This window comes from Labrus bergylta, chromosome 14 (assembly GCF_963930695.1).
Source record: "Labrus bergylta chromosome 14, fLabBer1.1, whole genome shotgun sequence".
NCBI lineage: Eukaryota > Metazoa > Chordata > Actinopteri > Labriformes > Labridae > Labrus > Labrus bergylta.
In genome coordinates, this window is record NC_089208.1 from 18,574,630 (window position 1) to 18,862,987 (window position 288,358).

General features: G+C 39.8%; 15 protein-coding genes across 33 annotated transcripts; 9 read left to right on the forward strand and 6 right to left on the reverse strand.

Moving 5' to 3' along the window:
* Positions 1–10,825: 10,825 nt before the first annotated feature.
* On the forward strand, positions 10,826–47,389 carry mtnr1bb (melatonin receptor 1Bb). The gene is made up of 4 exons (XM_020639883.3): positions 10,826–11,912; positions 39,476–39,594; positions 40,109–40,453; positions 41,351–47,389. The coding sequence occupies exons 1-4, from the start codon at positions 11,705–11,707 to the stop codon at positions 41,786–41,788; spliced, it is 1,110 nt and encodes a 369-aa protein (XP_020495539.1). The 5' UTR covers positions 10,826–11,704; the 3' UTR covers positions 41,789–47,389.
* Positions 47,390–88,273: 40,884 nt separating this feature from the next.
* si:ch1073-15f19.2 (T-cell surface protein tactile) lies at positions 88,274–94,433 on the forward strand. 3 transcript variants are annotated; one of them, XM_020639889.3, is made up of 7 exons: positions 88,279–88,457; positions 88,668–89,000; positions 89,780–89,886; positions 90,040–90,196; positions 92,460–92,900; positions 93,660–93,768; positions 93,994–94,433. In XM_020639889.3, exons 1-7 carry the CDS (start codon positions 88,376–88,378, stop codon positions 94,121–94,123), a joined length of 1,359 nt encoding a protein of 452 aa, XP_020495545.2. In that variant the 5' UTR covers positions 88,279–88,375; the 3' UTR covers positions 94,124–94,433. The 3 variants fall into 3 exon arrangements, with proteins under 3 accessions (XP_020495543.2, XP_020495545.2, XP_020495544.2); XM_020639887.3 differs by having other exon boundaries at positions 88,274–88,457; positions 89,780–90,196; XM_020639888.3 differs by having other exon boundaries at positions 88,314–88,457; positions 88,646–89,000; positions 89,780–90,196.
* Positions 94,434–95,895: 1,462 nt separating this feature from the next.
* LOC109988364 (uncharacterized) lies at positions 95,896–101,618 on the forward strand. Its single transcript, XM_020639820.3, has 6 exons — positions 95,896–96,035; positions 96,821–96,928; positions 97,041–97,083; positions 97,263–97,447; positions 98,979–99,037; positions 99,878–101,618. The coding sequence occupies exons 1-6, from the start codon at positions 96,029–96,031 to the stop codon at positions 100,349–100,351; spliced, it is 876 nt and encodes a 291-aa protein (XP_020495476.2). The 5' UTR covers positions 95,896–96,028; the 3' UTR covers positions 100,352–101,618.
* A 1,114-nt stretch (positions 101,619–102,732) lies between these two features.
* timm10b (translocase of inner mitochondrial membrane 10 homolog B (yeast)) lies at positions 102,733–105,738 on the forward strand. The gene is made up of 3 exons (XM_020639851.3): positions 102,733–103,010; positions 103,098–103,193; positions 103,531–105,738. Exons 1-3 carry the CDS (start codon positions 102,981–102,983, stop codon positions 104,179–104,181), a joined length of 777 nt encoding a protein of 258 aa, XP_020495507.2. The 5' UTR covers positions 102,733–102,980; the 3' UTR covers positions 104,182–105,738.
* Positions 105,739–106,561: 823 nt separating this feature from the next.
* On the forward strand, positions 106,562–114,343 carry ilk (integrin-linked kinase). Its single transcript, XM_020639854.3, has 13 exons — positions 106,562–106,719; positions 107,288–107,431; positions 109,517–109,682; positions 109,811–109,906; positions 110,072–110,168; positions 110,872–110,955; positions 111,032–111,117; positions 111,210–111,319; positions 112,756–112,883; positions 112,999–113,120; positions 113,254–113,353; positions 113,549–113,679; positions 113,851–114,343. Exons 2-13 carry the CDS (start codon positions 107,343–107,345, stop codon positions 113,998–114,000), a joined length of 1,359 nt encoding a protein of 452 aa, XP_020495510.1. The 5' UTR covers positions 106,562–106,719; positions 107,288–107,342; the 3' UTR covers positions 114,001–114,343.
* A 1,815-nt stretch (positions 114,344–116,158) lies between these two features.
* smpd1 (sphingomyelin phosphodiesterase 1) lies at positions 116,159–122,376 on the forward strand. Its single transcript, XM_020639865.3, has 9 exons — positions 116,159–116,318; positions 116,472–116,697; positions 117,892–118,212; positions 118,516–118,796; positions 119,178–119,351; positions 119,673–119,844; positions 120,118–120,194; positions 120,738–120,883; positions 120,982–122,376. Exons 2-9 carry the CDS (start codon positions 116,503–116,505, stop codon positions 121,398–121,400), a joined length of 1,785 nt encoding a protein of 594 aa, XP_020495521.2. The 5' UTR covers positions 116,159–116,318; positions 116,472–116,502; the 3' UTR covers positions 121,401–122,376.
* An 800-nt stretch (positions 122,377–123,176) lies between these two features.
* Positions 123,177–131,444, reverse strand: tpte (transmembrane phosphatase with tensin homology). 2 transcript variants are annotated; one of them, XM_065962890.1, is made up of 19 exons: positions 131,140–131,444; positions 130,603–130,693; positions 130,334–130,414; positions 130,204–130,251; positions 129,953–130,114; positions 129,344–129,463; positions 126,506–126,605; positions 126,328–126,391; positions 126,149–126,213; positions 125,947–126,007; positions 125,779–125,860; positions 125,421–125,509; positions 125,204–125,265; positions 125,030–125,110; positions 124,175–124,280; positions 123,986–124,083; positions 123,794–123,889; positions 123,622–123,692; positions 123,177–123,518 (listed from the first exon to the last, which is right to left on the reverse strand). In XM_065962890.1, the coding sequence occupies exons 2-19, from the start codon at positions 130,647–130,649 to the stop codon at positions 123,416–123,418; spliced, it is 1,536 nt and encodes a 511-aa protein (XP_065818962.1). In that variant the 5' UTR covers positions 130,650–130,693; positions 131,140–131,444; the 3' UTR covers positions 123,177–123,415. The 2 variants fall into 2 exon arrangements, with proteins under 2 accessions (XP_065818962.1, XP_020495473.2); XM_020639817.3 differs by lacking the exon at positions 131,140–131,444 and having other exon boundaries at positions 130,603–131,092.
* Positions 131,445–132,589: 1,145 nt separating this feature from the next.
* Positions 132,590–135,009, forward strand: fgl1b (fibrinogen like 1B). The gene is made up of 9 exons (XM_020639819.3): positions 132,590–132,656; positions 132,751–132,849; positions 133,096–133,369; positions 133,577–133,736; positions 133,827–133,924; positions 134,037–134,125; positions 134,211–134,336; positions 134,442–134,506; positions 134,636–135,009. The coding sequence occupies exons 1-9, from the start codon at positions 132,651–132,653 to the stop codon at positions 134,814–134,816; spliced, it is 1,098 nt and encodes a 365-aa protein (XP_020495475.1). The 5' UTR covers positions 132,590–132,650; the 3' UTR covers positions 134,817–135,009.
* Positions 134,858–141,780, reverse strand: LOC109988362 (thrombospondin type-1 domain-containing protein 1). Of its 4 annotated transcripts, XM_065963179.1 has the most exons (10): positions 141,551–141,780; positions 141,022–141,106; positions 140,703–140,821; positions 140,479–140,561; positions 139,286–139,680; positions 138,168–138,825; positions 137,217–137,378; positions 136,677–137,091; positions 136,045–136,570; positions 134,858–135,945 (listed from the first exon to the last, which is right to left on the reverse strand). In XM_065963179.1, the coding sequence occupies exons 3-10, from the start codon at positions 140,789–140,791 to the stop codon at positions 135,319–135,321; spliced, it is 2,955 nt and encodes a 984-aa protein (XP_065819251.1). In that variant the 5' UTR covers positions 140,792–140,821; positions 141,022–141,106; positions 141,551–141,780; the 3' UTR covers positions 134,858–135,318. The 4 variants fall into 4 exon arrangements, with proteins under 4 accessions (XP_065819251.1, XP_065819250.1, XP_065819252.1 ...); XM_065963178.1 differs by lacking the exon at positions 141,022–141,106 and having other exon boundaries at positions 141,551–141,779; XM_065963180.1 differs by lacking the exon at positions 140,479–140,561 and having other exon boundaries at positions 141,551–141,778.
* A 2,002-nt stretch (positions 141,781–143,782) lies between these two features.
* Positions 143,783–150,799, reverse strand: vps36 (vacuolar protein sorting 36 homolog). The gene is made up of 14 exons (XM_020639853.3): positions 150,613–150,799; positions 150,358–150,426; positions 150,199–150,269; positions 148,617–148,731; positions 148,388–148,477; positions 147,641–147,727; positions 146,985–147,017; positions 146,683–146,760; positions 146,350–146,484; positions 146,127–146,192; positions 145,939–146,003; positions 144,623–144,707; positions 144,386–144,462; positions 143,783–144,257 (listed from the first exon to the last, which is right to left on the reverse strand). Exons 1-14 carry the CDS (start codon positions 150,706–150,708, stop codon positions 144,176–144,178), a joined length of 1,149 nt encoding a protein of 382 aa, XP_020495509.2. The 5' UTR covers positions 150,709–150,799; the 3' UTR covers positions 143,783–144,175.
* Positions 150,800–151,013: 214 nt separating this feature from the next.
* On the forward strand, positions 151,014–160,833 carry proser1 (proline and serine rich 1). 3 transcript variants are annotated; one of them, XM_065962915.1, is made up of 13 exons: positions 151,014–151,638; positions 151,733–151,798; positions 152,821–152,889; positions 153,104–153,198; positions 153,328–153,421; positions 153,671–153,781; positions 154,029–154,130; positions 155,484–155,562; positions 155,837–155,929; positions 156,999–157,508; positions 158,061–158,379; positions 159,411–159,555; positions 159,716–160,833. In XM_065962915.1, exons 1-13 carry the CDS (start codon positions 151,594–151,596, stop codon positions 159,836–159,838), a joined length of 1,851 nt encoding a protein of 616 aa, XP_065818987.1. In that variant the 5' UTR covers positions 151,014–151,593; the 3' UTR covers positions 159,839–160,833. The 3 variants fall into 3 exon arrangements, with proteins under 3 accessions (XP_065818987.1, XP_020495523.1, XP_020495524.1); XM_020639867.3 differs by having other exon boundaries at positions 156,999–158,379; XM_020639868.3 differs by lacking the exon at positions 155,837–155,929 and having other exon boundaries at positions 156,999–158,379.
* A 1,322-nt stretch (positions 160,834–162,155) lies between these two features.
* On the forward strand, positions 162,156–167,077 carry stoml3b (stomatin (EPB72)-like 3b). The gene is made up of 7 exons (XM_020639847.3): positions 162,156–162,314; positions 164,852–164,955; positions 165,062–165,134; positions 165,227–165,309; positions 165,425–165,628; positions 166,355–166,489; positions 166,604–167,077. The coding sequence occupies exons 1-7, from the start codon at positions 162,251–162,253 to the stop codon at positions 166,790–166,792; spliced, it is 852 nt and encodes a 283-aa protein (XP_020495503.1). The 5' UTR covers positions 162,156–162,250; the 3' UTR covers positions 166,793–167,077.
* Positions 167,078–167,791: 714 nt separating this feature from the next.
* mtus2a (microtubule associated tumor suppressor candidate 2a) lies at positions 167,792–212,574 on the reverse strand. 2 transcript variants are annotated; one of them, XM_020639826.2, is made up of 16 exons: positions 212,422–212,574; positions 199,226–201,487; positions 197,286–197,544; positions 193,934–194,179; positions 182,360–182,524; positions 178,412–178,510; positions 175,785–175,972; positions 175,581–175,706; positions 174,357–174,423; positions 173,694–173,908; positions 173,467–173,572; positions 173,291–173,364; positions 173,092–173,190; positions 172,742–172,861; positions 172,494–172,591; positions 167,792–172,255 (listed from the first exon to the last, which is right to left on the reverse strand). In XM_020639826.2, the coding sequence occupies exons 2-16, from the start codon at positions 201,263–201,265 to the stop codon at positions 171,820–171,822; spliced, it is 4,338 nt and encodes a 1,445-aa protein (XP_020495482.2). In that variant the 5' UTR covers positions 201,266–201,487; positions 212,422–212,574; the 3' UTR covers positions 167,792–171,819. The 2 variants fall into 2 exon arrangements, with proteins under 2 accessions (XP_020495482.2, XP_065818986.1); XM_065962914.1 differs by having other exon boundaries at positions 172,494–172,594.
* A 205-nt stretch (positions 212,575–212,779) lies between these two features.
* Positions 212,780–231,543, reverse strand: slc7a1a (solute carrier family 7 member 1a). Of its 10 annotated transcripts, none has more exons than XM_065962922.1 (15): positions 231,360–231,531; positions 228,152–228,171; positions 227,385–227,431; positions 223,737–223,974; positions 223,465–223,647; positions 223,213–223,371; positions 222,910–223,087; positions 222,608–222,741; positions 221,144–221,366; positions 219,541–219,677; positions 218,614–218,716; positions 218,060–218,265; positions 217,722–217,873; positions 217,510–217,618; positions 212,780–216,560 (listed from the first exon to the last, which is right to left on the reverse strand). In XM_065962922.1, exons 4-15 carry the CDS (start codon positions 223,921–223,923, stop codon positions 216,385–216,387), a joined length of 1,947 nt encoding a protein of 648 aa, XP_065818994.1. In that variant the 5' UTR covers positions 223,924–223,974; positions 227,385–227,431; positions 228,152–228,171; positions 231,360–231,531; the 3' UTR covers positions 212,780–216,384. The 10 variants fall into 10 exon arrangements, with proteins under 10 accessions (XP_065818994.1, XP_065818991.1, XP_065818992.1 ...); XM_065962919.1 differs by having other exon boundaries at positions 223,737–224,013; XM_065962920.1 differs by having other exon boundaries at positions 228,152–231,251.
* A 445-nt stretch (positions 231,544–231,988) lies between these two features.
* paxbp1 (PAX3 and PAX7 binding protein 1) lies at positions 231,989–242,454 on the reverse strand. The gene is made up of 18 exons (XM_020639844.3): positions 242,006–242,454; positions 241,549–241,671; positions 239,762–239,974; positions 239,301–239,522; positions 239,100–239,200; positions 238,183–238,406; positions 237,658–237,847; positions 236,448–236,571; positions 235,688–235,790; positions 235,283–235,398; positions 234,958–235,157; positions 234,719–234,866; positions 234,475–234,596; positions 234,282–234,358; positions 234,117–234,183; positions 233,826–233,972; positions 232,994–233,148; positions 231,989–232,777 (listed from the first exon to the last, which is right to left on the reverse strand). Exons 1-18 carry the CDS (start codon positions 242,319–242,321, stop codon positions 232,657–232,659), a joined length of 2,769 nt encoding a protein of 922 aa, XP_020495500.1. The 5' UTR covers positions 242,322–242,454; the 3' UTR covers positions 231,989–232,656.
* Between the last annotated feature and the right edge of the window lie 45,904 nt (positions 242,455–288,358).

Consider the following 288,358-nt stretch of genomic DNA (forward strand, 5'->3'; position numbering starts at 1 on the left):
TCAACATAACAAAAGCAAAATGGAAGATTGAGACCTTTATATTGTGAACCAGCTCTACTTACGCCTTGGCAGTCATGTTTTGCTACTTTTTTTTCCAACTATTGCAGATGAATGATCTCGCAAAGTACCTTTAAATCTGTCAGATTTTCTGTTCGTGTTTTTCCTCAGGTGGCTGATTGACACACTGTGTGGCTGCAAATTACAAGGACTTAATGAACTTGTTTCTAGTCAGGCAGATTCATACTTCATTGGAAGGAATTTGTATTTATCATAGGTTTGAATATGTAGGCCACCTGCTGTGCTGCTGAACGTGAGCTATAGCTGAACACCAGCTACATGACATGAATAATACCCGTGACAATTATAAATAAATCATGTCAGTCTCGTCACGAGTCTTACGTTTTTGTTTTCTTTCCTTTCTGTATGGGATCTGGCAGATTCATTTAGCAGAGCTTACAGTTATCGTGGTCTGTGGGAGACAAAAAAGCGTGAAAATCCTCATGGGTTGTCTAATGCTTAAACTGTATGACCATGAAAACAAAATAAATCTAATTTTGAAATCATTGAGATTATTTGCAGAGCGTTCTGTGATCCTTGCATGGATTGTTTAGGCCGTATACGCTGTCAACAGTTGAAATGATTTAAGCCTAATCTCCTTACGTCTTTTTGTTTGCCTCAGGATGTGATGTCTTTGCTGACTTGACTGGGTGTATACAGCTTTTTGTTTGGCTTTCTTTTGTCCCCGGGAGTTTATGTCCATACTGACCAGTTGCTATGATCAAGTTTCTGCAGACCCTGCATCTCTAAAAACAACAACGCGCATCCGTGATCGGAAAACACATTTTCTGTGGTTATTGAGTCCTCATACAGAAGCCATCAGCACACATGACAAATGAAAACCACATCCCACAGCCTTGGTTTGTGTTTGATTAATAGAACATGCTCCTCTGAACAGAGTGCAAATTAAAGCCTCTTTAATTAGTCAATGTTACAACGTCCGCTACCGTTAAGTAGCGTGACATTTCTTAATGGCTCTGTCTTCATCTCTAAAGGTGTCCAGTCATTAATTCTTGATTGGAAGCTGGTTGTCATCTGAGTGCTCCATGACTACACACTCGCTCTTTGTGTTACTAAGGAGATGCATCCAGGAACTTGTGTAGTTTTTGATTATCCAAACCCCGACCCCCCCCCCCCCCCCCACCCCCCATTTTGGAGTTGACACACAAACTTTGCCCTTGTTATAATCCAACCTTCCCTTAAAAAAAAAAAAAAAAAAAAACACCACAGGGTTGACTTTGTACCAAAAACATTCCCATGGCAACCAGACAGTCCCCTGATCATGTTTGTGTTTTGTTTTCCCTGTAGCATTAAACACGTTCTGGCCGATTTGGGGGGGCTATGGCATGTGTATATGTGTTTTTGAGTGTGTTTGCTGTTGTGCAGATGAATAATATTTGCCCCTGCTCGCTGCTGCTGCTCAACATGCCTGCACCCAAAACACTGTATGTATCTTTGACTACATGGAAAAAAAGGGGACGGAGTTGCTGCCATTGGGATCAGCCTTCACCGAATAGTAATTATTGTCCTGTCCTTTCAATTATTGTGCATGTATGCATTGAAAGGACAGGACAGGGTTCAGTGATAGTGTGCATGCCTGAGTATTTAAGTATCTTAAAATTTGATGTAATGAGTTCAAGAAGAACATCCTTTCAGATAACTGTTTGCAAAATGTATATTTTAAGATTGCAAACAGCTGCAACTTCAAAATGACAATACATTTTTCCGGAGGAACAGTTTATTTTTTTTCAACAATGCATGTCGTATTTTGAGTTAAACACTTCATGTATCTTTTAGTGAATGCCAGTTTGTGCCAGTGCAATAGATAGAAATAGCTCATAGTCAAAATGTTGGCTTGCTTTTTCCTGTTCCTTTTCTCTTTCCCTGCAGGAAACATGAACCACAAAAGACACAAACAGGTGCAAGGCAGAACTCGAGGGAGATTAATTCCTATTTTCCTCAGCCCAGGAACGATTCATGCATTGCTATGTAAAATGTGCATAAAACTTGATGAAATGTGTCACTGCAGGGAGACATCCCTTAACCTGACATTATGGCCTTAAACAATCGGCATGTTTTTCTCTGCCCTTAATGGGTTTTTTTTATTACCCCTTTTTTTGCAGCAATGAAACACAGAACATTAGATTTGATCAGTTAGCATAATATGCTAAAGATGTCTCAAGTTATAACAGCCAGAGGTGCAGCTGGCATGCCCGCCTCCTCTGAATCACACCATTCATATTTTGCTTGGTTGTTTTTGTGAGGATTCTCACTTAATTTTGGATCTTCAGAGGGACATGAGGAGTCACGCATCCTTTCGGGCAAAGTCTTACGTAACAATACCTCCGCCTTCAGCAAGACGCGCTGCACACACAAAATCAACAACACAAACATTAACAACACAGGTGGAAATAGTTCTACTGTCTGGCCAAAGGGAGGAGAAAATGTTACAAGCAATTTATTCCCCCAGATTCTCAGCTCATTAAATTATTCCGACAAGGATTACGCAACGTGCCTCAATAACTTATGTACATATTCTCTTTGGCACACACTTTTGACAACCATCCGGCTTGTTTTTGGCCATCCCAGCGACAGGCACGGGGTCAAACCAAAGGCAAACATGAGGGCGTGTGAGGAAAGAGAGACAGAGGGAGAGAGCAATAAACAAAGTGACTGTTGTGTTTATTCATCATGCATCAGAGGAAACTAATGAGGACCTGCCAGTCCCTTTAGCTCTGCTGGCTTTCATTGGACCATCTGGCATTTACACCACAGAGTCAGCTAAGCCACTTAAAACCTTTCTACCCCCACACTCTCCATTTTTTTTCCCTCCTTCTTCTTCTTCACTGCTTTTTTTCTCAATGACGGACCTGCATATCTGCCCGGACACAACTGTGATTGTAAGCGATGGACAGACGGATGAAAAGAAGATGTTATATAAAGGAGGAGGGGAATGAGAAAGGACGGAAGATGAGAGGAGAAGTGGGAAAAGTAGATTACCATTCCCCAGCTGCTGTTTATTGAGGGGTAGCTGTGTGGGTGATTGTAAATCCACGCCGTTCTCAGTAACACCAGGATTACACACCCAGCATGACCTAATCTATGTGCTAAAACATCTGCCTGTGATGACACTCACCCACACACACACACACACACACATGTGCACATGCACGTACAACCCTCTCATGACCATAATGGTTACAGATGCAGTCAGTGTCTCAGGCAATTCCATCACATGTATTATTCGCAAATAACTTTAATCAGTATAATCAGACACAAAATGCCTACCCTGCTAAAACAAGGCAACAGGGATTGGGGGCTTGTATTGGATAGGGTCACGTCCATGTATGACAATATGAATTCACATCAGAGAGTAGCCCTCAGCTATGTGTGATGGAGTAGATAGGGTTGTGCACCATGCCTACCCCATCACTCCCCTCCCCCTGCTGTTGTTAAAGATGATTACTAATGTGGTCCTCTTGCATATGCCTGTAAAACGGCTACACGTGTGACAGGGGGTTGACGGCTCTGCTGAGTGTGCCGGGCCATTATTGGAGTGTGGTGAAAGTACATACATGTTATTGGATTTTGCCAAAACTCCATTGGTATTGAAAAATGTTATGTAATACTGAAAAAAATCCTTCATTCGCCATGTTCACGTGGCTTCAGGCTCAGGGTAGTTGTGTATGTTAAAAAGCTGTGTTCAAGGTTTAAAGTTGTACAAACTAAAGAAGCTGGTTATCATTTTTGCTCCCTCCCAAACGTCAGAAATTGACCAAAGAAGGGATGGTGGAAATAAAAAGTGAATTATAGTTGTTAACTGACAAGTTACTGTTAGCTAACATTAGCATTTTTTCACTTCCTGGCATAGACTGTATAAAATGATGGACAATATGGCATGGGTCATACAAAAATAAAACAAGTGACTCTGCAAATACATTTTATCAAACATTGCTTTTATGTCCTTGAACTGAACTATTATTTAGTTGATTGACGATGAAGTGGAAATTTTTCAGATAATAATTAGAAAATTAGTAACACTAATAATTAGTGACATGACAACTTGATAAAAGGGAATAAAATGCCATGATTGACAGCTCTGTTGACAAATGCAGCTTCACTGTGTGCACCTGATTAGCAGAGCAGGATGGACTTCCAGAGAAAATGTAACAAACACCAACACATTGATCTTTTGATAACTACGTTTCTGCTTCAAAGAGACAATGGAACGTGTGCTGCTGTGGACGGTACCAACTTGAGAGATCTGCACCCTTGTAGCAGGGGTGGGATGTCAAAACCATGTATGAGTCACTCTACTGAGAAATTCCAATCCGGTTTTAGAGCTTGTCACAGCACAGAGACTGCCCTCCTCAAGGTAACCAATGACCTTCTTTTAGCAACAGATAGAGGGGAGGGCACAATTTTAATTCTTTTAGATCTTAGCACAGCTTTTGATACTGTTGATCACACAATTTTAACTGATCGTCTCAGACACTGGGTTGGTTTAAAAGATACTGCGCTTAGCTGGTTTTACTCTTATCTTTTAGAAAGAACCTTCGCGGTCACCATCGGTAACTACTCCTCCTCTACCTCTAACATTACCTGTGGTGTACCGCAAGGTTCGGTTTTAGGTCCCATTTTATTCTCCATTTATATGCTGCCTCTTGGCCAAATAATTGAACGCCACAATGTCTCCTTTCACTGCTACGCAGACGACACACAGATATACCTTCCTTTGAGACCTGAGGACCCTAGGAGCCTAGCTGCTGTCAGAAACTGCCTAAACGATATCAACTGCTGGATGGCACAAAACTTTCTCCAACTGAACAATTCTAAATCTGAAATCATAGTATTCAACCCGCCAAACACCACTCATATCTCAGCAGCCTCGGTCCCTTATTCACCAATGTCCAACCCACCGCCAGAAATCTAGGAATAACATTCGATTGCAATCTCACCTTTGAATCCCATATCAAAACAGTTGGCTGATCAAGCTTCTTCCATCTACGCATCATCTCCAAAATTAAAACAATCCTAACCCAACGAGACCTTGAAAAGATCATCCACGCCCTCATCTTCTCCCGACTTGACTACTGTAACTCCCTCTTTTCCGGAATCACAAATAAGTCACTGTCTCGCCTCCAGCTGGTCCAAAATGCAGCAGCTAGGCTTCTTACTGGTTGTAACAGACGACATCACATCACTCCAATTTTAGCTTCATTACATTGGCTTCCTGTACGTTTTAGAATCGATTTTAAGATTTTACTCATTACTTTTAAAGCACGGACAGGGCTGGCTCCAAGCTATATAACAGAGTTACTGACACCATATGAGCCAGCCCGCAGTCTTAGATCCTCAGGTGGGGGCCTCCTGGTCGTCCCAAAGTCGAGACTTAAAACTAAAGGTGACCGGGCCTTTTCAGTCAGGGCCCCTCGACTTTGGAATGACCTCCCTGAGGAGATAAGACTTGCAGATTCCCTCAATTATTTTAAATCCCTTCTTAAAACATACTTTTACAGACTTGCTTTTATGTGATGTCATCTTCTTAATGTCTTCTCTTACTGGTTTTACTATTTTTATCTTCTTCTACTTCTTACTGTCTTTTATTTATGGTGTTATCTCGTATTTATGCTCATATCTTAATCTCCTCTTGTGTTTTAACTTGGTAATTTCTTATCTTACTTACTTTGTCTATTTATGTTTCGTATTTATAGTTAATTTTTTTTATTTTTTATTAATATTATAGTTTTGGGTTTTTTGATCCTTTAACCACTTGTTTTTATTTCTTTAACTGCTCTTACCTTCTTATTGCTTTTTATTTGCTTTTATCTCTTAGTTTCTTACATCTTTCTAAATCTTTGGTCCTCTTGGTCTCAGCTCGTGTTGTTGGGTTCTTGTGTTTCCTGGGTTCTTATGATGGTTCTTATGATGGTTCTTGTGATGGTCGGGTTATATATGGTCGGTTGGTAAACATTACCATTGGATATTGCAAGCTTGATAACTGGGTTGGCTTGGTAGTAAGAATATAGTGAGAAAAGCCTAACTTCCTAGCTCACATTTGAGATAAATCATACTAAATATTTAGTAACACTAGCTGTAATATAATCATCATGGAAGTGATCAATCTAATGGGAGCTTTTATCTAATGGTAACTGATGAGTTATTTAATATGTTTAACCAGAAATATGGAATTATTTCAATCCAGATGTTCACTATCCATTGTCATTCAGTTGCTGATCATCAGCATTAAAAGCATTACTATGATAATGGTTTCTTGGTTCTCTTTGTTTATACAATAAAATAACTGCTTAATCTATTTCCAGTCCGACATCGACCATTAAATTGCCACTGTGTGAATAATTGTCCAAGAATTGGGTAATTTCCTTGGGTGAAAGGTTTTTTGTCTTTTTACAAACTACACAGAAAGCAGAGAAAAAGCTGATTCTCACTGGCTTCAGCTCTGGGGCTGATTTTGCAGGGTGGTCAATGTACCTCTGTTGGCCTTAACACAATGCTTCCGAGTTTGTTCTGCTCCAGTAAAGAAGTGCTGCCTTAAACAGAGGTGAGAAAAAGACGGATCAAAATACAGCTGAGAAATTTGGTTACGTCTTGGGCCTCAGAGCTCAGCTTTGTTATCCGCACTAGCACTCAGGAAATGGTACACTGTCACCCTTGAGATTGCTGAGATCTGATTTTTGGTAAGAAAAGAGGCATGCTCTATATTATGCTATGATCATCAGGGGGGTTTATGCATGCCAGCAGAATAAGCATCAAGAATAGCTGAAGTTGCAACAACTGTAAGATTTTTACAAGGTGTTTGTTGAAGCATGTAAGAGTGAAATGCCTGTGGTAATAACCTTTATAGTCCATCTGATGACTGGATTGTAAGAGCAATTGTTGTGCACAAGACTATGCAGCAAACAAATCAACAAGGCAAGCGTAAAGCACAAACTTCCCAAAGCTGAGGATGCTTCTCCCAACACAAACGCTTTAAATTTGAATTATATCTTTACATTACAGATGAACTGCAGCGATCAATAGATGCTACATCTATTTTATTTTCTCCCTTTTTATGTCAGTTGAGCTTTTGATACTAAAATCACCTGCCAGAATTTCTAAATGTTTTTTCAGTTTGCACCAAAATGTCTTTAAACATTATCTATTTTGGAGCCTGTTTTTCATTTAACTGCATGCAGGATTTTAGAGCTTTTGCACCAATAGTTTTTAACACCGACAGCAGTTATGCAATGGATGATTGCTTGTAATTACTTAAAACATTTACTGTACACAACAAAAAACAACAAGCAATGTCCAAAATTATCATACCATATTCAATTTTGGAGTCTCTTAATAAAAAGATATACAATATAAAATTCCAACCAAGTATCTTTATCCTGCTAAAACTGTCTGTTGCTCTTGATCTCCACAGGTTTCTCACATATGGATAAATAATCTGATAAAGTGAAGTTATGTATAAATGTTAAGAGGAATAAAAGGAATATTAGAGCCATTGATAAGATCTGCAGGTACAAAGAGCATAAGGTCTGCAATACATTTCGCTCTAGATGTTCTCTAGCTCTTTTTTGAAAAAGTGGTCAGTCTTGGAGGGGATCTATCTTATGTATAAGAATGTGGCTGAAAAGACAAAGGAAGTGCAGCGGTAGCAGAAATACCTTTACCTCTATGCAAATTTCTATTACAATGTCTCTCTGTAGTCCATAGCCATCCTGACAGTTCTGTGTGGATGTTCTTGGCACAGCGCTGCTTCGAGCTGAATGCTTGTGTCCGTCATTAGGATTCATTCTCTCAGGACTGCCAATCAATGCTTGGCAATCCATCTTGCAGTTTTAAAGACATTTAAAAAAAAAAAAAAAACTTCCACCGTTTGTTGGCACTATAATGAAGATTAGGGAATGATATGTGTGAGTAAGTTCATCCCCTGAGAACAAAGAACTTTGGTTATGAAATTTCACAACTTTAAAAAAAAAATAAAATCAATAGTTGTTGAGACATTCAGTTTGACTCCGGGCCAAAATGCTGGATTGACTAACCGCCAGACCAACAGTGACCCACAAAGCCACAAAAACTCACATGACTATAATGCATGTTTTATCCTAAAAAAGCTGCAAAAGTGTCACAGTCCAAGTATACTACAACAGCATACATGTAAACAGCATATTTTTCTTCAGTGCATCTAATACACAATAACATATAAAAAGGGATTGACCAAAGTGGTACACCTCTCAAACATTTACTTGACATGTTTTTATAACCACTGTTATTCAGATTTTTAGTAGGATGCTGCATTCGCACTGACTGCTACACAATGCAACTACATCCTTTTCCTACAAAACGGTTTGTCATTTCAATAAATGTGTTGCACAAGATTGGAGTTCTTTGTTTGTATCTATGTCTACAATACAAATATGGTTACACTTACTACATTACTTGGACAGACTCTGGCTACAAAACACGTTTTATGAGGACTGCCAGGCTAATTTTCCATTGTTTTCTAAACACTCATTCCTCCAGTCTTTTGTTTTTGCATTGCCATCTGGTGACTTGAACCAAATTTCTCAGCTGAACAACGAAAGAGTAGGCCAACAAAGATGAATCAATTATAATAAAAAAAAACATGCTGTCCTGCAGAAAGAACACATACGGAGAGAGTGCTAGTGGTTCTTGTAAAGGATAGTGTTGATATCCTCTTATTGTTGCCAGTTTGTCACAGCATCAACCCTCCTTTTATTCACACAACAATGTGTTTTTCTTACATAAGTGAGTGCTTAAGATTACCGAATGTTCTCTCAAAGCAGACAAACACAGTGATAAATTCAGAAGTCTGTGGAGCATGTCCACTATAGTCGGCAGCATTATCAGGACTTTGCAGGTTTCAATTAGCAGATTTATGTTGTGCACTCTCAATACAATTGGTTTTCTAGATGTGTGATATTGTTTTGCATTCATCCAGTGCATGTCCCAGGGAGCTATTGAGTTTGTATTCAATGTGTGTGTGTGTGTGTGTGTGTGTGTGTGTTTGTGTGCCTGGCTGAACTCAGAGCCAGAACTGTCTGTCTCTTGGACATCACATCATGCCTGTGGAACCCATCAGCCGGCATCGAGGCTGACACTGGGCTGCTCTAATCTGTCCCTGCCGCTGCGCTGGAGGGCATCTGCTGCAGCCGTACACGACCGAAGCAGTGAAGAGTTAAACACTGGCCTCAATGTGTCACCACCACAGACAGACACTGACAGTATCGATGACTTAGAAATCCACTGGATCTGATTGAGAGTTCCACTGCACTGCTGCCACCAGTTACCCCACGTTAAGGATGAATGGGATTAGGCTGCCACCTCCGCTTTATCTGACTGCACCGTGCACAAAGTGAATCATAATGCAGAGCCCAAAAATGGCTTTGAGGTGGAAGCATGCACAAAACTGCTGAAGGATGCTCATTTAATCGATGGTGGATTGAGTTTGCAGATAAAAGACTACCAGGCCTTTGAAGCCAATCAATCAATCATTCAGTCCATTTGTATGTATACAGCACAAAATCATTGCAAAAGTTAGATTAAGTTAAAAGAAGGATAATGGGTTCTCACAGTGGCAGAGTGGTAAACTCCAGGTGAATGCCGGTGTGCAGTCGCCCTGAAGGTCAACTGTTCAAACATTTCATATCCACAAAAAAACATTTTTCACTGGAGGCCAAAAATATTTCACAAAGTGCAAAAAAAACCAATCTGAAAACGTAAACTATTGTCCCTTTGAAGATTAAAAACTAAACAATGGAAAGAGGGCAGCCACAGAGCTATCTTCAGGCACTCTCACGATAAGGATACAACATAAAAATCTAAACAACCAAACAACGGCCGATGAGTTCTGACAACTTAGCGCCTATGGGGAGTGTCAAGACACAGAAGAAGGTGAGGCCCACTTACATCATCAAGTATAGCCTGGAATAATTACACCAGCACATTTATGAAGAAACCATAAAAGAGTCAACAAAGAGGAATGTGTTATCATAAGGAGTCCCTGTGAGAAATGTTTGAACATAGTTAAATAGTTTGTACCACAAAAAGTCAACAAGGAACATTTTTTGGACAGGTAAGAAATAATCATAATGTGTACAACAATGAGTTTTTTTTCAACTGAAAAATGTAATATCAAAATATAATAAACTAATCTAAAAAAAATCAGCAAGGGAGGATTATGTGGAACCAGAGAAAATTTGCAAAAGTTTTCTCATGAAACTTAACAGGTCTTGACCCTGCTCCTGGGATTACTATTTAAATACAGAGACTCAGTATTCATTCATGAGCATGAACTTGGCGACAGTGTTGTAGAGATCAGGCAGAAACCTCGAGCAGAACCAAACTCATTGGTCGACAGCCATCTGCCTTAACCACATGGGCTGAGAAAGTGGGACAGAGGGAGAGGCAGAAAGAACGATGAATAAAGACAGACATCAAGCAATAAATAATAGAGATAAGAGTCTTTACAAAGCCAGTAAGGGCAGATAGGCTGTTGTTAACAATTCTAATAACTCCAGTTTTTTTTTAATGATGACTTTCATCTGGAACGTTTTAAGATTGAAGTCGACTTTATAGTACCCCAGCATTGATTAAAAAAAAAGTATCAGACAAAGACCCCCAGCAGAGGTTCCCTCCTCATCTGTGTCAAATGCTTCACATCGGTCACAGCGCGCTGATTGGACTTCCCGGGTCGACCCACCGCTGAGTGCGCACTTAGAGCAACTCCGAGCATTGTGGGGAGATCAAAGACAGATTCTGGGAAGTCAAGCTGTGAATGGCCACGGGAAAATGAGGCAAATCTCTATTTGCACGCACAACCAGGCGTGGGAGCAGGAGATGGGCAGAGAAGAAATTGCAAAGACAGTTAGAGATGAGAGAAATGAGAGGAACGCATCAAGCAAAGTCTCAGGTTAAGATAATTAAAAAAAAAGATGTTTGTGTATGTGCTGACTTGTTCGCGTCCTGCTGTGTGCCTGACTGAGGGCATCTCTCTGATATTTACCAGTGCAGACTCGTAAGGCGCAGCGCTGGTTGCGTCGTAGTTCAGCGCATGGCAAAGGGGACCAGGAATGGTTGGGGAAGACGATTTGTTCACTCCGTTTGCTCAGAGAATAGAAAATGAAAACTGAAGGACTCCCGAGGCGGTGCGATGGTTTGACATTTTAGAGGAGGAAGAACCTTTTTTCAACGTGGGCGCGTGCAGACGGATGGGATTTAGAGATGCCAACCAAGAAGCCAGGGGCACTAGAGGAGGGTGGGTTGTTAAAATATGAATGGTCCGTCCTTCTTTCATAAATTTTTAGTCCAAACGATACATAATTTAAATTGTCTAGCCATATCTCTACCTATCAAAGGTACTCGAAGCTTTTGTTGGCACATGGATGGATGGCTTTAGCACGAAGGTAAACAAAGAGAGTCAATGTAACTTTGTATAGGTCACGTGTGATCGCAACATCATATCAAGTCACTCATATCGACTTTAAGACGAGGACTTTGACGTGCGCTCTCGTGGAACTCCAGGTGCGCTCCATGTTCTGTTCAGGACACACCGGTACCGGCGGGACCTAAAGCACAGCCGGGACTTGATAGCAGCGTCGGGGCTGTGTGGCCAGTGATGCCGGACACATTCACTCTCATACAGAACCGGACAGAGCCACGGCTGGGGCAGCTCGAGCACACACTGGCCACAGACGGGAGCAGCCGCCCCGCCTGGGTCATAGGAATCCTGGCCAGTGTGCTGATCTTCACCACGGTGGTGGACGTGCTGGGGAACCTGCTGGTGATCATCTCGGTGTTCAGGAACCGTAAACTGAGGAACTCTGGTAAGAGCCTTCGCCCCCTTCAAATCATGGAGCTGATTTTAGTGCAGAGGTGCAAAGGTCTGTAAACTTATATATTGCAGATAAAAGACTACCAGGCCATTGATATTAGAGAGCACAAATAATGCCGACAACCCTTTATATCTATGGTGTTTATATGCACAATAATGCTGGCTTATGCATGAATGTTGGGTAGAATGATCTTACCCTGCACCTCTAGCCGAAGGATGCATCTCATAAGTAGACCCATAGATCTATGATTTCACTTTGCCTCAAAATCCCTGTCGTTAATGATCCCCAAAATATTCCAGTGCAATTGAGTGCTTTTAAAAAAAAATAAAAAAATGTTAAAGTTGAAATTAAACACACAAAATATAACCTATAGTTTGGACAACATGCCTCCTCCTGCATTAAGGTGTCAGACAGGCTGCATCTTCAACTTGACAATATTATCAGAAGAAAAGCAGCTGTATATATCTTCTGAGCAGCATCTGAACAGGAAACATAGCAGCTGATGAACACAGTGCCGACTGGTGCAGAGATTTAACCTGTAATTTAACATTTCAGGGATAGTACACTGGGTATCACTGCTGGTTCTATAGCTTCACAACTTAACATAACACTTCAATCACAGCTTAGATGATACATTGTTCTGAACTATGTAGCAGCCTTTGTTTCTCTCTCTCTTTTACTCGATATTGGTGAAGATAAAAGGTAGTCTGACTCACTGCACAAGAGCTGTTTAATAGGAGTTTTTTTTAAATTTTTTTTAGAGCTGATAGCGGTGTTGATGAATCTATCCTGATGTGCATGTGTGAAATAATCAACGAGGCTTCATGCACCCACAGTGAATCAGAATGCCAAATCAAATAGCATGAAAGAGCTCCTCTGCAGGTAAAAAATGTTCTCCTGATGTCATTCACCTCCGACGAGAATGAACCCCCTTTTCAGAACTACTGAACTACAAATAGTTTCTGTTTTTAATGCTGTTGGTGTGCCATCTCGTTCTTCCTCTTCAACATAAGCAACTTTCTGTAAATGCATATTGCTCTCATCCTGATGGCAGATTTTAATACTTACTGTCTTACCTGTCAGGAGGAATATCTGAAGGGGGAGAAAAAACTGTCACACTGTGCTGACGGGCTGTTTTTTCCTTTATCAAGCGACAATTAGAGGAGGAATTATGAGCGACAACATTTTTAAGTTAGTAGGATGCAAACGATTCTCCTTTCCTAATAAACCGAATACCCAGAGGATTAACAAAAAGACCTACTTCCTTTTCATTTAAGGCCATTGTGAGACTCTCTTTGGTTGCCTCCACATTTTTATTTTTATATATGTATAAGGGATTTTGATTTCAGTGGTAACTGTACAAAATGTGACTGAATAATCACTGAGACATTTAAGCGCATAACACTGTCTCAGAAAGAGAAAGACTCCTACATTCTGCATCATCAGATACATTTGCCTTGAACCAAGGTTAGACACTTTTTTCAAGCTGTGAAGAAGTGGAACTCAAAAAGTTCAGAGGTAATAAATAGCATTTTTTAACAAGTGAACAATTTATCAACTGCAATTTCACATGCACGTATATAGACTTACCTATAAACGACATTGAAGTCTTTATTATAACACACTGTCTTCATTATGATGGACATTAGATAGCAGCATTTAGAGGCCGTTATGTTATCAAACAGAAGTCTTCCCATTTATTGAGCTAATGAGACAGAGATTATAGCTCATTGGAAATAATTTGTGCTGTTGAAACCAGCGTGCATGTTAACCAGCTGTCTATCCTACACAGATACAAAACGCCCCAATATAAATCTTTAAAAACAAAATTTAAAAAATGGGAGATTCGAAAACTTTGGAACAGATTAAAAGTACTTTGGTGAGTGTGTACCAACAACTGAAATAGTTTTTTATCACATAGAACTTCACATATCACAAAGAAAAGTATTTAAATCTTCATATAGAAGATATCAGAATGAATATTTTGCAAACCATATCAATCTGTGAACAGAGTTTAAAGTAAAGTTAGCATTATTTCACATGGGGCATATTGTACGTTTGCCAATCCCATCCACAAATGGCTGAAACTGGATAATCCGACATAACTTCAGTTTAACTACCTGTCCAAAGAGACTCACCTATAAATGTAAAACCACTGTACAACAATACATACTGTATAATCACACCGCCAAATGTATCACTGCCTGCTTAATTTCTATTCCAGGTGGCCTTGAAAACTGTGGGCTATCCTCCCTTTGTCTATTTCTAGGTTTCCTACTGCCTACCTCAACAGAAACAGTTATATATTTGATATATTTGTGTTTTTGGCAATCGCACGGCACCTTAAAGCTGATCTCTTTCTCAACTCAAAACAGCCCACTCAGCAGTTCAGAAACCACGCTGAACCCACAGTCATGAACCCGGGGAGCAGCTACCACACATCTTAACAGCCCACTCAACAGTTTAGACAGGAAAACACCTGACGTAACAATGGTATATAAAGAGTCACAGCGGGGTCAGGGGTTGTCCGTCACCCACGAGTTACAGCTTTGTATAAGTCTCTGCTGTGACGAGGGGGAGCAAAGTAAACTGACCGCTGAGTGCTGGAAAAACATGATTTCATCCGATTGTAGGCTGCTGAGTGATGACTAACACGGCTTTATTCGCACCTACCCACATAAGTGATGCATGCTCACTCATACTGTAGTAAATATTATAGTACAGACTCATTATAATTCTGACACTCAGATGGCATCAATATATCTTGTTATTCACAGTGACCAAAACTCTGACGCCTGTAGGTCATGTAACCACGCTGTGCAAGAATTGCAGAGGGATTGCACATTACCTTTCTGCCCTCTTGCTTGTTTTCATATTTTGTCTTTTGAAAGACCATAATGTTTTATTTCAAGGTTTTTCTCTCTTACTAATCAAATTTAGACCAGTAGGCTCTGGTACGGACACACAACAACACACATGCATTCATTTATGAGCCATTAGAGTCATTTGTCCTCTTTAATTTTTCATCTAAAAGGAAAAGCCTTGTCTCTTTCAAAAGCAATCTAATATTCAGTTGGCCTGCATTGAAAAAACACACAAAGCGTACTCATGAGAATTCCGTACAGTATGACTGCATATATTATTGTGATTTAACACTTTATGAATGTGAGTGTGTGTGAATGGAAGGTGCAGGTGTGTAGTCATGTGGGGCAGAGGTCTTTGTCCCTGGAGACTTTTCTTTGAAGCAGCTTAGGTGGTGCAAACCATCAAAGAGAGTTATACAGGATCACACATTACACAGAGTGTCTTCACAGAGACGTTATTGACATCATACCCCCTCCTCTCTCGCTCTCTCTCTCTCATTCCCTCTCCACTTCTTCATCTCGAAAGCTCTCTGCCACTGAAAGAAATAAATGTTCAAAAATATTCCTCAGTGAAGAATGGGGCTCTACACGGTGCACTTTTTACAGCCGTCTGCCTCTCTATGTTGTGCTGAAACTCTGAAAATCAGTTGCCTCATTTATGTCGCTCTCCATGGTGCTGAAAACACTCAAACCTAAGGCTTCTCTTAATCTGTGTTCTCGTCTGAGCTTGTGAAATGTCAACAGTCACAGCCGTTGCAATAAAAAGTTTGCATGGAGCACGGGCCAGACGAACAGACGTGTTCTTGGTCTGCCTATTTTATTGAAGATGCTTTAAAAGCTGACTTTTGTTTGCTGCGAGAAAATACGTATCCCAATATCGTTTGCATGAAACCCAGTAGAAGGAGATCTGTGCCTGATCAACAAATCTTTTGTTATCTTCAACTGCCAGAAGTTTTGGTCATTTTGTGTAAGGAAGGTAACGTGTAAGATTTCAAATATTTGGTCGACTGCAAAAGAAAAGGCTTTTATTTATTTAATTGTTTGATCTGTTGAGACCCATTGGCCTAGGCAGTGTCTTAAAACTGCACTTTAATGTCAATCCAGTTCAAAGCTTCTTTTTGAAGAAAACCTCGGATAGAAGCTTTGATTTAAGGTTTTGTGTGACAAAACAGTTGTGTTGAGGTGTAATCACCAAAGCCCAGATGTGCTGTGCTCAGTCTTGCTGTAGAGTTTAGGCTCTGCTGGTTGAAACTCCACAGGAATCGATACAGAAGCTTGCGTGCTCCATATTGAAAACGGCCTACAGTCTCTCCGTGTGGCTCAGTCTCTGTGCTGAAACATTTTCACCCAGCCTCTCCTCTGACCTTTTCATCTCCCAATGATCCTCTATGACCTCTTCAGCAGCTAACGGGAGTGCCAATGCTTGGTCTTAGCTACAGTTAAAATATCTGTTTTCACATTGATAAAAGGTGAAAAAGTGGGGAAAATGAATATTTACAAAGCAAGGATGAAGAGAGCAAGCATGCAAATGTGTCTGATCTGGTATGGTAATACTTGTTAGTACAAGCTCTTTAAAAAAAATCCAGTCTCTCCTCATTATAGTTTGACTCCTAAAAGATATCAGAAAAGTAGGACAGAGAGAAAACTTCCGAAAGAACAACTTCAGCTTTTTAGTTTATTGGACAGTTGGTAAGTCTGCATTTCACCTCTGTAGATTTTAGGCCTCGCTCTGACACATTAATCCACAGTGTCTCAGAGTGAGGAAGAATGGAGGATTTCTGTGTCTTGCTCAGAGACTTTTTGATAGACATACGGCTGCTGGCACTGCTGCAAAAAACCTCTGTGAACACAAACAGCGTCCAGCTGCTGCCCTGTCTGTACTGATCACTGTTAGGAGATTACATTAGCCATTGATGTGAGCAATGGGCTATTAACGCCTGTGACGTACAATGGTTTTTAGACAATTCAAACAGACAGCTCCCTACAGTAATTTTGTAAAACATACATAAGTGATTTGTTAGATAAATGTCAGCTAGAGCTGAACTTAGCCAACATAAATCATGCCACTTTGTGAATTTCAAATATATCACACATTTAGTTCAACCAACTGATCATGCTTTGCTGAATGTTGTAGAAATAAAGGAATCGCTTTACTTTTGAAATGAGTCTCCATGAGCTGTCTAATGTTGTTGTTAAAAGTGATTTCTCTTTCCTATGTTGCTATTTTTAAGCTGATCTTCAGATTCTCTTCCCCTTGAGTCATTGCTTGCTACGTTCAAACTTGATACGAGAGTTCAACTTAAAAAAAAAAAAGTGACGCCAACATTGCTGAAGAAAAATCACAATCAATAAAGGCAGGTTGAGTCATCGTTTTGACAAAGTCTCGTTGTAACCCTGGTTAGTTCTAAAGAATGATAAATTATTCACAAACTTGGTCCATCATATATATTTTATATATTATATATCCTCCGTTTAAAATCATTATTACGCACTTTGCTTTCACCATGACCCAGTAGCTATCCTCAGATCCCTCCTTTCCCGCTGGACTCGACTTTAATCTATGCTCCTGGGGCCAAGTGTTTTCCTTTTTCTTCTTGATTTTAATTAATTAAAATCAAAACAGGAGATCAGCCAGCTATACAGGTTGTAAGATTGATTTAATTTTCTTTCAACCCGGGAGGCTTTCTCAGCTTTCGGATGCACAAACCAAACCAGACAGATGAAGGCAGGCTCATCCACCCAACAACCCCACTGACACCTTTTTTTTTTTTTTTTGTGCAGCACAGAGAAGATGGAGGATGCAAAGAGGCGAGGGGAGATCACAGAGGAAGCAGGATGAAAATAGAGGAGTATTAAGCTGTAGCCGAAGGAGAAAAAAGGGGGGAAGGGATTAGACGCAGGGGCTCAATTGCTGGTATGATTTGAAATCTGTTTGCTTGATGCTGAATCATTAAGAATCAGACATTAAAATGACATTTGACATCCCATTATACAGCTCATTGTGACAAATATTGGCCACTCAGTTTGGTTTCATCATAGAGAATCCATAGGGGAGCAGAGTTGCCACTGATCTATAATGCATGGGTGGAGAGTGTCTGTGAGGCTTTGGGTGTATTTTGTGTATGTGTTGAGGCTTGGCCATATAAGTCTTTCATCATCTCATTTTTTTTCTTTGTCTTACTCAGTGAGTATGCAGAAGTTGGGGTTGGACATGACTGCTACCGAGTTTTAAGTAGGAAGTCTACTGTTTGCCTGCTGTGCACTGTCTCTGCCCTGTATCTTTCATGTGAAGCATGACTCCTGTAATTCCCCTTGAACACAGACAGCTGGATAAAGGAAACAGGAAGAGCTCATACCAGCTGTATGTAGAGGAGAGGAGAGGAGAGGAGAGAGAGGGAAATGTAAAAGGAAGAAAGGGAAGCAACTCCAAGAAGGAAAAATGACAAGGACACAGGATAAAAGAGAGACAGGTGCCCGAGACTTCAGAAAGAGTGGAAAATTACTCAAATCTTTGAAAAGAGTGATGCTGTCTTAAAAAGGCGACAATGTGAGAACTTCGTATGTGTCATCACAATCACCCAATTGTTATCAGAACTCTAAAGCTGAGATGTGGGAGGAAAACTTTTTCATCACCCGACTCACACGGCAACTGACAGAGCAATTTTCTTAATCTCAATAACCATGAACTTGATAGATTGACCCATTTAATCTGCAAAGCTCGTGATCAGTAATTTCATTTTTTTTTTTTATCAAATCCCGCAACGCCCGCCGTATCTCCCCCACTCATCCTGTATCGTGGATGTGTGGCGATACGGCAGGCCCTGTGATTATTTCAAGTGCGTTACGTAACAGAAGCCTTCAGGCAGCAGCGGGTGAAGAGGTGGAAGAGGCGAGGGATTTGATGCAACAGAGGGAGGAGAAAGTGAATGAAAGAAGGAGTGAGGTGAAATAGTGAGGACGTGAGAAATTAAGGGCAATCTGGGAGGAGAGATATTGGGAATAAGAGGAGGGAAGGAGTGAAAGAGACTCGATAAACACGACAGAGAAACAGAATGTTTGTTTCAGGCAGAGACGGCAAAGCTACTGCCTAATCTAATCCTGAATATAGAGAGAGGCTGTTAATGTATATAGAGGCTTAAAAGCCAAATGTTAGAGTATAATATCGATTCGAAATGTGTCTGGGAAGTTACTTCATATTTAACTTACAAAGGATTCAGGTAATTGTTTATCTGTGATGGGAGGAGCCTGTTTTATTTTGAAGAAGCTTTAGATGTGTGATGTTTGAACTGAAACCCCCAGTGGACCACTGATATCATATGATCAATCCAAAGAAATGAAGAACTTTATTTAAAGAAAAGGTTTCACATCTAGTCAATCGAGACCCTGCTGCCCCTGAAATCAGTCAGATGTTGTGTCGTATAAGCCGTCTCTTTTTATCGCTGAATGCTGTGCTCTGAAGACATTCTTAAGAGATCGAAAGTTATTACTTTCATTCAAATCGTTTTTTTTGGTACAGCCTGAAGTCATTTAAAGCAGTTTGGTAATGAAAACATAATCAGTGTAAGTTCCAAAAAGAGGCTGTGTGTTATTGAGCAATGGTTTTAAGGGGACACTTGCTGCTGATTTAAAATTAATCTCCATTGAATTCTTCATCAAACATCATTGATTTTGACTCTTGCAAAGTCTCGACTGTAAAACTGGAGCTACGCTCGAGGCTTAACGGTCAAAGTAAAACTGATTTTTGAACTCTCACTTTGAACTACTGAAAGTTTTATTTGACTTTTTCCACACCTATGGTACTTTTGCTTGTTAGTAGGTGTTGAAGCCTGGGCCAATGGAACAATTACAATTGAAGCTCTAAATGTCGTTAAAAGCTGTTGTGAGGAACGACGGGTTTGTGCGGATTTTGGCGCCCCCCTCTTAACCCGCTCTATTGACCTTGTCCTGTACATATGTTTAGTATTATAGTAAAACCCTATCGTCTTTTAACAGTCAGATGCATCAATCACTGAGTATCTTTGCTGTGGAAAATGTAAAACCGGCTGTCATAGCTATTTCGTAATCACCTCATATGACATCTACCCAGTGGCAGCAGTTTTAAATATTTAAAATAAAGATAAAGAAAAAGTATCTCTTCATGCTTACGGTCTATTTTGTTTTGTAGGTCATAAAGAGACGACAACACCATAATTTTAGTCTGTTAATAAACAGTTAAAATTCCTCATAGGAATTTTTGTTTAGTTAAAGTTTAAGTACTATTCAATGGACTTGGCCAGGCTCATCGATAGAATCTTCTCATAGAGGTCAATGTTAAATCAGCAGACAGGATATATTTATGAGTAAAGAGACAAAAATAAAAATCAAACAAAGTCACTTATTCTGTCCTGGGGGGCTGCATGTCCTTTTGGTTTCTGTTCAACTGACTCACAACTCACAATCTGAGCATGTTTGCAGCCCTGGAATGACTTGGCAGCCGGCAGACAGTTTGAGCACCCAAATTTTGTTGGTCCAAAATGCCAAATTCTCTGATCAAACACACAACGCCCACAGAAAGAAAAGCCCATCAAAGGCTGCTGTTTGGTCAACCAGATGTTTTTTTTTTCTAGCGGTTATGCCGTGATAAAAAGCCAACCGTTTAACATAATAATATAGATTTTTTTTGTGCCCAAAGACTGTTTCATAATCAATAATGTCAATAGTCATAGTGTCCCTCTGTGCAGTGCAGCTTGTGTTTTCAGTGTTTACTGTTGTAATGATGAGTGACGACAGCTTTCTGATTTAATCATCTGCTTTGCTTTACAGTTCACTGTGCACTTCAAAGGTCAATCTCCTCTGAATAATACGTCTTAATGTCTGCCTGCTGCACTCAGTAGAAAATATATTAAGCCAAAGAATCTCTGGATTGTGTGAACGCAAAGTGTACAGATATAGCTAAGTAATATAACAATGAATAAAATATGTATAATTACAGCTGTCTTTATGAGTTTCTGTTTCTATGTTAAACATCATTGTGAAATATAACTCTATATTCTTGTCACGTTTTAGGATGTATTAATCAGGTCTGAGCCCCTTCGCTCCTACAAACAAAATGCCACTAAATATCACACCAAACCGTGATCAGTAAACCTCTCACAGATTTAGTGTTGCAGAATATTTAAAGGTGGGCTATTCTTCAGGGGAAATCAGGGGGTAGTGTTGTTGTTGTTTTTTTTATCTCCCTGCTTTCCTAATATATTTAGCATCTTTGAAAACATTGTTAGCTGGTATAAATTTGGGCTTGTTTATTAAATCCCATGAACAGCTGGCTGGAGGCTCGTTGATATAACAATTTAAACCAGCACAAAGCCCAAGGTAGCTGCTCATGCTGCAGCTCTCACCTTGAGTTGTCCGCATGGATAAACAAAACTGCCTAGAGACTGTTTTCAAGTTAGTCTTCTTAAAAGAAAGACAGTCAGTGCTTGTTTTTCAGACCTAACCAGGCCTGAAAGCAGTTCAAACTCAACGTTGTCTGCCTCAGAGTAAGCTTCTATTTTTTACTCTCTTCCTGTTTGTTGGCTAATGTCAAATGAGCACACCTTCAAGTTTGTGCTGAGGTGTCTGGGCTCCTTTCCCTCTCCTCATCCTCTTCTCACCTCATCCTCTGCTGGGGACAATTCAGAGCTCAATTCTACGGCGCCTTCAAAGGCTCAAGTAAGAAAAAATAAAAAGATCCGTACCCATGATATAAAAATCTATGCTATTTAACAGTTAACACCTCTTAAACTATGCACATTTATAAACTGTCCGCATTGCAAATCCATGCAGACGGTTTATGTAACTGTGGGTACAGATTTGCAAACCGCGGGTATGTAAACAGCTTTTCATTTTTACTTTAGCCTTCAGGGGCTCCATGCAATTCAAATGTTATTTGAGGAAATATTTACATCTCTGATGGAGATGACCATTGGCTGTACCCTTAATTGTGAAACAAAAAGCAACAGTATTTAAAATACCAGCATCAAAGGGATACATAGCTTAACATTTCCAGTGAAGTTTCCAGTGACTCTTTATTAAGTCTCAAATATTGTGAATGTGCTGTTAAAATAAATGTAACCTATTTTATTCACTGTAGGTTTGAGAGTTTGAAATGACAAAACTTTAAGTATAAAATCATTTTTGCACCAGCTTCTATTCGTCTTAGATCCCCTTACGAGAAAAAACTCTTGCAAATACTCTGTGAGACAGACTGAGATGTACCTGCTTTCAACTCACATCCTGGCAGGTCTGGAAGCATGTGCCCATAGCCACATTTTAAATGTGAAAGAATAGAGGGGGAAAACTGACGAGGGCCAGCGTTGTGCATCCTAAAAGTGTGTGTGTGTGTGTGTGTGTGTGTGTGTGTGTGTGTGTGTGTGTGTGTGTGTGTGTGTGTGTGTGTGTGTGTGTGTGTGTGTGTGTGTGTGTGTGGAGGGCTCAGTTTGCCTGAGGCAAAGTGCCCACAAAGTGCATTTTGAATGTGAATTGTCCTGAGCTGATTTCATTCCAACATTCAAACAAAAGCTTACCAAAAGATGACAGCTTCTTCGAGCAACTGGGCAAACTGTTTACTGTATGTTGTTTACTGTACATGACATTCATTGGTATTTGATCTGGTTTAAGAGAGAGCTTGAGCTGAATTAACAGCCTGGCAAAACGATAAACAGTTGTCCTCTGGCCTTTGAAAATCTGACCAATAACTCGCTTCACTGATTTAGCAAACAGGCCGAAGCGAGTAAAACTGTCAGGAGTAAAATAACAGCAAGAAAAAAAACAAAAACTAAATGCAACTCCCTGCAGTCACATTTCTGTGAATAAACAACAATAGACTCACAACATTTCTGTAATGCTAACAGGGGGATCATAAACTAGTTATGCCAGTATTAGTTTTCTGTATTAAAGAGAGAAGGGGGAGAAGCCATAACAGCAACAAATTAAACAAAGGTATAGACAGAGTGAAGTGTTGATGCATGCATAGGTCAAATATCAAATAGCCATAGTCACATTTTCTGTTCAGACCATAGGCTTTAAAAAGATGGACAACATGATAGCTTCCAGAAAGTGAAGCAGTCGGCAGTCGGTTGATTCTTCAGAAAAACACCAAGCTATATTAGGCCCCTGGTTTTCTGTTTAATGAAGGAAGGGCAAGAAGAAATCAGGCACACACGAACTGTACATGACCTTAGAGCGTGTTGGGCTGACAGGAGGTGTAATCACACCTGACGGAAAATAAATGTGTGCTCAGAAATTTGGCTCCGAAATGTTTTCACAAACCTGAGCATTATTTCCACGCTGTGTTGAATCTTGTGGGCTCACACCTGAGCTCGGGCAGGAAAACTGGTGCCAGAGTAGAGTCACCAATATGTATTAAACACACACATCTGACAATCAAGGACACGGACTGGCAAAAAAAAACTTTGATGCTTAAGAAGTTTGAACAGCAAAGAAAACAAATGTGGACACCATTAGCAGATATTCATCAGATTCTTCTTTTAATTATGCTTGGTTTGAAAACATTCAATGCAGTGGTTTAAAAGAAACCACCTTGTTTTCATCTGCTAGTTAAATTAATGACATGTTAATGAAGACCACAATCACAGCCGGTCTTAGGCAAAACAGAACTGAGTGGTTTCTACTTGTGATATACCACGTTGAAAAAAGAATCCCTCTACAAATGATCTGCTTATAATTGGAAAAAAAGGATCTCTTGTAGCACCTTCTACACATTTAAAGTCTCCTTGGGCTCCTATTTGAATAATTATTTGAACAGCTAATTGAATTGTATTTTTGCAATGGACCACACGATTCCCTTTCTTAGAAACAAGTTGCTGGTAGTGACAAAGTCATGAAGAACTGCCGTGCAATGCAAAAGTCCAAAGTGCTTTGCAAAGTTTTTCTGCTTGTTTTATTATGCAGCCCACACCTCTACTGCTCATTCCAATACTGTCACTCACTGAAGTCCCACCACAAAACAACAGACTGACAAAGTTATAGACTTTTCTTGTTAACAAACAGGAGCATTTCATGGGAATAAAATACATATAGTACTAGATATACTATATCCCCCTGGGGATGTGGAGATGAAAACCGAACTTTAAGGAAAAAAATGCTTATTTAATAAAAGTCAACTGTTTGCTAGCAAGTTCCCAATAATGTATAGGCAAACTCTTTTTTTCTTCACAATGACATTCACTGGAGAAACAGTAATGAATGGATATAAAGAAAGATTTGACCAAATGGAGTTCTGACTGTTTTATGAATGAAGTATATCCTTCACTTTTTGCATATTAAAACCAATTTTTAAAACATGGGAGACCACGGACATAAGGACAGTTTAAGTGAATTTTTTAACTTTATAAGCCTCTGTAGCACACACTCGACAATTTGGCAAGACCACCAGAGCACACACCTGCAATTTGTAGTAATGATTTCACAGTGGCGATTCCACAGACACGAGATTTCACAGAAGCTCACACGATCAAACATGACTTCAGAAGAAAGACAAATATAGAAGACAATTGACGTCATTAGCTGGCTGTCCTGGCAATGTGTTGTGATTTAAGACATTATACTAGCACTAATGTTGTTGCCATAATCCCACAAGCTGATCGTCTTTTCCAATATTCCACTTAGGTTTGGGGCACAGTTATGTTTATGTTTGCTGCCATGTTTGTGAACTGTAAAAATATGCACCAGCCGGTCGATGACGCTTCCCAGTCTACTTGCTCATATTGGCTATTGCAGGTAAAGGCCGATCTAGAAAAGGCAGCCTGATCTGGGATCTGGAAATGTATTAATTGTGTTTGAGATGGCTCAGACTCGATCGGAGCAGAAAAAGAGTCTTATCGACACCACACACTTGAGGATTATTTGGACAAATCATTTGTGTGTGTGTGTGTGTTCGTGTGTGCGTGTGTGTCAAAATATCTATGTGTGGCCAGCTTAAAGGGGTGAAAATATCATCTTAGCAGGGTTCTGTAGCTGGCTTTTTCATGTTGATACAGAACAAAGACTCTTAGACATGCTGTGTATGTTCATGTAGGCATTGTAGTGAACGGGTTTCAACCCAAAAATCTGGGAATGTCCCATTTATGAAATTTGCAAACATAGATTTTTATTAAAAAAGATTTCATATCCATGTTTTGCTTAAATTATCCAGCTACATACAGTTTTCTTACATCAATGGATGGCAGCAGAAGACAAATAGACAGAGTATATCTATTCCCCTTTGATTGGAAAACACTCCAAAATGTATTTTGTCTGTGTCAAAGAGGCTTTCTGTGAGCCAGAGTCCTCTGCTAATGAAATGCAACGCAAAGAGGCAGGAAGATTCAGCTGAGAGTGCTGCTGCCCACGGTTGGATAGCAGCTACTCTGGCTGGCGAGCAGCCTGCCAGGCAAGCAGCAACATCATCACCTTAAGCCAAGTTGATGAGGACTGAACTGCTGGGAACCAACAGGCAGAGCTGACTGGCAGGATTCACGCTGCAGTTGCCCAGGGTTGCCAACTAAAGCTACAGTAAATTACTTTGCTGCTGTGAGTTCCACCAAGGTCTTGTATTTTTTCATCCAACTATGTTGCTGACACCAGCAGAAAGAGGAAAGTGCCAACATGTGTGGCGACAGGAGGCTTGAAACTCTATGTAGAGAAGAAAGTAAAAGATTACAAAAGTGTTCAGAGAAACAGGAGGCAGGAGAAACTTTGCGTTCTGATGGAGGAATTGAAAACTTGAAACATGACTAAGGAGCCCCATTACAAATACGATTTTTCCCAAACCTGGTGGCAGATCATAAAACACTCCTATGAGCTGTTTTGGCAAGGTCATTTAGGAAGACATTGGTCAGATATATATTTTGTTGTTTCAGGTTGTTTTTTACGAATGATATGCAGATGGGTTAACTTGTTTTTTCTCCCAGTTGTCATTTAACATCATGCAGTCATTGGATCACCAGCTGCTCATTTCACCGGTCTGTTGAGCCCGATAGACCTGCTTTGATCTCCTGCACTTTGATATGATCTCAGAGCAGAATACTCCAGCAGTAATATACAAGTATATGGGATGATGGAGAGAACTGGAGATAAACTTGAGCATCTGACCTGTGAGTGTCAGTGTATGTTGGATTACCTCTCATTTGAATGCCAAGCACTTAAATCCTCTGAAGTTTCTTTAGTGATTGCTCTGATCGATACCACACTTCACTGCAGCCTCTTAACTGCTGGATTTCTGATTATCCAGGGAACTCTCTCTCACACTCTCTTCTACAGTGTCTCTTTTCAGCTCAACAATATGCACATAAGAGGAGATGGCATCACGAGTCAAGGGCTAAATCGACAGCAACACTGAAGGCCAGCGTGTGTCAGTATTTGATAAGATGAGAATGTCCCTTTCATTTACCTTTTGTGGTTTTATCTCCCTGCAGTTCTGTTATATTTGCACAGGTTTTAAGATTTGTGTGTCTACTAATTCAGCAAACACCCCAGTAGTTGAAATTAGCTTTTGATGGTTATCCCAGGATGGAAAAAAACAAATTTAAAAAGAAGTCAACATTAACATCTTAGAAACACGTCTTGGTAAACACCCACAGAACTCACTGTTTACATTTTTCACTTCATTCACTGCAGGAAGACGTGGTGCCAATGGAAATACTCCACAGACAGGTGAAGTGTAAATCAGAAAAGTTTCGTTGATTACCTCTGGACTGTTGATGGAGCCTCTGAGACCGTTAGGTTTCCAGGCTATCAGTCTGTCCATATTTCTTTCTGTCCGTCCCATTCCCTCGGACACGATATCTCAGAAACACCTGGAGGGAATTTCTTCAAATGTGGCACTAATGTTAACTTTGGCAACACTTCACAGTTTGGGCGTAAATGAGGAAATTTAAGTTTATTACTTCTGGATTTCCTAAAGCTGTGCCAGTAGTCATTTTTGACGTTAGGTTATCTGTCTGTCCGCCTGTCCAATATCGTTAAAGTGATATCTCAGGGACGCCTCAAGGAAATTCTTTCTTGGTGTAAACATCCACATGGACTCAAGGATGAACTGATAAAACATTGGGGGTCAAAGGTCACAGTCACTTTGACTACACTAAACACATTTTATGTTATGTGTATAACAGCAATAAATAAGGATTTAAATGTCAGACTTATCTATAAAGAGGAACATTTGTTTCAAGCATTTCATTTCACTTATATGCATACAACACACCTCATGCTTTTATCATGAGCCTGTTAGGTATCAGAGAGAACAGGCACAAGTCAGAATTGGAGAAATAACAGCCACATGAGAGAAATTGAGCTGTTGTGTGACAAGAACAAGAGGAGAACAAGGCAGGGGCTGGAGGGACCAGCGTTACCTAAGTCAAATATCACTTATCAAAGGCTATAACTAATCCTGAGGAGTGGAAAGTGGGAAATGAAAACAGTTGCTTATAAGCGAGTATCAGTTTGTATCAGAAGGCAATATGATCTTCTATAATGATAAATATGCACTATACGATTTACGGTGACAAAAAAACAAAACAGATATAAAGATCTGTGCGGTTACCACACATGCCCACGTGAAATATCTGTATCCTCATGCTGCATTATTTTAACTGTAACTACTACTACTTATGCTTGTGATTGCATAAGCATGTGGAGACGTAGTTCATGCATTGTGATGGTCTGCAAATACAAGACAGATTGTAGTGGAGCATGACAGACAGATCTGCATTATATCTGCTCCTTTCCACTTTAAATAATGTGTATCTTCCCTTCACTGGGCTGCATGTAAACTCTCAAGAACATCTCACTGCTTATGGTATGACCCTCCCCACAATCAGTCCGGGAATATTTCGTCCTGATAAATTAAATACAGTCTCTTACTGAAAAAATACAGACACCATATATCCCGTATAAAGAGCAGGAAAGAGGGGGAGTGAGAGCAATTTAAGTATTCTTGTACAGTACACTTGCTAAGTTGAGCTAAGGCAGAGTCAGACAAGACGGGTCCCCCATGTGATGTAATATGATGCAATGTTAAATAAATGCATAACTTATGTCTTGTTAAACACATTAAATCAAGTCTTGTCCTTGTCAAGCAGCATTTCTGACAGGTTCTAGTTTTAATCCTGTAAAAAATGTATCATGCAAGTTTGATGTCTCCACTATATGTGTTACATATAGAGAGTCTAGACAGATTTAGTCAGCAACGTGGCTCGTTGATGACGTGATGGAAATGCAGAGCAAGGATTCCATTATATTTATTGCAAGTCGACTAGTTCACCCAGAGGTGTACCCCTGAGACTGACGGACAGGTTTCCTTTTCCAAAATTTATTTGGCACGACTTTTAATTTCTGTTTTCATTTTTAATGCCATTTGTTTGGATCCTTTCTTTTGTTACATGAAATGAGTTGTCCTTTTACTAGGCGGATTTCTCTAAATTTGTGTTTTCTTTGACAGATCATCACAAATTTTGGCAGCGAGAAATTTGAGAGATTTTTCACATGAGCTCTGCTGGCTCACAGCACATTCACAGTACGTGACAAAAGGCATCACATGCGCTATGTAGCACATTCAGGAACACTGAACAGTTAACATTTCTGACTGAACAAACGTGTGAAATCATATATAACTAACTAACTTTGACCTAAAACCTCCTCTTACGTATCCCTGTGAACAGCTCTGATACGGAAACATCAAACTACAAAACATAATAAAAATAAAATAAATAAAGAAGCTTGAGTCTAATATTGTTGTGCTCATAAGCCGTTCAGCATCGTGGAGCTTTACATGGAACTAAAAATACATAAAAAACTGTAATAGTCTCTGCAGGTTTTGGGTTTCTTTATTTAATCAAACCACCAGCTGTAAATCTTCCACTCATCCCTACGACAAGGTTTTTTCCTCACATCACAACACTGTATTGTAATTCTACAAATGTCCATGTTGACTTTCCCTTGAAACACGGAGCTTTGGCAGGCCAAAAACAAAACCAGAGCTCAAGCATGTGCCAGAACACCAAACATCTGTACTTGCAGAACTAATTACTGTTCACAAAGGCCAAACACTTTTGGAAACAAATAAACCTCTCCTATCATTGTGCTTTGAAAAAAGAACTTCTTTGCTGCCCTCAAAGCAGTTCATCCTTACTGCAGAACAAAAAAAGACCTACAATGATTGATAAAGGTTCATGAACTTTTTTTTCTGCTGCATGTGTACATGCTTTCTTAGCTTTTAATGCTTTTAACGCTCCTGATGGTGTTTGTGTTTTACTTAGTATTAAGAGTAGAATCCAGAAATGTTTCCATAAGCAAACGATTCTGATTTGCAGTCTATTACAGTTTATAATTCATGTGTTTATTGAGGATATTCTCACCACAAAGATTATTATTGACTTATCACTTTTATAGCATAGCAAAACACCCAAGGCAATATGAGCCTGTGTGGATCACTTGCATCATGTTTATTTTTTTACATGGCATAATAATTGAGCTCAATATTTGTTATTTAAAAATAAGTTCTTTGGTCATCTGCCTTTTTCCGCATCCATTTTGTGCACACATATTTGACAAAACATCCAAATTGATTGTGGTCCAAAATAAATGACTCGTCATTGCCAATAAAAAAAAAGGTTTCTTCTCCCATCCCACACATAACAGATAACATTCTCAATAATGAAATGTACATTCGGGTAAAAAAAATGTTGGCACATTTCCTTGCGTTTTCCATGTGTTTGCAGTTGAGTAAAAATGCACACATTGATGAACACACTTCTGCATTAACTGGGTCAATGTGTTTAGCATAAACTGAAATAGGAATAGGAAAGATAAACACTATCACGAGCAACACATACTGATGCACATACCAACCAGCAAATGAAAAGTCTTTGATAAAATGCTGTCAAAACGCTCATTATCTCTTCCTGTGATAGCATAAAGAGCAGGACATGACCTGTGCCCTATTTAGTCCATGGAGCTATTTATTGTGATAAAGCATGCATGATATTGTCTTTGTGCAGGGGCTCAACAGATTTTTTATTTGCATATTCAGATGTGTGGATAATTCCCCAAAAAACCTTCATATTTTAACATGTTTTTTCAGCAGGGTTACACTGAATGTGCTGTCAAACAAAGGAAACATTCATAGACTTATATAAGCATAAATTACAGTAGATATTGGTGTTGCTGATACAGCTGCAGAATTGTTGAGAAAGCCTGTGATAAAGGAGCAATGATGCCTATAACTTCACTGTCAACATTCATTTCATTCATGGCTTCAATAGAGGAGGGACTCCGCACTTTTTTCTTTGTGGATGACTGAACATGATTTAAGTTGTTCTCCAGCCTTATAGAGGCGAGCTACTCTATTGTTTTGGCTTAAAATAAGGTTATGAAGCATCCCAGCACCGAGAGCTCTGTTTGTATTTTTGTGGTGAGTGGGTTGCGTCAGCCTTGAAAGTGGGCTTGCCGGTATAAATGAAGAGTTATGTGATGGTAAATGTAATGGATTTTTTGTTCCCCCAAACAAAAATGCAACATGACTGCACTAAAACTTCAATAAAAGTAAAAAATCTGCAACTTCTGAAAATAAACTTTGACTAAAAAGGAAAAAAAAACGTTTGCATTCCTGTAGTGTGCAAATGTATTTGGAGGATATTGTATATCTATTTTTATGTTTATAACCCATTTTGTTGTGTTGCACTGGAGTTTGTTGAGCTGAGTTTGTTACAATGACGTTACCTACTTTACATTCATATAATTTGTAAATGAAGCACCATATTTGTTGTTAATATATACAAGATATAATACGGTATGTCCCAATAGAATTCGACACAATTTGACAGAAGGATACGATACATTACTGTATATGGTACAATACAACACAATACAATATGCTTACGCATGGTGAGATACGATACACTACAATACAATCCTGTACGGTGCGATACAACGCATTACAATATGATCAAGTATGGTGAGATACGATAGGATTCAATAGGATATGATAGAATATGATACCATACCCTACCACACTTTACCATACCATACCGTACCATACCAAAGGATGCAATAGGATAGGGTAGGGTTGGACACGATATGATACAATACAGTATGAGACGATACAGTACGACAGGGTACGATACGGTATAAATTAGATGCAGTGCAATATGGTACAACATGATAAGATATTACAGGATAGAGTGTGAAAGAACATGTACATAGTGGTTTTCACTGTAAACACTAAGTGTTAGTGACGCCTAAAATGAGGTGAGAGTCCCAGTGAGACTGCTTTCAGAGCAGCAGTTGTTATTTACTGAAACATTCAGCAACAAGCTCCTACACACTTTCGTCAATGTTTTTTTAAAAATCTGCAGCTTTGTTCAGGAGTGATTTAACACGAGCCTATATACTTGTTGACCTAAAGCAATTGAATTGCTGCAGTAATGTAGCCGTAGTGTGCACATGATGCTGGGAAAATCAGGTGTTCAATAGATTAAAAACTTTCAGCTAGAGGAGGTCTGTGAATTTGCTTTTGAGCTTGGTGTTAATTCACTTTTTAAAGTTAAAAGCATTTACTGAGACTGTTGGATTCAGAAAAAATAGCAGCATTGGCCATTTGTTTAAATGCTTGACATCAGTGTTTACATTTTCAACAAGCTGCCACTTGTGTTCAAGCTAACAGCTCATGTACTTCAGCGTGCTCCTCATTCATTTGAAAAGACCGTCAATGCAGCATAAAGCAGAGTCATCCTGTGAAATATCAGAGCCCATCTCTACTTTAGCTTGATAACAAAAGTAAGGACACATTTCACAGTTTATTTGATAATCAACGGGACATTAGAGTATTAAACACCCTGGTGCAGTGTTTTGGTGACTAACAAAATTTTTCAGTTCATGAATATGTCACACAAACTAGTCTTTCTGGATCTGATCTCAGCTTTTCACCATTACACACAAAGCACTACGCCAGCAAAGCAGCCCCCTGTGTTGCTTTAGGCTTGCTTAAGGCAAGAGAGGTTCTCCAGTGCTGCCAAATGTGAAAAGCGTGAGGCCGATTGGCTGTATTATGTGTTCTGTTTGACTCAATGTTTTTGCATCCCTGTTTCTTACCAACAGTCAGCCTTCATGAGTACTGTAGATGCAGCCCTTATTTACATGTAGACATCATTATCATGCCATCAGTATTGGTATACAAGATGACCCTACTTATAAGTACACCAAGTAAAAGTATATAGTACCTGAGGGATACTCTTAAATGCGTACTTCTTGAAGTGGAAACACTAAAAACAAGGCAAAGTTTAAGTTGAGTCGTATGCAGTCCACATTTAAGCCTTAAACTCTTTTTGATCAAAGGTTCTTCACTCTAAGAGAATCTGCAGCTATTACGTTGTTGTTGTTGTTTTTTTTAACCGATTTGCTGTCCATTCCAAATAAGCATGAACCCGTTTGATGTATTTTAGCCAGCTAGAGTTGAGCACTTTGTTCCAGGTATATTAAGATAAGGTAAACTTCACTTTTCTATGAATGAATTTCTGCACCTCTCTAATAAAATAGTCACCTTAGGGATGTTTATACCAATCAACTCTTAACAAGATGAGTTTCTCCTCCTCAGCACATCAAACTGAATTCACTGCTTGTTCGGACAAACTGTGCGTCAAGAAAAATATGTTGGAATTGTTTTTTCCAAAAGGAATGCTCGAGTCATTTTTTATAGCGATTTCAAAATATATTTTTGTTTCTTCAACGGCTATCAATGAAGTTAAAGCTTTTAATAGGTACCTTTGGCTACTATCTTAAGCCGCTGCCTGCTGATGGTTCCTAATGCAGCATTAATGATGATCTTCGTTTTCTAGAAATGAAAAAATAAAAATCTGACACTTAAAAACAGATTTGGATGAACTTGAGGCAGTATTTTTTCCCTCCTGCTGCAGAAGTCGTAAGCTTATGAGAGTGTAAAGTTTAACTTTCTGCACAGTAGCTGCCTGAGGTGACTGCTGCTATTCAGTTACAGCGAAGAGTACATTCAACAAACTCTGTAAGGACGGACTCAAACTTTGCTAGTATTTCTTTTCTTCTGTGAAATCCGTTTAATAAAAAGTCAAGAGAGAGGCACGGTGAACCTTTCAGGTCATTTCTTCACAGTGTAGAGCGGCCTGGTCATGCACCTCGCAGTCTCTGTGTGCTTTTATCTACTTTCTTCTTTGAGAAACACACCCAACCTCCCAGAACAAGGCAGGAAAGAGCAAATGTTGTGAAAGCATTATTATTTGGGAGGAAAGATGGAGGGCTGCTGGGTCATACCTCTCAAAACTTACATTCCTTGGTTGAGAAGTTTGAAGGGCAGCTTAGTAGAGAAACAAAGTAAAGAAGAGGCAGTGATGGAAGTGGTAAAGATGTTTGCCTCCTCCCCCCCCCCCCGTGGGGTCAGCTGGGCCAGACTGAGGCTTACATGTATGATGGCAGGTCTGTGGAGAGGTTTGAGAGCGCTGCTGGCATACAGAGGAAGAGGGATTGATGTACAGTATAGTGATAATGACAAGATGTTTTATTGCCTTGTCTGTAAACTGTTAGAAAATGTGTTACTCTTTTATCCGTATTGTTCTGTCATCCACTTTTTTCCGCTGCTAACAATCCCACCTTCTGCTGACCTATAACTTCCTTTTATTTGTCACTATTTTCCTAATTGTCTTTTTCTTGTGGACAGCTTTGTTCGTTCATCTCTGCAGACTGAGTCATCTTTTTGTCTTTTTTGTTCTTCTTTTTTTTTACGAGATTGAAACAATGACCAGAGGTGACAGCTTCATTATAACATAAAAGGGCTGTTAATTGTGCGGATCATGTCTCTTGGAAATTGTATTATTTACCCTCCTTGGATTGCCTCCTCAATTATAATGTAGCCTGTCCGCATGAAATTGCAGCAGTTATCATTACCGAACACTTTTTTTTCCCCCTCTCCACATCACTTCTTTCTGGATTTGGTCCCCATCCCATGTCATCATTCCCTCACCATCTTTTTTTTTTTTTTTTTGCCCCCCAGTTCCTTGCAAAACAAATTTAAATGCAAACAAGGCAAATCTGCCTGGCATGTCCTCCCACTGAAAAGACATTAAAGAAGAAAAAAGCAGAAGGGAAATCATTGCAGTATCTTCCCCTAAGGAAGTGCTCACAGACATGGTGGGGAAATGCATGGAATAATTATTAAGTTCTAATGGGGTTTATTACAGTCATCACTCAAACAGTCCTCTGACAGAGAAGATTGCCTTTCAGTCAACATCTCATGTGCATTATCGTACAGGTGAGTAGCTATGTGAAGAGCTGCTCAAACTTTATTCCAGGGAATATCCAAGTTAGCATTCAGGGGATATAATTACTGCAGCGCTCAAATCTATTTCTTCACTATGCAGGTTTATTTATTTCCCATTTGATTGAAGCAGCCACACAGACTGCTGCTGCAAATAAACTCAGTGCTTCAGACTTTGTCTACATTATATCCAGAAATACAAAAAGATTCAAGGTTGAACATTTATATGTTCACTAAATTCTACCCTGTTACCAGGAGCTTCTGGGTAATGACGTTTCATTGTAATGAAGCAACAGCTACCACTGATGTAAACCCTGAGACAAAGAATACCACATTTGAGAGTAGTCTCATCTCCTGTGTGCATAATTATCAAATGTGATGATCATCATCCTCATCACCATAATCCATGGCTTAGTGAGCAGATGGTTGGAAAAACACAGGTGTGTGAGCAGGCATCCATGTGTGCTCCCCACATGTGAAGCACTTGTTTGCTGCTTTGTCAAATGCACACTGTGTTCATTCAGAATGATGGCAGAGATAGTTAATCAGGCCAGGTACCTTGCCCTCTGTTTCTGTCTCTCTCTCTCTCTCTCTCTCATACACAAACACACTCTTCCTGGGTCTATGCCAGGACCTGTGCATATGCGGCAACAGCTGTTTCTCCGGACCTCATACATTAACAGGACTGCACAATCAGAGTGCCATCAGCAGCTGTACTATCTACATGAAGGGATTTCTCTTCTCATGTCTGTTATAATTGCAACCATCTGCTTTGTATTTTTTAGCTTCTTAACATTCCTGATGCATGTCCTTAAGTAGTGTAATAAATAAAAATAATATCCCTCTTTTATTTCTTCCTGGCCTTTTAAACACTCCGGTACAACATCTCGTTAAATTCACTCAACAAAACTAACATCATGTACCTGACTTTCCTGCTCTTTACTTTCCATTAACTCTGATATAAAATGATTTACCACAGACATTAAACTAACACTAAATTTGACAAAAATACCTGGAATTAGATGTAGTACAAAATTATGCCTTAGCGAGAGGCTCGTGACAGCTGCAGAGCATGCAGGAGTTTATGCAAGGCTTGTTATTGCTCATGCAGTGTGATGATGACATGGAAGTACAGCGGGTCATTTAAAAGGTCAAACATTTAACAGTTTGGTTTAGACGCAGGGGGCTTGCAAAAAGACAACGTGGATCTGACAGCTGTGTGATAAGCGTCCAAAAGCTTTAGAAAATTGGAAGCAGACCCATCACACCAACTGTTCAAAGTCCTCCTCTCCAGTAGGGGATACAGAGCTCAAGTACATCAAAAAGCGGACAAAAAAATTGTTTCTGTTCTCAGGCAGTTATGGTGAACATTTAAAGGTCACATAATTATTATACTCTTTTTCAAGAAGTTTCAATAAGTCTCTGAGCTCCTACATGTCTGTGAAGTTTCTTGCCATAAATCCACTCTGAGCCTGTATTTAACATGTCTATAAGCCCCTCTATTTCAGCTCTGTTCAGAACAGGCTGTTTCTGTGTCTGTAGCTTTAAATGCAAATGAGCTGTGTTCGACCACACCCCTCTCTGGAAGGGCTTGGTAGGCTCGACCTTTCTCGCACCATGCCCTATTGTTTACAGTGAGAATGCAGACTCAGAGGACAAGACAATAACCTATCTGTGGGAGTGTCACCCACCTGGGGGAGGGGTTACTGCCCTTTGTGATGTAATGAAGGTAAAATCTCCAAACGGCCTGTTTGAGCACACATTTTTACTAAAAATTGGAGCAGTGGCTGGTGGTGCAGTGGTTAGTGCGCGCGCCCCATGAATGGAGGCTACAGTCCTCAAAGCAGGAGACCTAGGTTCAAATCCCACCTGTGGCTCCTTTCCTGAATTTCATTCCCCACTCTCTCTATCTCCCTGATTTCCAACTTTATCCACTGTCCTGTCTCTCCATTAAAGGCACACAAAGCCCAGAAATAAATCTCTAATAAAAAATAAAAAATTGGAGCAGGTAAAAATGGAGACGATGGAATTTTTTCATAATTTGGGGAGTTTGTAGACAAACTAGGGACACATATTAATTTTAGAAAAACATGGTGAAGTGTATATAGCATAATATAAAGACCTTTAACTCAGTCACAGAGTGTCAGGAACAATTCATGTGCAATAACCGAGAGACACAAACACCGCATATGCTTGTAAAAAATGTTCTTGACAATCATGGTAATTTGAAAGCACATTATTTCATACTGTTAAATTAAATATTTCCCCCTCTTAAATGCATAATCATTATATTATTTATTTCAGCACCTCAATCCACATTTCATGACTTTTAGTGCAGACTATTTTCTATGTAAGAGGTGACTAATACATCTGTATAAATTAACTGTAATTTGAAAAATAATATCTACATAAATATCTTTTCTGCAAATTATTTTAAGGAAAAATTGCTTCCACGTTTCAGCTATGAAAGCAGGAGAATAACTCCTGAAAGTCCATCCCAAAGAAGCTGTCTCATTTCCAGAAAATAATCTCATACATTTATTTTAACAGTGTTGACCTTAGGAAAGAAACTGTAATTGCATTATAGTTGATTATTTCCTGTGGATTGCAGTTATAAAGTACACTTTAAGTGTTTTATTAAGTTTAACTGTGCAATTAAAACTTAATAACATAAAAACCATAATTTGAATAATCTAATTTGCCTGGCAAGACCTTGATTACCAAGTGCAGTTGTTTGAGAAGAAATGTAATGGTAAATGATGATGAAAGCAATGGTTCTTGAAAAGGCCTACAATGATTGCTCAGATCTATGTTCTTCCTACTATATGTGGGCATGATTATAATGTCAAAAGAATTTAAAAAAAAACGAATGCAAAAAAAACGGGTTATGTAAAATCTTGAACGTAAAATTAAGAATGAAAGATGTCATGAACATAAACATTCCCTCTGCGTTGTTTGGTGTGCAGGGAAGATAAAGTTACATGTATCTGTACATCTGTCTGTATGTGGAACTACAGTCTTGAAAAGAGAAAATAAATCCTGCACACTACTCTTGCTCAGCATAACCATTTATTAGAAAAAGCAACAACCTTAATGTCCCTCTGGACTTTTGTCAAGTGTGCTATGTCTGCACTGTTTAAGATTGCTTCACTATAAAGAATGCTTTCCTAGAGATGCATGCCAAGGTTTGTGTGTACGTTTTTATCCATGCTTTAAGAAGAAATAACTATGTATTTGCTCTACTCTTTATCCTTGTAATGACATTTTTTTTAGCTACAGAACAACAACCTCTGTTTCATTGTGAAGTATTTTAGGCTCCCTGAGGCCTCAGCAAAACTTAGCTAAAAGGAAATTCTTCCTGACCCAGTTGAAACATTTGCTTACTGCCCAAACACATCAGACACCCCAGTGCTTCCCCAGTGCTCCCAGTACAATGTTCCTCTCTTAAAAGCTGTTTGCTCCCTAAGTCAATCAAAGGAAAGCACACCTTTGTTGTAAAGAATGAGGTAATTACAAAAACTGAAAGGATACTGAGGTCAATGAGCTGCAGTTTATAAACAATACTTTTAATTGGCTTTAATCAACAATAAAAGTTGCATTTTAGGCACGCTTGTCAGACTTAAAGTCCCAGAACGCCCCCTTCTAAGTTGCTGGTATGCAAGCAAGACATAGACAGACTAAAAAAAGCACTGCCCAACCATTAGCAGGACAGCCAAACAAAGCGAAGCGACGCAGTACGAGCTGGCATCAATTTAATGTTACTTTATATGCTGATAGCAAACGTCTCCGATGGAAGTTGTAAACATGGACATGTGTTTCCACAAAGGGAAGGTGTGGACCTTGTGTATCGTATGGGGCCTAGCGAGCCCATGGGTCCACCTGGCTCTGCTGGTGCACATTGAACTTTCTGCATGACCAAAGCAGTGGGATTGTACAAAACCTGGCAAGTGGCCCTAATCCCATAGAGAAATGCCTGCCCTGTGAACATGACACACAGCAGGCCTCCCTGTGCCCTAACCCACCACTGAGGTCTTGACTCCTCCAGTATGTCTGGTTCATCGTGAGGATTAAGGGAACCGAGTTGTTTGTGCATTGAAGATAAAAAGAACATGTCCTACAAATGACCTACAAGGTGTAATGGCCTCAAGACCTGTTCTCTGCCCAGATTTCTTCTTGAACTACTTTAACAAAAGGATCTTGTTTCAAGCTAACAAGAACAGAGAACTGGCAGAATCCTCAAATAAAGCTCTTTAAGGCATGTTTGGCCTTCACTTTTCTTAACAGAATCTTAAAAATAGTTTATCAATCAATCAAACTTTATTTGTATAGCACTTTTCATCCAACAAATGTATCACAAAGTGCTTTACATCAACATAAATCAAACAGCAACAACATGACTCCCTCCCCCACCCCTATCCCACAATCCAAAAACTAAGGTAAAATAACGAGATAAGAACAGGTACTGAGGAAACGCTATTATTTATTCTAAATGAGGAAACACAGGAGGTTCAAAATGTAATAAAACTAGATGAAATGAGATGTCGTGTGTTTCTACTCACTGACCCTTAAAAAAATTCTACATCTGATCAACAATATGTGATAGCAACATTAACACCATTAAAAGCTATGAACGTGAAGGAGATTCTGTATAAGCAGAAGCATGTGAGAAGATTGAGAAATGTCAGGTTGCTCTGCCACTAGCACCTAGCTGTGGGCACAGGCAAGAAAACTTTGTAATTTCAGTCGTCCCTGACGACAATCTTGCAAAAAACTTGAAATGCTGAGATAGACTCTTAGAAAATTGCATGGTCCAGTATTTGCCCAATTAGAGCAACTCTCAGTATGAAACAGGTCAATACAAACTGCTTTTCTTCTGATAGCTTTGACTCACTTTGGGTTATTGTCAAAATAAAAGAGTGATTCAATCACAGAATGTTCACAAATCCATTTTAAGGTTGGAATATTAAAGCCTTCTGCAAAAGGGTCATGCAGTTGGCTACAAAGGTAGTAACAACGATAAAGGTGAGTATTGTTGAGAAACTGTTTAAAATCTATGCTGCCCTTTAGAGCATGTAAACCAGAATGTAAATGCAGATGTTTAATTTTCACAACATGAACCTTCTTCAAATGTTATATCATCAAAAGTGGATAAATTCTCCCACTCTCTACTATTAGAAGGGCATACTTATCCAAACGAGCACATACAGGCAAATTCATTGTTCCAAGATGAAAGATGAGAGGCTAAACCATTAGAGCCACATTAAGGGGTGAATCCGGTGATAATGAAACCATGTGATAATGGTGTGCCGGCCTTGATAAAACATGTGCCCCATCAAACAGCAAGTTATTATAAATGTGTTGAAGAGACTGTCTCTTTGTTTCTGTCTCTGCAGGAAATGTGTTTGTGGTGAGTTTGGCGTTCGCTGACCTTGTGGTAGCCTTTTACCCCTACCCTTTGGTTCTCTATGCTCTCTTTCATGATGGATGGGCACTGGGAAACACACAATGCATGGTAAGACCTCTTCAGTTTTAAACTTCAGATTAATAGATACAGCGGCCAACAAGGGCAAATCTGTGCAATGGCGCAGAAGATTTTCATAAAAAGAAACAGCATGCAAATAGCAAAGTAATACTAACAAAAATAAACTGGTCAGTAGAAAATATTTGTCAATAAAATAGACCAGTAAATCTTGAGTTTTCTCAGGACTGGAGCACTTCCATTTTGATGACTGGAAATGCAGCAATTTCCTGTTACAACTGTTTTTCAGAATGCATTATTTAAGTATTTGCAATGTGTCTTTATTTAAATGCATGTGTTGCAGCTCCTTGCAATAATTGTTGTTGTTGGGATCTTCTTTCTGATGTTGTATTTGTTTTGAACTAGTTCTATTCTGAATATGCAGCTCATTTCTGATGGTGAAAATCTTTTTCAGAGGTTTTGCCCTTGTTGGCCATTTAATACCAGAAAACTCTCCATACACATTCTACAATGTCATTACACACTTTCTTTCCTTTCTCCTGTTCAGGTCAGTGGTTTCCTCATGGGGCTGAGCGTCATCGGCTCCATTTTCAACATCACTGGAATTGCAGTGAACAGATACTGCTACATCTGTCACTCATTCTCCTACAGTCGGCTGTACAGCTATCGTAACACTCTGCTGTTTGTTGCCTTAATATGGGTGCTCACAATAGTGGCAATTATCCCCAATTTCTTCGTCGGATCCCTGCGCTACGACCCGCGGGTCTACTCCTGTACCTTTGCCCAGAATGTCAGCAGTTCGTACACGGTGGCTGTAGTGGTGGTCCACTTCCTAGTTCCTATTGCCGTGGTTACCTTCTGTTATCTACGCATCTGGGTGCTTGTGATTCAGGTCAGTCTTCTGCTTTCTTCATGTGGTTATTTGTTTAGAGAAACACCGTAAGAAGTAATGGGGGGACTTTTGGAAAACAATATTAAGATCCAAGTCACCTAAAGGTCTGTAATGTAAAACAAAATGTGTTAAATACAAGTGAAGAATTACCTAAATATATGTTTTAGTTCTGGAGTGATTAAAAACAATTCTGCCACATAAGTCAAATTAATTACGAGTAGAAACTGTAAAATAAAGGTCACTCCAAGGAGTCCTCATGATATTCTCTGCAGAAATACTGTGAGCACATTTTGAGTGAAATAACTTCTGCTGAAAGGCAGTTCAATAGAAATGACAAGTTTGGCTCTACTTTCTTTTATTTGTGTGTTTGTTGAACCAGCTCAGACATTGGTTTTGGCATTTTAAAGAAATCTTAAAGTAATTTGTTGATGTCATTGTAAGATGCTTTGCCAAGTTTTTTATGTTTACCTTGAACTATAAATACTTTTCTAGATTAAGTCATTTTCTGAATGACAGAATACACTGACAGTAAACATCCTGTCATGATAAAAAAAATACGTTTTTTCCACGTCACATTTAGGTTAAGCATTTTATTCTTTAATAACAAGTAGGTGTCAATTTAAAAACTACCTCTGAACATTGTACAGATGAGAAAATTCAGTGCGTCTGATTTCAGCAGAGATATCATGCATGACAGGCATATAGATGGACAGCATCCCCGGAGTGTTTGAATGTGTGGATGTGTGTGTGGATGTCGCTGTAGGCTATGTGTGGGTTTCTGTTTATTTTGTGTAGGTGTTTAAGATGCAGAGGCAGGGTGAAACATTTGCCTTCTGGCTATTATTACCTTTAAGTTATCTTGTGTTCTCTTATGAACTCTGTCTTCTTCATGTCCAGGTGCGACGTAAGGTAAAGACAGAAGAGAGCCCTCGCCTCAGACCGAGTGACCTGCGTAATTTCATTACCATGTTTGTTGTCTTCGTGTTGTTCGCCATCTGCTGGGCTCCACTAAACCTGATCGGCTTGGCGGTGGCCATAGATCCAACACGTGTAGCTCCCCTCATCCCCGAGTGGCTTTTTGTTGTCAGCTACTTCATGGCCTACTTCAATAGCTGTCTGAACGCCATCATCTATGGCCTTCTCAACAGGAATTTTAGGAACGAGTACAAACGCATCGTCACCTCCGTCTGGGTGACGCGGCTCTTTGTGACAGAGACTTCGCGAGCCGCTACAGACGGCAGAAGCATGAAGAGCAAGCAATCACCACCCCCGCCGCTCAACAACAACGAGTCACTGAGAGATCGCATCAACAAAGAACAAAATCTAGACTCCTAAGTCTGTGAAATGGTTATTACTGTTTTTATGAGACATTCAGACAAGTGGGCAGCTAAAGGAGTATCAAGCAAAAGAGATAAAACTGTAACACATGGCTGGGTTTTCTAATGGATGACATGGTGCGAATTGTTAACATCGAAGAACTTTTTTTAATATAATGGAAAACTGTTTAAAGTTATGTAATAAATACCTATGAGTTGCAAGTTTATTGTTTTTTGCTAAAGTGCTTTGCTTAAGTGTTTAATAAGGAGTTTCCTCTGTGTTGTAAGCATTAACAGAGCCAACGTTTTAGCGATGCTGTGTCCTCAGGAGCCATGCATTGCAGTTTTATTTTGCTCTTACGCTATAAACAACCTGAATGGTACATTCTTAATTCAAGGGGTGAAAAATGCTTTTGTAGACTCCCAGACATATCTCACAACACAAGGTAACCACTGTTAAACACTCACCTCTCTTTAGTAACTATGTAAGCCTCAAAAAGTTAAACCTGCCTCGACTCGACTGAAGAAGAGAAAAGGTAGAAAAGGAGATAAGGTCGATCTGTCTGTTGTGTAAAATACCAGTCTGATGAGATTTTACAAGACGGTGATGTAAGATGGTCTGAACTGACATGTTTACGGAGTGGCAGGATTAGCCACCAGGTCTGACACTCTTGCACTGCAAACAAAAACTTAGTAATGAACTTAGTATCTTTAACCAGGAATTAAAGTAATTGAACTTAGTAAGATTTTTTTTTAAATACGTTTTTGCTTTTTTTAAATCCCAAAACAAATAATTCATGTGATGTAGCAGGTGGAGGACACCAACATTTCTGCTATTGCTGCTGTATCTATCGTTCTGCACAAATCCTCGACTACTCAGCTGCTGTGGTGCATCATCATGTAATGCTATTGCAACTTCACATAAGGAGAGCACAACTCCATACACTCATGTAGACTAGTAGACCAACCTGCAATGACATTAGCTGTTCAGCTTCTCATAGCATAGCAACAGTGCGGCTGCGTGGATGATTCTTTAAGCACACTTACATTTTGCTAGGCAATTTGGAAAAAAAGAAAGAAAAACAAAAAGCAGCAACTGTCACAATCCAAGACATCCGATATCAGTTATATCTGAAAATCATATTCATTTATAATTGAGACAATCCCTAATGCTTTGAACATGCATATTTTAAACAGGTGTCTAACAGATTTAGTGTTACTTGTGCTGCCTCACAAAAACAAAAGGAATACAAAGTTGAAGATATTTTCTCAGCTTCTATGTCAGACAACCAATGACCCTTAAAAAAAAGACAGAGGATAGACACATGTATAGCAGGCAATACAGAATATGAACAGGTTCCTCTGCCTGTTACATCATATGCAGTATGTGGTGCTCTTACACAGTGCCGGTGTCAGTACCAGATGTGCTCGGGTGGTCAGATGTGCTCGGGGTCCTTCGCCTGCGTTTGCATGATGATGTCGCACATTGTGATTGGCTGTACGTCAGAGAGTCGGAGAGAGAGATCAATGTCGACTTATGAAAGATGAAGAACTCAAACACAGCGTCAAAGCTGCCTTAAATGTCGCACGGTTGATGAGAATCCCTCTCTGATCATATTTACATGCCATTGTTCAATGTTTGTAAAGACGCCGCCGACTGGTAACAGACAGTAAACATCGTGTAACATGTTTCACTTGTTTAACATCAAATGTACACTTTGTGCGCTAACTTCTTGTTGTGTCCAAAACACATGACAGTTTTGACTGCTCTTGTATTTCTTAAAAAAAATCTACATAAAGTCATAGAATTCATCACCTATTCTCAGTCAGAAGACCTACAGAAACTACATCTGTAAACTCTCCGACAAACAGCCAATCACAATGTGCTACATCATCAATCAGCCAATCATATTGTGTAACGTCACTATAGCAGACGAAGGACCCCGAGCAGATGTGACCACCTGAGCAGGTCTGGTACCTACACCGGTTCTTACTTGTAACTTTATATTTCTTACTTTATCTTTTCCTTTCATGGGTTGTTTTCTAATTAATGAACTGTATTTGCTAGGGATGTACTGATGCTTTGACTGTGGCAAAATGAACAAAAACAAAAAGAACACAATGTAGGAAGCATTAGGAGTTTTCATGTCACTTGTGGGGTGTTTAATTTGGTAGAAGAGTGACATTCATTGCCTCTTGAATTACGTTTAAAAGAGATGGAGATTGTCGAAAAAAAGATACAGTTCATATCTGTATTCCCATCTCAGGGTGCCTAGCAAACAATTCATCGCATTACTCAATTTGTCTGAAGCATTTGCAGATAATTGGCTGCCATGTAAGGAAGTCTGAAGACGGCTCAAAGGGATATTTTGTAAATTAATGTCAGTGTGGTTTTTAACTGTGGTATATTGTTATTGGAGGTGTATTCAAAATGTGCTTTTTTTCATTATGAATGAAGCTTCAAAACCCCAAATTAAAAGTTTAATGTTGGGAAATGCTTAAACTCTTCTTCCATTAACTCAACAGAAGTTGCAATGTGCATCTAAAGCAGCTCGCTGAATTGGCCTGTACATTGCATTTCTGCAAACACATTAGTCTTTCAGAGCGGGGTGATGGACACAGCCTTTAAATTGCACATATAGAAAAATACATGAATGGAAAATCAAGATGCTCGTAATAGTTATTTATTTATTTTTTTACATTTAAATGTGTTTATCTGGATATGTGTGTTTTCTTATACAGGGTTAAAAGTGTAAAGCCATAGATCAAGAATGGTTTGGATGGAAAGCTCAAAGTCTTACGATGAGAATTTGTAAGAAAACAAAAGCTTTTTTTGGGAGAGGACGTTAGAAATCAGGGGTAACTAACATTTTTGATTCAGATACATTTAGGGAGAGCTGGGGCTGTTCTGACAACAGGTGTCGGAAAGTCATTCAATCCTTGGGGAAACTGTCAGTGCTGTCCAGGTTTAACATATTTTTAAGAAAGGGAGAGCTTAGTAACAAAAAGAGTGACGTTGTAAGGGTAGAAACTATAGCTCAAACATCTGTGTTCAAGACGCACTTGCAGGACAATAAAATACTTTTTCAAACCAAAGAAACAAGCACAGCTGAAGGTAGCTGGGTGTTCAAACTCTTTTTTCAAGTTACTGCTGGAAAAAATCTTCAAAACACCTTGGGTCCTTTAATACTTTTTATTTTCTCATTTAAAAGTACTGCCTTACGGTTAACTCAATAGTGTCAAATTTTGACAACATGGTATGTGCCATACTTTCTCTTAAGACAAGAACCCATTCCACAAAGTGGGTTTGCCTCCATACTGCTTCTTTTCATGTATTTAGGACATTCAGTGTCAAATAGAAGTGCACATGTCGGCTGAAGGGAGGAGACTCAATAGCCAAAACAAAAGAACAAGTATTACCTTGCTCACCATTGTGTTTTACTTCCTTTGTACCCCACTGCAAACTTTTGTAACTTTGTTCATTTATGTTCCCTATGCTTGCTGTATGCACCCTTCACTTTGGGCCTGTTCTCCATGCAAACAAGTCAGACAGCTAGTGTGTCACCTTAAAAGGTTAGAGTTACTGTTTTTCAACCTGCACGTGATTTGAATGCTGTTTCCTGATGTATGCAAGACATTCTTAAAGGCTTGGGTTTTCCACTTTGCTGCAACATCTTACTGGGCTTAGACACAGTTTCTAAATGGTTATCTGGAATAAAAATGGAAGTCGCAAATGATTACCCATTTGTTATGACAGATTTGTTTTGAATATTCTAGCCTTTACAAGATGCTGAATTTAATCATGCCTGCTAGAAAATGTTGAAGAGAGATTTCTTTTTATTATCAGACATATGAATACTTATTGGGGAATTTTCTTTTCTATACCTAAGGCTGAACATCATTTAAGTTCTGGGTGAAAAAATGGCAGTGAGCCCAATTTTTACTGTGATTAATCCTGAAGTGTAAATTGGCTATGCAACATATATACTAAAGAGATAAATACAAATCTGCTTTAAAAATAAAACATACCAGGTTATCACAATACTTTTCATTAGAAGATTGAAAAGATAAAGTTTCTGTGGGCCTCTAATCCCTTTGTGTGCTGTATTCTTTGAGGAGACATGCCCTTGAAACTCAGCATGATGCTGTTGGAGTGCTTTTGCAAACTCCCCAGCATCCCCGCACAATACCCATGCAGGGCTGACACTTTTGTACAAGAGGCATTCCCCACTATTTCTTAGTTTCTGAGCTTTTTTTTTTCTTTCTGCTATGTGATCTCTGTTATGGAGAAAAACCAGCATGAGCCAAGCAGCCACTTTGCATTTTAAAGGCTACAGTAAACATGCTTGCTACGATTCGACAGAGGCAGTTTCTGATTCCAGACCATTGCTCACAAAATATCCTCAAATCATTGCAACTTCATTAAGTTAAAGTGTATTCAATTTGATAAAAAAAAATTAAAAAAAATGGCATTCTAATTAAGACTCTTGTTAATCAAGGCCATAGTTTGATTTGAAATACAACGTGGCCTTTTGATCAGTATTACAGTCTGCTCTGCAGGAACCTGGCAGCCTCGGGAGCAGCATTCAAATATTGTCTGTGGCACAGCAGAGACATGCCTGCGTGGCACAATGCAGACTACCCACTTGCTTTTCTTTGAAGTTTTTTATTATAGGCTGAGTGATTATATTATATTCAGGTGGACATAATCACTATTGACCATTGTTTTTACATGTGTGTCATTCATGTGTTATGTAACCGCATGGCAGCATTAACTCGAAGCTAAAGAAGAAACGGATGCACCACTAATCAAATTATATGCGGTGTACCTTCACTGAGATGAAAATAAAATGATAAGCCCCGGGAGCATAATTGAATGCATTTACAGTGTGTTGTTATAGGAAACGCGGTGACAAACCACAGAAAACAAGAGGTTGTTTTTATGCACCATCTGCAGTGTTTACAGAAAATAAACTAATCTACCCAGTCAAAACGGTGACTATGGAAATATTAAAATGTTTGCAAAGCACAAATCCTTTTTGCCTGATAAATATTTACACTCTGTGGCCTCTAAATTGGCTGCAGCTCATTAGAAGAAGGTCACGTCTCTGTCTGCTGACAGCCTGGGTTCTTTGAATTAAATCATAGGGTGGAAGTGAGAATTTCTGTTATTGCTGTAATGTTTATTATTATTGTTTTTTGGTGTACACTCCCCAGGTTTAACAAGAATTAGGAAGATCATTTTGGAATAAAAGCGAGGTTGGATATTGGCAGGAGAAGTTCCATTTGGGGTATTAAGCCAGTTGATTTCTTGTGTCTTGATAAATGTCTTCTTTTATGGAGCTTCTGTGAATGTGCATGCTTGTCTCATGTTTTAATGACTTGTGTTCATTAACAAGAATTCAGTGCAAGCTGCGATGCCCTGCGGACGGTAACACGAGGAACATGAACCAAAGGGAAAACTGTGGAATGTAATGGAATTTGAAATTTCAAACCCCTCAAAAAAGGCTTAGTGGTGACGCTGAGTCTCCTCATAATGAACTGTGTATAAAGACATTCTCATTATGTGTACAGTTCTACTGAAACACGATGTGATGGGAAATAAAATGGATATATCATACTTTGTGATATTTGCTTGTTAATGCATTTGTGGAACCACGCGGCGCACTTCAGAGATGAATCCTTGTATCTTTCTTCTCAGTATTTCATGAATCAACCTTTGAAAGGTTTCTTAACAGCCCAAATCCACTGTTAGAAACACGTTTCTCATTGTTGCTCGGGATGACATTTTGAGTGTGTAGACTGAAAGTTTCTTGTAGAGAAGGCTCAGAATTAGACTGAATAGGGGCTAGAGAGCTTTTCCAGCACGGTGCACAATTTGAAGTCTCTCTTTCTGATCTCTTATCTCTTTAAACAGGTAGGAGAAATGGATGAATAGTTTGAATGGAAAGCATTTCGCTGCATGCAGTTTAGGGGTCAAATGAGGCTGTGAATGGGTAAAGCAGCTTGTGAAGTTACGGAGTGTTTATGATCACATTAGACATGCCCGCTGCACTTACATCTTTAATTTTATTTTCAAATGTTGTACTCTTGTTTATCCATGGAACTTCAATTAAATTTACTTTTTTTTTAATTAAGGCCTCAGCCCTTTCATCTGTAAATGAAAATCCAATTACAAGCCAATGATAGTGTTTTAAGCAGCCCCTTTGCATGCCCATGACGCCTCAAATTAATTTATAGTTCTTCAATAAACATCATTCCTTTCCCTCTGCTCTACAGTTTGTGTGTGTGTGTGGGTGTGTGTGTGTGCATGTGTGTGTGTGTGTGTGTGTGTGTGTGTGTGTGTGTGTGTGTGTGTGTGTGTGTGTGTGTGTGTGTGTGTGTGTGTGTGTGTGTGTGTGTGTGAGAGAGGCAGAGAGTTGCCAGAAAGAAGAAGGCATTCAGAAAAAAGTATAAGCAGATGACATTTTAGAACAGCAGGGCATAGACAAGTGGCTGGAGGAGATCCAGCACTGGAGGCTGAGGATTATGATTAACAAAAGGGGATGTGGTTAAGAGAAAATATTGCTTGCACAAGATGAATAATTGCAGCAGGGTGATATCCAGATGGTGGTCTTAATACATCCCCCTGTCATCAAACTTGAGGCACACTGTTCGAGGATGTAAAGAACAATCGGCCTTCAAAAGGGAGTGCACTCATTAAGTTAACCAGAATTTAATACTTCCATTAATTTAATTTCTGACTGATTGCATGCCAACAAAATGTGGCCTCATACATCAAATCTGTGTCTTTGATGATACAAAGCAGCCTCTCCACCCACCCACGAGAAGGTCAGCTCACATCTTAATTACATGATTAACAAGGTTTCCTTGTACAAAAACTCGGTTTCACTTTACATTACGGCCTTACTTCACCTTGCATACTTGAATTAAATATCAAACTCTCATAACGCACTGGCGTTTAAAAAAAATGCAATATCTGTTGGAAAGTGGGCCTCCATTTGGGCGTCAATGTCACGAGTTCAAATGATCAAAAAAAAAAGTATATTTGTGTTGTGACGAGTTACACATCAAGGTTAAACTGACTGGTTGGGTTTGCCTTTAATTATTATGATTGACATTTTATGTGTAAAGGGAGACTTTAATTGCACCTAATGCATGGATTAACAAGGATTATCCATACGCTCGATTAACCGTTAATCCACGAGTTAATTACACCTAGAAGCAATATTATGCCTATTCATTTCTCTGAGATTAGAGGGCACTCTTGGATGAAATTACACAGCTTTACCTCAAGTATCACTCAAATTAGATGGTAAATAGTGGAGCGATTGTTATTATTAAGAAGCTTGCTTTGGAATATATCTGTGTTGGATACAGCAGCTGTTGTGTAAAATAGTGAAGAGAAGCTCCAGTACTTACATTTAGTAAACGTGCTTTAAACACGTGTGGCCTCTTTGACACAACGACCCCTTCACATTTTAAACACAGATAACATGCCACACATGTCCCCACTGAGCAGAGCTTTTAGAGAGGAATGGGATCCACTGACTCATGCTATTTTGTATTTTTTGACACGTTCATTTATAAATTGATACTTGTCGATTAGCTCGTTCAGACTGTTTTCTTTTTTTTTTGGATTTTTCATATGTAGTTTAAACAGCACAGGAGATTCAAACACACAACTCCACGCTTTGAATTCCTGCAACATCTCAGCAAAGCATATTCTAACAGTTTCCCAATCTTAAGTCTGGCATAGTTGACATCTTCAGGGAAATAAACAACAACCAGTCTTGCCTTGTTTAAACAAAGAATAGGGGCAGTCATTTCTTCAAAAAAAACAAAGAAGTTGACTGTAATTATGGTTTGTTTGTGTCGAGAAAAGGTCATCTCTTTTAAACTGCATTTGAACTCCACAGTCAACTTCTTTGTTTTTTTTGAAGAAATGACTGCTCTTTCACAGACAACTTTCTCCTGGTACTGTTGGAATACTTTCCAAGAGCTAGACTTGAATCACAAGCACGGCAGAAAAAAAACACACACAAAAAAAAAAACATGTCTGAAGCTATTGACTCTGAACTGCCTTATCCATATTACAGCCTTTGTTCCTGTGCCAGCAAGTCCCTCTTCTGCAAATCAGCCACATCATCGCTCGACTTCAAACACTTTCAATCACTGTACTTTGCAGCTGGAAGAAGTGGGCTGACTAGCTGCTTCAGGAGTCAGCATCATCATTCTCTCTGCTGACGACCGAGCGGAGCCTGAAGACAGACAGTATAGCTGCTAAAACCTCCAAAGAGTTGTCTTATTGCTGTCATGACAACAGACGCTGCAGACAATAGACGACAGACACTAGGCTTTCTGTCGAACTAAATCAATATCGCTGGAAAGTAAACTGGAACTGTAAAGCAAACAACCTGTCAAGCTCCTTGGCTTTTGCTGAGTGTTAAGGGATGAAGAATAGGTTTATCTATTTTTCTTTTTGTTTATGCGCTGTCTTTTTGGTTTATTGCAGCATAGAACACAAAGTCGGTGCCGTCATCTGCGCAACAGTGCCATATTTAAACCATGATACTGATGGACAAGGGTCTTTGTCACTGTTTCCGTGAATCGAACTGGAGAGTAGCATAAAATTCTGCAAAATTGTTCTGTCCTCAAGTTGCGTTCGGAAATACATCTCAGTCTTGGATCCCATCTGCTATCATGTCATGATGACAAATGCCTCTGGAAGCATCGGCCAACTTGTCGAGCCACGTGTCGCAGGCGGTTAGCAACAAACGACTTCCAGCCAAGACTTCCTTTTCTGTGTACTGCAGTGTTTACACACCAATAAGCAACATAAGAGGCGATGGTGTGTTCAGATAGAGCGGGGAGTGAAATACGCCCCCTCCAGACATGTCTGCAAAGGAATCATCATTTGTTGATTGTTCCTCCTTTTCTGGCGAGTCTAAATTTAACTGTAAATACTAAGTTATACAGAGGCTTCACTCATGCTTAATTTACATACAGTATATAAAACTGGAAATTAAATCAGTTTGCTTGTTTGTATAATTTAGGTTGTATTGATCATTTCTGATGCATTCAAGGGAGTCAGGGAATCTAAACACTCATTGGCTTTTTCGAAACGACAAGCTCAAGTGTCGCTTAAGTTAAAACATTTGATTGAGAACAGGTTCTTAGCTGCAGTTGCATGCAGATAACTGTTTAGAGGTAAATGAAAAGTCGACAGATTATTGCTGATGGGAGCTTGGATACTTCCGATTTCAACTCCGCCGTCTTTTGCTTTTCATGTGGACTGTGCTTCCGACATTCACTAAAGGCTGATGACACGTGATTGGTCAATGCTGTCCATTCTATGGACTATTAAAATACTACAAACATAAACTAGAACACATTTCATAACAAAAATCAAGGCCATTGTTAATAGATTTAAAATTGTATGTTGAATCTGTTAATATATAATATACGCTGAGCAAAGACAGATAAAAAAATGAGGTTTATCTTTCTTTTCGGTCACTATTTTGAGGCAATAATGGGCATGATCTTTAACATTGTGAGCATTCCTTTGTGTCAAGGATTGAGAAAGAACTGGACCCAAGTGCAGATGCTTAACAAAAACTCTTTATTTTAACAAAAAGGCTAGATGCAAAATGCAGAACAAAAACTTGCAAGAACAAAATCCAAAAAGGGAAAACAAGGAAACACTGGTGAAACACACTTTTCCTCATTCAACAACTTCTTTCTTGGTGCTTTTGTGCCTGTGTCTGGGTGGGATTCAAGCACCATTATTTTCCCACAGCCCAACTGAAAAGCAGCTCAGACGAAAAAAGGTTCTAAATAGTTTTTTGATCGTTATTCTGTCAAAGACAGGAAACTACACACACACAAACACACACACACAATGGTGGAGAGGTGTGCTGCACCTTTGTGCAGTCCTGACAGGCATCGGGCTTGCATGGCCCTGAATAATAAAAAAACATGTGGTTTTATAAACACATTCAAGTTGCAAAATTCTAACCTACAAAGTATCTAACCTACAAAGCAAACAAGAGCATCAGAAACCAGCTTGATTATTTCCACACAGTTAATGAGTTAAACGGCTGCCGCTGGGTCGGTGTCAGACGAGGTGAAAGACAGTACACTGCTGCAGCAGCCATTGTTTCCATTTTGTAGAACAAAGACTTACAGTGAGTGACACACATGACTGAAAGCAGGATGAGCTTTCTTTTTGCAATATATATATGTGGTACTGCTTTGTCCACAAGGGGCGCCGGAATGGTCACAAACCAAATGATTGACTTAATTGAAAAATAAACATGCACTTGTACCTTGTCCCACTGAAGATATAAATATGATGAAAGGTCATTTGTTCCATATTTGCATTCATAGTGCACTGCAGACTCACAACATTTAATCATGTATTCAAAGTTTTCTTTACTGTTTTTGTTTCTGCAGACATGATTTTCTTACAGGATTTCCCCCCAAACAACTGACATTATGCTGTACATCATTTATTCTATGCCTCAGAAAGATTTTGGTATTGATCATCATGTTCCTCCTGCTGTGTGACAGAAGCATAGTTTATCACTGGGTTTTAATGTTAATTACTGAAACAGTTGAAAATTAAAGATTGACTGGGTGTCTCACTGAAAATGCGAACGAAATGTATGGACACACACACACACACACACACACACACACAAACGTAGTACTTATAGGAGTGAAGCTTGACATAATCTCCATTAACTGTGGGTAACTATGTCTTAACATCTGGACATACTCAATTATTCATCGCTGCATAAACTTTTAGTGGCTGCACATAATTGCATTACCTTAATTCATAAATACAAAATGTCAAAACCCCAACAGCAGCCTATTAGCATGCTGCTGTACACTCTACTGATTTGCAAGTGTAAGTGAGTCATTCGTCAATATGTGAATGGCATATTAATGAATTAATCTCAGTGGTTTGTATAGATGGATGCTTTGATACCAGTGAACTCTATAAGAAGACTTTGTGTATTATGATTTCAGATAATGAATTCTATCTTAAAAAGAAATAGGCGATAAGCACTTAAATGGATGTTGTGGCTTTAAATCAGACAAACCCTTTTCCCCTTGGAGTTCTTTTCAGATTAAACACTAAGTTTAAAGCACTTTCTAAAAGTCTGAGGGGCATTTAGTATTTCCACAAAGCTCTTCAGATCTGATGCCCATTATGATCACTTCATCATGATACCAAAATGCCCAAACTTAAAAGTCTTCTGTACCTGAAATGAATTTGAATGGACGTTTCTCAGGTTAAAAAATGATTCTCAGTCAGAATCTTTGCATTGTCCCACACTGTCGTCTGTCGCTGTAACATTAAAAGAATTGATGAGAGCCGGCGAGTTGGGCATACTTCTGTAAGTAATGACATTAAAGCTGCAGCAGCTTCATTTAATGGTCAATGAAATAACTGGCTGCAGATGACCCACTTTCCACAAAAGCAGTGGGAGCTATTGAATGTGAATAAATCATAGCATATCTCCTGTAGATCAAAGACAGATTTGATTAAGACTATTATTTTCATCCCTCTCCCTGGGCCATCTTATCTCTCTTTAAGGTGTATTTACTATAATTACTGGTTAATAAACAACTTTTTTTTTTTAAAGAGTGGCTGTCCACATTCCAGTGCTGATAATAACTGTATTATGAGGTTGAATTTCAATAGTCAATGCATATCTTCGTTTTTAAAGCCGGGTAAATGATAACAGTCTCTAAATGAACACTGCTGCTTCCAATTATTTATGTCAGTTATTTTCACACGTTGAACAAAGGGAAGACCACTTATGCTGTCTTTATTCTTCTGTTCACTATGCAGAAATGCAGTGGCGTGCTAGTAGGCTGAACATAGGGCTATGAGACAATCCTGACATCTGCATTTGAAAGTCATTATGAAACAGATAATGGCTTTCTTTCTGAAATGCATCAAAAGACTCTTAGTGCGTATCAATGTCAAACATGACGGATGTTCCTACAGTTAACATTTTAAGAAACTGTTTTCAAATGTCCTACAGTGTGGTCTCTGAGTATGAAAAAAATTACAATTCATGGTGCTTTCCAGATACATGTAGCTGGTTTAATGGACCATTTCCTGAATGTTTGAGTCGGTGTTCACATGCTGTGTGCTCATTGAGCTGATTGGCAAGCGGTCCCAGCTCTCCTGATCCAGATCTGCAGAGAAGAGGCAGTGCAGAAGGTGTCTCAGTAGCTCGACTGGAAGGATTAAAAGACGACATCAAACAGTAATCTGAGATCTGTTCATTATGGCTCCTCTGATGAAAATGGAAATATGAATGTGAGTTATGCAAGTTGAACAGAGCGAGTGAGCCTCAGAAAACTGTTAATGTAGTTTAATGGTGCAGACGTGATGGCAATCATTGATTTGCATTAAATCACTTGAACCATAAACTGCTCAGATAATAAAGTAAACAACTTTACTAACAATCACATTTCCAAAGACGGTGTCGTTACAAAAATTATTACCTATATTAGCACTTTATGATAATACAACTTGGCCTTCAAAACAACTTAGTTTATATTTTCAATGTCTTCACTGCTGAAAGAAAAATCCCCTCTGATTAAGACAAATGCTTGATATTACTCACTGCACTTATCGCTCTCTAAACTTTCCACAAATGAATCCCATCATAATTTAATTACAGAATAAAATTCAAATTATACAATCTTATCCCAAGTGTAGCACCTCATAATGCTTTGGAGGTAATCAAAAGTTTAGACTCTCACATAGTTTATGATACCTGTCTCCAAATGATTTATGACTTTATTTTTATTAGATGTATTAAATCATCATGATCCAATTATTTCTGCCTGAAAAAAGTTTGAAACTCTGAAGTCCTTAACTTTACATTGCCAATAAGAATCATTGTAGCTCTAAAATGAAGCATGTAACACAGTGCAGCTAAAGGATACTGATCTTTTCAGATAACTCCAGTGGTGAGGTGAGTTCATCTCTACACTGGTGACAGCAGATGACATGCACCATGAGTAATCTTACATGTGTCACATCCCCCTCTCTAGAATAGAACCAGTAATGAGTAACAGACGCGTTTACAGGCGAGTTTACTGTCAAAGTAAGACCATGTTATTTGACAAAGATAAACTTTTTAAATATACAGCCGGAAAATACTTTATATTAGATATATATTGGTTAGACACGCAGTCATACAGTAGCAGCGTTTTACTTCCACACACCTTTCTCAAGTGGTTAATAAGCAGCTTCAAATCCTTGGCTTAATCTGTGTTACGAGTGATACTTATTCACAGCAGTTGGGTAAATATCGGCGATAATGACTCACCTTCAGTTAATTATTCATTGGATAAATTGATAAACTGATATTAATTTAAAATCTTTGACAACGGATTAACAGTTAACAAAGCTAAATTACGCTTAAGGATAAGCGTAATGTATAATTAGGAACGTGCTTGAGGTGACTACAGGCGGATGGGTTGTTGTTTGTTAGGAGTCTAAAGGTCGGTTTCAGCTCCGCCTCTTTGCCCGTGTGCCCGGCATTTTCAATATGGCAATTGCCATCATTGGGCTTCAAAATTCCCCTTTAGTAACCAATGGGTATGTGTGACATCACTAAGACTACGTCCATGTTTTATACAGTCTATGGATCTATTGAGCATGCATTTGTTTAGGCCAAATAGGTTCACCATAAGGTCTTGTTGGGCATTTTTTAACCACTTTTCCTGCTGATTATGCCTCGACTATGCTTTTCCTGATGTGAAGCTGATTGCTAAGTCTTTATTTGGAATATTCTTTTGGACTTGTTTTAATATCCTCTGTTGATTGGACCCTTCAATATGCTGAGAGATGCTTTCTGATTGCTGTAAGGGAGACTGGTTTTAACTGTTGAGCTGGTGAGCATGTGTTAGTGTCCCATCTTGGTAAACACTTTGTCTCAGATTTTTTCCTTGTTTCTTCTGGCAGAACGAAGTTTGTCAAGCTTTTAACTATAGTTCAGTACATTTCTGGCCTGCTCACAGACTACATCCCAACCCGGACCCTCAGGTCATCAGGTGAAGGTCGTACCCAGAATCAGATCAAAGTCTGGAGAGGGGGCCTTTAGTTACTGTGGTCCTTTTCTATGGAACAAACTCCCTGCTGACCTAAGGTCCATTACTACTGTTTCTACTTTTAAAACAAAACTCAAAACCTATCTGTTCTCAAAAGCACATGAATAGTTATTTTTGTATGTGTGTGTGTATGTATGATCACTTCTGTGGTAACTGATGTTTGCTTTGTTGAGTGTATGAATTATTAATGACTGTGGAAACACTTTTTTTCTTTTATATGCTGTGTTTTGATTTTGTTTTTAACCTCAATGTAAAGCACATTGAGCTTATCTGTAATGACATGTGCTATATAAATAAAATTGCTATTGCTATTGCTATAGTTAAGTAAAAAAAAGTTGTATCATGTAATGGAGACTACTTTGTCCTTCGCTAAATGAACTTCTTAAGTAGGGAAGTTTGATTAGTATTTTTCTTTGTTCAGTCATGTTTGATTCTTGTTCACGCCAGGGGAGGTGAGATTGACTGCACCTGAGTCAATGAAGCACTGATTCAGAGCTCACTTTTGGATTGGCCCAAGAAAACAGATCCAATCCTCCTGTTTTTTTTCTGCAGAGGATATTTGATAATGACGTGAAGGCATTTTTATGACTTTGTGGCAGCATGATTAGCTCTCATTTCACAAAATTGGCTTCCTTATTAGAAAAGACTCCAGGCTTCTACTCAGTTCAAAGGCTAAAGGTGGAGAAGGGACAAGTGGGTCTGCCTATGATTTAACACTCTTAGGGCCTTTCAAATAGGCTGCCACTTGGACAATTGGATCTTACCGCACTTAATCACGAGCAGAGACAAGCTAATGAAAGAAACAGCCTCATAAAACTATAGGGTAAGAAAACACTGCAGTCCAATGACTGAATGGATCTTAATGAAAGCGTTGTAAACCCTGCGGGACCAGTCGTTTAGATGTTTTTCTCCTGAAGATCCTTACAAAGCAAGGCATATGTTCATTTACTGATGTTGCCTCTTAATTGGTTTGCAAGAAATCTGTGCTCCTAACTTTCCTCATATAACTTGCAGCCTGGAGAAACAGTCAGCATTGTCCTCAGTTGACATTTACTTCTATGGTCATATTCACTCCAAACATGGTCTGTCTCAGGGGATTTCCTGATTAGATTAACCTCACTTACATCCTGTTTCACTTTGATATGCTAGGATAACCGCTTTCTGTAAACTTGCAGGCCTATTGTATCCTCTTACTCACTGGGGACAATATGATGTGTTTTGTAGTCTTGCCATGAAAATGCATGAAAGAGTGCTTCAACTGGACTTCATTATTCATAATCCCATTTTATTTAACAACCTGGAAACATACAAAATAGGATTTCCAACCGTTTACTAAGGCTGCCACAACAATGTCATTATTGTAGATTTGCTAAAGGCCAAGTCCATTTATCCTACTTAGGAACAAGAGCTTGATGTCATAAAACCATGTAAGTGCATCCATTCAAGAAAAACTGGATCTTTTGAATGTTTTTCCCCATCCACTTCAGGTAGATGTTTTTTTTTAATGGGAACACAAATATCTAATTTATTTGATTCTCAAAGTGCTGTAGGTATAAAATTGTACTGTATACAGTGCCTCTGCAACAAAATGATCAAAATTACACTTAAAAAAAAGATTTAAAAAATTCTGCACTTGTGTTGAAAATAATTCCTCCAACTTTTTTAAGGAGCAGATAAGCAGCCGCTCATCAACCTAGTAGTTGATGTAAACCCATATAATACAATTGAGTTTATGAAAACTAGATTAATATGAACCTTGTCCTACTTTTTCTAATTATGATTACGTAAATGATCTTTGGTACTTTATTGTAAGGGGATTGCAGTGTCATGATTTACTATTTGGGTGCACAATCAATAGGCCAAAACCAAATACATTTTTGAGCCTTATACTATTTGGTAACAAATCATTGTTTAGTTGATTAGGTGGTACAATTTCTACCTGCCAGCCACTCGTGAGACACAGGTTAGCAATGGTCAGACAGCTCTATGGATTCATAGTAGAATCGAAAGTAGTTGAATCGAAGAAGTTGAAAAACTTCAGGCACAGGATGTAGACCACCTTACAAAAATGCACAGATGTCAGCATCCATGGTGCCCCACCAAAAAATAAGCTCTCCAGGAGGTACACTGATAATGAAGCTTTGGGTACTTTGCAAATTGAGAAGTAGGAACCAATTTTGAGTACCTGATGATTTGTAGGAACATAGCCGTGATTTGGTAGGGAATATATTGTATTTCCTAAGTCAAAACTACAAACTTACAAGATGATTGAAAGATTTTGTCTGGATTTCCAGGAGCCCCATCATAAATATTTGGCCAGATGGGGTATTAGGCTTGAGGGGTCTGGAGCTTGGACTGTAGGGGAGAGGGAAATCAAAGCAGCCAGGGAACAAAGCCAAAAGAGCTTGCTGAGAGTTCAGGAATTGAGAAGTGAAGATGTGTATTTATTTTCATATGGTCAGTCCCATGTTAAGGGACAATGATCCAAATGGCATAGTGATGCTCGGCGGGATACCAACTCTTCATCCTATTAAAGATTATTGGGGTCATTATCCAGTGAGGGGTAAAAAACAAAATCCAGCATAATAATATAGCTTCTCCACATCAGTATATGTGTCAAAAAGGCCTATTATCTGTGTTTGTATTGTTTGTTGGGGGCTCTCTCTCAATCCACTGAATCCATGTCTAACCAATAGATCTTCTAACAATGAACACATCATCTTTCCTTAACATCAACCCTCCCCTCTTTTCCAACCATGGGCCACAGTGTCATCTTGATTGCCAGTGTAGTCTCTAGTTTAGTGATTTCAGAGAATGAACGTAAAGATATTTAGCCTGATACTGTCTTTTTTCTGGTGCTTCTTGATCACCTCACATCTGCCTACCCTCATGGCTGGCTGCTTGCCCTAATGTAAATCCTTCTCGTGTCAGCATAGCCACACCAGTCACCCTGCCAATCCATCCTGCCATGACAATAATCCACCATATCCCCTTTTTCCTCTGCCTCATCCAACCATATTTTCATATCCACTTTGATTCTATATCCAATATGGTCAAATAAGACTGTCTCTGTCTACTGTGGTTGGTCCCATCTAGTGACTCTGCAACGATTTTAGAAGGCCTGTAACTATTGCAATTATACTTCACAATTATCTTTCCACTATTCATAATTTTGTTTCCATTAAGCAAAGTTGTGTACAGCCCTACCCTGCTGAGCACTTTGTATGTACTTGGAAAGTACTGTTTGTTAGAGAAAAACTCTCTTGAAAAATGATGGAAAGGGTAGCACAGTAAAGTCAAAGGCGACCTGTTTGTCTGAAGATTTGGTGTTTCAATGTGTGACAGCCAGAAAACAACACAAACTCCATTAAATAGAACTGTGAAGCCTATTCAGTGTACTTTAACAAAACCCTAGCACTCCTTATGAAATAATAATGGACTTAGTCTCCAGTATAGTGGCAAATGCTGAGAGGTGTTAGATAACAGGAGACCCAGGTGTGAAGTTTGGCACCCAGCTTTTTTATAATCAATTCATTTGCTGACAAAAAGGGTTTTTAGATGGAGAAGAAAAAAACAAAACCAAAGATTGAAATGAAATGGGGAGATTATTTGAGCTCCAGGGAGCCTTTCAGCAGGCCAGCTTTCTGCGAGTTTGGCTTAAGTAATTTATTCCATTTCTTTGGTCTGTGCTGCACATGTGTAATTGTTTAAAACCGAGATGTATAATCTAAATGTAATCTTCTTCCCCGTTGCAATTAATCCACTTTTCACACTTAAAATGCCTCAACAGCAATCAGGTAATATCATTTAAAACCAATTACTAACTATTGATGTAGCTCACACTTCATTTCATACATGCATATGATGTCTGCGTCCTACTTTAACAAAGTTGACATTAGCCTGGACACAGCTTTATGTAGAGCTAGCAAGATCACCATAGCTATTGATGGTCACTCTTTGGAAAGTCCAGGACTACAGGACCAGTAGCACATCAATGAAACATTCAAAGTGTTGAAGCAAGATCTACAGTAAGAATAAAAATGGTAATTCATTCATCTGAAAGAAGGATGTGATTCTGTAGGAAGCAAAAATGCCTCCAGCAGGGGATAGCAGGGGGTCCAGAAGGACTGGATCCAGTGTGAAGTTGGCAAAGAGCTTGTCAAATACACATTAAAGGCATCAAGACTGGTATTTGCACTAGGAGGCAGACAAACTGAATAAAAAGAGAGAGAGAGAGAAAAAAACGTATAATTGATGCCAATGCCCTCCTGTTCACACAAACCGCTCTTCATCAAGGTATGAAAGAAGTGAGCTGTTTGATCATTCTTTAGTGGCAGAAAGAAAATGAAATATACTCACACACAAGCACTTTGATACTTGTGAAGCAACACAGTGCTGGAAATGTGAGACCCTTTTTCAAAAATCGAAGGTTTGACTTGTAAAACCAGCAAGTCATTTCAAAAGGTACCCATTCAGCACAAAAATTTGATTTAACTTTCTTATAAACCCCTTGGCTCAAATATTAGACCCATTGCTCAGGGAAGAGGTTGGGGGAGACAGATGGGCTGAAAAAAAACTTAAGACCTTTGCCAAGGAGACAAGGGATCGAGTCCCGGGTGAAATTGCTTAATAATGTTGTATTGCTTTTAAAGTATTATTTGGCTTTTGCCTTTATTGGATAAAACAGCAGTGGAAAGACAGCGAATTATGAGGAAGAGAAAGTGTGGATGACATGCACCAAAGGACTAAAGTCTGGAGGGGACTCTGGTGCCGACAGAGCAGGAACTCAGCTTGAGAGCATGCAGCATGCTAGCTAACACCCTATGTGTTATTATTTTCACATATATTTAAACAACCCTTAATCACTATGTTTTTTTTTTTTATGAACATGATGTATCCTCAAACTGTTGAGCTATTCCATTTTTCATAAACACGTCATCAGCAGGGACATGTTTTATAGTTTGTTTTCTGGATAATATCCTTAAGTACCTCATGTACTGTTTGCACTAAAATAGACCAAATTATGGTTTTGATTGTGATATAAGGCCTTAAAAGGAAGCAACTGTGCTTATAGTACAGTTAGACTAAGGAACATCTTGTGAATTTTCAATTGAATTTTCTTTCATCCAACACCAGTTTGCTTCCTCATACATTATAGAAGTAGATTGATACCCCTTTTCATTTGAACTGTTAGCAGGGGCAGTCTCTGGCCATACTCCTCTTTAATAGCTTCTCCAAATTCCACCCATCACTTGGACTTCCTTACCCCTACTTTCTGTCTTGGTGCATATAGAAAATGTGGCATCCTACCGTGCAGTGAATATTGGCATTGGACATAAATCAATTAAGTGCAAAACTGTCTGCCCTCTTCCCTTTGATCTACTGCCTCCAGTTATATTTTGTATATATATATATATATATATATATATACATGTATACATGTACATGCACACTTTATAATGGTTCTGAACTCTGAATGCACTCTTTCTTAAGAAATCATGCAAACAGCCAAAATGAACTGCAATGAAGATATCGTAACCAATTTGAACACATACAGTAGCTCCTGTCAAGAGAGACATACAACCAAACACAGAAGAATGCAGCAAGAAGAACAAGGAAAAGTAGCTTTACTATGTTTGCAGGACTTAAAAAACACATTTGCAGTTCTCTGAGATGTGGTCAAAGATGCTCTGTTACTATATAAGCTTTCTTCTAAACCAAAATTAGCAGCAGGACTGGTCACCGAAGCAGAATTTTCTTTATGAACTCAACTTGATCATGCCATATAGACCAGACTGGGATATTTCTTCAGTATGCCAGTGTGCACCAGCTCATTCAGCAGCACCAGCTTCATTCAGTCCACACTTGTTTTTAACAGGGCCCACAACATAACCCAGGGCTATGTTTCACATTTTGACAGCCCTAGACCTGCTCTTTGGCCAGCAGGCATTGTACCCACTCATACCCTTTACCTTCCAGATGTCGAGAACACATGCGAGAACTCACTGATGGTGAGTCTCCTCAGCATGTGTCCGTCTAATATCACTTGTTAACCCTTGTAGAACAAATCTCAAATTTAAGCTTATGCTTCAAGCTTTATGCATTGAAGTTCATCTTAACTTCAACATACACTCACTCAAATATCACAAACTCTTGTGAACATTACTATCAAGTTAAAAAAGTAGTGTTTGTTGGAGCACCAATAGCAAACATTCATCATTTCCCAGTTTTCTTCTACACAAACTCTCTCTGCCTTGAATCTCAGTATGCACCATTCCTTTAAATCAATAAGACAATAGCTGTCACTTGATCTAATTCAACAGGAAAAAGTCTATACAATGATTATACTACTATCATGAAGTGAGGGGTTTTGAGTAAAGCAAGTTTCTCATGAAGATATATTTTTAAAATACAATGAATCAAATAAATGATGATTAAAGAGGTCCAATGTGATGGGTACACATATTTATGGTAAATAATTCAGTTTTGGACCACTTCAGTAGAATTTGTCAAATGGGGGCTTGTGAGCATTTTGTTTTACATTTATTAATTCAAATACATTTTTTTCCTGTTAGACTGATTTTCTTACAAAAATAACATTATCGTAAATATGGTAAATTCATTGGGCATGAGTTCATTTTTGAGGCAGAGCAGTACAACACTTCCTGGTGATTTTGTTTGTTAATGTTGGTGTTTTCTTTTGTAATGGTGTGTGTGCATTCATTCGTTCACTCCTGATCCTTGCACCTTTTTTTTTTTTTTTTTTGTCATTTCTTGTCAGCAGTCTATTCAAACAGACTTTCCCATGGTGGATATATAGAGGCACAGCAGTGATTTCTGCCTTTTGTGGTCAAAACAATACTGCTGCCAACTTTTTTAAATATTGCCTCTCTGTTGCAGGGAGAAAAAATAAAAAAGACACAAAGCTGATGACATGCATTAAAAAATAGAACTGTATCTCAGAAAAACAACTCATTGTTAAATTATTAGGTTTAATAGACAGTGAGTAATGGTAGGTGTTGAAAGTAACCAAGTATATTGACTTAGAGCCTTGTATTGAAGAATAATTCTGAAGTATTTTGATTTTATTCTACAATGTTTCTCATCTACTTTTTACAAACCCATTTCCTGAAAAGTTGGAATTTTGTGTAAACAGTAGATGAAAACAGAAAGTAATGATTTGCAAAACTTACTGAAATGGAAATAGCACAACATATCAAATGTTGAAAGTCAGAAATATATATATATTTATTTTTTTAAATGATATGCCCTTTCATAAAAGTTGTGCCATTGTCATCTGTAGCATCACCTCATCTTTTAACAACAACTCTGGGAACTGAGGAGACCAATTCTGTTGTATAAGGTGGAATGTTTTCCCATTCTTGCTTGATGTAGGATTACATGTTGTTTGCACTAACGTAGATCTAATTGTGGTTTTGATTGTGATATAATGCCTTAAAAGAAAGCAACTGAGCTTATAGTACAGTTAGACTAAGGAAGATCTTGTGAATTTTTTTTCATCCAACACCAGTTTACTTCCTCATACATTATAGAAGTAGATTAATTTCACTTTTTATTTGAACTGTTATCAGGGGCAGTTTCTGGCCATACTCCTCTTTAATAGCTTCTGCAAACTCTCAGCATTTGGGAACTGAGGAGAACAATTCTGTTATATGAGGTGGAATGTTTTCCCATTCTTGCTTGATGTAGGATTACATGTTGGACAGTTTGAGGTCTCCTTTAGTGTATTTCACATTTCATAATGCACAAAATATTTTCAGTGGGTTTGTCACCCACTGAAAATATCAGGGCTGCAGGCTGGCCAGTTAATCACCAAGACTCATGCTGTTGTAATACATCCAGAGTGTGGTTTGGCATTGTCTTGCTGAAATAAGTGAGGCCTTATCTGAAAAAGACTTTGTCTATTTGGCAGCATATGTTGCTCCAAAACCTGTATATATGGTTTATAATGAATGTTATTCAGGTGACTCATGCCATGTGAACTAATCCTATCACATCACAGATGCTGCCTTTTAAACTGGTAACTAGCTGGATGATCCCTCTCTCTCTTAGCTGGAAGGAAAAAAGGCCCATTGTTTCCAACAAGAAAGTCATATTTTGACTTGCCAGACCTTAGTTCGCCTCATGTACCATCAATCATGCATATTTTTTAATACGGCCATCTGAGGGCCGAAGTTTACAACCACCAAATATATTCTGCCTTGTGCCTTGTGTACAGATTTCTTCATATTCCCTGAATTCTTTAATGATATTATACTGTAGACAATGACATCCCCAGATAATTGGCAATTTTACAATGTGATTTTTTTTTCATTCATTTTGCTATTTTTCAGCATGAACTTTCACAGATAGACTCAGCCTCTCTGGAATGCTTTAAAAAAATACTAGATCATGTTACTTACCTGTTACCAGTCAACTAAAAGAATTGTGAGACGTTACGCCAGCTGTTTTCTTTTCGCATTTCACATCACCTCCAGTCTTTTGTTGCCACTGTCCCAACTTTTTGAAAGGCGTTTCTGGCATACAAAACAAAATAGACGTATACATTTCCACAAACAGTACAATTTCTCAGTTTCAACCTTTGATGTTTTGTCTTTCTGCTATTTTCAGTTAAATTGGGGCTTTCAATGATTTGCAAACCATCACATTCTGTTTTTCTTTACATTTTATTCCCAGCTTTGTTAAAAACAGCTAGACTAAACATAGCTAAGTGGACATGAGGTTGTTCTAAGCAAAATGTAATGAACACATTGATGATTTAGTAATACATTTTTTGTTTGCCTTTATTGGATAAGGACAGCTGAAGATGGTTGGAGAAGAGAGTGATGGATGACTTGGAAAGGGCCGAGGACTGTAGCCTCTGTACATGGGGCACGCGACATAACCGCTAGGCTATCCGGCGCCCCTAGTAACACCAACTAACACCATCTAATCTAATCAGACAGATCTCCGTCAGTCACTGAGGAATTTATACAGCAGGACAAGTACTTTTAAAACTTTTAGCAAATAACACTTCTTTACCCCAAGTCGGGGCTTTAAAGGCACCTTTCTTATGTTCCAATGAATATTCTGTTACTTTTACTTTGAAAGGAATCCTAATCCTTCTTTCATCACTGGTGGCAGGTCAATGGACATTACATGTGAAATGTCTGTTCACAGTTTATGTTGGAGCAATCTGGTAAAGTAGGTTCTTATTTTTCTATAATAACTACTTACACAGTAATTAATGTATAGAATTAATATGAAGCATGGAATTTGCTTTCAAATGCAATTTTTTTGTGAAAGGCTTGTAGCCATGGCCTCATGTTGAGTATGTATTACACCTTTGCTTTTCCTGCTATGAAGACGGAAAATATCCCTCGTTAAAAAAAAAGCCAATTCAAAAAATGTGCCTTTAAGTAAAAGACTTATCTGAAAGGGCAATTAATTTAACAACCTTTAAACCCTGGAGGGGAAGTAATCTTGATGATATAGGCTACAGTACAGTCAGCAGTTTAAAAATGATATGTTAGCAAGCCCCACTATATGAAGCAATAACAGTCCAGGGGTTGTAAAATCATTGTAATCTTTGTTTAGTATTTTGTCATTTCCTGGGACTATTTTGAGCAAAGTTTGACTTTTCTGGGGTGTAAATCCTCATGTTGCATTTGTTTTATTTGTTTGTAATTCTTCAAAAAAAAAAAGCAAATAAGCTGCTCAGTGTGTATTGACTGCTGGGAAGTGTTTATCCTCTATCTGTGGGTGAATATGTGTGGGTGTATAGAGAGTGGGGTCGGGGGGTTGGGTGGTCCTCCTGAGGTTTATTTAAACCGTTTTTTGAAGTAATTCAAATCCCATAAGCACCAGAGCTTCCCCAGGTCATACTTTATCAACAGCTCCACCACCTCTAGCAAATATTAACTTGTGGCCCGTGTGAGATTTTTGAAAAAGTCAAAATCCCTTCTGGCCAAATAACTTCAATCCTCCAGAAATGCCATGCACGCACACAAGCACACAAGAAAGGCAAGCATGCACACACACATACAAATATGTATATATCTCAACATTTTCTACTGTGCTTTACACAACCTGTTTTATGTAATGCAGATAGACCTTGATGAAAGCTGGTGATAAAAGCATTAAACATTTGATATAACCTGGTAGAAAGGAGATAACTGGAACAGAAAAATGCTCTTTAACCTTGTTTTCAGATAAACTCGATTTGCTTTGAAAGTTCAATCAGCGCTCAGACGTCAAACAACTTCCTGAATGCAGCTATATCAACATGTTGTGAGACTTGAGGCAAACAGACAGTTGTGTTTAATGCTTCAACCAACAGTGAATCGTATGGTTTGGATAACAGTGAATAATGTTGATCCATGAAGAACACAGTAGTTTCGAAACCTATACTTCAAATTATGCAATTCAACTCTTCAAGTCAAGTCAATTTCTTTGACATAGGAAGTCGTTTATGTGACTGGTGTAAGCTGAGGAAATGCTCTGCAAATGATAGTACACACTCAACAAATCTAAACAAAGAGAAAAAACAACAAGTCCCCTTTAACCCAGAGTTTGGAAAATGATATTCCCAAGGCTATTATTTTATTTCCCCATCTTTTGAAACATACATCTATATATTTCAGCAGGGATGGATTGGCAGCCTGCTCAAGCTATACCCAGCCTTCGACAAAATGCTTTCTTGGAATAGGCCTGTGCTCCCTGTGACCCCTGCGCACAGGAAAAACCAGGTATAACAAATGGAGAGATGAATAGAAAGTGTATTCCGGCCAAATTGCAATGCACACTGAAATATCAGATTTTTTCTCATAAAGATGGGAAAATAGAATATGTCCTGTATTCCACTAACCTTTATAAACACAACGGCATACACCGCCCAAAGCCAATCCTTTCATGTAGCATCAAAAAAGAGGTAGAATCTTATAATCAAAGTGGTTTCAAATTCTACATCAAAAATAAATCAGGAACTTTTTTTTTTTAATGTTGAAAACACGTTTTATAAAATCAACACCCCTCTATGCGTTTGTTGTTTACTGCTATGGCATCCCATTTATATCTAAATAATTTAGCATGCTGATTTGTTAAAAGTTTTCTTCTTTTTATTCCACCAAAGGTAAAAGCATCAACAGGTCATTTATGGAGATTTATTCCACTCAGTAATAAGAAATGAAGGGAAAGTCAAACGAGTGTGTTATTTAGTTATTTAGGTGTGAATCTCAGGGTGCCTGGCTGTTTCGTTCTGCAGCATTCATTCCTCAGCGTGGTGTGGAAATATATTTACAAAAAAAAAAGGTAAGAGTAATAGGGGTTCTAAGTGTCTTCTAATATCCCCTGTGGAGACTTAAATTATGTTTTTGCTTTTTGCATCAGTGGAGCCTCACTTCGTCGCCCTTAAGGACAAGCAGCAATTTTCAGGTGCCTTCAGTGGGGCAACCCGTTTATGTTTGCAAATTGATTTTACTCTGCTGTAAAAAGAGCTTTGATCAGAGAAAAATGTCCTCCCGTTGTGATGTTATCTTTTAATAATGCACCACTATGCACACATTTTTAAAAAGAGGCAAGTAATTGCTGTTCTTTATTAGAAATTATCAATTTATAGCACAATGTGTCTTTGAAGTAAGGACATAAGAGTGCACACCATATGCAGGGTGCTGAATGTTAATGTAAAGGAGCCCACTCTCAGGTTTTGTCTATTATTTTGGCTGATGAGATCCCTACTCAGGTTTTACGAGTGCAATCTTGTCGTGCTCTAAAAGACACAATTAGACAAACAGAAGGGTAAAGGAGTCATGAATCAAAACGCGCTCCAGAGAGAGAGAGAGAGAGAGAGAGAGAGAGAGAGAGAAGAGAGAGAGAGAGAGAGAGAGAAAGAGAGAGAGAGAGAGAGAGAGAGAGAGAGAGAGAGAAAGAAAGAGAGAGGGAGAGAGAGAGAAAGAGAGAGGGAGAGAGGGAGAGAGAGAGAAAGAGAGAGAAAGAGAGAGAGAGAGAGAGAGGGAGAGAGAGAGAGAGAGAGGGTATTAATGCACAGCCTATACTGCGTGCAAGGTTTCTGTAACTTATTTATAACATACTCAGACTGCTGCTTTGACCCATTTTGACCCCCTCTGCCCAAACCCCTGATATTTCCTAATGAGCTGACTGGAGCAGGCGCATGAGTTAATAAATAAACAATGACCAGGTAGATAATTGCTCATTTGCATTTGTGGGACGTTTTGACAGTTTTGAAAGCTTAAGATTATCACCCTCCCATAAATTTCACAAATCCCAGCAAATGTTAAAGCTCTTACATTTGCAGGAAAATGTCGTATTACCTTGGTAGTAGGAAACTGCTTTCACATTTGTGGCATTATTACATAAGAAGCTACACATCTGAATTGTGATTGTGGGCAGTTATTACGTTGACGGGTGTTACATATTACTTATTATTTATATAGTAGTCATTCATGACCATGTTTTAGTCATGGTGACTTGTTTTTTTTTAAGATTTATTTGTTGTGCCTTTATTTGAGAGATAGGACAGTGGATAGAGTCGGAAACCAGCGAGAGAGAGTGGGGAATGACATGCCCATGAAGGAGCCACAGGTCGGATTTGAACCTGGTTCGCCCGCTTGGAGGACCATAGCCTCCGTACATGGGGCACGCACTGACCATTGCGCCACTGTCACCCCGTCATGGTGACTTTTTAAACTGTTTTTTCTGAACGTTTTGTTTCTTTTAATTTAGTCTCTTTGTGTTTGCACTTTACAGAAATGAATTTCCCAACAGATAAATAAAGTTGTATATATTAAATTGATGTGATATGTTTCATGATTTGTGAATGGATAATGGCAAAATGTTTGTATAGAACGGGACACAATGGTTTGAAATGCCTATTATTGAAGTGGTGATGAAAGAGCTGGCAATATTAGAGGGGAAAGTTCACACTCGACATGAGCTGCTCGGCTCATACAACCTTTAATGTTTTAATGCTTGGTTACGGTTCACACTTCCTACATTCATATTCTCCCTATCACAGCTTCATGTGTCCTACATATTGTCTATGCATTTCAAAGAAATCCCCTTATGGAAAGAACATAATTAGTTCTGGAGCTTTCCATGACCGACAAATATAACAGCCACAGGGAGAAATTCAAACACATCATGTATGCATGCATGACATAACCATGGTTACATAACATACAAACAGCAATACAAACAAACTAGGACATGCTCAAACATATTATAATGGTGTCCCTGTCAATCTGGTCCAGATCAGATTCAGTGTAAACTACAAAATTCAAAGAGATAATCTTCCTTTGGTTGGGTTTAATCAAAGACCACTGTTCTCTGAAACATGGCTTTATCAAAGACAAAAGGACATCTTTGTGTTAGATGGAGAACCAATAAATGAAAGGAACATTTTCAATTATCTGCTGACCTGAATTCAACCATTCATGGTCCTTTTGTCCATCCAAGCCTTAGCACAGATGATCAAATGAGCCATCGTGGCCAGATTATCCTGATTGGCTATGGGGTGTTTACGGTCTCCAGGGGATGGATCCTCATGCATTTTGCATCGGTCCGTCTTATTGCACCATCTTAACACATTTTCTTCACGTAGATAAAGAAAAGACTTACATAATGGGAGTTAAACACAGAGTTATTTTTGTGTCACCGCAATTGAAAATCTAATTTTCGGGGCTTGGCGAAACAAAAGGTTTAATCAGGATAAGAGTGATACGGATTTGGAAATCCACTTTGTTGCTATCCAGGATCCCGTAATCCAGCTGACATTTGTCACCATTTAAAAAAATATGGACAGGATCACTCTTATCCAGATACTGACTTTTACATAGTACTGAATCCAGATTTCCAGTGCTCTAAATGGGACTAAATACTGCATACTCTGTCCAACAGGGGGCGCCAAAATCCAAACCTAAAATCAAAGGTTTTCACTTTTGCAAAATACTTCTCGTTTTATACTTACTATGTACTGAAATATTATATGGGGACAAAACCCTTCTTTTTTTTTTACAACCCCTGGGGCCTACCTCATGATTATAATGTCATGAGGTATAATTTTTTTTTTCAGAAGAAACAGCGAGCGATGGAAGGCCAAGCACATAAAAGGAAATGGATCGTAACTTGATTAAAACTGAAAAGTCTTGAAAATTTCATTCTATCAGTTTGAAAAAAATTAGAGCTAGTAATGAAGAACCCTGATTAAATTCCAGTCGTGAACTGAATGCTGTGTACGGCATTTAAAACATTTGCCAGTTTAACTGAGGAATCTAATTAGAATGAATGTCTCGTGGATCGAGTCCAACCAAGTCTGCCATGCTGCTCTCACAATAATGGAAATAGAGGAAGAGGAGATTGGAGGGATCAGGTTAAGTGGGGGAGAGAGAGGAGCCTCGGAACAAGGAAAAGAGATGGGTCTGTTGGACCATATCAAAGCTTTTTGGTTTATGTGTGTGTCAGGCGTTTTTTTGAATTTTACACACAACCCTCTGGGACGATATTCTGTCACCTTAACACTTACCTCTGTCACTTAGTGAGAAATACCTCTTTTAGGGAGAACTCACTTGTTTTTAAAACGACCTATCTATTCTGAGAATGTTTCTGTATAAGGGACAAAAGCAAAGCAGGCAATTAACAAGAAAAACTGAAAAAAGCCTTTGTTTACATTTTCTCAGCACATCTTCACCGTTAGATGTGCGGCAGCCAGTTAAGAGGAAGCAGCAGGAGAATTTTCTCCACAGAATACTGCACACGCACATACATAGCAGGAACAGCAAAGGCATCAAAAGTTACATTAATTGCTTGGCCTTGCCATAGAGCTGTGTCTTGCTGTTTTCTTAGTATGATTGTGATACAACATTATAGGTGCATGTTTGTCCCTTTGTAGAAAATATACAAGAGCAAATGATAGTTGGAAGCTAAACTAGGTTTATGAACGGTGCTAGACAAAGCTTATTAAGTTTCACTATTGTCATATTACAATTAGTATTATTAGTGTTATTATTATAAGCCATAAATCGATGTTGAATACTCTTTTTGCTGCTTTTTTGGAAGCATTTGTGACCATATATGAACAGGGTATATTTTCATTGTTTGTCTCCTTCCTATTTTACAGGAAGGAGACGAGCGCATTTCCAAAGGTAGCCACAGCCAACTTTATCGACCATTTTACCCTAAATGGACTCATGAGTCACACTATTATCATGCTGTAGAAAGAGACTCTAAAATAGCAATTGAGATCAGAAAATCATGAGGAAAATGTTAGCTGAGGTTGTGAAATAACTGAGATTTAAGTGGTCCTTTTTCCCTGTGGTTCTTCACAATCAGACTTCTTGCACCCAGTGGAATCTCTTCTTCTTGAAGTCATTTAAAACACTGGTTCTCAACTGGCCAAGCCTCAGGACCCACCACCAACTACTTAATGAGAAACTGCACCCCAAATGTATGATATTTTTCAACCTATGACAGTGGTTCTCAAACTATGGTACGCGTACCACCGGTGGTACGTGGGCTCCCTGTGGTGGTGCGCAAAGAAATCTCCACAATATTTAAAAGAAAAAAAAAATGTTCAGCATAAAACGCCAATTTTTTTTTTTTGTCATACTCTTATCTTATCTGGCTTGTATCTATTGGGTTGTATTTATATCAAATGTGTTTTTTTACTCTAAATTAATCCAGTTTTTGCAACAAACAACTTCAATCTCAATTTATGCTCGCACGCGCACAGACATAAACATCAGGGGTACGCCTCACGTTTTGAAAAGTTCCACTCAATATTCCATTATTTATAGGAATTCAGTACTGAATCAACAGAAAGCAGCTGTAGGCCTACATTAACAGATATTCTGTTATTTATTGGAGTTCAGCACAGAATCGATGGCAAGCAGCTGTACATTAACCATGGATACATTAGCCAGGAGATGCTTCCGTTGTGATGCATTTACAAGAGTGTACGGACAGTCGCTCACCCTCTCTCTCTCTCTTGCTCTGAAGCTGATGTGATTCTGCTCTCTTTTGCTGTGTCTTAACTATGCGCAGGAGTCGAGAAGGATTTTTTTTAAATGGAGTTTTGCTATGTTGAACGCAGAGCCTTATAATACAGAGGCTCTGGTTGCACGAAGCCTGCACTCTCTCACGTGCTCTCTATTTCTCTCTCTCTCTCTCTCTCTCTCTCTCTCTCTCTCTCTCTCTCGCACGCATGCAGCAATTTTATGAATAAATGAAAAATTAAATAAGAACAGGCCGGAAAGGAAATATACTTGGGCCCAGGTATCATCTTTGTGTGGGAAACACTGGAGATGAAATATTCTCAAACAGGTTGTTGGTATAAAGTTGTCATTTTTATTGTGCTGCACTTTTTTTGATTTGGGCAAATATCAGTGTTGTGTGGAGTTTAAGTGCCAGTTCTAGCGCTAGCCCTTAGTAGTCCTACAGTGTGGCTGCCAACAGTCAATAATAAATAATATTCTTTTTATGAACATATTTGCCTCCTGCGTAAAATGTGTGTAGAAAATAGGCCTACAGTGCGTCTACCATAATGGTGGTACTTGGAGAGCCAAATACCTATGAAATTTGTCTAAAGACAAATTCTGCCATGTGGACCTCTGATGGAACAGAAAAAAAACACTTCATTTACATTTTGACAATTTATTTTCCAGGTACAAATTCATGACCCACTGAAAACAGCTCCGCTACCCACTTTTGGGTCCAGACAATATTTACAGTCTATGGTCCCGACCAGGCGCTTTGCTAGGTCATTTTTACCGGGGCTCAGGTCCCGAATATTTTGAGTATAGCCCCGGACATAATAACACAAGTCTTGGTAACATAACAGTCGGTCAAAATTGGAATAGGTCTCTGTCAGGTCCCGACCCACCAGTTGAGAACCACTGATTTAAAAAAACTTCACTTTGAAAGCAACAGCCTTATCTTGTTCTTTATCAGCGCCGAGCCTATCACACAGGCTGCCAAAATCAACACAAACAGAACGTTTCTTATTTGCAATTAGGTGTCAAATCGAATAAATAGCACCAAAAAAAAAACCCTGTCTTGATTTAAAGAGAATTTTGACAGATAAGCCTATTAGAACTTTCTTGATGTGAACATTTTTTAATCAATTTGGAGTTGCAAAGGAAAGATGTCAATAAATTGCAGGAGGATAACTCTGGAAAACAGTCTAGGACAAAAACAACATTTCATTTGAAAAACAAATAAAAGAGAGAGAGAGAGAGAGAGATCATGTGTGAGTGTGAGGGACACTACAGATCTAAAAACAAGTGACAGAAAAGCTTGATAGCTCAGGCTGTGATCAAAGGGACGGAGCAACACTGAACATCAACTAAAGCCTGCTAATGCACTGAGACTCCGAGTGGATTTACAACAGCGTTAAACGCTTGTCTCCAGACTGCTTATCGTTCCGTTCCTAACAAGACAGTTTGAAACTGTGCAATCAATGAGGACATTATCATTTTTATAGCTCAAGCCAGAGTACTGATTCTCCCCACTGGATTCAATCTTTGCCTTCCTAAAATGCTGAGTCCTTATTGTTACAACTCTGCCACTGAGTCTTTGTGTGTAAGACATGGCAGATTGAAAATAGATACATGGATTTTCACCATTCAAAAAGTGCAAACATTCACAGATTGCGCACTTATAGGTGTGGAACAGTAACTGCACAGTGTAGCCACACTGTACAGCTAGTGACAGATGTTGTTATTGTAAGACAAGCAACAGAAAAAAGTGAGCTTGATGGAGGTGTTCCTCACTTTTACTTTCTCACAGTTTGTTATGTGTGCTGACTTATTCTCTATACATGTTGTACTCCCCTTTTTGTCCATAAATTGGTTCGCTAAGGGTTGGAAGAAGCCACAGATGCCTATAATGAAAACTGAAGGAACGGTGCAACACTGTCTTCAGTAATTGATAGCAGACATACTATAGCAGGGATGTGTTACTGGAAACAAGACCTTCTAAAGTGGCTGGAACAAAGCATGTGTGTTGCAAGTGACTGGGGAAAAAAAAGAGAGGCATTTCTGTGGAAAGCAGAGGAAGACAAGGTGAGGCTGTAATCAATTCTTGGGTACATGAGAAGTGGATTAACACTGAGCTGAACTAACTAGAGCAGCAGCAGCAGCACAGACGGGCGTAGAAGAGCTGCAGAGAGACATAGCTGAGAGAAGCAGATCATCATCCCGGCTACACACAGTTCATTAAGAGTTATTTGGTCTTACGTCATTAGAACAGCATTTCATCGAGGAGGACAGCTACGCCGTGCCCTTGTAGAAGAGCAGAAATGAGTGCATTTGGGCCTGCAGTGCAACAGCAAGCTCCTGTCACAATATGACTTGTCACATGATGCTTCCAGGGACTACAAACCAAAACAAACATCTGCACATCTGCACAGAACAGGGACTCAGCAGAGGCTGAAGGTTGGAAATGTAAATGAGGCTTATTGGGCGTATTGTCAAGTTTGTGATCAAAACAAGGTGAAAATACCATTTATAGAAATCAACCCCGTCTGTTTATAGAAATTGCAGATAGTGTCTGATGTCCATAATGTTTTGAACAACTGTATGGATGTTTATTTTTTATTTTTCAATTTCAGGAGAGGACACATGTATGAGCCAAGTCCCTGGGATGTCCCTGGGACTTTTACACAGCAGCATGGTTTTGGTTAAAGCTGATAAAACAAGAACTTGCTGCCTCCCACTTCTTTTCATTGTTCTCAACATTAAGCCAAGACCACAATCTTCTCCTTAATCTAAACTGAATGCTTTGAGAGCCAAAGCCAAAAAAAAAAAAAAATGTAATCCTTCTTTAGTTGCCCCCAAGCAGACATTGCACTCTGAGAGCAGATACTGTAGGAAAACAAATTAAACATCTTGTCAGAGAGAATGTTACTGATGCATTCTGGATACAAAATGTATTATCTTATAGAAATTCATTAAATGTGTGTTTTTTTTTTTTTAATTATGTTTACAAACAAATAAAACAATTCTGGTGCTATCATGTGGATGCCAGAAGAGGAAACAATTTATTTATTTTGCTCTGAAGACGTTTCACTGAGTTTCTGGTGCAGCATTTTGCATTTCGACTAAACTATCCCATCTCTCTCTTATCATTTTTAATTTGTTAGATGAGTAAAAGAAAAATGGTCTTGGACATTATTTGCATGAATGCACAAGGTCACTTGTTTTTTATTTCAGTCCCTGGAAATTGTATCACTTACCTTCATCATTTAATGGAGGGTTCAGGTACGCCTCAAACGTCCCTCAGCTTTGACTCTCGTCCTGTTCTGTAATTGATAAGAGGGAAGATGGGGAATCATGAGGGACTAAAAGCAACCCTGAGAAAGTTTTTTTTTTTTCATATTATTTTTATCAAAGCGAGAACTGATTACTGGGGACAAAGCTGATTATGAATCAGTCCCTTAGAGGTCGTTTTCTTGAGTACACTGTTTACTGTCTGTATGCTTCATTGGCAGAGACCCTACAGTTCAAATAGAGCGGCCAGCCAATCAGCTTGAGTCAGGCTGCGCATGCCATGCCCAAACTATCTCTCGGTATGTGAACACTGGAGCTGCTGCTGCTACTGTTGCCCTGCATAACAAGGTAACTAACTGGCTGTTTGCCTGAGCGAGAACAGTGCTAGTTGCATAAGCCGCTTGATGTGGGAAGAGAAGTCAGACACACATCCTGCTTTTTATTACTGAGATGTCTAATGTGTAATCATCTTTGACATCCCATTTGCAGTCTCCAGTGGGTTTTATTTTTTGAAGATGTTGAGAGAGCTTTTGTGCGCTATGCACTATTTGTCTTGAGTGGGGTTTTTTTTCTGATGTTGGGTTAAGTACTTAATCCTGAACATAAAGCAAGTGATAACACATATGAGACACTCTGTTGTGTTTTTGTTGATGTTCAAAGTGATGTCACAAAGGACAATGAAGACAAGTATTGGTAGAGGATTTGTGTCATAAATTATTCATTTTTGTCTTTTTATTTCATAAGACATCTGAGAATATACATGCAATAAGGTATTACATATGGAAACTTTGGATATTACAAACTTGCAAAAACTCATCAAACAAGGATCTAATCAAACTTCCAGAGAAAATAGCACCCTGTTCCTTTGACATTTTCCATCCTAATTAAACTCCTCTCCTGGTTGTTTTGGCCCATTAACACAGTGATCCTTCCACAGTGGACAATGGCTTCTTAATGGTTTGAGGTGGGCAAACACAAACCATTTTAAAAAAAAAGTAATTATCATTGCTGAGATAAATGATGCTGTCAAGAGTCTGCCATCAGAAAGGCGTGAATCATTCCTGCCTTGCCCACTTCATTTCTGCTCCATGCACAGTAACAAGTAATTGTGTAATGCGTAGGCAATCATGAAGGCTTCTGCCTGGAGCGGATCTGTGATGTGGAACCTATAGTGAGAAGAAAAATCCTCCCTGGTAAACAATGCAACATGCACACACCATGTCATTACTGCTACATCCTGGCTCTGATGAAGGCAGGGTTCTTGGCAGAGCACTACAAGTGCTGGAGGTGGAGTAGAGCAGGCACGCACATACACCTTTCATGTGTCTTTGCCCACTGATGGAAGTGTTTTTTGTGAATCTAGGGCCCTTTTATCTACTGGGAGTGAAGAAGAAAAAAAAAGAGACCCCTCTTTGAAAATACTTGCACATAGATGCAACAAGCAGTAACACCAAGATCAAAATATTGCCAGAAATCTTTGTAATGGAAGATCAAGAAGTGCATACTGCAGAATTCCACAGAGGAAGAGGTTGTGGAAAAGGAGGAAATTGGATTAATTCCTGTGAAACTTGTGGATGGATTTGAGGATCAAATCAGAGTGAGTCACTCTGATTTGGGTGATCCCCCTGACTTTTCGTGCCACCAGCAGGTTGACATTTTAGGTTCAAAGTGAAATGCCTCAACATCATTGAAGGGATTGCATTGGATTTGTAAAGGACATCATACTCTCCTCAGGATGAACTGTAATAACTTTGGTGATTCCCTGACGTTTCATCCTGACATAATTTTTGGATGGGGGGGGGGGGGGGGGGGTTAGGATTTTTGTGGTTTTCAAGATCCAACATCCATTAACCCTGTTGGAAAGCATATGTAAACACATAATTAGTAATACAAAATAATTCTAAATGACAGCTAAAAGAACTGTGATAACATTGGAGAGCATTTTCTCAGCCATTCAAACTCCTAGTTCTATTGAAGTGAGGATGAGACTTCTGGAGTACAGATACATCCGTAACATACAGTTAGGAAGCATGAATCATTTTATTTTTTTCTCAACGAGTGTTACTTTCAGCCACCTCTTACACAACATTGAAAAAGAACATATTGGTATTTAACATCAAATTTAAGGGGACCTGCAATCATGAGAGGCGTTTAAAGGGCTCACATTGAGAGCCGTTGTAAGGAAAATGGTTTCACAAGAGCCGAACTGCCAGTCAGAGCAAGGTGGAAAGGAGATAATGACTGTCAATAATAGGAGAGGATGGCTGAAGACGAGGAAGTGAAATTAGCCACAATGATTATATGATCATGAGTCACATCTCAATGTGACTCTGTGACACCAGGCAGGCACAGCAGCACCTTATGTCATTTCCAAACACCGCAGACTCTAGTTGGCAACTCACTGCTTTAAGCGGGAGTGGGCCGCAGGAAGCTCACAGTGTTTAATCTGCAGTTGGACGGTTTGATTGTTTTTGTGTTGGTCATAACTGACCTTCATAACTGGCAGGAGTGGCACCTTCTTTGAGCAAAAAACTTTACCGCATTATTCCAAAAACAATTTGGGACAATAGAGTTTAAGTTGAAAGCATTTTGAGGGCATTTGTAATAATCTAGAGTGTAAAGTGCTTTACAAAATGTCTAATAAAATGCATTTTCGTTACCCATCCATTATCATATGACGCAAGTATAGCCTATGATCCATTTTTTTTTCATGGCTGATGAAGAATTTCTTGATAAGACTTGTCATTAGCTGGTAAATGTTTGGTTCAACAAACATAAACAAGTTAGAGTTTAAACATGATGTCTATTACAGAATGCTTTGTTACAGAGTCCCTCAAGGAGATCACTATATCCATGTGCACAAGATAACTGTCTTAAGGGAACAAGTGATTATCATGTCCTTACGAGATGTTTATCTTGTTGGAACAGGATATTGTCCCTTGGGAACAAGTAATTGTGCAACATGTTTGCACAAAATGACATGTTGTTCACGCATGATGGTAAATGGACTTGAGCTTGAATCGCACCTGTCCAGTCTTCTGACTACTCAAAGCGCTTTTTTTTTTTACACACCGCAGGTCACACCTACCCATTCACACACTGATGGCAGAGGTTGCTATGTAAAGTGACCATCTGAAGTAACTAATCCCATTCACAGACATTTATACGCCGCCGACAAAAGAGCAGGAGAAATTTGAGGTCAAGTGTCTGGCCCAAAGAAACATTGGACATGTGACTGCAGGAGCTGGGGATTGAACCCCCAACCTTCTGGTTGAGAGATGACCAACTCGGCCAACTGAGCCACAGCAGCCTAACAAGGAAACAACTTGTTCACACAACAAAATAACTTGTTTGCATTATATACAAAATTTTGTTTTCATCATCTTGTAGTTTGCTGCATTTAAATGCATATATTATTACTTTAAGCCATTTAAGGTATCAAAAAATCTTGTCATCTGAACCCCTGATAGGTCAAAGGTCCTCTTTTACATTCAAAACAGATGGTTTTCCTCTATAGGGCCATTGTCTCAGAAACGCATATGGATGTCCCTTTTTGGACTTAAAGTGAAATCCATGCTTCTGACAGTACAAATCTTCTCTCTTGCATACAGTTTCTGCTTTGATGTATTCGTATTCTATAGCAGGTGTTTAGATATGAGGTAAAATTAAACATGGAGGGACTTGTCAAGGATTAGATGGTTAATGAAGAGATGGTGCATTGTTTGATAAAATAATTCTGTTTCAGAGTTTTGTTTTTGGGTTGTTGTATTTTATTTATTTTTTTACAAATGTAGCACATCTCTCCAAAGTACAATACAAAAACATGTTGTTTTTGTCATGCTGTTATATTACTCTAGGTAAGTAGAGCAACTGCTGTCCTCTCTGCAGTTGTTATGGTACTTTGCTACAACACATGATGCTGCTAATGTGAACTCACACTGATATCCAAGTGGGGCCCATCAAGAGGCATCAAATATAAGCGGCACACAGTGGGAGCCAACATGGTCATACAACTACTGCGTCTATAAGTATGCTGAATTTGATTAGACTTGAAGGAAAATGCTCCATGCTTCATACAACTAGAAACCTATGGGAAAAAAACACAGAAAAAAATCACAGGGACATGAGCTATAGATCACCATCATCACCATAACAACAAACAAATTGGCACAGCGCAGGGCAGGCAAGAACTTCTTCATACAAACGGAACTTAATATGTTCTACATAAGCCCTCATTTTCTATATCTGAGGTCACAAGTGTAACTGACTTGTTTCCCAGAAGAAACGGAAGACACAGAGCAAAAACAAAACCTGTATTATGAAGACGTTTTTTGATTCTGATTTTTAAGTTTCGCTACGATACGTTAGAACCAGAAAGACCTTATTCATTATAACAACGATTAAGTCGCTTGTCTTTTTCGATCATCAACCTTTTGTCAATAAAAAGTCAAATTCACTTTTAATAAGTATGGCAATACTCCCTTTTCCATTTTAATAATGCTTGAAGAGCTGTCTCATTTCACGAGCAAAAGCTGAGTTTTAGCTTGGAGATGAGAAAAAAGTCTCCATAGGATCAAAACTGAGCAACTAATTTCCCATAAAACACTCATTTGTTGTCTTGATATTGGTGGAAAAAAAAAACATGAGTGTAGCTTAATGCCCCTCCGATAGTCAATTAAGCCTTTGCCACTTGACAATATCTAAAAGCAGATGTTTTGTACAGGCAGTAGGGTTCGAAGACAGGCAATGGTTTAATGATTAAAACTAATTCCATGTGTGGAAGGACTGTCTCCAGAGAATAAAGGCATTTTCAGACCTAATCAATGAACAGCATTCAAGAGACACACCTAATAGTCTACTGAAGGGAAATGCATCGACCAATAGTCAAGTAAGGGATCACTTTTGGGATGGAGCTGTGTACTCCCTAATATAAACGAGCTAACAGCTGAAGCTTGAGGTTCTCATCTGTTGGGTCAATTCTCCCTGAATGCACTGAATTTCTTTCCCAACTGACTTATTTTCTATCCCAAGAAGCTCAAAGGTATCATAGGAGGAGTCGTGTGCCGTAGCACAAAAGAACTAACTCCAACCCTGCTGCAAGACATCTGCTAAACCTAGCAGAGTGTAAATACATGCGACAGTGAAAAGAAAAGTGTGTCTCAAACACCGGAGGGAGCAAAACTGAGACAAAGACCATTTTGAAAAACAAAAGAATGTAATGCCTTTCACATGGTGGATATCTGACTTGAAGCTGTTAGTTTAGTGGTTTCAAAAGCTCAAAAAACAATCTTTTATAAACCACCAATACATTCCTTTTTTACCACTGTGGGAAAGTGGCTGGATGCCATTTCATTTGTTGTGCAGAATAGCAAGAAGAGGGAAGAAATCCTCCATTCAAGATTCTGCATTGCCATCAAAATACCTTTAGTTCAACCTCTATGGGGAGAGATTGGGGAATGACATGCTGAAAAAAGCCATAGGTCAGATTCGAACCCGCCTTGTTCGACTTGGGAGGACAATAGCCTTTATACATGGGGTACGACCTAACCATCAGGCCATCTGCACCCCCAGTATGTATGTATGAGGATTTAAATTGGCTATAAAGTAATTTATTATTGTTCTCATTTGGCAATATAGATCCTCAGCTGAAGTTATATGGAAACTTTTGGTATAACAATTTAATCATAACGGCCGGTCTCAGCAAACACATATCATAAGATTGGTTAGTCTTTAGGTTTTTTTATTACCGATTACATCAATATAAAAAAAATCTATTAATTATTTTGATTTCTACTTGCCAAACGTAGCTACAAGGACAAAGAAGAAGGAATGTTCATCTCTGGTAGTTCATGTCCTGCATGGTCGGGTGTGAAATCCATGATAGGTATTAGGGGTGACCACATGTAGTAGGATCTTCAACAATTTGCTCGTGGGGACCGGTTTTTGGTGGGTTATAATGATGAGGAAAGTGCAGTAAATCTTCAAATGCTTTGTTAAAATATGTTTCTTTGTCAGTGGTCTTAGAGAAGCATAGATGGTGGTTGAATCCGCACTCACTGGGCCATCAGTTTGTGTGCCTTCTGTATTGGACATGATTAATACAGTTATAAGGTCACCTTAATGCAGGCTTAATGAGTGAGATGAATTATGTATAAAGTCCTATCATAGAATACATTTGTATTCCAAGTCTAGAAGACAAACAGTTAAATGACATGGTTTATCTCTTCAATTGCAAATGAGCATATGGATCAATGAGCGCAAAAAACAACAACAGCAAAATCTGACGAATCAGGTCTGACTATGTAAATCTGTAGTCAGGGACAGGCTTAATGGTTATACAGTCAAAGAAAAGCAACACCTCCAGAGACTAACTTGTCTTTGGAAAGTTTCCATAACTGTACCAGTGCCCCAAAAAAGCTTGTCCTAATGCCCTCACTGACTTCAGGCCTGTAGTGCTTACCTCTCTTGTAATGAGGTCATTTGATAAAATTGTACTCGAATCACTTTTAAAAACAGAGGAGGCAAATTTGGACCCACTACAATTTTCATATAGGTCAGGCAAGGGGTGTACAGGACGCAATAGGCACCTTGTTAGACATAGTCCTGACACACCTTGAGGGGGCCAAGACCCTTGCATGCTTACCTTTTATTGATTTTTCCTTAGCTTTTAATTGCATATAACCACACATTTTAGTAGGTAGGCTCCAGACCATTCACAACACCGACGCTGGTCTAATATGCTGGCTGATGGAATATTCAACTAGAAGGTCGTAGCGTGTGAGAGTAAATGGCAACATATCAGATGTTCTATTTTCTTCAACTACATCGCCCGAGGGATTTATTCTTTCCCCCTTTTTATTTGTGTTGTACACTAATGAGTGTCACAGCAAACATGAGAACCAGGAAAATCATTAAGTTTGCTGATGACTCAGTGACCGTGTCCCTCCTCAGCACTGATGGCCCGGATCACGGCCCAGTCTTGGGTTAGTTTGCAGACTGGTGCAGGTCATCCTTCCTGGATATTAATGTCCTGAAGCCCAGATAAATGACAGTGTGTTGCAGGGAAACTCATCTGTCATCTCACCTGTTGTTATAAATAACTAGGCTGTTGAGTCTGTACATCAATATAAGTACCTGGGTGCCATCATCGATGACAAACTGACATTCAAGCTTCAAACTGACGCTGTTTGTAAAACAAACCTCATCGGCGGGTAAACTTTCTCAGAAGGCTTTGGAATTTGAATGTGGTCAACACTTTTATGAAGATGTTTATTCTTATTTTAATGAATCGGTAACTTGGTTGGGTCACTCAGCATAATAAGAATCACAACAGAATGCAGAATATTATTAAACTGTGTGGAAAAATTGCAGGTTTGACGCTTACTGACCTAACACATATTTGCAAAGTAAAGACAAATATGTACAAATAAAGGCCCAGGCAATCCTGGCTGATTGCAGTCATCCTTTTTCCAAAGAGTTTAAGTTGCTTCCATCCAGCTGCAGATTCAGCCTACCAGCATGCAGGACTAAGAGACAAAAAAATGAATTTGTCCCTGCTGCTCCTGCTTTTTTAAATGACTAATTGTGTTGCTTTTTAACCTGTTTTTAATCTATTGTATTTATTGTCCATTGGACTTTTACTTCTTAACGTCGTCTTATGTTGTATGTTACTTGTTGGCATGCTGGATGTATGTAATATATGTATATTTTTACAGCTCACTGCATGCCATATTGCCCTCTCACAGGAATAACAAGGACAACCTTGAACCTTGTACTTGGCAAATTACTTAATAGTTAAGTTCAGAATGCCTTTTATTCTATTAGCCCTTACAGAGCCTGAAGAAGAAAGTCTGAGTTAACAGAGAGAGTTCATAACAACTTTTGTTATACTCAGTATCTCTAACTGTAGCTTCAGGCTTAACCAAGCAAGCTTAATCAAAGAAAGCCTGGGTACGGTGAACTTGCTTTTTAGTAGACCCCTCTACTCTGCCCCTGTCATACAAACAAAGGAATAGCTGTTTTGGTATATCCTCAGTGAATTAAAGGTTTGAGGATGTGTTACTGCTTGTTTTTAGGGTGCAGATGAGCTCACTAACTGGTAACATCCTCGAAGAAACCCATTGATGATGTATGATGAGCTATAATAAAGTATTTCCCCGGCCTAATCCCACACTGCGTTCAAATGCTGTGCACACTGTGTGCTTCCCACCATAACAAAAGTTTACTGACACATCTTAGGCACCCTATGTACTTTACACTGTAATGTTTCTTTACTAATAAATAGGACTTTTCTATCAGTGCTTTATAGAATATTATGTTGCCAAGTGATCATTTTACCTGCTGTGGTCTGTTTGAAATAGAAGTTTCTATTTCTAGTAGAAACCAATTCTTCAAAGGTTTTTGTTCAACAGAAAGGATCAAACAAAATACATGCGGTTCAATATTTTGATGCCACTTAGTAACTGGATGCTGGCCAAATCTTGAAAAATGTGCAGCTAATAGTATAAGAAGTTGAATAATGTGTATTACCATTGGTTAGGGTGTGATAAGTAACCACAGTTCAGTTTATTACAGTTTTTGCTGTTGCTGCTCATTGTGTCATTTTTTTTTCTCCCAAAAGGTGGGTGAGGGAATGAGTAATGAATACATTTTCACATTTATGTTTCTGCCATCCCACCTACACCCCCAAACACTATTCACCGTCCTAAACCATTAATTCTGTGGCCCATTGTGTACAGTTCTGACAAGCTATAAAACCCATTTTTATCCTCCACAATGGCTCTCTCAATTTGTCTTTCCCTCCCTCCCTCACTCACTCACTCACTCACTCACGCTCTCACTTCAGTCAGCCTCCCAAATTACAAACTTCCACCATGTTGTTCAGAGGTTTACGTTGCACTGCCATTGCTGTGCTTGTTTTATGTGGCCATCCATTCATTTTTCAAAGAAACACTTTGAAACATATTGGGGGTAATAAGGAAAACAGAAAACATATAATAGGAGCAATTGATGACAGGTGAAAGGGGTTGAAACAATCTTAGTAAATTTGTCATGTTTTGGGCAAGTCAATAAAAGTGGATAAAAAATGTTGGGCAGTTTTCCTTGGGTCTGTTCTGAACCATATGCCTGCTTTGGACATGAACAGTGACGTTGGTCTCTCTGTCACTGTCCCACGAGCTCAACGGGAACTCACTCTGCACAGAAGTTAAGACAACTAAACTTTTCACACTACGAATGGCTTTTAGTAAAAAAAAACACTATGAATTGAAATTTTCTTTTGCAGTTTTGTTCAGAGAATGAAGCCAAATTACTTTGTCAATCATTTAGTTCCTATATTGGCACACGTCAACAGCCAAATTATACTGTATGATTTATGACCAAATATTTGCCAAACCATCATCAAGCCCTGCCTTCACTTTCTTTTAAGATCAAATTTTTTTTTAAAGTTGCAGCTTGCACACTTGAAGCTACTGTGAGGAAACATGCCTGTAAAAATAGCTGGCGACAGGAAAGTTTCAATTTAGAAGCCACAATGTTACAGTTTCTTTTAGCAGACACTTTTTTTTTTGTCTAAAGCGACATACATTAGCTTTACATTCTGCTGGCTCCTGCAACGGAGCAATTTTGGGTTTAGTGTCTTGTCCAAGGACACTTTGATAAGTGAGTGCAGACGTTGGGAATCAAAGTGCTAACCTTCCAGTTAGAAAAAAGAACTGAGCCCCAGGCACTTCTGGTCCATGTGGAAACCTGCAAAATGGAAATGGAAACAACTCCTGGACTGTTACATCCATACAAGGAGAAAAATGTTGGAAAAGGAGAGTGGGAACAGTGTTGACTTCGCATTCTGCCCACTAGTCATCAGTTTGCCAGAGCTGGCTGAACATAATAGTATCCACCTGGAGTGCTGTAATCTCTTGTTTAGATCCAGCACATCAGGTAGTTGCATAAGGATTGAGCTGTCTGGTGTGCCCTCAGAAAAGTATGTTAGCAATTATGTGTTTTAAAAGGTTTTAAAAGCAAGTATATCTCTGACCTAACTATAAAGCTTCCTCATAGAAAATGTATCAAAATCAAGTTTTTTTGAGCATCATGCTTTCAAATGGTTTGTAGGACATTGACCCCAAGAGTTCGGTGGGAGGCATTAAGAATAACAACACAGAAAATAGTCAAGCTTATCTATATAGAAACTCTGCACAGTACGTTAACTGTAAGTGACAGGAGCATTGAACTCCGCAACAACTTTTTTTTTAAATTAGCACTGTTACAATGTTCGGTTCCAATAAAAGTTCCTTGTCTACAGGAACTACTAACTAAAAAGTTAATATATATTAATAATCATACCTAAAAATGATCAATGTTCTAATACGATTTCTCAAAACAGATAGGATATGTTTCATTTTCTTTGGCTGGAGGTAGCACAAGTTACACACTTTCATTAGCAGATTATTTAAATAGTCTCTGAGGGGTCGGACTGGTTCGGTAGTCAAACATTCTGTACAGCACACTCACATTTTAATATCAAACGCCCTCTAATAATCTAGCTTGTTCACAGATCTAACACTGTGCTCCAAGCAAAACAGAGCAGTGAATCTGGCTAAATGAGCGATGCAGAATGTGTCAATGTGTGTTAACACTGCTCACACAGTCCCTTGAGGTCAACAGCCACACAAACATGCGCACACAGTTGCAAATGTCCATGCAGAGAGATGACAATTAGTGTTCTGGCGCCATATGTTGCAGAAAGTGTCATTTGCTGCAGGTCGCAGGGGTGCCCCAGAGCCCTGGAGACGGCTAGAGCAGACTTGACCTCAGTGTGCGACCATTAATGTGTGCAGGAGGGGAAGGGTGCACCGGCAGGTCAGCGCACTTTCTTTCTGTCTCATCACACCAGAGGAAGCAGAAGGGCAGAGCCAACCAAAGCTTGTAATTCACTTTCTTCATTATTATCTAATTGTGAATGAGAATAGTTCCTATTTAACTTGAACATTGGGAAGTCATTACAAACTAAAATACTCCTTATCGGCCAAATGCCTCACATTTTGTTCTTCTCGTTTTGCTTGGACGGCTGAATGAAGTCGTCACCGTGATGTTAAATTCTGACAGAAATCCTTCAGACTCCCATGACTCCCAGGGGGAAGTCATGCTGGCCTTTTCAAAAGGAGCAATGCAGCAAGGTCCCCTTACACTTTGATAAAACACTGACAGAATACTGATGGAAATCTCTCTTAGGATGGCAGTCACTCCTCTAAGCTCTAATTTGAGTTATAAAGGTCACAGGGAATAAGTAAAAAGTATCACATATCTAAATGCACTGGGAGGTCGATTGAGAGTTTATTCATTATAAATGAAGGGGAGAACTTAGAATATGTGAAAAAGAGATGAAAGAATTAAAGGTTGAAAAGCAGTTTGGATAACAAAATCTTCAGACGAACTCACAGTTGAGTTTGCCATTTTTTTTTAATGGCTAATGAAAGTGCTTAAAAAAACAGCTCTGGGACAATAACCTTCAAAATCATTCAACATATATTGATGTTGCTCTGTTTGTCTCTTCTCCTTCTTCCTGCATCTTCCCCTATCCCACTGTCCAAGCCCAACACAGTTTCAACAGATGGCTGTTCAACATGAGTCTGGTTTTGCTCAAGGTTTCTGCCTCTTAAACAAAGTTTTTCCTTGCCACTGTTACTTTGCTAAATAATGTTTAGTGCTCATGGTGGATAAATATTGGGTCTTTATAGATAATATAACAAAAAGTTCAGCCTTGTACCTGCTCTTTTGTAACATTAAACAACAAAGCGTAAAGTTGACCTGCTCTTTTGTAAAGTGTCTTGACATAACATTATTATCCAAATATTTAACTAGAATCCAAGAAGCACATTTTTTTTTAAACAATATTTAACTTGTTGTCAGAAATGACTTAGCCTATGCAATACCTTACATAAGTTTCAACCCCATAGTCAATTTTCTACATTTTACAGGGTCATACGCTGTAATTCCAAAAATTTCTTTGGCTTTTTTACGGTTTCATTAGATCAGTCCAAACATCATAGTTCTATATGATACACAACTTTACCTAAAGGTTGCATCTGATTTTACTTCTAGGTTTTGCAGAAAAGCACTGCATTAAAAAAACAAAAAAACATATGAACACCCCGCACTATCCCCCTCTTCAAAATATGTGCTTTTCTGTCATATACAACCCATATAAAAAACACTTTCATTTGCAGTTTGACAAATTCAAGATAAGTTCAAGGTGGTAGAAAACTTAAGCAAAGGAACTGTAAGTGCTCAAAGAGATCGTTTCTGGTTTGAAGTTCCAAACATATTTATCAATTTATTCTTACTATCAGTGCTTACTGGATGTAATCATAGAAAATGTACTCTCAAAGCTGCAGTAAGATTCAAATTAATAATCATTTAAGGCATTACAAATCCAATGTTGTGATATAACGTCATACCGGAATATTATTGCATGACTCTCAAGAAACAGGTAAACAAATGATAATTGGATGTAATAAAATCACATTTGCCAGACCTTCCCGTTATAAATGTAATGTTCTTTTTCATCTGTTTATCCATGTGCAGGCGTGATGGGTTTTACTGCTCTGTAACATCCCTGCTAACAAGCACAGAGGGCAGAAAAAAAATCAGTTCTTCCCAATCTACTCTTAGATCAGTGCAATGTTATATATAAGCAAGCTAGAAGTCAATATAAGGGGCAGTCTTTTCTCTCTTTAATGGTTCACCTTGTAAAAAAGACAAACTAAAGTACAGAATCACAGCTGACAATTCAGTGACCCCCAAGTGGATTATTGTTGTTCAACCAGTGCATGTTCAATGTTTAATCAATTTAAGAAATGAGGTAATTCAAAATAAATAATTTAATCTTTCAGTCTCGTGTTTCAAGATTCAGTACAGCATCTTGTTAGTTTATTTAAAGAAAATGAAGATGATAAGCAGTGCAAAGATGTTTATTGCAAATCCTTTTTTAACCAGACGTTTACACCGCAAAGCTTCAGCGCTGCACGTATGACTCACTCATGTCTCAGTGTGGCTTCCTGTTCAGATATGTCACCCGGTTCTCTGGCTCAACAGTCTCTGCACAACTCTTTAACCTCAGTTAGCAGTCTATTGTTCCTGCCTTTTACAAGAGTCCCTCAACAGATTCAACCTGATTGATTGTAATGAGTTTGGGGAGCTCAGACATGGCTGGAAGTGCGTTGGGACTGGCCTCCTCTCTCCTGCTCCTTGCCTCTATGATACAAGGTAATCCTGGTACACATGTGGTGTTTTTCATATAATAATCCAGCCTTGATGGGATATTCATCATTGGGTTTGAAATGTGCATTGGCTTCTAGACTGCCTCAGTGTAACTTTGTCTGCCTGCATCCGAGCAGGCTGTAACATCAGCGTTAAGTGTGTTTTTTCCCCCTTCACTCTTTCCCTGATTCCAGTGCTGTCGTATGTGCTTGACAGGGCTCCAGGATGTTGAGGTGTTTCATCATGAAGAGATGGAGGCACTAGTGGGCCAGAATGTTACTTTACCCTGCACTGTAAGAAATACTGATCTCAAGATTATCAGCATTGAATGGAAAAAAAGGCAAAACAAAGACATAAAACTGGCGCTGTACAGCCGAGATTATGGAGTCAATTACTTCTGGTCTAATGTCAGCATCCATACTCAGAAGGAGTCAATGGGCTCTTTACAGCTTTCTACAGTTTCTAAATGGGACAGTGGTATCTATATTTGTGACCTTACGATGTTCCCTCATGGCACGATCAGGAAAGAAACAAAGTTAGAGATCAAAGGTAAGACCAAGTACATGCAGAGCAATACAAACACTCCTCAACCAGACAGCTTTGTAGGATTTACATTTGAAAAAAACAACTGTTTTTCATTTCATGACTGATGCCAGTAACTTAATTTGAGTATTGGCTGATACCATTTTGCCCTCCGATACCAACAAAATAAAATAAAAACTATACATAATATTGATGGAAAAACACAAATTGCTGACTTGACTGATATTACACTATCTCCTAGCATCATATTGTTATTATTAGTTATTATAACATGACAATTTCCCTAACACTTTTGCAACCACGCAGTGAAATGAGAGGCATACTCGCCGATACCCAATTCGGAATTTTTTTAATAGATTGGAGGGTAATTTTTATATCTGTGTCAGTAAGACGTGCAGACATATTTTATCAAATTTTTTGTTGTATAAATTTAATTTCATACTGAGTTGCATCAGAGCTCCTCTCACAAGTTGTTTAACACTGATTAAATGTTCATTGTAATGATGCAAGGCCACATCTAAGGGCTTTGTCTGCCGTGATGCTTTTATGTTTGGCCTATTTTCTCCTCTGGTCAATGTCACGTAGTCGTACAATAACACAGACACAATACACCCTTACCTTCTTTTCAGTGTATTGTAGGTGTGTTACGACCATATGGAGGCAGAGCATAATTACAGGAGGTGTTCATACAATCTTTGGCTGATAGAGCTACCCAGTGTGTTCATTTTACTGTACATGTTCCTGTTGTTGTCGATTCAAATTAAGCTACATTTTCTCTCCATTAGATGATGCAATACAGTGTGATGTTGATAGCACTGTTGAGGTCCATACTGGTGGAAATGTGTCCATTAACTGCACAGCGCCCTCAGATGCTCAGTACACATGGACCAAGGTAATGGAAATCAGAACATTTATGCAATCCAAGCAAAATCTGTTCCAGTCACTGATAGTTGAATTGATTTGTTACCTCTGTGGTGAAAATAATGCAAACCATCCTTACAATATGTATGTCATTTGCATGCTACATAACCCTGTTTTGCCCCAGAACAAGACGGTGGTGTCCGTGAATGAATTTCTGCAGCTTTGGCAGGTAACTGAAGCTCACACAGGGGTTTATACACTGACTGTCAACACAGGAAACCAAACCATGCAAAAAGAGTTTATCATCACAGTGCTCACCGAAACCACAAGCTCAAGTACAGGTGAGCTTCTCAAATTGTTGTGCATCTGTTCTTCTCTTTTTTTCCTCCATTTCAGCGTTTTCCTCAGGGTTGGATTAAAAAAAAAATCAAATAGAGGTCCCAGGAGGCTGAATGACTTAATAAACTGCACTGGACAGGAGAGCTGATACTTGACTGTTGTTATTAAACTGCAGCTCACTCAATTTTTTTAATTAGCTAAAGGAGCAGATTCAGAGGATTTTGAGAACACATGGGACAAGAAACATGAATCAACTGGGTGCTACTGCACTTTCAGAGTGAAATTCTCAATTATTTGCTGCAAATCAATTTCACTGTGGGATTTAGGGTTAATACTGGACTAAGCGAAACTAAAGCAGGTCTTATAATTGTAAAAGAACCAAACTTCAAGTTTTATGCCCCCACTGGTGATACAAAACTTGGTGTAGTGTTTTTAGTGGGCTTTGCTGTGGCTGGAAAATAATCCTTGCTTGACTGATTTCACGTCCTGTAAATGTGTTAGTTATGAGAGTTTCAATATATAACAAACAAAAAAAAACAAAAGCCACACATGCATAAAGACACTTCCTGCTCTTCCACTCTATTGTCTTTCAAACCTCAAGGCAAGAACAAAAACACAGTTAAGTCTCTATATCATGACAAGGGTAAGAGCACAATCTGTTGGACGGATTGAAGTAGTGCAGCTACAATGAATGGCTGAAATAAAATACTTGACACAGGCACCAACGCACCGTTGTGTATTGGATCCCATTGCAAGGTAGAATTGGACTCCATTGAATAAAGTTGTAAATTAGCAGAGTTGGCACATTTCAATTCCTCAACTGTGGCTTATAGTAGATGTTAACTCAGATTATTGATGGTTCTGTCCGTATTTATGAATGGGTTATGCATGGTAGAAAATAAATATGAGAAATAAAGTGAAGTACAATGGATGAAGAAATACATTTGCACAATAATGCTGACTTTGCAATTCCGGCCAACACCTTTTCTTCAGGGTCAGCGCCCATAGCGTCACTGTCCACCCTCTTGAATGAGCCCATTGCCTTTTTTTTCACCCATTGATTATTCACTGGGTGCTCATAAATGCCAACTCGGCCCATGTTTTAATGATGTATCACTGGGATCTGGGTATTTTAAAGTGATGTGGTGCATTATTCATACTTCTCTCTCTTTATTCAGACTCCCAATGTGAGGCTTTAAAAAAATAGTTTGCAATTTCCTGACATGTAAAAACTCAAACACCTAAAGTTTTGTTATGGTGTTTTTTCCCCCTGAAGCCGTGAAATATGTAACTACACCTCGTAAAGAAAACATGTAGCAAAAAACTGAATGTGAAACTATGACTATGACTTTGCATTTGAGTTTGTTTGGATAAGGCAAACTAGATAAAAATTTTGAGATGGTGATTTTGTTACCTTTGGACAAAGCCAGATGTAACTGTTTTCCCATGTTTCCACTCTTCATACTAAGCTAAGCTAATCTGCTGCGGCTTTATCTTACCAAACAGATATAACTGGCATTTTTAAAGTACTTTCTAGAGCATGTTCCTAGTGAGTCAAAATAGTTTTCAATTTACCTCACACAGCTAAACACAGTCGATAACCAGACTGTTTCTGACCTGTTTTATTGTTATTTGAAACAGTTTATCATACTATTCAAACACAAAATTGTTATTATGTGTGGCACTTTGCGACAGTAGAGCTGAGAGAGAAGGCCTGTTAACCTGAGATAAAGCCCCAGCTAGAGGCGATTGGCTGCATTACACCTGAAACACAACATCTATATGTCATAAACCCCGCCTCCTCAATGATTACAGATGGGACACCTGGGTCAAACTTGATTCTCAATGTTGGATAATTTTTTCTCAAACCTGGTATTGTCATAATAGTTATTATCACCAATTTTGTGATCAATTCTTTTGATTGAGTTATTTGATGCTATAACGGCTAAAGAAAACATAAAGAACACTAACACAAGAGTGTCTGCTTTAAATTAACATAAGAATCTGTTCTGCTGTGGACTGTACCACCTTTTGCCGTTTCATCTATAACTTAGTGGAATCAGTAGGGACCTACCTGCAGACTCTGGTGGTAAATTTGCAATATGTCAGTGCCCGTCTCCGAGATATTATGGCTTCATCTGGTTCAATGGAAGGAGGCCAAGGGACGCTGTCCATTGGTATATTCAGTCTGGCAATGACACAACAGGACATTGTTGCTGACAGTATGCTTATTGAAGTACCATTTTTTTTTTTTACATCTTTCAGATCTTGTCACACTGTCACCACAATCTAATGGAACTGAGACGGGTTTGATCCAAACAAAAGACAGCAACTTAACCACATCAGCGACCACTGGGCTTCCAACTGTAAACAACACTTTGCCATGGACCATGAGAGATTTAACATTTAACAATTCACACCCCACCAATGTGTCAACCCCATTTATAAATGACACACATGTCAGTGTCACATCAACCCCTGACCCACATCACTTTAGCAATTCCAGCTATCAGGAGTTAAACCAGACTGACAGCTTGAACGCGTCCACTTCAGTGGCCAGAGATCTATCCACAACAGTAAGTTATGGCAGCACGTTGTTCGGCTCAACACAGGAGAACAGAAATGAGTCTATGTGGGGCACTGGACACCCTGATGGAACCTCAACCATGAGCACTGGAAATAAAACCATGGTCACTGAGAATGAAGGTAATAATAATGACCTCATATTTCACAGGTCATTAGTCCATGGATTGTATAAATGCAACTCTCCCAGGAAAGACAGTTGTTGCTAGAGATTTATAGTATTTTTCTGCGATCCTGAGTCATCCAGTATCTCTTGGTTTGCCCCAAATTGTATTCTAGAGGAACTCTTAGATTGTTTTTGAAATGTTATTCGCTCTGAGTATTGCTTAAACTGGGTTAGCTTTGCTTGTGGCTGACAAGTCAAAGTAGGCAGCAGCAGCAACGGCAAGAAAACAATAAAAGGGGTTTTAAAGGGGGGAAAAAGACAGAGAATATATCAAAATGTTCTTAAGGCAAGGCCCAATCCAAACTAGAGCTGGATCGTAACCTTTTTTTTTTTTTATCTCTACCATCTTCATCTCAACTGCATTGTGAGGCTACACAGAGCCCCCCCCCCCCCCCCCCCCCCCTTTTCTCAAGGCTTGATTCTCTAACTTGGTTTCTTTCCTGATCGAGCAATGAGGCTTGATTTCAAGGTTGAAATATTGTTAGAAGAAGTTCAAGCTCTGGGTTTGCACACCAATAAAGTGAGGGGGAGGGTTGGAAGGCATGCTTTAAGCTACAGATGCAAAAAGTTCCCCACTCTAGTGTCAGATTTATCAATATATTTTGGAATCTGACAGGTTTGGCCAAAGTTAGCTGATCTATAGCTTAGACACTTTCATTTAGCAGTTGCTGTCCTCCATAATGACACTTTCCCCCCTCTCTGGATATGCTTCTTAGGTGCCAAAGTTGTCCGCAGTCATCTGTTGTTGGTGTTAATAATCATTCTATTGCTGGTAGTGATCGCTGCGACTGGATTTCTCTACAGGAGACATATCATAAAGAAGAGGTAAAACCCCCGTACATTTCCACTTAGCCATCCGGTTTACCTGCTGACATTTATTCAGGGTCATGCACCCAATGACTAGAAAAAACATGAAAAACTACGAGTCAGAAAGATGCATAAGAACTTTAATATCTGCATGCATCCTAGAGGCAGCTAACTTTCTAGCCACCAGTCGATAATTCTGCTCTCTCCCTGTCTCTCTCTCTCTCTCTATCTCTTGCTCTGCAGGCTGGATCTACCTCCTCCGTTCAAACCCCCTCCTCCTCCTGTCAAGTATACTGCAGCAAGACAGCGTGACATTTACACACAGCCTTACCCCACCTCAAGGTGCGACTCTGTGACTAACATGAAAGTGTGAAACCAAACGATATCATTTCATGCCTAAAATAAAACACGACAGGAGCGGATAATTAAATGTAGTAATGTTGGACTATGGTGAAAGCTTCAACCTGTGTAAGTAACATGTAGAATTATAACAAGGTGTATTGTTCTCGATTGTAATTGTTTTAACACAGTTGCAGGCAACTGTGCAAGTGTTTGCAAAAAAAAAAAGTGTTTTTTCCTGGGGATGCTATTGTTTTTAAAATACTTGCTTATGCTTTACTCCTTATGTCTTTAAATTGGTGATAAAGTGTGTCATATAAAAAATAAAAGATGGTTTTGCTTGACTCTGACTACACCTCTGCAGGTGCTTGTTTTATTTTGTTTTGCTTTTTTGAACACTTGCTCCGACCTCAAACTTTTTTGGGGGGTCTGAGTTCCATAGAGAACTTGTTGTTGGCTGCAAGAGTCACTCATTTTTCTACGTTTCTGAATCTCACAGCATCACAGCTGTTTTGTAGGCACATGGCACTCATGTTTTCTTCTTCTTTTTTTCTTTTTTTTTTAATGGCAGTTAGCAACAGCTCTTAGATGCACTCTAGTTGCCATCCAGGGCAAGGACTACATTACAACCAGCCACCAGTAAAACAATGGGAAAAAAATGATACTCTAAAGTTAAGATTAGAGTAGCATGAACTCTTCAATGTTTTATAAATGATTGTCCATTCTAACATTTAAAAATCAAGACCCATCCTAAGTATGGATTTGTTTATCGCCTGAATGCAAATGGGAAAGTTCCTCTTATAGCTGTTCAAAGTTGATAAGTGTAAATTAACTGACCACATCCACCACAAAGTGACACTTTGAAGGGCTTAAACCGCAGACCACATGGATCAAATGGCTGAAGAAACTAAACAACCACTTTATAACATCAAACAGACAAATAGGAAATAGAAATGGACACACTGAGGCAAATCTGAGTCGTCTGGTTTTTCTTTCTGGTGTGTGAACTTTCTCTTTGATCTTTATATACCGGTAGCTGTCGAAATTAAATGGACTTCATCAATTCAATTCGGTTTCTGAGTAAAAACATTTTCCACCAACACTGGACACGCACACACACGTACACACAGATAGCGTTATCTCTTCTAAGTACCGGTAACTGTTCACTTTGAGACAGATTTTTTTTCATACAATTTTCCAACCACAGCCACAAAACCACGCTGTGCTGTGTGTATTGAGACGTGAATTGTTGTTGTACAAAGGATATGACACCCTGTACGTAGATCTTTACATATCTTTACATAATAAATCTATCACTGTTTCCAAACCAACCATGTCTTTTTTTTTTGCAAGATTTAAATAAAGGTTGAATGAATGTGTGTGTTTGTGCAATCTGTGAACTTGAAAAGATGGTTAACACAAGTGGAACCAAAGCACACTTTAAATTTAGGCTAGGTTTGGTATGTAAGATCAAACATTATGTCCAACAAATAAGGGCTCAGATAATAAAATCTATTCATTTTCTTTGTCTCAGAAAATGTTTCTATTTTGACGGAAGTGTATGGAATATTTTCGGTCTAAAAGTGAGACTCTTTTTTTGTTTGTTGTTCTTTGAAATGTACACTTTTTTAAATTAGAAACTGAAGTTGCTAACATGTGTAATTTTTAACAGCTAAATAGCAGTGCGGTTCCTTTCCATGTGAAACCCTATAGTACATCACGATGAGACTTTGTGCCTCAGAATGAGGTTACAAAGTTTCCTGTTTGTAACTGAAGTGCAGCATGTTTGTGCATGTGTCTATTCAAAGCGCTGTGATAAGAGAGGGGTAACTAAGGCGAGGTAAAAATAGACTACAGTGTAGCACACCTCCGTGCCCTGTAAGCTGAAAGCTATTGTGTGTGTCGGATAGACAACTAATTTGTCCAAGACGGCTGGGGTATGACAGGTAGGGTCTGAACCGCTTTTGGAAATTTCAAATTACACAGATTTTCAAACTTGAGTATCAGTTTGTTTTTTATGCTCTTTATGTTTGTAAATGTGTCCCTCTGATTAATTAGCTACATGAAGATTTTTACTGGATAGACAGAAAAGCTTAATCCTTTTTCAAAACAAGAACAAAAGGGAAATATAACGGCATACAAATCTGTTTATTGTAGGGTAGCGTCCAGACAAAACCTGGGAAGTTAATGATACGTAATGTTTGTTCATTCTGCCATGCGTGCCACAGCTAAACTAGGAAACTAGGATTTCTATAAAACCGCTGTTATACCAGGAAGAATGAATTTCAGGACAGAATTATTTGAGTGATGTTGCACGTATAACAATCATGGTTATGGTTTATTCAGATTTCACAAATCCACCCTTTATTATTTTTCTAAAACGTAATTATTGGATGTTACGTATGGTAGATATATTCAGTTTAAACTGGCTGTATTAACGGCCGCAGCTCTTAGTTTTTCCTCTGATTTTGTTTTGTATCTTAAAAAGGTCAGTGATCAGAGTTTTCATAGAAACATTTGATTTCATCGCCAGTGGTGACGCATTTGAAAACTCTTTCATCTTTTCTGTTTGTTACCGAGACATACACGGGGGACTTCCATACAGTGTTTCAGAGATGGAGGATTAAACTTGTCGACTGTTGAATTTAACGTCAGAGAGTATCATTGCAGACATCTGTAAGCAGTGAAACTGTTAGAAGTGTTAATATTTGTTTTTTTGTTTCTCTTTCAGAGTGTAAGACTGAACTGGTAGGGCTGGTGCTGCTCTCTCTGGCCTTGTTGATCTCTGTGTGTGTTAATGTCTTCTTCTGCATTAGGCTGAGAGCCACACTGTGCAAAGGTTCTGTTACATTAAGTCAAATTATCAACAAAAAAAAAATATTTTAATCACCACCAATCACTCTAAACTATGTACGCTTACAGTTGTCTATTATTTGCTGTTTTGCAAACAGACACAGAGACGTGCTGCTACCGACACATTTACCAAGGAGAAAGGTTTGTTTAGTTGTTTTTTTTTCAATTAGGTTAAATCACTTATATATGTTCAGCTACTTTTATTCAGTCCAAAAAATCTTGGTTCTCAATTATTATCAAATATCACTTTTCTTCTTATCTAACAAATATACCTGTTATTGTGACATCTTATGTGTGATTCTTTTCCTCCATATTGGAAGGCTGTCACAGGATGAAGGGCAATATTTTAATTACGTTAATGATCATGAGCAGCAGGAAAATTCCCTCAATCATCATGAGCAGCAGGAAAATTCCCTCAATCATCATGAGCAGCAGGAAAATTCCCTCAATCATCATGAGCAGCAGGAAAATCCAATCTATGGCAACATCAGAACTGAGAGACAAGGTGAGCTCAGGCCAGCTTTCTTTCATCTTCAAAATTAAAAACGTGTCTTTTAATGCCATTGTGTATGTCTGCATGTATGTCTGGAGTACATTACACACGGTCTAATGACTGGCTTATGCTCGTGGGGCCGGAAAAAAAACTTCTTAAGTGCTGATTAAGTGCTTAACTGCTTTTGAAATAAAAGTTCAAACATGAAGTCCTGTTTGGTGATGAGTAGCTGGTTATAGGTGCCACAGGAGCACTTCTTAACTTTTGTCTCGATATTTATGGAAAAAGTGCTTATTTATTTTCTTAACTTTCTTAGGGAAAAACTTAAGAATACATGAGATTCTTGAAAGCAAAGTTTAAATTTCCTCCTTATTTTCTTCGTAACTTTAAGATCACACTACACTTGTCCTAAAATTGTTCCGAGTGAAAATGAAAGCTTCTAAATTCATTTATTTTAGACAACCGATTTCAGTTTTCACTAAACTTGTCTTAACTTTTATTGTTCATTTTAGCTTGCCACTGTTGTTTTTGGTGTACGTCTCCTGTCTTTGAAAATAAGATAGCACAATTAACAGTTAATTTAACCCAAAGAAACTAACTAATGTTGTAATATTTTCCTTTACCCAAAGTTATTTTTTTAATGTAAATTATAAATATGATTAGCACATAAAAATCCCCAACTGTTTTCTACAGCAATAATGTTGACAAACATGCTTATTATAATGTATTGAAATAACATTTCAGGCCTTAAGTCAATGATTTCACACCCAATATACATATAAGCATATGCATAGTCATATTATATAGGGATATATGTCTGCCCTACAGCATCTGAGAAGTTCATCAGTCAGAAAATAAAGAATTTCTGAAAAAAACAATCAGGAATTACACTTACCGACACTCTTAAGAACTTGCTAACTTTTTAATCCAGATTCTTCCGAAGTTTTACCATCGCTTTGGAATTCACTACTAAACACTTTAAAGATCAAGGCACTGGTTCCTTATGGACATTTTAGATTCTTAATTATGAACTTCTTAACTTCTGATTGCACCCGTTGTAATTGTTTGGATTTTAACTTTGCTTTTTAATTGTATGTTTATTTTAACCGATGTTTTTTCTCTGTGATATAAATATATATATATATATATATTCATTGTTTATCTTTTTTATATGCGCAATGTCATTGTGAGGGTTATGCTCGCAATGATTTCTGAGTTTAAATAAAAGACATCATAAAAAGTAAAATAGACAAACCATTTCTATACGAGTCATGCATGGTTGATATACACAATCTTAAGTTTATTTGGATCTGCAGGCCTTTGAACATTTCAGAAAGCTTTTCAAAGCATTTAGAAAATTACTGTTTACTTTTGCATCTCTTCTTTTAAGCCCTTAGTTTTCAAATGTTATGTGGCATTGTTCGTAGTGAAATAAATCAGTGTAGAAATCTTATTGTAGGAGAAACTAAATTCATTTTTTCAATGTATGTATGCCCACTTAGAATGAAAAACTATTTATGCGTTGTTGTTTTTTTTGGATCAGGGTCTGTTCGGGTTTGCTATGAGATGATGACCATGCAGCACACAAGAGATCGTATGAAGGTAATAACTTTGAACATGTGTGCAGACGGCAGGGATCAGCGGCACATTGTCTTTTTGAAGGTTTCAAGCTTTTGTGAGTGAAGACGTGTGTAATTTTATTTTTTTATTGTAAGTCATTTAGCTTGGTGCCTTATAATGAATATTTTTTTACCAACATTTGACAGCATGAGTAGAGTTTTTTCAAACTATTAGAATTACATTTTTCTACATCCGTTGTGCAAGTTACATTTTCTGAGTGTTTGACCTTGATGTTTTTTTACTGATCTATGTTGAATTGCTAATGGGATATTGTCGAGACTGCATGGGTCAATACATAAATCTTTTGAAATGTTTGCAACCCAAATACAGAGGGCGAAATGTAGTGATTATAACATGCACTAAAGATGACATTCAAGAATATGTTTTTGAGCTGTTTACAAGTTTAATTAAAATCTCAACCTATGGCATAAAAATATTTGGGTTATTCTGGTACCAGTGTTTTTATAAAATTATATTTTAGGGGCTTTTGTTCTCACGTTCACACTGGTACTATTTATATATATATATGCTGGTCTGCATGCAAACTGATATATCCTGTAGACCACTTGGGAGTTCTACTGACGGGTTTGCTTGTAAAACGGAAACCAGCTGACACCATAGGTGTTGTGGTCTGACAAAGTGTGAACTGATGTACACACTTCAGCACAACATGTCCTAAAAATAACTACACACACAGAAACGCACACAAACATGCTGCCACATGATCTACACTTAAATACAATATTTTTAAGACTTTTGTCTGTCAATTTTTACACCTAGATAGAAACATTTCATACCTATTTTGTCATTTTCTGCAACCAGACTTTAGAGGCTGACCTGAATTATGCTTCACTGGATCTGAAGTTGGCAAAGAAACACAAGAAGAGGCATCGCCATAAGCATCAGGGACGAAACAGCCTTCAAGATCAGCTGACAGTCCACCCTGTGAATGCTTTCATGGTGGTCGAGGCAGACTTGGACGCTCACCTTCCGTCCAGAGACACCAGCACCATGGTGTCCCACAGTAGCATCTACCTGAACAGTCAACAGATAGTACAGGAGGCAGAGGAGATGGAGAGAGAATGGGGGATGAATGTGGAGAGGGAGAAAGAAAGTTGGGAGGGAATAAGAGGAGAGGACGATCACATGAATAAAGTGAGGAAAGGAAGGGAAGAAAGTGAGGAAAGAATGGAGTTTAGTATTGGGAATGTATGTGCACTTACTTCAAAGGCTGAGGAAAGTTGCACAAATCATTTTATTGGTAGCTTTAGTCATGATGATGTCCAACAAGATTAGCCTGAGCTGAACAGGCCGCCTCAAAAAGCCAACAAACACTTTTTCTACATTTGTGTCTTTAAAGATGCAGCTTTAATATTTAATGAGCTCTGCACAGTTGAGCAATTTCCTTTTTCATGCAAACAAACAACCTCTTGATGTCTACACATTGAGCAACAGAGGAACAAACATGCACCTTTTCTCTTCAGATGATGCAATAAAGGTAGAGGATTAAAAGAGAAAGGAAACTGTGTGTGCGTGACATTTAGAGGTCAAGGGCTGTATATGGAAATGTTTGAATTATTATGAAAGCTGTGGAAAAACTTAAAATCATCACAGGACACGGAAGATCATTTACAGACAAAAGAAAAGATGTCTCATACCGAAGGTGTGAGGAAAATAAATCCTACAATTTTTTTCCATGCTGTAGGGGATTCCTGAGCCAAAAGAGGTGATTCTTTCTTACTGTAAATAAATGGACACTTAAACATCTGATTTTCATTCCATATGGTTCACATGGAAGAAATTAAAGGTAAGAAGTGAAAAAGGGGAAAGCTATGAGTGGGACATATTATATATTTTCCTCTTGTGGGTTTATTGTATAAACATCACCCACAGTGGATTTATTCCTTGTCATAGTAATGATCAATTGATTCACTTTCTAATCTATCGCACTAACGATCTAGCATGCTAACAGTTTAAACGATGATTTGCTTCTCTGTGATCCCGAAACAGAATGAGAAGTCACAGCCCACTGAGGTAACTGAGCTTAGAAGTGAACTCGGCAGTCACAGACATGCCACACACTCACCATTTTTTTTGACAGTTTTTCAATAGCTGTCCATGGCCTACTTCCTGTATGGATTTATCTCTGGCCTCAAGCGCTCTGAATCAAACTGTCACAGACAGGATGGAAACGACACAAAAGAACACACAGATATAACACAACTCTCTCAGAAACTATCAAAATATTACTCAAAGCATGGAAAATAAAATGTCTTTGCACAGTTTTTCGCTTTAGGTTATTTAGGTGACATCATGATAAAAAATTATTTTTTCTCCAAAAACGCAAATTACATTTTCAAGCATATTTCAACGGCAGATGAGATACTGGAAAGGGCAAAAGCAAAATATTTTATTCTACCATTTACAGTTTTGCATGTTGAAGTTTCCTCCTGTCATTCACAGCCCTCTGTCTGTGCAAAAAGTATTTAATAGTGTATCATAAAGCAGTATGAGACTTCAGATGTCTGGGTTAATCAAATAAAGGAAATGCTTCTGTCTTTTATCTCAAATGTCCTCCTTTTGTTCTCTTGTGTCTTGACTGTATTCCCCTGTAGAGCTACACAGGTGACCAAGTATCACAGAGAGGAAGGCCAGAAGTAGGCCAGTACTGACATTACTGCTGTGGTTGTAGCTTCTTAATATGTCCAGCTTTAACTTGTCAGATGTTATGGATAAATGTTTTCACATGAAAAGTGCATTTGGAAGTAATCTAATGTCCAGTATCAAAAACAGTTAATAAAGACTAACTAACTAACCAAATTTAATCAGTTAGTTTGTTTTAAAGTTATGGCCTGTAGGTTTTGACATCACATAGAGCAGCTCTGGGGACTTTTTGTCTTACTTAAAGGTCAGGCTACTTCTGCTTTGTTATTGACAGTTCAGGAAACTAAACTAAAGGTAAACTACTGTTTAACTTGTTTGAACAACCGATGTTGTTGTAGTTGTCCAATATAGGCCTGTAAGCTACATGGTATGTTTAAAACTAGGAATTGTAGGCTAAATAACATTAGCCTGTGAATGTTAATCGCTGCTTTTGAGCGAAACAACTTAAAATTCAGTGGCTTTGTTCATACGTGATGGGAAATGGAGGGATATTGATAACTCAACTGTTCAAGCTCAAGTAACACGATAAGCTCGCTCTTCTCAGTGTGCATTGTGCCATGAGTCTTAACCATGATACATAAATGTGCTGGTTCGGTGAGGGGTTCGGAGCTATGAGCAGAACTAGTTATCATTTTACGTTGAGTTTTCTCAGAATTAAGTCTGGGAAAGTATTAGGATATATGAATTGAGGCAATGGCAATGAGGTTTGACCAAAGACTGGGTTTACAGTCTATGGGTTTGACGGGTTTTACAGAATGAACATCAGGTTAGGCTGTTTTAAGAGTCCTTGGGTCATGGGTGAAATGTATTGAATTAGACTTTAAACGGTGTTAAGGGCTCTCAAACGACTAAATGTTAAAGGTTTGTCAAGATTTCAAATGAATTGATGAATATTTTAAGTATTTCGGGCCAACGGAATCCTAAAAAGAGTAAAATCCCAACACATAGACATGCTTTTTCGAAAACCGGAAAAGGATCTATTTTTTTCACCACCAAGTGAGTAGTCCTCCTGAGCGTAAACGATCTTCGGCACAATCATGGCAGCGCGCATGTGAATGTCATACCCATTCTGACACATGTCCTGAATTAGTTAACGTGTGAATGCTATTGGGGAATCGTTAAAGCTGGATGGTGCATTACATCTTGTGGCATTGTACTTTCTATAACATCAGACAACAACAAGGACCGGAAACTGTTATTTTTGTCTTTAACTGACCAGCGTTAGCATTGTAGCTAAGCAGTCAGCGGCTTCATAGTAATCATGATGGATCCCGATCAGCAACTGAGAAATGTAAGTGACTTTAATATGCAGTGGTTACTACAATGTACTTTACTACAAATTAAAATGTGTTTGGTGATATGATTGTGTCCCTTGCAGCTCAAGGATTTCCTCCTAGTCTACAACCGCATGACTGAAATCTGCTTCCAGCGATGCACCAGCAACTTTAACTACAGAAACCTCACCATGGACGAGGTAAGACAATAGTTTGGTAATAATTATACATGCATACATTTGTGCTGAGGGTTTAAAGTCAGAATGTTATTGCAACTGGCCCACCGTCTTTTATATAAATGCTATTTCTGTCAATATAACATTTGTCATGTAAAAATTGTCCTTCACCAAACTGCTGACATCAGGGTTGTTAGAAAGGAAAGTCTCATTGCACGCTGTTTTCTCTAGTCTCTAGAGTCAATCACAACTCTCCAGTCCAAGCCATGAATAAACATCCAAACATATTTTAACCATATAGTGCACCTTGATTACAAACTGTAATATACCCTCATCATCTCTCCTTGCTGTGTTGGTTTAGGAGCGCTGTGTGGACAGCTGTGCTGGGAAGCTTATTCGCTCGAACCACCGGCTGATGGGCACCTACGTGCAGCTAATGCCCCGTATGATGCAGCGGCGAATGGATGAGATTGAGAGCAAGGCTGCAGAAAATGCCAAGGCAGCAGAGGCTGCTGCTTTAGCATCTGTTGGGCCCGTTGCCACGGAGGCCTCGCCAGCGTCTGAAACCCCCATCGCCCTATCTCCACCCCTGCAAGCGCCTCCACTGACTGATGTCTCACCAGAAGCCTTTGGCTCAGTATTCAAGCCAGTAGGATCAGATATTCCAGTTGGGTTTGATGCTGTCATGCCTGCATCCACAGCAGCAACCGAAGTCAAAATGTCAGCTGCTGCACCTTTCACACCTGCGACCGAAACAGTGAATCTGTCAGTGCTTAATGAAGCTGGCAGTGGACCCTCATACACAGCAGGACTTTCTCAGTCATTTGTAGCTGGTGCTCAAATTGTGTCTGGGAACTCAGTACCGGCTTTTACGCCATCTCTACCCACATCCATATCAGTAGATGTTCCTGTGGCAACTGTAGCTGCACCTGCAGTGTCTATATCCACAGAGAGTAGACCTCTGTCAGTCCTAGAGAAAGCCCCAGAGGTTCCCCCACCGTCAGGACGGTAATGATGCCCTTTGGGTTTGTGTCAGGAGGTCAAGCTGTTAGTGATATGTCCCAAATTCCAACATATACCCATCAGAACCATATCTGATGATAACATTATGATCTGATCTGAAAAAAGAAAATACAATGAATAGATCAGCATAACACATAATATATGATAAATGTTTGTATTTGAATTGAATTCTTCTCGTATGTTTCTGGCTCATGTGAAAAATATGAGCATGTTCAGCTTTTGTTTCTGTGTTGTTGTTTTTTGCTTCACCAAATTGGCAACTCTAAGGCCTCAAATTAGAGTCTGTCCACTTCTGATAGAAATAAAATAACTTTCATGACGTTCCTTTTTTACTTAACAAATTCAATGCGTTCATTAATAATCATTTGTATCTGTAGTCCAGTGCCCCGTGATCTCCTCATCATTAGTTATTAATATATTATAGTCATTTCTGACTCAGTTTTAAAAATACAAGATTCAACATGCAGACACTGAAATTCTTGATCGACTGAACATGTTTTGTTTGGTAAAAAAAAGCCAAAAACAGGTGTATATGAAGTCATGTGTGGGTGAAATGGAAGATGCAAAGGATTTTAGTGATTGCAGTTTCTTACAGGTCAAAACTTTATAAGCCTCTGATTCTGAACATTCAGGCAGAGGAACACTCAAACACACTGATTACTGATCATTTTCTGTAGGGTGGCAAAATAAATGCAGAAATTAGGTGAGCCAAAATAAAAAATGACAATATTCCTACTTAAAGGTTCCTTTATGGTGAATTCTACATTGCAAACCTGTTGCAGTTGTTTGAAAACACAATAGGGCCCTGGCCCTTTACTGCAGGATGTATTAACTAAGCCTTAGGTTGAGGTGTATGCAACATGCTCTAGTAGATGCAAATCCTTTATAACTTCATCTCCTCTTTCTCCTCTCATCATTTAAATCTCTTTGCAACTAAGTACATATATATATGTACCACATAACAGTTTTCCCCCAATGGCGTAATTCTTCATCCACTAAGATGATGACGTGATATATCAGACTAACCAACATAAGTGACAGTAAAGGGTTGTAGAGTAAATTAAGTATTATTCAAATAAAAATATGTATTACAATGTTTAGTGTGGCACATTTGAAAGGAAGCATTTCAACAATTTATTTAAATCATTGATGTACAGTCTTGAGGTTTGGTATTTTACTGTTATTAGCTGGCAAAGAAAGGTGTTTATATAATTAGAGTAAAACCAGTTGTAATCAAACACAAAGCATTATTGGAAGCATAGACTATTGTTGATACAACCTAGTGGACCAATGCATAGCAAAACTAAATTCTGTCAGATGTTCTGATTATTTTGAATGACATCTTAGTTATTACGCAATCAATCACAGATCTGCTTGTGAAGAAAACAAAGAATACAATTAGTTCTATCAATTTCCCTTAACCACATCCCTGTCGTTGTGTCTTTGGTGGTGTTTCAATTGTCCATGCTTTTGAAAAGAAATGATGTCACCCATTTAGGAACAAAAGCGTAATGATGCTACATTAAAAATATGTTTATACAATTTCTATGGCGTGGCGTTTATTACATGGACACTAATTACCAGTCCTGACAGATTATAAATAAAGACGAATGATTAACACAAGAGGAAGATCAAGTATCAAATCCTTTAGGCTACTTGAGTTAAGCACCAACATCAGTCCTGCATTCATTTTGTAATAGTTTTGTCAACACCTTGTAGCCTTATCAAAAGTTAACTGATACCATAAAGAAGTATCTTTTGGCTGAATATGAGCCTACTGATTAATTCTAGAGATGTTAAAGATGAAGCTGACTACTTAAAGCTGTTGAAAAGTTTAACGTCACCTACAAAAGATATGAAAGCCTCAATTATGTCTAGTGTCGCTGTAAAAAGATCAACTTTCTTGGTTTTAGAAAAAAAAAAAAACAGTTTTATGACAACATATTTTTAGCCAACCCAATTAATTATTTAAAAAAGTTAATGAGTTTGATGAGTTTATCCAAAAATGTTAACTCACCAAATGTAAATAAACAAATGTATATGAAAACAAATCTAAAAAGTTGTACTAAACTACTTTAAGTTACTAAAACATATTTCCAGATTAAATGTAGGCTAGTGGCGTAATATAAAGTTGTAAAAGTACAGTGAAGTAGGCTGCGAGTTATTTACATTTTTGACATGACTACAGTACTTGAGTATTTTTACCTATAGTCACATTCCACCACTGTTAGAACTGCTCACATCCCTCCTCCTCTTCACCTGACCTGGGTATTTTTGGCCTCTTGTGTCAGGCCGCTGGGTGTCGCACTGTCGCATTGCCTCCAGCAGGGGGCGCTGTCGTGTGGCTGTCCCGGGACTCTGCCAGTAGCAGAGCTCCCCTAACTTCTCAGCAGTAGCCCACATCAGCTCCGAGGAGCGGGGCGTGGACTCAAACCAACTCTTCACTGCCCTTACATTTGAGGAGACGGCGGACTTTCCGTGGGGGGGAAAAAAGGAATAAAAGAGGAAATCGATCTAGTCGAAGCCGGTAAGACCTTTGAAAATGTGTTTGTTTGTTTAATTGCCTTGTTTACATTGTGATGGGAAAGTTTGCTTTGGTAGTCCCAAGTTCACTTTGACTTTTTTAACAATAGATTTCATAGTGAAACGATGGGCCAGCCCATCCGATTCCACAGGGAAAGATTGAGCCAAAGGGGAAATGGACCTTATAATTGAATTTAACAGATTGTTTATGTTTGTTTGTGCAGCGGATGATGTTAATATCGCATCTAACAATCTGTAGCCTATAAAACTAATGGCTCAGTGATTGGTCCAACATGGAAATGAATGCTAAGGACTACTATGAGACCAGGAAAGACAAAATATAATACAGCCAGGCTCAGACACAGAGTTTATCCTTGGGCATTAGTGTTTTGAAGTCCATAATCTAGTCTAATACAATGATATCTGTTTACCTGCTTAGTCCTCTGGGAGATAAAACAAACCCTGAATGGCTTTTGCTTCTAACCTTACTCTGCTTGTTTGGGAGGAATCAAACAACTCTTTTCTTTGTAGGCTATAAAGACTCTTATTATTATTTTATTTTATTTTTACAGCTTTTGCAGGCTACATGTTCCTGATTTTAAAAGAGAATCTGACTGCAGAATAACCATGGATGACATCTTCACTCAGTGTCGAGAGGGGAACTCTGTAGCCGTCCGCCTGTGGTTGGACAACACAGAGAATGACCTCAACTTGGGGTAAGTGGACAGATCAGCAATGCAGAATTAGCCCAGAATATGTAAAGTGTTGGAAGATGACTGCAGAGGGGGGGGGGGCTCTATCTTCTCTCGGATTTGACATGTAGCCTGTCAAGTTGACTTCAAGCAAACGTACCAGATTCGATATGGTGTGCAAGGTGATTCTGTGCTGGTGCCTCGAGTGTGCATACAAAGTGAGCCAGCCTTGGCAACGTCTGAGTTGGTCGAATAGTTTCCACATTGTGCGTTCCCTCCCTGCAGCTCCACATGCCGCATGAGCATCACCCAGCGTCGGTAATTCTAGGCCAGTCTGAGCTTTTTTCCCCCTAGTTTTCTTCTTGGATTTCTCGCCTAATGATGTCATCCCCAAAAACTGTCTCTGTGTAAAAGCAGAGGCTGATTTGTGGTGGCTGAAAAACTGAAAATAACCTTTAACTCCTCGTGCACTGGAACCAAAAACGTTATAACTGGCGTGATAATAGTCACTTGAATGAAAAATAGTCTATAGGTCATGGGATAGTCTCATGATCAGTTAATAGCTTTTAAACTATAAATATAAAATAGTTATATATAAAATGTAACTGCTCTGCAACTCTATAATGTTCATGAGTTTCAGCCTTATAGTGTTTCTACAATTCTTTGTGATATTCAGAGCACGTCAGGCTGTTTACAAAATCTCCTCACTAGAAAGGAGCTCGAAGACCTCACTGCTAAAGACCTCGGTTATCTCATTCTTGGGCCAGGCCATATATGTGCAGTTTGTTGACGTTGACTTTGAAGGGCTGCAGAGCTGCTGGCCAACCACGCAACAGCGGAGACCATTTCCTCTGTTCAAGTCCATACAGGGCCAGACCAGGCCCTCGCCGACAGAGCTTCCCCCAGGCAGCTAGCTGCAGTCCCACATAAACATCTGACACACCAGTCATTATGCTGGAGGAGCGTGCTTTGGTTTAACTGTGTGAACCAGCCTTTAATTGCCTTCAGAATGACCAATAATGTGTAATAAATGTCATATGTTGGTGGGAAAAACAAGACAGTTAGTAGGAGCATTTTGTTTGCGGTGACACAGGAAGACACAGGGGGGGGGGAAAAAGGAGAGAGGGAGAAAGATAGACTGTCATTCCTGAGTTTTTCTCCCCCCCCCCCCATGTTTCTTTTTATAGCACACAGGGTTGCTCAGACTATGAACTATCTGTCCACAGTGCTGCATCAGAGCTGACAGAGAATGTGGCTAACTGCTGTTTCACTTAAGTGTGAGCTAGTACTGCAACTATTTCCTATTAGAGGCCATACAAGCCTGTGGTTTGCTGTTAAACAGCTTGTGCACGTTGTGGCTTTGCATTGAGCTGTGAGGAGCCCCTGCAGCTGTCCTGGGGTCAGCTAATGTAAAGGAGTCACTTGGGTGGCACATAGGTGACAGCTTGGCTCCTTGTAGACTGCAGGAGCACTATGTTCACTGCTGTCTGTGTGTTTAAATCTTTGCGTATGCCAGCAGGTTTTCCAGCTTCTGCACAGACATATTTATCACTATAGGCTCCAGACAGCGCGAGGAAGCATGTGCTTAAGTCTAAATAAAGAGCGGTAGGTTGCTGGTGTGAGAACCTGTGTGGCTGTATGTCAAAGAAAACCATAAACCAATTATTTCCCCAGCTCATTTCTGGGCCTTTCTGAAATAAGTTATTTGTCTATATGTGCAGTAGAGATACATGATTATGGCCAAAATGATAATCATGATAGGCTTAAAGGAAAGATGATTGAAGCTCAGGCTGGCATGCAATGTGACAAAAGTATGATTATTTTAAAGCCATTGAGTGAAAGAGGGGGATTAGTTAGATTTCCAATAAAGAAGAAGATGGGATCTTGCTAATAAAAGACATAAAACATAATGTGTTTAACTGTTTAGAGGTGAATATACTCCTTTGCTAAGGGCAACCACATTCAGTTGAGTTCAAATAAAGCACATCATCACACTCCTTCAAACAATTTCAGGGTTTATAAACCAACGTTGTCATGTGCTCCAGGATTAAAAGGCTTCAGAATGTGTCCTCCTTTGCTCTTTTTATCTCTGTGTGTCTTGTGTTTCAGCGATGATCACGGCTTCAGCCCCCTCCACTGGGCATGCAGGGAGGGGAGGAGCGGTGTTGTTGACATGCTCATTATGAGAGGTGCTCGTATCAATGTGATGAACCGAGGAGATGACACCCCGCTGCATCTCGCCGCCAGTCATGGACATAGAGACATTGTGGCTAAGGTAAACACATTCACACGTTTTATGGTTACAACAGGACCTGTTGCACTTTTTTTTTTTTTTTAAATTGACACAAGAAAATACATTTTAATTTATTGCTTAATTTCCTCACTCTGTATCCTTTGTGTTAGCTGATTCAGTGCAAAGCAGACCCCAATACAGTCAATGAGCACGGCAACACACCGCTCCACTACGCCTGCTTCTGGGGCCAAGATGAGGTTGCAGAGGTGAGGTTCAATACACCCACGTTCAAGAGCCCTCTTCTGGGGAGTAACAGCCACTACAGTGATTGAGTTGTTGTGCAGTCGAGCTCAGAATGCTCCCAGTGTTTTTGCTTTTAACATGATAACAATCTTCTTTATGAATAACACAGTGTAATCCTCTTGTTGTAGGACTTACTGGCAAGTGGGGGCCAGGTGTGTGTTTGTAACAGGTATGGACAGACACCTCTGGACAAGGCCAAGCCTCACCTAAGACAGCTCCTTGAAGGTTAGAGATCATTTGTGTGCAATTTTAACACACTGATTAGTAGGGATGGGAATCGCAGGGTCACTCACCATACAATACAATACGATATGCAATACATTGCATGAGATAACAATAATATCACGATACAGCAATTGCAAGACAATCATATAATGATACATAACTTATTCCCTGAAGAATATATAAGGCTCCTAAAACACTGAAGCGCAGGATTAATGTATCTATTCACTGCAATTTAATGTCAGTGTCACCTCTTTTCACGCTTGATCTCTAAACTTCTTTTCACCACTTTTGACATTGTCCAGCAGTCTTCTTTTTTTTTTTCTCGCTGTCAACTTCTTCTTCGGCCAGTTAACTTCTGTTGCACTCATTCATGTCAGAGGCTCCTAGGAAATTAGTTTTTGAGCCATATTTTTTTATTCCATCCATCCATTATCTATACTGCTTTTCCCATTTGGGGTCACAGGGGCACGGTACACCCTAGACTGTTATCCAGTCAGTCACAGGGCTGACATATAGAGGCAAACAACCTGCCACACTCACATTCATCCCTACGGGCAACACAAACGACTCAGGATGAGGATAATGTTGCAGTAGACATATTAATATATTGTCCCATCCCTACTAATACGTCCTACAAAATGAACAGAAAATCCTTCAACTGGAAGTTATGTATCATTGTTTCTTCTTTTGTGAATGTTCATAGAAAAGGCAGAGAAGATGGGTCAGAGTATGACCAAAGTGCCTTACAAAGAAACTTTCTGGAAGGGCACCATGCGAACACGACCTCGTGAGTATAAAAAAAATCAAAGAATCACATCCAAGTTTGAGTTAGAATTTGATTGATCATGCCTTGGCTCTTTTAGGTAATGGTACCTTGAACAAGCAGGCCGGTATTGACTATAAGCAGCTTTCACTCTTGGCAAAGATCAATGAAAACCAGTCCGGAGAGGTTAGTTTCCCCGCTGAATGTCAGTTCATGATTTATTTTTCTTTCAAAATCCAGTGAGTTGTTTTGACCACTTTCTATCGCTCTGTGTGCAGTTGTGGCAGGGCCGGTGGCAAGGGGATGAGATTGTAGTGAAGGTGCTACAGGTGAGAGACTGGACAACGAGGAAGAGCAGAGACTTCAATGAGGAGCATCCCAAACTCAGGTCAGTTAATGAATCCGTCTTAAAGCTTTAAAAAAAAACTATTAGAAGTAGTTTTGATTGGGCCTAAATGTCATTTCTTTTAGCCTCGCGCTAAAATTAGAGATACAGTATGAGGGTTTTGTTTTTTGGCGTCAAAGCTGTCAATCTGCTTGCATAAACTAAAGATAATATATTTGGTTCTTTTCTGTCTGGGGTTGTAGTCAGCCTATGAGCACTTGGACTTGCTGATTCACGCAGTTCTTATAAAGGGATGGGAGTGACGATTGGTTTCACCAGTTGAAGTCAGTGGTTGCAGAGAACTGCAAAATTCTTGTGCAACAACAGAGAGAGGAGTTTTTTTTTGTAAGTGGGTTTGGTCGGTGAAATGGTGAAATAGTTTCTGGAAGCTGAGAAGCTCCACAGTATGACAAAAACACATGACACAAAGCTACTAAATGTGAATTCATTCACAACATACAGTTTGAAGAATGCTCATACAATTTAAAAGCAGGACTTTTTCAAAAGGAAAAAAAGTCTTACAGTCATGTGGAGTCAAGGAAACCAGCATCCTTAAAAAGGCAGACAGTTAACCATAAGATGCTTTCACACTTGCACAAAACTCCTGAAAAAGTCCTGAAGTTTTCGGGGAGCGTCTGACTTTATCCAGAGTACAATTTCAGTGTAAAGTGTTAATGAGCGGATGTGAGAAAGCAGCAGGATATAATCAGGAGAGTTCACCTCAAGCAAATGAGAGGAGCTGGTGACGTTTATTCCCGGTAATTTATGTATACATGCAACTGGTTTGAGTTGGTTTGAGCATTGATATTAAGGCAAATATTGTCATTATAGTGTAGTATAGTGGACTTGTTGCTTCACCCACCACTTCAGAATCATTCGTCTTACATCACGTCTTTCCTCAGGAGACCCCTCCCCCCCCCCCCCCCGTCTCCCCTCCCTTTGACAAAGATAGTCTTTGACTGTGAGGTGCATGTGTGAACAAGGGGAGGATTTCAGTGGTAGCCCGCCCGAAATTTCTGAGAGATTTTCAAGAGTGCACATGTGAAAACGGATTACTTAGGTTTTCGTTTATCTTGACAATTATATCTCACAAGCAGAGATGATGTGTATTTACAGAAATAGCCATAACTGATCTAATTAATAAGAATACATCTCCCAATGAAAAGACTTAGCTACAGCAAAACACTATAAACAAAAGCTGATAAGCATATTAGCTTACCTCTCCAGGCTTCAACAGTCCGTCCAACATCCTTCCCTCTTTGAGAGTTTAGTAAAATAACAACAAAATCCCCTTTTTTAATAAAATATTGAGATTGGAACCAGCGCTTTGATGATTGTTTCATGAAAATACAGTAGGAGGACAATATACTGCTGTCTCAATATTTTTCCCCCGCCCTTAGTTAACACACGTTTGCGTTTTCTTTCTGTTGTCTGCACAGGATATTTTCTCATCCAAACATTCTGCCTGTTCTCGGAGCATGTCAGTCACCCCCGTCACCTCACCCCATCATCATCACACACTACATGCCATATGGATCCCTCTTCAACATACTCCACCAGGGCACGAGTAAGTAATTTGAGTTGATGTCCACACATAAACATAACTTCAGTCCACTATTCTATCTTCCTTTTCTTCCTGCCTTTTTGTTATCCCTTCTTTTTACCTGCGTTCTCTTCCCCAGCTCTGGTGGTTGACCAAAGCCAAGCTGTGAAGTTTGCATTGGACATAGCCAGTGGTATGGCGTTCCTTCACACCTTAGAACCAATGGTTTCACGGCTTTACCTCAACAGTAAACATATAATGGTAAGACTGTCTTGGCCTACAAGCAACTGTTCTTTGTGAAAATGTTATTCTATCACTGCACAACACAAATAAGGCGATCCTATGACTCACTGACTGTGCAGATTTTAATGAGCAACAAACTAATATACTGCAGATTGACGAGGACATGACAGCCAGAATCAGCATGGCAGACGCTAAGTTCTCCTTCCAGTGTCCTGGTCGTAGTTACGCTCCAGCATGGATGGCCCCTGAAGGTATTTGTTCCTTTTAATCCTCCTCCCTTCCACCTACTCCCTCCTCCCATAATGGATTGTTACACTTTATGAGTCAGTCAGTAGGAGACATGCTGTACTGTATAATCATGTCCCAGTTTAGAGGTAGTCATAATGCTAATCTGGTGTGTTGCCATGCTACAGAATAAAAACAATGATTTTTCTTCTTGTTTTCAGCCCTGCAGAAGAGGCCTGAAGACATCAACAGAAGATCTGCAGACATGTGGAGCTTTGCGGTGTTGCTGTGGGAGCTTGTTACCCGGGAGGTCCCATTTGCGGACCTCTCAAACATGGAGATAGGCATGAAGGTAAGTGGGCGCAATGTTTATTTACCCAAAGGCTAATTCTGTACTACATGTGCACATCCACATTCTGTGTCTCTTAGCAAATACCGCCTATATATCCAGAGGCTTTTACAGGTTTCTTTGCTTGCGATGTTTACACCAACTTTGCATCTTGCATTCCCTCTCATTACTCAGGTGGCTCTTGAAGGTCTTCGGCCTACCATTCCACCGGGGATTTCTCCTCATATCTGTAAGCTGATGAGGCTCTGCATGAACGAAGATCCAGCCAAGAGGCCCAAGTTTGACATGATAGTCCCCATTCTGGAGAAGATGCAGGACAAGTGAACCATTTGGCAGCAACACTACATTCTTTTATATCTCCAAACCACTCTGTATCTTCACTTCAATCATGTACTTGCTAAGCCACTGTAAATACTGTCAGAGACCACTCCAGCTACACAATTCATAATAAGTATTATATTGCCTATCTTGTATAATTTAAATTTGAGGTATAAATGTTCTTAAGCTTTTACTGTCTGTTGCTCTTTTACTATGGCTGAAATATGTTCATTGAAATATTGGCTTTTTTTGACTCTGACAAAGACCGATCCAAAGACGTGTATAGGAACAATGCTTTTATAAACATGAGCAAATACCAATGCAATAAATGTTTTATATTTATGACAAATCTGTGATCCTTCATTTTGAGACCAACTCCCTTGTGTGGACAAACTTTTGTTTCATATTTAAGTTTACTCAATGTTCTGTCATATGTTGGGTTTTCAGTTGAGAGAAATTGCTCAGTTGATTTTGGCGCTCACTAGATGTGGCTGAAAGCTCCAGATATTATACTTTTAGTGGACCCCTTTGGCCTTAATTTCTTTGTCAAACTACTTTCTAGAATACAGTAGTGAAGCTTCCAGTTCAACTTAGAGGCAACAGCTGCAGATCTCAGTTTGTGTTGATTTGGTGCCCCCCTGTGGACAAAGCCGTACATTGTATCTCCTTGCTCTTCTGAAGAAATAACAACCATTAATAAACAACCACAATAAAAGCCATTTAAAATAACTATAAAAGACATACATTTCATTACTTGAAATTCAAGTAAAAATTAAAATTCAACTAAAATCAGGAAAGGCTCGCCGGTAAAAGTGTATCTTCAGAAGGGACTTAAAGAGATGACTGATTCGCCTGACCTGATCTCATTGAGCAGGTCGTTCCATAGTTTTGTAGCCCTTCACAGACAAAAAAAAAAAATCACATCCTTTTTTCTTGTAACAGTCAAACTTATGAGTCTCTGAAAATCTTTGTTGTGCGAAAATGTAAACAAACGACTGTTTCAGCAACTTCAGATTTAATAGCAAGATTCAATGATGTTGCTAATTGTGTTGTTTTTTTCTGGTAGGTCACAAAGAGGCATCAGTTAGCATGAAGACTGATTATTTCTTTCAAGGTATTTTTATGCCTGCAACTACTGCCAGGTAGGTGGACGAGAAGACCAACAGCCACGGCAGAAAAAGTATTTGTTTATATTATTCACAGTAAAGAGAGTGATATGATTGACTGTTAATAGAAAGAAGGAACAAATGTTCTGTAGGCTACATAAACACTACTTTCACATGTACAGGACAAGATCAGTAAAGCAGGGGGCGCCAAACTTAATAAAAAATAAAAGTTGCTCACAGGAGCTTTAATAATTGGTACTTTTAGTATATATAATATCCATTATTTTAATTAATTGGGGGAATTATATTACTTTCATATCATGGGTTCAATGTGACTTTGTAGTTTAAAGCTCCTGTTAGGAACTGTCTGTTTGTGTTGGTTTTGGTGACCCCTGTTGACAAAACAATACCTCTTATCTCTTTAATGATTTTTCATGTCTAAGTTAGTTATTTTTTTTTAGCAAAGAATATCCTGCTTTATTAACAGTCAAGCATATCACTAAGCCAGTATTTCTTATGTAAAATGAAAATCATTATAACAAATAATTAATCACGTCAACTATAGGCGGCAACAACTTGGGCGGCAATCTGTAGGGACTTGGTTTGGGAATCGGAGGTTCGCCTTTTCAAGTCCCGGCACGTAACGTCCGGAAAACTGGCCTGGTAGCTGGAGAGGTGCCAGTCCACTTCCTGAGCACTGCCGAGGTGCCCTTGAGCAAGGCACCTAGACCCCCTCCCCCCCCACCAGCTCAGGAGCGCCCACTGTGGGCAGCCCCCCCTCACTCTGACACCTCTCCATTAGTGGTACATTCAGTCTGTTTCATGGCCAGAGAGCACTGCTGAAGGGAGCTTTAATGTATGCCTATCTGTTTTTAACAGTTTTGCAGGAGCATGTACTATGCAGGAAAGTATAGAAGGGAAAAAAAGAGCTGGGGCAAGGTAATCCACTCAAAAACTTCGAGTGCAATTATCAGTCGACTTATCAGCTGTGGTTTGAGTTACAATTTACTCAGAGGGAAGAAAAAAAAAAAACTGCGACACGTGATGTGTCAGCTGACTTTCTGTTCACAAGACCGAGCTACCAGTACACCAGTGTGCACACCGAGGAGCACACAGAGGGGGCTGACGACCTTGTTTCTGGACACTTTTTTTTTTTTTGTAAGAGGGAAGAGCGACTTTTCTCGGATCTTCTGACCTGTCTGTGTTCGCCACAAACTGGTAAGAGTGGACGAGGTTGCGGTGGAAACATTGAGGCCAGCTGGCTACATTTGTTAGCAGGCTGTTTTGTTTGTTTGTTTGTTGCTGGTTTGTCAGTTTCTGGTGTCACTTCCTTTGACGCCCCTCACTTTTATTTTTGGTTTCTTCATGCAGACTGACGACCACACCTGCTGTCAGGGGAACAATGAGGGTCCTGATAGCGTGCGCTCTGCTTCTCGCGTGGCCGCTGTTGGGCTCCTGTGTCCCGGCGCGGACCTCCGAGCAGACCAGGCTGGTCTTCGTGGAGCGCTTGAACCGTCCAGATGTCGGATTTAACTGGAGAAATATCACCTGCCCCGTGTGCAAAGTTCTCTTCACCATCCTTGACATCGCCCTCCTGGTAATGTTTGCACGGGTTTTCCTAAACTCAGACATAAAACACTTTTTTTTTTTTTTTTTTCTTTTTTTTTTTTAAATTCAGTTCCATCCAATTAAAATGTATTTCAAGACACAGTGACGTACAGACTAGAGGTATAAAAGAGCTCAAATATGACCTACATGGAGATATCCTCAATGCTAAGCAGACTGATTTTATTTATATGGGGTTAACTCGAATGGACAATGAAAAGAAAGGAAGCATACAGTTATGAATTAAAAAAACAAAGAACAGTGAGTATTACATATTTTAACGAGGTAATTTTCATTTTATCTTGGTGTAGTTGCAATTTCAATTGGTGTTGGTTTTTTATGTACCACAGGACAACAGTCCTTAAGAAACCCTTCATGACAGGCAGTTTTAGTTTTTAGTTCAGGAATTGATGCTCTTAAGATTGTATGATTCAACTGTATAGTCACCTTACAAGCTATATTTTTTTATGCTCGTATATTTAGAATATAAGAGTCAGTATAACGATTTAACTGCGCTACAAAGTACAACCTTGCATAAGAAAAGTAACACTTTTACATTTTCAATGAAATTCTAGGTTGTGTAGTAATTAAAAATTGTGACCTGAGTACAGTTAGGGTGGTAAGACAGGATGTGATTCACATCTGCATCCTCCCTGCTCAAGTTGCCAGTTATTCAAAATTGTATTTTCTCTTATTCTGAGACAATATTGAAAAAGGGGTTACTAAATTAGAAAACAAACGGGGCCCCTATAGGGAGAAGTTTCTTTTTCAGAATGTCATCTCTTTATCTTCTCAAGATTTTAGCTGAAAAAACATTCTTTATATTTTCTGACCTCCATGGTCTATTTGTAAAAAGTAAATAACATTCATACTTTTATGGACATTAACAAGAACTTCATTCCTGACATTCCACTGTTATATGGGAAACATTTTTGCCTTAGAAAGGGCTTAAGCAAGATATAGCCTATATATTGAAAAGCAGCGCCAAGAATGTAAGCAGGAATGTCAAATGTTCAGTAATGTCTAGTAATCTGGAACTGAAGATGATTCAAATTGGTTTCTGTTAGCCTTGTTGTTGTTTTCTGGAAATTTGAGGTTTTGATATCTTTCAAAGGCTCTTCAGTCGGGTAGTCGCCCCACCTCTTTTCGAATGCTTTGTAACCCCTGCTTTTGTAACCTCTCGCAGAGTGATGTCAATGAGGAGCGGGTGGCAAAAGCAGTAGGTGAGGTGTGTATCCGCCTTCACCTGGCCGACGAGCAGGTCTGTCGACAAATAACCGAACTGTTCAGGGACGACTTCATCCTGGCTCTGCAGGAGTCCTTGCTGTGGCCCTCTGAAGCGTGTGCCATTCTGGTTGGGCCTTCCTGCGGGAAATTAGACATCTATGCACCCTGGAACATCAGCTTGCCCAAGGTTCCTAAACCGCCTGTTACACCACCCTCCCCTCCCAAACCCGGTTCTCCACAGAGCCGGGTCCTGTTCCTAACAGACGTTCATTGGGACAAGGTGAGTGTGTGCCAGGGAAGAACTGAAAAGAAATGGTCACTACGTAGAAAGTGCTGGTGAACAGGGGTGCATCTTCTTTTTTTTTTTTGATAGTGGATGGTATAAATTCCAGCATCACATCTGCGTTGCGGTCATAGCCAACAAAAACACATTTTTTTCTATTGATGATTTACTCGCAAACATATTACAGTGTTTCCAGGAAGTTTGGAATGGCTAACTAAACAACATCAGATTGATTCTGGTCACATGATTGTGTTTTCGATCGAGGCCCTCTTTCTGAAGTTCAATCATCTACACCAACAGGAGTATGAAGTTGGCAGCAGCGCAGACTGTAAGGACCCTCTGTGCTGTCGTAATGACTCCGGCTCTCCCAGCTGGAGACGGAGGGAGGCTGGTTACTGGGGAACCTACAGTAAGTGCGACCTGCCTCTGTGGACTGTGGAGAACCTCTTGGAGAACGCTGCCAAAGCCGGTCCCTGGGACTGGGTGTACTGGACCGGAGACATTCCTGCGCACAATGTTTGGTCACAGACCAGGAAACAGCAGCTGTCAGAGCTGACAATCATCACCAGGCTCATCCACAAGTAAAAAATCTTTCTTTGACACAAGTTAAAACACACTTCGTGCTTTCACACTCGCCAGCTAGAGTATATAATTTTGTACTTATCTTGTGTATGCTACTTATTATTTACCAGCACCCACCTAGCTTAGAGTAGTTTTTAATAGAATAATTTGGTGTTGAAATGTCCGACCTTTTAACCCTGTTCCTGTTGATAACCAGCTGCTATTGGAATTTTTCCTTGCCACAATTTCTTTTTAACTTGACCCACAAAATTCTTTGGGTTGAAGTTGATAACATTCAGTTGATAACATTCACTTGATAACATTCAGGGTTTCCGTGCTTAATGTCTGTCATGCGATACCTTGGAATTGATCCTCACATCGTTATGCTTTCTTCTGTTCAGACACCTGGGACCTAATGTGACGGTTTACCCTGCCGTAGGAAACCATGAGAGTACGCCAGTGAACAGCTTTCCACCACCGTTTATTCATGGCAACAGATCCAGCTCCTGGCTCTACAATACAATGGCTGAAGAATGGGCACCATGGCTGCCGGAGCAGGCTTTGAAGACTTTGAGGTTCTTGATGATTAATTTTAAATGTTTTTATTTTGTTGACATAGTTGTGCATGTCCTGCCACCTTGTTGATAAACCAGAAGTGCGGTTGTTGCATCAAATATCTTTACACAAAGAGTTGGTTTAGTTCAAGAAGAAACTCTGTGTATATAGATCATTGAATATTCTGTTCTTGCAGTTCACATCCTGATGTTCTCAAACAGCAGTGGTCACATTTCAGATATTATTAGTCAGTATATAATTTGACTTTTTATGACTATATCCAAAGAGCTGATTTCATGTCTAAGTCATATATATATTTCTCTCTTTGGTTATAATTTCAGGTATGGAGGATTCTTCACAGTTGAGGTCCAGCCCGGTTTAAGGGTGGTCTCCCTCAACATGAACTTTTGTGCTCGAGAGAACTTCTGGCTGATGGTGAACTCTACAGATCCTGCCAACCAGCTGCAATGGCTTGTCCATATTCTCCAGGACAGTGAGGACAAGGGAGAGAAGGTAAAGAGAGCAGTAAAACAAAGTAAAAGAGCAGAAACAATGATGAAAGAGGACTTTGTTCACATAAAATTTAAATTGTAACGCTGATTAAACACTTTTTGAATGTGGCTCACGTCCTATAGTCTTGTGCGTCATACTAGATGTGGATAATGACTCTATGGCTTTGTTATTGTGCTGCACTCTTTAAACTAAGCTTGCAAAAAAGTGTTTTTTTAATTTTTTTATTGGTGCTATAATCTTCCTTTACATGATGTGTTTTTTTTTTTTTTTAAGGTTCATATCATTGGTCACATCCCACCAGGACTGTGTCTTGGCAGCTGGAGCTGGAACTACTATCATATTGTTAACAGGTATGTAGCTACATTCAACGTGTAAACCTGAATATTCAAGTCTCTCAACTGCTTGATATTACAGTCCAGTGAAGGTACATGAGTTTGTCTCTTTTACGTGCTGTTGTCACTGATACTGCTCTGCACACTCAACAGTGGTTTCTTGTTCATGTATGTGTAGCAGTTGAGACCATTTATGTAATGTAAATTGTAACCTGCATTACCCAAGTATGAAATAATAATTCAGCTTTTCTGTTTTACGTGGACTAGTAAACAATTCAGATTATCAGGGGTCTTGAACTCCTTTGTATGACCTGCAGATATGAAGATAATTTAAATGTGGTTGGCCTATTGTTAGCAGCACATGTTTTACTTCCTCTTTTTGTTTGCATGTCAAATGTCTTTGCTCTGGTGTTACGGTCCATGTAAATGGGAGTTAATTTAAATTTCAGTTTCCTATTGTGGTTAAAGTGGCTGCATGTGGCAGTGTGACTTTTTGCACACTGCAAATATAAAAGATGAGACTTTCTTTTCTTTTTTCTTCCTTTGTAACTTTTCCTTCAGGTATGAAAGTACCATTTCTGGACAGTTTTTTGGACATACACACATGGATGAGTTCCAGATGTTTTATGACGAGGCGACAATGTCCCGCCCACTGGGAGTGGCATTTATTGCGCCTAGTGTCACCACTTATGTAAATCTAAACCCAGGTGAGTGTTTCACTAGTTCTTCCAACATTTTAGAAGCCCCCCCCCGCTCCCCACCCCCATACACATCTCAGAAATTCTAAAATAATGTCTTTTCCAAGGTTACCGGGTCTACTATGTAGATGGGAGCTACAAAGGCAGCTCTCGGCTGGTTTTAGACCACGAAACCTACATCCTGAACCTGACAGAGGCCAACCACAGTCCAGGAGAGAAAGGTGGCCCAGAAAAGAACCCCACGTGGACACTGCTGTACCGTGCCACTGAGGCCTACGGTCTGACCACTCTGTTTCCGTCTGACTGTGACGGCCTAATGCAGACATTTCTCAAAGATGACAAGATCTTCCAAAAGTTCTGGTACTTGCGACATAAAGGACATGTTTCAGAGCCCTGCCATGAGACATGCAAAACCACAACACTGTGCTTTTTGCGGAGCGGGCGTTACGATGAGCTCGAGCAGTGTGACCTCGTCCATGGTTTCGGGGGAGACTTAGCCCGGGCTGCCAGAAAAACCCTTTGTTGACCTTCATACAGAAGGTTGGACTAAAGAATGGGTGAGGTTAGAGCAATTAGACCAAATGTAAAATTGAGCCAAAATTTCTGTTGCTGATGGGTCTGATTGGTTGGTATTTGTTGGATAACATTAAGTCACTTTATTGAACTTTGCATTGAGTCCAAAAAGTTCTGCCTTTTTATCAGTCATGTCTTTAAACAGACATTTGTGACTGGAATTTACAGCATGCCTTCTGTTTGTTAACTGCTGTTTTGCAATGCCAGTTGTGTAAAGACAGCTTCAATGATGTTCTGTTTACTTGAAATGCAGAGTTGCAGGATTTAGGTGGCTTGTTGAAAGTTGTTGAGATTTTGGCAGTTCTTCTGTCCTGGGTGCCTTGTTTAAGGGAGAATAATGTTTATATCAATCCAATATCATTTTGCAAACTGCTCTTCAGAAAAGCTGATTGTTGAGGGAATTAGGATTGATTCCATAACATTTGGGGTTTGCTCTGAATTACAGATCACTGTCATATTGGCTGGGATTTAAGGTTTGTTTAATGATGCAATCGGCTGATACTGAATCTTGAAGATTGATGGACATCAGTCATGACCTCAGGTATGAACTTTTGTAGGGTTACCATATGGCACACAATACTTTTGTCAGTCTCTTATCTGCAGCATAGTTGAATTTGTGGTCACTTAAGTTTGTAAATAATCTCTCATGATGCACAGCACCATCTGCCTCAGCAAAAAAGGTCTTCACACCTGAAGAACAGTATTTCTCTCTGAGGTTTACTTCTGTCTGCACTTTCAGTTTTTGTTTGCGTGTTTATAAATGAGTTAATAGAGAACATGTTTGGTAAGCCCAACCTGTGGCACACTGGAAGTTTCGCACATCTTTGTCTGATACTTGAGATGTAACATGAGCACTCATTGCAACTTGTAAAAAATGAGAAATAATTTAAAGAGATTGTGAATAAAAGTAATAATCTGATGTTTATATACCCACTTTGTTTTGTTGTTTCTGTTAGGGAAAATCATCAAGTATAAATTGAAAAGTATTTACTTCATAGAACTACATGAATGAAGCGTCTCAAAGTAGAGGTGTACTTATAACTACTTTTAGGTTGGAATATAAACTCACATTGTGTCTGCAGCCCATTCATCTCCAAACATTTTTTTTAGATGAAGTAATGGCAAGCAATTTCATTGAAGATTCATTGACTGTTTCTAAGACAACTACCCTTCAGCATTATATAATGCTGAAATTATGAAAAATAATTTTCAAAATAAAAAGAATGTGCAACTTTTTGATCCAGTAGATATCACCCTTGAGCATGAAACCAAAACAAACTGGTGATATGTCCGCCATACTGAAGCCTCCACTCTCCTCTAGCCACACACCTAACTTCCTCCCCCTCATGTTCGCACGACGGAGTTTAGCAAAAGCGTCATACAAAAATGGCTGCATTGTTAGCAGGCTAATGTTGGCAGACTTAAATTAGCCCGTCGCTTCACATCGCATGTAAGTTGACACAGAATAACTGATCTACAAATGCTTACACGACATCTAGTCCTATAAGCAAGGGGAGGAGTCAGCCGTCCTTTCCATGTAAACATGGCTCCGACAACAACGCAGCTGACGGGACTCGTGCATCTCACTCATTGAGAGACATTTACATACTTGATTTCTGCTATATTTGTGTAAAATAGCACATTCTTCCTTTTAAATTCTACGCATACCAGTAAACTAAATTATTGACAGCAAGAAATTCAAAGTCATTCAAGTACAATATTTCACATATCTATTGTATGTTTCGGTTAAGTTTAATAGCTGGTCAGAACAAAGCCGTAGTCTACATGATTTGACTCATTGCTGTACCTCAATGACATATATACACACCATTTGAGCATCAATTAATTGTCTCTCATTCATTTATTGAATTAGTGTTCAAGCCACTGATTACTGCAAACCATACATCATTTAAGGTTCAACTGTAACAACCCATTTTATCATCTACATCCTTGTATAAGGACTTTTATTTATGGTTCTGAGAAGAACATAGTGACACCGAAGTCCTCTTTGTACAGGTTCCAGGTCTTTGATTTGTGTGGGTTGTCGAGCTCTTCTCTTGGTAAATGCAACCTGTTGGGAGATGAATTGCAGAGATCACACACAGAACGGCAAAGAAATAAATGTTTGAGTTGAGTGCTGCAGGACTAAAGGCATCAGAGCATTACAAACATACTTGTCCTCTTCTATGAAGGAGGTATTGAACCAGAAGTAAAATGGGACATCTTCATATCCTTTTGGTAGACCCTAAAAGAAATGACAAAAAAAATGAAGTTTACCTGAATAAAATGACACTCGCCGAAGCACTTTTTCATTTGAAGTGGAAAGTTGTAAATGACAGTACTCACAGCACTTGACTCAAACATGACCTTTACATCGCCTTCAACCACAGGTCCATTCTGCAGGCTGATGACTGCTGCATTGTTCCCCACATCAGGAAAGAGCTAAAAAAGAAACACACAAGGGACGTTCTAAAAGACCTTTTTGACAAATAAGTCTGATCTGATGAGTGCATGAACAGAGGAGTGTGTGATACTTACTGAGCAGTTCTCCTGTTTGGCACACACACATTGAAATACCAGCTCTTTCTTCACAATTATCTTGACCTTGAGATCACTGCCATCACCTTTACCCACACCTGATTAAGACCAAAACAGGTAGATATCAGCAGCGGGACTAAGGGAAACTCTTGCTTATTGGAGGGGGTTGCAGGTTTACAGGGTTTTTACCTGCTATGGAGTGGATGCGGATGCTCTTGATCCTGAGGCTTTTAGGTGGAGGCAGCTGTCTGTTGAAGTTGGTCTTCATGATCTCGTAGTAGCCCACGTACCGGCTCTGTGGTTCATATGTACAGGACTGGTCACAGCAGAGCTAAACCATCCTAACCCACTATCTAATGTGTAGGGTGTTACAAGGAAATCTCATGTTCATTGAATGGATGATAAACCATTCAAATCTTTAACTGTCATGATCAATCATAAGCGTATAGCTAAGGATTCAGTGAACATAGCCCATAGCCAGGTTTTCTTAATCCTCTTAATATGACAACAGACAGTGTTTGTCCTTGTTAGTGCTGTTACCTCTGAATCTTATTTAACTTGTTGCATGATAAATTAAAACACAAATGAGTTAGCCACAGTACATGAGAATGTTTGGGTTGCTTGGCAACAGGTCTGTTTCAGTATAAATGTTGAACCAGTTCAATTTGGGGAGCAAAACATGATTACCGGTAATTGATTTTTTTTTTTCTTTGGGGACGTTTTCTTCTATATGCTGGTCGTATCGTCTCACCCAGCAGCCCTGCCACTATGACCAATCACAGCACAGCTGATATTAAGCAGAATTTCACTCCCTCTCGATTGATATTGCTTAATTATAAGCAACTAGGGGAAAGAGTTGAAAATAAATGTGTCCTCTGTGTCTTGCTTTACCCCATTATGCCAGTGTAATTTATTTAATACTACCACTAGGAGGCGCCAGTCATGGTCATTGTTTGCAGTTCCATACAAATAAGTCTTAAACTACTTAATCCCTGATCCAAAAGCAGTCCTAGGGAACTTGGCCCCTGAGTGGTTTGTTCTTACCTGAGAAGGAGTTTCCACTCCCTGAAACTTGGAGCTCTGACTCTTGTCCGTCCTCCTCTCACCAAAATACTCCAGACTGTCCTGGTGAGGTACAGAAAAAAAAAAAGACAACTTTAATGTTTTGCTCATGTTTTCACCCTTACCTTAACTTAACAAAAACCTAAAGAGACGTACCTGTGCACTCTCAAACTGGTCACTGTCGATAAACCAGGTGCACACCATGGTGCCTGTGCGTCCTGTCGAGTGTACAACCAGCATAATAAAATCAAATGTGAGCTTAAGCTCGTCATTAAAGGGTTAACTAACAGTGAAAGCTTCAACTCTGCTACACTGATCTAATGGCCCTCAAACTGAAATAATTCACAAAATAATAATAGAACAAGTACTTCACCTTTCCCTCCTTTACAGTGAATAGCAATGATGTTTTTGGGATCAGCGGACATCCACTCCCTCACACTTGCTGTGTATTTCAGCATGTCCCTATGACAGACAGAACACACAATGATCAGGAAACGTAGATAAGCTGGAAAATATTGTACAACCTGTAACTGTGGTTTGCAATATACCATGCTACTGCATGAGCTCATAACACAGGCATTATGGTTGTGTCAACAATATAAACCTTTTGCATTGATACCAGTACTAGAATATCAAACACCCTCTTGTGCAGCTGAACTCTAGAGTCAGTGTGATTGCAGGGTACAGATAAGAGTTGAAACTAAAACGGCGCAACAGGAAAAGTGACTCACTCCAATGAGGGGACGTTGTGGTCGTCAATGAACACTCGCTCAACCTTGTAGTGGAAGAACTGGGGGTCGTAGCCTTTCTCGCCTGGAAACGAAAGACAACAGGGACACGGGTTTCATTAGCTATGACAAGGAGTGCAGTGCATGTGACACAGGGGAGTGCTGACTTACTGCACAAGTTGTAAACTTTATAGTGGCCGTCATGTTTAGTGTCTAGGAACCTCGCCACCTCCTGAGAAGAGAGAGAGGAGAAATAGGTTAAAACACCTGCAGAGGTATGTGAACACTTAAAGGGGTCTCATTTTTTATATTTGTTTGAAATAAAATTGTGAATAATGGAAGTTTATACGTCCCAAAGTTGTGTCTGACTAACCTTTATTGGATTTCTGTAGAAAGATTGCTTCCCAGAGGAGGGGAAAGACATGGCGATGACGCGGTCTAGAAAGAAAGGGGTAGAGATGCAAACATACTGTATGTTCAATATATTTAAAATGTGTTATGTATTATAATGTATTTCTGACATATTAACATTGTTTCACATGTAACAAATACCTGTGACATAGGTGAGGTCAAGGTCAAATCCATCCTTCTGATAACGCCGCTTGTTCTCAGAAACCTGAGAGAAATAACAAAGTGGATGATCACAAAGACCAACAAGGTGTCCTGATACATATTATTATCATATTATTATAACTGGATTTTATTAAGAAGCTGGGTATGATGGCCTTACCATCCTCCTGGTGACCTTCTCCAGCTCTTTCCTCTGAGCTGCCAGTCTGAAAACCCTCACCAGGATGATTATTCTCAGGAAACGTAGGAATGTCACCACCCTGACAAGGAACAGAGGATACATTATACTGAACCAAAAATATTAACGCATTAACAAGTATTTATTTAACATTACCATAAGAACAATAACAGGCTTTATGGAGCTCAACATACTCAAGGGCAGTTTCATGACTGGGCAATCTGGCTAAAGTCAATGTTACGTCACTAGTCAGTTTTTGAAGATATTGATATACCTCAAATGGCTTGAGGATGCATTTCTTGGAAATGTGACACCCACTGCATTATATTAAAAATGAACAAATTGGTTACGTCTAATTCCATCAGATTAAACTACGACAGGTTGAGCGAAAAACTGTCTGCTCTCATTTGAACACCTGACTGCTATCAACTGGAGGCTCTAAGCACAGCATCCACCCAGGCTCCACAGAGTGCTCAGTAGAGGAACCCACACACTCACACACACAAAGGAAAATATAATAATGGCAACGTAAACCCACATTTTGGCACCAACATTGTGCATCAAAACTGAAATAGTATTACCATCAGATTATAAAAAAATCATAATTAAAAATCAAGTTTTATTGCCCAAACCCCTGAAACACATCAACAGTAAACAAAGTTAGAAGACTTTATTTAAGCTCTTTGAAGTTTTAATTTAAGCCATTTTTTTTCCAATGTTAATTCCTATTGCATGTCTTTCTTTTATTTAGGAACTTGAACCTCATCTTGTAAAAGAGACCAATCCATTACTTCATCAATTTTCATCTTATTATTCCTGTTACAACAGAACATCTTGAACTGTCGTTATAGGTTTCCATTCTTCATTTATTCATTCAGTTTTTTGGTTTTTCTTAACATTAAAAGGTGATCTATTATGATCACACAATTGAATTTAAAGGGTTAAAGTTTTGAAATGAAAGTCAAATAGTTGTTTTGTATGAAATGTTTGAAGCTTCGTAAAAAGAGGAAGCCAGAGTTCACCTTTTACATAAACTGAATCATTTCCAGTCAGTCCTGTAATTCTGTGACATTTGTTTTTTTTAAGTCAGTCTTTCACCGAGAGTCGGCTTTGTTTCTCTTTTATCTGCTGCTTTCACAGCCTCTCAGTGAAGGGCAGAAACAGTCTGAACAGCATCTTTAATATCTGTTCAAAGATTATCCGTGTGAAACAGACAGATTGGAACTCATTTTGTAACCAGCAGGGATCCTCTGCAAGGCCGAGAGTACTCTAGCTTCTTCTGGTCATGTGCTTTTTGTGAATGTGAATTTTCTCTGTTGCCATCAGGACATTGTTAAATTCAGTAAAACTAACCGTCATTCTAAATCTTTCATCCACTCCGCAACCAGATTACAGAATGCTCCTTAGGTTTTTTTTTTATATTTTACTGACTTAATCCTTTTAGCATCACAAATGGTCATTTCATTGCGTTTATATCCAATCTGGTGTCTTTATTTATGTTTTCTATGTACATGCTGCTCCAAACTAATTGCCCAGAGAGGGGTTAAGAGAGTTGTTTGAATTGGATCGAAAGATGCAAGTGAAATTAAAAATTAAGCACAACGGTTTAGGAGGAGGACGATATGGTTTACTCTGCTTTGACACCGTCCCCAAAATTTGTGAATATTACAAACTGAGCCACAGAGTAAAACAATTTAAAAAAAATGCACTCTTCCTCACAGGTGTTTTTAAATCATCATGTCTCATTAGACATCAGATGGAGCTCATGTGAGAATCACGATGACACCAAACTCATGGGCCGTATCCAAATTGCCAAGTACATACTCAATCTTTCAGTATGCAGTAGGCAGTATGCAGTACGTACTATCCGTGCTGCATACTGTTAGTACGTACTATTCAGTATGCACACACAGTAGGCAGATATTTGTGCCTACTTCGTCTGATTCATTCAGTAAGGAAGTGACGTCATTTACGTTTCCCGAACCGGCCGCATCCACCCGTTTTTTTTTTTCGTTTTTTTGTTTAGCTTTATTCAAGAAGAATATACAGTCAGGTAAACAAAAAACAATATCACAATGTAAATCAAGTAAAAGACAGATTAAATAACTACATAACATACAGTACATAAAGAAAAGTACAAATGAAAGACAGTAATATACAGAATATAAAATAAACCAATAAAGATGCATTTAATTAGTGAAATCATTATTTAAATAGAGGGGGAAAGGTTTTATAATAATGCAGATATTTGTTATATTTTCTGTTGTTAATTTAAAGTAGTGATTTCAGTCGGGACTTTAACTCTAGATTAAAAATGTATTCAATTAATCCACGCTCGTTTGTTTTGATTTGGAGGCGGACGTGACGATTTACGTTTAATTTCGCACAGCATTGTGGGTGGTAAAACACAATTCATTTCCTGAAAGTTCATACCCCGGAAGTTAGTATCCATACTGAAATGTTCAGTATACTGAGGTGGACCCAAAACATGCATACTGAATGACCACGAAAGTTTGGTATACTGAAACTCCCTGCTGAATAGTACGTACTGCATACTGAACTGTGACAATTCGGAAAGGGCCCCGGACAGATTAGCAGAAAGGCAGACAAATCCCACGCTTACAGGTGCAGCTAACAGGAGAGTGAGGCAGATGTTGATTAAGCACCAGTGAAGAGATGTCTAATTAACAAATGAGTGAAAACACCTGTGTGGGGGCACTTTGTTTGTGGAGCAGAACATCAATAAGAGAATAGAAAACACACGTCTAACACAACTGTATTAAATGTCTGTAAGTGGGGCTTGCAGGGGGAAACAGGTACCTGGGAATGAGACTGGCTCCTGACAGGTATGAGAAGGTGTAGATCATAGTGACCACCAGCGTGATGACCACAACACAGGCGTCCACAATGTTCATCTTGGAGCTGAAGTACACTTTAAACCTAGAAGGCAGATAAGACTATTAACATGAAGCTGGGGGAAAAAAAAGGTCCAACTCATGTAATTAATAATATGGGCCTAAATTTTAAATGATAAGAAAAACTTCACCGTGGGTGGAAAGTATTCACTCAGTGAAACTGTACTAGTGCTGAGTCAGAAAGTGTCCCAAGAAACAGCCAAAAACATGTCATACATTTCCTGCTCTGCTTCCTTTTCACAACTTCCCGTTCAACAGCTAACCACATTTCATTTCTGCTGACACACAATTCTGGGAATGTTTGCATCACTCTTCCGAATGTTTTATGTTCTCCCATTCACAGGCTGTGAGTAATAAACATATATTTTGACCTGTTCCAACACGGTGTCAACAAATATAGAACCTGGCAAGCCTCGCCAAGATTTGTAAGAAGACTGTGAGATGGGGAAACTAAAAAAAAAAAAAAAGAAGCAGTGCCTGAATTTACAGCTACATTACTGAAAAGTGTACTTACCCTTGCACATAGATCCTCAGGAGGACGTCGGCAAGGAAAAAGAAAGAGATGGTGAGTGACACAGCCTCTATTGCATTGCCAACATCTCTGCTTTCGGCTGGCAGGGAAAGATCCACAATCACCAGCACGAAGTCCACTATTATCAGTATCACCCCGAATACACTGCAAGAGGAGACAAAAGACAAACATTAGGCATCACCAATTCGGGACGAAAAGAACCATCAGTTGTTACCCTCAGTAGACAAGCTCACCGAAATCCAAAGGACATAACAAGGGGGGATATCTTCTTCCGCACATTGCTGCAAATAAAGGAAAGAAAGTTGCTTCAGTACAAAGTTTGGTATGACAAAACTATCTGCTGTCCAAGCTGCGGAAACTTACTGATACATTGTGTCTGGAAGCACACTCTCGTCCTTCCCATCATCAATCTCCACCTTAGCATCCTCCATCTTTGCAATGTTTCTGCAGAAAAAAAAAAAAGAGAGAGATTTCGACTCAACAAAAAGAATAAAATCAGCTTGAAAAGATGCAAAAGCATGCAAAACAACTTGGAAATGTTAAGCACAACAAAAAAAAAAACAAGATTACAAAGTGAAGGTAAGATTCACTTTTTTCCTTAAATGTTAGGAAAGGTATAGGCTGCTCCTCACCCATTTATACCTGCATCCGACCCTGGATTGAAATGCACAGAGGACATGATGTGTGGGTCTTCCTCCTTACTTTGTCCTGAACGTGAAGTCTCTGCGTTGGACAATTAAAGTGTAAAAAAAATATATATAAATAAATAAAACTCCTTCGTTATGCACCTTGCTCCAAAATTACAACTTTAGAAAAGCAGCACCAAAGCTAAAAATCCAGTTTAGAAACACTTCTGCACAGTCTGCACCCCTGCGCCTCGACACAGTTATCAGACAGCAGGATTTCCTCGCATTGATAAATCACACAGCAACTGAAAAAGTTCTTTTTAGCTGTTGATGAAACATATGCAACCAAGACTGGAGCAAACTGTTTAAGAGAGTTTTGTTTTTTTCTCTTTCAAAAATGAAAACAACCAGCTAGATTAAACAATCCAAAGCCCCCAGTGTTTCAGCACATCCTATCCAAAAACTTTCCCTCACTCGGGCAGTTTGTTGACCCAAATTTGCTCCCCCCCAAAAAAAACAGCTAAAGTCGCATCGCCTGCTTACCGTTTGGACTGTCATCCGTGAAATTATACGAGACTTTGTCTTGTGACTTCTTCTTGTGAGGACAAAGGAAAACCGTTCAAAGGTTAACCGGGTGTATTTTATTTTCTGTCCATCCACTAAACTCTAACTCCTTCAGCGTTTTTGCAAACGTAGCGGTTTCACACTTCCTGGACCTCTGTGAAAAAAAAAAAAAAAAAAAAAAAAGAAGCGCTCTGTCTTTTTTTTCTTTGCAACTTTTATCTTCTCTCAGCCCACATACACACCGAGCCTGACCATAACCCTCCTGTGCAGAGCATTTGAAACTATTGCTACCTTAAAAGTAAGACAACATTTAGCTGCAGCCCTCTCATATCTCCCTCCGCTCAGCAACATCTGGTTTTAATTAACACGCATTCCCAAACGACAGTCCTATCCTGGTTTGTGAAGTGGAAGCACGATTAAAAAATGACCAGGGTAAAAACATTTTTTTTTAAAAACACCGACTTGCTGAAATTCTGCTTTTCTGCGACCAATGGAAAATTTAAGTTTGTTAAAACCTAAAACCCAGGGAACAAAACTGCTACATTAAAGGTAAAATACCTCTCCAACTTTAAAAAACAAATAAGAAACATTACTGTAACACCTGTTTGAAAAGCATTTACATTTATTAATTAATATTTAGACATAATAAATACCGTCCAAAGATTGCAGACGAAAACACTATCATCTAAAACATTTAGATGATTTTTTTTTTTACCACTAACAAACACTAGGGGGAGCCAAATCAACGACTATTTATGTTTTTTCAATGGGAAAACTTGCTGCTTTATTTAAGCGTTTTATATTTTGACAGTTCGGTTCCATTACATTTTAAAATGATCAATTTTAAGACATTTTTCAGGGCATTGATCAAAGCATGTCGCCTTAATTCATATTATTTATTTCTGATTGCTTTGTTTTTTACATTTCCTCTTCCAGCACATGCCTAGAGGGATTATCTCTATTCTGTTATATCAGCAAATAATTATATAATAACAGTGTTTAATATAACGAGTCAACCTCAAGAGCTTGTATATCTATTCTCTAACAGTATATCTTTATATATTTATGTACATATGTGGTTTATTCAAAAGTTCAAGTCAATCCTGATCTGTGTTATCTGGGATAACAATGATTACACAATAATAAAACACCCAAATACCCAAGGGAAAGAAATGTAAAAACTTCAAGTGTGAGTTTATTGACCAAAATAGGGAACAAAAAGAACATTTGTTCAGGTATTTAAGGAGTGGCATCTTCTCAACAATCTCTGTCCATGGGGTCATTTGCAGGTCTGGGATCAGCCACTTTTTTCTCATACTAAAATGTTTGATAGAGGGAGAAAATACAAACTGGCTCAAGTTCAGTTTTTGACGAGGTAGGCTCAGTCTGGATCCCCTAATGTGGACCATGCAGAACCATGCCCAGCCCATAAATAATACTGAGAGGAAAAGAACACTGAGCCTGAAGAAAACAAGACAAGGCACTGTGATATGAAGGTGGGCTTTCTGTGCAGAGATTTTGATACGTTGAAGATTCCTACTTTATCAGTATTGGCTTATCCTTCTTTAAAATATGTTTTTATCATTTCAGAGTCATTTTGCGGCAAGGGACTTCTCCATAAAGGCCATGCCTGTGTTGCTGTTGTTGGCTTTGGTGTGCTCGCCCATGGTTCATTCTTCACAGTCGACGGTATGTACATTTTTTTGTTCCGCAAATGAAATTTGAAAATGTTTGACCTTAAGGCATAATTTACAGGCAAAGCTGTTAAAGAGCCGTGACTCCTAGTATGTCAAGAGAGTCAACGTGGATGAAGTCTGCTTAACCAACACCTGGAGATGAGATCACATGCTTTTGCTAAGCTCTCGGCTATAGCAGCGAAATAAGTTTAGAAATGTCATGTACAGAATAACATGACATGTCTTTTCCACATTTAAGGCAGAGAACATGTGTGGACCAGAAGTTGCAGCTCTCAAACGCAGCATAAAAAAACTGGAGACCAAAATCTTGATCGGGACTTGGCAGATTGAGCACTTGCAGAGGCACAAATACTTCAGGCCTTTACAACCTGCTGTGTCTGATATTAAACCTGACACTGAGACCAACCATGCCGGAAACCACAGCAGCAGCCGCAATGAGACATTAGACAGCTCTGATATGACCCTGATAAAACTACTTCCACCAGCAGGCAACTTAGTTGTCCATGACAAAGGTAAAATAAAACTTGTATTAGAAAACATTTGTTTAGTTTTCAGTTTGGGTTTTTACAGACCCCTCAGTGCATAAAAAAGAACTACATCATTTAAGAAGTTCTCTTAGTATAAATCTTACTTAAAGAGTGTGAAATATAAGTTACAACACTGACAGTACCTTCATAATCAGCAATCTTTTTAATGGTCTTTTTAATGCTATTTTTTAGACTGTTCCGAACTGTTCGACAGGCTGAGACCACCTAGTGGTTTCTACCGCATCAGACCCAAATCACAGCAGGATCCTTTTTTGGTTTACTGCGACATGGATGATGGAGGGGGATGGACGGTGTTTCAGAGGCGTCGGCATGGAAAAGTCGACTTCAACAGGTGTTAAAGCACGAGGGATAGCGGTGTGGGTGGGAGGGATTTACACAGCTGTTTCATGTGAGATTTATATATGCCCAATTCTCATTTCAGGGATTGGGTGGACTACAGAGATGGATTTGGTGACTTCAAGCTGTGGAATGATGAGTTTTGGTTGGGGAATGAGCACATTTATTCTCTACTCTCAGAAGGTCAAACAAGCATGGATTTATTCTCTGTTAGGCTTTCCTTAAAGTTTCTAAAAATGCTGCATAGTTTGAATTTTCCACCTTATTTATTTTCCCATATTTCTTTATCATGAAGGCAACAACTTGGTGAAGATTGATCTGATGGACTGGGATGGAAAGAAAAATCATGCATTTTATGAGAACTTCAGGATCACCAATGAGGCCGTAAGATAAACAATTTTACAGTTCAATATCTTGTTCAAAGAGTTACTGTGATCCCCAGCATTGCTTGCTTCAATATCTATTCCAGGATAAGTATCGTCTCCAGTATGAAATGTATAGTGGGCAGGCTGGAGATGCTCTGACTGGTGGTGGGGGGATGGTGGAGCACTGGTCTACTTCCCTCAGCGGCATGCAGTTCAGCACCAGAGATCAGGTAGGTCACGACTCTTTTTAAACTTTCTAAGAAGCCTCTCCAATGGTTTATTATTGAAAGTGTATGAATAATGATTATGTTAACATTTACAATGGTGATTGGCAGGATAATGACCGCTACCTTCAGGGCAGCTGTGCTCAGGAGAACAAAGCAGGGTGGTGGTTCAACAGGTGAGACCTGATGCTCTGTCTGTTTACGTCCATCTGCCTTGATTGTTGTACAAAAGCAGAGCTTCAGATTGCCTTGTGAAAAGACAAACGTAAAACTCTTGAAATTGTGTACAAACCTGGTATCTACAGGTGTCATGCAGCCAACCTAAATGGGAACTTCTATCGCAAAGGGACGTATAAGGGCCAGTACGACAATGGTGTGGTGTGGGGGACCTGGAGAGGCCTCTGGTATTCACTCAGACACACCACCATGAAGGTGCGGCCTTTGGTTTTCTTGGACGCTGGAGGCAGTGGAGCTGGGGACATTTAAAAACACGTCTGATTATACTTTGTAAATGAGGGCAAATAATGTCATGTTGGAATTCTTTGTATTTTAATTTCCCACTTTTGTGACATGAGTTTACCTATTTACAAATGTAGACAGTACAGTTGTTCTAAGTTTCCAGTATGAATTTCTTTCTTTAAAGTGTATGATATAACTCAAGCAAATAAACAAACTGCATCCAAAAGTGAGAGTTATTCTTTTTACAACAGTGTTGCAGACTGCATTAAAGACACAGCACATGCAGCAGTTAAGAGGGCTTAGATGAACACACTAACTTCTGTAGTGTTTTGCATACTGTTATTGATCCGGCTTATGTTCAATAATGCATACAGACATCACTTCAAAAAGGGCTTATTTTGGAACAATACTTTACAACTATATTGACCTGAAACAGTCATACTCTGAATAAGAAAACAAAATCAGTTGAAAAAAAGCATACTCTCCAAATTTCTGACAAAAAAATTAAATAGTAACTGCTGTGCATGGTCTATTTTTCCTCCCTGAAATATGCTGAGGACAGGTCCAGGTCCAACATCCTCTGCTCCGCCTCACTCAGCCTGTAGGGGGAGCCACCAGTGCTGCTGTAATCTCCAGACATTGGCAGAGAGTGGCAGCGACCTGTCCTCTGCTCCAGGGATGATACACTAAAAGTGGAGCTGCGCTGCCGCGCCTTCGCCCCTGAGTTAGACTGAGCCTCCTTTAATTTACGTGCCAGGATGTTCCTCTGGATAGGCGACGGGCCACGGCGGTTCCAGTTCTGCTCAGCCCGCTCTGCACGATCAACACTCAGACTGACAGGACTCACCGCAGGGCCCCCAATCCCTGAGATTCCCTCCCTGCCCGCTGTCCCTAAACTCCTTTGCTTTTCTGCAGTGCCACTGGGGTCTGCTTTAGCATGACTTGCATGTGTTGTGTTGGTTCCTGTGTGTTTAAGTTCACTGTTGTAAGAAAGGCCAGCTGTTTCTATCCAAGGCTTCCTCTTGTTGTCTCTCTGGGGTCTGGATTGAGGGCAATCTGAGGCCTCGTGCTCTGGAATTGGGTAAGAGCAGTATGGCTGCCTCTCTCGTCCGCCTCTGGTCCAGCAGCTTCCTTCAGGAAGGGTGCGAGATCCCACCTGAGAAGAAAAATGTATTATCTTACTTAATAAGTAATATATAGCAATATATAACCAACACTTTATTAACACAGAATAATTAAGTAACCATGTAGCAACCTGAGTCATGCTCCTTTCTCTGAACTGTCTGGATTGTGCATATATTGGAATCTGGGGTTTCATGTCATTAAAACTGGAGGTCCGGCGGAAATTTGGATTGTTGTGATTTCCCATCCCTGGATCTTCTCCTCGTCTGATTGCCGCTGACCCACTCCTCTCTACCATCTCCACCCAGTCCGCAGTGCGGTCACGCCATTTTGAGCTTCCTCCATTTTTAGTAGCAGAGACACGAGGACCCAGGAGCAGCTCCACTTTGGGACTTAATCTGTTGGGTGTGACCCTTGAAGTCTGCTCAGAAAATGGAGATGCAATCTGAAAATGATTGCGGTTGGTGTCATCCTGGAGGCCCAACGGGAGTGCCAAATGAGTGAATTCAGTTGGTGTAGGGATGGGGGAAGCTGTGGGTGAAGCAGATGTTTCGACCAAGGTGTCATGGACGGGGCTTGAAGAGACATGATACAGCTGCGTCGCCTCCTTTAGCCCCTTCTTTTTCATCTCTTTCAACTGCTGCTGAGCCAACCGATACCTTCGAAAAATGTAAATGTAAACTTCTTAGACTGTAGATTGAAATGAATAGTTTGGTAAAAGTGTGTTCCATGTGATATGAAAGTGAAAGAATAATCTAAACATACCCAAATATTGGTGGCAACAACTTCTGACCCGTGGGGGAAAGCCTTTCTGGATCCTGCGGTAGTGGCATCACCAAGGTCTGTGAGAGAGGCGGACTGCCCAGGACAGGAGCGTCTTTCTGGGCAACACCCACACCCCCCAGTGGACAGTGGCCATCCGACAGGCTTGGTCTCTGGAGGCTGTGTCCACAAATGGAGGCCTCATCAGAGAGCTTGCGTCCTACCGGGGAGTGCATGGAGCTTCTACGGACGGAGCTGCACTGAGGGGTCTGGCAAAATTTTCTCCACACAGTCACAACAACAGTAGCTAAAATCACAGCCAGGCAGAGGGAGATACCGACCACCACGACCATGTTACCACCAAGGGGTGAAACTCCAACAGACACAGAGGGCAGGGATGGAGAGGGTGCAGGCAACACTGAGGTAAGAAAGGAACAATAATATTTTAATTCATAAAAGACGAATGCTTCTTGCTGAATTTAAACCAAAAAGGATAAGGGAAGAAAATCTACAGACAAAAATCGGATTAAAAGTGTGGCTGACCTGCACAGTCCTCCAGTGAGCAGAGAGACTGTTCCTTCACCATGCCGGTGCACTGCATCCCTCCCACACCTGAGGGCAGCAAACACTCACGCACTCTCTCCCTCACTCCCTCTCCACAGCTCACGCTGCACAAACTCCACGGCTGCCACGGGCCCCATGACTCTGCAGGAAAACAAGCAAGCGAAAAATGTTCTGAAATAACAGATACATTTGTGTTAATATGCCTTAAGTCTATCGAGCTTCTTTCTTGAATAACCTTGATTAACGTATGCCAAAAGGCCCACAACACTACCCAACATTCAATCAGGAGAGACTCTTTTTTTTTTTACTTCAATGTGACGATCAGATGGGTGAACAAAAGTATGGCAGAGATAAGCATAGCAAATTGAGCCCTTCTACTTGGAGATGGAAAAAATACATCTATCATATCACATGGCGTCAACCAGTTAATGCTTTATCCCCAAAATAGAAAAGTCAGGGCACAGCTGCAGGCAACATCTGTATTTACTGCACATGCTGCACTGGAATGTGGAAGTTAACTATTTTTTGATCCTCAGTTGCACAGGGCATTTTCTTAAAATACCATGAGAATTTCATGGTAAAACGTTTTTGTTTCACGACACTGATGATGTGTTTCGTGTCATCCCTTAGGGACATACTTGGCCTCCAGACTATTTCCGTCTCGCATGCCCTAATAAGGATTTTTGTTATGTGGTCTTTATTTTTCTTTCATTTCAGTTTGACTTTTCTGTGGTTTTTGGTCTTAATTTGAACACCTGTGCTTTTCTTACTATGATGAATAAAAGTCTCTATCAGGATAATTATAGTGAAGCAGCACTTTCCCTCCAATAATGCTGCTCTGGTGTTACTGTTGAATGACAAGCAGAAATAGACTGTAAGTGTATTCTTTACAGCTGCTTCGTGTAAATGTGTCAATCCATTAAAGCTTACCAGCACTCCTGTGAACCACCAAACAGGTCTGTGCAGGACTAGGGGAGCGACTGAAGTTGAAAACAAAGCGGAAGCAGTACTTGTTCCTTCCTGGGTCAAACACAGAGCAGTTAAACTCGGTCTCATTTTCTCCCTGAGTCAGCCAGTTAAAGGCTAACGGAGGAGAAGAGGGCTCCTCAGGTCCAAACCCTATCAGTGCTGTTCCTGTTCCCATCCCAGAGGATACAGAAACGCCTCTCCCAGCACCTGCATCCTTATAGAGCAACACTTTCCCGTGGATGTGAGCACATGGTGGGGTGATCAGTTTAACAGTCATAGTCCCTTCACAACCACTCCTAAAAGCGTTGCTGTTTTCCACCTGCAGCTTGTAGGAAAAGATACGGGACAGGTACAGAGGTCCAGAGCTCTTCACATCCTGTGCTACATGAGGAGACCGTAAAGCCACTTGTATGAAGTCTCTTTCCGTGAAGGGAAAGGCGCAGGAAAGTTGAACACTTTGGGAACGGAGGGGTTTGATTGGGTGTCGTGTGCGGGCTCGGATCTTGTCGATGCTGATTCTTCCTATCTGGTTGAACTCCATGTAGCTGACTTCTAGAAAGAGAGCAGAATCAATGCCGTTGGTGCAGGCCTGAAAGTGCTCGTTTGTGGAGATCCCGACCTGCAGAGAGACAGAAGTAGAATGATCATCAATCTTTCTTGATCATCTGAATCTGGATCAGGTCCCATTCATTTGCTGCATGTTCCGGGTCTTTTTTATCATGTTTTATTTATTTGATGTGGGTCAGATAAGTCTGTATGGTTTTATTTGCTTTTTCTATTCCTTAGAACAAAATCATTTAAAGTGACCACAGCAGTATTATTTCATTTCATCAAAGTTATCTGAAAAATGATGTATCTGGGTTGAGGTGATTCTGTCCTATACGTTTCTTTAAATACCAAGGTAAAGTAAGCACGGTAAGTAATCTAAAGTAAGATAGATAAGTAGATCCTTGATAGCAGAATCATTTCTTTAAACGTCTGAATCCAGTTGAATATTTTTGAATACCTTGGCTCTGTTCATCATTCTGCAGCACAATAACTCGTCACTGTGTGTAAAGTTTAATATTTGTTTGCCTTGCCTGAAAAGATTCAGAGTGGTTTCCAGCCCTCTCCACAGCGATGTGAAAGGTGGGCCACTGCACCTGCAATTCTGAACTCCACCACCAGGTAGTGCTCTGCATGCTTCTGTCCTCCGTGCCATTATCATGAGAAACAGCAGAGATGCTGGTCTGTCGAAGCAGGAAGCGGAAAGTTCCTGCATACAGGAAGCAGGAGCAGTTGAACTCCACCCTAACGGCAGATTGGTTGCCGGGGAGACTCCTGGTCAGGAGGGTGGTGTTGGTTTCCGTGTTGACCAGAGAGAGGCTCCTGCTGCGGATGGTGCTGGTGTTGGATTTTGTGCTGAAGTCCACAAAAACGCTGGCGTTGCTGAGGGCAACGTGGAAGGAAGGCCATACATTGAGCCCTGCAATAGCTAAAGGAAAGGATGCACAGGAAAGAGAGAGGGCAAAGAGAAAGAATATTTTATCATACATAGACACATCTTGCACAAACATTTATTACTATCGGAAAAAAGCTTTTGTTATATTTGTTTTTTTGTATATTAGGTAGATGTCCAATTTCTTTGTCTTGATATGACCTTGTAGGCTTTCTTTTTACTTTGTTTTAAGGTCAAATTTACTGCCATGGTGGAATAACAATGCAATGCAATTATTTAATTTTGAAGCGTGCATTATGGGCGTACAGGCCTATTTATTTTAAGATTTATTCGTGGCTCTTTTGCCTTAATTGGAGGGGACATTGAATAGAGTAGGAAACCAGTGAGAAAGAGTAGGGATTGTCATGCCGGAAAGGAGCCACAGGCCGAACTTGAACCCCGGGTTCAAGTTCGGCCTGCTTGGAGGAATATTGCCTCAGAACATGGGGAGCAAGCTAATCCCTATAGCGCCCCTTATAGGCCTATTGATACATTTCCAAATGTCAAGGTGAAACTAAGTGTAGATGTAATGTATCCAAAGCCACAAATGATAGAATTTGCTTAGCAAAACAAAAGATCTGTTTTCATCTCAGACAATGTGAATGTTCATAACCCATTTCATACTTCATCATACACACACAGCAGATCAAACCATTAGTATTTATCCACTTGTCAGTGTATCTGAATATTTTTGCACAATATCAGTAACCAGAAGAGAAATAAATATGTTGTACCACAGATAAAATATTAGCCTATGTGGTGTGTTGTGTGTAAATTCTGCTGTGTGAACCTCACCATCCTCACAAAACAAAGAGGGTGTGGGAAGAGGAAGAGGCTGACTCTCCAGTAGCTCCTTCACTCCCTTCAACTCAACATCCCTAATCCATTCAAACGAAGGCAAATATTGGAATACAGATTCAAGGTAAAACGTGTGTTCTTGATCAAATACATTCAAAGGCAGTGATCTACTCCTCCTTAAAATAGTAGTTGTGTTTTTTAAACAGTTTGGTAAAACTCACCATATCCCATGAGCACCAGCAGGAAGGACAGCAGTGAGACAGCCTGTGGCATTCCGATGTCTGTGCCTCTGTTTTCTCCTACACCTCATGACCGTCCTCCTCCTCGAAAACCCTGACCTCTACAACACAGAGGAAAATCAAAAGAATAAACAAAAACAAATAACCGACTTGTAAGAACCCAGCAGACAACAACTGGTAGTGCTTGAGGGCGTCATCAGACAGGAAAATACACAGAAGAATTTGTGCGCTCATCTCATCTGACTTTTGAATAACAGGAAGGCTAGAGCATGAAGCTGTGAGCATGAGTTTTCTGATTTACTGTGGCGTCTTCCTCTTCCTTCCATCTTCACAATGGGTATAGAGAGAGCTGCCTTCACTGCATGACTTGAGGAGCTAAAGGAGGCCTGTGCAAATAACAAGTATTTATGAGGAGGAGCCAAATTAGTTATTTGATTATTTGTAAGGATTTTACTCATTTGTTTTGCCATTATGTTCTTAGAAACAACAAAAAAGACTCATGATTTTCTAGAAAAAAAAAATCAAAAATTTTAAATTGTGTGCACCTAATTCAGACAATGGATTGCAGCTTTTCCTATTTAAGGAATACTCATGGGCTGCACTTAATTAAAATAATGAACATAATTAATAATACACAGTAGGATAAAGAGTTTAAAAACAACAACAACACATCTCTGCTAAAGAGTTAACTTAGCTTGCATGCCTGTACAACTCTACGTATGTACAAAAAATGTAATGCTGCGTTTAACTTTAACATTTCACAAATACAGCATCAGTCATCGTAACATTCACCTCTTTTTAAGGCTAGAGTTAGTAAAGTTCTTACTCACATATCTCGGTGACTCAGCACAGCATTATTCCGCTTCACTTTTTCAACACAGCAACCAAAACATTCCCCCCCTCCATGTGCCGTGAACGCATTTCGTCTGGCTGATAAACTGCAGAACATTTGAAGTCAGCGGGAGAAAGACAGACGGACCCAGCAGAGTTTAGCGAGGGGGCGCGCGCCTCTTTACAGAGCGCGTGGAAGAGAGTCAGTCGCAGTGATTTCTCGGTCAGCAGCATCAGACTGTAAAAAGAGCAGCAGGGCGTATTGGATAGTGTGTGCAGCTCGATATGCTCTTTTTGTTTGTTTGCTGAAAAAAAAAAAGGATATGCACCAGGCACGGTAATATGACGTGGTAGTGAACAAACTAATGATCTACTTTATTCCAGGGGACAAGTCTTCCAGAAAAAAAAAATATATAATGACTAATTTTATTGTAAGAAATAAAATAATTTCGGCTACATCAAAACTCAATGGGTCAACTATTAAATTGTTAATACGCCAAAAAGAAAAAGTGTTGTTTTTTTTAAATTCGAAGCAAAGTCTGCTCTGTTAAATCAATGTTTGGATTTGCGTTAAAAGTTAGTTTTTGGTTGCCAAAAGGCAAACTGAAGCTAATATATTTTGGAATAGCCTAGTTCTTAAATTGGGTCCTAAAAATCTGGGTGGAAAAAACACTTCCCACAACATACTTTCCATACAGTATAGTGCATCCACATGCGGGTTCATTTCTGCAAGGTGCTCATTTGACATGCCAGCCAATAAAACGGCCTTATAGAAATCGTTCCTCTCCTGGTTAAGCAATGCTCTTCTATTATAAGGTGAAACACTGAATAGATTGGTATCAGTGTGAACAACAGGCAGCTGTGTCATCAAAAGGCTTCGGCACAGGTGCCTGAGGAAAGTGACTATGGGGAGAAGTATGTGCGATTCACCAGATTGGTCCATAATTCATTCCTTTTAATGTCAGTCACACATAAATCACTTTTTCAATGTATAGGGGCCATTGAAAGAACAAAATTAAACAGAAGCTCATGACATGTAGCTCAGAAAAACGTTGTGTATCTTAACTGGCCCAGTAATTTCAGTAACAAACTAAAAAAAAATGATACAAATGCCATTACAGTTAGTAATGTGCAGAGTTATTCATCTCACACACTCAGATAACCTTTCCCCACTTAAAATGAGATACAAGTATTTCTTCCATTATCCACTGATAATAAATATGAAATAAAGATATTTGAACAGATGATACTAAGCCATTCAAGATGGATATATTCATCAAGCAGTAGATCAAATCTGTCCATTTCAGCATTCACTTACTTACTTACTTACTTACTAAGAAAAATGTCCACACAAAGTTCAATGTCATGCATGAAGTCTTAATAATTATGGCTTGACTTCCTGAACCAACAATTTAATCTACCATCAACAAGAGAACCACATGGCGGGCTAATGTAATAAGCTGTAAAGCATTGCAGACCTTAATTTTCATTGAGAGAAAACAGGAAGCTTCTCTAGAGATGAAACAACATTTTCTTCTCAGATCAGTCCACAATGGGAACAAAGAACTTTACTATTCTTTGTAAAAAAAAAAAAAAAAAAAAGGCCCACAGGGAAGATTACAAATTGAAGCACGTTGGCAGCGACTGTACAATTTAAACATGAAGCAACATAAGACTTATAGTCATATTCTGCATAGATATTACTACTTCTGCTGTTACTCTTTCACTGTGAGTCAACTTCTTTGACAGCTTCACTGTACTCTTATCTCTCAGTTTGGCTTCAAAACAGTCACGACTGGAATTTCTATAACACAACCTCCGCAGTGAGGGGAGTAATTGCCTGAGGAGTGATGTTTGGCAATGTGCCTTGTATTTTTTATGCTGGGACTGAAACTGACAGTGGATTAAACATTTGTTGAATTTAAAAAAAAAATAATTATATATCAGACAACTAACTATTCACAGACAATTTGAATAAAAAGATAGAGACAAAAGTGTGCACTAGGACCAAAACAAAAAGAAAGGTTAAGCTGAGTGTTTAGAGTCACTATGAACTCTGTGTTATTTTTTTTATCAAGAAAACAAGATTTATTCCTTTATCATTAATTACATATTTGTGTATTTTTCTTTGGAAGACATGTTATCAGATGCTGTGGGTTTTCAAAACACTAAAGAGGTATTGGCTGTGTGTGAATGAAAATCAAAAAATGCACACTTAATAACATATTCAGTCAGTTTTTAATAATCCCATTTATTACTAAAAAGACAATCCACCAGGTAGATCAATCCGGGGAACACTTTGCTGCATGTATAATATGAGCAGGTTCTTGAACAGTTTCGGTAAAATAATATTTTTGATTATCTTAAAAGACAGACTCAACTCTTAGACCTACATAGAAAAAAAGCTGGTGGTACCTACAGAGGCTTTGCATATGTACTTCTAACAGCACAACAACTGATCAGTAAGTCAGACTAGACCTGAGAGCAACATTACTATGCCCATGGCTCACCTGTATCTCAGTATGTAGGGGTTGTTGTAGGATTTTTTTTTGTTTTAATGCATCAGTCAGCTAAGTGCAGCCAAGTTTCATTTTTAACCCCAAACACTGATAGCTGTAAACAGGTCAAAACAGGTTTGGGTAGAATCTCAAACCCTCAACAGAGTCATCTCTACACAGGTGGCCCATCTTCTCAGCCAGCAGCAACCTGGAAATGAGAGCGACAAAGACAGGATGCGCTTTACAATGAAGAACAAGAAAAGCATCTGAATAAAGAAAATGAGAAACAATGTGTGTGCACATGTGTGCAGTAAAACAGGCTAGAACTTATCTTACCTCTCTTTGGACAGAAGAACAGAGAGGCCCAAGAGCTTTGCAAACTCCTCTGCTGTCAAAGAGCCTTTGTCAGACACCTGCAAAGAGGAAGATGATGATAAGAACAAAAAAAAGGATAACAAACTTAAAACCTTCATTTACTGAATGTGCGATCTCTATCTGTAGATACATACATTTATATACAAAGCATTGTGTTTGATCAGTCTACACACCATGTCAGTATAATGTAAAGCTTACACTGTCTAGCGCTGAGGCTATCATTTCCTCTTCGCTGTGAGACTGCAGCTGGACCACCATCACACCGCTGTCAAACACACGCAGCCTACAAAGAAAACACATTAAGTAAAGAGTGTGTGAGACAGAAAGAGATCTGGTTGACAGTTCTTAAGCTGTAGTGATCTTTCACAACTTTAAAAGCTCCTGTGAGGAACTTTCAGTTTGCGTTGATTTTGGCGACAAAGCAGTCCCTCTTATCTCCTTGCTGATATTATCCTGTACATGCACAAGTCGTGTCTTCCTCTTGGCCTCACCGATATGTTTTTTTTTTGGGGGGCGGTACCGATATTGGGGAATAGAAAAAAATCCAATAACGATATATCGACCAATATCTTTCTTTGATCTATCTATCTATCTATATATATGTAGATATAGGGATACACATTTATCGTGTTGATCCCTTAAATGCATTTATAAAACACTTGTGGAAAAGATACATAATGAAGACAAGATGGTCACTCCACTGCAAAGTAACTGCGCATGTTTGTATGTATCATCGCTTTACACTCTGGAAAGTGATAATGCTTGTTGTAATCCATATAGCACCCTCTGCTGGTGACAGAGAAAAAACTGCAAGAATGAAAAGCTATTTGACAGGTAAATAAATCTGGTAATATTGGCGAATATCTGCAATAAAATTAGCCGATGTGCTAATACCGGCCGATATTATTGGCTGGCCGATTAATCGGTCGGACTCTACTTATTACCAAAAAAAAAAGCAATTTTAGTTTTAACAGTCAAACTCACTGTAATTCCTAGCAGTGCAAAATGTTAACGAAGGCTGTTTCTGCAGCGTACTGTAATTCACTTCATCTGACAACTACCCCCTGGCAGCGATTACAGGCACAAAAACAACGATATAGAAATAGTCAATCTTGCTGCTGACGGTCTTGGTTTCTTTTGTAGGTCATTCAGAGGCACCAGTAATAATTTAATGTCTGTTTCATATCCTGCGGAAAACACCTCACAGGAGCTTTAAATAAGCCGAAAGCAAAGGAACAGACGCTAGTCTGGGAGGACTAGGACCAGTGTGTTAAGGAAACAGGCCTGTGTTTCTTTTGAAAACCCTGGGAAGTCACAGGAAATGTCAGCCACAGAGGGCTGGACAACACTTCCAACAACAGGAAGCCTGACAGGAAGAGCCTGGCCTCTGTGAAGCAGACGCCGTCCCTGCCCTATATTCTTTTACTAAACACATAGCCAAGTCTATACTCAGAGGAGTGTATAAGAGACACATTAAACAATACAATGTGAAGACACACTAAAATCAAACTCACCTCAACGGGAGCTTTAATGACTCAAACATCTTGCACGCATTTAACAAATCTTCTGGAGATAAAAGCTGCAGACACAAACAAAAGGCTGTTAGTGTATGTCCCATTGTACATGCAGCTTAAAACATACAAATACATTCCTATAATAACACATGAAATTGATTAGTGTGTGATTTTGATTTTAGCATTACCTCCATCCCTCTAGCACGGTTGACAAGACAGTACACCTCAGTGAGAGCCATCATACCTCCTCGCTCCTGAGACAGTGACGAGGTGTGGACAGGAAGCAGCAACAACAACAACAACAACAAAATGTCAGAGGTGGATTCAAATGGAAATTTAAGTTTCTTAAAAATGAATTGATTTGATTCGGTGCAGGTGTAAAACATATGAAACCAACTTGAATGCCTATACCTCCAGAGGGGCCTGTAGCATGTCTCCCAGTTGTTTAGCCAGCTGCAAATGGTAATGTGTGCCTGATCCATGCGTTTCCCTGGTAACAGGGTTAGCGATACCCATGCTCAGGAGGTAGGACTTAAACCGGATTGTCTAAAAAGCAGAACAAAAGAGTTAAAGAACAGTGAAACATGAAAACCGAGTGTTGTACTATTAAGAGTTTAAAATTGCAGAGTAGTGTGCAGAAAATGACTGGGAGGCTTTGATATTTTGACAAACGTCCTGAATATGCATGAACGACGCCTTACATCTTGTTTGATTGTCATTTCTGACACATGCTCGGCTTCTTACCTCGTCTTCTGTTATGTCTCCCTGCTTGTCTTTGATCTTGTTCGCTATTGACCTGGACAACTCCACCATCTCTTTGGCCTGTTTGGTCGAGAAGACAAGCAGTCAGCAAAATCCAACCGTGTAATAGCTTAACACAGGTTTTAACAATCCTACAGCATAATGGTTAGATAGCATATTCAATTAAATGTGTTTTCTAAAAGGTCATCTATTGTGTAATGAATAACAGTACAATGAATACTGTAATAATCTCTAAATCAACAGTTGCAGGAAAAGGTGAGATTTAAAAGGAACTAAATCTTTACCTTCACCATCAGCTTACTGAGGTCCTCAAAAGCCTGAAAAGAAAAAAAAAGGCACTAACTGAGTAAGAGTTCTCAAAAATGATCACAATTAAAAAAAGCCACAAAACTTCATGGCTACAGATAATTTAAATATCATTCCACAACATCTCCCCCTCCTCAGTGGTTTATGTTCAACTTGAACATTCCTCAAAGCACCTTTTATTTCACCATCATTCTTTTTAAAATAGCCTCATACGTATATATGTCTTTTTGATGGTTCCAGGTTAAAGTCTTACACACAAAGTATATCCAGCTGCTGTTTCCTTTAAACACATACAGTAACTTTGTGGTTTTCCCTGACTAGCTTCACAGCATCTGTGGTCAGCTTGAATTCGTATGAGCCACATTTAGTTCTGAGTGTGACAAGATTTAATGGCAGAGGATAAAAAAACTGTTTAAAACTTTCTTAGAAACTTCTTAAACTTAACCACTCTGCATCTTTAGTATCTTCACAGTTAAACGCATCCCAAATATGTTAAATGAATGAGAAGCTTGAAGGAGGTTGGAAGCAGGACAGATAGGGAGTATCCTGAGCTTTCTGTTTAAACTAATAACAATAAGCATTCCCACACATTTCTTAGAACTTTTAGTATTTTTTTTTTCCGCTTTCCCAATACCTCAGAAATGTTCTTGTCTGTTTCTTTTCTTCTCTCCTCAATCTTCCTCTCAATGCCAACAATCCCGACTGCACGTGTCCTTCCTGCCTGTAAGACCACGAAGGAAAGAAAAACACACAAAGTGAAAGACAAGACAAGCCATTTCGAAGTTGGTCACAAACCCCGAAAGACGAGGAAAGACAAACACTGAGGAGGGAAAGAAATGTGGACAAGTCCTGCTACCGTGTATAATTTAATTTCAGTGAATATTATGTCAAAAAACTACAATTAATGCTCTCCTACTTATTAGGAGAAACATGAACTAGTGTTGCTGTAAGTGTAATAGCATACACATAAGCCAATTCTGACTTCTGTCTGAGTCCTTACTGTGACGGATTCAAGTTAATTTCATAAATCAAGGAATCAGGGAAAAAGCCAACAACTCAACATCACATGAACTGACACTGACTTTGGAAAACTGTAAAAAGTAATCAGAGACAGAAGCTCTGACAGTTTTGAACTATAAAGCTCCACCACACAGTGATAATACTGCCATCCTGTGGAGCGTGACATCATTGATGGACACATTAACATCACCTACAGTAGTAAAAAAGCTGAAGGGAAGTTAGGCCTGTGAGGTTAAAGTCCTGTGGTGTGGATAAATCAAGTGAAATCACAGCATCTGCGACAAACACATTCCAGAGATGTAAGAGAATGGCACATGCGATTCTAGTCTTAATGAGAAGGAACACATGGTATGCCTCTCACCTGTGAGCCAGTTCCTGTGGGGATTGGCTGTGAAGCCGTTGTTTTCTCCCATCTCTTCTGAGTCATTTCTTCTGTCAGCCTCCTGTGAAACTGCAAGCACAAGATACTGTGTCACTTCCAGGCTATAAAGTCTCAAACACAGACTGTCCCTAAAGAAGGCTCATTATAGGGTAAAAAAAAAAAAAACTATAAACAAAAAAAGTTCAACAGAAAGTAAACATGGGACTACCTCTATCTGCCCATGTTCTTTGAAGGACAGCTTGATGAACGAGTACTTGCTGTGTTGGTAAGGACCTGGCTCCTTGTTGGCAGGTGCTGGGTGCAGGTGTATCACTATTTTCGCACTACAGGACAAACAATAAACAGTGAATGCATGCATAGCAACAGAGAGAGAGTTCATTCTTTATTCTAAAATGTGCTTTGACCAAATTAATCTTAACTTCCTGGAGCTTTCTTAACTGAAGACACTTCCCAAAAATATTCGACCAAAACACAACAATTACTTCTCATATGACCAAAGTTCAATATGAATTTATGAGATTATAACAAAGCCAGCTCCACAAGAACTACGACAACCATCAATGAAATACAGTAAGCTCCAGAAAAAAGCTTGTGCTGGAGCCAAATGATGTGATTGTTTTGTGTCATGCTATTTTCCTTGTGGTTGTGTGTGTTGGTCCTCTACTGGGCACTATGTGTAGCCTGGGCGGATGCTGTGGTTAAAGCAAGGCTCCAGGTGAGGTGGGACAGGTGATTGAATGGAGGCAAAACGTTTTTTTTTTTTTTTACCGTGTCAGCCTGTTGGAGTTAAACGCATCCAACGCGGATTTGTTTTATTTATAGACGTAGTGGGTCGTCATGTTTTCCTTTATTGATAAGAAGTGTTTCAAAATAAATGGATTGAAATATCCAAATCACAACATCAATGGACTGTGTTCATTTCTTCGAGCTAAGCACGCGTCCGAAAGCTTCCACATTCATCCCTCAAGTGACTTTTCTAAACAATACTGGGTTTGTTAAAATTGGTCACTACACCTTGGTTTAAGATTTATGCTCAAAATAACCACTAATGCATCCAAACAAGCTACTGTCTTTTGATTTCTATCTTTTTTTTAAATGACAGTACACATGTACGTAACACCCCCCCCCCCCCCAACCCCCTCCAAGTCTTGTTTCTGTTATTAGAAAATGTAAAACTCTGCTGCTCGCTTATAAAACAGCGACAGAAACGTCTCCTCCTTACTTTAACTCTCTCATCCAGGTCTACACTCCCTCCCGCCCCCCTACGCTCTGCCAAAGAAAGGCATCTGATCCAACCTTCACAACAGGGTCCTAAGTCTCTCACTAGACTTTTCTCCTCTGTCGCCCCCCGGTGGTGGAATGAACTTCCAAACTCCATTCGATCTGCAGAGTCCCTCTGCACCTTTAAGAAAAAGCTAAAGACCCAGCTCTTTCATGAATACCTACTCACTTAATGATGATGGTCTCCATATTATTGATGATGATGACGGTTGTGACGATTGTTTTTGTTTGATAACGATGACTTATAAGATGGTTTCTATACTGATTAGAGCTCTCAAGAACTGCCGTCGATGTTGTGCTTTGCCTCTGGTCACTTCCTGTCAGCACCTGTGTGTCCAATCAGACTCAAAGCTGATCGTTTGCTCTTACTGACACTGTTCCCTTTTTTTTTCTTCTAGATCCTCGCTTGTGTTGTACTTACTCTCTGATGCACGTCACTCTGGATAAAAGCGTCTGCTAAGTGAATTGTAGAATTGCAGAAACAACAAGCTTTGTGTCCAGACACTTACCTTTTCCCTATTCCTGCAGCCTGCTCCTCAAAGAGGATGATCTGGGACAGAGGCATGGCTATACAGCATTCCTACAGATGGCAAGAAAACAATTATGTCTCAAAAGAGTCTAGGAAATCAGTGGAGGAAGTGTGCAGTCATTTTGCAATGCTGGCTTACATGGTTTTTAACATCCCTCCAGATCAACCGATGGGTACTCAACAAGGCAACTCCCAGATCCAGCTTAGCCTGGTACAATGACAGGAAAATGTATTAGTTCATGCAGATTCGACTATAAAACGATGTATACCAGTGGTTGCATTGCTATATATCAAACATAAATAAGTGGTGTAAAAAGTAAAAAAAAAAAAAATGCTGGGTGAATGTTTTTTGCTGTTCTGCAGTTGTGTCAGGCTTCTCTTAGCCATGATATACCTTATCATCACCGTCATAGAGTCTCACACCTCGCTGCTGTATCACCAAGGTTTCGTCAATTTCTAAAAGCCCATTCGACCAAGAAAATCGATCCATTTTCACTTAAAAACTCTTTAATTCCTTAATCTATCTCCGCAGCTGCTCAGGCTCATTCTACCTGTTTACTTCCTCAACGCTGACTTTAGCAGGCCTGCCGCTGCCTGCAAAGAAAACAAGAACAGTTAAAAAACAGAAAATTTTAAATTTCAACTGAGCTTTAAACTTTTTTTTTTTAATGAAGCGTTTACACTAATCCGTTCATAAATACTGTTACTTTAATTATTTTTTTTTTTTTACAATATATATATTTTTTTTAGGCCGCTCCAAGGGGTCCGTCGTGGTTGTTGACGTTCCTAGCGCACAGCTGTCAATGGATGCTAACAAGAGTTGCTATCGTGCGAGCACGTTAGTTTATTATTGCTTGATGAATATCGGCCGGATCGTTATTTTCGCTGAGCGCTGGATTTAAACTAATCTAAACGACTTAATGCATGTTAATACTTTTCCGTATTTCGAGTGTCCTTTTTTTTTACTGAGCTCTGTTCAAAAAAAAAAAAAAAAAAAATAGAGGTAGCCCTAGCTTGCTAGCTTGTTGTTAGCTGCGGACAAACCTGCTTGCAGAAAGGATTTTCACTGCAGATTCTTCCACTTCTCTTGTTTGGAAGTCGTTGTTCACGGGCGAGAAGTTTGATCATGCAGCTTCAGCACGAGTCCAAACACTGAAAAGCTTTCACTTTAAGCTTCTAATCATGTTATTGTAGCAGAATGAATTCAAATCACTGACATTGTATGAGTTGCACAGTTTTTAAACTTTTCCTCAAATCTATTGATGTTAAATGACCTTTTCATTGGTATTGTAAAAAAAAAGAAGTAATCACTGGTAGTGTTTACCAGTTGTTGACAGTAATAATTGCAGTATTGAGTAAGTTTGTGTCTGTAAACATGGATAAGAAATCATTTGATATCGTCTTGGATGAGATCAGAAAGGTAAAAGGATGTCAAATCACAAATTATCTCTTTTTGATTTCATGTTTGGGGAAAAAAAAGTGTTTCATTGGTAATTCTGTCTTCCTTGTTTCAGTGCGTGTTGACCGATCAGAGGACCAAAGCTATTGAACAGGTTCATGGATATTTCTCCAGCGAGCAGGTAAACGTGTGAACAAGATTCAAGAGTCAAGATTTTTTATTTGTCACTTGCTCATACAGATGTGCAGTGAAATGTAAGGACTGTTTCGCAAGGCCATGCAATAACACTCAAATTACTAACACACATATATACAGTAAGATAGAATATAATGTAAAAAAAAAGAATTAATTGAATGTACAAAATATAAAATATAGAGTAATGTGTGAGAGCAGTGTGTGTTACTGTGTTTCACTACACTTCAGGACAGGAATCACAAGAATGAAGCTTTTTGATTGTGACACAGCAGCTCCGATATGATTAATGCATACACGTCTTATCATATTACAAATAATAATATTATAAGCTCTTGACTTGGTAGATTTTAAGATGTCATCTTTGAGTAAATGGAGCTTTTTTTCTTTTCTCTGTTTTCTCAAAATATGTAAGTTAAATGTGATTGTCAAAACGTCAAGTAAAGAGATGTACATGCTCTCAGGGCTGGGAAATATATCGAGTCTTTAAGATGTATCGATATATTTTCAAACGAGTTAACGGGTTAGACAATATCGTTAATATGGATATAGTTTATGTTGCATTAAAATAACATTATAGAGGTGCCAGGTCTCCTTTTTCTCATCTCACTGATGATGACTGTCTGTCTGTCCCTCTTAACCCTGCTCCTCCTCTCTCTCTCTCTTTTATTGTATTTAAGGAACATTTTTATTTTATAATATTACTTTTTAAATTCACAAACAGGTAGTTTATTTTCCATAATGTTAATAAAATACATATCGATATATATCGAGTATCGCCATTCAGCTAATCAATATCGAGATATGAGTTTTGGTCCATATCGCCCAGCCCTACATACTTTTGTTGTTTTAAATCAAAATAAAGATATGGTAAAAACAAAACAGAGTACAAACACGTAAAGAGTTGACATTTGTTTTTGATCAACAAAGTTGCTTGTCAAATTGCCACCATCCTTTCTACTGCTCTCATAGATATTGAGTTGTTTGTGACACTGCCTTGAACATGTGCAGGTGATGGAGATCTTGAAATACTTCTCATGGGCAGAGCCACAGATCAAAGCAGTGAAAGCTCTGCAGCATGTAAGTAACAGGTGTTTGAAATGACTGGGAAACCAAAGTTGTTGTTTTTTTTCTATTCCTTTGTTTACCCGTCTACATTAGGTTTCTGACAGACTGAAGGGAATATTGTTAAACAAGCTCAATGTTTAATTTTTGATTGTCTTGCTCCTTCTCTTGTGCCACTTGTTTTGAAAAAATGTGAAGTGAAATGTGCTTCTTTATCTGATTCCATCAGAAAATGGTTGCAATCCCTACAACCAAAGTTGCAAATATCCTGAACTGCTTCACCTTCTCAAAGGACCGACTGATTGTGTTAGAACTAATAGCTTTGTGAGTACATTTTACACCTTAAATGGACTGTATAACACAGTCAAAAGCAATATGATACCAGTTATAACTTCCTTCAATCATTACACTAATAGCTGACTTTTTAAAAATTGTATTTCTCTCCACATACAGGAACATATCAGATGCTGAAAATTATCGTCCTGTGGAGGATCTGTTTCGCATACACTTGTCTGAGAAGAAGCGAGCCCGCAGGATACTTGAGCAGGTGAGTTCATCTTAAAGCCAATAAAACTTCATGCTGTTATTTTTTATTCTCTGGAGGTCATTGAGTCCCTTTTGGAAGCCAGTTATTCCCAGGGAACAAGGGTTGCCAAGTGCGTCTATTGTGAGCCTTTATAAGAAGTAGTGTCCATCTGTGAATGCTTTCTTTTTGATAAAATATGTTTAGTGTTGTGTACACAAGCAAAAACACATGCACACGATTCCTGAAATTGTATCACTTCTGTCTTATTAGGTGTGTAAGGTTGGCTGCAAGGCTCCTGTAGCCATGATCTCTTCCTGTGGTATGATACCAGGAAATCCATACCCTAAAGGAAGACCCAGCCTGGTCAGTGGCACGTTTCCTGTAAGTATGTGCAAGAGGATTCTGAAAAGGTTTAAGATTGGTCAATCACAAATTCACCACTACTCAGTAAAAAAAAAAGAGCATATTTCATATTTCTTTTATGTCCTGGTATTTGTGTAGGTCTACATAGTTTCACCTGTTTATTAAGCATTTTTCAGGTTACAAGTGAACAGAGTTTGTGTATGTGTGTCTGCTCAATGTAAATCTGACCTTGAATAAAAGTATCTTTGTTTTTTTTTGTTTGTAGGGAATTCCTCCAGTAAAGAAAGAAGGTGAGAAGAAAGAGGACACCTCTAACAGTATGGAGGGGAAAGGAATCGCTTCACGGATTACTGGACCGTTCAAACCAGTAAGCACTAGAATGGATATACCTGGACTTAGATAAAGTAACATTGACAGGTTGCCCTAGAGAAGTCTCATGACTGAGTGACGAGCCCTCACATGACACATTTTATTGCTTGCATTTGATAAAAAAAAAAAAAAAACGTTATCCCACATTTCCAGCTCTGTTATCAAAGCTACTGATTTACACCATTGTAAAATAACTTATTGGAAACACACAAATGTTTGGGGCTGTAGTGAGTGTTAGCAGAACAATGGAAAGATAGAGAAACATTCATCTGAGTGATAGTAAAGTCAGTCTGAGCTCAGTCTGTAAGGGCTTGGGTTGGTAAGCGGAGGGTGGACTGTTCAATTCCTGGTACGGACCAATTTATGGACATTTGTCTGGTTGCTGGAGAGGTGCCAGTTCACTTACTGAATTCTGCAGAGGTGCCATTGAGAAAGGTACTGAATCCCCAACTACTCAGGGTGCCCTCTGTGTGCAGCCCCCCGACTCCTGCTACTATAAATTAATGCAGGGGGTCCTGTTTGTATTTGGGGCGTGTGTATGATGTCTCTCAGTAACTGAATTTCCCCTCTGGGTATTAATCAAGTATACAAAACTACAATTAAATTAAAATAGTGTGTAGTTTATCTGAAAAGTTAACATAACCATGGCTGGGAGGTAAAGGTGTGAATGTGCAATAGAGTGATTACTGTTGTAAATGTGAAGTTACATTTCAGACAGCTGTTAATTGTAAGGACCTGCAGCACTGTATTTGTTATAAACTTAGAAGCAAAGATATACATTTTCAGTAATATCATTATTTTATAGCTTTTATTACCTCATGAAAGAGTAATCCACTACTCATAAATTTTACATATTTTACCGTAAAAAAATATGTCGGACATCGACGTCCCAGACCTCAAACTTTTCCTATCAGGCCGCACTCCTGTCTCTCTCCGCTGGTTTTTTTCCTTGTGGTAAAGCTTCGAACAAGTATACCTATTACATGCTGGTTTAATTCCACATATCTTGCGCTTCATGTAATAGTTGTCTTTTTGCTCAAGTACTTCTAGACATCACTTTTCCTGGTCATTGCTGACATGGTGCATGTAGCTCACTGAGTTGGGCTGCTGCAGCCTAAAACAATGCAAACGCAGGTGTGCTGCTAGTGAAACGTGACTACACTGATGATGTCAGTAACGAGTACTGTACCCATCCCTTTTTAGAATATGAGAAGATAACAAATAATGGTCCCCATTTGATCATTTTATTCTAAATTAAATGTGTTTTTACAATGAGCTTTCATTTGTATTCCAGATACATTTTTACCTGACTTCTAATCAGAACAATCTTTTCTGTCTTTTCCTATCACAGTTTCCTTCAACATACAACCCTCATCGGCCTGTGCCCTACCCCATACCACCATGTCGACCACATGCTACTATTGCACCAAGTAAGAAACAACCCACCTTCACACTGTTTCACCTACAGTACCTTTCCCTGCCATGTGCAGTAATCCAACACTTGTACAAATTTCAAGTTTTTAAAACTTCAGCTCGTTTTAGTGGTTTGATTTCAATTATTTTTTAATGCAAACTGGTATGAGTTGAGGTAATCAGTTGGTAACGGGTTGTATTTTGTGTGTGTGTGTGATTCTTACATTTGTGTGTGTGTGTGTTTGTATTAATGTGTGGTGGACACTGTTAATATATGCAACTGCTACTCAGGTGCATACAACAACGCAGGCCTTGTTTCTATGGGAGGGGTTATAACAGCCCACGTGGCCCCTCCCCCCTACAGCTCCGCACACAAAGTAGCAGGTATGATTCGAGTGTGCGGTTATGTGTGAGACGGCAAATAAACACTCTTTGAAGCTTGCTGCCTAACTACCTGGCATGCTGCTTACCTGCGCTTCTCAAATCTTTTATCAGATGACGAATGGGCTTTTTGATTTCTGCTGGAGACACTGAGTTCCACTGAGTGACCAGAAACTGACATTTCACGCAGGCCAACTTAAAGGCTGTGTATTGGATTCTTTTCATTTGGGACTGTTAGAAAATGCCGTTACATCTTTATGTGATAGGAGTGTTTTCATATTAGACTGCAACATATCCAATACAACAGTAATTCTGTTAAGATGCAGTTTATTATTTCTACTATTTTTCTCCTAATATGACAAAACACATCATAATCACAGAATAAATTTACCCTTAAAATTGTTTTGTTTTTTTCAATGTCTTGCTGTCCTGTGTGCAGCTACTTCTGCTTTCTGGTCAGTCAGCATAGAAGTCTTATTTTGCTGAATCATGTGGACGATTCGTCTGCGGCCCTGGACTGGGAATAACTTCAAACTAATACCATCAATCTTTTTTTTTTTTTTTCTTGCTGGAATCATGCTCTGTGCTGGCATTTAACCTGCATTGCTTTGGAAAACACGTTTTGTTAACGCTCTTATCTCATCATTTTTCACTGTTGAATACATATTTTTAGAGTCTTTTGGGGAGATATGAGCACAATTTATATTTCAATTGAAGAAAAAAAACTAAGTGTTGAGATGACAAAGTGGGTGATGAAAGTTAATCTGAGCATCTGAAGTTTTCCCCAAAGGAAAGGAGAAATATTCCAAATGGAAAAATTGTTGGAATATTTTATGTAATTGGATGCTTTTTGGCTAGTACTTCATGCTGCATCTCCTATTCCTTTTAAGATGTTAGTTTTGGTCTCTGTATCTTTAGTATTTTGTGGTCTTATTCAATCCTTTTCTTGAATTGAAATCTGAAAAACACAAAAACAAAAACACAAAAATCATAATTCTTAAACTAAGTCATGAGATGATAATACTTATTTTAATAACCATTTTTACCCCGTTGGATCTTTTTATATCTCCAGGTTATGCCAAACCAGGAAATCCACAGATCACCACACCTGGAGTCAACAGTGGGCCCCTCCTCATTCCTCATGGATCCACCCCTTCTACACCTGTCCCACCTCAGGCCTCTCCTGCTCAGCCAACTCCCACAACCCCCATCACTCCAGTGTTCCCCGGCATGGTGCCCTCTCACAACCCTAATGCCCACTCGCCCTCCCCTGCTCCGTCTCCATCTGTGATCAAAGCAGGGCCCCAGACCCCCGGGGGCCATGCTGCACCTACACCCTCATCCGTCATCAAAGCCCACACTCCTTCAGGTACTCCTTGTGGAACGCCTGTCCCTGGTAGTGGTGGCTTCACTTCATCTCCCTTCCATGGTGTTTCCAGACCAGGCACCCCTGCTTCCTCCCGCAGCGGCCACGACCACTTATCTCAGACGAATTCCATGGGCTCATCTCAACAGAGGGTTTTTCACCAGTCCACAGACCACCAGTCAGGATCCACACACCCTGGCATACACCCACACTCAGGTAACCCATCTGGGTCAGTGATCCGAAGCTACACCCCCTCTGGACCACAATCTCTCACTCCTGGATCATCCAATCCAGCTATACCAAGCTGTTCCACCCCAGGCCACAGTCCCAAACCCTCCCCAGCCCACTCTGCACAGGTTCAGGCCGCCATGGCCGCAGCCATGAATAGACACTCTGGGGGAAGCAACAGCGGCAGTAACAGCCCCGTGCCCTCCGCTTTCAAGGGCGCCTCTCGCTGCGGCACACCATCTCTTAGCTCTCTGGTAGTCCCAGGTTCTGCACAGGCTGCCCAGGCTGCCCAGGCTGCCCTGGCACGTTCTTTCGGTCTGTCACACCCCTCAGGTTCTCCTCAAGTTTCTCTGTCAAGTCCTGTTGCCATCCCTGGCCTCCAGGGTCTATCCTCCAGCCCAGCACCCTCACATTATCACGGCCTCTCCCACTTCCCCTCCCTCACCTCCTCACTCCCTCCATCCACCATCTCTGCATCCATGCCAGGAATCCCTCACTCCAGCAGTATTTCTAACCATCCACCCACCTCCATCTACCCAGGACTGGCTTCCAATGCTGCCCCCAATGCAGCCTCCCCATTCGGTCTAGGCCTTACCTCCGCCCCCTCGCTATTCGCAGGCCTCCCTCCCGGCGCAAGCCCTGCTGCGTTCCCAGGATTGGGGGTGTCAGGAGGGCACAGTGCAGGGAGCCCTGTGTTGTCTTCTTTCATGGGACTCCCCGGGGCCACTCCCTCTTCAGTGGCATCAGTGGCACCACTGCAGGCAGCCGCGGCTGCTGCGGCTGCTGCAGCTGGAGTTCCATCCTCATCGCCAGTTTTGCCAGGATTCGCATCTGCTTTTAGCTCCAACTTCCAGCCTGGGTAAGAGAGGTTTTCATGCAAGTCTACTGTCAAATTTGATATCGATAATCTGACTAAATCTACTACTCTCATATTAATTTTCTCAGTATTAATTAACCCTCATTTCATTTGGTCTTGATGAAAAGTTCTCACGAGCAAATTTGGGCTCTTCTTTGTGAATCTTCTTGCTGCTATCACACCTTTTAATATTTAGCTTTTTAACTTCCCAGTAAGCACAGACGTCAGTTGTCCTGTCCAAGTAGAGTAACTGACATGTGATGGCATCATAAATCATGTCCTTCGATTTTCCACTCTGCGTTTCATGTGCTAATATCGGGAACACTGCACTTACAAAGTGCAAAGTCCACTTCTACACCTCCTCCGGAGTGTCAGGCGTAGAGCTTCTTGACAAATCCCATTATTGTCAGCCATATAGCGAGCATGTTATCTTTCCAATGAGCAAGCACATGCCTCACCTCTGTTGGTATTTCAGTTGCTGAAATGGCAGCTGGTGTCCAAACCACCTAGATCTTGTTTTTGCTGGTTCTACATGGGGAACTGAAACAATGTTTTGCTAAAGTAACACAAAATGTATACACACAAAGGAGTTATTCAACTATACACAGCTTTTATAGTCGTGTTATGATACCACTGTTACAAGATAAACGACAAAGTAGCTGTAATCATCTAACATTTGTATATTCAGTTGAAATACAAATACTGTAACCATATACTGTTACCATCGCCTGCATCGTGATCAAATAAACTCTTGCAAAATAACCCTAAGCTATTTTACATGTCTCACTTTCAACTCATTAAACCAACAAGATATATGTTACTGTTTTCCAGGTTGTATGTTGAGAGAGAAAAAAAAAAAAAACACTGAAATTGGTGAAAACTGAAACTTGATCACAGTCACATTTTATTGCATCGAAGTGAAAAGTGTGATCAGTAAGCCTGGTTAAGTGTATTTAGTTCTGAAATCCCATGGATAGAGAAAGAGTGATGTGAAAAATAATTCAATCATACGTGGTGTTTTTTTTTTTTTCCAGGTTGAGCAGTGGACTCCAGCCTCCAGGAAGCAGCGGCTTCCCCGGCTTGCTGTCATTCCCCGGAGTACCGGGCTTCTCCCCCTCTGGCTCACCTGCTGGGCTCAGTGGACTCCACAACCAAGCAATGCAGTCTGCCCTGCTGCAGGTAGACACACGCACACACACACGCACACACACACACACACACACACACACACACACACACACACACACAACTATACTCTTTGATAGTAAAATCATTTGAATGCCTGACTGATTAAACCTCATTGCTACAGCAACACTACATTCCTTTTTCTCTGTACCAGGCTCATCCCACGTCTCTGGAAGGCTTTCAACCTCAGCCCAACGCTTTCACTAACTACCCTCCAGGACCAGGAAACCCTTTCCTGCTCCAACCAAGCCTGCACCCTGAGCTGGGTTGGCAGTAAAACACACACTACTGTTTGAAACACTGATTACACATAAATACTGTCTCCTATTACCTCCCTCTGTTTTTTTAATCAGTTTCCCTATTGGCCGTGAGCCCTGACAGATTAGAGACTTTTAGTAATGTTTATGTTACCACCAGATTGACTGATTACTTGAAGTGTCATGCAAACAGATGAAATAGAGTGTGGAGGGGGATGGTAATACGTCTTATAATATGCATCGAGAACAGATGTAAATATCAGTTGTCTAAGTTGTTAGTTTTTATAAGTAGACTGTGAATGGTTTTAATGTTAGCTGGACTTGGCTGATCTTGACAAGGTGTGAAAAGTCCGTAGTGAATTATGAAATATAGAACATTTACAAATGTACATGATATCATGTAATGACTCGACAGTAGTCCCACGTAGTATTTCGTGTCCAGTGTGAGTGGAGAGGACATCCTTTATGATGATTATGACATGTCCTGAATTGAATATCGCATCATGAAATGAATCTCTGAGACCTATCTTGGTAAGTTGAATTGAAGTTATATTTTAAAAAGGCAACACAAGTTTTTTTTTTGTTTGTTTTTTTAACTCCTGCTTGGAGAGTCGCATACGTCATTTTGTGTTTTCAGTGAACAAACACATGTGGCTGTCAGCAGTTTACATTTTTTTAAAGATGTCACCCTGCTACAAATACTGTTATAAAAGTGTTTGATCCATGTACTGTTGTACTGTTATACTGTTAACATAACTTGAAGCATTGATTGGTTGATAATGTTGACTTGAGATTTTAAAAAACAAACAGTTTATTCTTAATTAATTCTTGGCAAAAGAGTAAAAACTGTTAGTTTATGTCATGCACTGCCCAGTACACTCAGTTACTTTCTTGTTGTAGAGTAACCAACATATTTCTGTTTTTATTAAATTCTATGTTGTTTTTTTTCTATGATGCCCCTTTTTTTTAATTGCACCTGTTTGATTACTTTGTCAGTAAACTGCTGGTTGCTCTAGCTGTTGTGTTATCTCTATTCTATCCCAAACTGTCAGAGGAAAAAAAAACCTTAATTAGAATAATTCCAGGTGACAAAACCAATGAACGTCTTCATGTTTAAAAAAAACGAACAAAGCTAGGCTTAAATATTCTGTGGGGAAACTACAGCGAGTGTAGCTATTATCATTTTAATTTATTGTCCTAATCATGGGAGCATGATCAGTTTGATAAGTAGCAGCGCTTTAGGTCAATAAAGCTCATCCATTTGTTTTAAAGTGACATCTTTATTGTATCAGACAAGGCAACACCATAGATAAAGTTCATGGCCAGTTAAAGACTCGATGAAGAAGGTCAGCAGTAAATTGTACAAATCACATCCTCAAAAGAGACCACATTACCGTCATTATATCAAGTTTCCTTATCTGTGAATTAAACCCAGCCCTCAATAGTAGATCATTTTCCAGCCTGCTGCTGTATACAGTGTTTATCTCAAGCACTGCTAATATAACAGTGCATATGACTGAAGTTATCAGTCATGGATCAGTTAGTCATGAGACCTGCAACACCCAGTGATTGTATCTCACTGGAAAACTTTCTACCTCACAGCCATCCAAGTTTTCTATAACCATAGACTGATAACTGTTAACGTCTGAACACATCTCATAAATGAATACATGGAATATACAATAAACATTTTATCCTATGCATACTACAAAAAAGACTATGGAGATTCTTAGAAATGTTAAATATTTATATTTTTCTATTGCAAGTCACATTTGATCTGACTTCAACTTGCTTTTAATACTCAATTGTAATTCTGTCTCAATCAAACTCTGATGTGTGATGATTTTTGTTTATCCTCATAATTAAGTGATGGTCTCTCTGAAGCTTCCCTCCTAAAACATGTTCAATACGCTTATTTTTAATTTGTTATCTTAATATTTATTTCTCTTTTTGATTTGATGTATTCCTTCAGCGGCAACAACGAACACGGAAAAGCACACTACATAAATATCAGGTGTTTGAACTGTTATTATTTAGAAGTGGTCATTCTATTATTTCTATTATTTATTTGTTCTTGTATCGTAAAGCTGGATAAATGATTATTCTATATTATTATATTATTATATTATTATTATGATCATTGACTGAATAACCACTAAATAGGATGTGTGAGTGTTTTTTTCGATGGCTTACACATTCAGCCATATCACAACAGCCATCCAAAGTGTAGTACAATAACTTGAGTTTTTTCCAGTGACGTGTTGGCATCGTAAGAATTGTACTTTGTTGATGGTTAACTCAGAGTGGGAGCCACACCTACTTCTCCCTCAGCATTACAGCTTTAAAAGGCTGGCTGAGTCACTCCTCATTAGATTCACTTCTCTTATAACTAACTGCCTGAGTGCACTTCCCCTATCACTTTGATCCAGTACATGGAAATGGAGCACAATATGGAAACCGGGAAGAGAAGAGTCCTGAGCAAAGAAGATTTAATATGTAAGCAACACATTTTTCTACCTTTATTTTAATTTTTTTTACTTGAGTTCTACTCTTACGTAACTGGTTTGTGTTTAAAAAAAAAAAAAAGGAAAAGTTGTATTTACTCTCTGTTTAAGGCTTAGCTCAACAAAGAGGTTGTTTACTCTTCCCTGAGCTATCAGCTGAATGTACAGTGTCTGGTGTAGAGTGAACAGAAGTGTGTTGTGTATGCGGAGAATGTTCAATCTCACTTGCTCAGGTGGAAAGCAGCAGGTGGAGGCAATAGGGCAAAGTAGAACTCCATCGTCATAGCGACAGAGATCACTTGGCACTGAGATAAAGGGTCCCAAAAGCATGTGACTGTGAGTGTTTGTCTTAGTGTCTCCCTTCACTTCTACGCATGCTTGTTTCTATGCGGTGTGAAGTCAGGTGAACAAGGAGCTCTCATGTTACGCACAGGTGTGTTTGGCCTGAGAGTAAATGGTCATTACTTTGAGGACAAGGCCTTGTTATGATAATCATTTTCCATCCTCTTTGTTAAGATGACAATCTGATGGACAGGATCATGTTTCATAGGCAGCTGTGCACACATTTATATGAATCCACTTGAACTCAGGTGTTTGTTAATTTTATGGCAAATGAAAAAGGATAATTGAGTTGTGTGAACAGATTATGATTGAAATTTGAAATGAATACTGAACATGTAAAGGCAGATGAACCTAGAAACAAGCAGACAGACAAAATAAGCAAACAATAAAAAGAATGGGGAACAATGGTCGAACAAGTTTCTAAAGACACATCAACACGTCCAAAGAGGAAAGGGAAGAAGTCTCCATCGTCATTGATTGATAATTATCCAGTCAGCTTCTGTATTACTCTAAATCTATACAGTCATTCATTTTTTTTAGACACGTCTTTTTACACATGTATCACCTGTTGTCGTTGTCTTACACAATATAAATTAATAAATTATCTTCATCTTATTAACCAGTTATCAAGATATATATATGTATGTATGTAAATGTATGGACAACCACATACTGATGAGCCAAATCTACACACTGCATTCACATGTGAAACATTTTTATTAACAGAAAAACAGAAGAATTTTCATATAAGAATCAAACCAATTTACTATGAACACAAATGAATAAAATCTGTCGTAGTCTGTGTTAATCCCGATGATTGTCAAACCCCTTCTTCCACATTCAAACTGTTTCTTAATTCCACTTCTCAGATTATGAAGAGATTATTTGTTTATTAATCTTATTTGTATGCGGCTACTCTTAAATCAGTTTCATTTATAAAATGATACGGTTAAATTAAATCAACACAGCTGTATTAAAGACTGACAGTGTCAATTCTTTATTCTGTTATAACAATGCTCATACACTCTTAAGCAACATAGAGAGATGACCTTTCCACCACAACTGTCACAGATCATGTGAAGCAGTGGAAGTGAATTATCAGGCGCCTAATACAACTCGACAGAATTGTGCAACTCAAGCATATCCTGTGGTTTGACCTAGAGAGACAGAATAATGTTCCTTTTTCTTCGGCTTATGCAAATTGAACACAAATATTGTCCTCTCATAGCAATAAAAGATTGGAGGTGGTCAGGTATTTGTGAATCTGTCCAGTCCAGAAAAAATAGTTTGCCTGCAAAGTGAGGCATGTGACCCTGTGCGATGTGACCATATATGAGATCTAATGGCTTTGTTGTGAAACACACACAGATAGAAACAGGAGTACTTAAGTCACTTGCACTGGAAACTATGACAACTTATGACTCCTAGACCTTTCCCTTACTTAATGACTTCTTTTATCATCAGTGCAGAGTAAGCCTGGGATCCTGTTGCATGAGTAAACATTTTACTGTTTGCACTGTGTGTATGTGGGTTTCCCAGCATGTAAAAACACTTTGTTAATGAGCTATTCTAAGTATGACTTAACATCATTAAATACCAACAACTCAGTTTCACCGAGATTGCGGTATTTATTTTGCACTTGGGCATTTAACAGTTTTTCTGTATGTCAGCCTAGTTTCACTTTAAATAAACCTTTAAAGAATGCCTTGTAAGAGACATATTTGTCGTTGCTTTGGCATGATAAGTTCACAATGGATAAGTGGATATTACACTTTCTCGGTTAAAAGGGGATCCAAAGTCATTTCAAACTGAAAAATGTAAAGATAGAAGCACTTCCTTGACTCGAATTTGCAAAGGCAGAGGTGACTCTTTGGAAAGATATACACAAAAATCATACAAAGACTCTCAGGTGTTGTAGTATTTAATGACTCAAAGGCCTTCATTGTGCTGTTGTAGTGCAGTGTAAAACTCTAGCATTTCAAACTGGTTCCTGGTCAGCGACCTTCTGGATTTTTTTCACCAGAGGTTCATATATATCCCCACACTATGCTCAGGTCAATTAGATCCATTTCTTCTTTATTCCAACCTGTTTTTGGCGTGAAGGTTTCTTCTACGATTTAAATGTAAAGAGGTTGACAGTGTGCAACTCTTATCCACACAGTTGCTTCTCTTTCTGTCTCTCTGCAGCTGAGCGGACCGGGTCTTTAGGATGCATTGGTTGGTTCATCGTCATACTCTCTGGCGCCTTTACACTCATCCTTTTCCCTATTACCATCTGGTTCTGTCTGAAGGTGAGTGAAATAATCAAAAAAGAGACAGAACGATCGGTTCAAAAGCAGTTAAACAGTGATTTCATTAACTACATGACTTGGTAACGTTGTGTTATATGTACTTTAGATTGTTCAGGAGTATGAGCGAGCTGTCATCTTCAGACTGGGACGCATCACAGATAGGAAGGCTAAAGGACCAGGTAGAAACACTAACTATGTTTTTTTTTTTTTTTTTAACAATGACCATGTCTACTTAAATGATGAAAATTCATGGTTTTTCCTGCTTCTCCAGGAATTTTCTTCGTTTTGCCATGCACTGATTCCTTTGTGAAAGTGGATCTGCGAACAGTTTCATTCGACATCCCACCACAAGAGGTAGTTTTGCCATCAGTGAAAAACAACAACACGTGCTGTCTGGGGTAAATCTCCTTTCAACCATTATGAAAAAAAGGTGAACTAACACAAAAACTTGAACCCATTCCTTCTCTAGATCCTGACCAAAGACTCAGTCACCGTTTGTGTGGATGGAGTTGTGTACTTCCGGGTCAGTGACCCCATCGCCTCTGTGGCCAATGTATCCAATGCTGACTTCTCCACTCGTCTGCTGGCTCAGACCACCCTGAGAAATGTGCTGGGGACCAAGAACCTCTCAGAGCTGCTGTCTGACCGCGAGGGCATCGCTCACAGCATGCAGGTACACGATCTAAACCAGACCAGATGTCTATGTAGATATGTTTCTATGTTTGTATCTGTGTATTATTGTTTCAGTGTTATAAAAAATATATATATATTTATTAGAACTGTGGAACATTTTAGACATGCATTTCCAGCCCCAAAGATCTTAATGTACAGTATATGAACAAAGGTCAGGATTTTTTTTCTTAAAGGAGAGCCCAACATCATTTGAAAAATTTGTAAAACACATTTAGCTATCTCGGTTTTCCTTTTTTTTTTTTTCAATGAACACCTTCATATGCAGATTTCATCTGTGATTGATAGGGAATAATCAATCCAACTGCACTCTGCAACTCCATACACCTCATGTCTAAGCATTCATTTAGTGTTTTGTATGTAGCATGTACAGTAAATTAATGGCACACACTGCAACATTTGTGGCCCTGGGTAATTGCTTGTCACTGTATGGGTCTTTGAAGTGCATAAATAATTTAATGACAATGACACAAGAGACCGTACAAAGCAAACTCAACAGTAACATAGAATAATACAAGATACAAATTATTACACAATGAAACACTGTAAAACAGGAAGCATTTACTCATATCTCACTACATGTCCTGTTTAAAAACTCTTACAGTTGAACTTTACTTCTAACCCACTCACAATCCTGTATGAAATCTATAGATGCTGTAGATTTATCATGATACCGGTGAAAGCTATTTCTCTTTTCTGATTTAACCAGTCTAGCCTGGATGAAGCCACAGACGACTGGGGCATCAAGGTGGAGCGAGTGGAGATTAAAGATGTGAAGCTGCCACATCAGCTGCAGAGAGCCATGGCTGCTGAAGCAGAGGCTTCACGAGAGGCCAGAGCCAAGGTGAGGACACGAAGCGAAGACAGTGCAAGAATGAATTCACCGTAAAACACTATGTACACACAGGCTTTATTGGATTAAATAAAAGGGCTCACCTCTCTCTTCATCCGTGTGTAGGTGATCGCAGCAGAGGGTGAGATGAACGCATCTCGTGCCCTGAAGGAGGCGTCCCTGGTGATCGCAGAGTCCCCGTCAGCCCTGCAGCTTCGCTACCTGCAGACCCTCAACACCATCGCAGCAGAGAAGAACTCCACCATCATCTTCCCCCTGCCCATGGATATCATTTCTCACTTTATGAAGAAGTGATTCATCCGTTTGATGATCCTCTGAAGTCTGAACTGAAATGTCAGGATTCAAGTTATTGCTATTGTTTTATCAAGGGACTGATATCAGGAACACCTTAACGGTTTATATAGACGAACGAGCTGTGATTAGATGCTAAATGGCATTTGGATTAAATTAGTGACCAGCATGTCTTTGAGAAAAATGTTATGAAACTGCTATAATGCTAAAAGTATTTCATTAATAGTGTCTAATTCATGATGTTATATGATACATACTTTTATGAATGTATAAAACTTATTGAAGTCATGAAGAGTCCTGTCTTGACTGGTGAGTTCCTGAGACTGTATCTGTTTCAGGTCATGATGCCATTTTTGTGTTTACTTCTGTAGGGTATTTTTACACCCACCCTACAATTCTAAAATTCTTATTCCAAAAGGTAGAAAAATCAGGGAGTAAGTACAACACAAGCAAGGATCTAGAAAATAGGAAACAATGTCAGTAAGTGCAAACGATCAGCTTTGAGTCCGATTGGACACACAGGTGCTGACAGGCATCGCACGGAGGCAAAGCACAACATCGACGGCAGTTCTTGAGAGCTCTAATCAGTATAGAAACCATCTTAAAAGTCGTCGTTTTCAAACAAACTACCATCATCGTCAAAAATATCGAGACCTTCGTGCACCCATGGGATGCAGCTCTATGAGAGTAAAATCCTATTTTTATTCGAGACCACGTTTGAACATTTGGAGAGCATCATTTATTGATTTTGCAATTCCCAATTTTTTTATACTTTCCTTTAAAAAAAGCAGTTGAACTCATAATCCCCCTCTTTTGTTTAAATGTGCTCTGTTTCGGCTCACAATGTATGCTTGCATTTATATACGTTTATATATATAGCTGTTTGCTCAAATGTCCCACAGGACACTTTCATTCTTATTTCCAATCCAATCCTGAGTGGTTGCAGTATGCAGTACTCTCGTCTCTTCACTTATATTCAAATGAATAAAAGATGACACCACATGTCTTTTCTTGAATATTTTTAATACTCTCCCCAAATGAAAGCATCAACAGACCATGTATACATTACATGTTGAATTATCTCATTCGTCATTCCTCTAGGCCTCCTACGCTACAGTTACAATTCAAACTATCACAGATGCGGCGAGGTGACAGAAGAGGAAGGGAGAGCCGGAAAACAGCAAAGACAGAAAAAACATGCTTCTATTACTTTAGTCGGTGCACTAAGACACAACTCTTGTTGTAAATGTATTTACATTCAAACGTACAATCAGTGGCAGAACAAACACATTCGGTAAACTTTGTCTCTGGACCAAATCTGTAAGGGGGTAAAACTGTCGAGCTTACGGCCACAAAATCGGATTCTAGTGCTGGAGATGGCAAGCCATGGAAACATTTGCTACAACAGCATTTAAATATCAAAATGGACACTTTAAATGACCCATGATTCTTGTGGGGAGGTTAAACCAAGTGCTACATGTTAAATGGCTGCTACATAGAGGTCCTCTTATATCAAACAAAATCACATTGATGGCTTGTATAAAATGCAGTCATTACATTTTTGACATTCAGCGCATAGTGAGACACAAATGTCCACAGGACACATCGAAGGGTCGTTACAATACCAGCTCATTGTTTAGAAATCGGTTCATTCAAAGGTGAAATATTCATTTTTGGTGAAACCAGTAATTTTTGTAAACAATCATTTTGGTTGCATCTTGCAGACTGTATTTTTTTGTTTATTTTTTTGCACTATTAGTGAGCTTAAGGAGGATCGAAAGAGTCATTCAGTGACGAAGGAGAACCCTAAACATTTGGAAAACACAGTGACTTTCTGACTGGTATATTCTAACAATTGTATCGTAATGCAAAGACATTCTCAAAATCATCAGTGTAGGTATAAAAAAAGTGTGAACTGAGATACATCTCTCAAATTCCTTTGCCGTACTTGACATTCGTTCGCTTGAGAGCATTTAACCCTGTGCACATGTCATACAAAAAAAAAAATTGAAGATCTATGAAAGAATCTTTTCTTAAAAACTTTTTTCACGACCATCAAAAGTGCTGGTATCACAATTTTAAGTCTACTAATGAAAAAAATCTGGCAACCCACAAACGTCCTCCTTTACATGCTGGTAAAAAGTAATGAACAGAAAAAGTGACCAGGGGCACTGAATATTAAAACCCTTTCCCCCCCCATGCATCTATGTTACTCTAACAATATTACATTAGCCACGAACTCTGCTCACTTTTGCAAAGTTGCTGTAACTGCCAAGAGCCTACACCAACTTACCCTCATCTCTCCTCACTGGCTTCACTTATATACAACGATTTATTTAGTCTGAACAGCTTTAGATTTGTTTGTTAGCATGCCAGTTATTCACTGAGATTACTCTGTATTATGGTAGTTATCTATGTTGACTTATTGAAAGCCAGGTGATGTAGGTGTCATGACCCTGAGGGTAAGTCAGCTGAGTACAGTACAGAAGGCAGCTATCAGATACTGTATAATATATAATAATGATCATTTTTAAATACCAAAGCTTCTACTATATTTAACATACGTGGAAAATCATCTCGGGAAATAATCTTGAGAATGTATAATGTTCTGTAGAGAAGCTATAAAAAGTAAATTGAAAGTTTCTTCTAATCTAAATTTAGAAAACAATTCCCTGAATAAGAGATTCTCGAGAGCTGAGAATTCAGTGTAGTTTTGTAAAAGTTTAAAAATGACACTTTAAGGGGAACAAAAGTGTCATTCAGATAAACAAAGATGTTATGAAGAGGTTAACACAGACCTAAGAAGGTAAACAAAGGGTTAACCTGTATTTTTCTTCAAACCTACATAGCTTATAGACTCATATCATATCATAAGACGAACCCCTGAACACTATTATGTGTTTATGTGGGACTTCTCCCGGGGTGCGTCCCATATTTCACTTGTGTCCCATTGGGCGATATTTCCATAGATACACACACCATCCTTTTCCTTCACACCTCAAGCTTAATAAATAGACAGATCACAGCAATAAGAAGTTTCACATTAAGACTGGAAGACCTTTACAGTACATGCTTGCTTAAGTGGCAAAATACATGTAAGAAATGAATTAGATAGAAACATCACATTTGAAAACATGGAAATAAAACAGAGATTCTTGTGTTGTGTTTCCCCCTTTAGCTTTGAGTTCCCTTGTAGCTGTGTGTTTGTGTTGATGTTGTTGTTGTTGTTGTTGTTGTTGTTGCTGTTGCGATAAAGACACAACAGACTGCACATTCCCGCTGAGGTAATAGAAAATGGCAGACGTAGTTTTTGCGTAGTTGACCTGAGGGATCCCAAAAGTGAAGGGTATATACTGTAGCTCGTGGAGAGATTCCTGTAGGAAGACCTGGTAAGGGTTTTGTACATTGAGTTCTCTGTATTTTGCAGGAACAATGGCTGAAGTACACAACAGGTAATGGGGTTGTCCCCCACACGAGTAAAATGATCAGCATCAGACAAGTTACAAAATGTCCAAAGGTTGGTTTACACGCCAATTCTTCTGTCTTTAGTGAAATAAAAGGGTTTTCTCTGCTGGTAAGATGGTAGGACAAGGCGCTTCCTTTAGGGATATTTTTTTTGAAGGGAAAATCTGAACTGACAAAGAAGAACGGATGACAGAGTATCGATTATTTTATCAAGGACATGATCGCGTTTTAACACATCACAGTACTTTAGAGGCCCTGTATACACCTGGTATTAACATGCACATTAAGTAATTCAATTACACGTGGCCAGTAGAGGTATAAACACACCCTGGACTCATTTCAGATGATGTGAGGTCTGTTCGTTCAGGCCACATTCTGACGCGTTCTTGGACAAGGTTAGAGGGTGCGGGGGCGCCTTATCGAGATTGTCCCTTACTGATAAAATAATATGCCCTGTTCCTTAGGATTTCCTCAAGTTTTCTATGCGAGCTGCATATGTGAACACAAATTACCACATTTTTACCCCCACTTTATCTGGACTTCAGCCTCCTAGTAACATTTCCGCAAGAAGTTTTGGATGTCCAATGGGAGAACGCAGCAGGAAATATTCAGGGACAATTCACAGAGAGGTAAATAACAGCAGATTGAAGGGAGCAGGTGGGGGATTATGAGCTTTATATCTTCAGCCAGTGCTCGACTGGTGAGATCTTTGTACATATAATGTAGCTGCTTCGTACTCTTTTCTTCTTGCCAGTTTGTTATTTTAACTATTTTGTTTTGTGACTACATCCAATTACACATAGCATTGTTAGAGAGACAAAAACTGTCATCGTAGTGTCAGACTCTGCTGTCTAACCATTACAGTTTCACTTCCATAGTGTGCTTTTTACGTCATGTCTTGTCACCTTAGATTCCCCCTTCTGTCTGACAGCAAAACATCTCTTGCTGCAAGGGGCATGTGTTCAAGAGAAACTTGGGAAAGATTTCAAGTGCAGGTTGCACAGAAATGTTCTAGAAACAAGTGAAAAGAGCAAGAGAGGGTGGAAGTTAAGAGAGCAAGTGATGAAACAGATAAACAAGATGCTATTTTCTGACTCTCTCACTCGCTCTCATGTGTGCGTCAGAGTTTTCTATAAAGTCGTATTTTTTATAATGAAGGCGATGTAGGCTGCTAATTAATTCCATGTCGAGCAGGTAACGGAGATCTGATTGCAACTTTTAACTGGAGGTGTAATTGAATACATGTTAATGCCAGGTGAGTAAACATACCTACCAGCACACAGGATTATAACAGGTCAACAAAGCCTCAAGGAGAGTTTTACTTTCCATCTGTACAGTTTCTTTCTGTTTGTCGGAATCATGACTACAGATGCAGGGAGATTTAACTTCATGACGACATTGCCTGTGTCTCTATCATACAGTATATATACAGTCTACATTCCAGGACTCATTTTTCCCCAACATGAACCTCAAATCCATTCACATTCAAAAATGGAGGAGAATATACGGTAAATAAAAGAGAATTACCCAAACAAGAAAGTCAAGAGATAGACAGTTTAGTGAGCTTATCTCTGCAATGAGCCATAACAAGCAGCAGCGTTACAGCGATTGGCTGATACTCTGTGTGTGGGTGTGGCCGGGCCAGGTGAATAATTCTGATTGCTTGCTGCCCTGTGAGTGGGTGTGGCTGGTCCTGGGGAGAGATTTTGATTGGTGGCGGCGGCAGCTCTGTGGGACGGGGAGCAGTACTGAGCCTGCTGGGGACAGCCGTAGCAGTGAGTGGGAGAGTCGCAACCTGCTACAGGTGAGGAGGAGAAGAATTGGGATGAGGGGACGGGGGAGGTGGAGAAGGAACGGTGCAGAGGGGAAGAGGAAGGAGACATAAGAGGGCTGGTCTGGAGACGCCACAGGAGCTCCTCGTTGTTGCGACTCAGCCGCTTCTTCTCCGTGCTCTCCTTCTCTACAGAGTCGTGGAGGTTGGCGTTATCCTCTGACAGTTGCCTGCAGGGAAAACAGCAACAAATGTAGCTAGCCTTAGTATAAAGATTCACACATAACATTAATATTCTAATTATTTTGTTAAAAATGCATATCCACAATAAAGGAAACGGATGGATCACTTTGAAAACAAATCTAACATTTACAGAAGACTACATGACCAATGAGTAACAAGTGCACACAGATTTATTTACAGTGATAACAAGGCTACTCATAAAGAGGATAAATGAATGTGTCTCACCTGGACAGTGCAAGGTTCATTTGAATCCGAGCCTTCATGTCTTCATTTTGCTGCTGCAGAACCTGGACTCTCTCCTCGAGGAACACGTTCTTCTGAGCCTGCTCATAAGTAGAACCAAACCACAGCGCAATCTTTCATTCACCACACATAAAAAACTAGCATGTTTATCCTAAACTGTGTACATTTGCGTGTGTGTGTGTGTGTGTATCTGGTAGAGAAGTGGTTTGAGATAGCCTATTTGAGCTTACCACTTTCTCCAGGTCAGAGATCTTCAACTCTTGCTGGTGTATCTGCTGGTTCTTCATCTCCACGACCTCCTTCAAGCTCTTCAAGTCTTGTTCAATGTGCTGGTATGGAGCCAAAGCATCCTGTTAGAGACAAACACACACAAACATTCACACAAAAAGATCAAGAAAAAGATGGCGAGGGGTTGATAAGGTTTAGGAAGCCAGGAAGTACATATTTGAGGTTACATGATATATTTGGTTATCTGCAATTTTCACAAGACTCTTATTCTGTATTTCCATGAAAGATACAAACAGGCATGTTACCATAATTTACAGTGTATGTGTATTTTTCACGCAGTAGGTAAACTCACAACGATCTGTTCATCCGTGCTTCTCCTCAAAGCCTCCTCAAAGCGTTTGGCTTTCTCCCTTAGACTCTGATTTTGGAAAGTGAGAGTGTCCACTTGATCCTGCAGACAAAAAAACAATATTCAAATGTGCCTCAGTTATGTGCCTCAACCGTTAGACCAAAACAATCACTTGAATGTCTTTATTTTAATGGGATCTTACCTGCAGAGAAAGCCTGAGTTTCTCAAAATCCTCCTCTAGTAGCATCTTCTGTTGCTCATGAGCTTTCCGCAAGTCTACACAGAAGAAGAATCAGAAGTCAATGAAAATAGTGATGTTGTTAGTTGGTGAAGTGCTGGGGTTGTTTTGTGATTTCTAAATGAGGTCTAAAATCATACCTCTCATGGTACGGGCATGCTCTTCATGCAGCGTTGCCATGGTGATGTTATGCATCTCTCTGAGCTCCTGAATTGCTGCCTGATGGTGGACTGTCATCTCCTCCACCTGCCGCACGAACAACAAACAGCAATGTCCTTCAGTGACTAATACAATTAAATGTTAAAAGAACCGAGCTCATCAAGACCGACATTAAACAGACTCATCTCCCATGATGCCTTTCTGTCACCTGTTCCTGCTGCTGAGTCCTCAGCTCCTCCATCTCTGAGCGATGCTCGGCCTTCAGGTGTTCCTCCTCTGCTGAGTGACACTTCCTGAGCCCCTCCTCCACCGCAGCCAGCTCGGCCTCCTGCTGCAGCTGCAGCTCCTGAAGCTCTCGCTCAAACGCCACCTCCAGCGCTGTCTTTTCCCGATGCAGTCTCTCCCATCGAGCTGAGTTGGACGCTGTGTGTGGAGCAGGGTATAACTTGTGATTTTACTTAATCAGAGTGCAGAATATTGATTGATTTACTAATATTTTTACTACAAAACTGGAGTCAGACTTAATTCACTTTTATGATATATGATAAAAAAAAATGACATTCAAGAATTGAGTGTGTCATTTGTTTTCTATTTTAAGATAGGCCCTTTTTGGCATGTTACAGGAAAATAAGTACAGGTACTAATAATGAACCATTCTCTTAATGGTCCTGTAACTGTCCTGCTATTGTGTCCTGTTATTGTGCATGCTCCCTGTAGTGCTTAAAATAGAAACATGGTCTTGTAAATGTCATTTCCTGTGCGTTTCCTACTTTACTATAACTAGTCAAAGTGTCCACTGTAAAAATAAAAGTCCTGTCTGTGTTAATAATTATATAATAACAATTTTATTAAAATGTTGGTTTCCACTCACCCATTTCTTCTCTGATCATTTGCATTTCCATGGACAATTTCCTTTGATTTTCTTCTGTAATTTTGTTCTGAAAATTTTAAATAAACATTTTGACACATAACACATGGCATTTGAATATTCCAAGTACCTGCAATAAAAATATATTTGATTAAAGCCTTAACGGCTAGTCAGCTTCTGAATTTTCACAGAACCTAGATAGCTACAGCTCTGCTAGTTTCTATGAGAGGTTTTACACAGGCATGGTAAACACATCCCTTATCTTAATCTATATGAAAAATAGTAGCTAGCCAACTTTTGCTTATTAGCTAAAAGTATTGAAGGTGAATGGACATCTATTGGTTTTTGGTGATTATACATCTAGGGCAAATTAAATGTTTAAGTTTCCTGTTATTTGATATCATTTTGTAGTCATGTGCTAGCATGGCTAATACAGCCTGTTCTCAAAGCCTTAAGCCTATAGGTCCTGTTTTTCATCAGACTTTTATTCCTCGAATGAAGTCACAGCTCCAAACACTCTCATGAAAGTATGAAAAGAGAATAAAAAAAAGGATACTATATCTAGTTATATACAGCATGGAAAAGGTCCTGATGCTGCTTAATTATACCTCAATAAACTGCTTTCGCTTTTCACATCTGCTGCCACCAGAGGGAGCTCTTACATACTCAAACAGGCCCTCACCTTTACCATTCCTGTCTGCTGTAGCTGCACTGTGGACCTGTAATAGCAGCTCTCAGACAGTGACCATAAAGAAGTCAGACAGTCCCTAGACAGTCAGCAGTATTACCGCAATGGCACCTCAGAGGCCAAATCACTCCATCAGACTGAGGAGGCTGGATAAAACCAGCTCTGTGACACACTGAACTCTGGAGGAACCTTCCCACGATGCAATCACTCCTGCTCATCATGCGCATTTTTGGAGCGTGCCCTGAATCTTACCTCAAAGCAATAAATACTGCATGTTTTCCTGAGTCAACATGTGAGTGAGCATGTTTTAAAAATCGAGAGTTTGAGTACTTTGGAGAGATTACAACAATTTCCTTGAGAATCTATAGTTGATCAATTCAAATAAATTGACTGTAGGGAAAACACATAAATTAACAAAGGTTTGCATTCTCCCCAATTAGGTCATTTTAGGTGAAGCAACAGGAATATTTAATAAATTGTAGCGTATGGCCACATGAATGTTAATTTGTCGAATGCCTCATGTTATCAAACCTGACTACCTTGAGGCAGTAATGCTGAGTTGTGATAATGAAGGCCTCCAGACCCAGGGAAGTCTTCCTCAGTTCTCCTCTCAGAACCCTCAGCTGCCTCTCCTGCAGCTCACAGCGTCCCTGGAGTCTCTGAACCTGGGCGACAAATAACAAAAACGATTATAGGTAAAGTGCAAACTTAAAGTGGTGCTGCAGATGCTCCCATCAACCCACCTCCTCCCTCTGCTCTTCTTTTTCTCTGTCCTCAGCCTGCCTTTCTCTTTCCTTTTGTTGAGCTTCCTCTTTCTCTCTCTGCAGGCTCTCCTGCTGCTCCTGCTGCAGGAGCAGGGGGGGCACATGGCGAGGGGATCCTGGGGGGGCTGACCCTCGCACTGCCGCTGCTGGTCGCTGGACAGACTGGACTGTAGAGAGGGAAAGGAAACAGAAAAATGACATTTAGTCAGAAACCAAACACTCCATTTGGTTTTACAGGAAGATATTTGTACATATGATCTAGAAATAGTCTGATAATACATACAGTATTTGATATTTCCCATATGGAATTAATAATACATAACTTGCTCTTAAAACTAACTGGGACACATCCATCTATAATAATGGAATTGATGAGTATTAAATCAGAGGAGATTCGACCCGACCCATTGCTAATGACTGTGTTCACATGATAAATGGAAGTAAGTTAATTGAATCTTTTCTACAGAGGAAGCCTTGAGGTAATTCCCAGCCTGGTGTTCCTCATGATGGACCATCTAATCGTGATGAATGTGACCGATATCATGAAGTGATTGAGCTGTGACCTACAATGAAATATACACTGTAATAGTATTCTGAGATTAGATTATGTGTTTGTGTTTTTGTTAGTTATGTCCTGTCTCATTAATGAGGGAGGTAAATTAAAGATGTGGACAATATTTATCCTCAAGGGGTCACAAGCATTAAGCTGCAGTTGACGTACAAGCAGTCCGATTAACCTCAGCGTGAGTCACCTTGTCGTTTAGCTTTAACACTAGCCTGTGGAGAAACACAGCGTCAGAACACAGCACTACCACGTGGATCTCTCCTTAAATGTACCTCTTTTATATCACATAGATAGACTGACACATGAGCCTGTGTGCGTGCATATCAACACACACACGGTAATGAAATCACTGCAGCCCCACATCACCTGCCTTAACCATATCATTCGGGGCTACTGAGGCATGAGGAGCCGTCTCCATGACAACGCAAGGCTGGGCTTGGGGTGCAGGGTCTCAGGTAATGAGTGAAAGATCGGTTAGAAGGAGGTGGGGGGATAAAATAAGGGGAATGATGTGGGCAACGTTTAAAAGGGATGAGAGACAAAGAATTCAGAAGACGGAGGCTGGAAGGTCCCTGAAGGCGCAAATAAAACCTTAATGAGGAAAAATGAGCAAACAGAAAATGAAACTATAAAAAAAACTAAGAGGCAGATGTATTTTTCATAGCATCCAATAACCCAGACTTTATTTCTTTTTGTAAAGCTGAAATATCAGCAAGTGTTTCAGTATTACATCTTCATCAGTGCCTCGAAGGCACATTAGGCTTTCTTTGAAATCGTCTACAAGCCGTATGTAAAGCTTTCCTCTTTGCAGGCACACACGTGCTCACCTACTTAGATATCTGTATAGGTTCTACCTGAAAGGTTGGGGCGAGTTGAGTGAATACTAAATGAGTCCATGAGGCTGGGGTGTGAAAGCAGCATGCAGATGATAGCACAGTGGTTGATGGAAGAGGAATAATGATGCAATAAGAAACAATGAGAAAAGGTGATTCCAGACCTAGCAGGGTGCAGGGAGTGGCATGCTTTCTGCTTGGGTGTTTGTTAAAGATTGGGATGCTTGTTCAAATAATGTTATCATAGCAAATTTTTATATGGCAGTGTGCCTTCAAGTAGGAGCAGAAGACTTAAAATATCTTGACAAAAAGGGATAAGAATCGATGAGAAGAAATACATGTTCTTGCAACTGTGTAGGAGGAGATGGGGTCCAGCAAAAGATGCAGGGAAAGAGAGGTATGAACCGTAACAGCAGCACCTAGTGAAAATAGAGAAGTAAGCACAGAGAGACGAGGTGTAGCCTGAGGAGATGTTTGCCAACTCTGCAAGGAAACGACAAGGTGGCCCTCTGCAATCCTGTAAGAAAATAATTTTAAGCTGCAGAGCCACGAGGAAGAGAAGTCCAGACTTCATGGATCAAATCCAGAGGTAGATATTTGAAAAAGGATGTAAACCGCTTCTTGGTGTGGGTGGATTAAGAAGAGGTCATTATAATAAGGGCTATTTCTGGAGAGCTTTAGGAAGGTAGACTATCTAATGGGCCCTAAGAGGAGGATTAGGAGCCATAAAGCCAGTGAAATTAGGAGAGAATTAGAAGAACTTTGGACTTGTGAAACACAGGTATAATTCTTATGGCAGCATAATACAGATGAACCACAGGAAATTTCTCCCAAGTTTCTCCCACACATTAACTTTTCATAGTAGAAAAAGCCGATACAATTATGATGACATCACTCTATTCAAGTGTGTATGTACAGTGTGTTAGCATTTACGTTACCAGAACCAGAACTCAAGAGCTGAGAAGAAGCTTGAATAAGTTGCAGGTAAATCTATGTGCAAATAAGTCCAAAATATCCATTGGGAAACCGATTCATATAGGATCACAGTACACGTCAAAGTCATTTTTAAAGCCTCTGGAAATTTGGCATTTCTTAAGACTTTATAGAGCTTGCATCTATGATTGACAATGTAGTGTATGTTTATATTTTTACATTGGTCTGAGTGAAAATTACTCAAATTCCTGAAAAATGGAAATGTATAGGCTTACCTGGTGACTGAGGTTTTGGGGGAACCACGGCCAGCCTCTTCGGGGAAGACGGGAGTGAACGTGTGACCTCTGAGCTCCGCTGAAACTCCTTCCTGCCAACTGTCAATCAACAATGACACTCAATGGTATTTATACAACATATGACAGATAGATACAGAAGTAACTTGTCAAAAAGCTGTCTTAGATTTACATAACTCTACAACAACTGATGTCAAACTTCCTCACCGATACACACACAATCTTTCCCCTTTGAATGCTCGCTATCTCTCTCTTCCTTTCCCTTTTCAGCTACTTTGCAGATTTTTCCCCCTCTTCTATCTTTTCTCAATCTTTCAGTTACCCTCCCTGCTTTCATCTGCAGCCCCCCCTCCCCCCTCCCCCCCTGCTGCTCGGTATAACTATGTCCCAGGGGACTCTGGGTCAAAGAGATGCAGAACAAACTGGAGGAGATGTGCCCATCACCTCCCTGCTCTCTCTTTGACATTACACACTTTGTAGACAGGACCGAAAAAAAATGATGAACTCTGTGGCACAGTTGTAGAGGTGTGTGGGAGTAAAAGAAAAAGACACTGATTTGAAACAATAAATGTGGGATGCATAACGTACAACTGCAGTGAGTTAAGAATTGAGGGGGGGGGGGGGGGACAGATGATAGTGGTAGTAGGAGGTTAGCAGTGACTCTGTTGTAAAGCAGAAAGGATAGAAGGAGAGAGGCCTTGAAAAGAAACTAATTAGACCTGTAATGGGAGAGAAGCCTCTGATCCTGAACAAATCCACACAAAAACCCTGGAGACACACTTCATGCCTGCAAAGACACTGTGTGTGTGTGTGTGTGTGTGTGTGTGTGTGTGTGTGTGTGTGTGTGTGTGTGTGTGTGTGTGTACCCTCTGCATGTGTTGGTGTGATCATGCCAAGTCTCAGAGTGACTCATTACTGCCAAGAGAACTACCGACTCACAAATATGGATAACACACACATTGCTTTGGTTATGTAGTGTGGCTTGAATCCAGCAAGAGTGTGTTGAACTTTGAAGTTTGGATATAGAATCAACTTTTAGCTAACACTTTATCGTGTTTTGACAAATACTTAGACAAAGCAGTTTGGTTTGAACATTGTTAATATTGCTCTCTGTTCAGTAAAGTAACGCGTTAACATATTTATCTTAATGAACACGAAGAAAAGACGATAAAGACGACCGACAAGTACCGACAAATGAATACAGCTTCAAGCTATCAACACTTTAAACCATCTGTACAACTAATTCTGGGATGGAGTATCAATGCAAGTATCTAAACAGCTAGCTTATTAAGCAGTGGATAATGAAATAATACAAGGCTATAGCCACGCTGCACATGCTTTTGGGCTAAATGCTAAGAGCATTTTCAACTAACATTCCAACATGTTGATGCTATCCTGCGTGATCACTGCGTAAGACAGAGGCAAAGGTTGAAAGCAGTCCTTGCCATCATGACATCACCCAATGGTTGCGGGACTGTTGGAAGAATTTTTAAGTATTCTTTCTGACAACCATTTTGAAGCATTTTTGATGCCAGCCTTTTTGTGTTCTTCAGGGGACTATATTTGGACTAAACGGTGGGTCTTGCACTGATACACATACTGGTTTAACGGTTGCAGTGGAAGCATTTGCTTAACAACTGAAAGTATGGGTCATGTTTTCAACAAATGGAGTTTCTAACAGCTGCCCTCAAAAAGGATGCATGAATTAAGAGGGAAAGTTCACATATTACTTGTCTCCCCTGAAAATGTGGTTGTGTTACAGAAATGGCAACATATTTACATTGTAATTGAGATACTATGGGAAACGAAATATAGCCCCCTTGGGAGCCAACCAGAGGTGGGGTCATGAGACTGCATTTTTCTCTTTTCTATTGCATTGAATTTGCTAGGACTTTGAAAACAAAGTTTTAACTTGAAGCTTTCAGAGGCTCAGCAGGACAAAGGAGCCTGACGATTGATAAGATGTGTGTGCGAATGTCTGACAAAATGTGTGATAAAGCTATGCCTGTGCAGGACTTGAAGCTTGACGGGGAACCCTCAGGATCCCTCATCAATAATTTACAGCACATTTAAAGTCCGTTCAGGCCCACAGAAACACAGGTTGAGAGAAATCTTCTCACAATACGTGACTGTCTGCATTCAGAGCACACAGGCTGGGATGGGGGAAAAAACCTGTTGGAAACAATGTAACATTTATGTCTACATTGATCATTTTCACACAACTGCAGAAGGGGCTGAGCTTTGCGTTTACACATATTGAATGAGCCACTATAAACATTTTAAGACTTGCAATAAGTGTGAGTGAGGCGAGATACTATCCTTCTTCCATGTGTGAAATGTAGCCTATAAGTTTGTGTGAAAAGCATCACCGACACTGCGCTTTCTCACTTCTAAACAGACAATATTTAAAAGATTATAAAAGGGTGTTAGCACAAGTAGGCTATGGAGAAAATGTGAAACATTTAGACTTTGTGTTTTATTATACTTTAACATAAATAAAGCAGCAAAAAGGGTAGTTTAAAATCTTTAAAAAGAAAATCCTGCCATCGTGACCAGGAGGACACTTGAATGAAAGGCTGAAAGAGACACTTGAAATTCAGTTCAACAGCTATTGTTCACACGGTTTAATAGATTCTGTTTTAAGTGAATTGAAGTGAAGTGTAAGTGGCTTCCAGCATTTTCCCAAATAACTTTCAACAACCCGTGAAAGCAGAAGCGTGTGCTTCATTGGGTGTTATGTAGTTGGAGGCATAGAGAAGCAGTGTGTTATGGCATCAGAAAGAAGTCTTTATAGCCTACCTTTTTCTTTCATGGCTTAGACTTTAAAACAGTAAAGAAAATGATTCTCACATAATAAACACAAAACCTGTTTACAACTGACATTTCACAAAGCCAGGAATCCCTCTGCTGCCGAAGACTTCGTAGGCCTACAGTACATGATACTCTGCTTATGTAGATAAAGACTGCTGTTTATTTATTTTTTTCTCCCCTTATCAGGTGATGTAATTTACCCTAAATAAAAAACAATTCTTGTGTATTTATTTTGGAGGTCTTACTGCTGTGAAAACCTAATATATGTGAATTTATAAAGGCTGATGCTTTTATTTTGAAATGGCTGCGATAGGTGGTATTTTTGAAGCAGCACAACTCAGCCAAAGGAGAGGAAATGGTTAATGGACAGGTGCGTTATCCAAAATGATTGAAACTACTTTTTTTATTGTTAGGCACCTGGCAAATAAGAGCACATTGTCTCGCCATATTTTGCTTTAAATGTAGATTTACAATGAATGACTGCATAAGCTTTTTTTTTGTCGTTTTGTTCAGTGCGTGAGAAAGCTTTGTACCGTGATTCAGGTACATTGAAGGAAGAACAGGGATGATGAGGTTACTTGGACTTTCACCACATGGACTGAACTGAGAAATGCTGTGTCTGTGTTTTACATTTATGCTAGTGGGGCAAAGTTTGCTTAGATTGAAGGCTTACAATTACATTTAAATGTGCATTACGTTAAAAAAGAAACTCGTTTAATTTGCGTCGCATATATTATTCGTACCTACAACACTCGGTTTTAACTTGTCATTTTGTCAAAACAAGCCGTGAAATTCATGATTGTATAAATAATTATATTAACAAATGTTAACCCTTGTTTTTCTTTACAGCACTCTATGTCTTTACTGAATTTACAAAGAGAGTTTGACCATCATTTAGCCACTCTGGATATGCATATGTGAGTATCTTTGCCCCTTTTTACAAAACACGTTTAATTGTTCTTGACTTGTACATGTGCAAATTTAAGTGTAAATTTAACCATTAAGAAAAAAACACCAAGGCAAGTTACAAGAACTTTTGGGAAAAATATGAAAGGGTTTTCGTATCCAGTGTTTTTAAAAAAAAACTAGCTGTGTTCTACTACAAAACCTTCAACTGACCTCCAGGGGAGCTTCTTGGCTGGGGAGGCAGGTAGCGTCGTGGCAGGGCTGGGGTTGAGGGAGGCTGGAGGCTGTTGCTGCGACATGGTGGCCCTCTCTGGTGGTCTGTAGACAGTGGGCCGGTGGTCACTCTGTGGGGAGGAGGCTCCTCACTCACACTCAGACCTGAAATACACAGAAGGGTATTTTAAAAACTGTGGTAGATATAGCTATAGAGTTCTCTGTCGGACTTTTCATACCCTTATAGCCTTCTCTCTAAATCCTTTTCTTTAACCACATTTTGTTTTCCTACAACCTGATGGGTCTTGTTGTGTCTGAATTTAGGTTCACTGGACTGAGAAATGGTTTGTGACCTCATAGCCTCGAGACTGCGGCTCTCAATCACCCTTTTGTTAGCTAGGAGGGACACACTAAATCTGCACACACTCACACACACCTGCCTCAGATAAATGTTTACACTGGGACGCTTCAACACTTCCCCGAGAGCACATGTACACATTCAAGAAGAAAAGACAATGCACACTCACACAGAAGCACGCTGTTCATTGCTCATCCTGGCCTATCATACAGCTGTAATCTATCAAATGACTAGTGGATTGTTTACACACTTGCAAAGACACACTCTCACACACTGCTCATCTCCTCATCCCCGATCAATAATGACACCACAGATTGCCTGCACTTCTCCACCGCCTTCATGTGACAAGTTGGGGATAAACAATTTAATGGAAAGCCGCCTGTATGAAGCCATGATTAAGCCATGTAGCAAGATGTTTTTCTCTCTGCGGACACAATTATGTGTACATTTCTATGGTAAAAAAAACAAAAAAACGGCTACTGTGGAAATTTAGATCTCAAGATTTTCTTTTGGTCTACATTGTCTTATGTTAGAGATAAATCCCTGAGGCGCTCAGGATTAGAATAGTAAGCTACCCTGCAGGCTGCCTCATATATTCAGAGGAGCAGCTTTAAGAGCGGTGCGAACTTTGTGGGTGACCGAAGAATTCCATCTCCCTTTACGTACAAACAGATGCAGGAAAATTGCCATTGAACACACTGCATTTTTAATCATTGGATTGTATAGGCATTGTTGTAAATATGGGGTGGGTAATCAGCTTTATATTGAAGCCTAACAAGCATTTCTGGTGCTCATACTGTTATGAAAGTCACCAGTGAGATAACTTCCAATTAGACAACCAAGGCATTCAACTTGTATACAAGTACAATATAAAACTATATTTCTGGCCTAAAGAGGCAAGGGAGAGTATTCAGATAACACTCAGGTCATATTCATGCAGTTTATGTCATTTTTATTACTTATGCTGTCAGAGTCTCATTATTGTTTTAATTTATTTAAAATAAAATGGTTGAAGGAGGGGTTTGGGGTTTGTTTGGTCTTTAGTGGTCTAATGTATGGAAGAAAGTATTTTGTAAATGCAAAGGAATGTATAGATGTTGCAGACTCAAAGATAGATGAGATTGGCCTATATTGACTGTGAGTGGGTTTTGTAGTGTAGACTAGTTGTTGTTTGGTCAGTGTCTGTCATTGAGAAATCACAGGAGCATATGTTTCTTAAGTATAATGTTGTCTGTTAACATAAATATTAGAGACCGACCGATTTATCAGCCAGCCGATATTATCGGCCCATATTAGCATATCCTATTCTCAAAACTATTCTCTGAAATTCCTCACAATCAATGCGATGTGTAATGTGTCACTTTCCCTTTTGTAAACTGATGAATGTCCAAAAACTAGTGTCATTTTTGGAAAAAAATGAAATGTCTCAAAAGGAAAACCTTACAGTGTTCGCTTTAGACAGTAAATCCCTCCAACATAAAAAAAAACGCCTGTATTTATGATTCCTCACTCCTGTGTTCACTGTGCTCATCATCTCATACAGGTGATGCATAAAACACTCCTAAAGCTTCCTTCATCATCCCAGAGGTCCTCCAGCAGTAAATTAGCAGGGTCGTTTACAATATTTCCTCCTCATTAACCAGTCAAGGGTAGGCCAGATATGATCTTAGACTGAGCACTGCACTGCTGTTAGTCACCTCTTTAACTTCTACTGTCAAAATAGTCACAATTCTGCTTTTAATGGATGAAAAATCCTCTTTGTTCATCTCACATGCTTTTGACTGAATCTTGTGTTGACACGGATCAATTGTGTCGTTGATATGAATGGTGGTTTGCTCATTAGTCATAGGTCAAGTATGTGCAGACAAATTCCCTCAACACAGAGAAGGGAGGAAGAGTAAATGATGACGGTTGGTAGTCAAGGATGCAGAACTGAGGACTGCGGTGAATGATAAAAAGGAGATCAAAATTCAGTGGCTCGGAGAAAGAGAGAAAGCGGATGTATTTCATTAACGGTAAGAGCTAGCTGATATGCATCACTGATTGGCAAAATGCCCGCTATGATGGATAGCAGAGCGTGAAGAGGATAGGAAGAGGGAAGGCAGACACTCGCTGTGTGAGATGAAGACGAAGCAAACAAAAAGGAAATGAAAAGAGCAAAGGGGAGTAAAAAGAGGGAGCCAGAGGTGAGCTTAGGTTATTATGAAGATAGATGAACATTTTTAAGATATTAAAAAGGGACCGTGAGCTGATGGAGAGGGCTAAGAACAAAAGACAGCAGGTTTTTCCAGCTCAGTGGGAGGCCATTTTATTGGAGAAGCCTGCAGCTCATATCAAAAGTAATGCCGGCAGAATGCTGCTGTCTCCCATTTCTCAATCATATACACGGACAGAAGAGGACATGGACAAAGCCAAAGATCAACCGGAACCACATGCATTCCCAGAGTTTTCCCTCTGTGTATATATTTAGTGACTTCTATGACCCATGGTTTCAAATGGTAGATTTTCCTTCCTGAGGTGTTTCGAATTGGTCTGATCTCATCAGCTCCGTCAGCACATTCACATTCTGCTAAAGAAACCCTCCTGCTGTCCTGAAGGAATTGATCCTGGCGTAGTCTGTCCAGGTTGATTACAGCACACGCGGCACACACCCAGGTGCACAGCTTGCAGTGCTGACGTGCCAAAGAAAATGCTCTTATTCTTCAAAAACATTAAGCCCCTGGGGAAATTACGGGATACCTTAAATAGTACTTTATACTTAGATAAACACAGAAAGAATAATAGCATCTGGTACCAGGATATTTCGAGGATAGTTAATAAGCTGGGTGGTGGATTTGATATGGAGGAAAGGGGAAGATATATTGTTCCTATCTCTTACTTTTCCGTTGATGTTTAATGAGCATATCTATGTTTATTTCAGCAGTGGATGATATAGAGCTGTTATTTGTGTGCAGGAATGATTTGGGAGTATTTAATTCTACTCCCAAACAAATATTGTATTATAAACTGTAATTTAAGTAATAGTATAAGTATGATAACCAAAACATGGTTCAGGCAGGAATAGAAAGAATCCGTACAACCCTTTGCAGAGGTATTGAACGATTTTCTTGCAGATGTTTTGCGAGGTGTCCTCTGTGATCAGGATGGCTCTCCTGATCGCAGAGTGGTCATACAGTTCAGAGAGGGTTGGTTGAGATGAAGTGGTTATTGAGGTTATGAGGCAGTTGTACCAGGATGAGATGTTATGTGACGTTGTTCAAGGTTTTTTTTTTTATTGGTACATTAGCATTGCAAAAAGCAGTACCGTATATGAACATGGTTGATAAATAATAAAAAATGGGTTTGAATTGAAAAGATAATTGTGTTTTGTAAAAGAAATTCAAAGCTGTCTCTTCAGCTGTCAGATAAATGATATGGGTAAAGAACAATATTTTCTCAGAAACATGTTGGAAAATAAAGCTTTGAAAAGTTAAAATATTTGTGAATGTCTTGCCAGTTGGAAGGATACCGTTTAGTTCAACATTAGTGATGACATATGACGGACCCAATTATATGAGACGATTCTTGAATAATTGAAATGAGTCTTGGGTGTTCAAGTGTTTAGGGATGCATCTATAAATTGAAGCCAATGGTTTTAGGACAGCGATGGTTAATTGGACTACATGCTCTCACAGACAGATGTCGGCTTCTTTCCTGCATTGTTCAATGTAGAAGACAGTGTGTGTAATTAAGCGTGACGATTGTAGTCATCACAGCCTGTCCTGCCTATTTATCGTTGCTTCCTGTCATTTGTTTGAAGCTGCTTTAAACTCTGTCACTCTTCATCCATCAGTCCTGGAGTACATGGACACTCTCTTCTCTGTAATATCACCTTTCCAGTGATCTTTCATAGTTGTGCTTTGTTCACAGTATCAGCCGACGTAATTTTGTCTGCATGAGAAATATGAAAATCTGTCTAAAAACCTAGAACACATTTTGCTTATTGTTTTGCAAACTGAGAAATTCTTTTGCTTCTGTTATTTAGTAATTCTTGAACCAAACAAGTCAATCAAGCTGCTCCCATCATCCCAATTTGATAAATTGTAGAATTTGTATTAGATTTAATGTAATTATATTATGTTAGTGCAACTTGATGTACCATAAAAACAAAACCATTCAGAACAGGTAACCTTAAATACAAACAAAGGAGACCATAAAAATACCTCAAGGTTAAAATATTGCCCTTCAGTCGCAAACAGTGAATCTCTCCTAAGCGCAACTATACAGCAACTCAAATAATAGATGCAGGAACTAGACACTTAATGTAGCAGACTCAGTTATTAGAGACCAGATATTGTGACCCTTAGATTTTGAGTTTTGATCAGTTGACTGTTCGTTTTCAAATAAATTCCAAACTGCTATTTTACTCGGGTGCAGAGTTTGAGATCTTATTACATGAAAATCAGTCGCAGACAGTTTCCTCTTCCTGGTAACAAAATCTCTGAAAATGCAAAGTAAACGAGTGCATCTGCAGTGTGTGAAAGTCAAGGTCAAAGCTGCATACATAAAGCACACAGTAATGACCGTGCAGAGACAATACTATGGGCTGTACACCGCGAGATAGATTAGATGATAACAGTGGAGCTGACAGCAGCATCCACAAGCCTCCTGTCCCCTGTCAGGACCAGGATGTCAGGAATTGAAAGGTTCAGTCCAAACAGAAGGATGCTGAACCACATATTTCTCCTCATATGGTCAATAAAAGAGCAACTCCCCTCCATCGTAGAGCTGAATTACTTGAATTGGTTAAATGGCATTATATGAAATTAGAATAGACTTCACTGGCTAAGGTGTTATTTTAAGACTCATTGTCTAGTCTCAATAGCATGTCTGGAGATATAGATTTTCTCCGGCTGAAGATGGTGCTGCCCTGAATCTGCTGAGCACAATAGTGAAGGATCCCTAACAAGGAAAGGCTCAGGGCAAGAACACAAGTTTCAGAAGGATTAAGCCAGATCAGGAATGAATGAGAAATGAACAATTAGCAGAAGTTCTAGGATTGAATAGATTGGAAGCAGAGGGACTTATGGATGACGCTGACCGTCTTTGAACCAGACGGTCAGGGTTCAAACCCCATCAAGAGTCAGAAACATTAGTGCTGATGTGTCCTTGAACGACACACTGGGATCAAGTTTTACATTAGGTAGGCTGCAGAAAAACTTAGCTTACTGCTGTACTTTCCATTTAGTATAGGCGCACTCACACTATGCAATCTGTAACGTGCCCAAGCACGTTTCAGCCCCAAAGTCTAGTTCGTTTGACTAGTGTGGAATGCTCATTTATGAGCTGCACAACGGTTTTCAGGTTATGGAAAAATTGTGCATGACCAACAAGGCTTTTGGCGTAACATTAAGCAGCAAATGTTTTACAAGAAGGGGCAAAGCCAACAAAACTTTTTTTTGAAAGATTGCAGTTTGTCACAGTTTACTAAGATAGCTAAATATATAACAATAACCATACCCCAGCAACACAGCTCGTTGAATATATTTTCCACTTCCCAATATAAGCGAGCAGAATCCTCATTTAGCATTATATTGTCCTTTCACTCATTTCTACCAAGAAAATAAAAGCACAGGAGTCATGTGAGTTTTCCAAGAGACAGCGACACTTAAAAAAAAAGGTCAGATTAAGTGAAAAGTGAATTAAAACTATAAGACTTAATATGACAAGCTGAATGCAGAGTTGTCTGGATTGAGAGTGTTAGGAAGAAGGCTGGGTGTTGCATGCTGTGGAATAAAAAGGAATTTATTTGCAAAGTAGACAGGGGATGAGAATTGCTCAGTAGGAGAGAGGTGATTGACAGTGACGCTGTCATGCAAATAAATGCAGCAAAATTGGATGATTTATGCTCTTTATACAGCATAATGAAGACTGAAAGGTTCTGATTATTGAGCGAGTCATAGTGCTTAGTAATTCACTTTTACTTATACTCGAGACAATTTAACACCTATGGGCACACATTTGTGGGAGTTGAAGTGTAAATCTTAATATGTATCACATTTTTTATGCTGTTTATACATTTCTGATGCTTTGGTCAGCCTGAACTATCATTTAAGCTCATAAACCGTTAACAGTGAGCTGGATACAAACATGTGGAGTTCATCAGTTAATGAACGAGACCATTGAGCCCGTCCTCACTGTCACAGCTCTGCAGCTTCTGTAAGCCTCTGCCATGTTAGTTTTTCTCCCCTCAGCCGCAGAATGGCAGCCATATCTAATTGGCCCATCTAATTTGCTGCTTTGCAAGCGTGCGTTTGAGTGTGTGTATATAGGTGTGTGTATGTCTGTGTGCGCACCATAGAAACCATCTGTTCACAGTGAGCTAGCATGAGTCACAGACCAGATCTGAGCCATGGCATCTGGGGTATGGCATCCACTCTGTCCTCCCTGCGCCAATCCCTCATCGCTCCTCTCTTTCCCCTCTTTTTTCCTTTTACATCCTCCCTTCCTCTTTCCCCGCTGCTCATTTCGTCTCATTGAATTTGCCTTTATCACTGCATCTCCCTTCAGCTCTCCATCACCCCGTCAGGTGTCAGCTCCTTTTTTCCATTCGTTCGATTTGATTTCCAACTTTATTTCATTATCACTCGATGGGAAGACGGATTGAGGCGATAATGCACTAATAATACAAAGTTTGTTTAAGCTATTGAGTTTCTGTCGTGGAAGTCGGCGTGGCTCAAAGCTACAGGCTTCATCAGCCTTTTCTTTTTGAATCCTTCTTGCAGCTATGTAATGGAGTCTGTCAATCACAGTGGAATTAACAAAGCAGCCCCCAAGGTTTCTTGCATGTTTCTTACACATGCCCTCTCTAATGGTTATGCATGCACTTACGCGCACACACACTCACACATTCCTGTAAAACCTTCGGGGATATCAGCGATCAGGCTAAAAGGAGGATTGGGTGAACGGACAATCAATGTTGTGTAGAGCACACCAAAGCCCCAAAGGTTCTATGTGCAAACACACACATACTTGTATGCTTACTTTTATGCAAACAGGCAATTCTAATCAATTAAGGCTATATTAGTTTATCTCAATGTCACCTTGGCTACCTTAATGTAAGAGTGTTGTACACGTTTCCATTTTTGGTCTTCAGGATCCATGATTTTCTCCCTTGCAAAATATCTGGAGGGTTTTTGAAGGCTGATGGTTTTCTATCACAGGGAATATAAATCACAATTTTAAATGTAGAGTACACCAAACAAAAATGTCTTACTTTATTTTACTTATTAGCATATTTCTCAAACGTCTGCCTCTGTTCCATATAGTGCAGTCAACACAACAAGCTGTCATCAGATTTTATTGGAGCTACTTTCATACCAGAGAAATAGCCCCTCAAAAAAAAAGCACTGGTATGAATGTCTATTCAGTGGATTAACCCAAGAAACTGGGACATGGTTTCTGGGAGGATATTGTGCTGTTGAATTTTTTAAAAACATTTTTTTCAGTGCTGTGCTCTCCACAAATAGAATTTTATTCATCACTGTGTTATTGGAATGCAGGCAGAAATCTCAGATACTGACTTCTCAAAAAATGGAAAATAAAACCATGACTAAGTAGGTTTCTTACAAGGCAAACGTGGAAAAAAGCACGTTTTGTGCCTGTCATTTTGGTGAGCTAACCCCACATTGTAATCATAAACTAATGCCTGTTCTTATAATTGCATATCCTCTCAAGTATTCCTTTTTTTCTTTGCCTCTCATTTCTCTTCTCCACAGACACACAATTGCACATGCACACATACTCCTGCATCTGCACAGCAGCCATTGATCAGAGCAGGTTAGCGAGCTATGACAGTGGGGAGTATAAACTCCTGGGATACTTCCACTAACCCACTTTACTTGAGCGCAGCAATCCTTTCCTCCCCATCGCTCTACTCCTTAATGATTTCTCCTATCCGTATCATCCAGAGCCCTCATGGAGTCTGCACTGCTTGCTGATCAATGACGAAAACGAGTAACTCAGCCCGCTTTTTCTTGTCTCTATTTCAGGAGGATGCTCTGCAGTTTTCAGTGGCTGCCCCAATATCTTTGACTGGAAGGTGTGTCTATACCACCCCCCAATCCGTCTCCTCTTTGATCTGTTTTGTTTCAGTGATGCAGAAGGAGCAAAGGTCATAAGGTAACTCAAATAATCATGATGTGTACATCTTTCATTCACCCTCACACACATAAACACAGACTCAACAGAGACACTCCCACAGGAATGAGAAAGCGCAGACCATTTATCATGCTCATGACTGCTGTTTAACTTTTCAAACCCCGTCAGTATTCAACAACAGATTGATTTGTTCAGTCACTCAAAAACACCCAATATTTCACGTTCTGCCTCAGGCTAGATTATGATCTCAAAATGCAATTATTTTTTGGGATTAAACTGATGCTGTCTGGAATTCAAATCAGGGAAAGGAGCTTCGTTTGAAAGAAAATGCCATCCCTAATTTTACTGCTCATCTTAAATGCCTCTAGGACAGACAACAACCCATCATTTTATAGCATCTAATTTGTAATCACTGAGTTCAGGGCTGTGACTAATTCTGTCTTTGTCCCGTTTCAAACCGTGTTGTTTTTGAAAAACGTAATCTGTAAATGCAAATGTATGATGGCCTAACCCAGGTCAAGAAAATACAAGAAGGAAAAAGTTTCAAAGTTTGGAAAAAACTTATGAGACTCTTCAGTGTTCCCAATGTTGTAGAGAAAGGTAAAAAAAAAATCAGACAATCCTCTGGTTAAAGCTCAACCACCAGGAGAGACAGATTGGGATCGTCAGTCAAGCCCACTTTAGTCTGGAAGGTTCAAATAGAGTGGAGGGTTCAAATGCCTCTCAGACAAAGGTCACAGGCACCACACAGAGTCAAATGTAAAATGTTCCTGCTCTGCCCTCCTGCCTCTTACACACATATATACAGTCACTCAGACAGACAAATGAACATCAAAGGCCCTTAATCTTCAGCCTCTCATGTCTATCATCCTTGATTCCATTTTGGTCTCCCCGTGAGCTGAGAAGCAGCAGGAAGAGAAACATTCTGCTGCAGGCGCTACTTTAAAAACTTCTTCTGCCAGGTGTTTCCGTGCTGTGGGAGTGAGTCGGAGTGTGTGTTTACAGCGGTACATTTCTAAAGCAGTCAAAAATGCCTAAAGAGGTATAAAGTTTATAGATTCATGGAATAAAACTGCACATTAATATTGGCATCTATTTAAATACCTAATATGCTAACAAGCAAGAGTTTAGGGCATGGTATTAAGTGCATATATATCTTAGTGGATGCAGTTACAGTCAGTAATAACTAAGCTGACTGGAGCAGGAGAGATTTTCCTCTTGCTTGAATCTCATTTTATGGTTTAATGATATTGATATTTGCGCTGTACTTCATAAATTAAGCTATTGGCCATCCAACAAGGGGAGGGGTAAATTCAATACTGTCAGTTATTTTGAGTTTGTCTGCAGCCACAATCTGTTCATAAAGATGCATGTATATGCTTGTGTTTTTACATTTTAACTTAGCAAATGTACTTCCCATACAACACACTTTGAGTGGTTGATTGCTTTATTGTCACTAAATGAAAGGTTAACAGATATGTTTAGTCACAAAAGAGTGAGAAAGCCCATCATGGTTTCTAGCAGCTCCAGTTGACACCCTAACATGGCCTGATCATCCCAACAAAACCCCCAAACATTCAGTTTAGTATCACGAAAGTCAAATCTTGTTTTCTAACAGTCATTAAAGCAAATGTCAAAAATCTGTAACACACTCACATTTTTACACACTTTGCTAATACACACAAAGCAAATTAGGGCACCATTCATGATTAAATGAAAGCCTTTTTCATAACATCTTAATTGAAACACAATTGAAACGAAATGTAAAATATATGTCTGTCTAGGCCTTCAAAAAACAGGCATGACAAGCTCTCTTTCAAACAAAAAGATTAATGCCACTTTTCTTAAAAGAACACACTGGAGACCCTCAGGGGAGTCCTCTTTTCCTCTTCAAAAGAAGCTTAAAAAGGTGCCTCCCCGCATTACCACACACTTTGAATTCAATTTCCACCAATGAGAGAGAGAGAGAGAGAGAAGAGAGGGATGGAAACAGTCCAAGTCCAAAAAGAGGGGGACGAGAGAAAGGAGTGATGACATAACAGGGGGCCTGATGTGCGTGAGAGCGGGGGTGCTTACGTCAACTGTAACTGGGAGAAGAAGAACCACCAGCGTTCTCTATGTAGGTCACATTAAAAACACATGCAGTTACCACCAATTCAGCCAACTAACAGACCAGCCTGCCAAGCAGCATTACAATTAGACTGTTATGTCCAACTCCATTTCTCTATGAGTGTCAAAATTAAAGTCTGTCAACACTTTCTTGTTATCTCTGCTAATGCTGACTGAATGTGCAGCACAGACCTAGTTTAGAGCCTGTTAAATTACTGATGAGTCCGGGGAGGGACATCCTGTGCTGTGTTTGTTTTACATACATTCAAGACGGAAAAATGTTACAGGCTATCAAACAGGGAGCCTTTCTAATTTTCAAAAGTCCCAACTAACACTTACTGAGTTTAATCTCACAGCTTTGCAACATTTCACCTCCCTTTAATCATTTTGCAGGTACATACTGTATTTAGCAGTCAGTAACAGTGTCACAATAGTCTGACCTCTAACCTTAATTCGATCAGAATAAGCTTTTATTAGTGCTTCTTTTCGAATCTATCGTGTATTCTCAGAAATTATGGAACAAACAGTTAAACTAATACCCAAATAATAACAACAGTATCATTGCGTTGCCAATTTTTATGGCTAGAAACGCGCCATTGTATTGTGGCCTTATGTGTCTCAGAAAATGTGCTGTGCAAGTCTGCTTGTTAGTTGTTTTTCACCTGCACCTTGCACGAGTTCGAGACTAACAGAGTGCAGAATAAATTATAGAGCAAGGTGGAGCTCAGGAAGATGGAGCAAACTGTAACATAATGAATGTGGGAGGGTTCTGTTTATGCAAACTGTATTCATGAAGGGGATTCATAGAAGGAGGCAATAAAGACTGTGTGATGATGATGATAATAGTGCACTCATGATGTGGTGATAAATGCGATGATGTGTGTGTGAAAGTTCTGGTGAGACACACATACTGATGCTGGAAAATGAAATGACAATGACGCCAACAGATCTGTGACGTGTGGACTTACGGTGAGCTGTCCTGCAGGGGTCGCTCTGTGTGCTGTCGGCCGAGTGAGCGGAGGTGGCAGAGGACACGCTGGAGCTCCTAACGAAGCCAAAAGCTGCCAAGCGACCGGCGGGGTGGCGGCTGGAGCTGAAGCCCGGGGGTCGCAGACCTGACTGGCTCGTTTTAGTAAGCGTGGACCTGGAGGTGGAAGGGTGTGGCTGAGCTGCTGCTGTGGCTGGAACAGGAGCATCATGGGTAAAAACATCATCTGTTCGGAAATACGAAGAAAAAAAGGATATTGTTTAATATTTAACAGGTTCGTGTACAGCGCTGCATGGACTGTGAGTGTTTGCGTAACTACTGTAAACTCATTAACCCCATCATACCAACAAAATGCAGCGAAATCAGCATGATGTGATGAATCATTTATCATCCTGTGTTGACTAAGCTCTCAGCGGGCACCAGGAAGTTTTCGGTGTTATGACTCCGACTGCTACAGCAAGCAAATATAATAACTGCACACACAACAAGCTGCTAACAGCTGCTTTGGCTCTGGCCTTGTTTTAACGGTGGGCATGCAGCCAGCACTTCAACGTCAACACAGCTAGGACGTTCACTGTGACACAAATAACTCAGGACATACAGTCGATGATAAATCTTTCCAATGCTTACACTGTGTTAGCTTGTATTTGAAGTTAATAATACGAAAGGTAAGCCCTCATTATTATATGCATTAAAGTGATTTGCAGCTATGGCTCTATTATCCAGTTTTCTGGACATTAAATGAGAAAATAAGGGTTTAATGAAAGGTAGAAAAGAGAAGCAAAGAGAAAGAAAAGGCAGGGAATCAAAGCTAGAAAAGAGGGGATAAAAAAGTAATCATAGCCCCATAGAGGCAGCTATTGTCGGCTAGCAATGGGTAGAAATCCCCCTCTCCGTAATCTAAAAGCAAAAAAAAACAGATGAACTGTGAAGGCATGAACAACGAAAGCTGCACACACACACACACACACACACACATTCACACAGTGTGCAAAATCCCCAGGACCCAGACCCATCTTGTCTACCCCTGCCTGCAGTAAAAGGTTTAGATCCTGGGCAGAAGAAAAGCATTATCCCCTGCTGGCTGCAGAGATAAGGTAGGCAGTCCTCCTTTTCTCTCTATTTAGCACAGCTGTGTTTCAGTGCATGCTACAGGGTAAGCACCACACCAACACAAAAGAAATACAAAACTCTGAGAAGGAGAACAAGAGCTCTGCTGCTGGAGCAAAACAAAGAGGGAGAGGAGTCTCCTGTGTAAGTCCCCTCCAGGTACAACTTAGCTGTTCACACTTATTACCTCTTTCCTCCCTCCCCAACAATATCTGCCTTTGCGCCATGCAGTCGTTTTTTTTTTTGATTGGAGCTCGCCTCTCTTGAGTGAGAAGGTCGGGAGAACTCAGGATCATTAAAGATAAATGTCCTCATTTCCATCCTGCCCCCAACCCTTTTCCAATCACTTCCTCTGAGAGACCCGGAAGAGAAGTGAGCCTGACAAACATCCACTTTAGCCTAGATATCACGGACCTCTGCTCATGAAAAAGGGAAATGGAATTATTCATATGGCTCTGACTGTCCTTTCTATTTATGTTTCACTCTCTGTTATTTTAGCCTTGAAGTAACTTTTTTAAAAGTCTAATTCTTTTGTGTTCCTCATTTATCACTTCCCTATTTTACAAATTGCACCTGCAATGCAAAATGCCCTCTATATAATAAAGTGGCACTCGAAAAGGACCTAAATAGGAAAGCGTGACTTTGAAAATGCATCATACATCATTGAACCATGGATATTTTTTTGGTCATACACTTACCGTAGTTTCCCTTCAGCTATTGGAAATATTAGAATAAAACCACTTAACTTTGCCTGCAGGTCTGAAACACTGCATTCAGTTTCCGAACAACCCTTGCAAAACCTAACAACGTAAACATCCACAGGCTTTCATCCGAAGACCAGGCATCCTGACTGGAAATTAATTATGTAAACTAGGCTGAGAAAAGTCAATGGGACAGGCGACTCAAATGAGCACTGTAATGACCAGCCGATTTTAATTGCAGCCCAAGGTGAGCTGCTACAGCCTGCATGGATTTCCTCCACAAAGCATTAAATTGCAGGTTATTAAATGTGATACTGGAGTGTGTTGCAATCTCTGCAGAACTAGTCAAGATGAGTGCCTCAATATGCAGAAGTTTCAGTGCTTTATCAAACGTCCTGTACTGTAGGTGGATGAACCTCATTATCATGGTAACGCAGATATTCAAACCTACACAGTAATTATGTGAGTAGTTAGAGTTCTGCTCTACAATACTGAGCAGTATAATTACTGTGATATGTGTACACAAGATAGAGATTTCCCTCCACGAAAGCTTTTACAATTAACAGTGATGAAAAAGAGGAAATAAAGTGCTTATTGGCACATTACAAAGGGTTACAGCTCAGATTCCCCCAGGAGAGGGATAAAAAAAACAACCACAGAAAAAACAAAAAACATTTAATTATGAAGCTTATACACACAAGAGCAGACACCTGTACACAATGCTGACTAATGCTGTATATGCAGTTTATTCAGAATTTTAACTTGTGTTTATCCATGCAGTATGAAGGGCAGCAGGCAGGAGGGATGATTCCAGCAGGAAGATACTGACATAACTTAAACGTTAATTGCTTTTCACTTCAAAGCTTGTAATACCCTGGAGGGCCATGCAGCACTGAGACAACATACATATGTATTAATAGGAATTATGATAAAGAAGCTTGGCACATCATAACACTAGGCTGGATCAATTCTGTACGTGCGTTTTTTGGGTTATGTGTGAGAGGGCAGATCAAATATGCATGGTTGTGATAAATGGCATGGCTTTCCAGCTGTGTGCTTGGTGATGAGAAAATTTCATACATTAATGTTCCTGTGACAGTCGAGCTGTAATGTAAGTCTGACTTCAGCAGTCAGAGATGGTAACTGAATCATCTGAATAATAAATTCGCTGTACGTGGGGAGAAAGAATGAGCAAGCTTTTATTTATTCATTTTGTTTTGTAGATGGCAGCCTTCTGGCACAGAAAACGTCCCTTCAGAGTTTTTCTTAAAAACCCTCCAATCAGCGTGCAAAATCTCAGGATATTCATTTTAATGAGCTGCCTTCATCTCATGCCAATTTGAAGAAGAGACAGTCCCACCACAGCACAAGAGAAGAAACATAAGGTAGCTCTCCAGTGTTTCAAGTTTTGGGTTGCCGAAATAAAATCTGACATGTAGTTCAAAAGATTCCATCTGCATCTTTTTCTGTGAGGAAATGAAAACCGGCTCAAAAGAAAAATGGGAGGAGATGTTTTCATACCTGTGTTATCTTGGCTTTTCTGACTCTGCGCTGGGCTGACAGGCTGGATAGGCTGGCTGATGACAAGGCTTGATTTCTGACCTTGACCTAGTCCTCTGCCCTTGGCTGACCCTGTAGCCGCCCTGTTGACGGCTCCGAGACCCAGACGCAGACCCCGGCCAGTGCGCAAGAGACTGCCGCTTCCTCCAGCATGAGTGGCTGTTCGAGCCTGCAGTGCATCCTCAGCAGTGCTGCCTTTTAAACTGGAAGATCTGCCCATCTAGACATTTAAACATTTAAATTAATTTAAAAACACAATCAGCTTGATGTCTTTTGAATTTTAGACTTGTGAACCACTAACAACTTTAAATTCTATGGCCCGAGACCGTGTCAATTCTCATAGAGGGGCGACCTCACACATAGAGTAAATGTGCAGTCCTACTCATAAGTGTTCATTATAACACTGTACTTATTTCTGGATTTTGTCCTTCTGTAAGTATATAATGTACCCTTGGAAACTGACCGAAACTGAAATGAAATAGTAGGTATTTCATGTGTGGGTTAAAAGTAAATGGAAGTTAGAGAAGATTTTAAGATTTGAACTACATGCATGTTAGCTACTGTATCTGAGGTTTTATAATCATGCAAGACTTCAACAAAAATCTTTATCACTTTCAAGACATATGTATGTGTTAGTTTTAACTGTAAAACACTTTGAGTCGCAAATTAAACACTCGCGTTTTTAGATTTTCTTCTTGCATTCAATGTTATGCTAATTGCAAAAGCTGATAACTGATTTAAATAATGGTTACATGAATGTAGTGTGTACACATATCAGATTAAAAGTGGAAAAACAGTCTGATGAAACATGGAACACATCAAATCTGACATTCTAGCACTAAAATAAACTTAACATTGACCTGAAGGGAACCAAGAAATAGATAAAGGAACTATCAACTCCATAAATCAAGAGCAAGATTTGTCCCTCTAACAAAATGCTAACATGCATGTTGTAACATATAGAGCAGAGAGAATCCTTAAATCCCTGTGGGCTATCTACTTCAAATGCATTAACTATTTATTCCCATATTCTGGCCTTTGACGCTGCATGAATATGAATACTCAATGAAGCTATTTAATCAGAATCAATAAGGGATGATTTTAAAGCGTTAATGAGCAGCTCGTTTGGGAGTGGGAATAATATGCAGCAGATCTTTGATCAATTATACATGGTTTACTGTAAAATTGCAACTATAGGCAACAGCCATCAAAACTGATATGCAGTGTCAATGACTGTAACAGAAGATGTTTTTCTCTGTGCTCATTTTGTATCATTAACTGTATACATGACCTTGCTACTTTCTTTGTGAATGTGCTGTGATTCACACATGAGGAGTCTGGGGCTAATGATGTAGTGTAATTCAACCGACGACAGGGTTGGTGGTCCGATTTCCAATTTGTCTTTTCCACAAACTCAAACTGTCCTTGGGTAAGACACTGAACCCTTAATTGCTAAAAGGTCAGGCCAGGACACTGCATGGTAGTGTGTGAGTGTATGTGTGAATGAATAGAAGTATGGCAAAAGCCTTGCAAAGCACTTTGAATGCAAGTTCTTTATAAATGCCATTTGGATTGTGTTAGAGCCCAGCTTCGTAGAAAATCCTTTGTGGACTGTGCACAAACCCAGCTAGGGTCAAGATTCTGATTGTAGTACGAGTAATGTCATCAAGTAGCATCTAAGATGTTCTCTCTTTAACCCAACTTTGTCCCTCTATTTGCTAGTTTAACAGGAAACGTTTTGGAAAATAAGTTTTAAAGCATTAAAATCCAATCCATGTGGAAGCCCAGAAAGCAATTTTATAATTAGGCTGTATTGCAAGACAATAGTTGATAGGTTTGGAAATGACAATAACTTTTAATCACAAACTTAAACTTAGAAAAAGACTGTACATAATACTGACCTCTGATGGTGCCCCATAGAAGTCTGCCTTGCTGCCCAATTTTGGAGGTGCTGTGTGGCTGTGAGTGTGTGCAGGTGGGACAGTGTGTGTATGTCCAGGGGCCCTGATACTCCTGCTCAGCACACCTGATGGGAAGATGCTTGTCTGCATCTCTTGGCGGTACTTGTCATATAGCAGATTAGAGGCACTAAGAACGGGGGGTCCTCTGGTTTCTGCTTCAGGCTTGGAAGGGTCTCTTGTGGTGTCTTTGAAAGAAGTGGTTGTTTGGCCATGTGTGTATGCTGAAAGCCTGGATGGTAGAGAGGATACCTGATAAGGTCCATCAGCAGCTTGAGGCTTAAACTGAGGATTCTTTCGGACATAAGTGATGATTTTGGGCCGAACTCCTTTCGGTTTAAGTTTAGGTGATGGGGAGCTCTCTTTGGGGCTTGAGCTCTGCTGGTTGTTAAGAGGCGCTTTTGGGATTCCACTTGTGCTTATGTTAGTTTTGACTGGTGCTCTCATGCAACTGTTGCCATAGCCCTGAGCTGATGTTGTTACAGCAGGGTTGCATCCTGGGATGTGTCGAACGACTCCAGGGACATTCCTGGAAACGAGGTACATGGAGGATTGCCTGCGTGGTGAACCCTGGGGTGTCCTGAGAGGGGAGTGGGGAGGGGTCGATGACCTAGAATCAACCCCTGTCCTGTTTGGACTGGAGCAATTCCTTCTGTATGTAAGCTGAGTCTGGGGTCTCTTCTCAAGAGAGGAGGGATTGGCAGGACTTGAGTTCCGCCATGCAGTTGTAACTGGCTGTTTCTCTACAGGACGAGCCTCCCTCTGGACTGCGGGGTTTGGCTGTCTAGGCTGTAAGACTCCGGATGCGTGGTAGAGGGATGAGAAATCGGATGGTTCACGTAAAGAGGATTTTGTAAACTTTCTGTTAGATTCACAACTGTGTGAATCTAGAGAGGGTTTTGGGAAAAAAGATGGCCCTGTTTCAACCTGTTGGTCATTGGGCTCTGCTGATTTCTTTGCACTTCCTGTCTCCGTCTGACAGAGGGGTCTGACAAGCTGCTGCCGTCGTGGTGGCATGACCCTCTCCTCAAAGCCAGCTTTCCTTCTTTGGCCAAAACCCACATCAGAAGAGGATTCATTTCTTTGCAGACTTTTCTCCTCATGTCTTCGATCCTGGCTGTAGAACTGAGGAATGCGAGGCTTCTCCTGAGGATGCAATGGAGGGGAGGTCTGGTTGGCATCTACAGGAGCTGCCCTTCTTCTTGTCTCGGCTGAGGTAGTGTTGTTTGTGTTGGGATAAAGGTTGCTCTTGGAGTTGCACATCGAGATGAAAGTATGGGCTTCTACGCTAGTGTCAAGCGCACTTGATAGACTCCCGCCGAGGGCAACAGCTGAAAGACTTGAGACAAACACATTTGTCTCTGACTTGGACTCCTTCAGACCTCCCTTTTGTCTCTCTCTGTTTCCTACTCTTCCTGACCTGGTGTCTTTTCTCTCTATTGAGCCTGTCACACATGTGTCTAACTCTTCGGTGCTGTGACAGGCAATCCTTTTCTGCACCTCTTTGCCCCTCTGTATTCTGCCCTCCACTTTGTTGCTGTCATTGTCATTTCTCCTCGCTCCAGTTGAGGCAGAGCTGGCAGTTGAGCTGGAGGATATTGACATGGGACCCTCGTCTTTGCCATCTCTCAAACTTCCACCATCGTCTTCGTCCTCATCCTGATCCCTGTTCCCCAAGAATGCATGTATCTCCTGACACTCCAAAACCTCAAATTCTCTCAGCTGAGGCTCCATACATTGCTGTTCAGAGCCCCAAATCACCAACTTGTCTGGGGAGTCAGTCTGAGAAACAAGAGGAGGTATTGAGCTTGTGCTGTACACTGTGTCCTCCATCAGTCTTCTTCCTTCTTGGTCACCCACTGAAGTTAATCGATTTGCATTGTCATCCCCATCAGGGAACTGGATTTGGGTTTTGTTGTTGCCAATCTTCTCTCCTCTTTCAACATTGACCCTTATGCCCTGAATACCAGTTGGGAAGCTCATTTTGAATCGATTTAATCAAAGGGCTCAAAGACACCTGCAGGGTTCTGAGGCCATGTATAGACCTACAAATGTTTCAGGTTCCGTGTTATAATGGCCCTTCAGCTGATTAGTCCAAGGACGAAATGTCATCTCATAAAATATTTTTCACTTCAGCTCCCCACTTATGTTACATTAACAAGGATGACTTTGATGGTTCTTCAGGGAGCTGGAGGTCTGTTCAATCTGAAATAAAAGAAAGTAAAGGAGACTGTTAGAAAGTGTGCCTCAACTAAAGGCACTTTTGTAAAAACCCATTCCCTTTTTTCTGTTTTCCCTATAGAGCCATTTAAAGTGCTTCATATTTAGTCTGGTCTCTGTCACAGCTATTTAAATCAGCTGTGAATAGTCAGCAACTCCATTCTTTTTGTTACTTGTATCAATGGATGGCCATAGTGATCATTTGTGCTACGGTTGTCAGAATGCCAGAATTTAACACTTGGATATGGTTCTATTAAAAATGAAACAATATCAATATCCGTTTGGATACCCAAGCAACAGGCTAGTAGCCCTAGGCTCACAAAAAATTGCATTGCAAATTCACATTGTCTTGCAAGACTGTTTTGGGCTGGGCATATTGTTTATGCATGACACAATTTTAACGTCAAATCAATCAATCATATGACTGAATATTGGTAGTGTTTTGTGCTTTGCAATAGCGTCTTTAAAATGATTCTTTGCATTACATTCATTTGACTGGTTGCTTGGTGACCTCAAGAAATACTAATGTGCATATTTGAATCCAAAAGGGTAGTAAAGCATTTATAATAGGAAAGCAATTATGAAATGATGATGGATGTTCAGGTCTAGAAGAAAGGAGATAAGCCAAGAGAGAACTGAAGTAGAGCAGAGGCTACAGTCTGCTTGTGTATAAGTGGTGGAGTCACCCCCCGGATGTCTGACGAAGACAGGCGAGAAGGAAGAGATGGAAGGATGCAAAGTGTTTTGTAATGAGCATTTTTTTCTCAAGAGACATTGGGAAATATAAGGCGGGATGAGGATAAGGGGAAACATCTGCATTGTAAGTATGTTCAATGTTGGCTTTATAGGAGAAATGACACAAGCAAACAGTGTCTTAACTCAAGAAATTATCAAAATACAACCAATGTTGAGGGTTTAATATGCTCATGTGCAGACATGTTCCAAACATGAAAACTGTAAATTATGTATGGGTGTTGTGTTAGGCTTAGAGTATAAACACCAGATCTGGAGGGATAAATCCATACTGTAGGTTTTATCACTACAGGAGGGTTAACACTCTTCTCTCAACATGTCCTCTCCAGAATGCCATATGGCTGATTGAGCCAATGCCACAGTTCAATCATGCACAGCAACCTCAAATCCTGCTACATTCGAAAGTAGCATCTTGCAGGATGAACAGACAATTGAGATTAAAATTGTTGTCTCCCTCTGACCCTTTTCAATGTAAATGACTGTATTTGGCAGCATGTAGTCAGTAGATGAGCAGGGGGCAGTGAGGGGGAATGTCTTTCAGCGCTTGTCACACAATGTCAGGGCAGGACAGTTTTATCATAGCTGTATTTAAAAAAAAAAAAAAAATGGCTTACAGTAACGAACTCAAGAAAAGTCGTCACTTTGACAACATGAAACGTCTGTTATGTTCGTGCTCTCAGGGGAAAGACTTCAAACTTTTCTTCTACTTCATTCCCTCCACAATTATGCAAGTGCTCTGAGACAAATCAGAAGCATTAAAAACAGAATATGAATACACTCGGTTTCATGTAACCTGCAAGTACAGTACCATTTGCTACATGTATAACTAAGCCTATTTCCGTCATACAAAAAACTTTTTAGGATATTTCAAGCTAATTCTATCTTTATAACTGTAGCATCCAGTCATCTGTGAAGGCGGTGAATGATTGATTTTAGACCTAGATTGTCATTATGTATTTAATGTCTCCCAACCATCACACTGAATATTTGAATGGTTTCCAAAGTTCAAATAAAACTCCCACCATCTAATTATATGTGCAGCGGGGGAGTGTGTGTTCTCATTAGCAGGTGCCTTCTCCATGTGTCCTGTGGCACTGATATCAGTGATCTGAGTGAACTGCTTAGACTGCAGTTCTCATTGCCTGTGGCACAACTGATGCAGCTCCATGTGTGTGTAGAGCTTCATTTTGGACAAATGCACGACAAGGGGAAACATTCAAGGATTTGATTTGTATTCCTAAAGGCTGCCGTAAGAGTCAAATATTTCACATTTTTCCACGTGTAGTCTCTCAAAAAGTCTTGTTGCTGAAGATTTGGGAACTGAATACCAAAACAAAACATAAAACTGAAACGTTCATATTCAAATTACCAAACACTCATTTCCTATCTCATTTATATATATATACTAGATAGAAATGTCAAATATTAGTAAATAAACCCATATATTTGTAATTGTCTGTTTGAGATCAGAGATTGCTCAGAATCAGAGGAAAACATTCATTGTGGTAGACAAATAGACAAACAACATTGTAGAATAATCCAAACACTGCCTTCCTCTGTGCACACAGCTAATATTTACCCCTAGCTGGTGCACACAATCAAATAATTAGCTAATTAGAAATAACACATACAGACAGAATTCAAAGAGGCAGGGATGGAGAGGGATGGGAGGGGGAGAAAGAGACACAGCGTTGCATTAGAGAGAGCGACAGAATTCTTCGAGAGGACATGGTGACAGATCGATTACGCCACTGATGTAGTGCTAGGGGGTTGTGCTGATGACAGCAGTCTTGGGATGCTGAGCGCTAAGCTTGGTCACAGTGGCTGAACCAGAATGTGCTGCACATCACCTCACAGTGTGGCATACAAAACTAATCTGAAAGAAACCCTAAACATGGTACGACGGAGAAGAAAAAGAACCTGCCTGACAGTGAAAAAAAAGGCTAGTTGTGATGATAAAAGGCTTTCTAAATTAGGTGTTTCATGGTTTGCTTTGGGAGCCACACATTTGAGGACCAGAACGTTGACAAGTTTCCTTTGCTGTGGCACTCCCTTACGTTGATGACAAACCACTTAAAGTGTAGCGAACCACTAAAGTGGATGAAGCAGGGCTAGTGTTGGTGAGGGGCTGAATTGAATTTTCCTATGACTTAAATATGAATTGTGCAATTACAAGACTAAGAAATGGTGAAACCAATTTTTTTTTGGAGCAGGGTAAACACTGCAAATAGAAAATGGATCACACTTGGAAACTTGGAATTAGTTTATGGACAACAGTGTTGTGAGCAAAGTCAGCTATATATTGACACTATTTCATTCAAAGTTATTAAAGCTCCTGTGAGGAACTTTCAGTTTGCGTTGGTATTGGTGTCCCCTGTGGACAAGGAGGTACCTCCTATGTCTTTGCTGATTTTGTCCTGTACACGTGCAAGTAGTGTTTTCAAACTAAAGACCTCCTCCTGCTTTCTATTAAAGGTCAAGATTATCACTTGTGAAGAATCTTTGCCTTGGGCTGTTATGGGGGCATGCATTCAATCACTTTGTCTGGCATTAAGTTACAGGCATTAGTGAATATAGAAGTAACCAGTCTTGATGCTGATGTTCTCATTGGCTTTTGTAGGTCATAAAATGGCATCAGTATTTGTTTTGCTCAGTTTCATAACCAGCAAAAAGCTTCTTGCATGAGCTTTAAATAAATGAGATGAATCTACCTAATAAGGATTTAAAAGTGGAATTAAAATGGTTTTAAACGCTGGAACCATTTGTTCAGAGGCTATAGTCCTTGAAGCAGGCGGCCCAGGATTCGACCGCAAAACCTCAGCATTTAGCTGCATGTAATTCCCCACTCTCTCATCCTAGTTTCCTTATTCTATCCTCTGTACTCTACAATGAAGGTATGAAAGCCCCAAAAAATGTCAATATTGCACAAATTTTGACTACTTAATGGAAATCAAAGCAAGTCAGGGAGGTCAAGCCAGTTACCATTCTTGCATATATGCATCTTAAGTTGATCTTAGTTGGAATATGTCATGAAGGTAGGCTTTGTTTCAACCACTAGTTGAGGTAACGACTCAGTCGGAACTCCTCTGGGAAAACAGCAGGGGGTAAAAAAAAATGGGTTGTCATGGTGATACCATATCCCTGGGAATTGGAGAATACACATTCTGACCCCTGCGTGTTCCATCAGAGAAAAAGGTCACATAAAGAGAGACAGGCTGTTGTGAAGGTCAGCTTTACACTCACATCCCATGCATAAAAATCTAGTGTGCAATGCTTTCAACATGTGAATTCACACCCATGAACAAAGCCATGGATAAGCATAGAGCATCAGGAATGCGTAGTGCATACAGAATATACACAAAGCTAGATAGATAGATAGAGAGAGAGAGAGAGAGAGAGAGAGAGAGATATATATATATATATATATATATATTATATAAGTGAATGCCAGTTATTTCCCCACCAGGTGTTTACTGCTCTTCTTGGAGCAATCATATCCATGTGAGTGGGTAGATCGACACATGGCTGAAGTGATGAGAGCATGGGGGAAGGGGGAAGACACTATCTCAGCAGTGATCAAATTCAGTCAAGAGCCGCAGTTAGTGGGCTTCTAACCTATCTCGTGATGCATTCAACCACCAAGGGCTCTGACTCCTCTCCAAAGGGGGAAAATGACGAGCTGAAAACATGTAACGATGAGGGACTGACTGAAAATGAAGGAGAAAAATAAAACTAGAGAGGAGAAATGCCTGCTCATCCTCCTTTTTTTTTCTGAAACTGTGTGGGTGAAAGACTGAGACAGACATGCGGTGGGAGAGATGAGACATGCACATGGATACAGACAGTAGGAGTATGGTTACAGGAGAGTTACAGCTTTCTGATGGCTGATGGAAGGTAATATGCGTCGTTTGAACCTCTATAGGACGAGCTATAGAGGCCCAGTTTCTGATAGAAGCCCGAGAGAGCAGAGGGAAGTAATTATTGAAATCCCTCACCATATATAATGCTAATTAGCACTTAACTGTTCCCATTGATGAAAGTCGTAACATAAATTTCCATTTTTACATTCTAATGCCAGGTTTCATCCTAAGTAAACTGCAGAAAATATATTTTTTTACTTCATCTGTAAGGCTGCATGGAAGGAACTAAAAAGTGATCTGAGATACAGTATCTGCTGTCTATCAGGATCTTGCATCATTTCTTCACATTAATGTTCACTCCCTATCATAAATCAACCAAACTTTCAGACATAGAGACACCTACACTTACAAAAAAAAACCTCTATTCTATAATGTATGAGTATTTATTCGAAATAAGTCATAAGTCAAAACATGCCGGGAAGGAAGTTGGTTTGAGTTTTATACACATATTTACACAGTGACAACAAAATACTATATGTGCAGTACATTATAGCCCACACACACACACACACACACACACACACACACACACACACACCTGCACAGAAACACACATTGTATGCAAACACCCTCTGAGTGTCTTTGTTGTCCATCCAGCAGCACATGTGGCTATTACAGCAGCCATTTGTCTTTGGCACTTTGCTTTATTCCCTCTCCTCCCCCACTGGAGAGCAGACAGGTTTTACAGCTCCCAGGTCCCAGGGGAACCCCAACGACACACACAGACACACACACACACATACACACACACACACACACACACACACACACGTGCATAAATTCCCCAGTGCCATCCCGTTTTCATCCATATATACGTACTTCTGCATAGATGTGAATTCCAGCACACTTGAAAAGAAGCTAAAGAGATGAGGGAACACAAATGGGCAGTGTTGAAATGTGCGTAACCATAATTTATGACTCCTGAGTGTTAGCATGACATAATTAGATTTAGTGCAGAATTCACATTAAATGCATTGTAGCACTTATCCTTTAGATTGAATTCACTTCTTTTAATACAGAACATGCCCTGTTTTTGCACGTTATTAATCTCTAGTGACATCATCCTTGCATGTCCTTGCCCATGTTCCCGAGGCTGTTTTGTGTTAGAAATGCGTGTGTGTAAAGGTGTGAACTTGTGAAACCCTCTACAGACATGTGTATACATGTATGGCTTGTGTATATTCCAAAATAAACCTAAAAAATAAGCGCAATCATCCTCTTGTTTATTTTTGCAAAAGTATCCCTCTCTTCTTGTATTTTGTATTCTATACACACACATTATACAGCAGGATAAAGCTTAGCAAGAACGCCTATTCAGAAATAAGCTAAGCTTTAGTCATCCTTCTCTTCTCCTCCCATCTCAGCGCTGACATAAATAGCACTGAAATAAGCTGAACACCATTTTCACAGGAGACACAAAAGACACCCGGTAGACAGAATTTCACAAGTGATGATTCACTAAACAGTGGCTCAGTGTGTATGTGTGAACCAAAAAAAAAAAAAGAAAAAGGAATGCACTGTGCACAGCAAAGGGATTACCACCATGGAGATGCAGGAATGTGAAATATCCAGAAATAGAATCATCCAGTTGCACTTTTATGTATGTCACAACAACAACTAACTGTATCCAATTAAGCTTCATTTCTATGTTTCCCATCTCCTCAAAAAGGAAGTATGTCCTTTCCGTTCATCCACCTTAATGATACAGAGTTAATAAGTGCAGGGCTAAGTGATCAATCCCATTTTCATCCTTAAAGACGACACATCTGCAGGCTACATCTGCCCAAATAATCCCCTTCTACCTCTCTCTCCTCCTTCAATCCCATAAACACACAGACGCCTTTCTGTACCCCAATGGGGGGAGGGGGGAGGGGAGGGGGGGATTCTGTCTACATGGCAGTAGGGACTGTAACAGGATTTCTGCAGGATCACAGGTCAGAGTGGGTGGTCATACCTAACTGAATAAAGGGAATACAAAAATCAAATCATCTGCAATAAAAGCTGCATTATTTCCTTATTGTGAATGATTTGCGACCTGCTATGGAAACACTGGGAAATCACAATATTTCCATAATCGGATTTATTGAGGAAAATGAAAAATGGAGGGAGGGGATTCACACATCCATCTATCAAGATGTCCCACACATGGGTTGTCTCTCTTCTTTTCTTTTTTTTTACTGCGCAGCCGACAGTACACAAAGACAGGCAACTCATGTTGACAGAGAATGATCACTATGTAAACTAAAAGAGTCACTTTCAGAATAAAACATGAGCGTCCACAAGGCATGTAGGGTAACACTTCAGAGTGCCACCTACACAGTCTCATGAGGTGACTGTTGCTGCAGCAGGAGCAGAGACAAAGAGACAGCTTCTTACTAGGAGAGGAAATGTGGCTTTCAAAAAAGGTCTACCACAAAAAAAAAAGCAACCACTGAGGAAATTTACCATCTCCTAATCGTGATATATTCGCCTAGCTTTCGGCAAGTACTGGGAATTAGTCCCTGCGAAATCAGACAAAGTCCTGGGTTCCTGTCTGCTTTTGCCGTGCTGTGCAGCCTGTAAGGATTGATTGCTTTCGAGATGGATAATAGGAAGACAAATGTGCAGGAAATGAAAAGAGAAAATGACAACGGGAATAAGATAAATCGAGAACGTAAGACAAAGAGGGACTGGTTGGGAGATTAGTATGATTATGAAGAACAGATTGCTACAGCCTGCAGGAGAAAATGAGAAGGCGAAAGACGTGACACGTGTGTTTATTGACTCATTGAGGCTCAGTTAAAACACACACACACACACCAACAATGATCCAGACTGGAGATAGCATAGTGGAGAGGAGAAAAGAAAGGTTGTGTGACCACGCTGGATGCTGGTTGCACCGCATTGTTATTTGCAAAGCCCCTCCACCCACCCGCCCACCTACCCACCCACCACCCTCGCTCCTGTCGCAGAGAGAAATGTTAACTCTTGCATGTCTGGCAGGGGGGAAACTGTACGAGGGGACAAAGAGGAAAGGAGGAGAGAGAGGAGTTCACTTCAGATGCAAAGCAGAGGCAGACAAAGAATTCTCCGTGGGGCCGCAAGTTGGCACATGCTCACCCAAACACACGCACAGACACACACAGACACAGAGACGCACACAGTCAGACATAAAGCGGGCAAGGTGAGAGAGTCCAGACAAAGAGAAGCTGAGTGCAACTTCAGCCAGGCTGAGTCACTGGTGTTTATTTTAGGAAAATATGATAATAGAAAGAAATGATGCTGCAGAGAGAAAGAGAGGGAGGAGGGGGTGGAGAGGAATGTTGGGGGGGGGGGGGGGGGGTTTCTAGTGCAATGTGTGAGAGTGTGTATGCATGTGTAATGTGCAAGTGGCAAACCCCAGAGGTGAGGGGGAGGGACTCCTGGCAGAGGATCAGTGAGAGGTGAGGAAAGAAAGAAGCAGGATGAGGGTTTTTTGAGGTGGTGATGATGTGCAGAAAAAATATGGTAATGGTTGGAATGGGCTGTTTTTTTGCATAAAGGAAGGGGAGAGAGTGCAGGAGAGGGGCACAGACCTCCTTGAGGAAATGCTGCTCAGTTTAACACATTCTAGCAGATGTGTTTATGTTTGGGAACTTGGAAAAAAAAAAGGCTGAATAAGAACAGTGATGTACGGTGTGGAGAAGTGCCATAAAATATGAACGATGTGGAGTCACTGAATGTCTCTGTGGCCTATTACAGCCAAGCACTCACAGTTCTGTCCTCATGAAAAGGACAACTGCTGCCTGCACTTGAGTTCATTCATAGACGAGATGCATTACTTTGCTTAACCGCAGCGTGCTGACTGATATGCTTTCAATGAACCAAGCCCACAAAATACATTAAAAAAAACTGTAAAGTCAGTCTGTGGAATCCCTGTTTAAATGACTGTTCAAATGGATACACAAATGTAAGTCTTTCATGTTGGCTCCCCCACAGGATAGGGAAGTGTGTGTGTGTTTATATGTGCATTTGTGTGTCATCAGTGGAGGAGTGCCTCTCTGTTCACCCTCTGATGTCCTGCCTGTGACTGCAGGGGAGGAGCTACAACAAGCTCATTGCCACCTTCCAGACAAAGGCAGCGTGAATTTGAGAATGTGCGTGTGTGCATTTGTGTTGACAGTTTTCAGTCACACCAAATTCACTCACGCAATTGAGTGCCACTAGCTAAATAACACCTTTTTAAAATCCTTTCAGATCATAACACAGATGAGTGAGTCATTTGCTTTTGGTCCCTAAATAAACATGTTTAATTATGTTTAAAAAAAAAATCTTTTAATAATAATCAAGAATCCATTGCATTTAAAGTAGTCGTGGACATTGAGCATACTTGTTTGTGCACAATAAAGAGAAAAAAAGAAGAAACACAAGTAAAATGGAGAAAAACAATCTTGTAAATACTAATCTACCACATGAAATTGACTTGCATTTTTTCCTCATCTTTCTCCTTCGCTTCACTTAGCTTCTGTCGTTTCCTCCTCCTCCTCCTCCTCCTCCGCTTCTCTTCTGTCCTATTAAATGACCTTGAAGGTCGCACCGGTGCGCTACACTCATGGGGTTTGTGACAAACTGTCTTACCTGCAGAAAACAACACACACATACATAACTCCTGAGCCTGAGGACGTAAACACACAAAAACACACACATCTACACACACACACACACACACACACACACACACACACACACACACACACACAGAGACACACAGTGTTGCTGCAAGTGGTTTTCCTGGCAGAGATCTGCTGAATTGATCGCTGTTCAGACTTTGCAGAGGTCAGATGTAATGAATCAATCACACATGCATCAGCATCAGGAACAAGCCAAGGCCACGGGCTCTGCTGCCCTGCTTTGACGCCGTGTCAGCCTGCACATCAGCATGACTGCGAGGGATTGGCAAGATTTAGCAAAATGGACTGCAAGATCCATAGTTGTGGGAAGTCTATAATAATGGGATCGATAATGACAAGTCTAATAATCACAATTTTTTTTTAAAACACCCCATATCTCCCATTATCTACCCTCCATGTGGTTGAGCAATGAAGCCAAATGCTGAATGGTTGCAATGCAAAAAAATCCAAGAAGTAAGAACTACAAACAAGTGATACACACTAACAAGGACACAAAAACAGCACCCTGCACAGTCTCAAGGACAACCTGATCATCAGACACCACTCAGTCAGGACAAGAGACAGCTGAGCGTGAAAGACATGCCCCCAATCTGCTCACCTTTCACCATTCACTACTGTTTTCCCTCTACACCGGCCCATCTAGGTAACACTAAGGTGAAGCTGAGGACATGCATGGGAGATTTGGAAAAGAACATAAAAGTATTAAACATCTAATAGGGACTCCTTTGGATGTAAGTAAGAACAATTAGAATAACGGGGAGGGGGGGGGGGGGGGACAGGCAAGTCTCAGAGTGGCAGAGGAAAACTGTAACCAGAAATATATATATATATATATACAGTTTATGAATAGTTTGGCTTTTTAACAGGAAAATAATGATAAAATAATTGTGTACATAGACTACACACTTTTAATCAAATATTGAGCACACAAAAATACTTCCCCAAAAATGTAAATGCACACTAATGCCCTGCATATTTATTAAATAACAAAAAATAAATACAGATCCCTCCACCTCTCAGTACAGTGGATCATAGCAGGAGTCAAGTCTAAAGCCTGGATAATCTATATCTGATCATTAGCATCACCCACAGAGACCTGACCTGCTCCATTCATCACACCAACCAGCTCCTCACTGTCTGACCTCTCTCTCTCTCTCTCTCTCTCTCTCTCTCTCTATCTCTAACAACACCTCACTCTCTCTCTAGCTCTCTCTCTCTCTCTCTCTCCCTCTCTCTAACAACACCTCACTCTCTCTCTAGCTCTCTCTCTCTCTCTCTCTCCCTCTCTCTAACAACACCTCACTCTCTCCTCTAGCCTACTACTCCACTTAAAGCACGAGCCTGTTATATATCACAGTTTTGTTTTGCAGAAATTGGCTCTGAAATAACGTAACATATCTTGTCAAATGGAATAAATAGACTGCAAAAAAAATAAAAAATGATCAAGGGCACATTAAGCTGAGAATGCTAACGAACCGAACCAGAACCCAAGAGACCCAAATAAAACGACTACAATACGTGCGTCACTTTTTAAAAGCCCGATTCTGACGGCCGACACGTCGTTACATAAAACGTATTTTCCACATGAGCGTCTTACCTTCGGGTTTCTTCTGATGTTAATTCATTCAACAATGCTCGGAGTTGCAAAACGAAAAAAACACGCGCGTCTTTCCACTCTCTCGCTCGCTCTCTGCCAGATAGAAAGTGTGAGGAGAGAGGGATGTTGCGGACAGGAGGAGGAGGAGGAGGAGGAGGAGGAGCGGTGCTGATGCTGCAGCACCTGGCATAGCATCCTTCTGTTCAGCCGCACGGGCCTCTCTCTCTCTCTCTCTCTCTCGCCTTTCGCTTAACACTCTCGTGCCCTCTGCTGGTTCATGTGGGACATGTGATGGAAAGTCTGGCCATGATATGAAACAAGTGGATAAATCAATAGATATATAGCAGACAGGAGAGTGTGGATTTTGTAAATCTTATTTTTATTTACAAAAGTGAAGCATTGAAACATATACAGACATGAATAAAGGCACACAAAGGACAAGCAGGGATGACTACCACATGAATAACACACAGAACACCATACATTTCGTTTAATATTTAAACTTTCAATGTTATTTTTTCTGTGAGAAGAAATGGAAAAAATTATTATCAATGATTTGCTATGAGCCCGTCAGTTTCCCTAATTGTGATAATACCCACCAACCCCCCACCCCAGCAGATGGCGCCAAAGTAAAGACCTTTCACATTTAACAAATTGGTTTTCAATGTGAAATTAACACCCCGACACAAACATAAAATAAAAAGGGCAGAAACTGTCACACATCAGCATTTGAACAAGGAAGTCATATTTGATGGCCATTTAACATTTAACTGAACATCTACAAAAAAATAAAATAAAAACTTAAACAGAATGGACTCCAGAAAACAAACAAAAAATCAAATCTTAACATAAAGCCATCTTCGTAGCTTTGCCTGAACTATTCAGTTCCAACTTATGGCTTCATGGAAAGATATCTGTATGAAAACTGCTAAAAAAAAAAAAAAAAAAAAAGGCTGTGCACAGTGGATGAAAGATCCTACGAAACGCAGCTGAACCGTGAGGCTTTTTACTTTCAAGAACAGACTTTGATGCCCAACAAAAATGCACTCCAAGTTAACGACAATGCTTTAATGACACTGAAGTCAAGCTTTTTCTAAGTGCAGTACTGTGCGTAAATGCAGCCTGAGGGAAATAATGATCGTCTTCTATGAGGAAATGTTCAGTGAGGGTAGATTAAGTGATTATAAAGTGAGAAACTCTTGATTTTTAGTGAGAAATATGAATTAAAAATTAAGTTTTGTGCTTTTCCAATATTTACACCTTATACCATTGAAGCAACAAAGGGCAAATGAGAAAAAACAGACTGAGAAACAGATAAGACAGTCATGAACACTGCATGGGGATGGATTTCAAAATATTGGGACACCATTTAAGCTTTTATCTATGATCTAGTATGTCATTACATATATTCATTTAGGTGAGATGTGACATGACATGATGACATCATTGAGATATAAGCATTGATTTTTACCAAAACAGATTTTGACATACACAGGAATCCCTTTGTAATGATTCTACAAGGCTGTTCATGATCATTTCATTGGGGGAAATATTCACCATCATGGATAATTAAAAATAACAAAGAGAGCTTCTGCCTTGTGTTCAAAATTCAACAAGGTGAAGACTTTCTTGTGTGAACGTCATCGGGACATGTCAGTCGTGCAAGAAATAGGTGAAGTCATGGATTCGTAACCACACTGTAACGGCCATAAGCAGCATTACAGCAGCTCATTACTACTCCAGGAATCATGTTTCTACTGCAGTGATGCATCCTGTGTCTATAGCTCTTAAAACGGCATTGATGATAAATGAAGGCGGTGAGGATTTACAAAATATGTAAACACAATGTACAGAGCATGTCAGACACGCAGGGTGACTTAGTAAACGCCTTTTCTACAATTTACAAATAATTTACTGAGAAATATGAACAATACTTTATATATACAATCTTGATTACACATTTTGACCTCTGGACAGATTTTATTCATCAGCTTAGCATCAATGACAAGGTCTAAAATTATGTATGAAGGGATACTAATTGTGTTGTACCTTTTGTGGCTGTAGAGCAAGCTGTACATACTCTAGTAAATTGCCTCAAGTGATGTCAATTGATTAGGATGAAGACTACATGATTGAAAAGAGACACAAATCTGGATTTGTGGTGTTAGAAATAGGTTAATGAATGATGAGTGAGTAAGACCCTTACTGGAGGCCAGTGGCCTGAGGTTTAATTAGCTGCAACAAGCTGTCACAACAAACTCTCCAACTGATTATCAACAATCAAGTTGCAATGTGGGTAATGTAGGTGAAAGTTAATGCATCAATGTTTCTGTTTAATCATTTACATAAATGTTTAAATCTGCCAGATGAAATGATTTGTGTGTTTACCTAATTAAAAATCTTAACTTTATTCAGATTCAACGTCTGAAAGACACAGAAGTTACGATATGTAAGGGTCTGGATGATAAGAAGACATTAACAAACATCACAAAGGGAATCGTTCAGATTTAGAACAAGAACATTTATCCAGATTGAACATCTGATCTGTTTTTTTGAGGAACTGTGACACGCACAGATTCAACAGACACACAGCAGCCAGCACTGTGAAAACAAAAAATCAACTACCATCTTTAGTGACACTGTCAGACATTCATCAGCTGTCAATGTCCTGAACTAATGTTTAGCATGTTTCACAATTCACATTTTATGTATTTACTAAGAGCAGCAGATAGTTCATATTGCAGACTGTAATTTAGAAAATGTTCATCTAAATGTCAAATCAGGTAACTCTTTTTAACATTGTTTGGGACTGTTTCACACATACTGTATAGGGGGATGGCGGTGGATAGAGTAGGAAATAGGGACCCAAGGACAGGAAGTATGCGACATAACCCCTAAGCTATCCAGCGCCACAACTCTTGATCAAATTTGACTCAAATCAAAGTCTTCCTCAAATCTCTATTTAAATCTTAGTAACTCAGATTCCAACAGGAGACGTTGTTAAACTGTATTTTTACAGCTGTTTCTGCATCACAATATGCAGCCAAATCCATGGCTGATTATTTTCCAAACTGCTCCCTGCTAATACTCTTAACACCCAGGGAGGCCAAGCTTTCCCTTTTGCAAGAAAAGCCTTGGACCTCAGATGGTATTAAAGCAATCCTTTGGACTTAAGGGTTTGACTCATGCTAACTGTAAGCTATGGCTTCCTGTCGGCCGGCCAACGTTCACAGCCATCGGCCATCTAGCCTTTCCGGTTTGTGAACAAGAGAAATTATATTATTATCACGGCGAATGTGTAGCAATGTATTGTTAAAGCCTGCACTTATCAGCCTGTTGGAGATCATTTCAATCATTAGGTTGCACAAGAATTGGAAAAAGGTTTAGCACAATCTGTATTTCTCACTAACCTTTAAATCTGATTTTTTCGGATTTATGTTAATATATACATGTTGTAATCGGAAGAAAGGCACCCAGACAAAAGCTGTTACCACATGTGCACATTGTCCCACTGCCAGCAATGTAACCCAGACACTCTCCAGAGAAGATTTTGTGACCCATCCTGAGGAGAAACAAATATTATTGTCTCCCAGAACCTCCCAGAAACACTGACATGATTCATGTGTTTAGCCTGAGCCCTCCCACATCAGTTAGCCAGCGACAACATGCCTCTGAAGCTCAAGGGCAGCAAAAGGTTTAACAAAACTATTTCAAAATACTGATGTAACATGAAGGAGCATTTCAATTATAGCTTCAGAAATCCTGTTGTTCTAACCAGCAGTCAAGGGGGGGGGGGGGGGGGGGGGTCACAGGTTTCTGAATTTTAGGTCAAGGTTACACATTAAAACTTCCTTCAAAGAGGAGTACTGCCAGTGAGGGACTGGGAGTTGTGCTGTCAAAAATAGTCTTACACAGACTGGCGTCAGGGCAGGTTGAAATGTAAGCAGCATGTTCTAAGGCTTCCTACAAATCTCCATCGTCCTCTTCCCTGGCTTCGATCCCATAGTGCAGGAAGGCCTCCTTTTCTGTGGACCTGGCCTCTGATTCACCGTCGCCTTCCATCTCTGTTTCTGGAGATGAGCGGGATAAGGAGCCCTCAGTACTGTGATGGATGCCGTAGCAGAAGTATATAACAAAACCTGGAAGAGGAGAACAAGATACAACGTTATCACCTTTTCAAAAGTATAGACTGGTTTTTTGTCAGATTACAAAAGCTTGTTTACTGGCTTCAGTTTGTTTCTTTTGTCAAAGCTCCAAAATAATAGCTATCATCCTGAGTGCTCGAAGCTATTCATTGAAGTCCGACTTATATTTGAAAGTCACCTTTTGATTGCAAGAAAATATTAGGGCCCAACCGATATGGAATTTTTGGGGCCGATACCGATATTGAGGAGAAAGAAAAATCCAATACCGATACAGCGGTCGATTTCTTTCTTTGATCTTTGTTTGATCTGTTTGAACACAATTATTGCGTTGATCCCTCAAATGCAAACACTTGTGGAAAAGATATACAGTATAACCTAGACAAGATGGTCACTCAACTGGAAAGTATGTACATTCATCACCGCTTCACTATCTGGAGAGTGATATTGCTTACAGCCAGAAAGAGAACTGCTAGTATAATTCGACGTTTCTTAAATGAAATGCTATTTGAGTGGAGAATTAATCTAGTTATACAGTATCTGTGCATATCTGCGATAACATAAGCCGATACGATAGTCACTTGATAAGCTAATATCATCTGATATTATTGGCTGGCCGATTTATCGGTCGGGGTCTAGTAAAAATATAGAAGAAACGTTTTCCATAATCATAATAATACGCTTTACAGCGTCCATGTATACATTTGGCTACCAACTTTCAAAACCCAATGCTTGATATACTGCCAAAAACAGTTTCTATTTTCTGCTGGTTTAACCCAAAATTCTGAAATAATACATATGAAGATAAAAAAGCAACCAAAAATACATTATTAACCTGATTGTATTTGTTGAGGAGTATACGGGTGACGCCTTAGCCTGAAACATTTTCACTTTAAGGGACATGTCTGCATCTAGAAAGTCCATTTAAACTCCTCTGTTGACCTACCTATCACCATCCAGATAGAAAACCGTATCCAAGTGCCTCTGTCAAGCTGCATCATCAGGTAAACATTGACAAACATGCTGACGACTGGAAGGAAAGGTAGCAGTGGAACCTAAAGAAAAGGACAGACACACAAATAAGAAGCACAGTTTAAAAATAATCTAACCGTTTTTGGTCCAAAATACTTAACATAGAGAGAGTTTCTCAAATCAAACCTTGAAAGAAAGCTTCGTCTTGCTCTCTGGTTGCCTCCAGACGATGAAGGTGAGAAAGCCACACACCATGAAGATGACACTGAGGATTACGATGTTCCAAGAAGCGGTGCCACCCTGCACTGCGAGCACACTGAACGCCAGGATCAATGTTCCTGCAGAAGTTCATTCATATTTTCTATTATTATTATGCAGAAGTGACATGAACACTATAAATTTAGTTAAGAAAGTATAAATTTTACTTTGGATTAAAAGCAAAACAAGAATCTTTGTGGCATCCTTACAGAAGTAAAAACACAAAGTCACCATTTCATTTACACTTCTTGTATTTTATCACCTACCCAGCAAGGAGGCGCAGATGTTGACAGAGAAGCCTGAAAGTGCTGATGGTTCATTGTTGTCTGGGAACAGGAGGGTCTTGAAGCTGAACCTCTCCTCCACACCTGGCAGGATGCCCATACTTGGGACACTGATGCCATCACTCATGTCCCCCTCTTCCAGGGTACTGGCCATCTCATACAGCTGACTAGGCTGCTCGGGCTGGTACCTGAAAGGAAAACAAAAAACACACCATGCTTTTTTTTTTTAAAGGCATCCCGACACTGTATGTACATCATTTCAAATACTTGCCAGTGGTAATGCAGTGATAAGAAGCAAATTGCAAAACTAGTGCACTGTTCATTTTTGAGTTATGCTTTCTATATAAGTAAGTTTCCCTATTTCCTAAAATGTTCCTAGATGTTGAAGCAGAAAGGCTGATCAAATTATGTTCCAGCCTCGTGCTTGACCAACTTCAATATTTCAAAATTACTTTTTCCCTGACTTCTTGCCAGTGTGATTACAGGCTCACATACATACAAAACATGAACTTTGAACACTTTGTGAAATTGCTGACCTGAGTACGAGGACACATGCAGCCACCAGTGTGTAAGCCAACAGCGTTCCTATTGACATAAGGTCCACCAGGTCCTTCAGGTCGAACAGAAATGCCATGATAGCTTTAGAAAGCAAGACAAAGAAAGGAGGGAGAGTTGAACACACAGCTTTAGTGTCATCATAACAACCTCTGACTTTTTTTTGTTTTCTCTGACATTCCATACGTCTGCGGGTTAAAAGCCTATTTGTAGATGCAGAAGTGGGTCAATAATGTATTTGCAATTATAAGTTGTTATCATTTCATATTCCGGGTATTCCTAAAAAAAAAAAAAAAAAAAAAAAAAAAAAAATCTTATATCATCTAATTTAAAATATGTTAACAAATCTTTTGTTATCTTTTAAGAAATCTTAGTTTTCACATATGCTAGCCTGCTAACATGCTTAGTGTTTAATCTATCATGGTGGTAACACTTCATCTGCTTAATAGTATTTTTTTTCAAAGCATTTTTTTCAGCAGCAGATTCCAGCAAGGCGGTAGACTTTTTTTGTGAAGAGATAAAACAAAAGTTAATCAGAGGTAGGTGTTTTATAAAAACATAAACGCCACTAAAAAGGATTGGTAACCAGGTCTGCTACAGCACCTCCATATTCTTTAGCTTATTAAGCCTGCTAACATGCTAACTGATAACTATTTAAACAAACAAAGCATTGGAGTGCTCAACGTCATTCCCCATGCAGGTTTCTACTCTTCAACTTAACATACTTTTTGATTACAGTTGATTTTCTATGGACTAAGGACTGCACTGTTCTATAGCCTCACTTTATGACCTATCCTCTTAACCCCCCCCCCCTTACCCCCCCTCTTAACCCCCCCAAATCAAACATCAAACCCAGACCTATAAATTCTCTATACCTCCATAATTTTAACACTCCCTATTCATCTTACCAGACATAACCCCGGCGGTCACAGTGGACGTTATGGGGGATTTCCTCTCGCTGACACGGGACAGGAAGGAGAAGAGCAGGCCATCCCGAGCCATGGCAAAGATGATTCGGGGGAGGGGGAACATGGAACCCAACAGACTTGGGAAGGAGTGGGTAGGAAAACATCAGATTGGGATGAAAGTTGTTGGGTGTAGGGTAGGGGACACAGGGAACGTAAGGATTGAAAGAGGTCAGTAGGGAAGAAAGAGGAAGGATTAGCAAAAGGACACTAATACGGTTGGTAAGACAGAAGGTGTGGATTTGGGTTGGAGGTTTACAATAGGGGACAAAATTGACTGCCCTACACTCGCAGGGGAACGATACCTAATGAAATATACTCTTAGGCTGGCATGCAAACTTTCCTTCCCTTAAAAAGCAAATATTCAGTGCACCACATGCTGTTACTCTCCTTTCTGAAGTGAAAACATCTTGTTCAGCATGCAGTTTAGTTTGGTATTTTAGACCTTATAAACACATCAAGATGCAGGTAGAAACCCCTCTTTCGTTCAGTAAACACAAACTATATCCACTGGCAAAGGTTAGAGGACTTATAAAGTGGAACCTGGACTTTCTGAACAAAAAAACCTGACCATGTAAGAAGGATAAGAAACAGTTAGAGGTGCGCTTTACATGCTGGAGGGCTGTTTTCTGGCATGTTCAATTTCAAACAAAAATTAAATAATTTCATATATGCAGGCCAGAGCATTAGTAGGCAACATGGCACAGCTCAGCCCAGCAGCATGAAAAGCGGCCACAGTGAACATTGGATGCTGTTTTTGAAACATGCGTGTTAGTGTCTCACCTGCCCCTATGCCAGCGGTGAGGGTTGCAGTTATTGGGGTTTTGCTGTGGGGGCTGATCCCGGCCATAAACTTGAAAAGCAGCCCATCCTCAGCCATAGCCCAGATCACACGGGGTATAGGGAACATAGCACCCAGCAGGCTACCAGGGGGGGAAGACCAGGATATATAGTATCCACACTTACACCCACAAGAATGCCGTGAAACATTAGTTAAGAGAGACACCAGCTCGCAAACACAAGGAACATCACACAGTAAACATAAAGCAACATTTACAAAACACAATATGCTTTAAATTGGGCAAGGCATATGAACAAAAGAGGTGGGAAGGATGCTTCCACATATGTTCACACCCAGTAACCTGACCTTTTAAGAATATTCAGCCATATTGAAGTCATAGTCCAAAAAAAGAACGAGCACAATGAAGAACTTATAATAATACCACCTTTGGTAACCATGTGAAACGTGTGTTTATTATCAGAAATGCAGCTTGCTGTTGCCCTCGGTGACATGAGGTCGTCTTACATAATCTCATACTTACACTGACGGTCCCATATGTTCTTAGTAGTGCTGTTATTTTTAGATGCGGGCTCAAATGCCGTCTGAAGTTAAATATACATTCAAACATTCACACACACATACACACAGAAACGTCTCTAGGTGTATGTGTCCCAATCTTTATCACAAAAAAAAAAGGGACTGAAGTAAATGAGCGTGCACTTGTATCTAATGGCAAAAACAATGCAGCTGTATGTTACTGCTTACCTAGTGGACAGAGCACACAGAGAGCCTACAGCAACAGCATATTTGGCTCCTCCCCAACCCACATAGTTGAAGGCTACAGGCAGAGGGCTGTTGCTGTCCAGCAGGTAGTAAGGCATCATGAGGGTGAGGGCAGCAGAAACACCAAAGTAGGCTACAAAGCAGATGAGCAGTGATGACACGATGCCAATAGGGATGGCTCTCTGGGGGTTCTTCACCTCTTCACCTAGGATGTGAGGAGTAAACAGAGACAGTGGACAGGGGGTTAAAAGTACAGCTATACTTATGTATTGTTGTATCAGACAACAACACTCTTTATAGCTTGATTTAAAAAAAAAAAAATGTTTCAAAGGTTTGAGCAGATCCTGAATTGTACAGACCAGTCACTCTAGTAAGCGTAGAGAAAAACTGGGCAAACAGACGCAAAACTCTGCAAACGTTTTTGTGGTGTGTTTTGCAACAAATTGAACAAGGAGTTTATTTTTCCTGTGCACCCACAAGACCTAAAAAAAAAAAGAAAAAACCAAAACCATTCAGCTACAGGTGATTACGCAACACAGCTCCTCAGTCAAACACTCACGTCCTGTTCTGCTGTGAAATCACATCGCAATGATGGAGCGCGTTTGACGCTGTCTGGGTCTTTTTTACACCACTTATCGTGACAGGCAACAGAGACTGATTGGCCCACAATATTAGAGGGAATGGGGTCATATGCATGGCAGCGGTATCAGTTATGATGGTGTATGTGTGCCTATGTCTGCATATGTGTGTGTGTGTGTGTGTGTGTGTGTGTGTGTGTGTGTGTGTGTGTGTGTGTGTGTGTGTGTGTGTGGGGGGGGGGGTTATGGCCTCATACAAATTTAACTCTAGGTTAGCCAGAACACACACACTCAAACACACAGGGACAGATGATATAATGGCTGTGGAGCAGGCCGAGTGTGTGTGTGACAGACAAGCCCCTACAAGCTTAACTCAAGCAATCATTCAGGGTTAACGTCCCACTAGCCAATTAGAATTCAGGAAAAAGAGGGGTGGGAAAAACCAGGGGGCCCTGAAGAAGGCTTGCAAAAGAAACTTTCCTTTTATTTCAGCCAAGACAGCTTGAATCGATTACACAGCACTACATGCATCTAGACAACCATTCACAGGTGCAAATCTACACAGTGAAGAGAAACTTTGGGGAACAACCTTATCATATCACGATTTGCACCCCTAACCTGCCTTACAGTGCTTGGCATTCAGCCAAGAGAAAAATTAGGCCAAGTGCATTAAACTGCCCTGCCCCTCTTATGTAACACTGGTGGAAGTTTAGACAAGCTCAGGATTGAAATGGTCCCAGCTGCTGATTCTGTTACAACCCCCCCTCCCCCCAAAACTTAAACATACCCATGAGGCAGTGGGAATGAGACATGCAAGCATAGAACAGGGCACAGAGAGTAAGTGTTTCCTGGTTTCATTAGAACTGACCTGTGGTGGCGATGCAGTCAAATCCGACAAAGGCGTAAAAGCAGGTAGCAGCTCCCGACAGGACGCCGGAGAAACCAAAGGGCATGAAGCCGCCCACTCCTAAACTCTCCTTGGTAGGCAGGATGCCTGTCAGACTGAAGACAAAAAAACACCCAATAATATTGAATGGATTTTTCACTTTGAAGAGTCAGTCTGTCTAAAGGTCAGAAGTAGTTCCAAAAATATGTAACGGAGTATCTGAAAAACATACATACAATGAAATCACCAAACATATTCCATTTGTGAAAAAGTCATGTCCTTACTTGAAGCTGGTGTTACTGGTATGATTGGCATATAGGATCTCTTCAGGGTCAAGCTGCCAGTTCTTTAAAGTACCTTTGACCAGGCCAGAGACTACCATGAACAACAGCACTAGGACGTTGACACAAGTGAAGACCTTATTCACCATGGCTGACTCTTTGACACCAAATGCCAACAGACCTTAGAAAATAAAGAAGACATAGAAAGAAAGAAAAAAGGGAAAATAAAAGGAGTTTGTCAGAAAAGAAAGAATAATATAAGACATAAAAGTCAATAGAGAGACAGAAAGAAGGAAGTTTCCCTACCAGTGAGGGTGATTATGATAAAAACAGCGAACATATCAGGGTATTCTGCTAAGACGCCCGGTGCATTCATGTACATGTACTCTCTGCTGAACGCCTCTATGCGCCTCCCTAACAGCTCATCGAAGGTGGCGCTCCATGCCCGGGCCACACTGGAGGTACCTAAGATAAAGAAAACCAGTCTAAGTACATGTAAAGGGGTCTATTTCCAGGTTTTTCACCAAGCTTTTAGCTCTGTTTTTATGCACAATTTACCAATGATATAGGAGAGGATGAGGTTCCATCCAGTGATAAAGGCCCAGAGTTCACCTACAGTCACATAGGAGTAAAGGTAAGCTGAGCCTGTCTTGGGAACACGAGCTCCAAACTCTGCATAGCATAGACCAGCCATCACTGAGGCGAGGGCTGCTATCAGGAAAGACAGAACAATGGCAGGACCTATGGGGGACAACAGCAGCATATGATTAGAAGCTTTATAATAAAGGCCATGAGATACATTCTAACCATATACAGTCATTTCAACTCACCAGAGTTCTCACGTGCAACAGCACCAGCCAGCACATAGACGCCGGCACCAAGCGTGCTGCCCACGCCCAGGGCCACCAGGTCAAAAGTGTTAAGGCATCGAGACAGACGGGAGTCCTCTGAGTTACAGTCCACCACCTTCACCCTCAGCAACTGCTTCCCAAATCCCAGAAGACTCTGCAGTGCCATGGATCTCGGTCTGACCTCAGGAAGGGGAGGGGGAGAAGAACGTCTGGGGTTCTAAGGTCACAGGGGAGAGGGGGAAAGGTCACTGACACCCTAATGGGAGGCAAAGGAGAGACAGAATGAGGGACAGTGATATTAAGTTTCTTACGCTTACATTTGACTCCAGTGACTTCAAATCAGCGCAGAACTTTTTGTTCTTAGTATTGGCAATAACATGAGTCAAGTCAGCTCTGTCCTGTAGCAACTGACAGATAAATGGATTGGCCAATATCATCTGCAATGTGATATCGGTAAAAGCTTATATAGCTACTATAATTCAGCGATATGAAATCTTTATTCACAGACCATATTATGCAAAAATCATGGTTCAGGATTAATTAGAAGTGTTTAATCCCTTTGTACTCTTGTTATAAAAACTCTAAGAACGGTTTGCTGCACACATTGGGCAGTGCAGCAAAGCTAAAAATTGGTCAACACAAAAACTGGTTGTATTACAATGTTTTACTTTAATTTAATGAAGTTCAATCTTCTAAATACCTTTTCATGTAATGTTGGTACCGAAGCAGCCCATAGCCATACATCTTTTTTGTCATTCTCTAACTCTTACTGTATTGGCAGCCTTATCCATAATAGGTGAATTCTTCATCTCTTAAATCTGTATCAGTATCATCCTCAAAAGTCCAACGAACATCACTGTCCATTTAATTAGGATGTCTGAAAGAATCATCCAAACCAAGTAGTCTAAAGACTCGGTTGAACACAAATACACAGAGTGGTTGAGTGCAACATTCATTTGCTGAATGGGGTTCACTTGTCCTTGACAAACTTTTAGTAAGTAGAACAGTTTCCTTGGGTGTTGCATAACTCAACCGAAATCCACAATGTGTGACTGCCAGCCAAGAAACCAAGAGCCTATAGGGATGATCCATCTTATTCATGTCACAGACATGAGTTACATAACACAACTCAAAGGAGAGGAGGCAGGGCCCTCGAACAGACTGTTCAGTACCAACAAAGAGAATCAAAACTCATGACACAGAAACACTTTCTTGAAGCAGACCGTGGAGAATCATCACTGGATACTCCCACACACAGAAGAGGAAACAAAAACAACTAGTGTTAACACTCCACTCCCCCCCCCCCCCCCCCCCGCTGAGGGTCATACAGTACTAACAAGAAAATACACCACTTTTTTCTGTGTGCAGAGTAAACAGGAAACAAATAAAAAGATTGGGTGTTGCATGTCCACAAACAAAGATGAGAAGGAACATAGTTTTAACTGTCTCTATAACCTCTGGAGGTCAGACAGAGCGTTTCGTTATTGCTGAGAAGAGTCTTTGGGTCAGTAGTCTGTCCAATATCTCGAGAACATTCCCCACTGCTGAGCTCATATACTAAGAAAGGGAATACTTGATATAATTTGGAAGGCAAAAGACTAGGTGGAGAAATGGAATTGGGGGGGAAAAAAGAGGGGATGGGCTTCAAACAATATCAGACTGCTTGTAAGGCAGAGGTCCAGTCATATTTTTCATAGCAGAGAAACTGAGAACTGAGTGACTACCATGAGAACAGACACCCAGAGGGGTCATGTAGGCAGTGTCACAGTCTTGTCACACCAAATGGAAACTTCCACATGATGGTAAGCTAGGCCGATGACCTTGCATGCAGACACTCTTTCCTTCAAGAAAACATGCAGGCTTGTATACAAGTATCCAACCACGCAAGTGTCAATGCCAATGTCCAGAGAAAGCAGTGAGTGGTAAACAAACAAAGATCACACTCGCAGCACTCCCCTGGCTAAAGAGAGCGACAATGGGGCAGTTGTCCAAAGATAAGTCACAACAACAACTACAGTTTTCTTACAGTTGGGTAGGCCACAGCCAGGAAACACATTAGAAATAACTCAAAAATTAAGAAGTAACCTAAACCCTGAGCTGAAGGAGCTTCCGCAAGAAACAATTCCATCATGCACTTTACTGTCTACATAATGGAAAAGGAATAACAACACCTTCAGAACACATTCAATCAAGTCTCTCCTGCGTGTTAGCTGCCATCTAGTGTTGCAGAGGTCACTATTGTTTGCATAGCGTCGCTAATCATGAATGGTGCTGCATGTCCGCAGTGACGCTCACTGGATGTTCTTTAGATATGAAAGAATTACACACGTGCATGCTCTCCATTTGTATGCCATTGTTGGACTGCTGACCATCATCAGCCTACAGTGTGTTAATGAGCCTTTTAATTACAGAGGCAACAATCAGTCCAATTTTTGACCATTAGATTGACAGAAAACTCATCAGTAACACTAATAATTGTGTGTTTTTTAAGAAAATTAAGTAAAGATATGTTTGATCCAATGTCTCAAATTTTTCTTAAATGATATGAGAATATTGAATATAGAATAGAATAGAATTACTTTATTGATCCCAAACTGGGAAATTGTGGCGTTACAGCAGCAGGTTGTCCAAACACACAATATGAGCAAAAGACACAATATTAGCAAATCTAAACACAACATAATATTAAATACAAGGTAAATAAGCACTAAAAATATCAAAACTAAGAATGGGAATATAAACAACCAGGAACAGAGTTGTATATGGACAGTATAAGGAGCTGTCCAGAGCTGTGCAATCAGTGATACACAAGTTAAAGTGCATGAGTGTAGACATATTATCAGCAGAAACTATACACTATAACGGCGAGTAGACAGACAAATGAAGTGAACTTGAGTGCAGGGATAATTTGTAAATTTAACATGTGCAGAACAGATTACAGTATGGAGAGACAGATATTATCATGATGACAGTTCTCTGCTCGCATGAGGTGAGCTGTTGTACAGAGTTATGGCCTTCGGTAAGAAAGATTTCTTGTATCTGTCCTTGTGACAGCGGAGTTGTATCAGTCTGTTGGAGAAGCTGCTCCGCTGTTTGTCCAGTAGGGTGTGCAGAGGGTGATCAGAATTATCCATAATGGATAACAGTTTGTTAAGAGTCCTCCTCTTTGTCACCACTACAAAAGAGTCCAGCTTGCAGCCTGTCACAGAGCAGACCTTCTTGATGAGTCTGTCCAGTCTCTTAGGGCAGCTCCAAACACTGGTTTGAAGCTGTGAAACTGTTGAGTGAATGGCATTACTCGCAGACTCGGCATCAGCTGACGGTGTGATGTAAACAGCTATAACAATGGCGCACGTGAATTCCCTGGGCAAGTAATAGGGGCGCATTCCAACAGATAACAGTTCAATGTCTGGGCTGAGAGACGTTCCTTCACACTAACATGGCCAGGATTACACCATATAGTATCCCTATGAGATTATCATCGCCAATTAAAACATGATGTGGAAAGCAACCGCCACAATTTTTGTATTGGACGTGTGACCTGATCAGTTAATGTAACTGTGCTAATGAAGTCCAAAAATATATGAATAATTATTCTATATATTCTATATATATATATATACTTACAAGTATTTCAAAATATGTCTTTCATTCAGTCTTCTGTTCAAAACAAGCTGTAATGAAAAAAGCAGTTGGAGAAATTGTCTAACGTATTACTGGCTAAAGTAAGACAGCTAAACCAATGCTTTTAGTATTCATTTATTAGTATAGTTAATAGCTGGATAAATCAAAAGCTGATTATTATAATCGTCTGCTATGGTGCCACATTATTGTACAACATTAATAAACACATGCAGAGTGAAAATAATATTCATATATCTATCTATAGCAATCATAAAGCACTTACAGGAATGAACAGACACAGACACACAGAGACACAGAGACACAGAGACACACACACACACACACACACACACACACGCACACACACGCACACACACACACACACACACACACACACGCACGCACACACACACGCACACACACACACACACACACACACGCACACACACACACACGCACACACACGCACACACACGCACACGCCAAAACAGCAGAAAGTGGCTACATGAACCACATGACCCTGGTCTGACCTGGGCACACTGGTTATGCAACAATTAGGAAGACACATTTTCTCTTAACACAGGTCTTCAAACAAAAGGTGAGTCAGAACAGAAGGAAACCTGACAATTTGAAAGAACCACGTGTTTGCAAATGGACGCATGGTGAAATGCACTGTTAGTGTTGCTGAATACAAAGTCAATGCTACAGCTCAAAGTCAAAGTGGTACCAACCTGTTGCCTCATTTCAAAGTCAGAAAATTTAGTTCTTACCTGAATCCACCTGCAGACACCTGTCGATGTAAGAGTTGTGTTTTACAAAAACTAAGACAGATACAGAGATTAAAAGATGGATTTCTTTAACTATTCTTCAGGCTTGCTGTGAAAAGAGCAGTGTGTTTGACGGCTGCCGCTCCGAAATAGAATCTGGAGGAATCACATGGCTCGGCTATTCCAAGCAGCACACTCTCATGCAACACACAAGCACGGTCAAAATATAGACCATTGGCTGACTGTGACTGAAGTTCAATTAATTTATTTATATAGCATTAACCCTGGATGACATTAAAGTCTTACATAATCACAGATAAGCAGCTGCATCCATTTAAAAAGTCACAGTGACTCAGTTCATCTGCAAAAGCAGCAAAAAATGTGGGCTGTAACATTATTTTAACTCATGAATGCAGTTTTTGGACTGAAATGGTTTTGTTCGTTTAGACTTAGACTTAGACTTTCTTTATTGTCATTCAAACTTGTACTTTACAGTGCAGATAAGAACAGAATTTCGTTGCATTTGGCCCGTTGTAGTGCAGGATAAAAACAGCAGCATGTATTTACATATAAAAAATAAAAAATAAAGGCTACAGTTATAAAGGAGGGATGAACGTTTTAGAAATCTTGCTTTATTAATTATAATCCCTTCTTAACTCAGCGCGCACCACCGTGGGTTTAAAAATGATTTGGCCGAGAACAGTGCAGATGAGATGTGAAGAAAGCACAGGCAGTGCTCTTCAGTGGGAGGGAGTGGGTGATCAGGAAAAGGGGTGTGATCCTTAGAACCAATGAAATTAGACCATAAATATTACACTATTTGACATTTAAAGCCCTTCAGTAATAACTGTACTGATATGGCAGTAACTTGATGAAGTGCTAAATGAGTTCCCTTCAGCAAAAATGTCTTTTTCCACCCTCATATCACGACACATGAATACCTGATAGAAAAGGTAATGGAAACAGCTCTGGTGCTGTGGATGTTTTTTTTTTTATTGAGCTGCACTGCATAATGTCAACAGAATAAAATAAACACAAGGCATGCTGATCTACGGTTTGTAGATAGCTCTACAGTTTTGGAGTCATTCAATGCAGCTATAAGCAAATACAGTCACGGTGGGTATCCAGCTGACTGTGTTTACTGAGGACGACGACTGGTCAGCAGCATTGGAGTGTTCAGCGCTACTTGTTGACAATTCCCATCTGTTCCTATTCCATGCTTCATTGTGGACACATGATGCCACCCAGGTCTTATCACTTGGTGTGAGTAAACAGAGTGATGATGTGTTGCTGTTTGACGGCAACCTTGACGATGACAGTTTTAAAGCTGACCTCACTAGTCACCATGAACTGGGCAATGGTCGAGATTTGAGCAGTGTCAGAAAGTGACTTTGTGAGCAGCAGTGGCACCGATTCCTCGGATAAATAAACGCAGTAATGAGAAATTCAATGCAGAAAAAGAAATCACCAGGTGATAAACTTTCTAAAAAAAGAGTATCAACGATCAACTTTAGTAAATAAAACCCTCACTCAGGTGACATTTATGACCACTGGCACTGATATTTCTCAGAATCTGTTTCTCTTCGGAAAAACGTATCACTTCTGCAGGTATGCACAATTTGGGTATTATTATAATTACCTAACATCTTAATAACCCCTTGATTAATACTGTGTACACAATGCAGACTATTTATTCATGCATATGCAATCCCTTGCAAAACATTTGAAACACTTTTTTGGGGCAAATTAACATAAAAAATACCACGTGACTGGTTTCCATTGGTTAACAAAAGCTACACTGTTCAGAGAAAATTGAAATCTATGCTGGTATTACTAGGAATATAGGCAGCCTTATGGGACGCATAACTCTGACAGGAGCTGCAGTGACGAAGAAATTTGAAGCCTTAGCATGGTAAAGCCTCCCCTAGAATCTCAGTGAACCTGGAAAGCTTCCATGCACAGCCTTCAGTGCATTTGTATAGGCTACATACATCACTGCAGTCAGCAGCTCGACTCACTAGTGACCCACTTTCAGAGCAGCTAAAGTTAGACCCCCGACTGGTACTGGTCCGATGTTACCCCTGAGATCTGGAAAGGTCAAGTTTTGTCTCTGAATCATTCTTAAAATATAGTCAGATTTGAAATGTCAAAATGTAGTCAGTGGGTTGAATTGCTGCTTTCAAATCTAAGTTGACTGAACCTGGTTGACTTAAAACCTGCCGCTGTGAAACTATCCATCAGACTAGATAAACTGAGATTTAATAACCCCTATGATACTGTTCCTGCTAAATGTGTGTTTAACTGAAATGGATGACACTTTGATTTTTTTCCAGAGGAGGAAATAACGCCTCTCTCTTCTCTAGAAGTGGCACTTAATGTAACACAACCCTTTGCCATACCATCACCGTACAGCCAAATGGTAATTTTTTTTACGACACTAAAAGCTGAAACAAGTCCTTTTATGATAATTGTATCTTTTAAGCAATGACCTCTAAAATGCTGAATTGTGAGGTTGTAAACAATGCAACCCTGCAGCAGGGGAATCCTTCACTCTTGACATCTGGATGATTTTCCTCAGGATTCTTTCCATAATGTTGCTTTAGCTTACAGCTACTGTAAATAAATACTTTTGATTTGCTTCATGTTTTGCATGCCTGTGTCTACAATGTGAGGACACTTGCTGCTTTCACTCCAGTCCAGACAACAGCCACAAACTTCCTCACACCAACAGCGACAGCTCAAAGCAAGCATCCAAGGAATCACGTCTCTCATATTACAGGAGAATTGTTACGGACTATGCTTTTGAGTAGACTAAACTGTTAAACCAAAATCCTTTCTAAAAAATCTGTTTATCAGGTAGGCTACAACAAGTCGCAAGAAAATGAAATCATACAACTCAGTGATATTTCGTCTACATGTTTCAGAAGGGTTACAGTAGCACTAACTAAGGAGGAGTTAAAATGGGGTCTGAACTAAAGCAACATGCGGTTAACAGCACGGGGGCTTACACTAAAGTGTCTACGCACCCATTCAACTTTACGCACGGAAATGTTTTCCCAGACGAGAGCTCTTGCGCGCGTGAGTAACCTCAAAACCAAGAACCCTAGGGTGCAGATACGCGGAAGCTTCTCATTACTTCTCATTACATAATCATTTTTCTGCATGTGGTTGTGTAGCAACAAAATGTAATATTGCATGAATAGTTATTTACCTTGTAAACCCTGCGGGAGCGCATGAATCAGTGATCCCAAAGAGGAAAAATTTCGATGGGCGGTCCAAAAAGTGGATAATTGTCAAGAAAGTGAACGGCGGTCGACAAAGTTTGAGAAAAGTCTGTCTTTGCAGGTAGCGAAGGGGAATTTAACGTTTCGGGTTGCTGGGTTCAACGTGCTCAGTTGGGAGGAGGGGGATACAGAAGCAAACAGGCAGCCCCGCCTGCTCATTACCATGCAGAGTTGCGCAATAGCCATCAAGCCCGAAAATGCAATCTGCCAAATCTGCAAATTGAGGAATCCAGCATTGAATTCACACTCACAGCATTGTCATGAAATTAGATCAAGTTGTATACAAATATTTAGCAAACCTTTCTTAATAAAGGGCAAATACGTTGCTGCATGACTGAAGCAAATTCTTCTTTTGTCAAAAAAAAAGAAATCGAGCACCCAGAGGGAAAAACACAACAAAAACAGTTATTTGATTCTTTCTCATCAATCTGAGAAACTATACTTAATTTTGTGGATATCAGGTATCACTTTTGGAATATCTCTATGTTATGGTCAGAATATGCAAACTAGAAAACCATCCAATGACATAGTTTTCACTTAATTACAAGACACAACATTCAAATTGTTATTTTATTGACAGGCAAATAAAATACCAAAACAAAATTCTTACAAATCTGAGTACAAAGCTCTCTCTTTTCTCTGGTAAAGTCATCGGGTGAGTCCGTGGGTGGCAGAGGAGAAATGAAGGGTTGAGTGGGTAACTGAAGAACAATCATACCAGCGGTCCCACAGAACACCTAGAGAGAGCGCCTTGTCAGACTGTGAGGGACATTTTGGCCAAGTTCTTTTTGACACATACCAATGAGAAAAGTATGTGAGGGAAATAAAAGGTGGTGAAGCATTTTTTTTTTTTTTTTTTTTTAAATTTTACACAAGGTTTCATAGAATCAATTGTGACATTTTCCAAAAAGATGCCAGTAATCCATGTCAACAGCTGTTTACCCTTAATAAATTATGCATTAAAACACTGCTAGCATGCAGTAAAACTGAGCGATACTGTAGAGCTTGCAATACAAGGCCTCATTTCAACATCAGTCTTGTGTGGATGAGTGTGTGAGAACACCTTACTATACACTATTCACAATAATTACACCTAGGTTTCTTCTTTCCAGCATGTACATTAAGACTGCCAAGTTCCAAGAATCCTTTTTTGTGATCCTATGGTTTCACACGTGCTGATCACGACGTAGGATTGATACAAAGTTGCTTTTCCTCAATCATCCTTCACGACTTCGCTTCCAAAAGTTGCTTGATGTCTTTGACGCCATGCTCTGCTGCCACGGTGACGATGTGGTCCAGGGCGTTCATGTGGCCCAACATCTTCACAAGCTCTTTAGTTTGGTCCCTGTTAGCAGATAAGGGATGTCTTAGAAAGCAGTAAGGACAGAACATACAGCACAACACAGCTTAAAGTTACATTTTTTAAAGGAGTCATTTAAGGACATCGGTTAGACCTCATCTGTCTCAATGAAACTTCATTAACATCCCACTAGATGGAGCTATAACTGTGTTCAAGTTCCCCCCCATCCTCAGATGTATCACGTATAGAAGGGCCTCTTACTTGACCGTGCGTCGCTCCACATCAGACACACCCAACGTGCTGCGGTGTAATGAGTTGGCCAGGTGGGTGACGTAGCGACAGAATGGCTCCAACTGTGGTAACGTCTGCTGGCCCTTCAGCCCAGAAAACCAGTGCAAGGGCAAACACTCCACCACCTGAAGAAGGCAGATAAAACAAAAAAAGGGAGTTAAGGCTTATGACACAAAGGTGGAGAGCAGCCAATCACATTGACATGGCCCAGGAGGATTGTATTTTCAAACACAAGAACCTCTTATCAATTGTCTGATGCAGGAAAAGAGAATGTTTCCACTGCACAGGTGGCTAAAATAAACCTATATTTATTTTTAGAGACTGTTGGGGCACATCCTGTTCTGGACACACAGCACAACGTCTGAACAGTAGTCAGAGGTGGGTAGACACAGTTTGGGATTAGAAATGTGGCGAGTTGATGTTTTTTTCCTTCTTCTTTGAACCCGTTTAGAGGTCAGACTTGATAATGAATTGTACTGTTCTTAACAATGATGATGGTGTTTTTAGAAACACCACTAAGGGAAGACTGGATTTTCAAATCTTAATCAAACATGACACATCCTCTGTGTTGGGGAGAAAAGGAACAAAACTGTACAATAAAAATCAGATACAAATAATTCAATTGTTCATGTTCCAGCTCCAAGTTCTTCACAAGACAGTGGATTCTAATCTCATCTAAACAACAGAGGGATGCCTTAGGTTTAATGTCACAGGATACACATTTACTATCTCCGTACACATTAATACAACAACAGAGTCTTCATTCATATGACTTGTATTTACAGTATATGATTCGACCTACCTTCTGGCACTTGAGAACATTGTCCTCACACAGGTCTGTGGTCTGCAGAGCCGAGAGGATGTATCTGTTCAGAGTGCTGTCCAAAGCAAGATCCCTCAGACAGGAAGTGGACAGGATACCATCCCACTGCAGGATGTTGCCCAGCAGCTGTGCATAAGGAGTAAGACAAAGATCAACCCCTTTCTATATGTAATGGGAACTAAACTAGACACATATTCAGGATTAATTTGTGTCTGAAGGGATTCATTCATTTAAAAGCAGTTTTTCTCCTAACAACAATCTTACACGTACCTTCACACAGGACCAGAACTGCCTCTGATAGAACAAGTAGGGTCCGCTGTTCTTGTTCTCCAACACGCTGAACAAAAGAAAGTCCGATTTTTGAGCATTTATAAAACTTCTTCATGCAGAAATAAAAACTAGGCAGCATGCAGTATTGACTTTTATGCAACATACTTTTTGGGGTAAAGTGGAAGGAAGACATCTTCATCCAGAGTCCGCCTGGCCCTCAAGACAACAGTTTTCAAAAGCTCCTGGTAGACAAAGATTGGAAAAAAAGATGATGGTTTCTGACAACAAGAGCCAAAGTATTCTGTTGCTTGCAGAAAATGACATTATTTGGATGCATGTAATAAGAGAGTGGACGTACCTGTGTGTATCTGTTGTCCCCATGCAGCACAGTGGGGTAACCTTTCATTAATCTGTGAATGAAGCCCACCAGACTGGCAGTCTGACTGCTGGACAGCGGGTCCCACACTTGTTCTGCCAATACTGACAAACACAACCACAAGATAAATATACATAAAAATACACATGGCATGTTTTGTGCTGACCTGCATTGTTAGGCCAAGCAAATCTTAGTATGCAAGATGCAGCTGTTTATGTTTCTCTACCTGTCAGTTTAGAGAGGATGACCTTCTCCACAATAGCAGGCAGCAAGCTGATATCTCCATCTCCACTCTGCAACGTGCTGTGCTCCTCGAAGCCGTAAAACAGCAGAGACTCGAACCAGAGCATGTACTCGAAATTTGCACAATTCGCCTGGAGAGGAAATGAAAGAACAAACGGCGTTCAGAATACAACCCTCATTAAAAAAAAGATTAATTAAACTCCAAACAAACACTTTTCCTACCCCCAGAGGGTTCCATGTGATCAGCTGCAGACGCACTAAAGGGTTGAAGAGTTTGGGCAGACAGAGGCCTATGTAAGCATCTCTGTAGCAGTCCGCATAGTCTCTCCTCCACACTTCGAAATGGGATTTGATGCAGTCCAGAGAATGAAAGTCTTCCACCACATCCTCAAATGCTTTCTTACACTCCCTTGAGATACGATCTGGATAAAAAGAAAGGTTCAAGTTTAGCACGAGCTGCAGAACATCTCGTGTGCAGGTATTTCTTACATCGATCAACCAGTTTTCCAAATCTCTGTATTATGGGAGTCTTAACAACATGGCTCACCTCTCTCTATGTTGAAGCTCGTTACGTCGGTAGACGTTTCCTCATCATCAGATGACAAGCCTTCTTTATGCTCCGCCCTCTTTCCATTTTGCTCTCTTGCTTGCCGCCGCCGAGTTCTGCACAAAACAACAAGCAAGCACACAGACCGTCAATAAAAACCCACATACAACATTTATTTAACTGTGTACCAACATAGTGTTTAAATAAAGATGAACTGAGGATCTCCTGCAGCAATTAAACATTATTTACAAAGTCAACTACAATTACAAAAGTATGTTTATGAATAAAAGCAACAAAGCCAAAAAACAAACCTACCGGGAAAATAGAATGTTACAAAGAACCCCCCCCAAAAATGAAGCTTACAAATCTCTGAAACACATCTTTAAGAGTGAATGAGCCACATACCGCCGCGCTTCTCTTTCTGCTATCCTCCTTTGACGACTGTGCTCCTGGTAAGCTGTTCGGTCTCGACCAAATGAATCTAGACTAGGAGCCATGACAGCTTTACCTGCAAGAGACAGGAGCCATGTAAGAACCAGTGAAGAAAACCTGAGACGATCTATCAACTTATTCTGGGCATTAAACATCTTTTACAATACTAGGAATATTTTAAATTGTTAGCATTTGAAGTTAAACAATTCATTACCGGTAATCCAAAATGCCCAAAAATAATAATAAAGTAATTTAAAAGCTGAGACAAGCAGAAAGACATTGTTTAAGCTAAAATATTGATCTAAGCCTTTGTTTCTAATGAACAGGAATAAGATATCATATTTGCAAATATTGTTTTGGTTCCAGTCCTTCTCTAGGCACTTACCTTGCTGCGACCGCTCTCATGTTACAGTGAAACTGACAGGTGATAAGTCACTTTCAAGGTTTTTATCTTTACATGACTCATTGATGGAGCCGAGTTACAAGCACCCAGCTGTCTGTCAGAATCAGCCGCTAAAGAGCAGCCGATAATAAGACATTTCTCATGTACATGAACATGCCCGCTCACTCAAAATCACACCTGATTTAAGCTTAATCTCAAACATTCGGGAGTTAAGGGGGATAGTGGGAAACAAGAATACGAGCACTCACACACAGACACACACACACACTCGTACCAAAGAACTAACGAGGCTGTTCAAATAAATCATAAAAACCTTCAAGATGGACTGACTTGAAAGGCTTGCAAACTCCGACGATTCATCTTTAATATCATCCTGTCTTCTCTGGACAAGTCGTGAGGCCCGTTGCCTTAGTAACTGGTGCATGGCAGCCTCCAGCTCCAGGATAGCAGGCACCTGAAAGATATGATGCCTTCTGTGACCTCTGACACAAACAAAAGTGGGGCTCCGGCTCACAGGGTTGTCTCGCTGGAGGGACAAGATGAGCATGACGGACAAAACAATACTGGAACCAAGATATTGCTAGAGCTGGGTAAAAAAAAAAAAAAAATCATATGTAACGATGACAAGAAAATCTTGTTTCTTTGGTGATATGATTGAGCACTGAGGACATTATTATTATTATTATCATCATTCAGCCATTTTTTTAAAGCTGAAAATGTAAAGAAATGTATTTAAAAATAGAGAGTCCTATTAATTTAATTGTGAAGTGAATTTATTAAATTAAAAATAAATCATTAAGGTTATTACCCAACATTGACAATATTTAGTTTCAGTCTTGGTGTTTATCCACACTAAATGATACTGAGAATGTTGATTAGCGTCCTGTTTCCATCACAGACAGTCACCTATCAGAGTTTAAACAAACATTAGTGTGGAGGCGTGTTGTCAGCTGACAATATTCTATTTGTTCCATGTAGTTGCTGCTCTGCTGCTGCAGGATCAAGGCTGAATTATTCTGAGACATGCATATTAAAGTAGCAATATTTAAAAAATGATTGAACACCTGTATATAAACTAGTTTACAAGAACTATACTGGGTTCTTCTTGTCTTGCTCAAACTGATTTATAACAGCTTTAGTTGATTATTATAGGAATAATGAAAAGTGTGGATTCCTTTGAGAATGGCTGTGAATGCAACATAAACTGATTCACCTTAAAGAACTAGCACTTTCTTTTCTTAGTTGAAAATTCAAATTGTAAAAGTATGTCATGATAAAAGATAAAGAGTTGGGGGTAGAATAATATAAATTACGTCAAATGGGAAGTATATTGAGTGTGACTTATAGTCACTTAGAAAACTTGCTTAATGCAAGAATTAAAGTATCTGCTATAATTAACTGCAGAATCAAAACAATCTAGGTATCATAATAAAGGTTTGTTAAGAGATTCTATCTCTTACAATCCACATCAAGTAGTCAGTCATCACAAAGACACAGAACAGAAAACAGCTAATCAGACAGCAGATAATTTCTCCCTTACCTTTTCACTGAAACACTCAAGCAAGTCTCCAACATACCCTCGCATCTCTTGCAAGAATTTATATTGTTCTGCATTGTCATTGGCCGAGCCCTCCAGATGCTGTATGGAGCTCTCAGAGGCAGCCAGGTCTTCTTCGATCTGCCTGAAGCGCTTGGCGTTTGCATTGTGGCCTGCATGCATTTGGCTGAGCCTACACACACACACATGACATACAGGGAGAGACAGTGAGAATGACTTAGATGGAACTGAGGAACAGCAAAACTAGATGAATCAAAATGACTGGCATACACCTTTAAGTTCAACCATCCGTACACACAGAGGGATTATGAAAACTGTGCTAAAATAAGGAACTCCAGCAGAAACATGAGTTGTCAGGGGACTAATAGGACCCCTTTCAGTCCCACATATAGACTCTCTGGCCATTGGGTTGTTGGTAACTCTGTTAGGTCTGCAGGACCACAGCACACAGACATGGCAGCACCTGAGCTCAAGACTGATATTGCTGCAGTTTTTGACTGAACCTACCTATCCTGCAGGCGTTTCTTTACCAGATCAATCGATACGGGGGTTAGATCACTAAAAGGGACCCCGTAGTGAACAGAGCCATTGTCTGCTCGGCCTGTCGCTTTGCAGGTCTGTGGAGCCATGGTGCTGTAGGTGAACGGCATACTGTAGGAGGCGCCGTAGGGCTGGCTCTCGTAGCTGTTCTGGTAGTAGACTGTGTTGTCCTCTGGCTGACTGCTTTGGACCTGTACAACCAAAAAGAAAAGGAACACATTGCACTTTAATTATAATATACTTTTAATACTTTTAATTATTATATAATTATAATTATAATCAGGCTTGTGATATGCTAAAGACAAAAAAGGCAGGAAAATTAAAGCAAAGGTAGGCAAACACAAACAGCCAAGATACATCACTATTGTCATATTTAAATCCGCAGGTTCAGCTCAAATAAATAGGATTTACATAAGTCATGGAGGCTAATTCTGAGTCCTTAGGCTGGAAAATATGGATATCTCATACTAGCAAATATTTGCTACTTTTACTTGATACATTATTTTAATTCAATCAACTTTAATTTTGAGAGGTGCAACAGATCCTAATTCTCACATTTTGAATCTTTTTTAAGTCAGCAAATAAATAAGTATATTTATAATTTAAGTTATTTACAAAATGCGGCTGAATGGATCGCATATCAACTGAGATCCGTTTCAGCACTATTCTTTTAGTTATTTAATTCATAAATCTAAATTGCTAATTACTTTCTTTCAATGGCCTAATCCTTGTCTTCACTTTCACCACTTTGAAGTGTAATTAACCATGAAAGGTAACAAATGATTAAATCATTATAATGGATAATTTAGACGTAATTAACTGTCAGGAGCCAAACAAGAAGGCAAAATATTTAAATGCCGTTTTGACAATTAGTTACAGCTTACCTGGGGTATGCTGATTCCTTTCCTGATCTGCTCCTGCTCCCAGCGGCTCACCTCCTCATCCTGACCTGTATCCAGTGCCTCGTCATCACTACCCTCAATACCTGCACATGTGAAAGGGACGTCCACATGTTAGAGACGAGCGTTCTGAAAACAGGAGAATGTTACCAAGAGACAAGTCAGTACACAACTTTCTCACGGTACCTATCTCTTCAGCAATCTTTTGTCTCTGGCTTTTGTTCTTCACTCCGCTGAAGCGTATCCTCTTCTCTTCGTCGTCTTCGTCCTCACTGGCATCTTGATCTTCTCCTCCCAGGCGTTTTTTGGGAGTCTCCGTCTCTACCAGGGGAGCGTCACCGCCGAGCTCTCTAGCCAGTTGTCGGCGCTTTCTGGCAGCATGAATGAATGCTGCATCAGGGATCTCACCTAGAGGAGAGAAACATAACTTTACCTAAATACTCATCTAATCGTTGGTCAAAATACCAAAGAGTCAGAATACAGGCAGCAGAATACAAAAGAACCTGCTCATATTGTTATAAAGTACAGCTCAGTACAGAGCGTTTCACAAGAGCAGGAGCTGGCTGTTTACATGAGGGATTATATAATCCCTGATGGTAGTAACAACTCTGAACAAGCATATACATCTAAACTTGATTGTATAATACCTGGTTTCAGGCTCCCGAGGGAAGAGAGCGTATTGAACGATGTTGCAGCACTGTTGCTCTTAGTTACTTGGCCTTGTGCCTGGCCACCTTGACTCCTCGCCTCTTCCTCCTGCTCATCAGCACTGTCCACCTCCATTTCTTCCTCCCCATGTTCACTACCTGCTCTGCTGGTAACTTCCTCTTTGATGGAAATTAAAGGGTGAAGTGGAGCATCTGGGAAATGGGACACAGAAAGACATTAATCAAGAGAAAGGGCATGTGTTACAAACTTCCATGATATGTGACTGGTGACATAGTATTGGAGAATCTGAATAAGCACAGAGCACTTGTATACATGGAAATTTAGGGGTACTCCAGTTAGATCAGATTTGAAAGATCTGGAGTTTTCACTGACAAGTAAAGCATCTGACTTGGATCTGATTTATGCCAGTTATACATTATATATATATTGTGGTGGTTTAGGATTATTTCACCGGCAAGAAGGCACCGGGGAAAGTTTTTTAGATGCGCTTTTAGTAGTCCATTTTCGGAAAACAACCCGTCGCATTGAATGACGTCGCCTAGTGGAAAATGCGGTCGGATTGTCAGAGCAACGAGATCGCCTTTCCCTAAGTCCTTTTTGAATTCTCCTAACATCTTTCCTTAACCTCATGACGTTTTCCCCGGGGTTAAGGTAAAGTGGATACTGAAAGGAGATAGGAGGGACAATTCGAACGCACCCTATATATTAGATTTACTTTTGGTAAGGAAATCAATATGGCTACTAATTGTGACAAAGCATCCTCTTTTCAATTCAACAAAACGTGGCCATTCGTTCCTCAGATCTACCTCCATTTTCTGCTACAACTTCATAATCTACCTCCAATTTGAAAGCAATGGCTCTGGTCAAATCTGACACAGTTAAGTGCATTTTTGAAAAATAATGACTATATGAACTAATGTTATTCTGTACAATATTAAAAATCAAACGTTGCTGATAACCATATCCTGGCTTAGACCTCTTACTTCCCACCCTTCTCCAATGGAGAGAAAGGCTAGAGAGGGTTTACTTGATAGAGAAAATAACAGCGAAACTCCATCTGAAAATGGATTTGTTTGTGGTTCTATGGGCTCCTGTCATTGCTTACCTTACATTACCGATAGGGTAAGAGACCGGTTTACATAATCTCAATTTATTTAAAAGAAAACATCATGTATATTTCTTTTGGTTTATTTTGGACGTGTCAGTAGACATATTCATAGAGATGTATGTGAAAGGTTAACAATAGCTTGTGTGTTTAGGGACAGATATATCTGATGCCTGCTTTGAAGAAGCAATTGTTCCCCTCTCCTTGAAGATGTTGCCATGTGTTTTTTTTTTTTTTTATGTGTTTGCCGAACTGTAAATAATTCTTGTAAAATTATTACCGTGTTTCACCAACTGAGATATGTAAATATAAATGTGTCAAGCTGAATAAAAATGTAAAAAAAAGCTATTGCAGCTATTTATATTTTTGATCTGTTTTTTTGTTTTAAGAAAGAAAGAGAAAACAAACAGGTTAGCCATCTTATTCAGTTAAACAGTATCTTGTGTTATTAGGAAAAAGGGGGAGGGGGGCAGGTATTATACGTTTTCTTCTTCCTGCTCGCTCATCAACAGAGTTTCAAAATATCTTTTTGTTGTGTATTATGGTGTTGAAACCATACACTGAATTGAGCAAAATAAATCAAATATGAAATGAAATATAAAATTCCCACGCTGCTAATGTGACAGATGACGGACAGAGAGACAGGTGACCTTTTCTCACCTGACTTGTTGTCTTGTTTGACACTCCCAGACTTCTCCAAGTCCTCTTTGTACTCCTTCTTCAGCTGCTTGACAATCTTCTTGCTGTGAGTGGATTTCTTCACTCGAAACACATCGGATCCCTCTGTTTACAAAACAGGCCACGCCAAGGTGAAAGGTGAAAGTCAGTGTGTGTGTGTGTGTGTGTGTGTGTGTAGGAGTCCAATTAACCACGCAAGTGATCATCATTCACACGTGAGTTGACGTTGCACAGGTAAACCAGTGTACGAGATTACATTTCTACAGAGGCTTCTGTACGAGATTACATTTCTACAGAGGTTTCAGTCGTTATAAAAATACACTTTCCCCAACAAAAGCTGCGTAAAAAGGGGGTTACATCAATACTTAAAGCCGTCAAGACAAGTTTTTACCAGCTACCGTCAGCCGGCTAGTCGACTTAGCATCGGGGACTAATTTACCTTCATCGTCGACGAAACTCAGCAAACTGGCTTTCGTTGGTCCCGGCGCCGGGATGTTGACTGCTTCTTTGCTTTTCTTTTCTTTCTTCACAGCTCTCAACACGTTAACGTTAGCCAGGAAGCCGTTGCTGTGAACGTTTTCCGTGCCGCCCGGTGCTCCCGCAGCACCGTTATTAGAAGACTCCATGAACGGGATTTCACCGCCGACAGGCCCGAACAGCGTCGGCGCCAGCTGCGGCTGACGAGGATCCTCCAGCTCGTCCTCGTCGGACTCATTCCTCCGTCGAAAGTTAGCTCGTTTCGCCTTTTTAAACATTATGTTTTATCTGCTAATTGCATCGCTGCACGCACACAACGTAAGAAGAAAAAAACCCCTTAAAACCGCGCTTGAAGCTAAAGGAAATTATCCCCCACAGTCCCGGTCAGCCATTTTCTGTCAGAAATTGCATTTTCTTCTTCGTTTTTCAAAAGTTAGCGGTTGGAGTCGTGCATCCAACCGCCACATTGTTTCCCCCTACTGGTGAAACTGAGAAACTACAGTCACGTCAATTACATGGACTAAATGACTAAATGAATGCAAAGTAAAGCAAAAAAAATATCGTGTAAGATAATTAACAGAGTCCAAATGAGTGTGACGATTTGAATTAGAATTTATTTATTTAATAAGGACAATGCAATTTAACATAGTTTCAATACAAAGCATTAAACTGATGTGCTGCATTATTGCTAATTTCCAACTCGTTACCCCGATTTGGACCTTTGCTTAAACAGTAAAGAATGAGTCTACATAACATATGAAAATACACTGCTTTGTCAACTAGGCTAGGGCAGGGGTGCCAAAACCTTTCAGCTCCAAACCCCCAAAATAAAGATGCCAGAGACTGTGGACCCCTACTGTCCCTGAAGGTGGTTAGAGCAGATGAGGTAACCACAGCATACACACACTAATAGACCTATCCAAACACTAGTAACACATAACAACACACAAGCATACAACATCCTACATTTTTTGTTTTAAGTAATGCCATGATGTCAGCGGCCCTGTAGAACAGTTTGTTCCAAATAAACTCCCAGGTACTTGTAATACTCCACAGACGTCCACGGTTTAGATTTGAGTCGATGTGTCGGTAAGCTAAATTAAGTTATTTTATTTTATTTTATGAAAAACGAATGCCCCCTTGAAACCAGCATCTTCGTAAAACAGCCTGGAGAAGGTAAAGGATCTCTTCGTATTACACCTTGTTGCCGCAGTATGTATGGTGGCATGTTTAACACATTATGGACAATGTGAGAGCGGAGAGGAGCATATGTCTCTCCTGATGGAATCTAGATTCTAGACTTGGCCAGGTCCTTTTATAAATGCCAGACATGTGAGCTGCAGTTAGTGAGGGTCATTACAGAGCCATTACTTGACACGCTGTGTAGTATGGTGTGGCAGTGATAATAACTGCTGAGATTAAAGTGTCACTGTGGATGAAGCTGAAATGATATGTTGTGATTAATTAACATCAAGACAACGTTTTGCCCTTAAAATGATAATTGGAGATAATATCTCCCCATTAACAGTAGCATTTAGGATTTAAAGTCCCAGGGTGCCTTTTATTTCTCTTCATGCACATCTGTAATGAGCGATAACATGTTTTATTATCCTGTTGTGAGGAAATAAGAAGTGAAAGTATCCTGGAACCAATCAAAACGGACTGACAATGATACTGGGAAGCACATTCTTGTTTCTTGATGGAGTTACTGCACAACCAAGAGCAAAGGCTGGGGTATGAATGAGTAGTAATAGAAAGTCAAGAATGTAATGTGTGGGCGTGGATGTTCATCTATTTGGTTATTTTGCTGCTCCTCCTCATGACCATAATCATAGCGGAAATATTAGATTTAGTTTACAATAACCTCATTAGTTATTGTTGTTCTTACATCTCTCAAAAAGCAGAACATATTTGGACAAACCCATTGAGCCTTGTGGTCCTGAATGTAAGAATATGTTTGTATTTTGGATGTGTATTGGAAAGTGTTTCAAGTGTTTCTGAAAAATACAGTCTCTCTTTCACGCTCTCAAAATATTTATAGATTTATTATGTGTGTGTGTGTGTCACAATAATTCTTAATGCAAAGTTAAAGTGCTTGATTTTTTCCTCAAAAAACATAGAATATGTTAAAGACAATGACACATATTATTCATCTCTAGAAAGCTCACCAAATAGTTCAACAGTTTTGTTCCTTTTCTTGGTACTTCTAAGCTTGTGTATTGTATTCTTTGCTCTAAGTTATAGAAAAAAAGACAGTGATATTTGGACTGCCTTTTGCAGTACCCCTTTTTAAATGTGCATTCATTACCCTGAAAGTGCTTGATTAACACTAACAGTAAGGCTCACTCATCACCATCAGCCTTGTCTTGGTCCCAAAAGGAACAACTCAAAGATAGAGACATGCATATATCTTCATGATTTTTTGCATGCAGCATTTGGAGCATGACATTCACTCTAAAGGCCTCTTGGGGGCACTGCATCTCCTTGCAAGTGAGAAGCTGCTACTTATTTGTGGCCAAGGTAGCTCATAGTTCACTTGTATAAATGCTAATGAAATACAATGACATTTCCTGATCTGGAGAATGTATCTGCAATAAGCCAACATGAATATAGATGACATCAATACTCCTCAAAGGTTCATAAGGCTCATCAAATCACCCCCCGTCATCGCTCAGCGGAGGTTGTTGCTATGTGACCATTTCAGGTGATTATTTGTATAAGAAAAGCAACGTGATTTGTTTGTGATGCATATCATTGTGTGTCCCTGTGTGTGCAGCGAAGCGTGTTAAAAGGGGAGCAGAGTAGGTGGGTAATGTGCTGTGAGTAGTGCAGCAGGAGTGATGCCACTTTAAATTCCCCAACCCAGGATACAGTAAGTGCAGAAGCAAAGTTACAGGAGCCGAGGTTTTCATCTGCGCTGATGGAACAAACATCAGAGGTTTAATAACCCGACTTATTAAATGCACAGTGTGCGTGTCAAGAGGTAATGAAGATAGAATGAGAATTTAAAAGAAGAAGGAGGCGGCGCTGTAATAGAAGGACAAGAGGAGCTACACCTTCAACCTCTTACTGAAGACCTCCATTAATGTAAGGCTATTGATATTAGTTTAAACAAAATTGATATGTCAGACTTAATCCAAGAACAGACATCATACTTTCATCGTAACCTTTGAGCTTGTGCTGTCATACGCTCGAGCATGTTTTATTAGGGGCTACATCTTCTTAGGAAGACAAAAATCTCATTTAAGAATTAGCTCTTGATCGTCCCACTGCTCTTAGGTAGTATCATCCTTTACAGACATGAGATTAATGTTTTGATTCAGACACTCATGTACAAACTATAACTTAGTAATTATACTTATTGCTAATAAGGGATCATTATTTACTGAGGTATCTGTGTCTTTATGCTTGAAGAATACATCATTCTTTTTTTCAGTTGAGGAGGAACAACAAGTGCATGTGCCCTACTGGCTAAACTAGAAATTCTTACTCTAGTGTGCACTGTATGACGTTTTATGACACTGTCCGTGTGGGCTTCATGTATATATCAAAAAACAGCTAAATGTGTTCACCCAGACTTTATGCAGACTTTTTTTTCCCTGCCAGCTCCAGAGTAAAGTGTTGGTGTGAAGTTGGGTCAATGCCCCAGGATGAGGTGCATTCCCGTCGAGTGTGTCAGTCGGTACGGGCTTGTCCCACTGTCCAATCATCAAGTGTGTGAGGGCATTTTACAATGCTAAGCACGCTTTGTGAGTTAGCATTTCTGCAGACTTTCCTGTGGGACTTACCCAGAGTTCATTGCAAACTTGGTAACATAAAGAATGTGATCATCCAACCCTCTTCTAAATGTAAAAACAAACAAAGAAAGTCAAATAAAACTAGATGTCTAAAAAGTTAAAAAAAAAAAAATAGTGTGAAAGAAATTAGCATGAATGTGACAGGAAACTCGATAAAGACGTTTGTCACAACATGTAGTCAATCACTTTTGGTTTTTTATTCCACATTTGCAGAGTTGTTTGTGTTTTTCAGTTAAGTTCTCAAAATGGATACAAAAAAAAGAAATGGCTTTTCTGAATAAAGATAGTTTGCTACATTATGAAAACACTGTAATCAGTTTTTTTTTAAATAGAAAACCCTAGTTTATGCGCTTTTTTTTGGCTGATTCAACATGTTGAATTGGCGTTGGCGGTCGATGAGAGAGATCTCTCTGATTGGCTGTTCGGAGGTTTTATTTATCTCCTGCTCTCGACACAGGTTCGGGAAAGGGACACATCCAATAATGACAATCTCCTGTTGTGAGGATCACGTGTGAAAGGGCTCTACAGTCACTAAGGGGGAAATCTATTGTAGTAATCGGCTGCTTATAGCAGACACAAGCTGCTTGAACAAAAAAATTCAGAAGCTCTGACACTAAACAAGACACATGGGAAAGACACGTGCAAAAACACAGAAGGGAAAGGTAAAAAAAAAAGAGAAGATTAGGTCAATGATTCGATCTCTTGATATCTGCTTAATATGTTGTTGTGCATGTTCAACATGCTCCTTTTCACAGTGTGTGCCATGCTTGTGTTGTGGATCTGTGCTGATTACAATGCAGATGTGTAGGTGTTAGATATGTCTGTGAATACTGCAGCGACCTCCAACTGCCTCCTTCACGCATTAGAATAAAAATTGACACAACCCGTTTCACACTTTTCTTTCTAATCCCCCCCTTTCTTTCCCTTCCCTTCGGCTGCAAACCCTGCCGCCCCCATTTCTTCAGTTGATGCTCTTCCCATCTTTAAAGTGAGACAGTTGTTTTTTTTTTCTGTCGGGAAGAGTTTTCAGGAGTGCAGATTGAGAAGTGGCAAAGACTTAAAGTGAAAAAAAGAAAAAAGGCACAGAGGGGAAAGTTGTCTCAAACTACTGTGTCAGCATCAACATCTTCCTCTCCTCCACCTCCTCCTCCTCCTCCTCCTCCTCTCATCTATCACTCAAGGTAACATCACAGCCTAATCACCGGGAGACTTCGCTATATTACGCTCCCTGTCCATGCATGGAAACTTTATCAGGACTTTTAGATTACACACACACACAAACATCTCCTGCTTTGCATACATGCATATCAAACACCGTCTCTCTTTAGAAAACTTCACTCCCCCTTATCAAACTCTGATCTGTGACCTGGGAGTAACAGAAATGTGCTTCCAGAAAGTGCTTCGAGAACTTCCTCGCAGCACCTGTGACTGAAGCATATGGAGGCTAAAGTTGACGTGTGTGGCGGGGGGGGGGGGGGGGGGCTTGGAGGAGATGATGTGCCTGATTAAAGAGAACAGAGAGAGAGAAATGATGATATTTAAACCCACTTAGAAGCCTCAAACGTGTAAATAAATGATGCACTCGTGAAGACTCGCAAAAAGGCTGCGGCTCCTACACCTGCGGCTCAAAGCTTAAATATTCATTTCCTGTCATAGTCTCACACTTGAGTGACTGTATAGCTTGTAAGGATGTGCGAGTGTATGTGTGTGTGTGTGTGTGTGTGTGTGTGTGTGTGTGTGTGTGTGTGTGTGTGTGTGTGTGTGTGTGTGTGTGTGTGTGTGCGCGCGCAAAGAAATGTTGCTGTCTTAAGAACTGAAGAGAATTGAGGATTTATTTTCTCCTTAATGATCTACTCAAACACCCTCAAAAAGGCCCTCATCAGCGGACAGCGCAGCAGAATAAAAAAGGCGCCCTCGCTGCTTCTCTTCTGCTCCCTTACTGTTCTTTCATCCCTGCAATGCTCATAATGGTCCCGAGATTAGCGCTGGATGTGTTAACTAAACTTCTCATTTTGGCAAGAGAGGGGAGGGGAGGGCGAGGAGATACTTGTTTGAGGGAATCAATGCAGGGAAAAAATGAAAAGAGAGAATTTTCAGTGCGGATGTTTAGAAGATGAAAGGGGCGCTAATTCAGGGAGGAATTTTCAAAAACATTTTCTTTTTTAGTATAAACTAAAGTAATAAGGGTGTCATTGTGCCCAATTGCAAACATTTAGAAACATTCTGGGTAGCAGATGTTCCCACTTGAAGATGGCCAAACAGAGCACTGAAGAAGTGCAGTAAGAAAGTTGCGATAATTACAGACAAAAATATTTAAACAAAATTGAACACATTTTTTTCTGTGATTGACAATCTATGATGAGCTTGACTGTTAAAAAAAAAAAAACACTTGACTACAGCTTAGTAAGTACGCACACTCCTCCACTCTACTCTCCATCACTGTCTGCTGATTAATCATTGTATCTGACTGCTCATTAGACCATCTCTTTTAAAACTACTTGACCTTGCATCAACTTTTATCCTCTCCTCTCCCCCGTTTCACTTTCCTTTCCACCGATTTCCCTCTCCTCTCTCCGTCTCTTCATTTCCAAGCCGGCATATGTTTCAGACACTCCTTCGGGGGCTTTTCTCCTCTTCCGTCAGCCTGAATACAGATTTCTCAGCACCTTGATTTCAGAGTAATTACATGGGGATAAATGATGACTCTCCTGAACGTGTCCCCCCCCCCCCCCCCTCACTCTTTCTCTCACTCCTTTTGTCAGCCCATCAGGAAGAGGACCGGGGGGCACGGCAATCACTCACTACCACTCTGCAGGAGGGACTCACAATCTCCCAAAAGTTTACACGAGAAGACAAAAGTCTTTTTTTCCTCTCTCCTTGATTTCACAGCAATTACACGAGAATAACTCTCCATGAATACTACCCCACTTCTTTCCTGTCAAGCTGACAGGATCAGGACCTGCGGCACAGCAATCACTCGCTGGTGCTCTGCAGGAGGGAGTTACAGTCTTTACAGTGTTTACACGTTAAATCTTTATTTATTTATTTTTTTCCAGCACTGTCATTTTTTTTTTTAAAAACCTTTATGTTAGACGGGGCTTTGGCTGAGCGAGCTGCCTCATTTCAGCATCACATTGTGTCACATACATACAGTTATAAAGATTCCAGCCAGGGAGTTGCTGGGGGCAAATGCATTCTGCTGTTTGCCACCCAGACGCTCCACTGGAACAACGTCGGCTTGCTTATGCGTACTTTAATAACAGCTGTAGAGGGACAGCTCATTTACGCCTGACCCAGATTTTCTCACCTGCTTCTAAGTCTCAGTCCTGAAATCTTACTTTCTTCATAAGCTTTAGAGTCCTTTTCTGGGTCGCTCCCCATGTACGGAGGCTGTAGTCCTCAAAGCGGGTGGCCCGGGTTCAAGTCCGACCTGTGGCTCCTTTCCTGCATGTCATTCCCCACTCTCTCTCTCTCTCTCTCTCTCCCTCTCTCTCTTGGCTCTGGTTGGAGGATGAGGGTGGGGGTGGGGGGGGGGGGGGGGTAACGAGGGGGGAAGGAGTCCTTTGAGGGAGCAATGAATTCAGAAAACAAATACCAGGCTCTTTGTAAAATCTCTTCTCAGGGACACATCCAAGCCCACTGCCGCCCCAGCAGAAGGCCTCACACCAGGGCCTTGATTTAATCATTGCCCAGCAAGGGGAGAGGCCAAGCAGGCAACAAAGCTGCCCTCCAGCCCTCCATCCCCCTGCCATTGATGCTCCCCGTAGTTTGACCCAGGAGAGGCCATCCCTAGCCCTCCACCCCTCCACACGGGGCGTTTGAAGATGAGAGGGAGCTGGGTGTGAGGGGAGGCACGGCCGAGAGGAGGAGAGGTAGATGAAACCCCCGGTTGTTCCCTTTGAACTGCTAATCACTGTGTTTAAAGCTGACCTCGCTTCCTGGCTCACTTTTCTGTGTTTGGCTGATTAAAATATGTACGCTTATAAAGGGGCCAGATGGGAGTTCACCACAGACCGCAATCTCTACATGTCAAACGTGCACATCTCATTTTCTCCCCCAAAGATGAAACAACAGGTTGAGAATTGCATGAGTCATTGGTACTCAGATGGCAGATTTGATAATATCTTACTCCTTCAGATGCTATTTTGTCCATTCAAAAGATGGAGTCCTAGTATAAAAACTGTGGAAACGATAATATGCAAAGGTTGACAATCTGGGAGTTATTCACAGGACAATCAAAACACTAGACAAAAAAATTGGACCGTGGGTGATGTCATCCGTAGTGCACATTTGGATTGGACCAATTCATCTTTATTCAGCAGTACACTGAAGGGCAGAATATCTAACCATTTTCCACATTTCTGTTTTTGAAATTTGTACAGATAAAGAAAAAAGGTACCAAAAAGCCACTGTAATCTTCTTTTATAACTTGCATAAGTGGCATGAAGTTTATGTGCACATGCATAAATTAATAGCATGTATTTACACTTTCCTTTGATCTCCACTTATCAGTAACTAAGAATGCACATATGGTAGGTTTATAATTTGACGAAAGTTCAAGTGCGGACCTGATCAGATGTCTACCACTGGATCTTGATCCATGAAAATACCCGGTCAAAACAAACCAGCGTAGACCACAGGGAGAATGAGGGTGGGCCACGAAAGGAGGGCATTACGAGGCAGAGGGTAGAAGGAGAGTAGGATAGCAGCAGATCAATCAATCATCGCTCCTGTTGGTTTATATTGACTCTGCAGTCCCACCGGGCTTCCACGCTCAATGTGCTTTCAGGCATTTTGCGAGGGTCGATGAAGGAGCGTGCTTGGCTTAACACTCACCTTTTAAAGCCACATATGCATGTGTGTTGCTTTAATATATTAGATGTTTTTTTTATGACTAGGGCGGAGACCTGTTTACAAAAGTGCTGTCATGTTAAAAGTGCGTTCAGTGGTCTTTGATAATTGAGTAATGTTTTAGAAATAAAAGGCGTTGGACATGACATTCGCTGATGATTGTTTTGTTTTTTTCAAGCTCACCTTGCGACCAAGCGGCATTGTGACCAATGGAAACCTTCAAAAAATTCCCAGCACACACTGATGTAAATCTGTTAACATGTCTTTTTGCTCTACAAAATACAGATACAATGTTCCAAGCAGCCTAGTCAGCTAACTGGATGCCAGCAAAAACTATAGGACATGATCTTTCTACTGTTTACAGTAAAGACAAACATTTTTGGGTCCATTAGGTTTAAAACCTTTCAGATAGATGGACAGGTAGCTGTCTCTTCTTACTTGTGTTCTTATTAACAGTACTGATTTTTGGTCAATGAATACCGTTAACTATGTCATTGAAACTTAATCAAACTTCGCTTAAATCTGCCTGTTCAATTTTGACTTCCCCCTCGGTTTGTCTCATCACCAGTGCCTGTGTAACTCGACTATTCCCAGGAAACTCTAGACGTCACCATGAGGCACCATCATTCTCAGTGACTTTTTATGCCTTCATTTAGAGATAGGACAATGGATAGGGTCAGAAATCAGAGAGAGGGAGAGTGGGGAATGACATGCCGGAAAGGACCCACATGTCAGATTCGAACCCTGGCCACCTACCTGAAGGATCACAGATTCCACACATGGGGCGCACGCACCAGCCACTAGGCCACCGGCGCCCCAGGATGGTGTATTTAGAAAGACAGAAAGAAAGAAGATTAGGGTGGCAGGGACTTGGGTTGGGCACTGGAGGGCCACTGGTTCAGGTCCCTGTGCAGACCAAAGTATGGAAATTGGTCAAGGACTGTCAATGTGCTCTCGAGCAAAGCACCAAACCCCAAAACGCTTAGAGGTGCTCCCTGTGTCAAGCCCCCTCACTCTGACATCTCTCCATTAATGCATGTCCATAGTTTTTGTTTGTGCATGTGTGTATTTTGGGCATATGTGTGTGAGCAGCATCTCCCAAGTGTAAACTCAAATTTCCCTTTGGGCATTAATAAAGTATATAAAATGAAAATGAAACAAAATTAGGATAAGCAGGTCTAATCAATTGCTAGACATGTCATATTGGTGATAGTGATATAGTGGTGATAGACATGTTCAAAAGTAGATAGATTTTATTAGTGCTTTTCAGTGTGGACAGCGAACGTTCGTTGCTGTGGAATGTGACGCTATATCCAACGCTCACTTGCTGTAAGGAGACTGTTATTTGAAAAAAAAAATACCTGGCTGGTCATCAATCATCTAAATGATGTGAAGCCCTAGACATATACTGACAGGCTGCAAGTGATGGATGATTGACACCCGATGATTACCTGAGGTGAGGGGCGTTTCTGGTCCTCGTGGTAAACCTCTCTGGGGCTTTTACCTCATTGGTTCAGATTGGAAGATTATCCGAGGTGGTCTGCGAGGAAATAAACATTTACACTCACTAAATTAGAATCAGCTGCTGGAAATGATCATCTGTGTCTTTCCCTCCTGAGTGGGTACATTTAACAACAACAACAAATGTTGCTTTTTTTAGATGACATGATTAACAGTTAATCCTTAGTGAGCGTGTAATAGATTAAGTCTAAATGTAGAAGTCAGAAATACACTGAATGAAAGGCTGCGTAATTCCTGAATTATAAAAAAAGCTAAATCCATCTAAATGGGATATTAGCAAGGGTGCTGTGAAATGAGGGAATAGCAAAGCATGAGGTATTACTATTTGCACTTCATGTTCTGCACACACTGTTGCTGACAGCCATTGCAAAATGTTCACAGTACAATCTTTGACATCTGATTAATTTCCCTCCTTTGTTAAGCACAAGATGTTCCAGAATAAATACATTTGATTATAGTGCCTCACTAACGGATCCTAAACCTTTTGCAGCAGAAACCTATTTAGTTAGGTAATGTGAACAATAACCACTTTACACACAAGCACCAAATTCCTGAAAAAGATTTTTCGGGGCGGGGGGAGATGTATGTGAGAACGCAAACAACCAAATTTATCAACTTGACTTTTTCCTGCCACCCCCTAATGAAATGTCTGCAATGACTCAGGGTGAGCTAGTGTGTTAACACAGCAGGTAACATTCAGGAAATACAAATATTATGAATTATTATCTTATATAATAAGTTGTTATATCCGGCTTCTAGTTCCCAACCGGTGCAATATGTATGCACATAATGAAGCTGCTTCATACAGTTTTCAGATCCCAGCATGTTCTTGTCACATTTCCAAATGTTTACAATACCGTTGTAATAAAGGCCAACAAAAAAAAGTCATTATAGCTTCTGACCCTGTTGCTCTAGGAACTACACTGTGCCAGACCCCCCCGGCCTGTTTGATGGCCACGTCTGGCCCATGTATATGAAACACAAGAAAATCAACCTTAAATATTCTATAAAATGGATCTTTGAAGCTTTGATTTACTACAATCACTCTCAGACACATTTTAGAGTTCAGACAATCAATTTCCAAGTGACAAAAGGACTTCAGTGCACTGAATCAAAAGCCAGCAGTGCGGCAAAATGTCGGTAGGAAGTGGCACACTTGAGACAAGCGGAACGGCCGTTTGGTTTTTCAGGAGTTAAGTTCGTACTCTGTAATGCGAGGTTTTTCCACCACCCAATTTGCTGAGCATCTCTGACACCGTGACCCTTCTTTTATTAAGAGTCTGAGCTGTGTAAGAGGGGACAATGTTTCTTTGAGCTGGCAGGTCCACTCAATAGACTGAAGGTAATAAAGTGAGTTTGAGAGAGAGGCTGAAAACAAGGAGAGAGCTGGATTGAGTTGAGTTGAGCAGTAGCAGCAGCGGGCGGACAGGCAAAAAAAACAAAAAACGAAAAGGCTTTCTATCTGACGGGTTATTGATTGGCTTCCCAAAAGAATCCTGGAAGACTTTTAAAGGCAGTAGCGGATGCTTCTCGCTCATCAACCCCTTTCTCGCCAATCCAGTCTTCAATATCTTTTTTTTATCAACCGCTGACAATGTTTGAAATCTTGATGGCATTTGAGATACTTTAAAAAGAGTAGATCAATGGAGTGAACAAGAGCAAAAAAAAAAACTGGCTTTAAAAGGCAACACAGTTTTCCACTTACATCTTTATTTACACTATCACAGGCTGTACAGCAATAGACAGAACAGACAGTTGGAAAATGGAGCATAAAGGGACTATGTTAATGAATGTGGTTCTAAAAGTCAAGACACTCAGGGCTTGTACTGTTCTTTTTTAATCACTTGTCTTGTCTCAGATTAAAATGAGAAAAAGAGTCCCTTACTTGAAAAAAAACCCCCCACTGACGACTGACAAGCGAACTTGGCGCTGCTGATGGTAGCCTCGTTGTGTTGGTGCGCCCCATAGTCACCGAACATTACATACATTTTAAAGCCGTATCAGAATCTATGCAACATTAACGGAAAAATGTGCGACACTTTACACATCAATTCAGCAGAAATCAAGAATATGCTGTCAATGTCTCTGAGTTGTGACTGTCTACAATGAGTGAGTCCCGCAAGCTGTATTAGTGTCAGAGCTGTGTTTACATGGACGGGACGGCCTTGAGTATAAAGCTGTTTCAGTCAAGTACCAGAGAAAAGAAGAAGAAAATGTTCTACTCACTGCTTATTTGGATGTCACGTAAGTCTGTTTAGATCGACGTCATTCCATGTCAATTTATGTGCAATATGAAGCTATGATTTTGCTACACAACAATGCAGGCCACAATCAATTGCAGCTCGAGTAAAGGACAATCTTGTGGTGCTAAATTATGGTGCTCTCTAATTGATAGCTCCTTTGTGTGAACACAAGGGGAAAGGGGTTGGAGGGGAGAGCGGAGGCTTCAGAATAGCGTAGGTGTCTTCAAACAGCAGTTTGTTTTGGTTTAATGCTGGTGCTCAAGGGCGACATCTACTGGATCAAAAAGCTGTACATTCTTCCTTTAGGCACGAGGTATGTCGAGGTATTACCCTCGTATTTGGCCAAGTGGGACTCCTGAGCTTTTGCTGCAGGTATGACAATATTTTAATTACTCTACAAGATCGATTTGATGGTCTCTAAAATAAGGGGGGGGGGGGGGGGGGGGGGGGATTATTATTATCAGTTATTAGCCAAGATTGGCTGAAGCCTTTTTTTTTTTTAAATCACATCTTTGAGTCTTTGAGACGATAGATGTCTACTTGTTTTGGCCATACTCAGACTGATTAATCTACTGGATGGTAAATAAATCTTTTTATATTTGCAATTGCATTTTTTAAGCTTTCTACTCGTCTTGTTTTGAAGAGCATGTACAAAGCCATTGGATAGCAAATGCTCATGCTATTTCAAAGCAGTTTAATGATCTACTGGTTCTGTGGTCTCCAAAGACTGATGAGAATGACCGATGTTGACCTTTAGGATTTTGACAGAGTCATGAAACTTTATTGCCAAGATGACAAGAGAGGATTGTGGCCTGTCACAAGCTATGATTTGCCTTGGTACAAACTACTCGATGTATTTTGAAGCCATTTGTAGCAAAAGAGCAAATGGAAAGCTGGCACACCATTGAAGCTGCTGAATCCCTACAAGCATTTCAACAAATCTTTTTTCAGATGTTTTCATTTCCTGTTATAAACCATTATCAACCCAACAACCTCCTGCTTTGAGTGAAATTTGCAAAACATATATAGTGTTTAAAAGCATTTCATGTAAAATGGACTGACCAATGCATGTAAATGGGCAAACATACACACTGCTGTGAGTCCATTAAAATTCCATTACTACCTTTCCTGCAGCCCCCACTCACTTTTCACAAATCCATTTTCCTCTTGACGTATTTCACTTGATCTGCCTTCAATAAAATCTGTGTGCATTCAATTTTTTGATGTATTTTTGGAACTAGAAATAGAAAGCATGAAACATTTTTTCACTTCCAAGTCTTTTTAAGAGACGAGTAAGAAAACAGGAATATAAAGACACCTGTGGGAAGCTATATGACTATTAATCAAATGTGACCCCACTGAGGGTCGAGGCCTTAATTTATCCTCATGGTTACAGACTTGATCTGAAAAATGTTTTAGCTTGTATTTTTGTGCATTTCGGAGTCTTTCATATTAACATAACAGGCAACCAAGAGAGATGAAAGTAATGAGTTTTCAGAGATGTGAATACAACTTGGTAGGCAGGAATACGAACAGGGACATCATTCAATATTAAAAATTCAATTTTTGCTCTGTTTATGCACATATTAAAAAATGTGTTTCAATCTCTGTGCTCCTCCTCTGACTGCAGCTCCAGGTTTTCTTGAGATTCCCTTTCACGCAATGCCTATACTCCTGGCAATTTCCCAAAAGTGTCCAGGAAACGCATGTTTTTTTCACCCTCCATTTTTTTCCTTCCAGCTCCCCTAGAAAGATTTCTGTCAGCAATGGACTTTGTTGCTGCATCCACCATCATGGATATGTTGTATAATTAGACTGTGATTTGATCTGTGTCCTTTAAAAGTCATAAATTGCCACCTGAGACCCCCCCCCCATCCAACAGGGGAAATGTTAGGGTAATGTGTGACAGGGCAACTCAAGAAAACATCAGGGACAGGCTGTCCTGATGTTTTTCTAGAAACTATCAGAAGTCCAAATGTGAAAGGGGCTTACAAGATAAGTTATAATAAGATAGAACTGTCTTAATACCTGAAGGTCTTTCTAGTGCCAGGTTGATCAAACATTACCGTAGTAAAAAATCAAACCAAAAAAACCCACAATAACACAAGAGTGTATTATAAAGAAAAACTGGATATAATAAGAGGATTTGCCTGAGAAAAGGTTTTTGATAAGTTAAGTAACAGAGTAACCTAAGGACAGTAATGGCAGTATTGAAAGTAATGCAGCTCCAGGCTTAGTTGTGTCGTCCGTTGTGTTCAGGGATTTGGACTAGTAGTGGGACGTGACCTGACTGTCACATTGAGCACAGACAGATGTGAACGGAGGTATGTACAGTATGTCTTTGTCTTCTTGCCTCCTTGAACAGAAGTGCCCGCTGTCATGTCGTTATAAAGCCTGCTACCTGAAACACTCTCAGGTGGAGTCCCAGTGCTACCGACGACACACAAAAAACTCAACAGAAGAGAGCTGGAGAGGAGAGTCATATACAAAGGCTTATCTCTGAATGAGAAATGTGAAGACCAGCAGCTTCTTTCTGACACTGAGCAGGCTATTGTTTGGCACAAGTCCCAGACCACTGAGGTACTTTCATTCCTGAGACCTCAGACACAAGAAGTCCCAGCTCTTGTTTATTATTGTGCTACACCACAGTATATGATTAAACTTACAATTTCAGAGTTTTGAGCTGCCGAGTAGGCTGTTTTAAGTCGAACAGGTCAGCCCTCCTTTAGCTTTTGATTAATGGTGCAGTTTGTTTTCGGAGCAACTATACCAGCACTAACAACACAGTTGAAAGTATTGAATGAAATTATGTGAGGTATGCTCCTGTGTAGATCGTTTACTGGTGGTGTAATGTAGTTTGGAGAGTTTAATGCACTTTTTATTGATGCTGAGTGTGGGTGTTTAGTGGCTTGTTTCCAAAGCAGCTGCAGGTGTCAAAGACATAAATCAATAATGAGACATTTGTAAATTCCCAGGTTCAAGTGTTTTACGAGGAAACCTTAACCTAAATAAACTCGGTACATGCATAACAACTAAGTGTTTAGAGTTTGAACATGGAACTCAAAGTAGAGGAGAAATAGCTGGTTAAGAATATAATTTTTTTCTACTATTGACACTATGTGGATATTTGGGTTACAGTGTAGAAAAGTAGAAGAAACAAGTATAAACTTCAAATTTCATCAGAAGGTATGCTTAGAACTTCTGAATACTGTATTCGTATGTACATCGTATTTTTTCACGTCTGCATGTGTACACATTTATTTTTGAATGCCTCTGTGTACATGTATTTGCTCATTTTGATGATTATTAGTATAAACTAATAGAATACACTTGACATAGGGGTATATGAGATTTACTTCTTCCTACTCCTTTTCGGACACTGTTACTTTTTATTTTTTTTATTTTAATGTTTGCACACACAACCCACTTGCACAAGTACGCACACACACACACACACACACACACACACACACACACACACACACACACACACACACACACACACACACACACACACACACACACACACACACACACACACGGATATATATACACTCACACACACAAACATGTCCTAACTCAACTTATCTGACAATTCATCCATAATCAAAACTGACACTCTGTGCCTCTATCTCCCCCTCCTCCACCTCCTTTCCCACCTACTCCCCTTCTGCTCACACATCCCTGTACACCAGGCTGCTGAACACCAGACTCCTCCTGTAAGCCGCAGGCCAATTAGTGGGGTGTTGCAGCATTGTTATCTGCCTGTCATCGTGGGTTCCTCCTGCCTGCTCTCTGTTTGTGGCAGCACAAACTACTGCTTCTGCTGCTGGGCCACATGCAGCGTGAAAAAGAGGAGAGGGATGAGGGGGACAGGAGAGCGCAGGGAGGGGGGTTGTGAGGTGTAGGGAAAAATCATTCCACTAAGAGGTGACTTTTGAAAATGACTTGTGTTTTTGAAGAATCTTATTCATAATCGTGTTGTGATTTCTGACTTTGTTACCATGCCCGTAACTTCAAAAACGGCATAAAGGTTGAGAAAAGGTAACTTCTCCGATTAAGAATTATTATCTTTTCTTTTCTTGAGGGAGGACGTTAAGGTTGTGGACTGAGTCATTTGAGTAAAAGCTTTGTCTTGTCTGCACACAGGAAGGTGAATTAAATGGTGTCAATACAGTACTTCATTGGTTAGAAAAAAAGGCTGGCTGAATCTCACCATGGTTACTTCTTTGGTCTGTGAATGGAAAAATTAGCCAGTCACTACCTCAAAAGACTGACCTAAGTATGCAGAATCAAAAACAACAAATGTATTATACAGACTTTATTAATCCCGGACTTAATTCTGGTTTACACTCTGTTACTGAGAGACATGCTTCTCACACACATAGGCCCAAAATACACACATGCACAAACAGGGACCTGTGGACATGCATTAATGGAGAGGTGTCAGAGTGGGGCTGCTACACACTGCCAGGTAAGAGATGTTGTGGGGGGGGGGGGGGTCCAGTGCCTTGCCACAGGACTTGAACCAGCAACCCTCTGGTTCCCAACCCAAGTCCCTTCAGTCTGAGCATATTTTAAAACATAATGCGAAACAAAAAAAAACAGTTTGAAAAGTGCAATATAGATGTGAAGAAGATATATATAGTCCTTTAATTAAAGATATGTAAGTATTTTGTCAGCTGTCAAAATAAGAGTTTTGATTTAGTTGGTAATGCTTGATTTCAGTTGAACTTTTTAAATCATTTGCCAACCAGAAATGTCAGACTCATTCAGATCAGAGCAGTTTTTTCTTTTTGCCACTACAGATTTAATTCATGCTTCTATTACCTGATTTCTGGGCGGCTTTTCATTCAGTTTCTCTTTATATTTTTTTATTGAGTCTTCCATCATCCATTTCTTTCAAATCTTCTCTGGGGAGCGTCAGTGGCTTTAAGTAAAAAAAAAAAAACAATCTGTATGGTTGTTGCAAAATTACTTAGCAATGTCCCAGCCTCAGCGAAAATTACAATGTCGGACAAAGAGAAAAGAGGAAACGAGGTTGTAGCAAAGGAAGCAGAGACGAACAAAAGTAATCACAGCCAGCTTTTATACTACAACCAAGAACGATGCGTTGAGTCAGCCATGAAGTAGTGCTACATCAGCTAAACTTACTGAGGAAGACCACAAGAAAGATCCTGTTTTGAAGCTTGTTTTTAAACGCCTGGGTCCTTACTGAATACAGAGATAAAAAGCAACACTTGTAGTATGAAGATCAACTTTATTAGTTGATCTTCAAACGACAAGTGTGGCTGGAGCTTTTTGACCACTTCAAGCCTTTCACTCTTCATGCAGCTTTGGAGTTGGTGAAGTTGTGCCAGAAAATCCCACTCTGTTCCTTACTGAATACATACAGACTGAGCTCTAATATTACATTAATTGGAGGAAAAATCCTCAGATTTCCATCACGCTTTACACACGACAAAAAAGCTACTTATTCAACTCTGAATACGAGACAAATTTCCTTAAGTCGTTCAAAGAGATCCTTGGAGTCATTATACTGTATATCGACGTTAAGCGCGAGCAGATAGCTGTTAGCAATGGGATTTCCTTCAGTTAAATCAATACAAGACAGAAATCAATTCATTTTCCAACTTTTAATGGCATTGATTAAAAGCTTTTTCTTTTCCAGTTACCTGCCTACGTAAAGCACACCACACTAGAGTTTGAAAGGTGTTACAGAAACAAAACAGGCTTGCTTTGCCTATGAAGTGCAGCGTACATGTCTTCTTTCACTATTTTATAGCATTACTCTGTCCTCCAGGGAGACGACCAGAGATCCAAACAGAGCAGAATTAAGTCAAAGTGAATTATGGCTCACAGACGAGCACATTTGATGCACAAACACGCTGCAAGGAGCTCTTATGAGGCTGAAGACACACAGCGTTAATTCTGACAGAATGATCTGGACAGTTTAAAAAAGATACATGGTGGCTTTTTTTGAATAGAGTTATATCAAATGACTATACCTTCAAGTGAACAAAAGTGCGGTGACACGTTATTATGTAAAGTCTGCACAGTGTAGCTCCTAATGTAGAGAAGTGTCATTAATGTGAGGTGTAAAAATGAAAATACAACTTAATTTATAATTAAGACATGAATTATCTCATGGGCACTTTAATGACTTCCTCCTCAGTATTCTTCCACTATGCACCATAGTAATTGTCATGTATATTTTAGTTCTGGGGTTTCAAAGTACCGGTAATGACTTGAATGCAGCAGAGAACAAGAGCCAAACTTACTTACTGCTTGGCGTCATTAATTTGGAATACTTTGTTTTTACTTTTTTACTTTCAGGGGAATTTACCCTCTGAACAAGTTTTGAATCACAAGAAAGGAGAAAAAATAAAGCCGAACTACTCTGTGGAATATAATTCTGACAAAAAAAAGAACTTTGAGTCCCACCGCTTTCACTTGAACTTTGCTTAGTCGAGAGACATTTATGCTGCTTAAATTTCACATCCAGGCATTTTTGCAACATGCACAGAGGGGAGAGAGGAAGAATACAGATTGTTATTTGCGGGTGGATCTGATGTAACTATCTGATGTGGTATGAAGGACAGGGGACTTCGGAGGAAACATCTTTTCATGTTCGCAGTTGGATGAGGGTTATTAAATTAGAGCTGGGACTTTCTGTTGTCACTGGTGGTATCAAGAGGGGCAGCTCCTACTTAGGATTCTTTCATCTTCTGTTTTTATTTTCATGTCAGACCACAAACTCCAAGAGACGTCCTCAAAGAGTCCTGCTTTCTCTATTCCAGTGTCAATTCTGATCAAACTTCTTCTAGAGATGGTTTTTAAATCAGAATCTTGCAGGGCACATGGGATCGCCAGAGGATGCAAGTGTTGCAGCATTGATGTAGACCAGGATTGTTTGAGTATGGAGAGTGCAGGAAAGTTAAGAAACTATTGACATGCAATAATATCCATCCTTATTAAACCAGCTAATTAACACTAGACTGCATATGACTTACTAAACTTTAGTATAGAAAATCTGTATTGGCTTATTCTCATGAAGCCTGATCAGCACAGGTAGGGTTTAATGGAAAACCCTTAACATTACATAACCTGCAGTTTCCTGTTATAGAAAGAATTAAATATAGGAGGAAATCCCGGTCATTATAAAATCTTCTCCAAGGAGAAGAGAAACTGGCCCAGGGCTTTAACTTAAATGAGAGGCATAGGACAAGAAGATCATATTCTGGCAAAATGACAAAAGTTGGATTTCTGCACAAACTCTGTGCCAAACTTTTTTTTTTTTTTATCAAATACAATTTTGCTGAGTCTTTGCATTACAATACTGTTCTTGTCAAATATTTGACAAGAACTTACATTTAAGCTCAATTCTTTTAAAATGTAAGATGCAGCTAAAATGGAATTATGAGAGCAGAAGCTCCTTAAAACAAGCTGCATGAGTGTCTGTTTGAAAGACTTATCAGTGCATACTTTTGGAAACCCCTTAGTCGAATCTCAGTAAGTTGTGTCAGGGACTGTTTTTCAGTTTGACCACAGAATGAAGACGATGATTTAAAGAGGCTCCGACCAGGACTCAGCTGGTTCAGTTGGGGTGAAGAGGAGTGTAAAGCTAGAGAGGAGTGTGAGGAAGAACAGGCCTGAGTCAGGACTGTTTGGAGTTGAAACTGGCAAAAAAAATCTAACACTATACTTAAAAAAACAAACAAAACAATGCTACAAAGACAACCTAATTTGTCGAAGTTACACTTAATGATTACATCTGACAATAAACCAAAGCAGGACTTTAAAAAACAAGTTTGCCCAGATTTCCCTTTTCTTACAAATCCATACAACTACACTTGCCTCAAAAGAATCATCATAATATACTCTCCATATACAAAACAGTAGCTGATAACACTGTATGGCAGAACCCCAACAGCTAGTCTGTGACCTTAACTTTGCAAGTTTAACTTTAAATCATAACTTAGTGTATGTTTTAGAGGTGAAATACATTTCCATATTTTTGACTCCAAGTCATATTTTTCTCTCAGTCTGAGTCACTGGCTGCCCTTTCTGGCTGGGGCCACAAATCCCCAAACTCATATACAAGAGGCTTTACAAATCCACAAAGGGTACTCTGCCCTCATCTACCATTCCTGTCGTACCAGGGTGAGCTCTACCATGTAAACAGACGGCTGAGTGTTGGACTGTAATTCAAATTCAGACCTCAGACTGCTGCTGACAATCTCCAATGGGACTGCAGGTTACTTTTATTTGTCAGCTTGAATCTTCCATTCCCTCGTCCTTCCTTGGCTCTTCCTGACTTTAAGTTTAAACTCCTACATTAGCTCTTGTTTCATACTGTCCACCACTATGACTATTAAAGAGAAACTCTTATGTGATGACTTCTCCTGAACAATACGGTTAGCATGTGGGTTGATCTTTTCCATCATCGGACCTGGGGCTGTGATGTGTGGGACCCACTGCTGCTAATAGCAATATTTGAGCTTTGTGTATCTACCTTTTAATGTCCACTATGTCCAGTGTTTAATACTTCACATTCACACATTCACTAGAACTTGTTCACACTGTTCATTTAGCTGGTGCTCAAGCAGGAAGACAATAATAATTGTAATTTCTTCATCACGCCTGGTTTACACCTCTTAATTATCACCCAGTCAACTCAGTGGGTTATGTACACAAGCTTTTCTGTCAACCAATTATTAGCCGAAGAATGCTTTCGCTAGTTTAAATGTCAGTGTCACTATGCTGTCACTGCTGTGTGCGCGGCGATATGACCCTCTGCCTCCACTTATGTCAAGGACCCATCACTGGTCCCGCAGGATGAGCCATCTCCAGAGTGGATGCAAACAATTGTTGCTGATTGTTATCAGTCCCAACAGAACATGGTTTTTGTTTACTGTCGGCTGCTGTGCTGCTGTGCTGCCATGGAAAAGTGCATGGAGGCAGGAAATGTCAGAGAAGTATTAAGATAACTGAGAAATTACAAATCTAAAATTTCTATTTGTCTTTCAGGTAATACAAATCTTAATCTTGTATATTTTTCCCCTGAATGTTTGTTATTCCCTTACAGCTTTATGAATCTTTTGTGCCACAAGTTCTTGCTTACTTTATTTCTGGTATTTCCACTTTTCTTTGGGGTCAGTTTTGTTACATGTGGATGTACTAATCCAGCTTCCATGTGCCACATTTTTCCATTTCCCTGAAACAGCTCCATTCGAGAAACTGTTCCTTTAGGCTTACTTTACTTAACTGTTGAGGAGCACTAAGTTGTTGTTCAGTCCAGTTTGATTTTGTGATACAGGAGTTATTTGACTAAGGATGAGCCAAAGCCAACAAAAACAAAACTTTCCTTCATGGTATGTGGGAGTAAGTGGGGGAACATTCAGCTTTTTTAAGGTGGAGGAATAAGAGATCCATGAATAGTAGTAAGCCTCATTACTTTGGTAAATGGGTAAATGCCCCATGGCCTGTACCACCTACAGTATGCCAGCTGCAGAGGAAAATTGGTCTCCAGGGAATCATAGACAGCTGTGTGTGTGTGTGTGTGTGTGTGTGTCAGAGTGGGAGCAAGGCAGAGAAAAATAACGATTGGCACAAAAGCAGCTACAAGGGACTAAAGTCACATAAACAAACACATTTATTAACTTGGTAACGACAAAGCAAAATTACTCTGCCTGTATGACTTGTATTTATCACTTTATAGCAACAAAAAAGTAGTTCTACATAAAAAGTTAGCATTTTCTTGACTTTCAAACTTCTTTGGAAGCCTTCAAACTTTCTGCAGTGCTGTCAGAACCACTTTTGGGAAAGGAGAAATGCAGCTCCTCTGGCATTTAACTAGGCCTAACCCTTTTCTTTACATTTTTATAGCAATGTTGAATTAGTCAATAAGGAAGCTTCTGCATAACCTTCCCTTATAGATATTGCGAGTCATTGCCTAACTAATTAGCTTCCCCCTTTAATTAAATTATTGAGTAACTTACACCAGGGGTACACCTCTTTACATCACCTTTGTTAGACTTTGTGTAATATATAAAAAATACTGATGGCTGTGGGCCGTGCCGGAACCTTGTGACGTGGGATGAAATAGACTTTAGTTTCCAAAGCCAACATCATTTTTAGTCAAAGGCAGCATTGCTTCAGAAGGGGTCCGAGGGGGTCAAGCTGGCCAATTGAAAAAAAGTGATTGTGGTGCCAAAGGTCCTTGACTCACCATTTTTTTGGTGTTATGACAAAGGACAACGTTGTTGCTAATTAAGATGACGTGTAAAACAAACTCCATAAGGACTAAAAATCGTCATTAATGGTAAGCTTATCATCTTTCCAGATGGCACAGTTAATTAGGAACAATGTGAGGTTGAATGTTCTTAGAGACACAGGTGAAATCACTACAACCTCTTAACCAAATGATAGGCGGTGGTGGCTTTTACTGTCTCAAAACGATGCACCCTGCATCATAAATAAATGCCAATGGAGTGTCAATTTTAAAAAAGGACCCTTTCATCATCAACTTTCCCTGCCCTTAGTGCGTTACTCCGCCATGTGTCAGAGTCAGCCAGTTTGTTTGATTGGCGCGTAATTAATCTTGGAATGGGTTCGGCCACCAAGGATGCACTGGATGCATCCTTCATTGGCCAGAAAAGAAGGACACATCTGAACAAGCCTTCGAAATGGAACAGCCTTTGACACACTGTTGTGATGTAATCGGTCTTCAAAATGTGCCCTCTAAAGGATGCAGCCCATAATTGGGACATAGCTTATGTGTTCCCCTACTACTGTGCCAGTTCATCCTGTACCACTATGCAGTGTTCCAGCTACTACCTTGTGTTTTCTAAGCCTTGATAATCTGATCTTTTTGTGATTCTCGACTAAGCCTCTGCCTCTCGTTTTGGATACCTATGCCTGTGTTTTCATTTTTTTCTGTTGGAAATCTGTGTACCTAGCGATGTTCTGATAAAATGGACTTTGGATTTTTCTCTTGTTTCTGAGTATTTTATTGGGTTCTCTTTTCATGGTTCAGTGTGACAGGTGGGAGACTGGGGATTCATGATAAAGAAAACCAGATTTTCAAACAGCTGATTGTGGTTTGAGTATTGCTTGAAACACAAAGTCTATATGACTAATTTACTCTTCATCACAGAGGCAAGAGTAACAGCCATCACTTTCATCCCTAAATAAACTAAACTCATGTAAGAAACCTGATGTATTTAACCTTAAACCAGGATTTTCCATACCTTTCTATCTGTCGCTCTTTCAATTCCATGTTTTCTCCCTATCCAGTAACGATACTCTAGTTGAGGTTTTTTCTTATTGTAAGAAAGTTATTTCCTTGACACTGTAGCAAGTGGATTAATTATGGTCTCTCTGTAAAGCACAATGAGTTCAGGTTTATATGAAACATGCTATACAAATAAAATTGCGTCCGATTTGATTAGAACAGATAGGATTTGCTGTCCTTAATCAGCCATATCCTACATTAATCAGGCTTTCTACCACCTCCCACTTGCCTCTCTGGCATCATTTCAGTGGTTGGGCCAGTCATTTCCCCACACAACGTGCACAACCCGACCAAGTAATGCAATTTTAAGAGTTGACTGTCTTTTTTATCTGTTTCTGAGAGGTTACGCCATCTCAAACTCAAAGCTCACTGTAGGATAAAACTTACGTTCTGCTGTACAGTAAGCACATTTAATTGTTAATCTATACGGCTCCATATTTTTTGGCTTTTAAAAAAATCTTCCCCCGCTCAAACAGGGATTGGAAAGTACTTAAGAGCATCAAGTTAAGCTTTAATCATTATAATGACTTCTGTATCTATGACAACATCTCACCAGTCATTCTAATGAGCCCCTTTGTCTGCAGGCTAAAATCTTATGATGTGCTGTGACAGCATCACATGCAAGGAAAATAAATCCAATCTCAGTGCATTTAAACATTGTTAATTGGTCCACTAACAATCTGAAAAGAGTGTAGCATTCATGTTGGATATCATGTTTACAATTGCTACTTCTGTTTTAATCTTCAGTGTGACATAGATGACAAGAATTGACTCGGCATGCCTGTCTTTAACAAGGTTTTTTTTTTCTTTCACGGGCAGTGAGCGTGTTGAGAGGAGCTCTAGTTTAGATGATAGCCGTCTTTCAAGGCGCATGATTTTGCCTCCAAGGAAATCTTTTTTTATATATGTTTTATTTGGGCTTTGTGTGCTGTATTAAGCCTGTGTCGGTGTATTGAAAAAAGAGTGCTTGGAAAAATAATTCTTCACCAGTGGTTAAAAGTGAGTGGCTCAGTATTCAGCTGCTTTTTTTGCTTCCTGTTTTTCCTCAGCCGCTTCTAATTCTCAGTCAGCGCTGGAGAGTTCACCTTCAAGGTCAGGTACAGTCAGACTAAACCGATATTTACAGAGAGCAACAAAGGGGGAGAGAGAAAAAGACAGAGAGCTTGATCCAAAGAGACTTTTTTTTTTGTATTGTGTGTTTTAAGAGACCGCCAAACAGAACCCCCCCCCCCATTTTCACTCCTCCAAGCCAGACAGATCAGACACACGAACACAAAGCAGGACCATCCAAACAGACGTGCCAAGTCTGTGCTTTTGTAAGAGATGAAAGGTGGAGGGAGACATACAAAGAAAAGTGCAAATAAATACTTACCTACTGGGTCTCAGACATAAACAGCGACACACATACAAAAATACATTTTGCCTCACCCATGAGGCTTTGGTTGCCAAGGTATAGTGTGAGAAGTGAAATGACAGTGATGTTGTATGAAAGGACGCAGAAAAATCTGACAGCTCAAGTTTGTTATCATTTCTTTAGTTTACCACTAAAACGTTGAAGCCTAGTAAGCGTTGGTTCCATTTAAAATATTTAAAGGCAAATGTTTTTTAATCTACAAATTCTTCCTTTATTTCAATTCTGATTGATTTTTCTGATTCCATGTCTTCCCATCTTTGACTGTTACTTTAAAAAAAGTACTTTTAGGAAACTATATTGTTTAATGTTTCATGAATTTCATTCAGTCGGGTGTTAAAACGAGGCAATTACATGGTTAATTATAGGCCAACATCTTATTAAGTGAACATTTCTGATATTTACCCTGATGATATTTGATGATTTCTTAAGCTAATTACTATGATCATGCTTCCAAAATGCTTAATATCTTCCTGCAAAGCACCACAATCCATTACAAGTACTGCCAATTTATGTAATGGGAATTTTATTAACAGGGTTATTATTTCCTTCAGTGGTGATTACATCTACCAGCAGTCAAGTGTGACAAATAAATGATGTATTTATGTACTGAGAACAAATGCTGACAAAGTGGGTACTTTGTGAAGACATGAAAACAACTTGGACAATTGTTGTCTCACTTTGGTGGAGTGTAGGCAACAATACCCAAGCTCCACAACTTGCATATCTTCACAATCCTTTTACAAGGTACATTTAGGCTGGGAGTGAGGGTTAGCAAGGGGGACCCATGATTGGAGTCGTAATACCTAATTCAAGAGCAACCCCCCCCCCAACAAAAACAAAAAAATATATATAAAATATATATATATATATATATATATATATATATAAACATTGAATGATCTGGATAGTTGGATAGATGATTAGTAAGGATCAAGGCTTTGTCAATTAACAATATATTCTGGTTCATGTGTCGTAAGTGATCTTTACATAGTTTACTGATTGTGGCTATGCAGGTTATGTTTGATTTTGTTCTCAAAGAAAAGTTGCATTTTGTTTTTCAGGCTTGAAGAAATAAACACTCTGTATAGGTGTATCGAGTTTAAATATCCAGATAATTAATCAGCACCTGTTTCTGTGAGGGTGTCAGGGTGTCGTCAGGTGTGGGTGTGAATTGAGGTGAAAAGTAATGTGCGATGTTACATTTAGCTGAATGCAAATGTTTGGCGTTGATCTGTTGTAGTTGATATGATCAGCAGGCAGGGAGACGTTCTGTAATGGGAACAATTTAGGGGCAAGATTTCCCTGAGAAAGACCAAATCAATAGGTAATGCCCAGGTAGAAGTGCGCTATTTCTTCTATTCTGCCAGACCATAAGTGGTTTGTCTTTCTGTTTGTTAATGTGTCATTGGTGGAACCTGTTTGAACTGATAAACAGCACATTTGAATCTAGCACAAGCAAACTTACTCCTCTGTCTTTTTAACAGATGAGTTGATCAAATAAGCGACAGTACAACTGATCATTTTAATTTTCATAACCTTGGAATGCTGGGTTTGTTGCTGTGTTCACCAGTTGTTGGGCTTTTCAGGTTTGTGAAGCCAAATGGGAGATATCAAAGCCAACAGAAATTCCCACACATGCAGCTTGTAATTAGCACTAGAAAGCTGACATGCACATTTTTGTCCCAGTTGGCTGCTCATATTTATGGGCAAATTGGATATGAGGTGAAAATTAAAATAAGAGTGAAGATGTCAGCGGAGAGGATAGTTGTGTGCCAGCTGCCTTCAATTCCACTCAATTCAGCTCCTAATGTGATTTCTTAGGCTGTTATCTGCTGCTGAATTTTTGAGCACTGACATACCTGTCGATTCTGGATGTCATTTTCAGTCTGCTCCTGGGGAATAAAAAAAACCTGCTTGCATGGTGAAATTAGAAAAAGGGGTTAAATTATTAGAGTTTCTCCAACCAGTTTGACTTCTGCCAAACACAGTAGTAGATGGGGAGGCGGTTTGGAGAAAAACTAGTTTCTAAAAGTTGTTCTTCTGCAGAGTTTTGGTCCTGTGCACCTGTCACTAAAAGTTTGGGATTATGCAATAAAGTATTTTTGTCCTTTTTTAACCAGGATGTATTTAAAATTAAGCAATGTTTATCGCTACAATGGTAAAAGAATACACATGAATAAACATAGTTAATAGTCCACTGAAGCTATTTAGAAGACAAATATCAGAAAAAAATCCAACCAAGTATGTGGAACGGAGTAATGGGGGGCCTGTCGCTACCTTCCTCTGCAAATGATGCATTTCAGTGTTTATGCGTATTCAGCTGGGTGATTTAACAGGAGCAGCTTTTGTTACAGGGCAAGAGATGGTGGCCTCTCCCTCTTTCTCCATCTCTTTTTTTTCCCTCTCTCCCCTTCGAGGCACACACCAACACACACACACACACACACACACACTCACAAACGCACTTTACTAGCTAGTTGTCCTTGATGTGTCTCATAAAGACAGGCGGAGGAGGAGGAGGAGGAGGAGGAGGAGGAGGAGGCCTGGGATAGTTTCAGGCAGTAAAAGCAGCCAGTGAAATCACATCTCATGCAAAAAGTCACAACAGATGGCTACTACTGCTACGTCCTCGCCGAGTGTGACACGGGAGAAGACACTCTGAACGTGAGCAGCACATTCTGCAGCTATATACGCCTCCCCGAATGAGGACATGAAAGCTTGTTAAAGACAAGGTTGCATATTGAGAGCTGTACTCAACAGCTGCTTATTGTGCTGTAAAGTTGGGAATTAGAATAACATTAAATGAAGAGAAAAAGTCAAATGTAGACCCAGTAGGGGGCAGAATTAGCCTGGCTAAAGAGGATTAGGAGAGAGAAAGGGCTGATTACCTGAGAAAGGCAGGAATGTCTCATGGTATACTGCTACACAATCATGATTATAGGATGTTATAGATGCAGCTCGTGCAGCTTCTGTCACCATAGTAACCGCTGAAGTTTGCACCAGCCTTCGAAAGGCATCTTCAACATAAATATCTCCTAATGAAGCAATAGGAATAGGACGGGATAGAATAGGACATCTTGTTTCTGATTACTCCTCTAGAATGTTATGCCTGAAAGAAAAATAATAAAATGCTACAGATGGAGAAGACAAATAGCCCAGGAATTGCTCTTCTATGGCTGAATATGCATCGGGTAAAAACTTTATGAGGAAAACACCGCCTGTTTTCAAGTGCCTTCAACTTTGTACGCTCTCCACAAGGCCAGAGAAGGAGAGCAGCACTTAAATCCTCGACTTAAATGCATGCCAGGTATTCATTATAAAGCAAAATTACAAAAAAAACAAAGAACCTTGATTCGGTACTTCTCTGTATCATTGTGCAGGCAAATGTGACTGAAAAGTATCTTGGATTTCATTAAATTGAATGTTGTGAATGGTAACAAATACAAGAATTAATACATTTTTTGTTTTGTTTTTGATGTTCAAGTTCCTAAGAGGATGGTTTGAACATTTGTAATCACAACTGTGTTTTTGCTGAATGCAGCCAACTAATTTTTCGGCTTCTTTTATGCGAGCATGTCAATCACAAAAACAGAGAGAGAGAGAGCGAGAGAGAGAGAGAGTGAGAGAGAGAGAGAGAGGGAGGGAGGGGAAGAGAGTGACAGATAAGAATGAACCAAAAATAAAAAATAAAGAATTATTTCTGAATTGGTTTGTCTTTACTACCTAAGGAAGGGGAAAACTATGAAAACAATTGTGACCAACTAAAAAAAAGAAGAAGATAGAATCCATTGATGAGAGCCTAGATTCTAGTATGGGAAGTGTTCTGGTTTCTGTTTGTAGTCCAAGTAGTATTGACCAGTCACGCTATATATGGCTTAGGAAAAACAGTCCATATAGAGAGCTAAGCCTAGAACGCAGGGGCTAATTAGACTGTTAACAATGCACAGTCTTTTATGGCTTAGCGCTGACGGTAACGAACTGCCCGAAAAATGTGCCATTGTGTCTAGATGTATAAACCATCTTTAGACAACAGCTGATGGGATGGGTTGAAGGTAGGTAGAGGGGAATATACATTGGGTTATAAGACGGTTCAGAAGTGAGCGAAATAAGAATTAACTTTGGCATATTAGAAAATAATAACAGTTTAGAAAGTATTAGATTTAGCTTTCCTTCTGAAAGGTTGAGGGACTGAAGTGTTGCTTTGTTGGTGTAACGGTGAATGAGATACAATTTAAGGCTAAATGAGTAAAGCAGAGGGCTTTCACAGACTGCTGTCTCTGCTACAGTTTCCCATTATTACCTGTATTTAATCACCCTTCAGCTTCCTCTTTCTCTTAGCTCTGTTAGTCTGAGGGAGCTTAGAGCAATGTACAGGACAAACAAAGAAGAGAGAATAGTAATGTACAGGACAAACAAAGAAGAGAGAATGTACAGGACGAACAAAGAAGAGAGTGTTAAGGTTAAGAAAAATAAAAGTTATTCTGCTGTAAACACTGCGGTTCTTTTCTGTGATACAACTTCATGGAGACCTTGATGGAGAATGAGGATGTTCAAATGTGTTTTATTTATTAACTAGCCACGTTTGGCGAGTGCATTTACAGCTAAAGAGTGACAGCAGGGAGATTGAGACAAGGGCACAGAAAAAAAAAAAAACGGCAGAACATGCGAGAATACTCTCGCTTTAATGGACTGTTTGTAGCCCTTATTCATATTTTCTGTGTTTTGTTGCTGCTCTCAAGGTTTCTCACACAATGCCAACACTGTTCTCACTCTTATTTCCATCCCCCTGAGTTTTTGTGTCATGTAATTCTGAGCCACACCATGAATCATACTTCCTTGTGTCTCTGTTGCGGACAGCCTTTTACATTTAAAGCCATCAAAGGGTATGGGCTTCCAAATGTCAGTGCAGGGAGGGGAGCACTACCCCCTGCAAAAAGAAACAAAAGACAACACAGACGATCATTTTACCTTCTCAGTCTGGAAGCATCGTCCCTGCTTAAGTGTCCTTCAACTAGACACTTCATATCAACCATCTCTAAGGTGTAAGCAAACCATTTTGGCAATCTACCCTTTAGTGGGACAAAATAATTGACCAATAAACTATGCAGGTACTATAATTACAAAACGATGGCAGGGAATTTTTGCTTATGCAGTGACTTACCGTCTTTGCCTTCATTCCTGAAGTCAGCTTCTGGTTATTTAAGGAAGATGGGCTTCATTAGATGTGTAAAGTACATCATTGAATTCTATAAAAGCAACCAAAGCATTTTTAGTGCCTTTTGGGAAGCAGATCTTAAACTTCAAATGTCCTTTTTTGCCAACTCAGAGGTGTTGAGGCTGTTTTTTTGCAGGTTGTGCATTTTGAGATGATTAGCTCGGGAGGCATTTTGGTTTTAATTGCACCACCTTGTTTGCTGTGAGCCTCAAAAACACAAAGACTTAATGTGTCAACAAACAGATTAGCTTGTTTTGATGTGACTTAATGGTAGCCGGATGCTCACTTTGGGAAGTACAATACTGCTTTCATTCTGGATTGACTAGTACTTGTTTACATGCACTTGCTGGTGGGGGGACATGGCTTTGCCTTACTGCCACTGACTGCACACAGCAGGGCCGGCCCGTGGCACAGGCAGTATATGGTGCCCCAAATGAGTGTGGCAGAAAATGAGTGCGGCACAAAAGTTGAAGATAAGAAGAAGAAATAGAAGGAAAAGTGCGTTTAAATATAATTAAATATTATTTATCTAATATAATTGTAATGCTATTATTTAGGAATGATACAAAAGAAGCCATGAAAACACAACTATCACATATTTAAAAAGGCTCTATTTTCTTGCCTACTGCTTGACGTGGCTCATCACAACACAGCTGCTCGTTACCTGCTCGTTGTGGAGGAGGAGGGCAGGTGACTTATTAGAAGTGAGAGACACTGACCGTACGGATTAATATCACGTTTATAAATGACCGTGATGTAAACAACAACAAAGCCCTCGGGGGGCCCAGGGACAAAACAGAAGAAGAGGAGGAAAAACATGAAAAAGACATGGAGGTAATGTGCTGCACAGATCAATTATCTGTTCGCTCGTTATTGATGAATGATAGTAACATCAGTGTTTCCTAGCTTGAGTTAACATCAGTTATTTCCACTGTACTTTTATTAGGTTAAGATTATTCATGTTAAGAAAATAACCACTTTAAGAAATACACTTCTTCTTTTGTTCTTATGTTGTTTGGGACACAAAACCTACTTTTATATTTATTGACATCTTTGTGAACTTAGTTAGCTTTCAGCCTAGTCGATTAAAATGTTTATTTTCCTGTTGTCATTAATAGTTTTAAGCTCTTGCCTTGAGAGTATTGATGTCTAAGAGCATGAATGCATTTTGTGCATGAAGTCCTCTCTGAATAGATAGTTGTGCATGCTATAGGTCTGGTTAGGAAAACGTTTGGGGTCCCCTGAAAAACTATGCTGAGGTTTCTGTACTGCCCTGAAGACAAAATAATATTTTGTGTTCACACTATCTTATAAAATGTCCACCGTTTCACAAATGCTCATCTTCTCTCTCCAGATGCAATCAAAACATTTAAAACCATCCCCTGCTGTACCTGGGCCGTCTGTGTGTGACCACTGCTGCTCCCTGCACTGTTTGATATTGTTTGTTCTATTACACTAGTTATTTGTATTTATTGATAAGAAATATTAGAGTTATTACCATTTTATTCACGTTTATTTAGTTATTAAGTATTTTTTATTATTTTTTTATTTATTTATTATTTAAAATAAATAAATTATGTTGAATATAAAACTGTATGCCAGTTTTCTTTAAGTGGATGAATATAGTATATTAGTGTTCAAACTGTCTGCAATTTAAGGGGCAACAACTAAACTCTTGCCTAGGGCACCAAAATGGTTAGGGCCGGCTCTGGCACACAGCAATGTTAAATACATGTTTCTGTTATCTCTACCAATTAGTTAAATCTCCTTCAAAGAGTCCCTTAAATAAAGTATCACAGCCTGAATGATAAAGTTCTGGCACACCATGTATTGCTTTTTCTCCCCTTTTCTTAATTCATTCTTAAAACACAATGAACACTTTTAGGGTCTCAATTTCACTGGTACTTACTGTTGCTAGGTTACAAAGGTTGGCTCATGGCACTTTCGGTTTCCCTCGGTAGTGACCATTCAGAATTTTGTCCTGGCATTAACAGCAGCTCTAGATCTATAAATTGTTACAATGTTACAATTCACTTAGCAGACGCTTTTATCCAAAGCGACGTACATCAGAGAGTAAGTACAACACTGATCCATTCATACTACGCCACCGAAGCAGCAGGGGCAATGCGGGGTTAAGTGTCTTGCCCAAGGACACATCGGACTTGTTGCTCAGCTGGGGATCGACCCCTCGACCTTCCGGTTGAGAGCCACAGCCGCTCCCCCAAATTGTACCCCCAAAACGATGAGTAATCTTAGTTACTCCTCCGCCATTGCCGATGAAGTTGATAGCAGCGGTTTTGCATCTTCTTGATTTTGATTTTGATTGGTCAGCATGAGAAAACTTGAACTATTTGCAACTAAGAGGGCTGTGAGCGCAACGACAATAAACAGCTGACACTGAGAATTTAAAAGTGTGCGGGCCTTCCCCTTTTTTCTGGAGACATTTAACCCATCCATAAACTTCTTCACAGCCGCCAGGCCTGCCAGCCAGACTTTGGGTGTACAGTCCGTTTAGGGTTGTGTGGTAAACTGTATCTGTACCATCACTGGTATTACGTTCAGCCACGGCATGGATTTTTGCCATACCGTCATCACTGGTTAAAACACACATGTTTGGTTGTAGTGCACACACGAGGCAACACCGATTGCGCAACCTACAGCTACAATAAAGGGTAAATAAAAGTAGCGTAAAATAGTAATTTTTGTTTCCTTAATTGTCTCCCAGATTAAGTTTTGCCCTGATTTAGACATAGCCCTTTACCAAGCTTTCATTCCTGGTGTATTTCTCTCTGAATTGACTGTTTGTGTGTGCCTGTGATGAGGAAATATCAAATCACTTTGTGCTAAAGTTTGGGGAGCACTGGTGTCAGATTTCTCACTTTTACATGGCAAGCGATGAGCAGAGGCAGCAGTGTGAGGAAACATTGCCGTCTTTCAAATCAGTGCGGGGACATTTTGGTTTCAGCGTGAGTATAAAGATAAGGGAAAAAAAATACTGTCTGCAAGTATACTCAAATTGAAACACTTAAAGACTTTGGCCAAGTTTACAGCAACAGACCGTAACATGCTGTAACGTTACTTACGTGAAGCTGCAGACACCAGCTGATACCTGCATGATTGCTTACAGGGTGAGAGTGAATGGAGAAAAGACGAAGCAGCGTTTGAAACAGAGTAACCATACACACACATGAATTATTGATGATTTACAACAGGTTTCTGTATGACAATCTGCAAAAATTATCTAAATATATTATAAGATACTATGTCTCCCTATTTGTACAGCAAAGTCTACATGGCAATAAAAGCTACCTGGTAAGTATTTTCCTCTGAAATTATGCTCTGGTTGGGAAGCTCAAATTTTGTCATATGGCAAACTTCTGTGTTGTGGGTTTGCAAATTGAGCTTAGAAAATCTGATAATTTCACTACTATCTGATTGATCAGCAAGCACAAAAGAAAATGGGAATTGCAAATCTCCAGACATTTGGCTGTATTTCAAGTTAAAACAGGATATGTGAGCAAAGTCAAACCAGGCATTGTTAGCATTCAAACTAATTCCTAACATGTCTTACCACTGGCTAGGAAGTTAAACCCTTCTGAAACCTATCAAATAGACTGTTAGCAGAGCTTTCATTTAAATTGTAACTGTTGTCTAGCAGTTGTGTTATCAGATATACTGTTTAATTTGGAAATACGACTTAAAGTCCTTTTGGATTTTCTTCTCAATGCAGATGCAGTGTAATCAAACCACCTGTCAGTTTATACTATTTTCCAGCCTGGAAAACACCAAAAGTATATCACAGCAATTCAGCTTCCCATCCTGAGCATGGTGACAGAGGAAACTACTGCCAAGAGAATATGATCACAGAGCATATCGCATTTGAGCTACAAGATAAAAATGGACATGCATGCCCATGGTCTAACCACAGAGAGAGAGAGAAAGAAAGCTGAAGCGAGAGGGAGTGAGAGAGAGTGAGAGAGAGAGAGAGAGAGCCTGTTGGGATTCAATTAAAGAAAGTTAAATGATACTGGGATGACTGCTTCATAGTCAAATGGGCAGAGCTTAAAACATCTTCTCTTCCCAATTATATTTTATAACAGTATTCACACATGGGGGGGGGGGTCACAATGTAGCAACGGAAACAAGTGTGTGTGCATAAGGGAGGGAGGTGTTGAAGACAAAAGTGTAAGGGGATGATGTCATGGCTTGTGAAAGCAAAATCACTTGAAGCACGCACTGGTTGCATCATGAGAAGAGGAAGCTATGCTTTAGGCGACTGAGACTGCCACCATTGCAAGAAGACATAAAAAAAAAAAAGGTAAACGTATCAAACACAAGCATTAGTGCACATTCATAACATTATCTTTCTTGTGCTTAAAACACATTCTTTGACTGCACACTGATAAAACAGCTCCTGGTAGTCAACTGTGGAAAAAAAAGACATGTATCATCTCAGTCACAGTGTAAGAAGACTGTAACCCCCAAAAGAATTAGCTTCACTTGTGAACTTAATCCACATAATAACCAACAAGACAAAATGTAAAAAAAACAAAAACAAATTGTGTTTGTACATCACTCAAGCGGTAAACTAATGTTTTTTTTTATTTATTGTGGTACCCTGGAGAAAAGACTGTGAGACTATCTCTCTATTAGGGAAGAGCAGAGAGACATGAGATGAAGGCATAAACATGAGAGGGCTTTATTACAACACTGAGACTTATCAGCTCTCCTCCCCACCCCCAAATCTCCAAACCTCTCTCCGTTCCCCCAAGTTGTTTTGTAATGAAGTTATCCCACAGTAGAGTTGTACTCAGCCCAAGCTGTCTGCAGACAGTGGGAGGGATGGGGAGGGCAACAGAATGTCAGGGAAGGATAAATATCAATGAGGAAAAGGTAGAAAAGATGTGAGGGCAGTGGGGAATGGGAGAAGGTGGTCATTGAAGTAAAGATGGGACATTGTAAGACATACATTGGCTGCCTAACTTCACTTTAACCACAGAGACATATTCAACTGTCCCGTATGTGTCAAAAATACTCTCATTCAAACAATTACTGGCATTTCTTTTTTTTATAAATATGAAAGTTTATTCTATGGAAATCTATAGAGAGAAGTTATTGATATAATGGAAGCAGTTATAAATGTCTCAGGAATTAGGGGTGGGGGGCTATCCATTATCTCGTGTGCACAAGATAGCTTCCCTGTGGGGGCCTCGTAAGTAAACTTTGCTCTGCCCTGTCCGATACTTGTCAAATCTGGTATGGAATGTGCGATGCTGTCACCAAATATCAATTATTTAATAAATGCAATGACAGGAACAATGCAAATTATATTACAGGCTGAGCAGAGACTATGTGTGTATATATATAGAGGGTTTGTATTTTAGGATAAACCTTATGGACCTTGCTTCCTTTTCTACAACATGATATGACACATATTCATTCTGATTTTGCTGAAATGAGCTGCAAAGAATAATTTAATATGCATTTGGCAACAAGTCAATCACAAAACCATTAAAGAACAACAGACTGTTAGATCACAGTTTGACAGCAGTAGAACAAAGTAATCATCAAGTCTGCCAATTATTGTAAAATCCATATTTTTAAATGAAATATGGTTGCTACCAAAAGTGTCACTGAGGCAAAATATTCAAGACTGTAATTTTGGCTACCAACAGTGATTCAATGTGGTGAACAACTATCAGCTAATAATGCCAATGGTTACAACCCATAATGTTTGCAACCAATATTGTCTTAAAGGGGATAAAGCAGACGGAGACATGGATTGGGGGCAAATGAATGTGGGCGGCAGCAGCTCAGTCAGTAGGGACTTGGGTTGGGAACCAGATCGTCCGCCGGGGCAGACCAAAATATGGAAGTTGGTCTGGTCACTAGAGAGGTGCCAGGGCACTTCCAGAGGACTGTCGAGGTGCCCTTGAGCAAGGAACCGACCCCCAACAGCTCTTGTGCGCTCCCTGCATAGCAGCGTGTAGCAGCCACACTCTTACATCTCTACACTAATGCATGTCCACAGGTCCTGTTTGTGCATGTGTGTATTACGGGCCAATGTGTCCGAGGTTAAGAAAAGGGCTGAAGGTGAGAAGCAGGGAGGGCCGGATACAGGGAATCAGTCCAAGAGTGACTGCTGGAAAGTCTTGCATGGAAATGACAAAGAACAATCTGGCAATGAGTGAGTGACCAGGAGAGCTTTAGGGTCAGGCTTTAGTAGAGATGGAAATTAGCGGGGCACGCAGGTGCGCAGAATTATCTGATGATATGGGAGTTGCTAGCGGGACGAGTGGAACAGAGGCAGGATGAGTGGACAATTACTGTGAAAAAGGTGTTGGGCAGTGGAGCAGAAATGTATCAAATAGTTTCTTATCCGCAAAAAAAACTCTACTCCAATATTGGAGATTAATATTGACATTAAAGTGACTGTGTGTGCACTTCATTACATCAAGGTAATGAAAGATCCTCATAGTTAAGAACTATCATTTTGGCAACTTTGAGTTTCTTTAAAGCTACTGTTTTTTGTTCAGAAATGTTAAATTCAACTGTTCACTTAAAACCATTTGTGAAGTAATATTCACCATGCAAGAAAATGTAAAAAAAATGTAAGAAAAGTATCTCTTACCAATGCTTTCAAATGATCAAGAAAATCTATTTACTGTCTAAAATTGATCAATATGTTTATCTAAAAGAATGTTTTAAGCTGGGACTGTAGACAACAGATGCTTCTCTTCACCTAGTTAGATTATTTTTTTCATGTTGGCAGCTGGGACCTCTCTGCAGCCATGGAGTCAAGGGACTCCTGGAGTAGTGGTGGTGGGGAGGAGGGGGGGGGTCTCCTGCTTCAAGCCAACTAGTATGGTGATTGACTGGTTGCTGGGACGGCTAATAGGCAGGGAGCCCAAACTCACAGATGGAGCAGATCTCTTAGAAAGTTTTCGTAGGGTAACAGGCTTATGGGCACCAATGGGCTGCATGGACTCCACAAATTGTTTCTGAATGGTGTTCTGTAGGGACTTAGTGTATGCTCCTTACACCTCTGCTTAACTTTTGCCCAAGTGGCTTTGAGTGACTTCCCAAATCGACCCACGAGAGAGACTGACTCATCCAGGTAAGTGACTTTGTCCCCATCCGATGCTGTGTTTCCCCCTGCTGAGGGAGACTGCTGCACAGTGGGGCATGTTGAGAATGTAATCAGTGGAAAACCTGACATCGTTGAGTATGGCAGTCAAGGGACTCTGAGGGGGCAACTGTTCCCCAATGATAGCTTGATATACAGTATCTGTCTACAAGAATAAAACTTATTTTCTTACTTTGACTGTTCACTTCTGGTTCTCATCTACATCCCATACCTCATGGGCACAGTTAAGGTTTCCTTCAGATGAGGAAAGCTTAAAGATGGTTCTTGAGTAGAAGAAGCTCAGCAACTCAACAGAAAGAATTCTAAACCCTGATTTATTGAGATTGTTTGGTCACTGTCACGTGTATTGTATTGTTGGCTTCATCTTAAACAAGCTACCATCGAAATACCTGAGGGAAATGCTCTTTTTATTTACCTTGGTTTTCCTTAATTCCTCATTTTGTGTCAAGAATGATTTGTTAGGCCTCTGTTTTCTGCGTGCTTGAAGGACAGCTACCTCCAGAAGGAGCTCCAATTATTTTTCTGCATGCCTTGTGCTATTTAACGCTGCGCTCAGCGAAATGGGAGAAAATGTAAAGACACATGCACAAAAAGTGTTTATGTTTTATAACTACATGCATGTCAACTTGCAGCTGTCCATAAAGGACAGGTTAGGTAAAGGGAAAATACACATTGTGGTCTGCTTTTGATGAAATGGAGAAACACACAAACACACACACACACACACACACACACACACACGCAAACACACATGGTGTGAGCAGTCAAAAGTGATTACAGTGTCCATAATTGCACACTAAAAATGGTGCTTTGCTTTGCCACAAAGCCTTTTTAATGTTATTGCTGAAGAAGCCAATTCTCCCCTGAAGGCGTTTGATTCCCTCTCTCTTTATGCTCGCCTTTAAAACTCAATGAAACAAAACAGTTGAACAAAATAGTTGTTTTTAAGGCAGCTCTGTGAAACGATGCAATTACTGGTAATGCTGTTTTATATCCAACAACGGCAACACCTTCAATCAGGCTGTAACTTTAAGACGACAAAATATTTGCTGGCAGCTTCTCTGCAATCCACAACTTCTAGAAAGAAAAAAACGAGTGATGAGGAAAGTGTGAAAGTTGAAGTTTAAACAGAAGACAAGGAAAAGTAGGAAGAAGAGGCATCAGCAAAACGTCAACAGTTATTGTCAAAAACTATGAAATACCATTGACAGGGCAGAATATGTGTGTCGTAGCCCAGATGCCATCTATATATAAAGAAACTGCACAACATACATGTGTTTACACATCAATAACTCTATCCAGGTTTCTACAGGAACAAAACAAACAAAGCCGAAACAGAGAAGCGAGGGTGCAGAGTGAATATGTTTGATAGATGGGTTACATTCTTTCTCTTCTCTTTCTATCAAAGGCTTTTATTTCGAAAGCCCAAGGCTGTTACAGACTCAAGGTTGCTACAGTGATGCTACAATGGGTGGTAATTGATCAAAATGGCTGCTCTGAATTGTATAATGAGTGTGAGGTGATGGGATCATGATTATGGTAAAGAGACCAGGCAGGGCTAGATTTTCCACTTATATCGTTTATCACTTCAAGTCACATCATGTATGGAGGCAAGAGGCAAAATCCAATCACTCACATCACAACTGATCAAAACGTTGGAAACAGGGAAAGAGAAAATCAACAGGTCGTCTGCATATGTGTAAAAGTTAAGCCTGTCAAACACTTGATTTTTTTAAACTGCTATCAATCGCTGAATTATAATAGTTCATTGCGATTGATCACATTTTTAATTGCATGTTTGAAGTTACATTATTTTGCATTTCAAAACCCTTTTTGTTATGCTTTTTAAAAATATTTTGTACTGTCTTAAGCTCCAGGTACTAAACTTGATGGTTCGATACAAATCCACTTTTATTTTGACAGAAAATAAGGAACATTAACTTTGGAAAAAGGAACTTACTACAGATCGGACATTAAATGAAAACAGATAAATAGACAGTAAAAAAGTTCATGTTTGATGTCACAAGGTGGTTATTACTTTTGACTTCTCCAAATGCGTCTCCAGAACTGTGCACATCTGTTAATCTTTTAATTGTTTATTATCGGCTCAAGTGTGCTGACCTCATTTGTTTTTGACTCCCTGAAGAGACTAGACTGCCAACACTGTTGTTATGCCTTTTTTATCCAATGACACATCTGTATCATGTGTAATTACGGCCATGGAGGGGAGAGAAAGAAAGTCCCGTTTCTACTCAGGCTCTCATTGGCTATAGAAGCCTAGGAACAGTGAATAGAAGGTCCTAATCAATTGACCAATTAAGTCACCTTTGGGCAGCTGCCATGCTGTCCATCTTTTTATACAGTTTATGGTCTTTCTTCTCCTCTAAGGTTCTAATGCTGCTGAAGGTTTTACATGAAGGTTAGATAAAAGCCTGATGCATCTTGCTGGCTGGTACCATCTGTATCTGCATGTGGAGTAAAAGGGCATGATGATTTCAGTATTTTACCAATAAGTATTTTTTTAAATGAGTTTCACCTTTATTTAACCAGGTAATGAACCCATTGAGATCAAGATCTCTTTCACAAGGGTGACCTGTCCAAGATGATTAATGATGTCTGATTAAGAAAGTACAAGAAGTTGAAACAACAAATAATATGTGCAAATTGGTTTGCAAATAATATGCAGGAGTTGTGAACACAGGAAAACTATTTAAAAAACACAGGTACTGTCCAATGGTCTTGTATTTTTTATTTTTTTTATTTAAGAAAGAGCCAAAGGCTTCAAGCAAAATTAGATCTGCCAATTTAAAGTAAATCTGGAGAAAGTTCCATGCAAAACTAAACTCTCTTTTCCGAGCTCATTGCGGACATGAGGACCAGACAGTTCAAAAACATCACAGGAACACAAAGTGGCTTTTGATTCTTTGGAGGTATGGACATAAATAGGAAGGAAACAAACCAAGAAGAGCTTGATAAAAAAAGACTGCCAGTTTATATGCCTGCGTACCTTCAAGGGTTCCCAATTAGATTTAGTATACAAGTCACAGTGATGAGTAATGCGTCCGTCACCAGTTACAAATCTGTGTCTTTCTAAAATAAAAGCCTAACTTCCACTTAAGTTTGGAGACAAACTTGGCAATATGTGCCTTGAAAGATAACTCAAAGTTAATAAAAACAACAAGTACCTGTAGCTCTGATTGATTTCGATTTGATTTCTTTGGGAAGTTAAAATAAATGGGACATTCGCTGATAACGCATTAAAATTACAAAACAGCTAGCGCTTGGTTTTATGTGTTTAAAACTAATTTTAGCTTCTGCAGATGAGACTGGGCAACATTGAACGCTGACTGCAAAAACTCGAGAGCATGTGCAATAGATGGCGAACAACAGATGATGGTGTCATCTGTATAGAAAGGACTCATGGCATCAGGCACATTTTTACACAGGTTATTGGTATAAGGACAATAAAATGGGTCCTAAAAACCTAAAAAAAACAACAGTTATTCAGCATTTGATCAAATACAAATCTCTGGCACTGAAACCTCAGTTAAACCTATGTTCAGACAAATCCACACATTTCTCTCAACATCAATTCCTCTCATTCTGCATCTGACCTTCTGTGTGACGAATCTTCCTGTGGATTAATTTCCACCTGAGCTGCTCTTTAGTTTGAAAGATTTAAACAGCTACTTATTAGACGTGGCTGTGACAGTCAGAGAAATTCATTCTGTTACTGACTTGTGCTGAATGGAACAATTACCTTGTTGCGCAAAGTCTTTCAAGGTACACTTTAGCCTTCCACTGCCTAATATTTTGGCAAGTGTGATTTTGAATTAAAACCTTCTGAATGGCAGTGAAAGAGAAGTGAAGAGATGAAGACAGAGCGAGAGGAAGTCGAAAGAAACAGTGAATAAAGGATTAAAATGGATTCTGAGTGAACGGTAGTGAAATAAAAATAGACAGTAATAGAAAACATCCAGAGATAAAAATAGAGAGTGAATTGGTAGATAGCCAAAGATTGGCAGACTAAGATAGAAGGCAAAGGACGATATAGAGACAGTATGAGACAGTATGAGACAAATGAGACGACAGAATGCTACGAGCATATGTGAGAAAACAGAGAGAGAGAGAAAGAGAGCGGACAGAAACAGAAAGGCAACAAAACGCACGAGGCACCCCTCCTCCCTGTCGGGTGAAGAGACCAGTGTAAATGAGATCGACTCATTTCCAACACAACCACCCACCCCCATCTGTCTTTGACAAACACACCCTCATATAAACACAAGCGCATGCGCACGCACACCAACACACATACAGGCAACATCAACAGCAACCGAAGATGAAAGGAATCAATAGATTATAAGCAGACATCTGAAGAGTCCAGTCCACTCCCCAGAGGATCAACCCTAATTGGTTCAGACAAACAGCCAAAGGACAACAACAAAAACAAAGCGGCCCACGCAAAAACAAATGCAGCAAATAATAAATCAGAACAGGAATAGCAAATTAAATCTATGAGCAAATATCGACAGGCCTTTGAACACATCTCCATTATCTGTGGCCTATTGTTGTGGTCTGTTGGTTTCAGAGAGTGTTTGCACAACACATTTGCATATCTAAATGACAAACACATCTGCACATACGCCAAGCTAGGTGTTGGTATTTGGTGTTCATTTGCCTAAATACGCCGTAGCGCGATAAGCAGCTCAGTTGTTTTGCTTTGATATCAGGCTGAAGGAAGGTGATTTAATAAAAAACTGAATTCATCCTCAAGAGTCCTCAGCGCCACAGAGTACAGATCTAGATTTGAATGTAACACCATGCCAACAAAGGCCAAGCCCTATAGTATGGTATATCCTTTAAGGAGATGTTTATCAAATCAAATCAAATTTATAAAGCTAAAAAAAAAACAATTTTATGGTCTGGCAAAATATCAGTTATTTATTTAAAGCTTCTTTAAAGAACTTTTGGTGTGTAGTGCATTTTGGCAAACTCTGTGGACAAAACAGTAGCTCGCATCTCTTTGCTCATGTTGTCCTTTTCATGTCTCAGTAATATTTCCTGACAGTAATACTCACACCGTTTTCTTTTAACACTCAAATGTCACACATCGAAAAAAGATAAAAAAAAATAAGGGTGTTTCTGCAGCCTGCTTAATAACTTTGTTTGACTTCTACCAAGGGCCAATGACGGAACAAAAGAGCAAATCACATAAAACAACACACACACACAAAATACTAACAATAATATGAACAATGAAGACAATAACAATTGTATTATCAAAAGGTTAATAATATTACATTTAATAGCAATACTAACAACATAGATAGGACTCAAAAGCCAACATGTAAAAGTAAGTTTTGAGTTGGGACTTTAAAGATTCCACAGAGGGAGCGGAGCATTTATGTTTACTGCTTGTACCTACACTGCAAGCTACCTGGGAATATAAAAAAATGTTGTAATGGAAAAGTCGATTCTTTCGTAAGCTAGCACAAGCTAACTGCCAGTGTTTGGCACCTGCCTGTCCAACAGAAAACAGGCTGGAGTGAATGCACCCAGAAAAATCCTGTGTCCACCAAAATATCAAACTACAGACAGAGGACAAGGACTCTGCAGACAGGTTTCCACCATACACGTATGGAGAACCATAAGTGATGATTGAGCTCCATTACTTTTGTATAAGTCTACGTTTATTTGATTAGATTTTTTGGAAAAAGCTACTGGTTATTTTTAACATGAAAACAACTTCAAATTGTCATTTTCTTTCTGTTTTTGAGATAAAGCTGTTTTTGATCGGATTGAGTTGATAAATATTCATTTGATTCAAGGTTCCAAGTCCACTTTACTAACAGATCCAACTTCAGTCTCGAGGGAGATTCACATCAGACACTTCATTTAAATGTCTATACTGTATGTACCACCATGTGTTTGTTTGTGTGGATGAAATATAGGGAAACCTTATTGTGCCTCTTTGGGTCTGGTGCCGGAAGAAACAAGTATCTGGTCTATCTAATTGATTAAGTCCGTCAGATGTGTGTTACCGGAGGCGTGACTAAGGACCTCTTCTAACAGCCCTGTGATCCCTTAAGGCTCAGTCAATCTCTGAATTAAGGGAGGAGAGAGAAAGTCAGAAGGTGGAGGGGTGTGTGAAGAGACAAACTGCGGAGGCAAGAGGAGGAAAAGTTACACATGCATGTGGTTGTCTTGAAGGCATCTGATGAAGAACCTGATAGTGTTTTGAATGCATTTAAGTAAATACAAATGTGTTATAAGTTGGGGATCTACAGTGTTGCAAGCCCACAAAGCAGAAAGAAACAGGTGGGGAAACAATTCCAGTCACCGGAAGTCATAATACATCCATACATTGTTATCTTGGTTGGTGAAGTACAGAAAAAGATTCCTTTGAAATTGGCTTTAATAAATAGTTCATGAAATTCCCTAACAACTCACCCTTTATTGCACACATCCTGAATCATTTGTAATGAGCAATGGTGAGCAGTTTGAAGGTAAATGGAAAAGAGAACTTTAAGCTACGGTGACAACAAAAGAACAAAACAGGAAGACAAAAGGCTAATTTTTGACGAGCACATTGCGTGTCCAAGAAATGAGCGCTTCATTCATTTTCAATGGAGCTGCTCAAAGCTTTTCTTTGATATGACGCAACAGATTAGACTCTTATGTCATTGGCCCCCTCGCTGCCTTTGTCAGAGCACTGTTCAATTCACACATGATTCACTGGAATGTCTCAAGCTGAGGGAATGATTCAGAATGAACCTTTCACAGTTCTGACAGTGATTGGAGTAATTATCTCATAGAGTTGGTTACTCATACCCATTGGAACTGCTCAGTCTTGGAAGCCCATCAGCAGAACAATCTGAGAAGCATCTGGGATGTTTTTGTTAAAATGTATAAGGAGGATTGTTTGGTAAAAGTGGGATAGTTGTTGATCGCTGTAAATACATGATAGTTTACATGGTTCGCTTGTTATACAACTCTGACATTGACGACCAATTCACAAACTCAAAGTAACCTAACTCCCCCCCCCCTGTTATCTTTTCACTACTAAGTGGCAGAGATAAACCTACAACCAATCAGAGGAACTAAACACGTGACATTAACCAGTTGGCAAAACAAACTTTCACCAAATTCTTTGAAAAAGTTTGCCAAATACATCTTTCTTATCGATAAAAGCTGAAAAAGCCATTGTTCATTATTTTTTAAGAGTTTATTACTGGCTTAAGTGATTGAACAGATCATTACGCGTCATTGGCAGCCATCTTGAATTTTCCAAAGATGCTCCAATGGTTCCCCTCTCTACAGTCCCGACCCGGACCAGATCAGCTGAAAATCTGTCTGCATGGTTGGGGAATCAGAGGCATCTGCTTAAGCAAATAGGAGCTTGCAGTAAAGTCTGTTTTATACCTTTGGGTCCAATAACTGAAATAATATCAATATAGCTATTCAATGGACTATAAGGCTGTAATATTAATTTAAAAGAGCACACTGGCATTGACTCATAACTTTAACCACTTAATGCGAGGCAATGTAAGAAAGTATGTGCTGTAGATTATCTTAATATTATAATTACTATGGAATGTGTTGCCTTTGCTCTAATTTGAATTGGTGATGATGACAGATTTATTGTTAAACTTGGATCAGCCCACACAAGATGTGGCCGAGCACACCTTGAAACACTGTCTGAGACCCTTGGTTTGGAGGATATAAGATAATATATTGCAGTCATGCTTGGTTTTACATGAGCAAGGAGGCTCTGTGCCCCGGTTTCCACAAGTAGGAGAAGAATTCATCAAAAAAGTAACACATTTTATTATTAAGATATGGGAAAATGCAAAAGGCACGAGGCACAGGATGGGAATGAAAAAACATTCAGTGGCATGTGTGACAAAGATCCTGTGAGATTCCAAAATCCACCTAAGCGCGTGATTTCCTGACGATTAATGTGATTGCGATTAAGATTTCAACTTTAAGATTGACTCATTGGGATTCAATTTAAACCAAGAAAATACGAGAAAAAAACCCAGTACATCAGAGTATTTGAGCACCTTCTCTTCCCAGTGAAGTGGGCAAACTCTGGCATCACTAAGATAAACATGTTTGACTAGAAATTTGGATACATTCCTGATTGAGATCTTGTTTTCTCATAATGATGAAAATATGAACACAGTTTGCCTCCCACGACTGTTTTCTGTAAATTATTTATTTTAATGTGTGAAACAGAGTTCTTTTACAGTTGATAAGATTTTCTTCTCGAGTTTTCACCGTTGTCAGTCTGCCTGTGTATCACCATGCACCATTGTGAATTAATTCAGGAGAATGAGACAAAAGGTTAAAGTGGTAAGTAGGTCTTTGTATTCACATGTGTTATGTAAAGAAAAAAATGTTGAGTACCAGGGCATTATAAAAGAGTTCTGTAGTTCAATGTGTGTAGAATCTATTATTTTCTATACAGTATATCACTGCCAGTACAAGCAGGGCTTTAATTTTCATATACTTACCAAGGTTATTATTTAACAGACATCACTTGAGATTTTGTAGTCTAATTTTCTCTGAGAGTAATTTCTGATATTTGTGAGATACGGAAACGGAACAAGGTGTGGAAGCAAGGTTATTCCTTTCAAAATGTAAACATAAGAACAGAATTAGAGCTCAGGGAGCCAGGAAGTCAGTCATAGTTGGGGGAGTTGAGAGTCTATTCTATATGATCATGCCATACAGGTGTACCAGGCAATTTATTTACTAATTCATTTAAATCTCCAGGATTTAACAGTAACTCATACCTATTTTACAGAGTTTTACACTTCAACAGACAA

Excerpts from the sequence above, each read along its gene's own strand:
- slc7a1a (XM_020639846.3), bottom strand. The coding sequence starts at position 231,383 with ATGCGCTCCCGCAGGGTTTACAAG. Across the intron at positions 218,717-219,540 it reads GACCGCCGGGGTTATGTCTG|CTATCATGGCATTTCTGTTC; the intron begins GTAAGATGAATA and ends TGCTTTCTAAAG. Across the intron at positions 216,561-217,509 it reads TTCTATCTGGATGGTGATAG|GTTTTGTTATATACTTCTGC; the intron begins GTAGGTCAACAG and ends CTCCTCTTCCAG.
- mtus2a (XM_065962914.1), bottom strand. The coding sequence starts at position 201,265 with ATGAGCTTCCCAACTGGTATTCAGGGCATAAGGGTCAATGTTGAAAGA. Across the intron at positions 173,191-173,290 it reads AACTCAGGCTTTCTCTGCAG|GATCAAGTGGACACTCTCAC; the intron begins GTAAGATCCCAT and ends TTTTGTCTGCAG. Across the intron at positions 172,595-172,741 it reads TCTCTGACCTGGAGAAAGTG|CAGGCTCAGAAGAACGTGTT; the intron begins GTAAGCTCAAAT and ends TCTACTTATGAG.
- LOC109988362 (XM_065963179.1), bottom strand. The coding sequence starts at position 140,791 with ATGAGGTGTAGGAGAAAACAGAGGCACAGACATCGGAATGCCACAGGC. Across the intron at positions 138,826-139,285 it reads ACCACTCTGAATCTTTTCAG|GTCGGGATCTCCACAAACGA; the intron begins GCAAGGCAAACA and ends GTCTCTCTGCAG. Across the intron at positions 135,946-136,044 it reads GAGAAAGGAGCATGACTCAG|GTGGGATCTCGCACCCTTCC; the intron begins GTTGCTACATGG and ends TTTTCTTCTCAG.
- fgl1b (XM_020639819.3), top strand. Across the intron at positions 133,737-133,826 it reads GGAAAAGTCGACTTCAACAG|GGATTGGGTGGACTACAGAG; the intron begins GTGTTAAAGCAC and ends TTCTCATTTCAG. Across the intron at positions 133,925-134,036 it reads TTATTCTCTACTCTCAGAAG|GCAACAACTTGGTGAAGATT; the intron begins GTCAAACAAGCA and ends TTTATCATGAAG.
- vps36 (XM_020639853.3), bottom strand. The coding sequence starts at position 150,708 with ATGGATCGATTTTCTTGGTCGAATGGGCTTTTAGAAATTGACGAAACC. Across the intron at positions 150,270-150,357 it reads GGAGGGATGTTAAAAACCAT|GAATGCTGTATAGCCATGCC; the intron begins GTAAGCCAGCAT and ends TGCCATCTGTAG. Across the intron at positions 146,004-146,126 it reads ACCGTGCTAGAGGGATGGAG|CTTTTATCTCCAGAAGATTT; the intron begins GTAATGCTAAAA and ends TTGTGTCTGCAG.
- LOC109988364 (XM_020639820.3), top strand. Across the intron at positions 96,929-97,040 it reads GAGAGCCACACTGTGCAAAG|ACACAGAGACGTGCTGCTAC; the intron begins GTTCTGTTACAT and ends TTTTGCAAACAG. Across the intron at positions 99,038-99,877 it reads ACACAAGAGATCGTATGAAG|ACTTTAGAGGCTGACCTGAA; the intron begins GTAATAACTTTG and ends TTCTGCAACCAG.
- smpd1 (XM_020639865.3), top strand. The coding sequence starts at position 116,503 with ATGAGGGTCCTGATAGCGTGCGCTCTGCTTCTCGCGTGGCCGCTGTTG. Across the intron at positions 118,213-118,515 it reads CAGACGTTCATTGGGACAAG|GAGTATGAAGTTGGCAGCAG; the intron begins GTGAGTGTGTGC and ends CTACACCAACAG. Across the intron at positions 118,797-119,177 it reads ATCACCAGGCTCATCCACAA|ACACCTGGGACCTAATGTGA; the intron begins GTAAAAAATCTT and ends TCTTCTGTTCAG.
- tpte (XM_065962890.1), bottom strand. The coding sequence starts at position 130,649 with ATGTCCTCTGTGCATTTCAATCCAGGGTCGGATGCAGGTATAAATGG. Across the intron at positions 124,281-125,029 it reads GAGTGGAAACTCCTTCTCAG|AGCCGGTACGTGGGCTACTA; the intron begins GTAAGAACAAAC and ends TATGAACCACAG. Across the intron at positions 123,693-123,793 it reads TCATGTTTGAGTCAAGTGCT|GGTCTACCAAAAGGATATGA; the intron begins GTGAGTACTGTC and ends CATTTCTTTTAG.
- timm10b (XM_020639851.3), top strand. The coding sequence starts at position 102,981 with ATGATGGATCCCGATCAGCAACTGAGAAAT. Across the intron at positions 103,011-103,097 it reads CCGATCAGCAACTGAGAAAT|CTCAAGGATTTCCTCCTAGT; the intron begins GTAAGTGACTTT and ends TGTCCCTTGCAG. Across the intron at positions 103,194-103,530 it reads GAAACCTCACCATGGACGAG|GAGCGCTGTGTGGACAGCTG; the intron begins GTAAGACAATAG and ends GTGTTGGTTTAG.
- si:ch1073-15f19.2 (XM_020639887.3), top strand. The coding sequence starts at position 88,376 with ATGAGTTTGGGGAGCTCAGACATGGCTGGAAGTGCGTTGGGACTGGCC. Across the intron at positions 90,197-92,459 it reads AACCACAAGCTCAAGTACAG|ATCTTGTCACACTGTCACCA; the intron begins GTGAGCTTCTCA and ends TACATCTTTCAG. Across the intron at positions 93,769-93,993 it reads AGACATATCATAAAGAAGAG|GCTGGATCTACCTCCTCCGT; the intron begins GTAAAACCCCCG and ends CTTGCTCTGCAG.
- stoml3b (XM_020639847.3), top strand. The coding sequence starts at position 162,251 with ATGGAAATGGAGCACAATATGGAAACCGGGAAGAGAAGAGTCCTGAGC. Across the intron at positions 165,310-165,424 it reads TCGACATCCCACCACAAGAG|ATCCTGACCAAAGACTCAGT; the intron begins GTAGTTTTGCCA and ends TTCCTTCTCTAG. Across the intron at positions 166,490-166,603 it reads CACGAGAGGCCAGAGCCAAG|GTGATCGCAGCAGAGGGTGA; the intron begins GTGAGGACACGA and ends ATCCGTGTGTAG.
- paxbp1 (XM_020639844.3), bottom strand. The coding sequence starts at position 242,321 with ATGTTTAAAAAGGCGAAACGAGCTAACTTTCGACGGAGGAATGAGTCC. Across the intron at positions 237,848-238,182 it reads AAGAAACGCCTGCAGGATAG|GCTCAGCCAAATGCATGCAG; the intron begins GTAGGTTCAGTC and ends GTGTGTGTGTAG. Across the intron at positions 232,778-232,993 it reads GTGGAGCGACGCACGGTCAA|GGACCAAACTAAAGAGCTTG; the intron begins GTAAGAGGCCCT and ends ATCTGCTAACAG.
- mtnr1bb (XM_020639883.3), top strand. The coding sequence starts at position 11,705 with ATGCCGGACACATTCACTCTCATACAGAACCGGACAGAGCCACGGCTG. Across the intron at positions 11,913-39,475 it reads CCGTAAACTGAGGAACTCTG|GAAATGTGTTTGTGGTGAGT; the intron begins GTAAGAGCCTTC and ends CTGTCTCTGCAG. Across the intron at positions 40,454-41,350 it reads TCTGGGTGCTTGTGATTCAG|GTGCGACGTAAGGTAAAGAC; the intron begins GTCAGTCTTCTG and ends CTTCATGTCCAG.
- proser1 (XM_020639867.3), top strand. The coding sequence starts at position 151,594 with ATGGATAAGAAATCATTTGATATCGTCTTGGATGAGATCAGAAAG. Across the intron at positions 153,782-154,028 it reads TGGTCAGTGGCACGTTTCCT|GGAATTCCTCCAGTAAAGAA; the intron begins GTAAGTATGTGC and ends TTTTGTTTGTAG. Across the intron at positions 155,930-156,998 it reads CTCCGCACACAAAGTAGCAG|GTTATGCCAAACCAGGAAAT; the intron begins GTATGATTCGAG and ends TTATATCTCCAG.
- ilk (XM_020639854.3), top strand. The coding sequence starts at position 107,343 with ATGGATGACATCTTCACTCAGTGTCGAGAGGGGAACTCTGTAGCCGTC. Across the intron at positions 107,432-109,516 it reads GAGAATGACCTCAACTTGGG|CGATGATCACGGCTTCAGCC; the intron begins GTAAGTGGACAG and ends CTTGTGTTTCAG. Across the intron at positions 110,956-111,031 it reads CACCATGCGAACACGACCTC|GTAATGGTACCTTGAACAAG; the intron begins GTGAGTATAAAA and ends TGGCTCTTTTAG.